The sequence below is a fragment of the Pelodiscus sinensis genome, chromosome 3 (assembly GCF_052426305.1).
Source record: "Pelodiscus sinensis isolate ZL-2025 chromosome 3, ASM5242630v1, whole genome shotgun sequence".
NCBI lineage: Eukaryota > Metazoa > Chordata > Testudines > Trionychidae > Pelodiscus > Pelodiscus sinensis.
In genome coordinates, this window is record NC_143054.1 from 201,321,043 (window position 1) to 201,557,637 (window position 236,595).

General features: G+C 51.9%; 5 protein-coding genes and 1 long non-coding RNA gene across 12 annotated transcripts; 3 read left to right on the forward strand and 3 right to left on the reverse strand.

Annotated features, from left to right (window-relative positions):
• Positions 1-568: 568 nt before the first annotated feature.
• CST7 (cystatin F) lies at positions 569-4,665 on the forward strand. Its single transcript, XM_006136892.5, has 4 exons — positions 569-745; positions 3,295-3,467; positions 3,926-4,042; positions 4,404-4,665. The coding sequence occupies exons 1-4, from the start codon at positions 676-678 to the stop codon at positions 4,479-4,481; spliced, it is 438 nt and encodes a 145-aa protein (XP_006136954.3). The 5' UTR covers positions 569-675; the 3' UTR covers positions 4,482-4,665.
• Positions 4,666-10,368: 5,703 nt separating this feature from the next.
• On the reverse strand, positions 10,369-34,282 carry APMAP (adipocyte plasma membrane associated protein). 4 transcript variants are annotated; one of them, XM_089777596.1, is made up of 10 exons: positions 34,123-34,282; positions 24,605-24,721; positions 22,469-22,584; positions 21,016-21,108; positions 17,522-17,638; positions 15,911-16,085; positions 15,309-15,443; positions 14,538-14,624; positions 12,781-12,973; positions 10,369-11,149 (listed from the first exon to the last, which is right to left on the reverse strand). In XM_089777596.1, exons 1-10 carry the CDS (start codon positions 34,212-34,214, stop codon positions 10,940-10,942), a joined length of 1,335 nt encoding a protein of 444 aa, XP_089633722.1. In that variant the 5' UTR covers positions 34,215-34,282; the 3' UTR covers positions 10,369-10,939. The 4 variants fall into 4 exon arrangements, with proteins under 4 accessions (XP_089633722.1, XP_089633723.1, XP_075781980.1 ...); XM_089777597.1 differs by lacking the exon at positions 34,123-34,282 and adding an exon at positions 25,107-25,430; XM_075925865.2 differs by lacking the exon at positions 14,538-14,624.
• Positions 34,283-37,496: 3,214 nt separating this feature from the next.
• Positions 37,497-113,450, reverse strand: ACSS1 (acyl-CoA synthetase short chain family member 1). The gene is given in 15 exon segments (XM_089777595.1): positions 37,497-43,708; positions 49,096-49,214; positions 53,415-53,478; positions 56,206-56,333; positions 58,171-58,297; positions 59,948-60,060; positions 64,734-64,826; positions 66,228-66,365; positions 66,641-66,788; positions 70,711-70,863; positions 80,001-80,176; positions 82,067-82,266; positions 99,746-99,842; positions 113,121-113,363; positions 113,366-113,450. Coding segments are annotated over 15 exon segments (2,049 nt in total). The 5' UTR covers positions 113,436-113,450; the 3' UTR covers positions 37,497-43,528.
• Positions 113,451-116,818: 3,368 nt separating this feature from the next.
• On the forward strand, positions 116,819-157,704 carry LOC142828096 (uncharacterized). The gene is made up of 3 exons (XR_012903082.2): positions 116,819-117,071; positions 118,769-118,922; positions 157,341-157,704. It is a non-coding gene; the product is annotated as an uncharacterized LOC142828096 (long non-coding RNA).
• Positions 143,504-148,891, reverse strand: VSX1 (visual system homeobox 1). Its single transcript, XM_075923179.2, has 5 exons — positions 148,398-148,891; positions 147,837-147,912; positions 147,500-147,623; positions 145,783-145,963; positions 143,504-145,093 (listed from the first exon to the last, which is right to left on the reverse strand). Exons 1-5 carry the CDS (start codon positions 148,789-148,791, stop codon positions 144,825-144,827), a joined length of 1,044 nt encoding a protein of 347 aa, XP_075779294.2. The 5' UTR covers positions 148,792-148,891; the 3' UTR covers positions 143,504-144,824.
• A 44,674-nt stretch (positions 157,705-202,378) lies between the features above and the next one.
• On the forward strand, positions 202,379-228,126 carry ENTPD6 (ectonucleoside triphosphate diphosphohydrolase 6). 4 transcript variants are annotated; one of them, XM_075925854.2, is made up of 15 exons: positions 202,379-202,454; positions 208,964-209,282; positions 209,968-210,044; positions 211,091-211,234; positions 213,501-213,576; positions 215,359-215,394; positions 217,717-217,805; positions 220,579-220,658; positions 221,618-221,682; positions 222,440-222,541; positions 223,727-223,843; positions 224,284-224,421; positions 224,884-224,940; positions 226,136-226,248; positions 226,335-228,126. In XM_075925854.2, the coding sequence occupies exons 2-15, from the start codon at positions 209,024-209,026 to the stop codon at positions 226,422-226,424; spliced, it is 1,443 nt and encodes a 480-aa protein (XP_075781969.1). In that variant the 5' UTR covers positions 202,379-202,454; positions 208,964-209,023; the 3' UTR covers positions 226,425-228,126. The 4 variants fall into 4 exon arrangements, with proteins under 4 accessions (XP_075781969.1, XP_075781971.1, XP_025034124.1 ...); XM_025178339.3 differs by lacking the exon at positions 202,379-202,454 and adding an exon at positions 203,095-203,401; XM_075925855.2 differs by lacking the exon at positions 202,379-202,454 and adding an exon at positions 203,425-208,425.
• Positions 228,127-236,595: the final 8,469 nt, after the last annotated feature.

Below are 236,595 nucleotides of genomic sequence, written 5' to 3' on the forward strand. Positions count from 1 at the left end.
TGTGAAAAGCTGTGTGTGTCTGTCTCGAGCTCTGTCTCTGCTCTGTGTCAAGCTGTGTGTGTGTGTGTCTGTCTCTGTGTGTCAAGCTGTGTGTGTGTCTGTCTGTCCCTGTGTGTCAAGCTGTGTGTGTGTCTGTCTGTCCCTGTGTGTCAAGCTGTGTGTGTCTGTCTCGAGCTCTGTCTCTGCTCTGTGTGTGTCTCTCTCTCTGTCAAGCTGTGTGTGGGGGGTGTGTCCGTCTCTGTGTGTCAAGCTGTGTGTGTCTGTGTGTCTCTGTGTGTCAAGCTGTGTGTGTGTGTCTGTCTGTGTGAAAAGCTGTGTGTGTCTGTCTCGAGCTCTGTCTCTGCTCTGTGTCAAGCTGTGTGTGTGTGTGTCTGTCTCTGTGTGTCAAGCTGTGTGTGTGTCTGTCTGTCCCTGTGTGTCAAGCTGTGTGTGTGTCTGTCTGTCCCTGTGTGTCAAGCTGTGTGTGTCTGTCTCGAGCTCTGTCTCTGCTCTGTGTGTGTCTCTCTCTCTGTCAAGCTGTGTGTGGGGGGTGTGTCCGTCTCTGTGTGTCAAGCCGGGTGTGTGTGTTCCCCCCAGCAACCAATGGGAGTGCTCGGGCAGCCCTTCCTTGGGGGCGAGGGGAGCGGCTGGTTTTCCGCCTGACACACTCCTCCCTGCTCTGCGGAGCTGCTCACAATGAGGTTTGGCTGGGGCTTGGCGGTGCTTTGCTATTTCAGTCTATGGGACTCAGCCTGGAGCGCGACCGGTAAGAGCAGAAACCGCCTCGCCCTGCTTTGCGCGCTGCCGGCGGGTGCATGTCGGGGGGGGGGCACCTGTCTCTTCCGGCCCCCGGGGGTGGGTTGTGTATAATCCCCCCCCCCCCCCGCGAGACGTGTCTCGGGCTCCTCAGGGCAACTTGTGATTCAATTCACGGCAGCGTCTAAGCTGCCCGGCCCGCCCGGCCCTTTCCCTGGCTCCCGGCGGGCTCCACCGCGCCGGAAACGCGGCTGCAAATCTGTCGAGTGGTGACTTCAAAGGGGCTTTGCCTCGGGGCTGCTCCGTCTGCGCGAGGCGGCGCCCGGGCCCTGCGCTCTGGCGGCGCCGCTGAACCGGCCGCTGCCGCTTGTGGTTTCCTTGGGGCCGAGGCTGCAGAGCTGCTGCCGCTGGAGCTTCTGAATCCCCCGGCCCTGCTCCCCCGCGTAAGACCCCCCGGGCCCAGGGGCAGCGCCGGGCTCTGGGGGGCGGGGTGCAGGGAGCCGACGGGCCGGCTCTCAGGCATGGAAGCCCCGCGGGGCGACCCGTCAGCGGGAGGGCGCTGCTGGCTGGAGCCACCGACCAGCACCGGCCCGACGCCGTCCAGGCCACCGGCAGGAGAAGCGCCATTCGCACCCGGCCCCGGCTCTCTCAGCTCTGCCCCTGCGGCCCAGGCGGGACGTGACCGGCTCCGCTTGGCCAGGACACCCCGGCCCGGCCGGGCTCCCCCTTCCCGCGGCAGCCAGTGGCGAGGCTACGCCCGTCCCATCGAATCCGCCGGGGGCGGGGCGCTGTGACCACTAGGCAGCAGCTACCCGAGGCCTCAGCCCGCTGGGCAACCTCCGAGGGGCTGCGCTCCAGGGCCCTGCGCGTGCACGGCCCCCACACGGGAGCACCTCGACCTAGCCCCGGGGGGGGGGGGAGCTGCTCGTTCCCCTTTCACACGTGGGAGGCTGCGGCTCAGACAGATCACGTGGGCTGGCACCCAAGCCCCCTCACCACTGAGCAAGGCTGCCTCTGACCTGGGGCTTGGCCGAGCGGGGCACGGAGCTGGCCCTGCTCACTTCATCAGCGGCCAACCCAGCCCGGCAGGAGGCCCTGCCCGTCCCGCACGCCCCTCGGCCCCCGGGAGTCGGGTCCTGTAGCCCGGCCGGCCTCACGGGCTGCGGGCTGGGCGCGCTGCTTCCTCGCCCTCTCCTGCCTCGGTTTCCCCAGCTGTGGGTGGGGGTCACGTGCTGGCTTCCTTTGCAGTAGCACCTGCTCGGCAGCCTGGGGGGAGCAGGGCCCGGCGCTGGGTGCGGGCCAGGGCCCCGCTCGGCTCGGGACAGCGATGGGGCTCAGCAGCAGCCCGCTCCAGCGAGCCCCAAACCCCAATCTGCGGCCTCCCCCGGCAGAGCGGGCGGGGGCCCCAGGCGCGCCCAGGAGCGTTGGGCGAGCGGAAATCCGCTTCCTCCCAGGCGCAGCGGGCCCGGGCCAGCGAGGGGCTCCCGGCGCACCCCGGCCTCGCGCGGGAGGAAGGGGGCCCAGTGGTTAGGGCCACGCTCCGGCCGACCCGGGGGGGGCGAGGGGGCCGCAGCGTGGGGGAGGGGCCGAGGCGGAGCTGGCCCCGCGGGGGGGAGGGACCAGCTGCTCCCACGCGAGTTACCCGCAGCAGCGCGCTCCACGCCGGGGCGTCACAGCGGGAATCCGGCCCCTGCTCCGCCGGCCGGGCCCTGCCTGCAGCCGGACGCTGGGGGCCGGGCGGGGGCCGCTAGGAAACACCCGGGGGGGCGCTGGTGGGGAGCACCCGGGGGGGGGGCGCTGGTGGTTAACTGGGCGGAGGGGGCGCTGGTAGGGAACACTCGGGGGGGCCGTTGGGGAACACCCGGGGGGGGCGCTGGTGGTTAACTGGGCGGGGGGGGGGGCGCTGGTAGGGAACACCGGGGGGGGGGCCGCTGGTGGTTAACTGAGCGGGGGGAGCAAGAGGCATTTTTCACCTTCTGGTGCAAAGTTTGGGCTGCTCGTAACTCAGCTGCCAGCTCGGCTCAGCCCCGCCCCCAGGCCGTGTGTGGGGCGGGGCTTGGGGCCCCCGGCTCCCCCCCCCCCGCACGCGGGCTGCATGGGAGAAGCGGGGGCAGCTTGTGCAAAGGCGCTAGGGGCCGGGCGGGGGCGCGCCTTGTCACTAGGGCCCGCGCACGCGCTTGTGCGAGCACCACGGGCCTGTCGGTGCAAACTCGTCGCACGTGGCTCGTGCCGCGGCTCGGTGCTGACGCAGACGGTGTGAAAACGCGGCGGCCTGAGCCTTGCAGGTGTGAAAAGCTGGAGCCTGGAGCCTCCGCACGCAGCTCACGAGCCAGACCCAGCTGCAGAGCTCCCCGGGCAGCAGGGTGCGGGGCGGCCCCTTCCTCTGTCCCCCGCTGGGCCCCTGCTCCCGCACTGGGGGGGGGGGGGGCGCAGCCCCGGTTTGGAAAGAGGCTCAGAGGGAGGTGCTGGCCGGGCCCTGCGGAGGCTGGGGTAGCCCCGGGGCAGCGGCAGGTGGGGTGCCCTGGGCCAGCTGTTCTGACCCTGCTTGTGGCCTCCCAGCTCCCTACCTGCAGAAGCCGAACTCGACCGCCCCACCGGGATTTCCCCGAGTCCTGGACCCCCACGACCCCCGAGTGCGCACAGCCGCCCGCTTTGGGGTGTATCGCTACAACAACAGCTCCAACGACCTCTTCCTCTTCAGGGAGTCCCGCATCACCCGCGCGCTGGTGCAGGTAAGCGCCGGGGCAGCCGCCTGCTGCTCTCGCCGCCGCAGGCAGGGGCATCCCTGGCCTCGTCCAGGCAGCGCCGCGCCAGCCCCGGCAGCTGGGTCCCCGCTCTGGTGGCGTACTCGGCTCCCCGGCCAGCCCGATGGCAACTGGCGAAAGCAGCCAGGCGGTGCCCGCCGGGTACGTCCACAGGCTCGACGAAATCGGGTTCTAGCCTCGCTCCCAGAAGACACTGCCCCGTCCCAGGCCGGCGACCAGCTGGCCCTGAGCACCTGCTCCTGGAGGCCGCGTTCGGACAGCGCACGCTGCTGGGGGCAGGGCCTGGGACACGTTTGTCTGCTCAGCCCCAAGGCCTCCCCCCACGTGGCAGAGTTCCACGGACGCTGTGTGGCTGGTGTAGGCCCATCCCCCAGCCGCTTGTGGAGAGGTCTGACCTCTTCTCCCCACGGCGCCGCTTCCTGCAGGTGGTGCGGGGGCTGAAATACATGATCCACGTGGAAATCAGCCGGACCGTGTGCGACAAGAGGGGACACTCCAACTTGGACAGCTGCGACTTCCAGAAGAAGAAAAAGCTGCAGCAAGTAGGCGTTTCCTTTGCCCTTTCCTCTGCCTGGGGGCTGTACCGGCCCCGGGGGTCAGCCCCACCCTTGCTCTGCAGACAATGGCAAGGTCGGTTTCACACTCTGCACAACACAAGCCCACGAGTGGGCAGCCTGTGTTGTCAGTACAGCAGAGCGGGGCCCCCCAAAACGTGCTGCCGAAAGGCTAACGGCCAGGCGCCCGACTTAGGGATCTGCTCCTCCCCCCGGGGGTGGGGGTCACACGCCCACCCTCCCTTTCCTTAGGCCTAGGAGGGAGGGGGACCCCCAAACTCTTCGGCTGGCTCTGAGGCAGCCCCCAGGAGTGAATTTAGAAGCCTGACCTGTCCTCTCCTGCCTGCAGATGCTGAGATGCTACTTCGAGGTCTGGACTATCCCCTGGCTACATCAAGTCCACGTGCCGGTTTCTCGCTGTCGCTGAGCCGCCTTCCCCAGCGAGGGCTGCGCGCGGCCGGGAGGGGCTCGGCCCGGTCTGTGCGCTCTCGCCTAGCCGCAGGGACCAGGAAGAACTGCTGCAGGGACCATGCCTAGAGCAGCTGACTTCCATCTCCGGCTCTTCGGAGACAGCTCAAAAGTCTGCACCATAAACCCACCCAGAGTCATGAGCTCACTGAATAGGGTTAGTGCCGAGAGCCGTCCCGGAGGCATTTTGCCGTATTAGCTAAGCCCCGGACAACGGTTGTTCCACCAACCTCACTGGCCCACGCGTCCATGGAAAGTCAACGACACCCCGCTTAGCCGAAAGGTCATGCGCCCCCCCCCCCGCCCGGGGCCAGCTAGACCCCGGCTTAGCCGAAAGGCCACGCCCCCCGGGGGCCAGCTAGACCCCGGCTTAGCCGAAAGGCCACGCCCCCCGGGGGCCAGCTAGACCCCGGCTTAGCCGAAAGGCCACGCCCCCCGGGGGCCAGCTAGACCCCGGCTTAGCCGAAAGGCCACGCCCCCCGGGGGCCAGCTAGACCCCGGCTTAGCCGAAAGGCCACGCCCCCCGGGGGCCAGCTAGACCCCGGCTTAGCCGAAAGGCCACGCCCCCCGGGGGCCAGCCAGCGCCAATGTCAGCCGCTGTCGGGCAGACCTGTGAGTGGCGGCAGGGACCCACCCAGCCAGCACTAGCCTGTCCCTGCCTGTGTGGAGGGGCCCTGGCGGCCGAGTGCTGCCGTTGTGGGGGAGGGAGGCGCCCAGCTTTGCTGCACTGAACTCCCTTCCGGGGGGGGTGTTGAGCTGGGAATTACGCCCCCTCTGGCCAGTGCCAAGCCCCCCCCGAGCGGTGCCGGCGTTTCGCTCGAGCCAGAGAACGAATCGGCCCCAGCGCCACTGGGCAGCCCTTCCCAGCCAACTCACCCCCGAGCTGCACGGTGGACGTGGGTGGGCGCAGGCCCCGCCACATGCACGGGGGGGGGGGGGGGGGAGGAGGCAAGGGACTAAGGAAGAGATGGTTAAAGGGATTTAGGTGCCTCGCTCCCTGCAGCTCGATGGACATTAGGTGCCTACACCCCTTAGGCACTCAGCCTCCAAGCTCTGGCCCCAGCAACCCCCAAAGAGCCACAGGCCCTGAGCACGACATCCCTCCCTCCTGCCGGCGCCTCCCCTTGGGTGGGGCTCACAGGAGCATCTACCTGGGCAACAGCTGCTCCCGACAAGGCCTCTGCCGCCAGCCTGTCCTACAGCCACCACTCCGGTGTGGCCGCCCCAGAGGGAGGAGGGACCCTGCTCCCCACGGAGCCCGGGGGCCGGATGCCCGTGCTAAGCTGGTCACAAGCAGCCAGCGACTCTTCCCTCAGGCGCAGGCGTGTGGCACGGCCCAGAGAACCCCTGCGAGCGCCGCAGGCACCAGCTGGCTCCAGCCCCTGGGGTGCAGAGGAGCCTTTGCTTGTTCCCCTTTAGGGGATACTTAGCATGGCCTGGAGGTCGGGCCCCAGGCTGTGGTGCTGGGAGCAGGTAGTACAGGTTGGGCCTCCCTGGGCCGTCACCCTCGGGACCTGCCCAGACAGCGGGGTGGGGCGGCCGCCGGGCTCCAGTGGCCCTGCCAGCCTCGCTGCCAGGCTGGGCTTTGCTGCCCTGCACATCCCGCTGGCCCTGCCAGCTCTGCCGCTGGGCCCCTCCCACCAGCAACACCCATGGGCCTCCGGACCACAGCTATTGTGGGACCAGAGTCTTGGTCCAGTCAGGTGCCGTCGGGCTCGCCCCCCGTGGAACGGATTGGGGCCAATGGAGCTAAGCGCCAACTGGGGCCAATGGAGCTAAGCGCCAACCAGCTCCGGGCCACGCCGCTCCTCCAAGGAGCAGGCAGATTCCAACATGCAGCGAGCAGGTCGGAGAGCTCAGCATCCCGGAGCCTGTTCTGAGCGTGCAGGCGTCGCGCCCCAGCCTGGCAGAGGAGTTCGTGCTTCACTTGTTAGTGAAACAGCACGACTCCCCCAAGCAGCGTGGCCGGCCATCCTTGTGGTCGCCACAAACCAGGAGCACAAGCCACAGCTGGCTTCCAAACCCTGGAGAAAGATCGCCACGCTCAGGCCTTGGGGCCCAGCCTGAAACAAATGCTGTCCAGCAGCCACACACCACCCCACAGACACTCACCCAGGAACCCTCCCCTGCAACAAGCCCCAGTGCCAGCTCCACACAAGCCACAGCATCACAGCCCTAAGCACATCAGCCAGTGTGGGCGACGCCAGCCAGGGCCCCTCGGCCACGTGCATTGGCCAGCCCGGCCTATCTCCACGACCACGGGTTAACAGACAAGGGGAACACACACACCTGCTGGGGACCGTTGGAACGTGCCCAGACACTCCTGGAGCTAAAGCGACTCCTCGGCCAAAGCAATTTCAGAAGCCAGCGAGCGTCTGGCCCTCCAAGGCCGATTTGACACATGCGCCCAAGGAAGCACAACGCCGTCTCTGGATGGGCCATGCTATCCCACACCCTTCTAGCCCACTGTTAGCCACACCGGCACAGACACTACCTGACCACACCCTCCCCACTATGTCGCTGTACCCTGGCCCCAGGCATCTGAAGAAGTGGGCTGCGGCACGTCGCCTGTTCCCCACAACGCAGACCTGAGCCGCCCAAGGCAGCCCACACCACGCGGCACGGCAGGGCTCCTGCCCAGCGAGGGCCAGGCCAGGCTAGCGTCACCACAGCCTTGCCGGGAGGGCAGTGTACACGCTGGGCCTGCTAACGGCTCTTTCCTTAACATCTGAGTGGTGCAGCGTCGCCGCTCCGCCCGCGATGGGTCAGACACCACCCGCCGTCCTCCCAGGGGGGTGAGCTCAAGCGTAGCACTGGCCAGCTAGCTCTAGGTGTCGTACCGCTCGTCCGGACGCTCGCCAGCGGCCTGCTCCAGCTGCAATCGCACGCCGCTTACCCACAGAGCAAGCAACGGAGCAAAAACCCTCCGGACAAGGAAGCAAAGTGGCCTTGCACCGGCTCCACAATGCTGGAAGCTGCCACAAATACTGAGACCCGCACTGCGCAGCGACAGCTTCAGGGCACGGGGGGCTGCTGCTCCCCTCAACCACCTCGCCCGGGTGCGCAGCCGTAGGGGCGGGCTGGGGAGCAGCACGGTTTCCTTTGCCGATTTTCAATCCCCCTCCCCTCCCCACTGGAAGGTGTTGGGCAGCGCTGTCCTCTGGCCACCCTCGGGCACGGCCCCGCCCGGCCTGAGGGGAACATGGGAGCCTGGCAGAAGCTGGGGGAACTGGAGCAGGTGGGGGGGGCAGTGGAGCGCTGCCCCTCGTGCAGATGGGGGGGGGGATGTGCATGAACCTGAAAAAGCAGCTTCTGCCTTTTCACAACAAAACATCCCTCAGTCTGGGCGCTCCCAACGCCTGCGCCCCCAAAAGTGCAAGAACCCCACACACGTGGTGCCCCTGTCCCCTGGCACTGCCCCCCCAGCTCCGCACTCTGACAAGGTCACAGGGACTCAGTATGGTCTCCAGCATCTCCAGCCTCCTTGTCGGGGACAGAGCCTGACGCAGGCGCCTGGTGCTGGGACCAGTCAGCACAAGCTATGCTCTGCATAACAGGCCGTGTCCCAAACAGCTGTCTGCCTGCCAGCCTGTCGCTCGGCCCTAGAGCCACGCGCACTGCGAACAGCACGTGAAATACGTAAATCCAGGCCAACAGCCGCGTACATGATAAACCAGCTTGACAGACAGGCAGGGAGTGCTTGGCGGGAACGTGCAAGGGGAGGCACCCAACAGGTCACTAGCGTGCAAGAGGATACGCACGGCCCCTGTGCGTGCTGGGGTGCCTCGCTCACCTCTGGCCGGCCTGGGGGCGGTAGTGAAATCCATGCTATCGACTGAGCCTTGTCCGTCGTAATGGGTCCAACCCTGCAGGGGCGCGGAGGCCATTGGACTACCCACGACTATTGTGTTTTGTTCAACAATAAACCCCACTCGGGTGCCTTGGTCTTATCTGAGTCTGTGGCCTTTGGGGCTCTCGTGGAGTGTCGTGCTGGCGCGATACGCTGAGGGAGCCAGGGAAAGGCACGCAGCCGAACGTTTATCAGCGGACAGAGCAGGAGACCCGCCAGGACGCCGCACCGGTAAATCCTGAGTTTGACATCCCTACTGCACCCTTGGCTTCCCCCCACAGCACCCCACTGCCATGCCGCAGTTGGGCAGCATCTTGGGCGGGGGAGGGCCGGGCATTGGGTCTGGCCCACCACAGAATGGGTAGGGTCTCCCTTTCTCCTGGCCTGGCGCATCCTAGGCCTGTGCTGTGCTCAGACAGATTTGCAGGGGAGCCCTCCCCCCTCGGCTCAAACCGCCGGTGTGCACGGTCCTGCCATGCTGATCCCACCCATGAGCAGCAGACGCACGGGGGGGAGGGGCCTGATTCTCCACTGCACAGTCATTTAACAGTGCAAAGTGGGTGCAGAAACACCAACGCGCTTTGCAGGGCAGCAGGTAACCACACAAAGCAGCAACCCACGCAGCATGGGACCCGTCCAGGAAGGAGCCGCTTGGCAGCCGCCTCTCTTCTCACACTTGTCAGGGTGGTCGCGGACGCAGCCGGAGCAGCAAGATCAAGATCTGGGTTGGCTCACGGATGATACTTTTGGTTGTTTCTTGTGCTGTAAATGTCTGAGCCGCAGCTCCCTCTGCAGTAACCTAACCCCACCCGCTATCAGGCAGCGCAGCTACTTCCTGTGGCTCCCGGCGGTACAGGAGTCCGTTTAGATGCAATCAAAGCAACTGTGCTGGTCGTTCTGCTTCGTGACAGCATCACCACCTAGTGTTCAACGCCCCTGCAGCGCAACCGTGCAGGCTGGTCGAGAAGAGCCGTTACTTCCCCTCCCCCAGCACAGAGAAGCAGCAACCTAGTCCCTTTGCGCCATGGCACGAACTGGGACAGAGCCCAAAGCACCCCCCAAGGCCGACCTGATATGGCCATTCTGTTACTAGCCCTGAGGGTCCCCAGCCCGGCCACACTCCCCGGCTTTATTGTTAACTCGGCCCTGTCAAAGCAGGGAAAGTGAGCCAAGGAAATAATCTGCAGTCATTTTGTACCTGTGAGTCTAACACAAGTAAAACCTATTCCACCCTCTGCGTAGGACATGCAGCAGAGCACACGCAGGGCACCTCCCCGTGGCAATACGGAACAGATTTAAATATACTGGTTAAAACCCAGCTGAACCAACCTTCTGTTTAACCTAGGTCTGTACTTTAGAGATTGGTGCATCTGTCTGCAACTCCTGAACGGTAAGAGCCAGGGCCACCAAGTGTGGTACCCAGCGTCCTCGTCTCCTAACGGAAAGCAAGGTCAGGGCTGGCTGTGTCCAGACAACGGGATGTGCCTGGAATTCGATTGTTTTCCATAACCTGGAAGGGGGGGGCTGAGCAAAGGGGTGCCATCTCACAGTCGCCACTGGAGGCAGCGAGCACGGGGATAGCGATATGCAGTGGCCACTGGGGGCAGCCATATCACCAAGAGAGTGGCTGGAGGGATGGGAATCACCATCTTGCCTGTAACCGGCCCAGGTAAGTGGTCTTCCTGCCCTAAACCCCTCCACTCCCACCCTCAGCCCCAGCACTGGACCCGGAGGGTGGGGCCAGCCAGCCCCACCACCATGGATACCCCTCAGGAGCACCACCGGGGCTCAGCAGCGCAGCCCCGGCTCCCACCACAGGGGCCGCTGCCCCCTCCCCTCCCAGCCTGTGGGCCCCCTCTTCTCCTGGGCCGGGCCCGGGGAACACCATCAGGAGGCCTGCATGGGCCCCTGGGCCAGGGCCAGGCAATGCTGGGTAAGTCTTCTAGTCATGTATAAACTGTAACTACAACGCTATAAGAAAGCATCACAGACAGCGTCACAGCTCAAATACTTTATATCACTTCCATTTCTTCAATTCAGCCTATGGAAAGAGAGCCTGACGTTATACTAAGATGTGACTAGATTTCTAGTGGTTACTGCACCAACCCCTGAAACACGGCAGGACGGGGACTTTCCAAACCATGCCTACAGAGTAGGATCTAACTCAGTGGTGAAGACATGCAAGACACCCTCTCTTCAATAAGCCTATTACTTCATTACATCCATTTACCTATTTCCAGTGTGATCGTTTGTGCCGGTGGGACAGTAAGAGAAGCAGCTCTGTAGATTGCAACGCGTGCAACAGGTTTTGCTCAATAAAAGCATTTGGTCGTATGTACTTGTCACTCTGACGTCTTATGTCTGTTGGGAGTAAAGACGCAGAGGAGTTACACCACGGAAGGGGGGACACAGCAAATCATACATGTTTTCCTATCGCAACAGTCCCACAGGGATTCCCTGCTGCACAGAACAGATCCATTTCCGGCGCTCTGCCTCAGTCACACGCTGCCACAAACGTTCTTGTTCCAGCTCCAGGGTAACAATGGCATTTCATTTTGTACGGGCAGTTAAACATCCTGAAGGTTAAGTCTACATATAAATGGAGATCGGAAGGAGCCCAGGTAAAGATGCCCTTCGTGTTCGTGGACCTCACTAGCGTAAGTTACCACCATTGCATTGGGATCATGAAAGCTTCTTTTGTAGGATCCAGTTTCACTAAGTTCTAAGACAAGGCTGTACTTGGGCACAAACTTCATCACCGTTTCTTGACTTAACAGCTTAAAGAAAGAAAAAGACATCATTAAGCTGTCATAATTAGTTAACCATGAACTACGTAAACTGATCATGTATTTAAAAGCAATCAAGGATCATGCCAAGCCTTTGCAATAATTCGTGAGCTATGTCAGTCTTCAGATTTCAGGTGAGAACTGCAGAGCACTGAAAAGCCCACTTTAAAAGCTTGACTGGCAGAAAATTAACTTCAGTGCAGAGCTCTGGGACCAAGAATGACACTGGTGCATAAACACTGGTGCATAGTGTTCTCACTATTTCACAAGGAGTCCTGCAGCACCTTAGAGACTCAGATTTATTTGGGCATCAGCTTGTGTTGGCAAAACCCGCTTCAGCAGATGCACGGAGCAGAAGTTACAGAGGCCGGCATAACTAGACTGGCATAACCATAACAGAAGGGAGCCTCTTCATATGCCTGTGGATTTATGCCAGCCTCTAATGTCTACTCCATGCATCTGAAAGTGGGTCTTTGCCCAAGTAAGCTCCTGCCCAAATGAATCAGAGTCTGAGGTGCACAGGATGACTCCTTGGTTTTGCAGATACAGACGGACACTGTTCCCCCTCTGGAATTGACAATTTCCTGAGATTATTGCCAGTGGCCAAAAATCAAACACATTTTGTTTCGCTCTCAACAGTGCTGCTTATTTCTGTGTGACATGGGCCCCAACCATGGCTTCTTCTCGAAAGACTCAGCACACCCAGAATTTTTTTTAACAAACATTCAAATGCCGCATGGCCACAGGGTGTTTAACTCAGCTGGCATTTCCATTTTAAGTGCTTCGTGTCAGTCAAGATTGACTAAAATTTTGTGCTGAAAATCTTTAAAAAAGAACGTTGGTTAAAATGTCTGAGGAACAAAAACTCAAAAATTAACATTTTGTCAGTCTTTTAATTTGATTTTCATACAGGTCAAATACCAACACCTTCTGTTGATGCACTAGTGAGGCTGAGAATTTGAGAATACAAAAGGATGATCAAACAGTTTACTCAGAAGATTGCATTTCCATTTGTAAGTTGTGCACTTGCCATTAGTAAGAGCAAGCCTTAGCTCTGCTAACTATAAAAAGTGTCTTCAGGAGGTAGCCGAGTTCGTCTGTTACAGAAAAAAACCAACCAATGGTCTGGTAGCACTTTACAGACTAACAGAACATGGAGATGGGATCATAAGCTTTCGTGGGCACAGCTCACTTCTTCAGGTGACCAACACAGGAGTTTTATCTATGGACTTTGACTTTTATCTGCTTCGGTTTAACTACCCAATCTTCAGATACTTACTGATTCCCTCTGCTCTCTGTCTCCCACCCCCTCCCTTTTCCCCCCTCCCTCCTGCCCTTCCCCTCTCCTATTTATTTTTGGGTTTATCCTAAACTCATAATTCCGATCATCGGAAGAAGCGGGCCATGCCCACGAAAGCTCACGATACCATCGACATGTCTGTAAAGTGCTACCAGACCATTCTGTTGGTTTTTTCTATAAAAAGCGTGAATGATACCTGCTACATCATTATGTGGCTTACCTGCAGCTTTAACCAGAGTACCATGAGATCTTTCGGTGAAAGAGACCCTACACAAAGTATTGGCTAGTAAACTGTTTCCCCCTTTATCTTAAATACACTTACCTTAAATATTATTCTTCTGATCCATGGTTTGTCAGATATGAAATCCACCATAGAAAACCCAGGATTGGGCCGAATAGTTGACATGGCTACCCAATATCCCCCAGAGCTGCTTAACCGGATATTATCTGGAAAGCCAGGCAAGTTTTCTACAAACATATCGGCGCCACCTTTCATCAATCCAGACACATAGTACCTGTAAAGATCACAACAGCCTCTTAACCTAAACAAAGTTCATACAACAAGCAATGGATTTCTTACTGCTAGCAGAATGCAGTACACTACTTTCCTCTCTCTGATAAGCCTCTCGGCCCCAGCTGATGGAAGGAAGAGATTATAAGGCAGATGACTCCAGTAAGGAAAAAACTGAGTGGAATAGAAGCTTTTCTCCTTGTCACTGAAAACTATAGCGAGGTAGATTTAATCTTTCTGAACCATGTTAGCTAACCCGTGTGGGGCAGACAGAGATCAAAGTAAAGCCAAGAGTCTGATTTGGGAAGCCAAACATGCCTGAATTAGCTTAAATACCAAGATTTCAGATTGTCCATGTAGCACAGCTGCAATGTCACTGACACTAAGAGTTAACAGGACATATTCTGATCATTATTATAAAACCAGAGGAACTCCATAGAAGGCAATGGAGTTCCTCTGATTTTATGTGTCAGATATCTCTAGCATAGCAACAGAATTTGCCCCATATCATTTATATAAATTGTGGTAATTAAGCAATTAAACTCAATTTACCCATGCAAAACAAGACAAAGGTATGGTGCTACTGTGTCAAATCTACTATACGGATTATGGTAGAGGAAAAGATGTGGGGAGGCTGTGTAGTGAAGAACTGACTCATGTTTTAGCCAACTAAATTCTAATCTCAACAGAAATAACGGTAAATCCGAAATGCGCCTCTTTGAATTTCAGCTGCCTGTGTAAGTAAAGCAGAGAGTCTGTGGCTAACGGAGTCAGGTTAAATACTCGGACACCTCAAAGATCTCCACCAAGCACTCTGTGCCATACATACCCGTTGTCCACCAGAGTCACAGGAGTTTTCACTTCAGTTCACATGACGATGAACAAGGCAAGAATATTAATCTCTTCTTTGTGCGGAAACGTCACATGGAACAGAGACCAAGCCCCGCTGACTGGAGGGGAGAGACAACTCGCTACTGTGTGTCCATCTAGCAGGGATGTTCTGCCGAGACCCATAGACTTTAAGGTCAGAAGGGACCATTATGTTCATCTAGTCTGACTCCCTGCACAGTAAAGGCCACAGAATCTCACCCACCCCTCCCAGAATAATCCTCTCACCTATATCTCAGATATTGAAGCCTTCAAATACTTTGAAGACCCCAAGATGCAGAGAATCCTCCAGCTGTGATCTGTGCCCCATGCTACAGAGGAAGGCGAAAAACCTCCAGGGCCTCTGCCAATCTACCCTGGAGGAAAATTCCTTCCCACCATTAACAGGCATTCACACTACAGAGAGCTACTCAAACCCTACCCTGTCCACCCAGGGAGACTGGGAAGTGCCCCCTTTGCTGTTTAACCCACCAGTGTTAAACAACGAGGAGTCCTGTGGCACCTTAGAGACTAACAGATTCATTGGAGCAAAGACCCACCTCGTCAGATGCATGTCAGTGCCAAGTGGGTCTTTGCCCACAGAGCTCATGCTCCAATAAGTCTGTTGGTCTCCAAGGTGCCACAGGACTCCTCGTTGTTTATGCAGATTGAGACTAACATGGCTACCCTCTGATACTTGCCGCGGGTGTTGACAGCCTTCATGGGGATGGGCCAACAGCGGCAGGCACTGTTTTAACACCACCTCTTTCGATTTGCTCCGAGCAGGCCTAATGAATTGGTATGATGCACAGAACAGTGTTAGCAGGTAATGAACCATTTTCACTAACTTCCTTCCAGAACCCCGTGGACCAGGACCGGCAAAAGCTGTCCTGCAACTGCCGGACATTTTTCAAAAATATGTGTAATGTAGGCAGGGCCATTGCCCCCCCGAAGGTGGGTTAAAAGCAAAGTGGGGGTGGCTGCCTAGGGAAAAGCAGGGACCAAGAAGAGAAGAGGCAACAACCCCCATGCACAGGGAGAAAGGCTTCGGCGAAGGTGTGTGTTGGGTTCCTGTGCTCCGAGTCACCAGCACAGCCAAACGGGGGTGATTCTGCATATGCCAGTGCAGTGTTTGTGCATTTGAGGTCAGGGCAGGGGTTCAGGCTATTCTCTGTGACCAAGAGGCACCCCCACGTCACAGTGACGGGAATCAAGTACCTACAATTTGCCTTGATTACACGTGGTGGAGCTCTGCTTGAAATCACCGGAGTAACATGCGCTGTCACTCAGGGAAGTATTTGGCCCAAGATTTTCTTTACACAATCTAAGCACACAGCACAAATGTCCCGAGACAGGGCTCAGAGCGATGAACGTGGTATAAGAACCTACACGGAACTGAACCAAAACCAACACTGTAACTATAAAGCCATTTGACAGAGTAACGTCCCCCGTGCCCCAAGTGTCTCACTCACCTCCTTATTCTAGCCATGGTTGTTTCTGCTACCAACACAAAATCCTCAGCAGGAGAGAGCTGGACCCCGTTCGGAAACCTCAGTCCTACCATTAAGACTTTCACTTCTTTTGTCACCGTGTCATACTCAAGCAGGCTGAAAGACAGAACCTGGCACTTAGTGCAGTGGGATACGACCCTTTGCCAAGCATTTCCCTTCCTCGTATTCCGCAGCTTTTACATGTAAAGAATGAAATAAGCAGTGCACTCAGGGCACATGCCAGTTTACTTAAAAATGGCCTGGAGAGTAGGGCAGAAATACACCGGCTTGTTAGGGCAGCTGTCCTGCAGCCTTGACAGAACTAGGGGGGGAAGAGATACTTCTTCCTTTCATCTTAAAAAGCACATTCCACTAGAAGAGATCTACACAAATATGCTTGTTGACAGAGGATCTCTTCTTTCATTTCTGCACATGGCAGCTTCTTCTACACATCCTCCCATTGCCTCCCATTACCTGCAGCTCCATAATGACTTAGAGTTTGTAAACACAACTAAGTTGTCCTGGCTATTCCTCTTGGCTTGATCTGCTATAGGATAGAGGGAAGGCTGCACATTGATACTTGCCGGCCATCATCTGTGCCTTCCATAACCAAGAATGTGTAATCCCTCCTTTGCCATTTGCTGCTGGAGTCTGTGAAGAAGATTTTCCTCCCATCCCGAGTCAACGTCAGATCATTCAGAAAGGACATTTTCTGACCTTCAACTGGTTCCTTGGTTGACACTAGTGTTTTCACATTACCTGAGGATAAAATATAATTCAAATCAATGTATAAATAAAATAAAGAGACTTATCTTTCCATACCAATACTTTAAACCCTAACACATTCAGGTAGGTGTTACATTGGCCGAGCATCTTTTCAAACCTCTGAAGAGCATTATATACCATTTTGAATGTTTACAATTTTAAGCTGTCAGTCTGACATTTTATCAAACCACTTTCACTGCATGCACAGAAATGGTAATGATGAATAGTGTTAATAATTGTGTAAGCTTTTTAAAAGTTAGCTTAAGCAAGAAATCAGTTCTAAATGTACTTGAACAAAGTTCTTTTGCATTAAAGGGATCAGATACCGCTGACAGTTTCACAAAGGAGTAGGTTTTCAAACCTACTGAACCCCTAATCTACTCAATGCATTTTACTTGTTAATTTCCAAAAATGAATAGAATAAATTTAGCTGCAATCACGTTTCTGGTGGAGTGTAAACGAAGGGAATATAAATCTTACCTTGGCTAGAAAGCTAAACACAACCTTTACTTTGAAGTCACTGCTGACAGACCCAAAATATGCTCTTATTTTGCAGGAGATTTAGGTATGTCGTGTAAATCAAAGGAAGGAAGACTGAAATATGTTTCTTTCCAGAAATTCCCCCTCTCCCACCACTAAAAATTAAACATACAGATGTAAATCATGTGCTGGGTTTTGGAAGCTCTTCCTGTGTAACTTTCACAGGTCTTTGTACAAATTTTGTATCGGGGAAGGAAATGGAGAGAGGGGTTTTGTTTAGTTGATCTTTGGCAAGTCACTGAAACACAGGGTAAGACTAAAGTCTTTTACATGGGAGAAGCTTCACGCTGTAGAGAGCCACACAGTACAAGTTTTTATAATGTATTTTAATTTCAAGTTCAAACTCGGGTCTTGATCCTTCAGCTGAATCCGTGCAGGCAGACCACTGCACCCCGCCAGCACCTAGTGCAGGACAGGGAAGATTTCAGATCAGCACTGGTCTGGGACTTAGGAGACCCACATTCAAGGCTCCATTCGGTCAGAACCCCAAGTGAAACCTTGGCAAGTTATTTAACGCCTCTGCCTTAGGTCCCCACCTGTACCTCATGTTGGGGGCAAAGGGGGCGCAAGGGTAAATGCATTAAGGACTGTGAACTGCTCAATACTAGAAGAGGAGAGGTACTATGCTTTGGCTTAGATAAATAGAGTACTTAGAGCTAGGGATGAAACGCAGGGGGCAGAAGCTGAGTGCTTTCCAGAAGGGAAGCATTGGCAGCCTTCTTTATGGGAATGGAAATAGGAGGCACACAATGGTGATGTAACTGGGGCAAAGCCACGGAAGTCAAGTAGAGCCAGGAAGAGAACACAAGCTGCCTGACACCTCAGTGGCCAGGCCTGGGGGGGGGGAGGAGAAGGGGGGGGTAAGGGGAGAGAGAGACACCAAAACGTACCTGTGACTGGATCAATTTCATATAATCCGTAATAGGCATCTGCCACAAACAGGGTATTTTTTGGCCCAACTCTGATGCCAAGAGGTCTCCCACAGGCAGGCTCATCTTCTCTGGTTCCTTTTGAGACAATTTTACAGCTGTTTAGGCAGAGCAGTTTGTACAGTTGGTATTAAAGCCATTCCAGAAAAGAAATGTAATACAACAAGACTACATTGGCAGCCCCCAGTCACATTTCTCCAATGGGGAATTAATATTAACGACCAATGAATCAGAGCTGCTTGACGCTTCGCGTTCAGACTGCCCTCTATTGACCAGCCTAGCAAGGAACATCAACCACTCCTCACCGCGGGAGTTGATCATTTCTCAAATTTTTTGTTTTGACAGAAGCTTTGAGTTTTGATTAAACAAATATTGACAAAAACTGTCTTCTCAAACATGGTGGTCTTTTTTTAGCCAGAAAATCCCCAAGCCGCAAGTATTCTGGTTCTCTGATAGTCAAAAAATTCTGTTGAGAATAATAAAAAGACAAGAGACTTTTCTCTGAGCAACCCTAACCTCAGTACTTCTGAGAGCTAACACATTCTCCTTTAGAACAAGCAGTGAAGATCTGTGTTCTCAAAGCAGATATTGGCACAACCACCTTTGTTGTGTCTACGTGGCTTAGCAATTGACTATAGTGATTTCATATGCATATGCAGCTGAAATCACGGCAATTACATTAGTTTAGATGTTACAATGTATATTCCATTAGCTGGCAAATAATGAAGACAAGTGTGGCACTAGCACCGTGTGTTAGTAATACCTGGTTTTACTAGGTTACCTCAAACAGCACTGAAAATGTTGTGAACAAAGTAGTAACGTACATGGGGACAGCAAGCAAGTTTACCCCGGCAAGTCTGCCTTCTAATAAAAGATTAAAGTAGAAAATTACTACAAGCAAGTCACACACTGTATTTTATTAAACTTGTTTTTCAAAAGCGCCACAGGGCGGTTGCTGCTATTTAACATTTACCCTGGGACCGCTTCTACTTGTTTACTCTAACACCAGTGCTACCATGGGACTCTCAGTCGCAGTTTGAGTTCTCTCCTTTTGCGACGCAAGTAACTGACCGGTCTGCTAAAACGCCACGCAGCATGTCAGCTGCGTAGCAATCAGCAGGGATCTGAACGTTTACCTGGTTCATCGGGGCCCCATCCTGGCCAGAGCAGCCCCCATCCGCAGTGGGATGGGGTCATTGCTCCAGCCCAGCCGCCTCCTCACCTCCATTTAATTGCTCAACATACCGTTTTGCTGGTTAAATAATTAAAAGGGATTTTACAGTCCTAGAAGTCAGGCTCGCCGATGGCAGCAAGCGGGGGGGAATTGGGGGGGCAGAGAAGGCAACTGTCACAGGGTCTGGCAATTCTAAAGGGCCTGGAGCCCTGGGCCCTTTAAATCACCCCCAGAGCGCCACACTGCACACTCCGAGGGGCTCTGAGGGCTGGGGGGAGGGCAATGTGGTGCGCTCCTGGCAGCGCCAAGGGCTGCCCCAGCCCTGCCCTTCTGCATAAGGCCCCACACCTTCCAGGAGTGCAGACCCGTGCTCACCCCTCCCAGCATGACTGTCATCTCCCCTGCTAATGCCTCCGTAGAGGTCAAGGATCTACGCAGCGATCCCATTAGGGCTGTCAGTGGGTACTGTGATTTGGGGGTGTTTAAATGCACTTCAAAACATCCCCCAAACTTCCTGGCACAGGCTGGAAAACACCTGCCTGCCTGTTCTTCAGGGCGTGTTTTTCGTCCTTAGTTTAACGATGAAAGGAAGTACCACAGCGGGCCTGATGCCTAGGTGGTCTAAACAGAGAGCTCTATTGACGTACTGATGTAGCTCCCCTGACAGGAATGGAGCTGTGCCATTTACACCAGCTCAGGATCCGGCCTCACGCGAGAAAGTGATGCAGAAAGGCGAACACAAAAGCCAGACTATTCAGCAAAAGGGCTACGATGCCGTCTCTCACCACACCGGGCCCAGGTAGTGCAGAGAATTCCCACTTGGCTTTTCTATGCGTTTGTCTACACTGCAGTCCGGACAGCAGAGGCGCATCGATCAAATCCATCACTGACGGAGCCAGTTCACTAAAGTAACAATGGAACCACAGTAGACTAGACAAGCTGCCCAAACACAGTCCCGCTGGGGCGTCCAGCCTGTACCACTGCTGGCTCAATGAGTATGCTGCATTTGTGCCTCCTGACTGCAATGCAGGCATGCCCTAACACTGGCCCCATGCCTCCACCCCAAGTACAGCACTGAGAATGGAGTTTATTTGAAATAAATGCTCTATCTTAAAGGAATTTGAACTCAGACTCTGAGCCCTGCTTTCAAATTAAGCACTTTAAAGCGTGCACTACAGTACATGTGGGTAACGTGCAATTAGCACAATTTAAAAAAATTAAATTCACCAATGCATGCTTCACCCAACAGGTAAATGCAATTGAATGTCTCTAATCTGGGTCTATTTCACACGATGGGTGTCAGATTTTCAATAAATATAGGGAAAAGCAGCATGGAAAAATTAGTGTAATTACAAAATAGTCGGCTGCATCTTGCTTAATACAGGGCCATTCTAATTCATAGAAATCTTTTCACATCTCTCCTTCAGACCATGTGTCTTATCCTTCAGAAGAAGGGAACAAAGATGGAGTCGGGAGTCACAGACAAGTCGCATGTACAAGCCAACTACTGCTAAGCCACAGCACTGGCCATAACCCCACCTTCAGAGGGAACGTCCACAGCCCCAACCTGCCTACGCACGTTGTGACCTTTCTGGCTCGGTCTCCACAGGCAAGAGTTAGTGCAGCTGCACTGTCACTGTAAACAAACACACGTAGGTGCAAGAGATGATCAGTGTCCCTACACGCTGGGCGCTTGGGCGGCTTGCTCAGGAGAGATTCCAGCGCCCCTAGTGATTAGCAGAGTGCCTACAACGAGGCTATGTTCCTTCGGGTGGTGCACATTCACGCACACCTTGGTGCACATACAAATATATTCTGCACATGCACAGAAACACCAGGGGAACATTGGTGATAATGGCCAAGATCTTCAGACCTAGATACCGAAGTTAGGCTTTGAACTGAAGAGGCCTCCCTGACAAAGGTTACAAATACACAAAGCTGCCACTGCCTTTGAGAGCACTCCTGAGAGAGGCACACTCACACGTTTTTTCCTGGACACTAGTTTAACGTGTTGGGGTACAAGCCATTCAGTGAGAAATAATCACAGGTTTGTAGAGGTACCATGCAGGGTGTGAAATCAAGGAATATTGAAAATACATGTCCACGAAGCATGGGCATGTTACTGTGGTCTAGACTTTAGCTCTTGCTCACATGCACTATGCTCGGAAATGTATGCAGATGTGCACCTGCAAAAGAGAGCAAGACTGACCACTAACTTATTAACCATTGCAAAATCTATCCCAGGAGTTTAACTGAAAAATAAATGTGTGTATCTACTTACTGCATGGGCCATGGCCAAGTCTAGCTAATATTTTTACTTTCCCATCTTCAATCTTCAGAATCTTTCCATCAGCTGTGCCAGTAAACAGCACATCTGCAGAAACAAATGGCATGATTAGTTGGCTACAAAACTGCTGCAATATAGAAAATCTTTTTATAATGATGCAGCACTGAGCCCACATTCCTCCCACACAAAACGAATGCACTTTGAACACAAAATCTTCCCTATTTACTCGTCCTGCAACTGGAGAGAGAGGGGAAGGAGACAGGGCAATTCAAGCCCTCAAATAGCTTAGTTGGATTCAATCAATAAAAAGGAGGGTTTGAGTCTTAGAGCAGGTTGCTGGTTTGAATCCAACTATGAACACAAGTGATAGTTCTGTGGCCTCAACTCTGAGCATATTTCCAGAAAAAAGAACCAGAAGCCACCACATAAGTCACCCTTGTAGCAGTCTCAACAGGGATGCACCGAGTTTTCCTCTCATGCTAGAAATGGTTCCTTGGGGCCTAACACACAAGCAGGGATGTTTATACTGACACTGCTTGTGCCGTACGTGACCTGTGGAAAGAGTACCTCTGTCTAAGGGAGAGAGTAATCCAGCACTACGTCATCCAAAACCCAAAATGTTGCAGAGTAAACATTTGGATGCCAAGTCACATGACAGCAATGGGACAAGTTAGCTTTTAATACACCATGATGAGCTAAAGCCCCTCTCTGAACTCTGCCAGGCTCTTACAAATTGAAAGTTCTTCGATGGTTGGGTAAGAGGAATCGCTAAACTGTTTGGGCTTTTAACCTTCCACTTTAACTGCCTGGAATTGTAATGAGTTACACGAACTGTGAGGGGGGGAAACTATTTTGATTTTCAAGGAAGGAACAGCTTCTACTTCCCTAGAAAAGTTCTGAATTGCGGACAGGTCAGAGGTTTCACCAGTCTCGAGGCCAGTAATCTGCCTGCAACCACCACATACCCTCCCTTCCCCTTCCCCAACTGCCTGTCCCAGGTCACAATCCCCTCCCCAACATGATTTACATTTACAATTTACTGTCTGCAGGTTTTATCTTATTTAAATAAAGCTTAATACTCTGAGAAATGTAATGATCTAATCATATAGGTGGATATTGAAAAAGTGCTTTAACCATTGCAATCTAGTAAAAAAAGTTACCCACGTGAACTGTCAGATCAGTAGCTTCTACGGCTAAAACCTTGACATCATTAAAGGCCATGGTCCAGAAGAGCAAGGATTTTTCATCAGAACTAAATGACTTACTTTTGGGAAGACAGCTACATGGTGATATGTAGCTCTAAGCTAATGGTTACCGACCCAAGACAACATTACAGTGCAGACACATGGAAGTCTGCACAACTGGTAGTCTAGAAATGTGCATCAAACTCTTAAAGAAGCAACTGTGAAAAAACTACCCTAAATCCCTATCGTTTCCCAGGGCTTACCACCAATATTGACAATAGATTCTGGTCCAACAAGTTGATTTTCAAATATCCTTTCTGCTTTTCGCAGCTTAGTATTTGGCTCTAATGCATCAGTCAGGAGGGGAGGGTCTTTGAAGCTGTAAAACCAAAATGCAGGTCTTATGATTATCACAGAACAGGTACAAAGTCAAATACTCGTGAGCAAGAAGCTGAGCAATTCTTCCAGCTTGCATACATGACAGCTGTTTGCGAAACCACATATTTCGTTTTCCTGACCACCAACAGCATTCTCTGAGGCAATGTATCAGCTCTAGCCTACATCAGCTCTTAGGAATTAAGAGAATTTTACAACACTAGTATCTCGATGTCCATTTAAATACAAGTCAGTTTCAAAAAGTGCAGTTCCATAGTCTTAACTAGTTGACGTAAAACTCAGTTCAGAGCTGCTACTTAGCTAGTTGATAGACTAATGTCCTAGCTGTGGCCCCAACCTTCAACCGGAGCCATGTGAATGGACACTTTAGCTCACACGGGTCTGAGTGTCGGTTTATTGCCTGGAGGAGACAATTCATCCTACATAATTATAGTCTATATTCTTGAACAAGCCTTAATTGACACAAACACCACACTTCAACCCTGATGCTGAGCTTACACCTGAGTAGTCTCATCACTAAGTGAGCATACACAGTTGTGCAACAGCTGCAATCTTGGCCAAAACCAGGATCTTAATGCTCCCTCTAATCTTTTCCATCTTTTATGTGCACAGAAGCAAGTGCGAATGTGCACCACCAGCAGAAACACACCCCTCGCTATGGGCGCTCTGCTAATCAGCTGGGTAGCATTTGAACCTCTCCTGAGCGGCTGCACACAGGCCCAGATTGCAGGGAGCACTGATCTTAGCCAGGTTCTCCACAGCTAACCGTCTCTGGGCTGAAGAGCTATGCTTTCTGACTGGGTCCATATCAGCCTCTGTGGATTGGGAACAGAGAGGACCATGTGACACTGACCAGTAGGTTACATTGACTCTCACGAATCAGCTGTCAAGGACTGGAGCCTATAAGCCTAGTAACACCCCTTATGGGATGATGCTTACTGGTTACCCAGTGGCCCAGCTGGGCTGCAGCAGCCCCTCACCTGCCCCACTTCCGCAGTTAACTGGTTAGATGGGATTTTACATCCCTAGTAAAAACTGGGAAGGGAAAGAATGTCTAGTTCTGTTTCAATAATCCAGACACGTTTAAGTACCCCATTAGCAGGACAGGGATCGTTTTGGCTGCGAGGGTTTTTCTTAACAATCCAGTGAACAAGTTACAAATATTCTGAGGCTCGCACTCTGCAACCTGAGCCATAGCAGGGACGCTGAAATGCATTTATTCAAGTCAACGTGTAACTGCTGTAGTGAGCAGTCGAGAACTGTGAAGCAGGACCTGGTGCTGGGGAAAGCCAGCTTTAAAGCCAGCTCCCCACAGCACTGTCTCCAGGCAGCAGCGTGGAGGCAAGGCAAGGGAGGCTGCCGTGAAGCAGCCCCTGCCCATAGGGGGGGAGGGGGTAGATCCTAGCTCCCCACTGATACAGAGGCAGCAGTGCCGGGGGGGAGGGCGCCCTGTGTGTAATTGCGTACACGGTTCCACTTTCACATCCCTTATCCAGAGGGGGTCTGTGATCAATATGGTTCCCCACCATCTTCAGTAAAACTTCACTCAGGGTTCCCTGCTGCAGATCCAACTGCGAGACCACAGCCGTGGGCTGTAGCGCTTTGGACAGAGACCCTGTCTCCGTCCGTACTGGTACAATGCTTAGAGCAGCGCGGCGCCAGCCCTGCTCCTGCACACCACTGCAGGACAGCACACAAAAAGAATAATAAATTAACTCTTCAAAGTAACACCCACCCCAGACTTGTGCCATTTCCCTGGGCCAGGTGGGAAGGGCTGCAGCTGAGATCCCCACAACACCCCACTTCAGTCACTGCAAGCACCCTGGTGAGGACACACCACCCGTAGAAGGAAGGTGCATGGACACCAACAACTAACTAGATCGTCCTAGATTAAGCGACCTCATTTTGTAGTGCAGATAAGCCCACAGCAACTTCAGAAAAGTTGACCATTAACAGAGAATTAGTACGGAACCTTGCAATAAAATTCAGTTCCAACAGCTCACCTTAGAGGCTGAGGGTCTATTGGGCATTCCAGGAGAACTATTGCTCCAAGCAAGGGAATAATTATGGAGACAGCCAAAGTCAGGAAGGTCACCCGGAACACCCTGCTGCTGTACGCACTGCCACACACAAAACACACAGGTTAGCGTTCGATGTTAAACTCAACCAGGAGATTTTAAGAGCCTCTCGTTACACTATTTTGTTTTTGAAAAGCCAACTGCTTTCCCCTTTCACCCCCCCCCCCCCTCACCACCACACACTTCTCTTTATGCTCAACATCTGCCACATCAGGCAGCCAGCGTCGTCTGTTTGCATACACCACTGTACGTATACACTGCCAGGGGTCATTTCTAGTGTATCGTAACTAGAGTACGCGGATAGATTACTGTCTGCCTTCTCAACGGACTGGGAATTCCCATTCCAGTAGCCAGTTCTGTTGCCCAGAGTAAGTTGCCTCCAGTAACTGGAACAAAAGCTATTGAAATATTTTAAAGAAACACTCACGTTAGTGAGAACGAGGGATGTAATGGAGCAGTCGACGACCCGATAAGCATAGTAGACCAGTCAGCTACTCGCATGCCACCCCTCCCCACTGCCTTTGCATCAGCCTCTTAAAAGCCCGTCTCCTCCCTCCTCCACCCCCCCTGCTCCCTCAATCAGAGGCTGGGAGGGGACATAGCTGCTGTGCAGAGAAGCCCCTGCCCGAGACACCATAAGGAGGGGCTGCTTCGTGGCAGCAGTCCCTGTGCAGCGAGGCCCCAAATCCCCCGGCACCCCCGCGCACAGGGGCTGCTGCCAGCCCGGCTCAGTTCTGGCTCACGCCGGGTGCGGGACAAAGCCCCACTGCAGCTCTGCAATTTAAAATGCAGTAGGAGCCGGGGGGCAGGCTGCCCAGCTCCTACTGCCTTTTAAATTGCAGAGCTGCAGCGGGCCTTGGTCCCGCACCTGGCGCGAGCCAGAACTGAGCCAGGCTGCCTAACTGACTCATTGGGTAGTCGATAAAAATTCTATCGACTACTCGATTAGGTACCCGCATTTTAACATCCCTAGTGAGAATCACCTCCAAACTGATAAGGTAGGCTGAATATGAATAAAACCTTCAATTCATCCATACGCGACAACCATTAAAACATGAACAAGACATTGAATTCTAAGGTTGCAGGTCTAAAACTGAGGATGTGTGAACAGCAAGCCGATCCTGCTACCCAGAAAACAACACAGCACCTTCCCAAACCAGGCCGCAGAATTTCACCTTGGGAGTACCAGAGACCTCCAGTAGGTAAAGGCAGCCCATCTACTCACAGTAGCCTGTGCTCCCCGTCTTTGCCATGAGAACCGTGTTCCTCACTCTTGAAAAGATAGTGATCACGAGAGTTTGTTCTCTGGAAAAAATTCTTCCTTGGAATGTGAAGGTGTAAAAGCCAGGAGCCATCCCCGAATGTCAGAGAAAATTCAAGACTGAGTGAAGTTTCCTGGACATGACCTTGACAGGTCCCTCAAGACCCGAAAAATCCGTTGGATTCTCAACATTTACAACGGCCCAGCTATGAAGGAGAGTAGGTACAGCCTTTCAGTGCAGACACACCAGGGCCACAAAACCTTCCTCAGTGCAAACAGGGTCATCTCTTGGACGTGGTTCTTATATAAAATGGTTTGACTGAAACAATCCTAAAGACACTTAGGCTAAGCGTCCAGAGAAGAGAAATGCATGGATTTTTGGCATGCTTGAGTCTTGACTTGGAAATACAGCCACTGAGACTCTTAGCTGCTCTTTAAAACAGCCATTAATATGCCCCATCTCCTTGCAGTGTCAATTAAATCCACAGCAATAGAACTTGTGAGAGCATGCATAAATCCTTGATGAGCCAATCATCCAAAGAGTGGAGAAATGTGTCATCACCCTGTGTACAAACACCACTGTGACCAGTACGCAATTAGCACATAGACAAATGGCTAACACCAGCCCATATCTTTAGGATTACACACACACACACGGCTCGACAATCTATGTAATCTACTCGCCTGTGACGAGTAGATTACAACCTGGAAGAGCCGGGTTCGGGTGATCTGCACATGCGCAGAACGATCTGCGCAGATAGCTGGACAGCGCAGCTGGCGAGCGGGGCTTGCTGCGACTCGGTGAGCCCTGTGTGTATAAAGTTTTCCTGCCATGCGTCATCAGCCTTTTTGAAAATGGAGTCTCATCGTCTTGCTTACTTGCACTTCAAGCAGAACTGACTGTGAAACTGAGATCTGTCTGTAACATATAGTACATGAGCAATAGACCAATTACACTGGTCTACAATTTTTTAGAAGTCGTCTGCTTCAGAGATAAAATGTGCTATTTATTATGTATTTTGATGTGCTGAATTCAAATATGACAATTAAAACAACTGATTGGCTACTGTTTCCAAGATATTTAAGTTTTTACATGTTACATCTATGCATATTGTAGATAGCAGAGTTTTAATCGTAAATGTGTTTATGGTTGCTTTACATGATAATATTTCACCTGTCCTGTTTATGTAACACTTTAAAAATCAGCAAAAGGGTTATATAAATAAAATGTATTATGAAACAAAAGGCAAAAACTATTATGTACATAGTTTAGTCCTATTCAGTGTCTACTCGGCACTTCTTGGCTTGTCTCTTGTTTTCATTAAATGGAACATCTCTTGTCACTGTCCAGCAATAGTCTGCAAGCATTGATGGGCTCCATTTGCCTTGATAGTGTTTCTCCATTGTTGCAATGTCCTGGTGTAGCCAGACAGACCGCCCCCCTCTCCCCCCCCCCACATCCATCTTACTTGCCTCTCTGAGGTTCATGAGGCATACAGGGCAGAGAAGGAACAATAAAATCAGCATAGTCTATGCTGGCTCATCTGATCCCGAGAAGCTGAAAACATAGATATGAGGAGAGAGCGATTAAGGAAATAAGCTGGCCTCGAGGCTGCAAGAACTGCCCCGGCTGGCACCCATGTTGATACGATCACACACAGTCATCCCTGGGAGAGGAATCTCCCACTGAGAAAAGAATCCCCAGTACTTCCAATTTAGTTCTCTCTCTTACAAGTGTAAATTAAGTTCACAACTCCCTTGTAAGAACTGGTCTTACAAAAGACAGACCAGCACCATTTGGCATTACAGATAAGAAAGAGAAATACGTGACCCCATGGGTATAAAGATGGGTCCAGCAGCACACTCACTTTGAGTGTCAGTCTACCCTCTACCTGCTGGTCGGGTTAGGTGTTTGACCTCCCGAGGTTCCATGGGGACGCCCACCTCGTATTTTTGTCTTTCCTAGGAATTGAGGGACCGGCCCCGGCTTGACACGCTGGAGTCGAGAGGCACAGAAGGGGGTAAAAATTGTACCTGGATGTAGTCCTTTGTCTTAAGTGTACACATAGACTTAGAGCTCTTTAAAGATTAAGTTGTCACTTGGTACCATTATTTCTATTTTCTATCTTTATTTTCTTTGTAACCATTTTTAAGATCTAGCAGTTAAGAAATAGAGCAATAGCCATTGTAACCATATGATTTATAAGCTTCCTTAATAAACCTGTAACTGTTTAAGCTTTAACCTGACTCCTTCAGTTGCTGTAACAGAACCAAGCACAATTTAAAAGAACTTCAGCCTGTCATAAGGGACAGGTATAGGAAGAGCTTGGGCATTTGGATTGGGTCACTCCCAGGTGACAGATCCGTTGGGGCATCTCTCAGTCTTCCCTAGACTGCCTGCTGCGAAGGGATCTTGTATTCTAGCAGCTAAAATCTGAGATGTAATAGGCTCTTCCTATAAACCCAGGGCGTCTGTCAGCCTGTCGGCTGCCTTCTGTGACGAGACTCTGGTCCTAGCAGTAAAGTCACGGACGTTAAACCTTTTTCTCGGTAACACACACACACACACACACACACACACACACACACACACACACATCCTGCCCGTCGGCTGACACCTGGTGAAATCGCTCGCTGTGCTCGTCGCTCACTGCTCTGCAGTTCAGTGGAAAAAAAAATCTAGATGAGAGTGCAAAAAATGTATCTTTAGTGACATGCTGCAACCAAGGCTTTTGTATGCCTTGGGGAGGTTTTCCACCAACAACCTGTAGTTGTCTGCCTTGTTGTTTCTGAGAAAATTTATTGCCACTAACTGGAAGGCTTTCCATGCCGTCTTTTCCTTGCCACGCAGTGCATGGTCAAATGCATCATCTTGAAGAAGTTCACAAATCTGAGGACCAACAAAGACACGTTCCTTGATCTTAGCTTCACTTACCCTTGGAAATTTTCCACGGAGGTACTTGAAAGCTGCTTGTGTTTTGTCCATGGCCTTGACAAAGTTCTTCATCAGACCCAGCTTGATGTGTAAGGGTGGTAACAAAATCTTCCTTGATTCAACAAGTGGTGGATGCTGAACGCTTTTCCTCCCAGGCTCCAATGACTGTCGGAGTGGCCAATCTATCTTGATGTAGTGGGAATCTCTTGCATGACTATCCCATTCGCAGAGAAAACAACAGTTCTTTGTGTATCCAGTCTGCAGACCAAGCAAGAGAGCAACAACCTTCAAATCGCCACAAAGCTGCCACTGATGTTGGTCATAGTTTATGCACCTCAAAAGTTGTTTCATGTTGTCATAGGTTTCCTTCATATGGACTGCATGACCAACTGGAATTGATGGCAAAACATTGCCATTATGCAGCAAAACCGCTTTAAGACTCGTCTTTGATGAATTAATGAACAGTCTCCACTCATCTGGATCATGAACGATGTTGAGGGCTGCCATCACACCATCGATGTTGTTGCAGGCTACAAGATCACCTTCCATGAAGAAGAATGGGGCAAGATCCTTTTGATGGTCACGGAACATGGAAACCCTAACATCACCTGCCAGGAGATTCCACTGCTGTAGTCTGGAGCCCAACAACTCTGCCTTACTCTTGGGTAGTTCCAAATCCCTGACAAGGTCATTCAGTTCACCTTGTGTTATGAGGTGTGGTTCAGAAGAGGAGGATGGGAGAAAATGTGGGTCCTGTGACATTGATAGTTCAGGACCAGAAGTTTCATCCTAATCCTCTTCCTCATCTGACTCAAGTGAGAATGATTCTGGTGCCTCAGGAACCGGCAGTCCTTCTCCATGGGGGTACTGAGCGTATAGCTGATGGAATGTTTGGATAATGCACAGTCCACTTCTTCTTTGACACACCTTTCCCAACTTGAGGCACCATGCAAAAGTAACAATTGCTGGTATGATCTGTTGGCTCGCTCCAAATCATTGGCACTGCAAAAGGCATAGATTTCCTTTTCCTGTTCAACCACTGGCGAAGATTTGTTGCACAAGTGTTGCAGCATATGTGTGGGGCCCACCTCTTGTCCTGATCTCCAATTTTGCAGCCAAAATAAAGGTGATAGGCTTTCTTAACCATAGTGGTTATACTGCGCTTTTGTGATGCAAAAGTCACTTCACCACAAACATAGCAGAAGTTATCTGCACTGTTCACACAAGTACGAGGCATCTCTGCTCATTTTGGCTAAACAGAAATGTGTCCCTCTGAAAAATCAAACACTGACAAATAAGAGAGCACGACACTATGATTTCTAGAGCTGATATAGGGCAATTTTTCAGCAGAGTGATGTAAGCTTCATTATGATTGCATCATCCATGACTTCTAGGAATAACATGATGCAATACCAGCTTCAGATTGCTTTGCCTAAAAAGCAAGTACTGTCCAAATCCAGTCATAGATTTATTCATAGATTCAGTCAAAGATGTATTTTAGTCATTTCTGGTTTAAATTGAGATCCCTTCCCTTTATAACTCACTTATCCTCCACCATTAAAAGTCAAGGGTCGTATATACTGACCCAATAGCATATCTTGAAAACTAGAGCCAATCAACAATTTTAAGCATCATTTTCGTTCTCAGTGACCCAGAATTAGTAAAGTTTGACTACATTTATTTCAGAAGCATTTTGGCTGTAGAGCAGTGTTAACAGGTTTGTTCTATACACTTTCGTTTGTTCACTTTTCTATACAATCAGTGCAAGATTAGCGGACTCTCTGGCCAGAGAAAGGGGAGTTGGTAAGAGTAGAGAGCACAGACAGCAGCCCCCTAGTATAGTATACGATTTTTACAATCTATTTGTTTTGGCAGGTGAGATCATTTACACCTGCCATCTAGGATAACAGCGAAACAGAAAATTCACCATTAATGAATCACTCATCTCTTGTAATATATCCACAGACATCTCAAGCTATTCAAGCTAAATCAATAGCTCAGATGTTGGAAAATACTACATGCAACTCTATATAGGTGTTTTTTGTCAGATATTGTTAGTTAAAAAAAATCAGGGTGTCTGTTTTTCTTTATTCTAAGATCTCTTGAGCCAACGGCTCCATACATGCACCCTATCACATAACTGAAAAAAGTCAATTTTCTTTTAGAATAAGGAAGGAGAGGCCTGGCAGATGGCTCCTTCGCACCATGCCAGGAAGAGGGGACTGTTAAAGAGGGCTCATCTTGGCACAGGAAGTATCAAAGCACGTCAAAGGATGCTACTAAAGCAACCATCCTTTGTATTTCTTCCGTTTCAAATGTGGAAGGGAGATTGGTGTAACAAGTGGTCCCAACCACTCGACTAGTACAGGACATACCAAGGCAGAAAAAGGAAGCTGTCAAAGTAACAGACCCTTCCTGATACCTGGAAAAAATGGTGAAACCACCAGTGCTTGTGGTCACATCCTCTTAGGCCAGAAATGTTGAGACAGCAAGAGGCAGGTTGCCAAAGCAGCAAAGCTTGCTGACTCTGATAGCTGATGTGCCAAGGGAGTGAAGATGAGCCATATACACTTTAGAGGCATGCAACCCAGTCGGAAGGATGAGAGCGCCCGATCAGAGTAAGGATGTTAAATATCAATTAATTTACTAGTCGAGTAGTCGATGGAATATGCACTGACTATTCAACTAGTCGATAGGCACTTCCGCATTCCTCCTTTGAAATGTACAAGAGTCCCCAGCAGGGGTTCTTGTGCATTTCAAAGTGGAAGCACCTGCATGGAGCCTGGGGTCAGCGTGGGACTCAGAGTCCCTCGCTGACCTCCGGCTCCATGCGGTGCTGCTGCTTTGAAATGTTGAACAGAGCCAGAGTCAGTTGGGGACTCCCCAGCTGATCCAGGCTCTCCGTTGCATTTCCGTGGAACCCAGAGTCAGCTGGGGAGTTCCCAGCTGACTCAGAGCGCCACATGGTGCTGCTTCTTTGAAATGCTGCGGTGGCGTTTCAAAGGGGCAGTGCTGCACGAAGCCCATACCCTGGGCTCTATCTGAGAGAAGCAGTGGGGGGGGGGGGGAAGGGGAGGGGAGGAGAGGGGAGAAAAGCAACTAGTCGATTCAACTATCTGATAAGCATTTCCTTATCAGATAGTCAACTAGTCCTTAATATCCTTAAATCAGAGGAGGATGGGCAACCAGATATACTACTGGGCAATGTACAAAGTCACCAATGGTAGCTCCTTCCTTGAGGTGAACCTGGATGACAAAGAGGAAAAATAATTTGCAAGAAAGAGAAGAAAAGAAAGAGAAAACAAATATAATCACAGGCTGTGCAAACCACTAGCTGCCTAATCCAATGACAGCTCATGATCAAATATATTTCTTACTCTAAATTGCCCCAGGACTGCTTGTTGTTTGTAAATTTACACTGCTGCAAAACAGACATCCAGTACAAAGTCAAATAACTGAATATACCTGTGCACCCTCAAAGCAATTAATATGACAACATAAGTACAACCAAAATCACAATGTGACCCACAGAAATCAATGAGTAACTCTAGCCTGGTTAATATTTATTCATGTTGTTTTATAACATAGGTTTGGGCTTAAAAGGCACAAAAGAACAAAGAAATACTGCTCAATTAACAACCTCCCCTGAAAAAAAAATCTGTTAGATGCATAAAACACAGGGAAACCCACCAGCTGTCTATTCTGATCCCACAGAGGGAATGCCTGCTATTCCCTGATTCCTAAAGTGCTATGGTGACCATGAAAATCACAAGAGCTATTGCAAAAGAAAAGAACGACCTTATATTCATAGCAAGTCATAAGCCCAAAGCTAGAGGGTGAGGGGAATGGCGGTGGTGTGACCACTAGTGCAGAAGAGATCTCGGGAGGAGGGGGATGAAGGGCTATGCAGCAAGAGTTGAGAAACACCCCAGCAGGCCGACGCCTCCTCCCACATCTCCCAGCAATTCCTCTCCAGCGACAACCCCTCCACGTAGCGACCAACAGCGCACCCCAGGCCAGCAGGAGGGGCCAGGCCATGGCCACGGCCGCCCCTCTGCCCCCACACAGCTAGGAGCCCCGCCACTTGCCCCACCAGCCACTGAGCCTGGCAAGCAAAGTGCCCCTCCCCCAGTCAGTCCTCCCCCAGGAAAGCCCCCCCTCCCCTCGGCCAGGAGAGCCCCCCGGCCAGGACAGCCCCCTCCCATCCCCCTCCCAGCCAGGACAGCCCCCCCTTCTCAGCCAGGACAGCCCCCCCTCGGCCAGGACACCCCCCGTCCATCCCCCCTCAGCCAGGACAGCCCCTCCTCCATCCCCAGCCAGGACAGCCCCCTCGGCCAGGACACCCCCCCTCCCCTCGGCCAGGAGAGCCCCCCGGCCAGGACAGCCCCCTCCCATCCCCCTCCCAGCCAGGACAGCCCCCCTTCTCAGCCAGGACAGCCCCCTCGGCCAGGACACCCCCCCCCCCTCCATCCCCCCTCAGCCAGGACAGCCCCCCCCTCGCCCCCCCCCAGCCCGGACAGCCCCCCCCCCACTCGCCCCTCCCCCCAGGCCGGACAGCCCCCCCCCCACTCGCCCCTCCCCCCAGCCCGGACAGCCCCCCCCACACACTCGCCCCCCCCCAGCCCGGACAGCCCCCCCCCCCGCCCCACTCGCCCCTCCCCCCAGCCCGGACAGCCCCCCCCCCCCCGCCCCACTCGCCCCCCCCCAGCCCGGACAGCCCCCCCCCCACTCGCCCCCCCCCCAGCCCGGACAGCCCCCCCCCCGCCCCACTCGCCCCTCCCCCCAGCCCGGACAGCCCCCCACTCGCCCCTCCCCCCAGCCCGGACAGCCCCCCCCCCACTCGCCCCTCCCCCCAGCCCGGACAGCCCCTCCCCCCCCACTCGCCCCTCCCCCCAGCCCGGACAGCCCCTCCCCCCCACTCGCCCCTCCCCCCAGCCCGGACAGCCCCTCCCCCCCCACTCGCCCCTCCCCCCAGCCCGGACAGCCCCTCCCCCCCCACTCGCCCCTCCCCCCAGCCCGGACAGCCCGGACAGCCCCCCCCAGCCCGGACAGCCCGGACAGCCCCCCCACTCGCCCCTCCCCCCAGCCCGGACAGCCCCCCCCAGCCCGGACAGCCCCCCCACTCGCCCCTCCCCCCAGCCCGGACAGCCCCCCCCAGCCCGGACAGCCCCCCCCACTCGCCCCTCCCCCCAGCCCGGACAGCCCCTCCCCCACTCGCCCCTCCCCCCAGCCCGGGGCGGCCCGCACCCGCCATCCTTCGCCGCCTGGGACGCGGTGTCCTCGGTGACGACTCGCGGCCGGACCGCGCGGCGCTGCCGCAAACCCTCCGCCTCATTCATGCTGCTCGGCGCCCGCTCAGCCCCGCCCCCCGCGTCGCGCGCCCGCTCAGCCCCGCCCAGGCCGCGCCTGGCCCCGCCCCCCGGCTGTTATCGGCGCCCAAGTGGTGGCCGCAGAGCCCCGCCCCTTCTCCCACAGACACAGACCCCGCCCACCAACTCTGTCGGAAGAGAACGGCCGTGTCGCCGGCCGCGCAGGAAGATGACGTACACCTCTCGGCGCGAGGGGACGCGCCCCTTCTCCCTGCTAGCCCCGCCCTTCCCGTCGCGCAGAGGCCGTGGCCACGCCCCCGCCGGGCCTGTCAGTCAGTGCCGCGCTGCCCGCCCCCCTCCATTCTGCAGCGCGCTCGCGGGCTCCCCGCTCCGGCGCACGCGCGCCCTCGCGCCCATGAGGCGGCCTGCGGGCGCGTGCACGGGAAAGCCGCTCCGCCAGCTGGGCTGCGTTGCGCACGCGGTGCCGGGGCTTGTGTGAGAGCCCCTGGCACAAGCCCCCCTCACTGGAGACTGGCCGGGCCTCCCTTGCCCAGGGAGAGGCAGGTGCTCGTGCTGTGTCTGCAGCGGTACCCTCCCGTACCTGAGCTGGCACCTGGCCCTTGGTACCTGCTGGCTGCAAGGGTGGATTTATGCCATCGAGGCCACTGCTGACTCCACAGCCCATAGCTTCCCTTAGCATGGCCAGCCTGTTGCAGGCTAAGGTCTGAGTTACACACTCTTCCTGGGTGTTTTGGCAAGAAGATGCAAACAGTGCTTGCCAAAAGCCTGCCAGCCGTTTGTAAGAGGTAGCAGCACTACAAAGCTCGGGGTGGTAGGCCGTGCCCTTTCACCTAATGTAGACAAGGCCTCAACTTAGCTCCTTAATCTCCTAACATACAAGGCGAGTTCAAAAAAGGGGATGGACACAATAGCACACCACCAGCTCGCTTTCCAATCTGTGACTCTCTTCATCTGATTCCCCACTGTCTTGCACAATGCGTTGGCATTCACACCCATGCAAAATGCATGGCAAAAGATGCTCTGATGTGGTACCATGAACAGGGATGCTGTTTCCTTTGCACAGATGTAAATTATGACCTAAATCAGGGCTACTCAACTTTGGAAGCCCCGGAGGCCACAATGATACTCACAGTACATATGAGGGCCACAATTAAGTGGTTGCATATACATGAAAATATTTATGCAAAAAGCTGCTTTCACACTGACAGGCATGTATACAAAGATTAATGCAAGACAACACAACATGCAGACCCTATTTAAGTCAGTTCTGCTGATATTAATAAGATGCAATATTTACTCGATTTCCACCCATATGACAGCACTTTGAATGAGCAATGACAGTCCAGAAATTTAACTACTAAAACACATATCAACAGAAGACCTTTATATTGACTCACCATTGTGGAGCGTGTTCCCAGTGGAGGCCATGTTCAAAGGATCCCATCTGCAGGCTGCGTGTTGAGCAAATTAATTACATTTTGCAATTTCCTTTAAAAAAAATAGAGTGCAGGGGAGTGGTGCTCACCCAAGGCACTGTTAACCATCCCGATTTTAACAGATGTTTAGATCAATAGGAAAGCAATCCTCGGGAAGTTGAAAGGTCACATGTGGATTTTAGCAAGTATGAAAACGAATGAACATACTTTTGAACAATATAATTTTGCCCGTGCTCAGAGAAGTTGGTAGTGGAGCGGGGACTTGAACTCCTGAGTCCTAGCCCACCACACTAACCTTTGGACCATGCTTCCTCTGAGTCATGGTAGCAGGACAAAGACTGAATGGACATGGAGGCTGAACTAACCTGTTACCCATGGAGCTGTTATGTCCAGAACGAGGTGAGGCATGGTAACAGAGTAAACCTGCTGCTATCATGAGTAGCAGTTACTTGGAAACTGATCTATACAAATCTCTTATCAATAGGTCCAAAGTAACCTATCATATACCCTTGAGTACTGCTCCTCAAAAGGAGTACTAGAGTACAGGCTGCTTACAGATTCCTTTTGCTGTGTGTGTTTAAACTGTATGGTGACGCCAAGGCCATGCTCAGCACTGTAACTAGCATTCTCACAGTCACGACAGGACTGTCAAGAAAAATAACAGACTTCAGATCTGAAAAGTTACGTTACTTCTCAGGGCTACGGTTAAAAACTGAAATGCATTACTGAAACTAGGCATGTGATTTACTACCACAGCCATAATTGCTACTGCAATAACCCAATACAGGAGGCATGTGGGCTAAAGACACAGCCACTTGCGCATTATGCTGAGAAATTGTGCCAGGAAATGAATGACCAGGTCAGCTAAAGCACAAAGAGAGAAAGGAGGGGAAATGCATTTTAACCCTTGAGAGCAGCTCACAGGTTCCAGGTGATGTTTTTCAGCGTGGATGCAGAAGCACTCATGAGCTAACTGTGGTTGGTTGCTTGTCCAAATGAGGCTGCAGGATAATTAGATTGTGGGGAGGGCAGTTGCATTCTTGAACAAACATGCATTACATACTCATCTGTGTTAGCTGAATGGTGTTATGCATCTGCTAACCTAAGGGTTCAAAGGGCCCTTAGAGCAGGGAGGACCCTTCACGGAGTTGTGCTATACTGACACCTGCAAATAGGACACCGCACCTGGCAAAATACTACTACACGTCAATCTGCTAAAGCCTGACGTTTGGATGGATGCAAATTGTCTTGGGACTATACATTCCCTCCCATTCTCCGAAGAGCCAGTGTCATCTTTTTCACTTGTGTTACCATCTGTGATGCAGCTGTATGGCTGAACTGCCTGAAGTAATTAGCAGTGGAAACTGCCTAGAAATTTCACTGAGGAAACAAGTGGGAAAAATCTCAAACAAGAGTCAAACAAGTTTGCTCTCTATGATGTGTTGTATCTGCCCAAGGAGCCACAGTTGAAACAATCCAGTTTGTTTTTCATTAGGAAGAAATACACAGTGCAACCCAGAACTCCCTCCTTCTGTGGCTCTGTTTTGTGGTGGAGGTTTTCCTGTGCAATTGCAGTGCTCCCTAGTGGGTTATTGTCCAGTGAGAAGTAAACCCAAACAATTTTGGCATTGTGTTTGAATTGAAGAGTGAGATTTAACTCACCTTGATCTAGAAAATTCCTTTGCTTCTGAAAAGTAAACCATGTGTAAACAGATCACAATAATCAGTAAAGGCAGATTTGAGTTTTAGGAGCTGAATAAACCCATAGCTCAAAACCCTTAAGGGACAGGCAGTGTACAGCTAGGCTAAGGTGCAGCTAAGGTGTCAGCTATACCTGACACTGAAAAGAAGACACTTTATATAGGGACAAGGATTTCTTTTAATGAAAATCTGAGAACAGAAATTACTCCAGTTTACTTTTAAGGCACTTGGGCCCAGACCTTCACAGGTATTGAGGATTTGGACCTTGATCAAAAATATTTTTTTACTTAAACCATGTCATTACAAGGAAACAATAGAAGTTAATATGTTCCATAGATATAGCCAACATCTACAAAGAAGTCTTAAAAAGTCTTAAATAAAATTAAGAGCCTCATGGCCTATGCCCACAGTATTTAACAAATGTGTCTATCCAAAGAGGAGAAAAAAGGCAACATGGTTAAAACTCAGAGTTGGGAACAAGTGAAGTAAAAATGTGCAGGTTAGACACGTACACATCTGTGCAAAAAACATTTGGTTCACTCCAAGACTGACAACAGAGAAGGAGACTTTGCAGTCAATGCAAAATCTTATTTCCCTTTTTAAACCTTCCTGTTAGCCCTTCAGTTAAAAAAGAGTGTAAAGGTCACTCAAGATGCTATATTAGCTGCAGCGAAAGCTAATGTGATCTGAAAAATACAATTTCATGAGATAACATTGGCCAATAAGATGTTTGGAAGATTCTAAAACCTTTGTTTTTGTTCTTCATTAGTGAAGCCATCGTTCAGTTCGACCAACAGCCAAATCGGTTGCATATCTCTAGTTCTTATGTGGCCACCTTGCATGAGGAACAATCTCAAGAAGAGAAAGGCCTATGGGAGCTTCATACGCTCCCACATTCCAAGGAAACAAAGCAGTACACTGGAAGGCCAATGCCGCAAGCCAAGTCACAGGGTCTCCTTATGACCCCCCCTAATGACTTCAGTGGAGCTTGGCGCTGGGTCTTCACAGAATAGAGCGAAGCCTCGAGAGTGTGCAGTGAGTGACTCTCTTTAGGAGGACTGGTCCCTCATCTTTGAAACGGTTTCATTTACATCTTACGACAGAGACTGCCTGCAAGCTAGGAAGCACATTTTTAATTAGGCACCCAGACAATGGTGAAGTATACAGTATTAAGTGCAAAACTCAGTTCAACCTGGTTTTGGGTCTGTAGCTAGTCCCTAAGTAATGTAATAGGGGATCACAAAAATATTGGTATTTCACCTACTATTTGGAAAGTTTCATCTTCTTGGCAAAGTCATCTGAGAGCACATATCATTTCTTGCAAGATGCAAAAACAGCAGTTCTGAGCCCTGCCAAACTGAGGGTAGCTCAAAGCAGCAATACATACTTGAAAACACAACAGCTTAACTGACAGAAGTCACTGCAAGGAAGAGGGGCACTGAGGAGTCACAGTTAATTGCAATACTCGCTTTGCATGAAGTGCTCTGATCTTGCTTAATGGGTTACTTTTTAAGGTGATTTTGGTGAAGTTGTTTACATGACTTTAGAGATTCACAAGGTTTCTTCTGGCTCACTGTGGCTCAAATGCCAGTGCATATACACATCTTGCATGCTATCACTACATAAGGGTTACTGCAGTGAATTTGTCTCTTTCGGCACAAGATTTGCACAAGTACATCTATACCCTTTGTAACAGTTAGCTTCCATTAGTACCTTTATATTAAGACACTAGTTACACATTCAGTATGAACAGAAGATACAGCTTTGCCTCAGTTGCTCACCAGAGCAGATGACGAATGAAATGACTAGCTTCAAACCAGCAAACCCTTACCTGCACCCTTAACTTTTACTCACCTGGGCCATCTCAGAAGGACTACTCTGGTGAGCAAAGAGGCCAGTGTGAAAGTGTTTACAATATGGAGGCTTATATGGGAAACTTGAGGTTACTCCAGTACAAAAGTCCATTATTCCCACCACACAGTTTCCTTGCTTTTATGTGAATTGTACACTCTTCATAAAGGCTTTTTTTCTTTCCCAACATCAATTTTCATTACTATGGAGACAGTTTTACAAGTATTTGAACAAGTGAGTCTGTCCACTCTGTAAAAAAGCTGTTCTGAATGTTTTCTGCTTGAAAAGCACTTTTTAATGGTGGTGGAAGACATGTAGGATAGGCATCTCATGGAGATTTAATAGGCTTCTAGCTGCAAACTTTTAAGGGAGAGAGCTTCTGGATCTATGGTGCTGGGGTACCCCAGAACCTCCATGTATCTCAGGGGCTTTTCAAGGATATGGGGGTCCATACGCTGCTTGTTTTGCACAGGAATGGCCAATGCACTGGAGAGATCTGGAGGAAGCTCTCAGGATTTTCCATGGAATAGGGTAATGCTGCTTATTGTATTTCATTAAAACTGCAGCCCCTAGTGACAATAAAAATGACAGATGAATTTAATAAAATATGTACAACGGTCACTCTCCTCCGTAAGATATGCAGCGTGGGCACAGTGTGATCTAAGAATGCACACGTCTCGGGAGTAAGATTATACCACAAGCAGTTTAAGATTTGCTTCCATGTTTAGCAACCTGTTATCAGAATCTTTCATGGCTCAAGAGCTCATAGCTACCCTCACTGGAGGCTACCTATTGCTCTAATATAGACAGAGAAAATATGCAATTTTGCCAGCAATTCAAGTTCTGATTAGTTATTCGATCCTGGGCCAAATCCTGAAACTCCCCGAAGTCCATAAAGTTTAGCCAGAGTTAGGTTTCCAGTTGGATTGCAAGTTTCAGCTCCATGACTCCAAATGATCCACAGCAGTGTAGAAATTACCATGGAAATCACTTAACCATTTGGGGTAGCTACTGATACAGAGTGGCAGGGGGCTCCTCGGGAGTGGGGCCAGAGCGCACTGGCTGCCGGCCCCGCCCTGGGGACTACAGAATAGTCAAGTAACTGATAAGAATTCACAAGGTTACTCAACCATTCAGTTAACTGATATTTAACATCCCTAACTGGCAGAACTCTATTAAGAGCAGAGGAGGATTAGGCATGATACCAACAGAATATATTCTAACCTTGTAATATGCAAAAAGAGGCAGGGAAATCTTGTACCAATCAGTCCAGTTACAGATTAGCACTCCCGAATCTCTGGTGTCAGGGTAACATGCAAACTAACCAATCAAAATATAAACTTGGAACCCTTTAAACTGTTATAAATGACTATGAATATTTTTCTACAACTATTTTCTCTTCCCTTTATTTTTTCCCTATCCTAGCCTAATTATTTTCCTTAAGGAGTTTGAAAGTGATGTTCCTTTCTCTTGTTCCTGGTGGAATAGGCAGCAAAGTTCTAATCGCCGACCTTGCAGAGAATTCTTTCAATGGGAGTAGAATGAAAAGATAGTTTAGCATGACTGTAGCACTAGGAAGAGAGGGATACTCCTAAAGCATGGTTGTCACCTACAAACCTTACTAGTTACTGACCAGGAGAATGAGTAGACACAAGCTTTCAAGCAACACAGAGCTCTTAGAATCATAGGGCTGGAAGAGATCTCCGGTCACTGATGCCTCTCCTATGGGGCTCAAAGCGTAACGGTCTCTTCCACCAACAGAAGTTGGTCCAGTAAAAGATGTTACCTCTTTCATGGATAAGGACTAACAGCTACAGCACCACTGCAGACAAGGACCAGGTCTACACTAGACATGGAAGGCTGGGTAAGGTATGTAAAATTCACAGCTGGAGCCAGCTTACCCCAAACCCAAGCTTGGTGCTGTCTTCACAGAGGGAGGCTGACAGGAGCAAACACTCCCATCGGCTTCCCTTACCCCTCACAACTGGCACTGAGGGTGCTGGCAGGAGCTGCTCTCTGCAGTCAATGTATGGGTCTTAACTAGACCCACTAAATCAAACACCAGAAGAGCGCTCACCAGCACAGTGATGAAGACTCACCAAAAAAAAAAGGAACGTCTTTTCAGGAAGTCCATGCATGGAGTCTATCTCTCCTGCCAGTAAAATTCAGCAAGGCTGGCCCTATGTCCATACGGCCAGGGAACATTTGAAAGTGGGTGAGTCATTCCCTGCCGGCAAAAACGGAGGAGGCTTAGCAAGTCATGAAGGTTACTTCATGAGAATTGCACGGCTTGCCTTGCCTCCGTTGCTGCCATGTCTGAGTCCCTCCCGGGAGGCAAGGAAGCACAATGCCCTTTTTGCAGATGAGGCAGTGGGCACAGGGAGGTGACGCACCTGATCCAAGATCATACCGAATTCATTACACTGTAATAACTCCCAGGTGTCTGTCGCTCACTTTTCCTATTCTTCAAATGTGAGAGACCCTCAGTGCTGTCACGGGATGAAGGTGGCTCGCAGGGGCTACTTACCCTGATACGTTGCACCTGAGGGGAGGCCTTGCCATAACTGCCAAGCACTCACAGAGCATGGAGTCTTCTAGGCAAGAGTATGTGGGGACTTGTATAAAGCCAGGAAGTTCAAGCAGAAGGTGCCGCCATATGGAAGCAAAGAGGTGGTGAGGAGGAAACTCGGGGGTGGAACAGAAGCCCTGGGACCTTGTCCCTTGTGGAAGAGCTCATCCAGAGGATGAAGAAGAAAACCCCTGAATGCAGAATAGTAAGCGACAGCAGGAGATGGGACTGTGCAGACCTGGGCTGTTGATGGAAGGGTCCCTGGCTGGAACATGGAGCAGTGCCCGAGTTCCCCCACCCCTCACAGGGTAAATGGCATGTCTGGAATGGGAAGACTGCCTGGGGCGGCACAGATAGCTGGTCCAGTGAAACGCTGTTACCCCACAAGGAGAAAGCTACAGTGACCTGGCCGCAGCACCAAGCACTGCTACAACTAGGAGGGGCTGAGTGCACGCACAGGAAGGAAGGAATGGGAAGTCAGACCAAGCAGAGCTACTCCACAGAGGCAGCCATCAGGCGATACCCCAGGGAAGGGAACAATCCTGTTACTTCAGAATTTCCAAATATTTCATGGGCTTAGAGGAGGCTAATCATCCCCAAGCCCAGGTGGGTGCTGAGATCCCTTTCCCAGAGGGCATAGGAACCGAACTTCAGAGGTACTGAGGTGCCTCAGTGCCATTGATTTCAAAGGGAGCTGGGGACCTAAAGAGCTTTGCGGATCTGGGCCTAGGTTCATTAATCTGAGGGAAGGGAATGGCTGGGATCCTTTGGACCCCAGACTGACTATTTTGAGGCCTGAAACCATAATTAGGTGCTAAAGCAACTGTAATGAAAAGAATATGGCTACTTGATCTGCTCCATTTGACAAATAGTGCACATGCGCTATACACTGCAGCGTATAGCACGGCTAAAATAAAGCACTGTGGCAGCTACCTGAACTGGGAAAATCAAGTTATATTAGGTTGTGGCTTCCCCATCCCAGGATGTGTTTAAAAACAGGCTGGGGATGGTCTAAGCTTGGTCCTGCCTAGGCCCAGAGGGCTGGACTCGATGACACCTCAAGGTCCATTCCAGCCCATGTCTATGATTCTAAGTCAGTGTTTCTTAAACTGTGTTCCGAGGCAGACCAGTTTTTGCTCAATAACTTCCCCCCACCCAACCCTTTTTTTTTTCTTCTCAACAAAAAAATCCTTGGTGTTCCTCAGAAAAAAAAGTTATTGTTTGGTGTTCCTCGGTCTGAAAACGTTTAAGAAACACTGTTCTAAGGGGAATGAAAAATGGAAGATGTGTGTTATCTTACTATTTTCCAAAAGGGCAAAATATATTATACATGTTCTTCCCTGTGTGTCTGAAGTAGCTAGGGGAAAGTGTTACTTCATGCATTAAAAACATCACCTACCTCAATAGTCAAACATTTTACTAGCAATTTATTTTTAATGCAGCTAATGTAATCTTCAAAAGGCTGCTATCCACCTCCCCTAAAAATAGTGTGAAAACACTTAGATTTGGCAGATTCAGTAAGGCACTTGGTTAGAAGGTTTTTGACATATGGTGCTTCACATTGTGTTGTCCATGGTTTCCAAGGAAAGAAAGAAGGCAGCTGTAAACCATAGTCTATGAGAGATTATAAGTAAGTATGTTGTGAAAGGAATAATTTTTTCTCTTAGGAGCGAGCAGAATTAGATGATAGTCCATGAAAGAGCAGTTGTCTGGAGGGTTATTTAGGATCCTCCAAATTTCATTAGGAAAGAGACGTGAGCCTTTTCCTATGAAGATGCAGACTGCTCGGTCTTGTATTTCTCGTAGGCATCTACTATTTCTGCAACAATGATTGGATCATCCAGCGTGGTGATATCTCCCAAGTCACTGGATTGGTTAGTGACTATTTTCTTCAACACCCGTCTCATGATTTTCCCAGATCGCGTTTTAGGAAGCCGTTTTACCACCTACAGAGAAGAACAAATCCACTTGCCTTACAATTGTGCAGCTAACTCAGCTAGTCCCTGAAGAATTTGATCCTGATGAGAATATTTGAATGAACCCAGCCTTGAAACAATCCCATTGCATACCCCCGAGAGGTTCCTGGGAACCGCCTCCGAGCTGGGCTTGGAGGGCAGTGCCCAGAAAGAAGGAATACTGCAACATTTATTTGTATTCGTTTTCAACTGATTTTTCTCCTTTCTTTTTCTGGTTTTAGCCCAACTGCAGATGCTGGATTCTAAGCGCTTTGAAAATAAGGCTACTCAATCAGATGCTAAACTAAAGTTAGAAGGTGGGTTGTAGGCACCTGTGTCTGGAAACCTGGGCCTCAGCACTCTCATATATCTGAGCGTGGCTTGCAAAGCAGCAGGCATCATCTGCCCAGTTGTACGGAGCAGGAACAGTTAAGCTGCCTGCTCACAGTCACACTGTATGGAATATATCTCAGTGCCCTGATTCCCCATCACAAGTCCTATCCACAATAGTCTGCAAGCTGCCATGTACAGACACGGGTTAATGGTAACTCATAAGGTCATAGGGAAGGCCTTCGAGAGGAACCTGAAGGGTTACTATTTGTACAGATCACTCCTTTACACAGAACAGAGGCACAGACAGGCCATGCCATCTGCCATATGACGAGGGCCCCGCCAAACTCACAATTCGTTTTGGTCAATTTCATGGTCATAGGATTTAAAAAATCATTCATGTCATTATTACAGCTATTGAAATCAGAAATGTCAGTGTTGCACTTAAAGGGGTCCTGACCCAAAGAGCAGTTGTGGGTGGCTACAAGGTTATTATAGGCTGGGTGCGGAGCTGCCTCCATTACTTCTGTGCTGAGGCTGGCAGTGATGCTGCCTTCACAGCTGGGAAGCTGGAGAATGTCAGCTGATGGTCGGGAGTTAGGGATGTAAAAGGTTAAATAGTTAACTGGTAAGCATTAGGCTTACCATTAACCAGACCTTAACCATTACATCCAGCAAATGGCCATCCATGCTGGCTCAGCCAGCCAGAAGGACCCCCGTTCTAGCCATGCGTGTCCGGGCACAGCAGCCCTGGCCACAATGGGTCACCCAGCCAGGTGGACCCCAGCCACAGAAGTCTGGGTCGGTGAGACCCAAGGCCTTGCTAGGCTAAGCTGGCTAGCTGGAGCAACCCAGGCAACCCACCCTGCACCGGCCTGCTGGGGGATCCCAGCCCCTATCATGCCAGGCTAGCTGGAGTGACCTTGGTTAAGCAGATAAACTATGAATTTTTAATAATTACACCACTATTGGGAGCACAGTCCAGCTCTGAACACAGCTGGCACCGTTGTATGGAGGTGCCGCCCTTACTTCTGTGCGGCTGCTGTTGGGGTGCTTCCTTCAGAGCTGGGCACCGGCTAACAGCTCCCACACTCCCACTGCCCTGCTCTAAAGTTAGCCCAGAAGTAAAAGTGGCACTAGCATGATCCCCTCCCCCCACAAAAAAAATAATCTTGTGACCCACCCACTACTCCTCTTTCAGTCAGGGCCCCCAATTTGAGACACATTTGTCTCCCCCATGAAATCAGGTCTTTTGTGTGCTTTCACCCTCCATGCTACAGATTTCTCCGAGGGAGATCAGATTTCAAGGTCCATGACACATTTTTCAGTCCTGAATTTGGTAGGGCCCTACATATGGCTGCTCTGTTTTGGGATGCATGTGCTGAAAACAGGCCAATGGGTAACTGCTACTCTGTAGGGAAATGGAGCAGTATGATCAGCCATGGGCTTTACTCTGGGACTAACTGGGGAAATTGCTTTCACTGAGGTCTAAGCTAGTCACTAAACTTGGCCAGCATCCCTTTAAATGGCCAAGGCACATTCTGCCACTGCTCTGCACTTGCTCAGCCTATGGCTGAACTAGGGACGTAAGCGACTAGTCGCGCACTCCCTGCACGGCTTCTGCTTTGGAACTGTTCAAGAGCCCATTTCAAAGGCTCAGGCACCGCAGGGAGCGTGGGGGCCAGTCGACTGTTCGATTAGTTAATTAATCTAAATTTAACATCCCTAGGTTGACCTGCTCCTTACTGATGTCCAGATTAAATAAATGCCGGGGTGAGATGAGCATCACCTGGTACAACGGTGCTTTACTTCGCTTTGGCTGTGGTATAACTGCAGCTTTGCTCTTGTATGTTCCAACCTTCCCCCTTAATGTTTGGGTTTTTTAATCAAATAAAATGGGAGTATTCTGTATATCTTTGTATTTCCGTCGGTCACTCCTCGGTCTGATTAACTGCATTGTGTGCCCGGCAGACACAGAAGCATATGAACATAGCAAGGATGCTGTATTAAGATGGAGGCAGGAAACAGACCTTTTAAGCAACTTGGCTATGTGTACATGCTTTGAACATGAGGGGCCACACCCCCTTCCTCCCACACATGCCGAGCTCTCCTCAATGTAGTTTGGAAGCGGAAGTAAAACAGCTGGTTTGAAATCCCCTTTATGTGCTCCTGATTCGTAGGGTAGGCTCAGTACTTGGCATAAGCCAGAGGTGGCCAACCAGTTAGACACTAAAATCAAAAGAGCTGTGGATAGTAGTGCAAAGAGCCACACAACCCTCCCCCAGAGCCAGGCACCCCACTCTAACCCAATGAATCCCTCCTCCCCCAGAGCCAAGCACCCCCGCTCTAATCCAATGCCTCCCCCCTCCCCCAGAGCCAGGCACCCCCGCTCTAATCCAATGCCTCCCCCCTCCCCCAGAGCCAGGCACCCCACTCTAACCCAATGAATCCCTCCTCCCCCAGAGCCAAGCACCCCCGCTCTAATCCAATGAATCCCTCCTCCCCCAGAGCCAAGCACCCCCGCTCTAATCCAATGCCTCCCCCCTCCCCCAGAGCCAGGCAGCCCCAGGCACCCTCGCTCTAACCCAATGCCTCCCCCCTCCCGCAGAGCCAAGCACCCCCGCTCTAATCCAATGCCTCACCCCTCCCCCAGAGCCAGGCAGCCCCAGGCACCCTCGCTCTAACCCAATGCCTCCCCCCTCCCGCAGAGCAAAGCACCCCCGCTCTAATCCAATGCCTCACCCCTCCCCCAGAGCCAGGCACCCCACTCTAACCCAATGCCTCACCCCTCCTCCAGAGCCAGGCAGCCCCAGGCACCCGCGCTCTAACCCAATGCCTCCCCCCTCCCCCAGAGCCAGGCACCCCCGCTCTAACCCAATGCCTCACCCCTCCTCCAGAGCCAGGCACCCCCGCTCTAACCCAATGCCTCACCCCTCCCCCAGAGCCAAGCACCCCCGCTCTAATCCAATGCCTCACCCCTCCCCCAGAGCCAGGCACCCCCACTCTAACCCAATGCCTCACCCCTCCTCCAGAGCCAGGCACCCCCGCTCTAATCCAATGCCTCACCCCTCCTCCAGAGCCAAGCACCCCCGCTCTAATCCAATGCCTCACCCCTCCCCCAGAGCCAGGCACCCCCGCTCTAATCCAATGCCTCACCCCTCCCCCAGAGCCAGGCACCCCCGCTCTAACCCAATGCCTCACCCCTCCCCCAGAGCCAGGCAGCCCGCTCTAATCCAATGCCTCCTCCCTCCCCCAGAGCCAGGCACCCCCGCTCTAACCCAATGCCTCACCCCTCCTCCAGAGCCAAGCACCCCCGCTCTAATCCAATGCCTCACCCCTCCCCCAGAGCCAAGCACCCCCGCTCTAATCCAATGCCTCACCCCTCCTCCAGAGCCAGGCACCCCCACTCTAACCCAATGCCTCACCCCTCCTCCAGAGCCAGGCACCCCCGCTCTAACCCAATGCCTCACCCCTCCTCCAGAGCCAGGCACCCCCACTCTAACCCAATGCCTCACCCCTCCTCCAGAGCCAGGCACCCCCGCTCTAATCCAATGCCTCACCCCTCCTCCAGAGCCAGGCACCCCCACTCTAACCCAATGCCTCACCCCTCCTCCAGAGCCAGGCACCCCCGCTCTAATCCAATGCCTCACCCCTCCTCCAGAGCCAGGCACCCCCACTCTAACCCAATGCCTCACCCCTCCTCCAGAGCCAGGCACCCCCGCTCTAATCCAATGCCTCACCCCTCCTCCAGAGCCAGGCACCCCCACTCTAACCCAATGCCTCACCCCTCCTCCAGAGCCAGGCACCCCCGCTCTAATCCAATGCCTCACCCCTCCTCCAGAGCCAGGCACCCCCACTCTAACCCAATGCCTCACCCCTCCCCCAGAGCCAAGCACCCCGCTCTAATCCAATGCCTCCCCCCTCCCCCAGAGCCAGGCACCCCGCTCTAATCCAATGCCTCACCCCTCCTCCAGAGCCAGGCACCCCCGCTCTAACCCAATGCCTCCCCCCTCCCCCAGAGCCAGGCACCCCGCTCTAATCCAATGCCTCACCCCTCCTCCAGAGCCAGGCACCCCCGCTCTAACCCAATGCCTCACCCCTCCTCCAGAGCCAGGCACCCCCGCTCTAACCCAATGCCTCCCCCCTCCCCCAGAGCCAGGCACCCCGCTCTAATCCAATGCCTCACCCCTCCTCCAGAGCCAGGCACCCCGCTCTAATCCAATGCCTCACCCCTCCTCCAGAGCCAGGCACCCCCGCTCTAACCCAATGCCTCACCCCTCCCCCAGAGCCAGGCACCCCCGCTCTAACCCAATGCCTCACCCCTCCCCCAGAGCCAGGCACCCCCGCTCTAACCCAATGCCTCACCCCTCCCCCAGAGCCAGGCACCCCCGCTCTAACCCAATGCCTCACCCCTCCCCCAGAGCCAAGCACCCCCGCTCTAACCCAATGCCTCACCCCTCCCCCAGAGCCAGGCACCCCCGCTCTAATCCAATGCCTCACCCCTCCCCCAGAGCCAGGCACCCCCACTCTAACCCAGTGCCTCACCCCTCCCCCAGAGCCAGGCACCCCCGCTCTAACCCAATGCCTCCCCCCTCCCCCAGAGCCAGGCACCCCCGCTCTAACCCAATGCCTGGGTTTCACCAGAGCTGCCAGCGCTGAAATCAGACGCTTCTCCCTCCAGGCGCTGGGGCGCACGCGCAGAGCGGCCAGGAGCTGTCCGGGTGCGTGGCTCCGAACAAGCTGTAACCCTAAGAGCCTCATTCTCTTAAGCAAAGGGCCGCATGCAGCTCAAGAGCCACAGGCTGGCCACCCCTGGCATAAGCAGAACAGCCTCTGGGCCACTCTATGGACGCAACTGCCGTGGCCCCCCAGGAGACTGGTTTGCGACCCAGGATTCCAGGTGCGCTAGCATCCAGCTGTCCCTCTTTTCCTGCAGCCATGCCTTGGCACACTCCCCCACCAATGCCAGTTCGGCACTGCGGAGGCAGTCCCGCCTGCCAGGGCGGAGCAGAGCAGGCTCACTGGGGCGGGGCAGACCCCACACTTACCAGAACGTGATCGGGCACTGCATACTTGGCAATCTTGGAAGCAACGATAGATTTGAGCTCTTCTTTAACATTTTCGGTCTGAACGGTGTCCTCCTTTAACACGATGAAAGCAAAGGCACCTGGAAGGAAAAGGAACAGAGGGCACGTCTGTGCATGAACTCATCGGTGGGGAAGGCATTCCTTCTAGTGTGTCTGTTTGCATGGCTGCTGTTTCACATGCCTGTAGTGACGGTCAGATCTGAGGTCTACCTTGCTCACTCTGACTCGTCCCAATGAAACCAGTGGCTTCTTTACAGAGTAGAGAGGAGTAAGGGTGGCAGGATCAGGTCCTTAACAATACCTGTGCCTTGTTCTGGTGTCCCTGGGCTAGATTCTAATCTCAGTGATAGTAAATCTGGAATAAATCCACTAAAGTTCCCAAGTATAAATGAAATCAGAAACTGGTCCATGGAGGTAAAGGTTCTGGATCCTGTTTCAAATTATTTCCTTGTGAACAAATCTTTATTTCCATTTACCAAAAATGGAGTCAAATGCTACAGTAACACACTATCCCCCTAAAAATGATAAGGGGTTAAGAGTTTGTCTACACAGGGATATCCAGGAAAATTCATATGAATTAACTAAAGATGTGAGTTTGAAATGGACTAGTGAAGCTGAATTAAACTCCTGTGTAAACACCCTCATTTGGAATAAAAGTGGCTTTCTTTTGGTTTAACTTAATTCACTTCCAAAATGAAGTAAGCAAAACCAAGTTAAAGCTACAGGTTTCACTTCCCTAAACTGGAACTCTGCTCTGACAACCTCCTGGACCGGTAGGGCCAGCAGCTGGGAGCCTGGTGGTAGCAGGGCTGGGCCATCCTGGCAGTCTGCTGCCTAGCAGTGGAGCTGGTGTAACAGTGACCCAGGCGGCCACGAGGCTGGTGCAGCGCAGTAAGTCACAGCATTGCAGCAAAGGCAGCCTGGCTGGGGCCACAACAGCCCGGCAGAGGCTGCCCGCTGCCCGGCAGTGGGGTGGGGGCTGCCTGTGTGGTGCAGGACCAGGGTCGCAAGAGTTGGCAGAGGCAGCCTGGCTGGATGCAGCAACCCCGCTGGGGCAGTTCTGCAGCCCAGCAAGGGCAGCATGCTGCCTTTCAACGAGGCCAGGGCCACGGCAACTGGCGGAGGCAGCGTGCTGGGCTGAGGCTGGGGGCCACATGGCAGTGGGGCCAGGGCCACGGCAGCTGGCAGAGGCAGCGTGCTGGGCTGGGGCTGGGGGCCACATGGCAGTGGGGCTGGGGCCACGGCAACTGGCGGAGGCAGCGTGCTGGGCTGGGGCTGGGGGCCACATGGCAGCGGGGCCAGGGCCACGGCAGCTGGTGGAGGCAGCGTGCTGGGCTGGGGCTGGGGGCCACATGGCAGTGGGGCCAGGGCCACGGCAACTGGCGGAGGCAGCGTGCTGGGCTGGGGCTGGGGGCCACATGGCAGCGGGGCCAGGGCCACGGCAGCTGGTGGAGGCAGCGTGCTGGGCTGGGGCTGGGGGCCACATGGCAGCAGGGCCAGGGCCACGGCAACTGGCAGAGGCAGCGTGCTGGGCTGGGGCTGGGGGCCACATGGCAGTGGGGCTGGGGCCACGGCAGCTGGTGGAGGCAGCGTGCTGGGCTGGGGCTGGGGGCCACATGGCAGCGGGGCTGGGGCCACGGCAGCTGGTGGAGGCAGCGTGCTGGGCTGGGGCTGGGGGCCACATGGCAGTGGGGCTGGGGCCACGGCAGCTGGTGGAGGCAGCGTGCTGGGCTGGGGCTGGGGGCCACATGGCAGCGGGGCTGGGGCCACGGCAGCTGGTGGAGGCAGCGTGCTGGGCTGGGGCTGGGGGCCACATGGCAGCGGGGCCAGGGCCACGGCAGCTGGTGGAGGCAGCGTGCTGGGCTGGGGCTGGGGGCCACATGGCAGCGGGGCTGGGGCCACGGCAGCTGGTGGAGGCAGCATGCTGGGCTGGGGCTGGGGGCCACATGGCAGCGGGGCCAGGGCCACGGCAACTGGCGGAGGCAGCGTGCTGGGCTGGGGCTGGGGGCCACATGGCAGCGGGGCCAGGGCCACGGCAGCTGGTGGAGGCAGCGTGCTGGGCTGGGGCTGGGGGCCACATGGCAGTGGGGCCAGGGCCACGGCAGCTGGTGGAGGCAGCGTGCTGGGCTGAGGCTGGGGGCCACATGGCAGTGGGGCCAGGGCCACGGCAGCTGGTGGAGGCAGCGTGCTGGGCTGGGGCTGGGGGCCACATGGCAGTGGGGCTGGGGCCACGGCAACTGGCGGAGGCAGCGTGCTGGGCTGGGGCTGGGGGCCACATGGCAGTGGGGCCAGGGCCACGGCAGCTGGTGGAGGCAGCGTGCTGGGCTGGGGCTGGGGGCCACATGGCAGCGGGGCTGGGGCCACAGCAGCTGGTGGAGGCAGCGTGCTGGGCTGGGGCTGGGGGCCACATGGCAGCAGGGCTGGGGCCACGGCAGCTGGTGGAGGCAGCGTGCTGGCTGGGGCTGGGGGCCACATGGCAGCGGGGCTGGGGCCAGGGCCACAGCAGCTGGCAGAGGCAGCGTGCTGGCTGGGGCTGGGGGCCACATGGCAGCGGGGCTGGGGCCAGGGCCACAGCAGCTGGCAGAGGCAGCGTGCTGGCTGGGGCTGGGGGCCACATGGCAGCAGGGCTGGGGCCATGGCCACAGCAGCTGGCAGAGGCAGCGTGCTGGCTGGGGCTGGGGGCCGCCTGGCAGCCGGGCCAGGGCTGCAGCAGCTCAGCCATCAGCAGGGCCAGGGCAGCCTGGCTGCGGCCAGAGTGGGACTGGGGTCGAAGCAGGACCTGGGCTGGGGACAGCCAGCAGGCAGCCCAGACAGGGCGCAATGAGCCGGCAGCGGGGCTGGGGGGCAGGCTGAGGGCCAATGGCCAGGGATCTCCCCAGGACCAGCACATTCCCTCCGTCAGGACTGGGCAGATCCCACAGGTGCTGGATGAGGGAGGCCCAACCTGTGCCTTACCTTTGAGCAGCAGCACCACACAGCAATTTGATGTCATTTAATTAACCCACTTCAAATCCACACCCCTAGTGGATTCAGATGAATTTTCCAAGCTGTGCCTGTGTGGATAGCCCCTTGGAGGACTGCTCCTTCCCCACACGAGAGGAAATGAACGCACAGTGCAGTTTCTTGACTTAACCCTCAACTCCTTTTGTTGTGTCTTGGTATATTAGACATCAGACCCACCAGGGCAACCTGGTATCTCTTCCCCCTGCAGGCATGAGCTAGGGGAGTGCTGCTGGTCTTCTGGCTCAGCTGGTCCCTTACAGGAATGCAGCTGCCCAGAACTTCAAGGAGGTGTGACTACGATCTGGTCTACACAGCAGCCCTATATCAGTATACCTAAGCTGGTCAAGGCGACATACCAATACCGACCTACCCGTGGGTGAGACAGCCCTATAGCAACAGGCCAGCTCTCCCCACCAGCTTAGTGTCTTCATTAAGGCACTACCTTGGTACAGCTGCGCTGATGCAGCACTTGAAGGGTTTGCTGATTTGCCCTGAGAACAGAAAAGGACCATCCCAGATTATGCCAATATTTTAACAAGGGCGGGGGCTCCAAATACTTTCCCCTCCTGAGGAAGAGGTGCGGAGGTCACAGGTGAGGAAAGGAGGCACTATCCAAATACCTTTTAAAATAAAAATTAGAGGGTTGCCCCCTGCTCACTCCACTCGCCAACCCCTTCCCCTCTGGCCACGAAAACCCCAGTTCACTACGCTCGCCAACCCCCTCTCTGGCCACTTTCAAGGCCAGAGAGCCTGATGACATCAGTGTGTGTTACAGCAGGGGAGAGAGAGAGAGACTCGGAGTTAAATAAGCAACGGAGACGGAGTTCCAGCAGGTATAGGACTGGTCTGGCCCTTCACTTCATAAGTGGGGCAGGGAAAACAGAAGAGAGATCTGAAAGTGGCAAGAGCCAGGGTCTGGTGCTGTCAGGCCCAGAGCCCTGCACTGAGAATGCCTACCCTTTGGGGCGTCTGCAGGCTGCCCTCTGGAGACTTCAGTGTCTGTCAACGTCAGCTGTCACTGAGGTGGACAGAGAAGGCTGGCCTTTGGTTAGCTAGGTTCTTGCCCATTAAGGGCTTTAAGTCTCAAGAGCAGATCACAGAAATAGATCCAGACAGGGACAGAGAACAGCGTATCACGAGATGTATTGAACCAGCCAATCTCCCTTTCAAACTGCCAGATGCTCTCTGTACTGGCATGGCAAAAAGTTGAGGGAAAGGTTACAGACAAAATTCACCATTGGCATATTTCCATTAGGGACACTATTTTACACACTTACCTTCTCCTTTGATCTCATGGGGGTAACCAACCACAGCTGTTTCAGGCACAGCTGGATGTTCATCCTTTAAAAAAAATAGCAGCAAAATATAAGAGCCCTAAGCGGGCTGTGCCCACGAAAGCTCATGATCCCATCTACATGTTTAGTTAGTCTAGAACATGCTACCAGACCATTGGTTGTTTTCCTCCTCTATTCAGGCCATCTAGGGCATGCCTCCACTGTAATTAGACATCTGGGGCTGTCCCCTGCCACCCGACTCAGGCTCGAGGGGCTGGGGCTAAAAGGTTGTTTAATTCTGGTGTGGACATTCAAGCTCGCATCTCCCCATGTCACAGAACCCAAGCCCAGATGTCTACACCACAATTAAACTGCCCCTTAGTCTAAGCCTGAGTCAGCGGACACATGCCAGCTGCAGGTTTTGAACTGTGGTGTAGACGTAGGGTCCAGGAGCCTAGGCTGGCTCTGTTAGGAATTGTAACAAGTTGCTACCTATGTGTGAAGTTCTACTAATACATTTCCTACGTGCACTGTACTGAGACCCCAGCTTCTGTATACGAACAGCCAGGCTGGGTCAGACCAATGGTCCAGCTAGCCCAGTGCCAGGTGCCCAGAGGGAGTGAACAGAGCAGGGAATCCTCACGTGACCCCTCCCGTCGCCCATTCCCAGCTTCTGACAAACAGGCCAGGGGCACCCCCCTGCCCATCCTGGCTAACAGCCACTGATGGACCTGACCTCCATGGATTTATCTAGCTCTTTTTGACCTCTGTTATAGACTTGGCCACATTAATGCTGGGCTTAATGAAATTAACAGGAGCCATATGTGTCCATCCCAGCACAGCACGTAAGCCAGTGGCTTTGGTTGAAAAGGGCCCTGGTTTTAAACCGCTGAATAGTGTTTCTGACATCCCTTTTGGCTAATGAGAATATATCCTGAAAAGCACATCCTATATTTAGACTTGGGTAGAGCCCTGTGAGCAGCTGCACTACTGCACCCCCAGGTACAGACAAAGCGGTGGCCTGCACTAACCAGCCTCTCCTTGCTCAAAACAAGCGTTTCTTGTCTAAAGGTTGGTTTGCACCGAGGGAGCCCACTGACTGCTGATCCAGCAAGGCCCAATAGCAGGCAGAGTTAAGCCGAGGTTCATTCTCCACTGCTTTGCGCTTTGAGCAGTCATCTACGCCAAAGCACGTGCAAATCATCTTATTTATATGCCCTTGTCAGTGGCGGAAATCAGTGCAGAAAGTACAGCACAAGGCAGTGGAGAAGTAGGCCTCAGTCTCCCAACAGACGGAAGCTGAATATAGATCTTTACTAACTGTGGGTATGTCTACACTGCCACCCTAGTTCGAACTAGGGTGGCTAATGTAGGCATTCGAAGTTGCAAATGAAGCCCGGGATTTAAATATCCTGGGCTTCATTTGCATCTTGCCGGGCGCCACCATTTTTAAATCCCCGTCAGTGCGGACTCCGTGCCTGTGGCTACACGCGGCACAGAGTAGGTAGTTCAAATTAGGCTCTCTAATTCGAACTACCGGTACACCTCGTTCCACGAGGAGTAAGGGTAGTTCGAATTAGAGAGCCTAATTCGAACTACCTACTCCGTGCCGCGTGTAGCCGCGGGCACGGAGTCCGCACTAACGGGGATTTAAAAATGGCGGCGCCCGGCAAGATGCAAATGAAGCCCAGGATATTTAAATCCCGGGCTTCATTTGCAACTTCGAATGCCTACATTAGCCACCCTAGTTTGAACTAGGGTGGCAGTGTAGACATACCCTTACTCTGCCAGGATTCATTGTTAACGGTGACAATCCTTCTACACTGACAGAGCAGATTGTGTGTGCAGACTGATAGCGCCTATATTCATTTTAAACCAAAAATGGGTTATGCTCTTTTAAACTTGATTAAAATACGGAAGAAAACTTTGTCTTAGCTGTGCCTCTCTGAGAAGAAACCTGCATGAAAATATACAATGGCGAGCTTATTAGGTCTTCCAAAAGCTAGCCTCAAAAGTCAGCACTAATGTCATACGAGATTCATTTGTAGATACAATATTACAATGTAAGGATAATTTTGTTTTATCAAATTTCACATGATTACGGTCTGCAAGCGTGGCACTTAATGTGCAAAGAAACGCTCCACTCAAGCTACATAGAGAAATGCTTTGAGAGATTGTGTGTTCAACTCTGTGGCTACCATGACCTCTTAGCTAGGTGATGGACTGGACTCTCCAGCGGTGTAAACTGCATTTGCTCCATGTTTAATGTTGGAGAAGGTTACAAACCATGTTCAAATAGTACAGATAGGCCTGAGCCAGAAAGCTGAGAACAAAATGTTAACTCCATCAAAGCTACTAGTGAGGGAAGCTAGAGGGGAGTTCTGAAGCCCCCGCCATCCAAAAGTAAAACAGCAACAGTGAGAAATCACGGATGTAGCTTGAAAACAGGAAATGAATTCAGATCTGATCAGTTCAAACAAAGGAACTGCAAGTAGCCCTTCACTTTGATCTCCTTCATAAAAACGATCTTAACCCTGAATAAACTTTCCTGATTTCCATAACAAGGTTGTTTTCTTCTGCATAATCACTGCCTGGTGTATTTAGTACCAAGTATTGTATTTAGTGCGTGGAGGTCAAGCACACACGAGAAAGAGTCTGGGGTAGTAAAGTTACTCGTTATGCATTAACCAGCGAGCCAGACCCTCCCACGCTGTACATCAGCATAGATCTGATTTGTACCAGCTGAGGGTCTGGCCCCAAGTCTGAAGGGCTTTTTGTGGGTTTCAACAATTACCATGGCATCTTCGATCTCTGCCGTTCCAAGCCTGTGACCGCTGATATTTATGACATCATCCATCCGCCCTGTTATCTGGTAATACCCTTCTGGGGATCTATAGGCACCATCCCCGGTGAAATAATAGCCTGTAGCAAGAAAGAACACCATCCCCTGTGACCACAGCAGCTAGTATAATAATTCATTACTTGTGGTTGCTGTTTGTATTACTGCTTTATACTCTTAGGCCCTTTCCATCACAGATCTCCAAGCACTCTACAGGCGCCCGTTAACTGAGCCACACAACACTCCAGAGGGCAGGGTTTTGTTACACCCACTTCCCTCTTAGGGAATGTACATGCTGGAGAGGGGCTGAGACCTGTCCTCTGTCCTGCCATGGCCTCCACGTGTGACCTGAGGCAAATCACTTCTCTCTGCCTCCATCCGCGGTGTAAAATGAGGGTAACACTCCTTCCTTTCTCCTAGCCAGTGATCTGTCTTGTCTGCTGGGGCTGTGAGCTCTTCTGGGCAGCATCCAGCACAGAGGGCTCGGATCTCGCCTCGGCCGCACAACCGCAGGAATACAAAGAGCAGTGACTGAGCATTCTGACAGCTCCGTGACGCCGGCAGCCTCACCAGCACCCTCCTCCCAGGGCCCCAGGAGGCACTGACACCCTTAGCATTCCGCACACACTACTGCTGGGATCCCTTCAAACGCACACTCCTGCAGGGGACTGTGGCCCTTGAACCCGGCTTCTGGGTTCAACATCCACGAGACATCCTTGACTTGGCCTGACGTCCATCACACCAGCATCTAGCCCCAGGAGAGGCAGTGTCGGCTAGCACTCAGAGTCCTTGAGCGGGACTCAAGACATCTGGGTACTAATCCTGGCTCTTACCCTGATCTGCTGTGTGACGCCAGGAGAGTCCCTTCCCCTCTGTTCTCTCTCCTCCCAGCCTTTTCTCGCTTGTGTGCACCGTGCGCTCTTTGGGCCAGGAGGCATTGTTTCCTACTACGTGTACGTACAGCACCCAGCACAACAGGGTCCTGGCCTGGGGCCTCTCTGCACCACAGGAATAGAGCTACTTATGCTGGGCAAGACCTGTACAACTTCGGCAGCAATCCCTGGCTGGGGTCACGGAAGTTAAACTCGTCCACTCCCCTCCAGCACAGCCAGCTGGAAGAGTAACTCAGATCAGCAAGGAGACTTCTCCCCTGAACTTCCCATGCTACAGTGAGAGCACATTCACTGCGACTGCACGCCCAGGGCTATATTTGAGGCATAACAGACACAAGGAAAATCCCTCCATTCTGTTTTCTCTGTATTGCATAAAAGAGACGTCACTGCAAGAGCCGGGTGAGGTAATGCCACAGCAGGAAGGTGTCCACACCCTGCTGCTAACCACAGAGCAATGCTTCCCATGTGTCTTGGCAATCCCTGTGAAAGGAGAGCAGTTCTGTTTGACGCCTGTCCCAGAAAGGACCACTGTCAATGTTTTGAATCACCTACGGCTGAACACATGCAAACATTTCTTCCCCTGCAGCCAGACAAACACTAATTACACCCAGTGCTTGTCTACATGGCAAATGCAAGTGTGGCAAGCAGCCAGGGTGTGAATTTATAGCACACTCATTTCACAGCCATTAACTGGCCATGCAGACAAGCCTCCCGTTTCACAACACCCTGGAGAGATCAGACAGCACTATCAGTAAAGGGGATTGATCCACCCAAGGCCACGTGGGGAGGCAGTGACAGAGCTGGGGAAAAGAATCCAATAATCTTGACTTTTGCTCCAGCCTCAAGTGCTGTCAGGTCCCACAGACCCCACAGACTTCCTCATGGGTACTGTGAATGATTAAAAGCAAAGCCACTTGCAAGGCTGTGTAAGCAACCTGTGCTATGGTGAGGCACACCCATCAATGTGCCTGGGTGAAATCGATGCAACTGGCCCTGGGCCATCATTCCTCCCTGACACCGTCCTTACCTGGGTACTTTTTGAAGTAAGCGTCTATAAATCTCTGATCATCTCCATAGATGGTTCTCGCCAGGCCAGGCCAGGGCTGTGCAATGCACAGAGCACCAGAGACATCGTTCCCCTCGATAACTTTTCCCTGTTGGTCCAAGCACAGGAGGGATTGTCAAACACATGATGGGCAACATCCCAGACTATAAGAAAGTAGCTGGGTAGCACGGTCTAGCCTGGGGAGGCCTGAGTCTGGTCTCCCCCCACTTTTCACTGACTTCAAAGGTGTCAGGGCAGGCGAGCGCCCTTCATGTCCTGAAGCTTCCCAGACTCGGTGTCTCTTTGCAGCAGCTGAGTGGGGGCGGCTGTACTGACTAGTGGGATTGCTGTGCAGGGACGCACACAAGCAGCAGCAGCGGGAATGAGTCGCACACTACTCGGGAGAAAGGAACGGCAGGTGACCCCCAGGGCACAAAGAAAATACAAAGCTCACTCTCCCGCACGCTGGGGGTGCACTGGCGCCAGAGCACAGCACAGCGGCAGGCGGGCGGCAGCTTCCTGACCCTAGGGCTGCCAGGGCTGACTCTGGGCCAAGCACAGGGCACCTAAGAGCGTTTGCAGCCCCACCACATCCCAGCCCTCACCGGCCCGTCGCTAGCCACAGCCTCCGGCGGGAAGGCAGCGTTCTCCTAAGCCACCCGACAGCCAGGCTGAGAACAGCTGCTGGCCAGGGAGAGGCCAAGCTACCGCGGACCAATACAGAGCAAGGGACGGAGCGTCAGCAACGTGCCGCGTGAGCCAAATACCAGTAGTGAACGTGATTCCCTTCCTGTCCCTCTCGCAGGAAGTGGCTGCAGCTGCCTACCTCAGGGGAGGCTGTGAACATGAGCTGTTATTTTACAGTTGGGGAAACCGAGGCACAGTGGCATGGAGCCAGGCAGGTGCCTATCAGGATCTGCAAGAGCATCCAAGCAGGTTAAAAGCCCAAATCCCATTGATGTTAATGGGCATTAGGTGCCCAACATGCTCAGGTGCTTTGCAAAATCCTACTCGGCACCACAATACCATTGAAAACCTGGTCCTAAGTGACCTGCCCAAGGCTACGCAGCAGGGCCCCAAGCTCTCAGCCAGGTACGAGGGGGGCGGGGCAGCTTATGGCGCACCACCCTCCCAGGCCACCCACGCAGACTGGCTGGAGCTCGGGCTTTTGGGACCTTTGGGCTGTGCCCAGAGCACCAGACAACCCTGCCTCTCGGCTGGAAATCTCCTTGTGGGGGCAAAGGGGCCCCAAACACAACCGGGGCCTAAGGCCTGAGACAGGGTACCTCTCAGCAGCACCGGGCATGCGCGCAGACAGACAGGCCGAGCCTGGAGAATGCCGACTGCAGGGCGCACGCAGGGAGGGGTCCGCTGACTGCACGGCATGCCCAGCAAACACCGAGGGAGAACAGCTCCCTGCACAGCTGCCCGTGGTCCTGGGGCACTTCCCTCGGGCCAGTCCTGCCGACTCCAGTGAGACACTCCCGGGTCTGAGCGTCCCCAGGCCCTTGCACTGTGCAATTGTCACCGTCACCCTAGAGCCAGCCCAGACGCATCGCCCCACTGGCTCTCTCCAGCATTTCACCGTGCCTGGAGACGGGCTGAATCCCTACTGGGACAGGTGAGGAACAAACCGGCGTCCGGCTGCCTTTCCTAAGTGCTTTGGCCACTGAAAAGGGGAATTAGCCGGATACACCCAGAGGCAGCAGGTTTGCCAGCTCTTTGTACCATGGCCCCAATGGCAGAGCACACAACTCACGTTCTCATCCATCAGCGCCGGAACAATCCCAAAGAACGGCCTCATAGCCATCGCCGGAATGACCTCAGCTCCTTCCTCCGAGGGCCGGGGAGCAATGCACACGCCTCCTGTTTCTGGAAGCCCAACAGAAAAGTAGCAGAGGCTGAGACTCACCAGAATGGCAGGGGAGGCGCGAGCCGAGCAAGCGCGTTGACTCTTCTCAAGGGCACAAGAGCAGCCCAGTGCAGGCCCTCCCAGTAGGATCCCTCTGGTGAGGTCTGCAGCGTACGGGACAGCCCCAGGTAGGAGAGACAGGGCGGGGAGGCCAGATCTTTTCTTGACCAGCTTCTCTGAGCGAGAGACCAGCCTTCGAGCTGACCCCGAGCTGCCTGAAGCAGAATTCTGGGTGGCTCACAAGTTTGCTTCTCTCTTGCACAGAAGGTGGTTCCTCACCCACCATGTCTCAGTAACGCTTTGAGGCAGAGACCCTGCTTCGCCAGGCTGTGCCCACGGCGTACGCGTTGAAGGGGGTACCCCTTTCCGCTCTCTCCGCGGCACAGTGCAGTGCACAGCGCCGGGAAAGATCTGAGCTCAGAAATGATTTGGGGCATCCAGACAACAGCTGCATTATCATAGCCCCCTTTAAACCTCTCCTCCAAACCCTCTCGGGCCATGGCGCCTCCAAAGCACTGGCCAATGGTCAGCCAGCTGGTGAGCTGTGACCACCGCCTGTCACTGCTCGCACCTGTATCCCCGTTATCTCGGGCTCATCACCTGCGGCTGCTCAACCTCGCCTGCGAGTGTCAGTTCCTCTGGACATGCCCGGACGGTGCCTCGTATTGTGGCAACATGGTGCCTACCGTGGCAATAGGCGTATTCCTTTCCTCTTCTCTTCAGCTGGCGTCCTGCCCATTATTTTCTAAACCCTTCCCCACTACGTTTGAACCCCCTGCAGAGCTGCATCCTTAGAACCCGCTGGTGCCCAGAAACAATCTGGCTGTCGCAAGCCACATGAAAACGGACACCCGTCTTTATAAATGACAGTCGTCAGAAATAACGGGGCCTGGGTCAGCAGCTGGCGTCAGGTGCGGCGCAGCATCAAAGTGCCCTGCTTCGGGGCAACCGACTCCAAGGGCGTGGCCTGTACTCGCTGGAGTCAGTGGCAACGCTCTCGCTGACTCTAAAAGTGCAGGTCGAGGTCCTAGTGAGGAGCAGAGCAGCAGTGGCCAGAGCGCCGTGCAGGAGGTAACAGTGGGGGTAGCAGCTGTGGTCTGGACGCACACCAGCATTACAAACGGGAGAGGGGGTGCATGCCTTAGACCTGCATCCTGCAAGTACATTTCTCAGAAGGAGCAGCCCGCTGATTCAGCCCAGAGCGTGCCCCTAAACTAACACACACGCACCGCGAGCTACCCGGGCAATGCATTCATTCCACAGAATCGACACAGTGAGCACGAATGTTCAGATTCCTTTCTTGTACGCAATGCTACCTGGGAAATGCTGCCCAGCCCCATTTCCCACCCCCCCGCTGATTGTAGCAGTGGGGGTATAAGCACAAAATATCAGGGGATTTGTTTCCTTGTGCTGCTTTTACAGCACTTTGAGGAATTTGTATGAAAAGCGCTTTATGAGACTAAATTACTATTATTATACGGCATTAGAATAGCCCTCCCATTAGGGGCATCCTGAGATTATTTTCCATTCAGAACTGAGCCTCTTAATCAGTCTTCCCTCATTTCTGCTGGGATGAATGTTAAATCAGATCAGAGCTTTCAACCTTAATCAGAGCTCTCTCCAAACAGCCACGGCCCTTTCCTAGCACAGGCAGAAGCCAGAAGAACTGCTGTGAGGCTGGCCGAGTATGAAGCGCATGCTGCATGTAAAATATGCCTGTTTAGCTCCGCAGCAATGGATGCTCTTTATACGAGAACATTAATTAAAATCAGTCCTGTAAACATTTAAATATAGCCCATGCCATCTGTTACCCAGCACCATGACAAAGTCCATAAAAGCCAGCAGAGCGGTGCACATCCAAGGGGAGACACATGATGGCAATAGGATGAATGGGGCAAAATCCTTCAAGGAAGTAAAAGATCAAACAGAGGCAAGGCAATGCAAAGAGTGGGAGGAAATGACAGCTTTCCCCCCTTATTCGCGGTGGGCAGTAGCTCAAGACAGAGCCGACACTCAAACTTGCGCTGTTTTAATTAAAGGGATGTTTTTCCCCTGAGCTGGTTAGACAGAGCACACTTCTGTGTGGACACTATTAAACTGCTTATTAAAATGGCTTATAGCAGGTTTGCTTAATGTGGCGCAAAGTCAACTTCAGCCAAGTTGACACAAGCCTGGTTTAAATCATGTCCATGCAGGGGGTTTAAAGTAGTTTAACTAAATTGGTCTTTAAGAGCAAGCAAAGAACTCTGGGAATAAGAAGAATCCACAGCAAAGCGGCACCTTGCAGAAACCAAATCAACCCCAAGCTGAGAAAGTCACGGCATCTGGAGCAGTGGGCCGTGCCCACGAAAGCTCATGATCCCATCCACATGTTTGGTTAGTCTTTAAGGTGCTAGTAGACTCTGTTGTTTTCCCAAGTTGACAATGACCTTGGCAGAATCTCTGGGCAATTGTCCCTCAAATCTTTGAGCACCTCTGCAGTGTGTTAAGCACAAACAGGCTTTTGCTTAAATATTACACATGCATGCTTGTTGTTTTACCTGTTTCCTTAAATATTTTCTGTTGATAATGTCATCAAAACCTTCTCTCTTCCTCCACATATTTTGTGTGCTCCTACATTCCTCCTGCAGAGCTTGTAGCACTGCAAGGAAGCCAAAGTCACAGCAATTCTACTCTGTGCTGCCCAGCAAAGTCAGCACTTTGGAGACCACCACAGATTTTCTTTGTGGAAACAAAGCATGCTCCTTAGCTAACGCTGCATGGGCATGAATGCTGCTGTGGAGAAGAAGAGGATGTAGTCATGCCTGGGGTACCAATATCAGCAGGACTCCTCAGTGAGCCATGCTGCCTAGGAGAAGCACCTCTAACTTAGGATCTCCAGGATCTGGTGGGTATGGGCTCTCGGAGAGGAGCCCCAGTTAGCAATTCCATCAGATGAACTCCCAGAGTTTCCTGGACCATCTGTGCGCTTCTTGCGGGCTTTATCACAGAAGTATGACCTGGTTTTTAATAAAGAAAGTCAAATAGAATTCCTGTGTAAAGGCTTTTACTAATAGCCTTATCCTCCTGTGCTCCTTATCTTCTTTATGCTTCCTCCTTTCCATGACATAAATCTAGTCCCTTGTGGAGCAATTCACAGTCCATTCTCACATGAAACTTTATTTACAAGTTAGCAGAGAAGAGACTGTCTGGGTTACCACTTTTTGTTAACACAATATTCAATACCAATATCTCTAGCTAGCTGGCAAAATTCATAATCTTACTCGCACTGAAGCTGACGAGAGTTTTGCTGTTGTTTAATAAGAGCAGGAGCAAGTCCACGAGAAGAAGCAATACACCCTTTGTATGACCAAGTACGAGAATCCAAGCACTGAGATGTCCTATTCTGAGATCCAGGGCTGGCTTACCCCTCCTGTGGGCCAAGGGCTATAGATTTTGTGGGGCTCCCAGGCTGGGACATGGAGTTGGGGTGCAGGAGGGAGTTGAGGGTGCTGGCTACGGGAGGGAGGCAAGGCTGGGGCAGGGGTGCAGAACGGAGTACAGGGTAGGGATGTGAAGGGGTAACCGGCCCAGCCGGAGCAGCCCCCTACCTGCTGCAAGGATGGTGCTGAGGGCAGAGGCAGTGCATTGAGCCACCTTTCCGTGCGAGTGTTGAAAGGCTGCTATATTCAACCCCCAAAAGACGTCAAAAGCTAAGTACCGGGCACTTACGGCCCACTGTGTTAGCCTCATTTAGCACAGACACTCGAATTGACAAGATTCTTTCCCCTTCTCTTTCCTTCCTCATCCCCTCCCTTTGTCTGCTATTTATTTGCACCTCTGGACCCCTTCCTCCACTCATCTAAGAGGTAGGTTGTGCCCAGGAAAGCTCATGATCCCATCTCCATTTTTGGTTAATCTCTAAGGTGCTGCCAGATCATTCACTGGCCTTAGTGGAACTGAGGCAAGACGGACTTCATTTGGATGGGAGCCCAAGAACCAGCCTCCTGCTTTCTGTGACACGGCTCAGTGCTAAGCCCCTGTTCAGTCACCACACGACACTCTCAACTAGAGCTATTCATTCACCTGGCGAGAGACAGCTAACTATACAAAATAGCATAATTTCTCTCACATCCATCCTGAAACAAAGCTAAGCCATCTTAACTGTATACTTTTGTCAACTACGGGGATGAACAAATACCCTTATGGCTACGTAGTTTTATTTTCCACATGAAAACAGGACAACACACACTTAGGCAGACTCTGTGCTTCACTGTCACCGGTTGCTGTGCCATAAATTGCTTTCCACAATAAAAAACTTTGTCGAGGTCAGTTCAATTCTCAAAATAACTACTGCCTGGTTTCCATTTCAGACAGCTGTCTCATATTCAACTGAACAATGAAAATGGTTTTCTGCTTCTAAAGATGGTCAACGCTTTCAAATGTTCAAAATGAAAATGCAAATGTTTCATGAAAAAATTGCTGGTTTTCAGACAGAGAGAGGATCATATTTTGCTGAAAAAACCCTCAAAAATGTTAATAAAATGTGTTCAGGAAAAAAATCCCCCAAAAGTGGTAAAGTCGTCACCACTTTCTAAATGTTCCATGATCATTCCTTGCAAACATGTTCCTCTTTCCCAGCAGCGTTTTTTACCTGTTTGCCACCAGGTGTCAACAAGGGTGCACCGGCTGTCTCCCACTACACGGTAGAACCATTGCCACGCTTCATGGTTAATTGGTTCTCCCACTAAATCCAAAACAGGAAAGAAAGAAGGATGAATTCTGAGAAAAGGATTTGTACACTATGTGCTTCCCCTTCAATGTATATAGGTTCAGAAGGATTCGATTTTTACTGGTAAATGTCTGTATATGTCCATATCAATATCACTATCAACACCAAACTAACCAGAAAATATTTCCAATGAGAATAATTGAAATTACAGATAGGCAAAGTAAGAAACATGCTGCTTGAGAACTTACTACAGTTTGATTTAAGAGAAGTTACTCTGCATATTATGTCATCTGATGCTGACAATTTTGTGGGGGTTTTTAAACCTCAAAGGCTACTGTTATTGAATAATTATTGTTTAATCTCTCCTTAATTACCCTCAACTATGAAAAAATATATTAACAAAAATTTTAAAAAATGCATAAAACCCATAATTTCATCCAAGTTTGGAAATTTAAATTAAAAATTAAAAATGCTTAAAAATAATCAATATAATTCATTGACATTATAAAAAAAATCGAATGTTGCCAACCCCAAATACATTGCATGCATATTGCATGATCTCAGACATTTCTGATCATAATAATTTGTCTACACCTATAAACTACTGATCATACTGTACCGAGACATGAAAAGAAGTTTAATGTATCTGTGTAATATGCTGAGCCTCACATTGTAAGACATTCCTTTCCTAGAACTGGTGAAAAGCAAAAAGGACTCTAAGGGTACGTCTACACTGCAACACTATTTCGGGATAACGGAGTATCCCAAAATAGCTATCCCGCACCTTCATAGCAATCCCGTTATTTCGGGCATGCTATTCCAACATCCCTATAAACCTCATTCTGAGTAAGGGATGTTTTGGAATAGAACTTTATTTCAAAATGTGGTGCTGTGTAGACAGCACCAAATGACTAAATAAGCTATTTTGAAATAGCATCGCAATAAGATATGCAATTTGCGTAACTCAGATTGCGTATTTTATTTCGAGTCACAATGCTGTGTAGATGCATCATAAGGGAAGATAAGCACCAACTGAAGGCAATTTGGGGGGTCTTTAGCAAATTAAAATGATGCTGATGCAGAGGTTAGCTAAGTATCCCAAGCTCTAGAAATATTAATGCTCTAGGATGCCACAAGCACAAATTAATTTCTTTGGCATCTTTTTCTGGAGAATGTTATACTCATAAAGGAATCGAGGACATGAGGGATAATTCAAAGATATTTATTGCATTGCCCTGGCACTCGACTCTTCATTTTTCTCTACATAATTAGTAACTAAAAAACTGTATGTGAAATCTGTATTTGTTCCTAGTCATTCCCAGCCAGCCCTGCCTTGGCGTAAACTGGCACAGCAATGCTGACTAACAGAGCAACATCCATTTACATCTACTGAGAATCTGTCCCTGTTCCTCTCACCTGATCCCAGGGTTTTTAAGGAAGATCTGTCATACGTCTTCACCCACTTATCTCCATACTTCAGCAGAAGTCGTATAGCAGTTGGCGCACCATAAAACTGATTAATTTTTAATCTCTGTACAGTTTCCCAATAACGACCTGAAAAATCCCAAATATTCTCCTTTAGTCTCTTTTGTTACAAACGCAGAACACGAAGGTAAAACTCTACAGCCTCTACTTGCTGTATCTACAAAGCAATGCTGAGAGCACCTGTATTATCCTGGGCACATATATACACCTAGCATGTATGGACACAGCCTCAAGAGACATGGGAGAGGTGATAACAGGAAGGAGCCAAGGCAGCCAGGTCACACTTGACAGGCTCCTAAGCTACAGACATGCTTAATTCAAACCGCAACCAATTACTCCCTCACCTGGGTCAGGATACAATGGAGTGCTCTCAAAGAGGACAGAGGTTCCCCCATTACAGAGTGGTCCATATACAACATAGCTATGTCCCGTGATCCAGCCGATGTCAGCCACACAGCCAAAGACGTCACCTTGCTGGTAGTCAAACACATGCTGCAAAGAAAAGCAGTGTGAAGCTGTGTCCTGATGCTGAGCGAGATAATATGTGCTGCACCCATTTCAGTTCAGCCTGCAAAGCTACCTTTAACGCTCTACACAGAGCAAGCGCACAGACACACGAGCTACAAATGCGCAGAGGCACGGCTGGCCTCGCGTTTGGAGGCTACAGCACCATTTGTAACCAAGGAGTGGGCCAAATCAAACCAGACACACGCCCATGGGTTTCAGTGGGAGTCTGCATGAGTAAAAGTGAAGGCTGTGATCCCGCAGTGTGTAGGAGGCTGCCTGCACCTGTCCCCCGCCAAGGCCAACGGCTCCTCAGCCAGGCAGAGCTCCTCGCAGGGTCGGGCCTCAGGGTTTAACCGACTGCATAGTTACAAGCGCTCTGATTGTTTCCAGGCAAATGCCCTGAGCATTAATGAAGGAGAATAGGTCTCCGTAAGAGACTCAGTTAGGTTCAGCTTGCCCTAGGCACCCTCACACACCAACAGCCTTTCACATTAGTCAGATAACAGCATCTGGGCTAGACGTAAATGTAGATAATTAACTAATCCAGTTGTCAACGGGATGTCCATGACTATTCGATCAGTCAATAAGGGCGCCTCTGCCTTTGAACCACAGCAAGAGCCCTGCCAGAGCCCCCCTCCACCTCCCTCTGAGCAACACAGCAAGGGGGAGAGCGACTAGTCGCATCACTAGTTGGCTAGTCACTTACATCCCTAAGCTGGGGCTGATTATACTTCCCTGGCTGTCTGAGGGTATGTCTACACTACAGCGCTAATTCAAACTAACTTAGTTCGAATTAGTTAATTCCAACTAAGCTAATTCGAACTAACGCGTCTAGAACTAAAAACTAGTTCGAATTAGCATTTTGCTAATTCGAACTAGCATGTCCACATTGAGTGGACCCTGAACAGGGCTTAAGGATGGCCGGAAGCAGTGCCGGCAGGGCATCAGAGGAGGACTTAGAGCGTGGAGATGCTGTCTCAGGCTAGCCGAGGGCTGCGCTTAAAGGGACCCGACCCCCACCCTGGACAGACAGTTCTCAGGGGTGCCCCGCTTGAAAACCAGTCCTGGCTTGGAGTGCCCGGAGTACCCACACTGGGCACATCACAGCACTCGGCCATCAGCCCGGCTGCACTTGCCGCAGGCTGCCATCTGGGGAGAGGGGGCAATTGGGGGGCTGCAGGAGAGCTTCCACCCCCAGAAGCCCGCAGAGCCAGCCCAGTCCTCCCCATCGGGGGCTCGTGCCCCATTCCTCCCTCACCTCCTTCCACTTACCCTTCCCTAGCCCCTTTTCTTGATGTACAAAATAAAGGACAATTGTGTTCAAAAATGGAATCTGTCTTTATTGAACAAAACTGGGGGAGACTGGGAAAAGGAGGTGGGAGAGGGGAAGAGAGAGGCTGGGAGAGGGGAGGGCAACTAAAATGATCAGGGGTTGGGAACAGGTCCCATATGAAGAGAGGCTAAAGAGACTGCGACTTCTCAGCTTAGAAAAGAGGAGACGGAGGGGGGACAGGATAGAGGTCTCTAAAAGCAGGAGTTGGGTGGAGAGGGTGCATACAGAAAAGTTCTTCATTAGTTCCCATAAAGAAGGACTAGAGGACACCAAAGGAAAGGAATGGGTAGCAGGCTTCAAACTAGTAACAGAAAGTTCTTCTTCACAAAGCAAAGAGTCAACCTGTGGAACTCCTTGCTGCAGGAGGCTGTGAAGGCTACAACTAGAACAGAGTTGAAAGGGAAGTGAGATCAAGTGATGGAGGTTGGGTCCATGGAGTGGTATTAGCCAGGGGGTAGGAGTGGTGTCCCTGCCCAAAGTTTGTGGAAGGCTGGAGAGGGATGGCACAAGACAAATGGCTTGGTCACTGTCTCCGGTCCATCCCCTCCAGGGTCCCTAGGGTTGGCCGCTGTCGGCAGACAGGCTACTGGGCTAAATGGACCTTTGGTCTGACCCAGGACGGCCATTGTAAGCTCAGGGCTCAGGGTCGGGGGTCTCAGTGGACCCCCTTGATTTTCATGCATACCTGCTCCTGGGTGGCCAGGCTGGCAGCTCTCCTGCCCAAGCCGGCCACTTTCCTGTGCCTAGTGCGGAGATCGTGGACAAGGTCCACGATGTCCGCACTAGCCCAGGCGGGTGCCCGCCTCTTGCGGTCCCGGGCAAGCTCCCGGGAGCTGCCAGCCTGGTCCCGGGAAGAGGGGGAGGGCTGGGGGGCATTGGGTGGGTGGCTCGATCCGTGCCAGGTGCAGGGTCTGCTAGCTGGGTGCTGGCAGGCTTGCACCTGGCACGGGCACGGTAGCCAGCCCGTGCCCCTTTAAGGGGTCCGGGGCCAGGAGGGGGGCAGACGAGTTTCCCTGGTGTTGGCCAGAGTGGCCACCAGGGAAACCTGGGAAGCCTTAGCCTCCCACTAGTTCGAATTAAGGGTCTACACAGCCCTTAATTCAAACTAGCTAGTTCGAACTAGGTTTAATCCTCGTAAAATGAGGTTTACCTAGTTCGAACTAAGCGCTCCACTAGTTCGAATTAAATTCGAACTAGCGGAGCGCTAGAGTAGCACCTATTAAAGTTAGTTCGAACTAACGTCCGTTAGTTCGAACTAACTTTGTAGTGTAGACATACCCTGAAATATTCTGCCTAGGAAGCCTGCCTTCTTGCAGCAGCTGATACATGTTACCAGAGTTGGAAAGCTGTAGCTAGATTTACCTTTTAAGTAATAAAAAAAAGCCTGAGAAAACAACAAAAACCCAACCAATATTCCCTCTAATTGTTTCCATGTGCAGAATACATTTTGTGAAGTGCACTGAGGCATGTGCTGATGTGCACCACCAGTACAGGCACGTGTTGCTGGCTGTGGGCGCTCTGCTAATCAGCTGGGTGGCATTGGAATCTCTGCTGGATGGCTGCCCAAGCGCTCAGCTTAGAGGCAACACCGAACCCAAAGCTCTACCCTGAAATGCGAATCAAAGGGCCAAGGAGACTTACCAGCAAGCAGGTCCAGGGCCAGTGCTGGATCATTCGCACAGCACCTTTCCTAGTGCTCAAAGGGCTGTACGTTTAGAGGAAAGCACCCGTGTGGGAAGCAAGACTCTCTGAATGCCTAGACCAAAGCTGGGAACCTTCCTTTTGGACTGAGAAGCACACAGATTTGTATGCCCCACCTTGCAGTTACTTGGGGGGAACAGGTGACTGGTGCAACCACCCCACTGGAGAAAGGTTTAACAGCTCAGCCCATCATCCCAAATGGATCTTCAAATCTTCTAAAGGTCACCGCTGAGCTGAGAACCCCAAAGGGTCTCTCTGAAAATGACACGTGAGTGGGGCCGGGGACTAGATCAGAAATCTCCTCTAGAAACTTTGCTATAATGCTACATGGATTTCTACTACACTTTTCAGGGGGGGACCTCAAAGCAGAAACAGCAAGAGGGGAGCCTCACAACACCCCTTTGCAAGGGTCTCATTAGGCCCATTTTGCTTCGGGGGAAATGCAGGTACAGTGAGGCTAACGGACTTGCCTGACCTCACATAGCAAATCAGTGGCAGAGGCAGAAACAGTAAGCATTAATCATTTGTTTGCTCTGCAACAGACAGGCACACAAACTGCCATCCCTTCTTAGAAACCCAGCACCCGTGTGCAGCAAGAGCCCTGCAATGCGGAGCAAGACCGACAATGAGGGATGAATTCAAAATGCCTCCTTCGCATTCCTTCCAAGCCCTGGGATCGGACTCTCCAGGCAGCGTGCTTCCGGAAAGCAAATCAATACAATGTAATGATTAATGGGCTCTTGTGTACTTTTCAACCCCATTGCACGCAATACGCTAGACAATTTGCAAACATGGACAGAAGCAGCCTTATTAAACAAACAACTGTCCCACATTGCTACTGATAAAGCACAAACGTTCTTTCTTGGCAGGTACCTGGTGTGTCACAGCAGCATAAAGCAGGTACCCAGCCTGCGTGTGAACAATCCCTTTGGGTTTGCCCGTGCTCCCTGAGGTATAAAGCATGAAGAGCATGTCTTCGCTGTCCATGCTTTCAGGAGCACACACAGGGGCCTCCTTGGCCATCTCCTACGGGGAGAGAAGGAGCAAAAGAAACGCATTAGCCTCGTGCAGCAAATCCTTCCAGAACAGCACGTACTGTAAGTGTCTCACCAGCGAACCAGCCGCAGGTGAAAGAACTGACCGCCTCAGCAGATGCCATCCATCGCTGCAGAGAGCCTGGCAAGCTGAGTATTTACTAAAACACAGACAACGGAGAAGACGAAAAAGGCGCCAGCCTGAGGACAGAGCAGGTGACAGAGGAGCAGGCATAAGGACAGAGTCAGTGAAGGAGCCAGCCTGAGGACAGAGCAGGTGACGGAGGAGCCGGCCGGAGGACACAGCAGGTGAAGGAGCCGGCCTGAGGACAGAGAGCCGGTGACGAAGAAGCCGGCCTGAGGACAGACAGAGCTGGTGAAGGAGCCGTCCTGAGGACAGACAGAGCTGGTGATGGAGCCGGCCTGAGGACAGACAGAGCCGGTGACGAAGGAGCCGTCCTGAGGACAGACAGAGCTGGTGAAGGAGCCGTCCTGAGGACAGACAGAGCTGGTGAAGGAGCCGGCCTGAGGACAGACAGAGCCGGTGACGAAGGAGCCGGCCTGAGGACAGACAGAGCCGGTGACGAAGGAGCCGGCCTGAGGACAGACAGAGCTGGTGAAGGAGCCGGCCTGAGGACAGACAGAGCCGGTGAAGGAGCCGGCCTGAGGACAGACAGAGCCGGTGAAGGAGCAGGCCTGAGGACAGAGCCGGTGACGAAGGAGCCGGCCTGAGGACACAGCAGGTGAAGGAGCCGGCATGAGGACAGAGCAGGTGACGAAGGAGCCAGCCTGAGAACAGACAGAGCCAGTGAAGGAGCAGGCCTGAGGACACAGCAGGTGAAGGAGCCGGCCTGAGGACACAGCAGGTGATGAAGGAGCCGGCCTGAGGACAGACAGAGCCAGTGAAGGAGCCGGCCTGAGGAAAGAGCAGGTGAAGGAGCCGGCATGAGGACAGACAGAGCCGGTGAAGGAGCCGGCCTGAGGACACAGCAGGTGAAGGAGCCGGCATGAGGACAGAGCAGGTGACGAAGGAGCCGGCATGAGGACAGACAGAGCTGGTGAAGGAGCCGGCCTTAGTACACAGCAGGTGAAGGAGCTGGCATGAGGACAGACAGAGCCGATGACGAAGGAGCCGGCCTGAGGACAGACAGAGCCGGTGAAGGAGCCGGCCTGAGGACACAGCAGGTGAAGGAGCCGGCCTGAGGACAGACAGAGCCGGTGAAGGAGCAGGCCTGAGGACAGAGCAGGTGAAGGAGCCGGCCTGAGGACACAGCAGGTGACGAAGGAGCCGGCCGGAGGACAGACAGAGCCGGTGAAGGAGCCGGCCTGAGGACACAGCAGGTGAAGGAGCCGGCCTGAGGACACAGCAGGTGAAGGAGCCGGCCTGAGGACAGAGCAGGTGACGAAGGAGCCGGCCTGAGGACACAGCAGGTGAAGGAGCCGGCATGAGGACAGACAGAGCCAATGACGAAGGAGCCGGCTGGAGGACAGACAGAGCCAGTGAAGGAGCAGGCCTGAGGACACAGCAGGTGAAGGAGCCGGCATGAGGACAGACAGAGCCGATGACGAAGGAGTCGGCCTGAGGACAGACAGAGCCAGTGAAGGAGCAGGCCTGAGGACACAGCAGGTGAAGGAGCCGGCCTGAGGACACAGCAGGTGACAAAGGAGCCGGCCTGAGGACAGACAGAGCCAGTGAAGGAGCAGGCCTGAGGACACAGCAGGTGAAGGAGCCGGCATGGATGCTCAATGACAGGCACTCTCTGTTCCCCGCACTCAGACACAAAAGAGAGTGCCACACGCCCTAGGCTGTGTCTAGACTACATGGCTCCGTCGATGGAGCCATGTAGATTAGGATTATAGGCAAAGGCAAATGAAGCCGCGATTTATATGATCGCGGCTTCATTTACATTTACATGGCTGCCGCGCTGAGCCGACAAACAGCTGATCAGCTGTTTGTCTGCTCAGCGCGCTAGTCTGGACGCTCCCCTGCCGACATCAAAGCCCATTGTCGGCAGCCCCGTTATTCCTCGTGGGATGAGGTTTACCGGGGCTGCCGACAAAGGGCTTTGATGTCGACAAGGGGAACGTCCAGACTAGCGGCGAGCCGACAAACAGCTGATCAGCTGTTTGTCGGCTCAGCGCGGCAGCCATGTAAATGTAAATGAAGCCGCGATCATTTAAATCGCGGCTTCATTTGCCTTTGCCAAAACAACAAATCTACATGGCTCCGTCGACGGAGCCATGTAGTTTAGACGTACCCCTACATACACGTTCATGTGGGATGTCTCCAGCCCCACCCTTCTGTGAGGCTCAGGCGTGCATGGAGCCATCCATAAGACAGCAGGGACTCTCTGTGGGTTTCCAGAGCCTGGGAGGATCAAAGCGCGACTCCCATCACGAGGCAGCCCTGGCAATATTAGAAAGGTCTTTAGGGGCTCAGCTCCAATTAAGGATTCCTCTTTTTTAACTGACATTTTCAATTCCATTTTAACTCACACGTAGGCTCTCCCTATGCCTGCCTCCATTTCCTGCCAGCGAGGGGCGAGAACCCTGCTGACACGGGAGAAACTTAACTTGAAGAGACGAGAGTGAGGCAAGGCAGTCTGTGAGTAATCCCCATGCTTCCAGACACCCCCAGCCAACGTCCTCGCAAAGCCCCTTGGCTGCAGCTGGATCTCAGAGTCCACAAGGCACGCCAAGGCCATGGACTCAGGTCCAACAGGAGGGAGGGGTAAGAGCTCAAATTACCCCGAGTATGGGCAGGAGTAGGAGGGGTTCCAGGCCTGCTTATTCCATCCCCAGAGCAAGCGACTGGAGAGAGGCTGGAGGCTCAGGTCCAACCCCTGCCCCAGCCCTGCAGTGGGCAGAGCAGCTGGCCCCATGGTGCTGCTAGCGTGGCCAGCTCGCCTCTGGGATACGGAGACGGGGGGAGCTATGCCTCAGCGGGACGTCTGAGTCACAGTGCCTCCTAGAGCTACCCGGGACGATGCCGTTCACACACCACTCCTTGCCCCAGAGGGCTGACTCCTAGTGCCTCTCCCCAGTGGCTGTTACACCTGGGGACGCTCTCTTTGCCAGCACAGTCGGACATCCCCGGGCCCCAGCCCAAGAGCAAGGCAGGGGAGTGTGGGCTCACTGTGCACAGCTCAGGACTTCATGCTCCACCCAGAAAGCAGACGTCCATTCCAGCGGGAGGCACGATCAGCCCTGGCCAGAGTCTTCCAGCCTTAGCCGACTCCTCTGCCCTCACCTTCGACTTCCCCCAGAGCAGCATTTGGTTTTCAGGCGCAGCGAGCGCGTCTCCTCGGCCAGCCTTGCTTACGCACAGGAGCAGTCGCGCTGGCAGGGGCCAGGCTGGTCACAAAGGACTTGATGGGCTCCGCTGAAGTCAACAGGAATTTTCCCGACATCCATGGGCTTTGATGGTGTTCCGAGTGTGGTACAGCGCAGCCTGGGGCAGGGTGGCAGATCCGGCCCTTCACAGAACCCAGAGGCTCGCTAGTCCCTTCCCCAGACACTGAGCTAGTAATAGGTGGCTCTGTGGTAGGTGAAAATGGAGCATTGATGTAATGTGCTACTCACTGTCTAACCAGATCTGAGGAACCTTCACCCCGAGAGCCCGTTAGATCAGGGGTGGGCAATAATATCTGAAGGGGGGGCACTTCACAAATTTCTGAAGTGGTCCTGGGCTGCCCAGGAAGGGGCGGGGCCTGGGGTGGAAGGGGAGGGGCCAGGAGCCTTCCCATGCTCCCCACTCACAGACCTTATTGGCCTGGGGGGTGGGGGGAGAACTGCTAACTGTTTTGAACAGCTGGGGGTTCCCTCTTGGTGCCGCACGCCCCTGGCAATGGAAAGAGACTTTGTGCACCCCCTCACCACCTATCTAATCAGGGTTTAGGGGCGGGGGAGCATGTGAAGTCTTTGCCCCTTGCCCCCACCCTACAAGGAGCACCCAGAGGGAGCTGCCAGCTGTTTTGAACAGCTGGTGGTTTCCTCTGGTACCGTGCACACCTGGTGGAGGGAGGAGACTTTGAGTGCTCCCCCTGCCTCCAGGTCTCGTTGGCCTGAAGGTGGGGGGCGGCAGGGTGGCCACGGGCCGGACCCAACCCGTGGAGGCTGTCTTGCCCACCCCTGTGTTGGATGGCCGAGGAGCACTTACTCTTGACCCAACTAAAACAAGATCTATTAAAGACCCGGCTGCTTTACACGGCTTCTGATTGCCCAATTCCCTTCACCCCGGGAGGATCGCGCTGCTGCTGTCTCACTAAGCTTTAGCCCGTGAGCCGTATGCCCTAGCCTAGACTTCTTGTCTCTCTTGCTTCGTTTCCGTGGATTTTAGCAGATTAAGTCTGAAAAGAGCGAAATCTGTTTCTTAGCCATGGCTTCGGGAATAACTCAGCAGCTGAGCACCCAGTAAGCATCCAGAGTAAAACAACAAGCAGTCCTGTGGCACCTTAGGCATGAATATAGATCTTAACTTAGGCTTGAACAGAGGTGAAAGTAAGCCAGAGCGCCCTGCTGCAGTGCACCAGTGAGAAAGTGGCCAGCTGGGGGCGGGACCTTAATCCTGCCCCTGCCCCTCGCCCCCTGCCCAAAGGTGAAGGCCAGCAGGCAGAGAGCCCCTGGTGGGGGTGGGAGGGCCAGTGGCCAGAGAGCCCTTTCAGGGGCCAGGATCGGTGGCCGGAGAGCTCCCGGGGGTGGCAGAGCCAGTGGCTGGGCAACCCCTGGTGGGGGAGGTTGTGACAGAACAGTACCTGTAAGAAATGTCAGTTACTTTCACCCCTGGAGAAAAGATCCTAACTGGTTACCACAAGCTACAAAAGCAATTTCCCTACCCTGGATGGTCATCAAATAAGGTGACTAGGACACCCTGACTTAATTAGCTCCATTAATGCTGGTCCTGCAGGTAACTGCCTTTGCTGTTCTATATACCCTGGATTCTATGAATCCCACTCCAACTCATCTGATGAAGTGGGTTTTACCCAGGAAAGCTCCTGACCAAATAAATGTTAAGTCTCCAAGGTGCCACAGGACTGCTCATTGTTTTTACAGTGACTGACTAACATAGCTACCCCTCGGAGACTTTTACCATGTCAGTGGGAACTGGTACATGAGAAATAATTAAGGGCTCAGGCTGTAAGCATATGCTCCAAAGAGTCACTGTGTTCTCCAGCACCTGAGCCCTGCATGAATAGAATACGTGCTGATTCGTACTAGCAGGTGGATTCAGTTAGTTCAGTCTGGATACAGGAAAGGTTGAGGTCCCTTGTAAGGACACAGATTTGGGACAGATGTCCTGCAAAAACAACTCCTCCAGGAACAGCTAATCTTGGAGAGAAAGTTTAGACTGAAACGTAAGTTTCTGTTACTTAAATGATCAAGGAAGCCAACCAACTCCTAGGAAGGGGATGAGCCTGGACTGCGTCTCACGTGTAAACTCCCTTCTGAACAGGGCAGGAAGCGGACCTGCTTACAGGGTCATTTCATTTTACTGGCTCAGTACTTCGCGCTTGTTTCTTCAGTGACTTTACTGATTCCCTATTACTGTTTCTGTCCATCTGAAGAGGAGGGATGATTTCATTTTCTTCTTCCATATAAACTGTTGGAATTGATTCAGATTCCTTGTGGTCCATTATCAAACACCACCTTCCCAGGGAGTATACAAAATAGAAGTAAGCTCCTTTGTGGTTTTTGTTAAGGCTGCTGTGGATGCTGAAATTACTGCTGCTGCCCTGTCGAAGGACGCATCATTCAGCTTTCTCAGGAAAGTGAATATGAATGCAGAGCCAAAGTCAAGTCAGCCATTTGCCCACATGCACAAGTGCCAAAATCCAGATGTTCTTTACTGTCATATGCAAACTCCACTGCCTTCTGCTCAATCACAATCAACAGCCGAGCACAGAACGCATCTTGCGTCAGCCACCACGCAGCATGTCTCAGAGTGCTCTCTCAGACCCTGTCTCGCTCCTGCTCCACAGCAGGGAGAGGTCAGCGGGTCTCCTAACGCAAACCACTGGGTTCCGGTGGGAGAGTCTCCAATCTCTCTAGTATTCCAAAGCCTCCTCTGCCACAAAATCTGACTGGCCATATTTTGTACACCTACTCATTTGGGAGAGAACAGGGTCTCTTCAGCTGTACTTTCCAATGGCACCATGCCTGAAACTTCATATGCAAGGTTAGTAAACCATTGCATTACTAAATCCTTCTGATTTCTGGCCTTCAGTATTGTAACACTAAATAGATAAGACCAGTGCCCAGTGCTGCATATTCAATCAGGCCAGCCTTGGTACAGCTGACTCACAGGGCTGAGTATGTACCTACGCAAAATGGAGCTGTCTCATCATAAAAGGTTTTTTTCGTGTGCGTGTCTCCCACTGCTCCCTCTAGAGCAGCATGGGTCCACACTGCACAGCTAGGGCACTGCATCGGCCACACATGTGGGAGGAAGGAGACAATTGCCAGGACTAGGTCCAAGAGAGGGACCCAGCCAGAGGACTTAAGCCCATCACCATGAGATATAAATTCAGACTAACGTCTGGCGCTTGAATGTGACTAAATATTATGTATCCAGTCTCCATGAGTACATTTGTTTCTTTGCATCTGTCTGTGTGGGATGGGGAGGGGCCCAGGAAATGTGAACATTATTTAACATAGAATATATTAATAATAAAGAGGACCAGTCTTTTGTCATCTTCAGCCATGTGCCACATTACAATTCCTACACCACAGATCTGTGGAGGGCTGTGAGAGAATCATCCTACCCCAGGGCACTGCTTGGTCCTGGCTTTGGCTTTCATTCATCTGAAGTGCCAGCACACTCCTCTGTTTCCAGGCTTGTCGCGCTGCAACAATGCACATGAAGATTGTAGCACGGCTGAAAGATTTCCCGAAAATGGTGTAGAAAAGACGTAGACTTGAAGACAATTGTTCTTCAGACGCCATTTTCAGCCTGGCTGCCAGGACTACAGCTGCAGCCTCTTCCTCAGGTGTGCCACACCTGTCACTCTGGGCGTATTCCAAATACTTCACTTCTGGCTGGAGAAATGAGCAGGCGGCCTGCTCCCTGCAGACTCATGCTGGTCTCAGTAAAGAAGCGCTTCCAAGATTCCTTAGGTATCTGTCTGCCGAGAGCCATGACTAAGTGCAAGTGCCCTTTAAATACTTGCAGGTGAGCCACATTTACAAGCACACATGCGTCTAGTTCCAATCGCCTCTCAGCCTCGGACAGATCAATCCTACCACAGCAAGTGCCTCCGGAGGCTCAGAAATGAATTTTACACCCCAGACAAATGATAGCTCTCATCATACACGTTTACTGTGGCCTTTCATCAATGCGTATTCAGACTGACTTGCCAGGGTTGGGTCTGCGACCCACTTCCCACACGCCCTACAGTAAGAGAAACCCTTGCAGTGGTGATTCTGCAGCAGTGTCAGTTCCATTCAAATCTGGGGCATAGTAGTGAATTAAATAAGAAAATGAATAATTTCGTCTGTGTCAGGATCTTGGGCAAAGGCAGGTAGGACCCTGAGAGCCAAACAATCCTTCTCAATGGAGATGGGTCAATTATACTGTCCTTTCCGTACATTAAGATCTCTCCTGTGTCTTGTTTACTCCTGCAGCTCCATGCAGTATGTCCAGTTCAGGACGATAAATGACATTGACAGAACCATGCTGCCGCTGTCGTAGTGTCGATATGATCTGGGATTCCTTAGCACTGTTGAAGGGAGAGAGGATTTGGGGTAATTTCCAAACACCGGGCATTGCAGTCACCGGGCATTGCAGTCCACAATGGAATGGAATTCAGGGGACCATTTTCTGAACTGATGCAGCTGTAACATTTGAAAGTTCCTGTCCAATCTGCAGTAGGCTGCTCTGGTTCCCTCAACTGAAGGCATTGCTCTGGTCACTGGGATTAACCAGTACGAAGCTCCAGCTACGGTAAGTATCACCATTTTGTTTAGACAAAAGAGAGGACTGTGCAGCACTTTAAAGACTAACAAGATGGTTTATTAGGTGATGAGCTTTCGTGGGCCAGACCCACTTCCTCAGATCAAATTCTGGAAGAGAATTGGCATGACCACATATACCAAAGGAATACAATGAAAAAAAGTGAACACATTATAAAACTGACCAATCAGATTTAGAACAGAAGAGGGGTGAGTACTGAGGGGCTCAGGGGAAGGTCCACAGCTGTTACTCTGATCTGCGAGAGGTTAAGACTAGGACACCAGAGGGCGTCTTGGAGTATGCCAAACCGGTGACCGAGGATGGAGTCAACTGACGGCCCATCTACAGTGAATAAAAGCTGCGGCTGGCTTGAGTCAGGTGGCTTGAGTCAGGGCTCAGGCTCTATGGATAAAAACTGCTGTGTAGACAGACATTCAGGTTTGGGCTGGAGCCTGAGTTCTGGGACCCTCCCGCATGACACCGAATGTCTTCACAGCAATTTTTGAACCCCAGAACCCGAGCCCCACCAGCCTGAGTTAGCTGACCCAGGCCAGCTGAGTCTTTGACCCCCATGTAGACATATCCTTTGTTACACATGCCAGAGAGGATGGACTGAAGCCAGCAGTCTGCATCTGTAGCCATCGCATCAGAGAGAAAAAATTAGGCTTAAAATACTAAAAGGAGAGAAAAGAAAATACGTAATTGCTTCAAATTCTTTTAATCTACCTCATTTATGCAATGAGAATACACAGATCATATAGATCTTCCTTGTTAGTATAATGCACTGAGACTACATAGCACCAAAGGCCAATATAAATATCTGGGTTATTTACAAGTGTGCCCATTCTAGATTAAGCTGATTTGTACTTTTCCCTTTTTGCTCCCCGAGTTACGACCACCTCCACTTACAACCATCCGCACTTACGACCAAAGCGGTCGTAAATGCGGATCCGAGTTACGAACGGCAATCCGTGCTTACGAACAGCACGGTCGCCATGTAACTCTATGGGATCCGAGTTACGAACACTTCGAGTTACGGACCTAGTGTTGGTCTGTAACTTGTTCATAACTCGGGGAACGGCTGTATTACAATGTATGATGCACCCTCTGCTGAGTTATAAACCATCACACCCTTCAGGAAATACCTGATAGAAGGGTTACATTTAACAAAGTCAACGTACTTCTTCAAGAGGAATATCACGATCATCCATATGGACCTTGTTGTCTGTCCTCTGAGCCACGAAGACATGCTTGACACCGGGACAGTTCTTTACAGCTTCATCCACAGTCTTCTTCAGCTCTACAACTCGTCCTCCCCTGACTCCCTGGTTGTAGGTAATGACAGCTTTGCAGCCAGCTAATGAGAGAGAGATTTGGCAGACCTATCAGTTTGTTTTTCACTACCTTCTCACAGTGTCACTAGCCTTGGGGATGTTAAACAGCCCGTTGCAATGGTGAGGCTCCTCAGAAACTCTAGCAGACAGTAGCAGCCAACATCACTGGCAAATGCTCCTTCTAATCCTCATACACTGAAGGCAGGATGACCTTTCCAGTCTCTTAGGCAGAGGAGCAGAATTAGGGCCGGATACAAAACTTACTAAAATAGATGAGTCTTTCCACTGGTTGTAATGGGAATTAGATCAGATGGCTTAGGGCACGTCTACACAGCAGGGCAAAAGTCAAGGTAAGATGCGCAACTTCAGCTATGTCATTTGCGTAGCTGAAATTGAAATAGCTTAACTCGGCTTTTGGCACAGTCTACACAGCAGGAAGTCAAACACTCCTCCTTCGACTTCCCTTATGCCTTGTGAAATGAGGGTTACAGGAGTCGGAGTAAAAAGTCCTCTAGCCTGACATTATGTCGAAATAATGGCTTCCTGTGTAGACGCACACTTTGTTATTTTGAAATAACGTCAATTATTCTGAAAAAAACGCTGCTGTGTAGACGTACTCTTACAGTGAGTAAAAACCATCTTCTTCCACACAACTCCCCTTTCTGTGAAACAGATATTATAGCCCCTTCAAAACTTCCATTAAGCCCCAATCTTGAGCAAATTCAGTGTTCTTTGTTTGGTTTTTTTGTTCTTGTTGTTTGTTTGTTTTAGAGATGCCAATGGATTTCTAGCACCCAGTTAGCTCACATGGGGGCTTCAGGATTTGTGGATTTTCCTGGGAGCTCTATCACAACTGCACTACTTCAGCACAGCACTTCAAATTGCAACACATATTTCATGTTATGTTATTTATGAAGCAGATTATACAGCTGTATAATAAACGAATGTTTACCCATAACTCTTTACTAGTTACCAGAGATAAAAGAGAAGTCAAAAACCTTTACTTGCCCCACCTAGAGTACCTTCCATTCAAAAAAATCCCATGAGACTTAATTCCTCGTGCTAGCCATACAGAAAGATGACCTTTTAGAAGATGTACTGCTAATAATCATAGCACCTAAGGTTATGCATTAGACCTCTGTCTTTTGAGACTTTGTTTCTGTGTTGTATAGCATTGGTTTATCCAATGTTATTATAAGCTCTTTGGGGTAGCACCTATATATATATAGGGACTAGCAAAGTGGGCCCAGATCTTTAATTGGGGACTTTAAGCGCTTCAGAAATACAAATTAATTATATGCTGCAGACTTAGCACTTCACAAGAGTGCACAAGGAAACTGTTATTTTGCTCTAAGAGAACATAACCAGCCCCTTGCCAGAGGTCCCAGTTTTCCCTACGGTTTATACATTATGTGGCAGCAATTTAAAACTGATTGAATGTTAAGTGATTTTAAAAGCTTCTTAAACCCATAGCAGTTCAAGTCAGTCAGGAGCAGACAGAGTCGATGACGTGATAGTACTCTGATGCTTTGCTAAGGAGAGACTGAACTGCCCAGCAAAATGAGAATAAGCCAACCATATTTCAGGTGTGCCAGCATGGGCCCATCAATGGCTATTAGCCAGGAGGGGCAGGGATGGTGTCCCTAGCCTCTGTTTGCCAGAAGCTGGGAAAGGCTGACAGGAGAGAGATCACTTGATGGTTCCCTGTTGCGTTCACTCCCTCTGGGGCGCCTGGCATTGGCCACTGCGGGCAGACAGGACCCTGGGCTGGATGGGCCTTTGGCCTGACCCAGTCTGGCCGTTCTTACGTGCTTTTCTTTGCAAGCTGAATGTTGAATCTTCATCAAAGGATCAAGCCTTCAAGGAGTAGAGCACGTTCCTAAATTGCTTGTTCATCGTTTTAAACTACTTACAGTCAATGATCCTCCCAGCTAAAGACTCTGCACTGAATCCAGCAAAGACAACTGTATGAATAGCACCAATTCTGGCACAAGCCAACATGGCAGCCACAGCCAGTGGCGTCACAGGCATATAGATTGCCACCCTGTCCCCTTTGTGTATTCCATATTTCTTCAGTGTGTTGGCAAGACGGCAGGTCGTGTCCAGAAGTTCCCTGCAGCACAGAAAGAGATGTCCGGGTCATTTTCACTGGCAAGCTGCTTGTTATTCGTTTGCTCACAATGAAAGATTTACAGCTACAAAGAACAAACGTATGAACCTGAACCCAGAGGGTCATGATAGGCAACTGCTCATCCACCTCCAAAGCTGTTATCTGTATGGTCCCACAAGGTTCAATCTTCTCCCCCGTGCTTTTCAGCTTCTCTGGGGATGGCCACACCACCCAGAAAGATGTGACTGTTCCAGGAGCAGGCATACCCAAGCTGCCTTTCAACCTAGCTAGTCAGAAAGGTGGTGGCACAGACAACAGTGGAGGCTGGCAACCCCACCACATATGCACCCGGGGTCCCCAGTGAGCCTGTCCTAAATCCTGTGTCATCCTGTCTTCACTCCTAAGTTACCTGGGCTAGCTGGATATGCCTCCCTGTGCCATCACCTTTATTTGTAATGTAGACGTGCCCTACATGAGGCCATTGGGGAACTGATGAGACAGCACAGGCTGAAATGCCAGCAGTTCTCAGTCTATGCCCACAGCTATATCTCTTTTATATCCAATGTAAATACTTCAACCACCCAACTGTCTCATCTCCTAGGCAAAATGAACACTTGCCTGTAACCAGTACAGCTCTCAGAAGAGAAGACAGTCAAGAAATAATGAAGAGGAGGCTGCTCAGAGATATGCAGAGGTAAGAAATGGATTAGCCTTGTGGACACAGGGTTCATATGGACTCAGATCCTTTTTAACGACAGGATAACACATCTAGAGGCCAGAAGGGACCATCATGACCTCCTAGTCTGACCTCCTGCACATCAGGTTACTGGATTGTTAATCACGTTAATACATTCTTACACACATTTTGGTTTATGCCAGTTCATTGTTCCAAGCTGCTCACTCATTTCTCAATCCAACTCACCCTCTGGGTACAACAATGATTTAAAAAAGCAACGGTTTGCTAAGCAGCTAAATGTATTCCTCCACAATCTGCTACTCTCACAAACACCTTGGCCATGCTAGAAGAGGACAATCCCAGGACAAGCTGCCTTGCTCTTCAAAATTTCAGGCTGCTTCCATCTTTCTAGAGCAGAGATACTGAACACGCAGCCCGCGGCCTGTTTGTTTGTGGCCCGCAGTGCAGTGTGGGTTTACGCGGGGCTCAACACGTGGCCCGTGGGTGGGAGCCAAAACAAAAAGTAGTCAATATAAACGTCTTCTGCTGAGATACGTTCAGTAGTTAAATTCCTGGACTGTCATTGCTCATTCAAAGTGCTGTCATAGGGGTGGAAATCGGGTAAATATTGTATCTTATTAGTATCAGCAGAACTGACTTAAATGGGGCCTGTGTGTTGTGTAATCTTGCCTTAAACTTTGTATTCATGCCCATCAGTGTGAAAGAAGCTATTTGCATATATATCTACATATATATGCAACCACACTTAAGTTGCAGTCCTCGGCATGTCCTGTGTCATTGTCACCCCTGGGGCTTCCAAAGTTGAGGAGCTCTGCTCTACAGAGTACACTGCACCCCTTTAATGAAGTTCACTGGTTGTGTTTTCATCAGAAAAAGCATTCTTGTGTACCAGCTGTGCATTTGTACTGGGGTCAGTCAATGGGAGCTGCATATACAGATCAATACGTGGCCCTAAGCATCCAAACAGCATTAAGAGACAACAAAATGTGTGTATTTTGCAAAATCACCTCAGGGGAGAAGAGACTCAACTACTACCAAAGCAAAGCTCCTCTGTCTGTGTAAAGTAGCCTACCGGCAAACTGGAGACAGTTCAGAGAAGAGCCCTGAAAATGATTAAAGGGTTAAGAACATGCCTATAGTGATAGACTCAAAGAGCTCAATCAATTTATCTTAGCAAGGAGAAGATTAAGGAATGACTTGATTGCAGTCTAGATGTAGCTACAGGGGGAATAAATATGTAATAATGGCTCTTCGGACTAGCAGAGAAGGGTATGACATGATCCAGTAGTAGAAGTCATAGCTAGACACATTCAGAGTGGAAATAAGACATACATTTTAATGGTGAGAATAATTCACAAGAGGAACAATTCCCCCAGAGTGGTGGTGGATTCTCCATCACAGACTCTTTTTAAAATCAAGACTGGATGATTTTTCTAAAAGATCTGCTCTGGGATCATTTTGGGGCAGCCCTCTGGCCTGTGTTCTACAATGATCCCGATGGTCCCTTTTCATCTTGGAATATATGAATGAACCCAGGAATAATGTCTGTGGTACCATGTGGGCGGCAGAAGACAGGACAGTAATGCGCCTCTGCATTTTGTCAGGCTAGCTACATGATGCAGCACCTGCGCTAGCAGCACACCTCTTCCTGTATTTGTCCCTACATATGAATGGCCTGATTTTCAGAGCGTCTGAACAGCAGCTCTCACTGACTTCCGCGGAAGAACCTCTGAAAATCAGGCCTTAAAATCTGCTTAAAACAATGTTGGCATCTTGGCAAAGAAGCAGAACTGGAATAACTATTTGATGTTTCAGAAAAGGATAATCGCAGTATTTATCTGACATGCAGGAGGGCAGAGGCGGAGTAAAACTCAACCAGAGTATATTTTACAAGAATTTGATCAATTGGCTCATGATCCTTACAATGTGCAATTTCACTATGGAATGACATTATCGGGAATGGTGTTACAAGGGGTCACTGCCACAAGAACAAAACCACAAGCCAGTTCCTTGTAGAGAGAAACCCAAAAGCACGGACTAGGAACAAATACACTATTCACACTGCCTATCCATGTGACACTGGTTTAATGGCCGAAATGTTCCTTTAACAAACTAAAAAGACAGCATTGTGGGCTTCACAGATTGCAATTTCTCGTACATTTCCTTTGGCATCTGTACTGTGGAGAATAGGCGAGATCAGCCAAACTTTGGACCAAGATACTGTCACATCTCACACACCAAACAGGTCGAAGTGCTCAGTGCTTGGACTAAAGGACTCCAAGAACATCCCAGATTGTTCCAGGATGCGGTTTTGGCAGAGGGGTTAGCACGAGCCAAGGAGCCAGAGAGCTAGGGTAAGCTCTGGGCCTCCTGAAGACAGCAGAAGCTTCCAGCTGCTGATGCTGCCACCACTCAGGAAATGCCACCGGAACATGGCAGGGAGCTCATGTATGAGGAATAGGGATGTTAGCGTATAGACGTTTAAATTATTAACCAATAAAGTTGGTCTTATCAGTTAATCCAAACGACTACACACTACACCCCTCCCCTTGCTGCCTCTGATAGAAAGGCAGCAGCACGGAGGGTGAAAGGGGCAGGCAGGAGTCGGTAGACGCAGGAAGCCGGCTTTCAAGCCATCTCCCTGAGTGTACTGGCTCCTGCCCTCCCCTCCCCTTCCCTCCCCCCACGTTGCTGCCTCTCTATCAGAGGTAGCAGTACGGGGGGGGGCAGGTGAGAGCTGATACATGTGGGGATCCTGTGGAAGGCAGGAGCTGGTGTTTGGGGGAGCCAGGTTAAAAGACAGCTCCTTACAAGCACCAGCTCCATGGAGCCGTGTGCCCCCCCCTCCCAAACATAGGCTGTTGCCTCGGTATCAGAGGAAGCAGCATGGGGGAGAAGGGCAGGGGCTGCTGCTGTAGAGCAGCCTCTGTCTGTGGTGGCCCAGGCTCACTGTAGAGAGGCTGCTCCATGGGGTGCCAGAGCAGCCTCTGTCTGCAGGGAGCTTGGGCTCCCCAAAGACAGGGGCTGCTGCCACCCTGGACTGCTGCCCCTGATTCAGAAGCTGTAGCGCAGGATGGCAGGGGTAGCCAGGAGTGGGGCCAGGAGTACACTGGCTGCCAGTCCTGCTCCCAGGGAGTATTTTAGTAACTGTGTAACCGCTAAAAATTGTTGCGGCTACACGATTACTAAAAACACAATATCTAACATCACTAGTGAGGAAAACTCTCCCGTTCTGTGGGTATAAAATATATGATCTCCCCTAGCACCACACTGGTACATAGGGGTTAACTGAGTCAGACAGCAAAGTACCCTCTAGTCCAGCACTCTCTGCTTTGGCAGGATTTCAGTTAGCCGGATGTCCACTTACTATGGGGGTGGCCAAGTTTCCTGTGGCCCTATAAAGTGTGTTTGCAGCCTCCAGTCCTGTACCCATACATTATGCCTCATCTTGATCTCTAATAGCTAGAGATAGCTAAGAAAAGCTGACCAGGGTACAATTTGGGCTGCTGAACAGCTGTGTCCCCTTAATCCTCTAACCTCCGGTGCTTTTCACAGAACTTTGCTGTTAAGATATTCACTCCTGGCCTGTTCACACAGCCTTCAGCATGCAAATACACTCATGCAAATACATGTCCGTCTGCTATGTACATTGGACAGACGTCTCAGACACTTCGCCAAAGGATCAATGCCCACAAAACAGATATTAGACAGGATCACAAAGAAAAAACAGTTTCTTGCCATTTCAACCAGAAAGGACATTGTCTCAACGACTTAATTACCTGCATTCTGCTGCAAAGACCTTTTAAATCTGCACTTGAAAGGGAATCCTCTGAACTGTCATTCATGCTAAAATTCGACATTCTACATCTGAGTCTAAACAAAGGATCTAGTTATCTTACCCATTAAAAAGATAGCTTCCCCAATTATCACTTCTAATATCATTAGCCCACAGACATTCACCCCCCCCCATCCTCCTTCTGTTCTGAAATGTGATTTGTCCTTTTCATATGTGTTCATTTTTTTAAATTGTATCCTTTGGTATATATGGTTGTGACTATTTTCTTCCACTATTTGATCTGAGGAGGTGGGTGTGGCCCACAAAAGCTCATCATCTAATAAACCATCTTGTTAGTCTTTAAAGTGCTACATAGTCCTGTATTTTGCTTCATCTAATATACGTGACTTCAGCCACACAGATAGCATAGCTGAAATCAACATACTTACCACGGTGTCTTGTGTGTGATAAAGTTGGCAGGCACTGTTCTCCCGTTGATACCGGCTATTCTTCTCAACCTGGCAGAGTACCGGTGTCTATGGGAGAGCGCTCAGAGACTGATTTATCGCATCTAAGCAGACTCAATAAATCGACAGCTGGTGGACTGATCACTGCAGCATTGATCCCCAGCATAATGGAGACAAGCTCTTTGTCTTTAAAAAAATAGTTTGAGCTTGCTTTTCTTAATGTTGGGACATGTTATAACCAGAGCCGGCCCTGGGCAACCGCCCGGCTCGCCCGCCCCTAAGACCAGCTCTGGTTATAACAATGCTACACAGCATAATCTTATAACAGGGCTACTCAACTTTGGAAGCCCCAGGGGCCACAATGATACTCACAGCACATGCTGAGGGCCGCAACTTAAGTGTGGTTGCATCTACATGCAAATATATGCAAATAGCTTCTTTCACACAGACGGGCATGAATAGAAAGATTAAGCCTTAAGCCGCAGTGCTGGACCCAAATGTGGCCAGTGTGAGGCCATCAGCACCTCTCAGACTCTGCTCACCAGGCTAAGCAGCCAGCACTTCCCACAATGCCCGGGCGCTCCAGCACCTCCTCTCTGGGGGCAGTCCTGGCCCAGCAGCAGGGCGACACCGAGAGACCGATACTCTACCTGAGCCGCAAGCTGCTGCCGCGAGAACAGATGTACTCCACCATCGAGCGGGAAGCACTGGCAGTGCGCTGGGCGGTAGAAGCACTCCGTTACTACCTGTTAGGGGGCGCGTTCCAGTTGGTAACCGACCACGCACCCTTGCAATGGATGCATAATATGCGGGAGGCAAACCCGCGGATAATGAGGTGGTACCTGTTCTTACAACAGTACAAGTTCTCGGTGGCGCACAAGGCGGGGCGGGAGCACGCCAACGCAGACTTCTTATCGCGCTGTGGGGAAGGGGGGACACGGAAGGAGAGGACTGAGGGACAGGGAGGGGAGGTGTGTGACGGGGAAGAAGCTCCCCGCACTGCCAGCCCCTCCCCCGGAGAGGCGCCGAGCGGCACGGCGGAGCGGAGCCCGGGGGAAAGCTCACGGGGAGAGGAGTGGGGGCGCGCGGCCGCAGGCGCGTCGGGCACGGCGGGCGGCGGGACCCAGGAGGAGGCGGACGGGAGACGCCAGGGTGAGCGGCACGCCCCTGGCGTGCCGGCTCAAAAGGGGGAGGGGCCGGAAGGGAAGGGGGCTGCCGGCATTCCCTTTCATTTGGCAGGCAACCAGGGGAGCGGAGCCGGAGGAGCCAGCGGGACGGAGAAGGGAGTCCGGACCCGCGCAGCCCTTGCCCTGGGCGACGAGACTCCCCAGCCGGGGGCCAGGAGGGTTGAGGCCGCAGACGGACGGCCACACGCCCTGCACCCAAAGAGGACCGAAGGTCGAGCCCGGCGGAGGGCCAACCCCCGCTGCTGGGTCGTGAGCGGGGCGGAGAGCGGGGGGCCCGCCCAAGCCCGCGGGCTGAGCGAAAGCCCGGGCGGGGCAGCCACAAACCCAGGGCCAGGACAGAAGGCTCAGGACTCGGGAAGCCGAGACTGTGGGTGGTGGATATAGGCGAGAGGGGGGGCACGGCAGCGGTGCCGCTGACCGGGGGGCCCGACTTCGCCACAGTGCTCTTTGCAGAAAGGCCCCAGAGAAACGAGAGCTCTGTAGGTATACAGGTATCGCTGTGTGCAGGTATGCCTATTGTGACCGAGTCAGGTCACATGGCTATAGAAGAGCACTGGAAGGGAGGTATGTGAGCCCTAGATTAAGCAGGTCTCTGCTCCCTGCGTAAAGTGCCTATTTGAAATCATGGGATGGTGGGCGGGCGAAGCCCGCCCACCTTCTAAAAGCCCCTCCCCAACCTTATGGGAGGGACACTGGACCCATGTTCAATTGATTTCTTGGGACAAATAATGACTAAAGGATCAAGAAGTGCGGGCTAGAGGTTCAAAATAAGGGAGCCGGATGGGGACACCGAGCAGAGAACCCCGGACAGCGCCCACTGCTCCTCAAAGCTGTCGATGGAGCCAGTGGACGCCGCCCAGAGGAACTCTGCCCGGATTCGTGACACGAGGGAGGAGCGGAAATAGGCCCCACAGTCGCAGAGAACCCCCTCGTCTAGCATCCTCCTCCTGCTGTTGTAGATGGCAACTTTCGCCAAGGCCAGGAGGAGGTTGACGAGGAGGTCTCGCGACTTTGTGGGGCCACGGATTGGGTGTGCATAAATAAAAAGGTGAGGGGAAAAGTGCAGCCAGAACCTCAATAAGAGGTTCTGGAGGAGCCGGAATAGGGGCTGCAACCTGGCGCATTCAAGGTAGGCGTGCGCCAGGTTCTCCCTCACGCCGCAAAAGGGGCAGGTGTCTGGGATAGGGGTGAACCGCGCCAAGTCCACGCCCGTGCTCACGGCTCCGTGGAGGAGCCGCCAACTGATGTCCCCGACGGGCCGCGGAATTAAGGTCGAATAAACGCTGGCCCATCGGGGTTCCCCACCCTCTATAGGTCTGAGGTAGTCCCGCCACTTTGTATCGGGGCGGGACACGAGGGTGGGGAAATGCAAAGCGTGGAGCACGAGCGTGTACAGCTGTTCCCTGGGCGCGGTCCGGAAACAGACCGGCTGCAGATTTTGCAGCCGGCTGGGGGTCCAAGGGTGGGTCCCTGCGTAAAGTGGCAGGGTCTGGCCAGGAACCAGCAGGCACTTTCCAGAATCAGGCTGGACACTCAGGCCAGTTAGAACACTTGGAGCTAATTAGGAGCCTTCCAGCGCCAAGGGAGTCAGGCTAATCAGACACCTGGGGCCAATCAAGAACCAGTAGAGACGGGTTTAAAAGGGCTCCTCTTCTGTCAGTTCTGGGGCCTGTGAGGAGGTAGGAAGGAGCCAAAGTGCTGAGAGGGAGCAGGGTCTGGGTGAGAGCTGCAAGTCAGGCAAGGAGCAGGGTAAGTTTCTCAGGTACCCGAGGGAAGGTCCTGGGAGGGATCCTTTGGGGAAGTGGCCCAGGGAAGTAGTTACCCAACGGGGAGTAGAACAAACCCCCTGCCTGTTGCCACTGCCTGAGAGTTCCTGGGCTGGAACCCAGAGTAATGGGTGGGCCCAGGTTCCTCACCACTACAGGGCCTGTCCCTGGGTCGGGAGACTGTAGAGAGGCTTCACACATACACCCCATACTCTGGACTAGCCTGTGATGAGGATGGCTCAGTAGGCTGTGACCCTGCCTCTAGTAAAGAGAAAGAGGCCATGTGGCGGGATGTCTGCCAGAAGTGCAGGATCCCGGGCTCAGGCAGCGCTCTGCCACACTGTGACAGTGTGCAACCAGTGTACAGTTTGTGTATTCAAATCATTGGGCTTCAGAGCCCTTGTTTCAATGTAATTTTTAAATCAACATAATCACCAGGATTCATGGCACAAATTAGTTCCTTCAACACTAAGTAAACATGTCACAGCTTCAAGCTTCCTGGTACTGTTCAATTTCTGTTTGTCTCTCTGCATTTTATATTTATTTATTATCATAATTCTCACATGTAAAAAAAAAAAATCTGCTTTTGGTGATCAGCTGGGCTGCACGGAAGGAAATGAGCTCAAGCAGATGGCTGCAGGCAGAAAGATGACAATCACTTAACCACAATGGAAACTGAGAATGAAAATGTCTGTACTTTTCAGTCCACTGCCTGCTTGTCCTGAACAGATATACCAAAAAGTCCTAATTCAGAAAGTACATTCTAATTATTTATTTACTTAGCTTTCAGGAACAGCATTTGTATAAACACTCTGGAACTCTGATTAATCTTGGGTTGTTACAGGCAGTCCCCGGGTTACGTACAAGATAAGGACTGTAGGTTTGTTCTTAAGTTGAATTTGTATGTAAGTCGGAACTGGTACATATTTTGGGGGGGGGGGGAGCTGGAGTTAGGTGGAAAAGACCCTGATTCTCATACAACTTCCTTATTCTAAGAAAAACACATACTGTTTTGATATGAAGGTTTTTTTGGTTGATATTTTAATTAAAAATTGATCATAAGTTTCAGTGTTTTGTGCTATATCCAAATCTTCCTTTTGGGGTACCTGAAAGATCCCAGTTATTCATTTAATAGTCAGAATTCTTTTTTGTATATAACTAAAAAAAGTTTATTCAATGCATATTACTGTTCCAAATAGAATTTGCTACAGATGGTTCAGTGAAATGGGTATTAAGTGTAATCAATAGTCATTGGAGAGCACAGTGAAATATTGATACAATCAAAGCTGTTGTTGTATTCTGCTGAGCAGAAAATGGAAATCCCTTCCTGTGAAGTGTGTGTGAATTTATCCACAGGATTAATTTTAAAGAAAAATTCTGTGTTGCAAACAGGAGTTTAGCCACAGGTGGGTCCTCATTGTCCACTCACCCACTTTGCAACCAGACCCATCCCCTCGGGGCTTACCCTGCTCCGCTCCAGCCAGGGTGTGGGGTTGGGGCTTATCCCCTCTTCCCTTCTGTCCTGCTCCTCCCCATTCTTGCCCACCCACACCACTGGGTAATTTTTCAGCTTCACCTCTGCCCAGCTGGAAGGGACTTGTTAATTTCACGTGACGCTAACAAGATACTTGCAGCTCTAGTGCTGAAGAGGGAAAGAGCTGTTGCTCCCAAGGTGGGGACTGTAACACAATGGGTCTCACTGCCTGCTGCTCCTGCTGTTCCCTAGGAAATTAATTTTTCCCGCTCTGGGGAGCCCCCTTTTGGCTGGTGTCTTGTTCCCCCTAGCAGACCCGCGTCCTCCGCGGCGAGAAAAGACGCTCCGCGTCTCACTGGTCTGCTGGGGGGGGGGGCGCTAGCTCCGCGTCTCCCTGATCTGCTGGGGGAAAGCGCCCCCCGCGCCACCAGAGGCGGCGACAGTGGGGGAGGCACCCCGCACTAGCTGCGCCTCCCCCCCTCCCCGTTTGTAACTAGGGATCCGACGTAAGTCGGACTGATGTAACCCAGGGACTGCCTGTATTGGCTTAATGACAGAGCTTGAATAAGTTAATAAGCACTAAGGAAGAGTTACAGATCCTTAGACTCCTTAGTCCATTAACCTGTTAATTTTACATCAGAAAAGGGCAACAAAAATTATTAGAGGTAGGAACGGCTGCCTTATGAGGAGAGAACACTAGAACTTTTCAGCTGGGCAAGGAGACAACTGGGGGGGAGGTATGATAGAGGTCTATAAAATGACTGCTGTGGAAAAATGAATAAAGAAGAGTTATTTAGTCCTTCCCATATGTGACGTAGTGGGGGTACCTGGCTGGTTTCTATGCTGCTGGCTCTGGGGTAACCCCCACTGGCTGCCGTGGGTACCATGACCCAGCAAAACAGGATGAGTCACTATGCAAACCAGTATGGCCAGACACCCCCCATGGAGAGGAACAAAGGAAGGTGGAATGCTGCCCTGGCTGGGGGGCAGGGCTGGAAGAGAGTTAGTTAGTTGCTGGCTGGAAGCATGGAGGAGACAGCCTAGGGAAAGGGGCTGGAGTTTAGGGGCCCAGTCTCCCCCATCTCAAGGGGGCCTGAGGCATCCTAGCCCAGCTCTGTGACCAGATTACATCTGTGCTGTGCTGTATCCTGGAGAGGCAATAAACTTCCTCTATTCCACCGGCTGGTGCAGTCTGTTTGTGCCATTTCGGGGTGCAGGAGACGGGGGACCCCCAACGCGCCGTCATACCATAATACAATCAATTAATAGGTAGCAGGTTTAAAACAAACAAAAGGAAGTTTTCCTTCACACAAGGTGATGTCCCTAGCCTCTGTCTGTCAGAATGCACTGGAAATAAGAAAGGGGGAGACAACCAAATTCAGAGTTGGTTACAGCCTGCAGAGAGAAGATAAGGACAACAAAGGCAAAATGAACTGCTAGCGAATAGGGCTAAGGGGAATGAATATGAAAGGTTTTACAGATGTAAAAAAGAAAAGACCCAGGAGACAACAGGTCCATTAATAAATGAAGATGTGGAAAAAATGAATGATGACCTCAAAAGGGATGAGAGTCTGAACTCTTTTTCCAAACATTTGTATTTGGCAAGAAAAACAGAAACAAGAATTAGTTGAAATGAAGGTCTCACAAAATGTGGCTTGAAAAATGAATTCCCACTAGCTCACTGGCCATCAACAAAGGGTTCTGTGTCTGTCTGGGGGAGGGTATCACTAGTGGCTTATCTCAGGAACCAGGGCTAGGTCTGGTCTTACCTAACATCTTCAATAATGATCTGGGAGGGATCTCGAGGGAGCTGGACTGGAGAGATTCAGCCTTTACTAGGAATATTAGCAGGAGAGAGCTAAAGGGCACATTCCTGCCTGCTGAGAAGCAACAGCACTGCTCTCGTGGCTAGCTGCATGGCCATGGGCCTGGTCTACTAGTCAAGTCAGCGTGGGCTACCAAGTCTTTCCATTGACTTCAAAGGGCTTTGGGTCAGGCTTGGGGTGTGGAAGCATCATGCCAGAAGGAAGCAGGGATGCTGGGATAATCACTGCTTTCCTTTTCTTCTGAATGCTTGACAAATTCTGGGCAGCTCTCACCGCTAGCCCTAGTAATCACAGCAACAACCATTGGCAAAAGCACAGAAAACTGCTGAATTCAGCCAGCAAGTCATCATCTGTGCCAATGCTCTTGCTAACGTCATAACCTAACGAATGCAAACTTTCCTGACTCAGTTTTCCATTCCTTCCCCTCCCATGGGGAGAAGCAACGAGGTCCTCAAAACCCACTGCCCAGTCCGCTGAGAGAGCCATTGGTGCTAAAGACTCCTGTAAACGTCAGCTTTTATCAGCATATAGCTGTGCTCCCACTGGCCTGTGGATGGATGGTCTCCTATCTTACTGAAACATTTGTCCTAGCCTGGTGTTATCTTCAACTACAGCAAGATCATCTACAGTTCTCTAAAGGGAAGAGGCTAGCTATTTTCACATAAGAGCCCACATCAAATACTCTGTCTGGATGTGGTATTTTGCAAAAGAAATGTACTTGGATTATTTTCCTAATAAACCTGACCCCAGGCGTAGTCACACTACTGTGACTTGGAATGGTGCCACAAAAATTATTAGTCTGAATTACACAAGCTGCCTTCTTGGGACCTGACCTTCTGAACCCAAACTGACTCAGCATCTCACATGCTGACCCCTCTTTCCACATAGCAGTGGGCTTTGAACTGTAGGAAATTCACCCAGCCAATTCCTCGGCCTTGAAATAGGGCATGGATGGGAATGTACACAGCCCAACTTCCCCATTCGGGGTCTAAACCAGGCTGCCAGTTCTTGCCTGACAATCCACAGATTATACTCTTGGTTGCATCCCATTTACAAAGGTAATAAAAAGAAAAGGAACTTGTTAAATCATTGTATTCGAAGGGTAACTAGTTTCCAACCAACTGCCCCCGCCCACTGCTTTTCTTTTCCCTGTGAAAGTTTATAATTGGTTGTGAATCTTTTTTCTTCAATACTAGAAGTATAACAGTCCCAAACCTCACAGCATTGTTTCAAAGGCAGGTGCCATTATAAGCAAAGTGCTGCAGAATTATCCTACATCTGTTCCCTTTTTCCACAAGCTGTACAAAGAAATATATCACATGACGGGTTAAAGGGATATGTTTAGCAAATGGAGGGCATTTTTAAGGGAGAGCTTTCCAGGTGGTGACTACAAAGTTAATGTGATGTATTACAAATGTGTGTTTCTGTTTCCACCTTTCTATACCTTTGCATAAAACAGGCTACCCCTCACTACACATGCAAACAGCAGTGCAGCAAATCAACAGGTCACTCTTAGCTGCATCACTACACCAGGGACCCTGCTCTGTTGCTGTTCAGAACTCTGGGGAGCTAGGCCCGCATACTGCAGAAATGCTTACTGCAGCTGTGCCCAGGGAACAACTATGGCTCACAACTTCTCCTTCCTTTACTTGCATATACAGGCAGTCCCCGGGTTACATGGATCCGACTTACATCGGATCCCTACTTACAAACGGGGTGAGGCAACCCCACACTAGCTGCTTCCCCCCAGCAGACCAGGGAGACGCGAAGCTAGCGCCCCCCCCCCCAGCAGACCAGGGAGACGCGGAGTGGCTTTTCTCAGCAGACTCCTCAGCTTGAGAATAAAGGACTGAGGGAAGTGAGGTGTGGGAGAATAAAACTGAGCTCTGGAGAAATGTTTGGCTAGAGTTTCCCCTACAATATGTACCAGTTCCGACTTACATACAAATTCAACTTAAGAACAAACCTACAGTCCCTATCTTGTACGTAACCCGGGGACTGCCTGTACTTCTCATATGCTTGCACAGTTTCTGTTAACCACATTTTTTTCCCATGAACCAGCACTGATTCTAGTGAATTACTTGGCCTACAACTTTAGCCTGGCTCTTTTTCACTGTGTTAAGATTCCATCATTACTTAAATATTCACTGCCGGGCCAGATTATGAACCCCTGACTCCTTTGGGTGAGTGCTTACTCGAATAAGTCCTCCCATTCAAATCAATGGTACTACTCACATGAGCAACTCTACACTAGTGAGTTACGTCCCCACAATCTGACAACTCTGCACTAGTGAGTTAAGTCCCCACAATCTGACCCCAAATTTATGAACTGTCCATGTTTTTATTTCTCAGCCTTATAGCTCTCTAGACTAGATACATATTTTTATTTTACTTAGAACTAGGCTCTGACTCAGACTACATCTGCTCACTTGTGTGGTTGAGGGAATGAAAAAAAATGCTGACATCTGTTTTTAAACTGTTTCCAAAAACATCTGAGTCAATAAACTAGACTGTTCTATTGTTGGCAGAAAGTAAACACAAAAAGGGATATACTGTACAACAATGAGGAGTTCTGTAGCATCTTAGAGACTAGCAGGTTGTTTTAGGGTACAGAATAAGCTTTTGTGGGTAAAACCACTTCATCAGATGAATGGGAGTGGCGTTTACAGAGGCATGGATAGATGTAAGATTGGGATGTTAGCTAGCGCGTAACTGAATAGTCGTGTAGCCACATAACGTTTTAGTGGTTATACAACAATGTGATAGTCCCCGGTGGCAGGGCCAGCAGCCAGTGCACTCCCAGCCTCACTCCTGGGGAGTCCCCTGCCATCTCGCACTGCTGCCCCTCTGTCAGAGGCAGCGATGCAGGATGGCAGGCGGGAGCTGGTCCGTGAGGGGAGCTGGGTTTTGGTTTAAAAACCAGCTCCATGCACAGATTGGCTGAGGGCCCCACGCTGCTGCCTCTGATACAGAACAGACAAGTGAGGTGACAGGCTGGCAGGGCCCCATTTGTGGTGCTGCGAAGGTGTGACTCCAGGAGGCATCTAGACTGACCAGACAGGTCCTGCTGGGTGGGGGAAGGACCTTCCAGTGACTGTGCGTGTGCACGCGCGCGCACACACACACACACACAAACACACCCACCCCCGTTACTTGGAATCAACATGAGCAAGCTCTCTAAGAGCTCCCATTACTGCACAGGGACTAATCACTTCTTCTGCTTCTTCGAGCAGTCCCTCTGGGCACTCCATTCTGGGAACCTACTGAGCCGCTCCCCTCAAAGGAGAAGGGGACTTTGGAGACAAGGGCGATATTGAGCCCAACTCAGCATCAGAAGCAGAGTCTGGAGTTACTGCCGGGGCTCTCAACTCTACATGCTGAAGCCCCCCAAACACGCTATCAAACTCGGCAGCCCACCAGGGCCACACCAACTGTTCACTGCATAAAAAAGCCAGGCCAGAATGAGTGGGGGGCAGACAGGGCAACAGCCAGGGCCGCGCAAAGCTAAGCTGCTTAGACTTCAGCTTCAGCCCCAGGTGGCGGGGCTTTGGGGACATGGCTTTGGCTTTCTGCCCTGTACCCCAGCAAGTCTGAGGCTGGCCCTGCTTGGCAGCCCCCTGGTTGAGTACCACTGAATTACTGCCTAGTGCTCTGCCAATGTATGTGGAGAGGCCCAAGTCACAGCAATGATGGGAACATTCCTGAGGAAGGCTGGAGAGGAGGAATAGACCTCCCAGAGTAAGGAGATTACAAGATTGGTAGCACCCACTAATGCAGTCAGATTTCCACTTGGAAAGTCTTTGTTTAGAGCCGGGGTGTCCAACCAGTTCTGAAGCAGAAGCCACTAAAGTGACTACTGCTATAGCGATCTAGCCACACTCAACCGGCCAAATAGCCACATTGTTCAAGCCAGCTAGCCACACTCGACCGGCCAAACAGCCACATGTGGCTAGCGTGTTGGACACCACAGGTTTAGAGACTGGGAACCCCTGTGACCCATCTGCCATCAAGACAAATCATTTGGGAGTCCCTCTAAAAGGTCTAGTCCTGTCAAGACAGAAGGCCAGGCCAAGACTGTCCTGGCATCAAGTGTGGGTAACAATGCCTCTTTTTTGCATAGGTGAGGTTTAGGGTGAAGAATGGGAGGTGACTGGATAGCTGTTCTGTTCACTCCCTCTGGGGCACCTGGCATTGGCCACTGTCGGCAGACAGGACACGGAGCTAGGAGGACCTGTAGTCTGACCCAGTGTGGCCGTTCTTAGGTAAAGTTCTCATGAGCTGGCCAGATTTTCTTACATAATGGTTCATCCATCCCTTCTTGGAGTAAGTCAGACACAAGAAGGCAACAAACAGATTCCTGGAAAAGCTACTGCACAGTCTGTGTTTGTGAGATGCCTTCTGCATCAGGCTGAAATGGGGAAATGTTTCTTAATTTTTCTGCATATTAAAGAGAGAGAAATTCACCATTCCCCCAAACCCTGCTGTGGCTGGGTTCGGGCATCAGAATGCCATAAAGGGATGGAACGAGGCCCAGAAGCAAGCTTGATGTGTCTAGCAACCATCAGTCAAGGTTTCTCAGTCAAACATATCCTTGTGCTGTGGTTACTCATTAATCAAATCTGAAAGGTGATACTGCACCTGTACAATCAGTCGTTTAGTAACTCCATGATCCAAACCAAGCTATGTCTTCAGGAGTTTTATAGATGCTATAACTGCCGCATTATGCTTACTGTGCTGTAATTCTGCATTGCCACAGAAATGTAGTCAGCTGCAAGGCCTGTTTTTCCTATTGGCCAGCTCTCACATTTCAAGCAGCCTTCTTTTAAAGCGACACTAATAAATAGTGAAGTTGAGAAAGATCATAGGTGCCTACAGGTGTTCAAATAAATCCAAGGAATCCCAACCATCCATAGCCTTGAAAAGATATTCTATAGACATAAAGGTCAGATTCCAGCACAGATCACATGCCCAATGCACTAGTCTCGTGGACAAGCAAACATGGGTAGGCTACTAAGGATTCCCTGAGGTGGGGGGATCCGTACCTGTCCTAGAGACAAGTGTAAAAAGGGGTGTGCCAACTCCCACCCCTCCCCGCATATAGGGACGTGCCAGCCATGAGAGGGAGGATGGCCAAAGCCGGCTGTAAGTTGGCATCAACAGGGAACTGCAAATGGCTCTTTTGAGACACCCCACTTCAGATGCACCCACCTAGGTGCGCCTGGAGTGCAGGTGGCGATTCCACCCAAGTCTACATTTTGAATACACAAACTCAATTGTGTTGCAGATAACCAGCATATTTGCTACAATTCTGAAAAATAAGTAACATTCAAAGTTAAGAAGATCGTTCTTCTTCCCTGTCATTATTATTCACCGTGCAACTGTGCTGGAAAACTGGGAATTAAAAGCTCCCTGTAACAATGGGTTAGTATCATTAATGCCATTCTGACACGGGAAAGTGAGGCACAGCGAGGCTAAGGGAATAGAACCAATTCTCCCAGCATGGCGTGGCTGATGTCAGCGGTGTCACATGATAGAAATGAGTCGTCTGACAGCACCTCCACTTTTTAATTGACCGAAAGCCAGCACTTGTTTGTGTTGAAAAGGGTACTCAGAGTGCCCAAGTTTTGCTTTCATCCTTTGAGTCCCAGCTTCTTCTAAAGAGCAAAGAGGAAAACTGACAGATTTGGAAATAAGCCAGATAAAGCAGAAAAGCTGAGCCTTTCAGTCCTGAGAGTTTCCATTCAAATGATGGTCCATTCTAACTAAAAATGTACCAGAAACATAGAGGCAGAGTCTCATTGGGGTAAACCGGCTGAGTTCCTATTTGACAAAAACGAGGCTATGCTTGTTTATACCAGCCGAGGAGCTCGCCCTTAACATTCAAGTTGAAATATGCTCATTGGTGGGTGCATGAGAGCAGCGGACCTTGCCCATCTCCATGCAAGAGAGAGAAATAATGGCCTACCAGGATCCAGAGTGCAAAGGAAATGGGGCAAATGGTTCCATCCAGAGCTGTAACAAGCACCAAACAGGGTCTCATTTCTGGACAGCGGCATAGCTACACCTGCCATGCAACAGGACAACTGAAGGAAGCATATGCCATACCTGTTAAATGTAGGATAATACATCCAGGTACCAGTGCTCCGCAGTGTGTCATTCTCACCCCTAGCACTGCTCTGCCACTCGAGAAGGCAAATGATGTAACCTAGACATGGTATTTCAGTGCAACCACTCTTTAGCTAGCCATATGCAAGACCCATTTAACAGCAACCTGAGAGAATGTGCCATACCTGTATGTGATTTTCACTTCAGTGCCAGGCTCATCTTTCTCCCAGATCAAAGCCACTCTGTCTGGAGACCGTTGGACATGTTGGTCTAAGCAGTTTACTGTATGAAAAGAAACATTTAAGAAAGCATTTGTATTTGTTTTGTATTAAAGATGGTTGCAATTTGGCTAACTTGGCTTCCTGATCAGACATGCATGCAACTAAACAGAAGGTGAATATCAGAAGCTAGCTAAATAAACATGAGCTATATTATTTGAAAGATACTTAAGCTATTCACAGTAGGGATATAATAGTATAGTTAATTAATCGATTAACCAATAAGCAAAAGCGTATAGGTTAATGCCACAGACCACACACATTTCTCCCTCTCCCCCCCCTTAGCCAGTAAATGTTTTAGCAGGCTGGCCAGCAGTCCGGCTCAGTCCCGGCTCATGCCTGGTCTGGGACCTACCCCTGCTGAGGCTCTACATTTAAAGTGTAATAGGAGCCAGGCGAGCAAGCAGCCTGACTCAGTCCTGATTCGCACCAGGTCTGGGAGCTCAGACCAGTCCCAGGATAGGGGCTGCTGCCACCCTGAGGGGTGAGAGGCAGCCGGTCCGCCAGGGGAGCTGGCAGTAGCACGGAGTGGCAGGGGGTTCCTCGGGAGTGGGGCCGGAGCGCACTGGCTGCTGGTCCCACCCCTGGGGACTACAGAACAGTCGAGTAACCAATAAAAATTCATGAGATTAATCGACTATTTGTTAACCGATATTTAACATCCCTAATTCACAGTGATGCACGGACACTACTATTGTCTTTCTTGTCCTAGAGCTGTGTGTTTTATTGGGCAGCATCTTCACTCTCTCACTGGCCAAGAGACTCCACTTTGGGTGGACTCCAGTTTACAATGAACAGGAAAGTCCCTGTTTGTGGTGATGCAGCTCTTCAGCCAACCTTACTACTGATTTTCTATTTCTTTTATCATATGGCTCTCAAGGACTTACAATTCTCATAAGCAGACCTGTTAAAAACCATCTGCACTTTTGGCAAATCTAAAAATTGTGCAAAGTTATTCAACTGCACTGCTTTGTGTGTTTCACATGACATAGCCCCAGTACACCCAGCCTGCCTTTGAAAACCAATTCAAGTGTTTGTATGCCCTCTAATTCAGCAGCACAGGCTCAAGGAGTTGGATACTTTTCATATTTTCTGCAGCTACACCCCACCCATGTTCGCAGAGAGCTGATTTGTTTGTACAGTATAAAGACCAATGATTAAAATATCTTCCAAACTGTTATAAACATTATCTGATAAGTGGCATGGCAGTGGAAACTGACTAGATCCCTTCACTGTGCATTTCCTGCCTTTCCCACAGTTGAGAATTGCTTTAGATTTATGCAAAAAAATGTTAAAGTGCAATACTGAAGAGGGGAAGTGCTGGAGACTATTAAAACAAACTTCAACTCACTTATTTCTGCAGGAATATATTTAGATGAGTACCTACTAGGACGCACGAGACCACAATGACCTTGGGCCACTCAGGCTAGGTCTACACTACAGAGTTTTTCTGCAAGAACTTGCAGAGCATCCACACCTCAAGCACGTTTTTGCACAAGTAAAGCAAAAGAACAAAGGCGTTTTTCCAGTGTAGGTATTCCTCCTTCTGCGAGAGCTCTTGCGCAAAAAGGTGTGTGTAGACAGTGAACAGGTTTTTTTTTTTGGCAAAAAGAGGCAATCAAAAAAAGCACAGGTGCCCTGATGGCCATTCTGTAAACAGCAATCAGAGTTTCCTTTCAAGAGCGCATCCATGCATTCTGGACACACTCTTGCGCAAGACGTTTTTGTGGAAGATCTCTTCCACAACAAGCTTCTTGCGCAAGAACCCTGTAGTGTAGATAGACATAGCCGCACATAGCTTCCTTGTGACTCAGCTCCTCATTGTAAGATGGGCACGACAGTACTTCTTTCCCTTAAGGCAAGCGGTGAGAATACCTACATTAGACACTTTGAGGTCTGCTGGAGAAAGGCACAATACAAGAGCTAGTTATGATTATTATTTTATTATTAATTATTATTATTATTTGCACACAGTTAAGCCTGCAATGAAAAAGCACTGTGAATCTAATCCTGACTTGGGAATCATTCGCCAGTTATCAGAGATCAGAGAACTCGTTATAAACTCTTCTAGAAGTGAGCCAAAAACTTTCACATGTGCAGAGGGAGAGGAGACACCAGCACGGAAGTGGAGGGATGCGGAACTGTGGGAATCGCTGCCCCCCAGCCCCTGCACTGTGCTCAGCACCCTCCATGTCCAGCTGTGGAGCACTGCGGCACCAGGTCATGCTGACAGTGACTCACTGCCCCAGCAACAATCTGACTCACAGCTGGGAGCAATGGAGAACTGGTGGAGATACTGTTGCCTTGGGGTACATCTACCCTGCAATCAGCCACCAGCAGCCGCCTGTGCCTGCTGATTCAGGCTGGAAGGGCCCAGGCTGCAGGGCTTTTTCACTGCAGTGTAGACTTCCTGGCTTGGGCTGAAGCTCAGGCTGTAAGGCAGGGCTATTCAATACGTGGCCCACGATGCAGATTGGGGTTTACACAGGGCGCAAGATGCAACCCGCAAGTGGGCTCGTTTGAACATGGCCTCCACAGGGAACACGCTCCACAACGCGAGGCATCTCCCAGGCAGGGTGAGCACTGAAAGACACAAGCGGACGGGCTGGCGGGAACAGACGGGTACAAGGTGTCTGCGTTTCTAGCCCCCAGGGAGGAGGTGGGAAGTGCTTTGTATTCAGGCCCATCAGTGTGAAAAAAGCCATTTTCATATATTTGCACATATATTTGCATGTAGATGCAACCACACTTAAGTGGCGGCCCTCGGCATGTGCTGAGAGTATCATTGTGGCCCCCGGGGCTTCCAAAGTTGAGTAGCCCTGGTCTAAGGGCTTGTCTACACTGGCAAGTTCTCTCAAGGAAACTAGTATCAACACACAGAAATCAACAACAGCAAAGTGACTACTACATGTTCACACTTGCCCCCTCTGTCGACAGATTGGGTGGGTCTAGACTACATGCCTCCTTCGACGGAGGCATGTAGATTAGCCAGATCGGAAGAGGGAAATGAAGCCGTGATTAAAATAATCGCGGCTTCATTTAAATTTAAATGGCTGCCCCGATCTGCCGATCAGCTGTTTGTCGGCAGATCGGGGCAGTCTGGACGCGACGCGCCGACAAAGAAGCCTTTCTTCATCGGCACAGATAAGCCTCGTGAAACCAGGTTTACCTGTGCCGATGAAGAAAGGCTTCTTTGTCGGCGCATCGCATCCAGACTGCCCCGATCTGCCGACAAACAGCTGATCAGCAGATCGGGGCAGCCATTTAAATTTAAATGAAGCCGCGATTATTTTAATCGCGGCTTCATTTCCCTCTTCCGATCTGGCTAATCTACATGCCTCCGTCGAAGGAGGCATGTGTCTAGACACACCCATTGTGTTCACATTGGGAGTTCCCGTTGACAGCAGAAGCAGTGCACTCTGCGTGTGTCCCACGGTGCATGGTGACACCATCTGTCACTATGTGTTGTGGGACTGCAGAACAAAGTACAGGGTATCTTGGGACTGTGCAAAATAGCCTGTTGGGCACCACTTTGTTTAGGGGCTTTTGGTGTCCTTTAGAGCTCTCTTTCCAACTGCACTCTGGAATTTGTGGCAAGAAAGGATGGGTACGCACGCTCTGCTAACTGGAGGGGCGGGGGGAGAACCTTGCGCACAGCAGCAGAGATCATCTTGAAAATTACTGACAGAGGAAGAAGACTTGGAGGAGTCTGACTGTGCGCACAATATGGACAGTGACAACCGGTCATTGCATTTGGCAGTCACAGAGCAGCTGGATGCAGTAGACCATCACTTCTGGGCTAGGGAAATCAGCATGAGTGGTGGGATTGCATCATCAGGCAGCTGTGGGATGAAAACTAGTGGCTACAGAACTTCAGGATGCAAAGAGCAGCCTTCTTGGAGCTGTGCGCCAAGCTGGCCCCTGACAGCTATGCGAGGACACCAGAATGAGAACTATTCTCTTGGTTGAGAGCCGTGTGAAAATTGCTGTGCGGAAGCTTGTGATTCCGGACTGCTACCGGTCAGTTGCCAATCAGTTTGCAGTGGGGAAGTCCGCCACTGGAACTATACTGCTGCAAGTGCAGAGGGCAATAAATCACGTTCTGCTACAGAGGACCATGACTCCAGGAAATGTGCATGACACGGTGGCTGGCTTTGTGGACATGGGTTTCTCAATTGGCGGGGAGGGAAATAGATGGCACACATTCCGATTTCAGGGTCAGTCCACCTTGTCACTAAGGACATCAACAGGAAGGAATACTGCTTGATAGTGCTGCAGGTGCTTGCGGATCACCATGGGCATTTCACAGACATCAACACGAGGAAATCTGGAAAGGGGCAGGACACACACTTCTTCAGAAACACTGGCCTATACAGAAAACTATAGGCACAGGTTTCCTTTCCAGACCACAAGATTATAGTGGGGGGATGTGGAAATGCCCATAGTGATCATGGCTTACCCCTTGCAACCGTGGCTCGTGAAACCCTAAGCGGGGCATCTGGGCAGTAATAAGGAGTGTTTTAACAATGGGCTGAGCAGGCGCCACATGATGGTCAAAGATAGGAATAGAATAGGATAACTATTTAAATGGTTAACCAATAAACCTGGACTTATCGGTTACCATGAGCAGTTACACAGTCACCCAATTACCGACTTTTTTACATCCCAAGTCAAAGGTGCCTTTGGGAGATTCAAGGCAAGATGGAGGTGTCTCTATGGCAGGCTCACTGAGGCCAATATTCCCGTGGTTATCACTGCATGTTGCACTTTACTTAATTTGTGTGACTAAGGAGGAATTGTTTACTCGGGGTAGACCACTATGGCACAGCGCTTGGCTGCAGAATTTGAGTAGTCAGACATTGGAGCTGTCAAGAGGAGCTCAAAGGTCTGCTGTTAACATCAGGGAGGCGTTGAGGGTGCACTGTGAAAATGAGCACTGAAATAAACCTCTGTTATAATTGCTTCCTATCGGCGTTCCGCCCCCTCCCCACCCTCACCCCCATCCAATGCAGCACATAACCAGGAACTGCCTTTAAATCCTGCACCAGGGATCACAGCGCTTGGTCTGTGAGGAGGTTGAACAATAAATGAAAGCAGTGTGACATTATAAAAGTGTGTCTTTATTCATCAGAAAGCAGTGCAATGAAATGCAATAGAACACGCCTGACTGCCAGCACTTCCCTTACCAGGTAAGAGCTACACCTCACAAATGTGTGTCGTCCAGGTACATTAATCAAAGTTGGGAGAGGAGGTAATGTGCATGGGAAAATGAGTACCCCAAGAGGGAGAAGAAATGTGAGAACATGGAGAGAGGGTTGCTGGACACAAAATTTTGAATCTGCTACAAGGGAGGCAAGCATGTTGGCTCACTGTCCTGCTTCACTGAACACTTGAGGATCTTAGTCTGTCCCTCCATCACACTGACTGTGCATTTTGTGGCCTGCCTGGCGAAGGCCTGGTTGTCCTTGTGGTTCCACAACTCCCTTTTCAAGCACTGTTCACAACATCTGCACTCACTCACTGATTGACTTAACACTTAGCGAACCATATGCTCCCTGTTTCTTTTGGTGTGCTTCCTTAACTACTGTCGCCTCTCTGACTTGGTCCATGTAATGTTTCCAAGATTTCCACTCACTTTCCTGCTGAACCTTGCAAGGAACGCATCTCAGCAAGCACCGTAATCATGAGAAGTAAGGGGCTGAGGGCGGCTGGGGACAAAAGAAATTCCACCCAGGGCTAAAACATTCCCTTTGCAGGAACATAGTTCTAATTATGCCACACTCCTCCACAAGTGGGTAACACCCTAGCAGACATCTCCCTGCTCAAGGTAAACAAGGAAACCAGGGCACAACTTCTCCAGATTTATGGCTCTCTCTCTACTCCAAATGCAGCCCACCTCCCAGTGACCCCAGGGGAGAGCCTGGTCCTCATCTGGCTGTAAGACTGGTTGAACCTGTTTCTCCCCACTGTGTCAAGTATCAGAGCGCTAGCCGTGTTAGTCTGAATCTGCAAAAGCAGCGAGGAGTCCTGTGGCACCTTATAGACTAACCCAAGTGTTGGAGCATAAGCTTTCGTGGGCAAAGACCCACTTCGTCAGATGCATGTAGTGGAAATTTCCAGAGGCAGGTATAAATATGCAGGCCAGAATCAGGCTAGAGATGACGAGGTGGATCCAATCAGGGAGGATGAGGCCCACTTCTAGTAGCTGATCTGGAAGTGTGAATTCCAAGAGAGGAGAAGCTGCTTTTGTAGTTAGCTAGCCATTCAGTCTGGCTACGTCTACACTGGCCCCTTCTCCGGAAGAGGCATGCAAAGCAGGCAAGTCAGAATAGGGAAATCTGCGGGGGATTTAAATATCCCCCGCGGGATTTAAATAAACATGGCCGCCGCTTTTTTCCCGGCTTGGGGAAAAGCCGGAAAAGAGCGTCTAGACTGACGCGATCCTCCGGAATAAAGCCCTTTTCCAGAGGATCTCTTATTCCTACTTGCAATAGGAGATCCTCCGGAAAAGGGCTTTATTCCAGAGGATCGCGCCAGTGTAGACACTCTTTTCCGGCTTTTCCCCAAGCCGGAAAAAAAGCGGCGGCCATGTTTATTTAAATCCCGCGGGGGATATTTAAATCCCCCGCGGATTTCCCTATTCTGACTTGCCTGCTTTGCATGCCTCTTCTGGAGAAGGGGCCAGTCTAGACATAGCCTCTTTGTTTAATCCTGAGTTGATTGTGTCAAACTTGAAGATCAACTATAGCTCAGCAGTAGGGGAACACTTCAATCTCCCTGGACACACACTTGCAGATCTAAAGGTAGCCATCCTGCAGCAAAAAAACTTCAGGACCAGACTTCAAAGAGAAACTGCCTCTGGAAATTTCCACTACATGCATCTGACAAAGAGGGTCTTTGCCCATGAAAGCTTATGCTCCAACACTTCGGTTAGTCTATAAGGTGCCACAGGACTCCTCGCCGCTTTCTCCCCACTGTTTCAAGAGTTGAGCTAAACAGATTTAATTAGGAGCCTCTTTTTTATTGCTCCATGGGAGCTGAACACACTTGAGAAGGGGCAGAGTTTGTGTTCAGTCAATACTTGACTGACAAAACTTGTGTAATTTACAGGTGCATAAGCCCCTCTCCCACGCCACGTCAAGTTAAAGCGTGAACACTGCTTTGTTGGTAGCCGTACACTGCTGTCAAAGCGAAAGCCCCTCCTTGGGAGTGGAAGTATTTTGTCGACAAAACTGTCAACACACTGCGTTTGCATAAGCTTATAGCAACAAGGCTGTGTTGACACAATTGTTGCTAAAAGCTGTGTAGGGTAGACATACCCATAAAGACCAATGTGCAGAGATCACAGCTGAGTAGCGGATGGTGATTAATGGCCAGCAGGGCAGTAGCAGAGAGCAGTGAGCAAGCAGATGGCAAGTAACCAGCAGAGTGAATAGGATGCTCTTTCTCTCCCCCTATCTGCTGGGAAGTGAACCCTGAAGATGCACCTCTAACCTCTGGGTCTGCTCTGACCCAGGGCAGCAACTGTGAGTGGGGTGCAGAGAAGGGTTAGGCACGTGACGGGGACATTTCAATTGCTGGACTTCAGAACCTGTTGGGGAAAAGGACACGGCTCAGCCTACTTGGAGCGGGACTTTTACTCACGGTTTTGTTTATGAACTCAGTGGTGTTTCAAAAATGAATATCAAGTTACTTCCCTCCCTTTTATTACGTTTCTCTTCTACACTCAGATTCAGAGGGGAAGCATTGCCTCTCAGTGGCACCCAGGGTTGGTGTGTGAATTTCCCAGGTTACTGAGTGAGAGCTTAAGCCAGTTCTGTGTTGGATGGATAGAGAGGAACCCCAAGATAGTGAACCCAGCCCTGACTGCTGCTGGCTCCACCTGGCAGGACGGTTACACTACTATAGATCCCAAATTACCACCTGGCAAAGCCTCTTCATTCTATGCTACAGGGAGAGGAAGAGAAAAAAGCCAGCAACAAACAGGCAAATAAATCCCGATATCCTTGCTTTGCTTCCAGCCTGGGCCTGGTGACAGCAACATCCTGTTTCTAAAAACATGGATAGCCTATGTGCTGCTTCTTAAAAAATAGTAGCATAAGGAAGGGTGAAGTTGGTGTCATTTTTAAAACCATTTAATTCTAGTTTGGGTTTTTTCTTAAATTACTGTTATATTGCTTGTATTTTCTTTTAAACACAGAAAGCCAAATTGTTCAGAAAAGTAATACTTACAGAATCCTGAATGGTTGGCATCCATGATTTTCTAATTTTATTGGTGTATAAAAATCTTTTCATATTTTACATATCCAAGGGATTTGAATGGCATATTTTGTAAAGTCTGTGGAATAAAGCTATGTGTTGAGGTCTTAAAGACCACTCTTCTCTTAAGGGCAGCATCACCTTGAAAACAATGTCAAACCGTTCCAAAATACAAGCTGTGAATGGTTCCCTCCAAATGATTATTGTTATTTCTGCTAGGTCATCCGCCTGCCACCTGACAGAACTACACGATAGCACATGTCTGAGAATAAATGAAAAGCTTAAAGAGAGAATGAATGTGCTATGTGACCTTGTAGCAAAAAAGTACAGAGCAGGAAGTACAGACTTCTAAAGAAGCCATCATTTTTCTACAGCCGGTGTGTGAAACAAACTCACCTTACCCCATAAATGGTGCCAGTGAAGTTAACAGAACTACTTGTGGAATGAGGCACTGCTGGTCATGCATAACAGTATCAGAACGCGGTCTCTAGTATTAAAATGTAAGGGTCTGTGGAACTGTGCCAAGGTAACAGACTTCTCCCTTATATAGATAATTTTTGCATTCCACTCACTGGTGCACATAACAGTTATGACAAAGTATTTTCTTTTTAAAAGGTTAACCAAGAAGGGTGAAGAGACCTGCGAGCAGCATCTCATTTGAAACAGAAAACAGAGTGATGATGCCTACCTTCCTTAATAATTTTTTCATTTTCCTCAAGAAGTTAATAGTATTTAACATGAGGAATAGGATGCCTTCCTGTGTCTATTGGAAAGTCCTTTACATCACTGAAATGCAGCCATTTCTGGGAAGCAATGAACTGGCATAGAACACACGGCACAACAATGGCCAGAAGAGCAATTACGGTCAAGAATATAATGGCACACTGTACAAATATCACAAGCAATACAGTATCCTTTAATGTCACTGGACATGTAAAATAGGCAGTGTTTAATAACAGTCTGAAAAGGAATCTTTAAGAAAAGTTTATCTTAATTAGAAAATAACATGTACACAACATTTAAGATTTTATTTTTAAAAGTGCAGAACATTACATTGTATTATTTGAGGTGGTGTGTGACCAGATAGTAAAGCATTATCTAAACCAGGGGTCTCCAAACTTTTCAGCCCGAGGGCCGCATTAACTATCAAACAGCAGTTCGGGGGCCGCTTTCACGACGGGGAATTTCAGTTGCCTATTGCGCCCTCTGTCGCAGCGCGGCCGGTACTCTGACCATGCACTCCCTCCAGTGCTGAAGGGGAGGGAAAGGGGGGCCCGGGCCCACCCTCATTCACGGGCCCCAGCCCACGGCCCTAAGGACACGGAACCAGCTGGCTCCGGTCCGGCTGACGGGGCTCCTGCCGTAACTTGTCAGCCCGCCAACTCTAACGAGTTCTGCCCTGGGCTGCTTCCTTTCCCTCCTCGTGTGACCCTCTACCTCCCCCCACCGTGGGGCGGTCACCTTTGATTCGTCCGTCAGGCTGACGGTCGTATATCCAGACGCCCACCCCTCCCGCCGGGGCTGGTCCTGCCGTCTGGGTGGCCGTCGGGTCTGGACTCCTGAGAAGGGGGGGGGGGCTTTTCCCCCTGCTCTCCCCTTCCTCTGCACGCTGTCCTCCCCTCCTGCTTGCCACCGCTCACTCCTTCCCCCCCCCCCGGGCGGAAGGGGTCACCTTTTTAAAGTTCCCGCCGGGGTTCACGTTCCCCCGCACGTCGCCGGGTGGGCGTTACCACCACCGCCCATCCTGCCCCCTGATTGGCCGGCTGCCCTGTCAGTCTGGGCGGGGGAACGCCGCCCGTGCTAACCCCCGCCCCCTGCGCCGTTTGCCGCCGCGCGGCCGCTTGTCAGCGGAGCGGCCCGCTTCTCCTGCCCTGGCGCGGCGTGAGTACACGCCGCACACCCCTGACAGGGCCCCCCCCCCCGCGGCAAGAAGGGCCCATTCGGCGGCGCCCCAGGGACGGGCGGGGGTCGCCTCGTCACACCGGCACGCGGAAGGCGGGGCCAGACAAAAAGGTCTCCACGGGCCGGATGAGAGGGCCTCGCGGGCCGCATCTGGCCCGCGGGCCGTAGTTTGGAGACCCCTGATCTAAACAATGTGTTAAATGTGCCTAAGAACCACCATTTTTTCATGAAAATCCCAATGCATTTTGCAAAGTTAAATACAAGTGAGAAGCCCGGTTTGGCAGATGGGAGATTTACCAAGGCACTGAAAAATTAAGTGATTTACCCAAGTTCACATGTACATTTTATAGAGTAAAACCTGCTTTACTGATTATGCATATTGAAAGAGGCATATTATAACTATGCAACTAAATTTGATACCGCCCACACAGGTGCTGCAGAGCCAGCCTGCACGATGGAAATTGGCAGGATGTGCCAAAATAAAACAAAAGATGGTGTCTGCAGCAGTAGGAAGAATGCCACTTTCTAATGACCATTACCGTATCTATTTCTGCAGCACCTGTTTTTTGCGCAGTTCTCCAATCCAAAAGCTAGCAACTTCACACTTGCTTAGCTCAAATTGTACCTCCCAGGTGAAAGAACATCCATTATAAATTATATAATTTCTGAGACATATAAAAATAGATTAAAAACTATGAACACCCGAAGTGTCTCAGCCTGTCTCCCTCCTGGCTAAGAGCAGAGGAACTTTCCAGCATTTGTTTCTGTGGTATGGGCAGGGCTTTGTGGTGAGAGAACGCCTCCTTCTCCACCAATCAGCCCACTAGCATGAGCCCATCCCATAGGCTGCTTGTGAAAGCACAAGTGGAGGAAACACAACCAGCAGATAGAGGCAAAAGAATGAGGAACAAGCACCAATCCATAGTCGGTTGGCAGGAAGCTTCCTCCACCATGGGTTGGAGGTCAAGCTGACTAGGAGTTAGGAAATAGATATGTGGGGAGGGAGGAGCTAGAAGATGGGAGGATGCCAACCTTCTTGGGTGGACAGAATGCGAGGTGATTGAGGGAAAAGGTGGCACTGGGGACAGGAGGTTTCAGGGAGTTGAGAAAATAGAGGTTCAAGGATTTGGATTTCGAGGGATAATAGAGAGGAAAGAGGGGACTGAAAGTGGCTGGAGATGATATGGGGGGGTTGATGCAGGGCTGAGGTGATAAGAGACTGAAGATAGACTGGGGGACTGGCATGATGGGAGTTTAAGGAAGAGTCGGGTGATGAGTAGTACCCTGCAAATCCACAGATATCTGCTTTGCATCCAGTGGTATCTGTATATGTGGCTAGGGATGCAGATGCAGACACAAATTTTCCATCTAGAGCCCTGCAAATTTGCAAATATTCGCTTTGTATCCGCGAGTAAGGATGTTACAATGCAATTATTTGGCTAATCGTATAGTCAATACAATTTGTATTGACTATTATTAGTCAATAAGCACCTCTGCAGAGCCACAGTGGGGTTAGCTCCAGAGGAGGCGACAAGTCACGACTGAGCAGTTCTGGCTCGTGCTGGCTCCAGAGCCACCTGCGCTGCGGCTCTGCATTTTAAATGCAGAGGTGCAACAATCAGTGTGAGTTGCAACTACTGGGCACCTGCCCCTGTTCATGGCCGCCAGGACTGGCCGTGGCTCATTTTTGCAGATACAGATGTGGATACAGATACAAATTTTGTATCCATGCAAGGCTCTAGTGATGGGAGTTAGGAATTATATAGAGTCAAGAGGGTAGGGACTGCAATGATGGGAACAGGAGATAACACTGATCTGCAGATGATAGAGGGATTACCAAGGAGTATGACGAAGGATTATAGGATGTTTGGGAGATAAGGAATACGGGGGAGTTGGGGTGGACTATGGGGAGTGACAAGGATTTGGAGGTGAAATGGGATTGGGGAAAGAATGACTGGGAATGACAGGAGACTGGGACAGGGTAGGGCACCCCTGGGGCAATGAGGGGCATATAGCAGGATGGGACATTGGGGAGGATAACCAGGTTGGAGACACCTGCAAGTGGGGGGGGGGGGGGGGGAGGAGAATATTATGAGAGAGGAGGGCAAAAGAGGAAAATGGGGGGGATTAGAAGACAATGGGCTGGAGATGTTCAGGGGGAATGAGGGTTCCCAGGGCGAATGCCTGTGAGCACAGAGCCTGGGGGTGACGGGGAGCCCAGACAGAGGGTGGGGGTGACCACGGACAGCAGAACATCTAGGGTGGGGGGGGATCAGACACTGGGAGGGAGGTAGAAGGCTGGGGGTCAAGGAGAAGAGGTCTGAGGGAAGCCCAGAGACCCAGTGTGGAGGCTGGGGACCCGCTGGGGAGGGCAATGGGGTCTTGGGGATCCCAAGGGACTGAGATGCCTGGAGGGTGCGGGTGGAGGAAAGCTGGAAGGGGGAGACTGGGATGCACAGGGGAAGGCTGCGGAGTCCGGGGGGGGGGGGGCTGGGCAGAGACGGGGGGTCCAGGCGAGGCGGGGGGCTGGGCGAGGCGGGGGCCGGGGGAGGGGGGGCGGGGGGTCCAGGCTCGGGGGGTCCAGGCTCGGGGGGGCTATGGGGGGTCCAGGCTCGGGGGGGCGGGGCCCAGGCTCGGGGGGGCTATGGGGGGTCCAGGCTCGGGGGGTTCAGGCTCGGGGGGCTCAGGGGGGTCCAGGCTCGGGGGGGCGGGGCCCAGGCTCGGGGGGCCCAGGCTCGGGGGGGCTATGGGGGGTCCAGGCTCGGGGGGGCGGGGCCCAGGCTCGGGGGGGCTATGGGGGGTCCAGGCTCGGGGGGTTCAGGCTCGGGGGGCTCAGGGGGGTCCAGGCTCGGGGGGGCGGGGCCCAGGCTCGGGGGGCCCAGGCTCGGGGGGGCTATGGGGGGTCCAGGCTCGGGGGGGCGGGGCCCAGGCTCGGGGGGCTATGGGGGGTCCAGGCTCGGGGGGTTCAGGCTCGGGGGGCTCAGGGGGGTCCAGGCTCGGGGGGGCGGGGCCCAGGCTCGGGGGGCCCAGGCTCGGGGGGGCTATGGGGGGTCCAGGCTCGGGGGGGCGGGGCCCAGGCTCGGGGGGGCTATGGGGGGTCCAGGCTCGGGGCCCCGCTTACCGGACACGTTGAGGCGGCCGCCGAGGAACCAGCGGGCTCGGAGCGGGCCGCGCCGCCCGTCGCAGGCCGTGTGGAAGGGGCTGTCCCAGCGCAGCGCCGCCCGGCCCAGCGCCCCCCAGAAGGCGGCGGGCTCGCGGGCCGCCCGCTCCCGCAGCTCCGCGTAGCCCGCGCCCGGCAGGGCGGCGCCCGCCCGCTCCCCGGAGCCGCCGCTGGCCGGCCGGGCCGGGGGCTGCCTCGGGGGGCGCCGCTCCGCGCCCATGGGCGCCGCCGGCTCAGGGCGCGCAGCGCCGGGCCCCACGCCGCGACCGCTGCCATGCTCCGCTCCGCCGGGTCCGCCCCGCCCCGGCAACGGCCCCGCCCGCGACAGCCTCCGCCCGGCCCGGTACGCGCCCCTCGTGTCATCCCGGTACGACCCCTCAGTCTTCCCGGTACGCGCCCCTCCCCCGTCATCCCGGTACGGCCCCTCAGTCTTCCCGGTACGCGCCCCTCCCCCGTCATCCCGGTACGGCCCCTCAGTCTTCCCGGTACGCGCCCCTCCCCCCACAGTCTGGCACGAGGCGGCCGCCTCTGTTCCCCTCATGGTAAGGCCCCCCCGTGTCATCCCGGTACGCGCCCTTCCCCCCCCCCCCCCGTCATCCCGGTACGCGCCCTTCCGCCCCCCCCCCCCCCCCCCCCCCCCCCCCCCCCCGTCATCCCGGTACGCGCCCTTCCCCCCCCCCCCGTGTCATCCCGGTACGCGCCCTTCCCCCCCTGTCATCCCGGTACGCGCCCTTCCCCCCCCCCCCCGGGTCATCCCGGTACGCGCCCTTCCCCCCCCCCCCCGTCATCCCGGTACGCGCCCTTCCCCCCCCCCCCGTCATCCCGGTACGCGCCCTTTCCCCCCCCCCCTGTCATCCCGGTACGCGCCCTTCCCCCCCCGTGTCATCCCGGTACGCGCCCTTCCCCCCCCCGTGTCATCCCGGTACGCACCCTTCCCCCCCCTGTCATCCCGGTACGCGCCCTTCCCCCCCCGTGTCATCCCGGTACGCGCCCTTCCCCCCCCCTGTGTCATCCCGGTACGCACCCTTCCCCCCCCTGTCATCCCGGTACGCGCCCTTCCCCCCCCCGTGTCATCCCGGTACGCGCCCTTCCCCCCCCTGTCATCCCGGTACGCGCCCTTCCCCCCCCGTGTCATCCCGGTACGCGCCCTTCCCCCCCCGTGTCATCCCGGTACGCGCCCTTCCCCCCCCTGTCATCCCGGTACGCGCCCTTCCCCCCCCGTGTCATCCCGGTACGCGCCCTTCCCCCCCCTGTCATCCCGGTACGCGCCCTTCCCCCCCCCCCGTGTCATCCCGGTACGCGCCCTTCCCCCCCCTGTCATCCCGGTACGCGCCCTTCCCCCCCCCGTGTCATCCCGGTACGCGCCCTTCCCCCCCCTGTCATCCCGGTACGCACCTTTCCCCCCCCTGTCATCCCGGTACGCGCCCTTCCCCCCCCGTGTCATCCCGGTACGCGCCCTTCCCCCCCCTGTCATCCCGGTACGCGCCCTTCCCCCCCCGTGTCATCCCGGTACGCGCCCTTCCCCCCCCGTGTCATCCCGGTACGCGCCCTTCCCCCCCCGGGTCATCCCGGTACGCGCCCTTCCCCCCCCCCGTGTCATCCCGGTACGCGCCCTTCCGCCCCCCCATGTGTCCCTGTGTCAGGCTGGTACACACCCCTCAGTCTTCCCATTATGCGCCCCCTCACCTCCCCATGTCAGCCCGGTACGCACCCCTCTGCTCTCCCCATCAGTCCAGTACGCACTCCCTCCACCCCTGTGTCAGCCTGGCACACGCACGCCCGCCCCCGTGTCAGCCTGGTATATACCCCTCCACCCCTCAGTCTTCCCAGTACATGCCCCTCAGTCTTCCTGGTATGTGCCCCTCATCACCCCGGTGTCATCCCACTACACACCCCTCAGCCCCCGTGTCACGCTTGTGCATGCCCCTCGGGCCCCTGTTTCACCACAGTATACCCCCCTAGGACTCCTTTGCCCCCCTAAATTACACCAGTGCTAATCAGGATTTACTCCTGCCAGTGAGGTGACACTGTTATGTTACCCGCATAAGAAGAGAATCAGGCCCAAGAATTGTTTCATACATAGAGCAGACATTACACTGTGGCTACTAGCACAGGTAATATTTACGCACCAGGATCAGTAGTGTGACGGTGTAACACAGCCAGTAGTTTTGACACAGATCCTTTTTCTTCTCTACATAGTTCTGATGCACCTTCACCATGGTATTGGCACATTTCATACAAAAGACAGGACAGCATATGTATCATAATGGAGGAGAGAGCTCTGTAACTGATACAATTGTCATATCTCTTCTGCCTAATAAACGTAGTTACTGTTTGTTCTCACTGAAGAACACCTTGGTTAACTTGAAGAAGGGATAACACAGCTTTGATATCTAGAAATGTACAACATATCTTTATTTGCTTGTGTGGTCAATATCCATGCCCACTCTCCTGCCCCTCAACAAACATACCTACAGAAATGGCTGCATCGCTGGTTTCTTGGTACCCAATAGCACCACTCACAAAAACCCTGAGTTGTTTATAGGGGAGTTTAGCTCTGATGTCATAATCCCACCACTCAACACTGACCTGTTCATAAAGCACGGTGCAGAAGACATTGCGGGGGGGAGACTAACAAATTTGATCATGTCTGTGAATTTTTTTCACTACCATCTGGTCAAAAATTAAAATAATCTGCTAAGAATTTGTCCAATATATTCAGCAAGAAACAGTTTTGTTACTATACTTGAAAAGAACAGTCCTTTTACTCACCCTAGCAATACATCATACATTAAGAAGCAATAACTTATGAGTAACATTTAAGCACACATTTGTCCTGACAGGGCAGTATTGTCTGCAAGGTTCATGTGTATCAATAAGCAATGCACATGCATTGGAGTGATACTCAAAATTAAATTCTGTTCTCTAATAGAATATTAGCTGTCAAAAAGGGCTCATTTCACTTCTCAGAGTAACAGGCTCTAGTCCTCTCCTTCCAGATTCAAATCCAGACTTCCTCTGGTAGCAATAACAACAAATATAATTTTATTTAAGTTTTCCCATTCTAGAAATGCTCCCAAATAACTACATTTTAGCTTGATGTTTGACCTGGCTTTTCTTCAGGTCCTGCAAAGTAGCTATAACATCAAAACTTTTGAATTCCTGATACATTAGGAAACTTCGCCTGTATGACAGGGCTGACACCTGAATATTCATACACCTTTACTTATATATATATGTGTGTGTGTGTTTACACACACACACACACACACACATTTAAAAGAAAGCCTGTTTCTGCACTACTAACATAATTCTCTATCCCCATCAGTCAAATATTAATATTTTTGGGATTAGTTACTAAGTTATTCCCTTTCCCAGCAGTGTGGTGTGAAGGCACTTTCCACCAGTGTGGTGTGACAGGAACACTGTGTGAATGTAGATAATTAACAGAATGAGTGCCACCTACTGGTATATAAGAATGTGTCATTGTTCATAAATTAAGAGGTTCAGTTAGGGTTGGTCAGACCTTTTCTGCCAAAACAATTTTCAATGAAAAATCAGTTTCCAACTAAACAACATTTTCTGTAGAAGTGTCTGCTTTCCATGGAAAACTTTTTTTTTTTTTGTAGAAGAAACCCCAAACATTTGAAAACTGAAAATGTTGGCTGAGAGCCGAGTATGATTGGGTGGATATGCTGTCACAGTGCCTCAACAGTTGTAGTTCAGTTGCTTTATGAGATGGGTTTCTTGGCCAAACTGTAGCTCCCATTATGCACCATGGTCAGGGATGTCCATGATGTACCACCTCCCTTCTTCCAGAGCAAAGACTTTGGTACATCATAGGAAACATCAGAAACCCAGTCTGTAGAAGAGAATGGAATTATGGGACTCACAAACTACAACTCCCATGAGGTATCATGGCACTGTTTTCAACTCATTTTGATTTTCATCTGAAATACTTTCAACCAAAAATGCCACAAAATTTTCCATGGAAAAAGACTCCATTTTCAGACCAGCTCTAGGTTTGATAAAATTGTTTTCCTTGTGGATTGGTAATAGGGTTGCCAGATGGTTTAACTAAAAATACCAAACACCCCCTCCCCTCCAAATAGGGGGGAAAAATCTGTTGAGGAGAAAAAAGGAGGGGAGACCAAAGTTGTTGAGACAAAAAAAAGTACCCCGAGAGTTAAGCCAAAAAAAATTAAAAATTAAAAATAAAACAGCATGGCCCCTTTAAGAAAAGCCTTTGAAGCTTTTTGCCGGTGGCCATCTTGTTTTCCTGATCAAGCCAAAAGACAGCTTTCCTGCAGAACCAGGTAAGCAGGAGATCCTGGGGGGGGCACCGGAGGTTGGGCCTGGTTGCTGAGTATGTGTAAGGTTGCCAGGTGTCCGGTATTTTCGCCTCCTGGCAGGGAAAAAAAATCAGAAAATACCGGACAAAAATCAGAAAATACCGTTTTTTTCTGAATTTTTTTTTTTAACCAGACAGAAGGTGAAAATACCAGACTGTCCAGGTCAATACCGGACGCCTGGCAACCCTGATTGGTAATGCTTTTCTGTTTAAGAAAACTTATCTTCAGATTCAAAGCTTTGGAGATCCAGAGTTCAATGAAAAAAGCTAGGACATCAAAGCATCTGATTTTCTGTACCATAATTTTAATATTTTCATTTAGCATTGGTTTCCCATATTTTCCAAGACACACATTGAGTTTGTTTTCCTTAATCCAGAAAGACTTGAGATCTTTTATTCCATTCTGATCACATGCTTGCTGTTTTACCTCCACACCTATAGTCAAAACTCACTTTTCTGATTATTCCATTTTTTACTAAAGGTTCATAGATTTTCATCAAGATAGATTTCCGGCCACATGGGACTACTATGTGGACATCTAGTCGCACCTTCTTCTTAACACAGGCTACAGAACTTGGTTCTTGCAGCGAGACCATAGCTTCTAGTTGAGCTACAGCATATAATTTAGAACGCATCCAGCCATGATTTAAAGACCTCAAGTGATGGGGGATCCTCCAGATCTCTAGGAAACTTGTTCCAGTGGTTAGTTATCTATATTGTAAATAAATTGTGCTTTATTTTCCATCTGAATTTGTCTAGCTTCAGCTTCTAGCCACTGGATCTTTTTATAAAAGTCTTTGCTAAATTTAACAGCTCTTTACTGACAGAAATCTTCACACCATGTAGGCAGTCATAGATAGTCAACTCTTAACTGAAAATGAGTGAGCTACTTTAGCCTCTCACAGTAAGGCAGATTTTCCAGACCCGTACTCAATCTTTCAGCATTTTTCTGAATCCTTTCAAATTGTTAACACTCTTTTGAAAGTATGGCTATGATCTTACTACGGCACTATACAGTGGTAATAATGCCTCCTTACTTCTACTCTGGATTCCCCTACCTATGCATCCAAGGGTAGCATTAGAAATGTTAGCCCCTACTTCACACTGTGAGATCATGTTCAGCTGGTTTCTACCATGACCCCAAGTCAGTGGTTCCCAACCTGTGGGTGGTGACCCCTAACTGTGTGTGCACACCATCAGAAGATGGGGCCACATAACAATCCCTAGTCTACAGAGAATGCCATTTTTCTCCACATAGCACAACCTTGGATGTACAGTGGGTGTGAGGTTACAATGCATGGAGAAAGCCATTTTGCTCTTCGTGACATCAGTGAACACCTAAAGACCACAGAAGTAAGGACTGATCCCCGGCTGGAAGAAGATACAGCCTGTGAAATGTATTGCAGCTAATGGTGAGACAACCTGTTTTGCTTTTAGAACTATTTGTTCTAAAGTTTAGGAATTAGATTGCAGTTTTGTCTTCTTATTTCTTTATTAGCCAATTCTGACCTGTTTTATTGTTTATCTAAACCAGTGTGTTTGATTGAAGTTTTTGGGAAACCTGGTTTCTGTAAAGGCAAATCATGTCTTACTAATCTATTAGAGTTCTCTGAAAGGGTTAACAAACATGTGGACTAGGGGGATCCAGTAGATATAGTGTACTTAGATTTCCACAAAGCCTTTGACAAGGTCCCTCACCAAAGGCTCTTACATAAGTTAAGTTATCATGGGATAAGAGGGAAGATCCTTACATGGATTGAGAACTGGTTAAAAGACAGGAAACAAAGGGTAGGAATAAATGGTAAATTTTCGGAATAGAGAGGGGTAACTAGTGGTGTTCCCCAAGGATCAGTCCTAGGACCTATCCTATTCAACTTATTCATAAATGATATGGAGAAAGGGGTAAACAGTGAGCTGGCAAAGTTTGCAGATGATACTAAACTGCTCAGGGTAGTTAAGATCAAAGCAGACTGTGAAGAACTTCAAAAAGATCTCATAAACCTAAGTGATTGGGCAACAAAATGGCAAATGAAATTTAATGTGGATAAATGTAAAGTTATGCACATTGGAAAAAATAACCCCAACTATACATACCATATGATGGGGGCTAATTTAGCTACAACTAATTGGGAAAGAGATCATGGAGTCATCGTGGATAGTTCTCTGAAGACGTCCACACAGTGTGCAGTGGCAGTCAAAAAAGCAAACAGGATGTTAGGAATCATTAAGAAAGGGATAGAGAATAAGACGGAGAATATCTTATTGCCCTTATATAAATCCATGGTATGCCCACATCTTGAATATTGCGTACAGATGTGATCTCATCTCAAAAAAGATATATTGGCATTAGAAAAAGTTCAGAGAAAGGCAACTAAAATGATGAGAGCAGCGAGGAGTCCTGTGGCACCTTATAGACTAACTAAAGTGTAGGAGCATAAGCTTTCGTGGGCAAAGATCCACTTCGTCAGATGCATGTAGTGGAAATTTCCAGAGGCAGGTATAAATATGCAGGCCAGGATCAGGCTGGAGATGACGAGGTGGATCCTGACCTGCATATTTCTACCTGCCTCTGGAAATTTCCACTACATGCATCTGACGAAGTGGGTCTTTGCCCACGAAAGCTTATGCTCCTACACTTCAGTTAGTCTATAAGGTGCCACAGGACTCCTCGCCGCTTTTGCAGATTCAGACTAACACGGCTACCCCTCTGATAAAATGAGGAGGGGTTTGGAATGGGTCCCATATGAGGAGAGATTAAAGAGACTAGGACTTTTCAGCTTGGAAAAGAGGAGACTAAGGGGGATATGATAGAGGTCTATAAAATCATGAGTGGTGTGGAGACAGGGAATAAGGAAAAGTTATTTACTTGTTCCCATAATATAAGAACTAGAGGCCACCAAATGAAATTAATGGGCAGCAGGTTTAAAACAAATAAAAGGAAGTTCTTCTTCACGCAGCACAGTCCATCTGTGGAACTCCTTGCCTGAGGAGGTTGTGAAGGCTAGGACTGTAACAGGGTTTAAAAGCAAACTAGATAAATTCATGGAGATTAAGTCCATTAATGGCTATTAGCCAGGATGGGTAAGGAATGGTTCCCTTAGCTTCTGTTTGTCAGAGGGTAGAGATGGATGGCAGGAAAGAGATCGCTTGATCGTTACCTGTTCAGTAACAGGTCATCTGGGCCATCTGACATTGGCCACTGTGGGCAGACAGGATACTGGGCTGGATAGACCTTTGGTCTGACCCAGTATGGCCATTCTTATGTTCTCTACTTAAGCTATCAAAGGCTGGTACATAAACACTGCCCTATGTTGGACTTTCAGACAATCTATGAACTTGCATTGTTCAGTAGAGTGCTGGACAGTACCAGACACACATTTCTCGGGATGCAAAGCTATAGCTGGGAGCATGTGGGTGCCACTCTGTATTTATTCACGGATGCCTGGGAGGGCAGTAATGTAATCAGTTGGGTGTGGGCTGTTCTGAAACAAGAGAGTTAAGGAGACAGCAAAGCTCTTCAGTTTAGACCGTATCTATGGAATGTCTCAGACAGTGATTCTGCACTTGCAGTTCCTTTTACAGATTGTTAGCCATCTACTAATCGAGTTGGTCAGCGCTGCATTGATTTCCAGTAGTGCCATTTTGAATCCGAATGTAATGAAGCACTAAGTCAAGTGCTTTACGAAGTTGAAGTGTAATGGGGAGCCCCTCAGCTAGTGTAACTGGAGTGGCAACAACATACACCTGCTATGGGTCTGCCCTATTACATCAGGATAGGTACCTGTGTTGACAAAAGTGTAATCTCATCAACAAATGGTACCAAATTTGTCTGACAACTTCATTTTCCAAGTTTTCTGTCCTGTGGTGGGCGGTGCAGCAGGAGAGAATGGAACGGACGCACAAACAACACACATCTTCAGCAAGGGCTTTGGTTCAGACCCTCAAAAGTATTTAGGCTCCTCACTCCACTGAAATCAGTAAGTGTCTGTGACAGGGTTTACAGCTCTACACTACGTCAAAAGGCAGTGGGAGGGTGAGACAGGAGCCCTCTGCCCTTAGGCACGGGCAAGCAGGGACCATACTTCTGGGAGAGCAGGATAAAGGGGGAATCAGCAGCCTCAGGCAGGACAAGAAAGCCGCTCCTGAGGGGACCTAGCTGAAAGTCCTGCCAGAGACTCCCCAAGAAGGAGGGAGAACCATGGGAAAGGGCTCCAAAAGGCCTCCGCTATTGGCCCCAGACTGTGGGGGTTTGGAATTGAAGACTCAGTCCTCTGGGACCATGCAGAAATGGTAGGAAGTGGGAGCAAACAAAGGCTGGTGTACACCGCTGCACTTTCAGGACCTGCATGTAGACGCAGTAGAGAGGGAGGACCTGGGTTCCCAGACCCACCCCAGAGCTTTGCCCTTTCCCTGCAGAGTGCAGGGCTGCGGTTACCATCAAAGAGGCCAGTTCAGCTAACCTCCTTCAGAATTACCAGAGAGGCTGGAGTCAGAAGCCCAGACCACTAGGCCTTATGGCTGAGCAGAGCTCTGCTGCAAGGTACCTGGGAGGAGCTGGGCCTTTGTGGAAAGGAGCAGGAACAAGGCGGGAAGGGTCTAAAGCAGACAGGCATGGAGTGGGAGCTGTAGTGCACTTGCACTACAGTGTCCATAATTGCGCTGTGAGATCCCACGCGGGGCTGTGTGAAACTGCGCTGAAACCCCCCTGCTTTCATGCTCTGCTGAAAGGCCAGGCTCTGCTGCCCTTCCTCACGCTGCTCCAGGCACAGCCGTGGCACTCTTCATGGAGCAAGGATCCGTCTGCTGTGAGCAGGGCTGCCCGGAGCTGGCCCAGCCAGTGCTGGGAAGAGCCTAGCCCGGTTAAATGCAAACGTGGTGTGAGGGGACCTATTCCCCATCCTGGCTGGGGAAGGGGTAAGACAGCGGGAGAGGCCATTAACCCCCGACTGCATCTGGCCGGTGAGCCAGGCTCAGGGAAGGATGAGCGGCAGCTGGGTGGTGCTATAAAGACAGGACATCTGGACTGGAAAGGGGCTTTATGAGCAGGATGGGAGCGCTGCAGTTTCTTGCTGGGCAGGACCTAGCAGAGCTAAAAACCCCATTGGCAGAAGGCTTGTTTGGAGACTCCTAGCTGGGGGGAGAACTGGCTCAATGGGGGAGGGGGATTGAACCCAAGAGCAGCAGGTGATTTTGGAAGAGCTCAGCAGGGCAGCACTTGCCGGCAGAGGAAATGCTGCAGGGAGCCTGCTCCCAGGAGACCTGAGCAGAGGGGAGGGGTGTGCTTTGGAGGAAGAATCCAGGGAGGCAGCAGACTTCGGCTCCTGGTACTCAGGTCCTTGACCTGGAACCTAGTGTAATGTGAGGGCCCAGGATCCCCCTTGGAAGGCGGAGAGGCTCCCCCAAGAAGGGGAGTTTCAGGAGAGCTGAAAAGCCCGGAGAGAAGGGCTGTAAGGACCCAGGGCCCAGAATGCCATGGCCGGATGTCAGGACTGGGGCTGTTCGGTGCTGGACGCTGCGTTACCCGAGATTGAGGAATGGAGTTAAATCGTAACCTGCTGGAGGGCTGAGTTACGCAGGGAGGTGAGCAGCATGAGCCAGGGGAGAGCTGCTGTGCCCGGCCTAGCTGCGCCAGGAGGCGCCCGCCAGACCTCCCCTCCCTGTGGCATTTTGTCTTGTGACTTCAGCACATGTGGCATCAGTGTGCCTGACTGGAAAGTGGACATTAGTGGAACCACCTCCCCCATCCCCTTTCTGTCAGCCTTTCAGCAGAATCCCAGCTGCTCCATCCTCCTCCTGCTTACAGGGGGCCATGGGCAGCCCTAAAGCCCGTCATAATCCGCTGCTTTCTGCCACTAGGAAACAAGCCGATCCAGCCACACAGTCCCCTCCCTTGCGGAGGGACCATTGTTCAGAAGGGTAGGGGCGAATCCAACTGCAGTCTGGATGGCTCCCCAGTGACGACCATTTGAAGAGGTGACAAGACCCTCTCCAGGCCCAGGCAGCTGTCTGTGGGTTCTCTGCAGCAGGGAGGCATGGTTCCCAACTGGGGGCAAGCTCCTGGCAATAGCTGTGTGGCAAGTGTGTGAACTGTCAGCCTGAGGACATACCCTGGGCTGGGGAAGTGTACTCTGGCAGCTAGCCTGTGCCTCTTCCTCCCTGCCCCCTGCCGGGAATGACACCCTCCCCCTGGCTGTGTTGACACTCTGGAATGCAAGTCACTAGGCTGCCCTCAAGCAAGTTGGGACATGTTAAAAATGGAGTTTGCAGTTTGCTATCGGCTTATCCTGGCCTCTCTTCGGCCTGGGTTTATTTCCGATGAACACAGCTGTTCTCAAGGCAAGCACCATGTGGGGAGGAGTTTTGCAAATCGATGCAATCTGAATCCAAATGCTCACGCAGTCCCCAGCCAAGTACAAACTCAGAGCTTCGCTTAGCTTCAACTGCGAGCTCTGTAGCAAGTTCTGCTGGCACTTTGTCTCCCTGCTACAACTGCTTTCCCCAAACTGGAGCATCACAAGCAGCTACAGAAAGCGGTAGCTAACTTGACAGTTTCTCATGATGTGCTGACCATGGTCCTTAGTAACCACAAGCAAAACTGACAGGCTAGGTACTCAGGGCCACCAGCTGCCTTCCAAGTGCCCTCTGTTCACCATTACAAACAGCTGGTTCACATGCTGCTTTCAGGTAATGCTGGTGCAATCCATTGACGTGTCCAGACCCGATTCGCTTCTCACTGTCCTCGGCACCAGTCCGTACACTTGTTCCTGAACTCAGTGGCGTCCCATCAGCATGAGTAGGGCCCTGCCCCAATCCCAGGGGGAATCCTCCATGTCACCGCAGGAGCTTCCCCTTTTTCTCTTCGTTATCCCCTATCCCAAGGGCTCACCTTTGGCCACATTGTTCTGTGCCTGTGAGGCAGAAAAGGTTTCTTTAGGAGCTAGCCACACCACTTCATGTGCAGTGCCAGGTTTGCCACGGTACAGGGAGCAGACACAGCTCTTGCTGCTGCAGACAGAAGACAGAAGCTAGAGTCAAGCTACTAAAATGGCAGGCCCAGTAATCTGTGCAGAGCCAACACCCTGCTAGGGAGCTAGGCGCCAGAGTGACCTGCCACTCAGTCGGCGCCTCAGAAGGGATGTCTGCCCTGTGAGAAAAGACCTGCAGCTAGCTTGCGGGGCTATAAAACTGCAGTATAGACCAGAGATGGACAACCACGATTAGTGAGCGGGCATCTGAGTGGGCTGCATGCAGGCGCACACCCCGTCTGTCCCCTCTCCTGTGTACCTCTCGCACTGCGGCACTGGAACCCTGCTCTACCTGCTCCCCCCTCCCTCCCAGCACTTTCAGAGCACCATGAATCTGCTGTTTCGCACTCGGTCTCTGTTCCTCACCCTCCCTCCCAGAGCTGGAATGCTGAGGAGCGGAGCATGGAGACCTCCAGAGAGCGACGCAACGGAGCACAACAGCCCTGTAACAGCCAGGGTGAGCTAGTGACCAGGAAAGCTTCTGGGGCCTCCCAGGAGCGCTGGGAAGGGTGACTGCTTCCTGCTTGTGAAGTGTTTAAAGATGTAACCGTGCTGCTCTAGTTACACGAGGTCGTTAAGCCCACGTGCAGGAGAGAAGCACCACGAGGAGGAGGAAGGGAAATGAAGTCAAGGGCCGTTATGTGAAACTGAAAGAGAATCAAAGAACGCTGGAGCCATGTTGGACTCTAGTGGTAAATCTCTCCTGGGCAAGGGTTCTAGGAAGCAAAGCAGCGGCTCTCCTGGGCCAGGATGTAGCTCTCGTGGTGACAATGGAGCTGTGCCAACGTAAGCCAGCAGAGGTCCTGGCCCCTTCGTGGCAAAGCGCAGCTCCAGCTTGCTGTCCACATGCAAAAGAATTCAGGGCGTTGAGACTGATCTAGGCAGCAGCTTGTTTTCTTCCAGCGACAAGTCCCCAGGGGGGAAGCAGGAAGGAATGTAAGCAAAGCAGACAAATATAGGCTGACTCACAGGCTATTTATACCCTCTTGTTCCTGCCAAGCCACAGAAGAGACTTGCCTGAGGTTAGGACAAAGGCAAGGCACCATGGTGGCATGGGACAAGACCCCAGCAAGAGAATTCCAGCACCGGGGGACAGACTGCGGCTTCACTCTGAGCCTCGGCAGCGCGTGGCTCTGACATCCCAGGAGAAGCACCGAGAGCAGATTCTGGGCCATGCACTTCTCAGCCTGCTTAGCCCCCTAGCTGTGGGGCTTTGTGTGTTTGTGGAAGGAGGGTGCGACTCAGCAATACAGCGCTTCCTGCTGATCCGTCCGGGAACTAGCTCTTCCAGCTCCACAGTGCCCTCTTCCAGCTGGTTCTTAACCACTGTTACTGTCTTTTCCCTGTTCTCCACCATGTTGCATCAGGTCCCACATCCATCCTAGAGCATGACACCCCTTTCCCTGGGCCACACTCTGGGGTCCTCCTCTCCCAGGCAACCCCTTTGCCCCTAAGCCGCCACTTGCCTCAGTGACCCACTAGACCCTTCCCTCAGGGACAAGCTTAGTCTGAACCTGCCGCTTCATCACTGGCAAAGGGGGGGTTGCCTTGCTGCCTATTCCTGCCCTGGCTGCCCCTCTGCAGCCCTAAGACCTCCCTGGGCCCCTGTTGTTATTCAGGTCTGAGCTCCCCTGGTTCACCCTGCCTTTCCCAGCACTGCTTTGCCCAAGGCAACCCTGCTAGCAGAGCTGGAGTGAGACTGGCCTCCTCCTCTCCTGGAGCCCTCCTTATAAGGCCCAGTCAGGCCCTGATTGGCTACCTCAAGCCCCCAGTCCTAGCCCTCTCCCAGAGTGGTTTTAACTCCTTAGGTGCCAGTGTGGGGCAACCAATCCAACGCGGGCGGGTAGGCAGGCGGCGGCGGAGAGTAGACACCATTTTACTTCACAGGGTAGACTCTGTGCCATGTTAAATCACCTTTGTGCTGGTCCCAACTTTGTGGGGGGGGGGGTGCCAAGGATGGGTGGGGGCACAGATAGCATGCCCTGTGATCTGCCAGGCTGGGGCTGGGGCTATGGCCCGCAGGCGCTCTGATGACACCAGGGCTAGGTAGGTCTCCAGGCAGGGCAAGAAGGTGCCGTACGTTATGAATAATGGGGTTACAGTAATACCTCCTGGCCAACCAGGAGCACGGCCCCTTGCGCTGGATGCTGGACAAAGAGAATGAGACAGGCCTGGCCCGAAGTGCTTACAGCCGACACCGCCAGGCCAGGCGGGGTCAGAAGGCACTTGCAGAGCGAGGGGTGAGTGCGGTGGCAGCACGTTCTGTTGGGGCAGCTAGCACGAGACCAGTGCAGAGAGAGCGGGTGCAAAGGGAGGAGCCTGAGCAGGCAGGAGGAGGTGGTGGCGGGTCTGAAGGGCAGCTGGGAGTGACTGTCGAGGGTGGGGTTGACATCTCTGTCTGGGGTGCTGCTTTTGCTGCTCCAGCTGCTGGCTGGCTCCTCCCTGTAGGTGCTTTTCCCAAGCCACATGGCTGGGGAAAGGGGACATGGCAGGGTCCGAGGGTCTGTCTACACTACCCCGCTAGTTCGAATAGGAGGGTAATGTAGGCATACCGCACTTGCAAATGAAGCCCGGGATTTGAATTTCCCGGGCTTCATTTGCATAAGCGGGGAGCCGCCATTTTTAAAACCCCGCTGGTTCGAACCCCGTGTAGCTGCGCAGCTACATGGGGCTCGAACTAGGTAGTCGAACTAGGCTTCCTATTCTGAACTACCGTTACTCCTCATTCCACGAGGCGCACATGTGCCATTGGATGCCAATGGGATACAGTGTTACATAGCGCTGCTGAAAGTCAAGGGGTGTGGGCTCCTAAGTCACAGTGGGCAACAGCCACAGAGACTTAGGCACTTTACACCCATTGATCTCGGCATTTGGCTTTTATGCAAATCTCATCTTCAGCTCCTTAATTAGCTCTTTGATGTTTCCGTCTGCATGCCCAGGCCTCGCCCCCGGAGCTAGCTGCCAAGTGTTAAGCACTGAAGGGTTAACACAAAGGCACCAAACTACAAAAATCACCATTGTCAGGTGTGTGCGCTTGGGGCGCTAGACACTGTTTCTTCAGCAACCCCAGGCTTTCTGGAGCTGCGGTGATCAAAATAAAGGAACATCGCCATCTTGTGTCACCTAGGAGTGCCTACTCTGCTTTTTCAGTCTGTGCTCCGCAGAGTATCACCAAAGTCTGGGTGAGAAAATGGGGAGATCATGGCAAGACTTTTGGGAGGGGCTGGTGGTTGGGGGAGCCGCCAGTTCTAGAAGCCCACATTGGATTGAGGTGAGGGACCAGACTTTGAGAAATGGCTGAACAGCTTCTCTCTGAAAGTTAGTCTGCTCTGCGGTGTGTCAGAGGGACCACCCCCCTCACCAGTCACGTCTGAAAGCCTTGGCCCATGATCCAGCCTGTCCCAAGCCGAGACCTGAAGCCGTGGCTGCAGCTCAGAGTGGTAGAGGCCCCTGTGCCTGAGTGAGCGGCTGAAATAAAGCAGCGGAACTCGGGCCTCACAGGTATTTACATGTCTCGTGCTCGTTGATTTCAGCGAGAATTGGGGGCCTAAAACTCTTTGAGGGTCTGGACAGAGCCGGGTCTGAGACGTGGCACTGAGCCCTCCAGTAACATGTACTGAATTGGGCTGAGCTTTGGGACGTGGCACTGAGCCCTCCAGTAACATGTACTGAATTGGGCTGAGCTTTGGGACGTGGCACTGAGCCCTCCAGTAACATGTACTGAATTGGGCTGAGCTTTGGGACATAGCACTGAGCCCTCCAGTAACATGTACTGAATTGGGCTGAGCTTTGGGACGTGGCACTGAGCCCTCCAGTAACATGTACTGAATTGGGCTGAGCTTTGGGACATAGCACTGAGCCCTCCAGTAACATGTACTGAATTGGGCTGAGCTTTGGGACGTGGCACTGAGCCCTCCAGTAACATGTACTGAATTGGGCTGAGCTTTGGGACGTGGCACTGAGCCCTCCAGTAACATGTACTGAATTGGGCTGAGCTTTGGGACGTGGCACTGAGCCCTCCAGTAACATGTACTGAATTGGGCTGAGCTTTGGGACATAGCACTGAGCTCTCCAGTAACATGTACTGAATTGGGCTGAGCTTTGGGACATAGCACTGAGCCCTCCAGTAACATGTACTGAATTGGGCTGAGCTTTGGGACATAGCACTGAGCTCTCCAGTAACATGTACTGAATTGGGCTGAGCTTTGGGACGTGGCACTGAGCCCTCCAGTAACATGTACTGAATTGGGCTGAGCTTTGGGACGTGGCACTGAGCTCTCCAGTAACATGTACTGAATTGGGCTGAGCTTTGGGACGTGGCACTGAGCCCTCCAGTAACATGTACTGAATTGGGCTGAGCTTTGGGACGTGGCACTGAGCCCTCCAGTAACATGTACTGAATTGGGCTGAGCTTTGGGACATAGCACTGAGCTCTCCAGTAACATGTACTGAATTGGGCTGAGCTTTGGGACGTGGCACTGAGCCCTCCAGTAACATGTACTGAATTGGGCTGAGCTTTGGGACATAGCACTGAGCTCTCCAGTAACATGTACTGAATTGGGCTGAGCTTTGGGACGTGGCACTGAGCCCTCCAGTAACATGTACTGAATTGGGCTGAGCTTTGGGACGTGGCACTGAGCCCTCCAGTAACATGTACTGAATTGGGCTGAGCTTTGGGACGTGGCACTGAGCCCTCCAGTAACATGTACTGAATTGGGCTGAGCTTTGGGACATAGCACTGAGCCCTCCAGTAACATGTACTGAATTGAGCTGAGCTTTGGGACATAGCACTGAGCTCTCCAGTAACATGTACTGAATTGGGCTGAGCTTTGGGACGTGGCACTGAGCCCTCCAGTAACATGTACTGAATTGGGCTGAGCTTTGGGACATAGCACTGAGCTCTCCAGTAACATGTACTGAATTGGGCTGAGCTTTGGGACGTGGCACTGAGCCCTCCAGTAACATGTACTGAATTGGGCTGAGCTTTGGGACGTGGCACTGAGCCCTCCAGTAACATGTACTGAATTGGGCTGAGCTTTGGGACGTGGCACTGAGCCCTCCAGTAACATGTACTGAATTGGGCTGAGCTTTGGGACGTGGCACTGAGCCCTCCAGTAACATGTACTGAATTGGGCTGAGCTTTGGGACATAGCACTGAGCTCTCCAGTAACATGTACTGAATTGGGCTGAGCTTTGGGACGTGGCACTGAGCCCTCCAGTAACATGTACTGAATTGGGCTGAGCTTTGGGACGTGGCACTGAGCCCTCCAGTAACATGTACTGAATTGGGCTGAGCTTTGGGACGTGGCACTGAGCCCTCCAGTAACATGTACTGAATTGGGCTGAGCTTTGGGACATAGCACTGAGCCCTCCAGTAACATGTACTGAATTGAGCTGAGCTTTGGGACATAGCACTGAGCTCTCCAGTAACATGTACTGAATTGGGCTGAGCTTTGGGACGTGGCACTGAGCCCTCCAGTAACATGTACTGAATTGGGCTGAGCTTTGGGACATAGCACTGAGCTCTCCAGTAACATGTACTGAATTGGGCTGAGCTTTGGGACGTGGCACTGAGCCCTCCAGTAACATGTACTGAATTGGGCTGAGCTTTGGGACGTGGCACTGAGCCCTCCAGTAACATGTACTGAATTGGGCTGAGCTTTGGGACATAGCACTGAGCTCTCCAGTAACATGTACTGAATTGGGCTGAGCTTTGGGACATAGCACTGAGCTCTCCAGTAACATGTACTGAATTGGGCTGAGCTTTGGGACGTGGCACTGAGCCCTCCAGTAACATGTACTGAATTGGGCTGAGCTTTGGGACATAGCACTGAGCTCTCCAGTAACATGTACTGAATTGGGCTGAGCTTTGGGACGTGGCACTGAGCTCTCCAGTAACATGTACTGAATTGGGCTGAGCTTTGGGACGTGGCACTGAGCCCTCCAGTAACATGTACTGAATTGGGCTGAGCTTTGGGACGTGGCACTGAGCCCTCCAGTAACATGTACTGAATTGGGCTGAGCTTTGGGGTCAACCTGCCGAGCAAAGGAAGGGACGAAAGAAGCAGAGATAAGGGGGACAGGGAGACGAGAAGAACGATGAGTCCCCCGTCTTCCCTGCATGGGCTGGGCATGCAGAGCTGGCAAAGGGAGCTGGGGCTCTGTGTGCCTCCAAAGCAGGTAGGAGTGGGCAGGGAGATGAGGAACAGGCAGGGGCTTGGTTCCCCCCTCCCCAAAAGCACAGCCCAGTACAGCTCCTCTGGCATGGTTGAGTTGTACCGTACTGGCTGCTGGAAATGACCAGCCAGGGCAAACAGGCAGGGAACCTGTGCCTCAGACGGGTGTCTGGGATACTGATGACAGACCCCCGGCTGTTTGGCTTCTCTCGTGGTCAGGGGTGCAGTGTTATGGTGCCTCTGGTGGAAGGAAAAGCAGAGAGTCTGCATGTGCAAGGGCTGCTCTCATACTCAAAGCCAGGACGTGGGGCAGCTCAGTAAACATTGTACAGTAATTGTCTGTGCTGTCACGTGGTCAGCAGCAGCTGTGTGATGATACGGATTGCAGCACTCACTGGAGGGTGGGAACATGGGCCCATTGACAGTTATGGGAAGACTCACTGGCTTTATGGGCTCTGGATCAGGCAGGGTCTTCCCTTCTGGAGCCCCAGAGAAAACAGCAGCATCTGTTCCTAGAGTACTCCTGCCTTCTGAGTGACACGTGTTCACCGCTGCCCCGTCACCGCTGCACTGCGCTGGGGGGCGCTCTGTTCAAATCTTCACATTTGCTTAATCTTCCAATCTAAAAGTCCCTCAAGCAGCTCGACAGGATAAGCCTAGATAAAATGCCAGTTAAAATGAATATTACTAAGCCATGCAGTGATGGCGGGACGCAGATGTTGCCTCAAATAAAACCCAACAGCCTTCATTTCACACGGTCTGTGTAGGCCCATTACAAGAGGAACCCCCCATCTTTGTAGAAATGCTCGAGATGTGTTCTCCAGTCAGTCTCTGGTACCCAAACCAAGATAAGCTCATTGTGGTCACATTTCTCCCCTCCCTCTCCCCCCCCTTTTCTTTGCCTCCCCTCCCTTTTATGATTAGTTCAGCAGATTGTTTTAAATCCCAGGATAGAGCTGTGCATCTGGCACAGACAAGATGCAAGTGTGGCAGGAAATGTTGCAACCTAGATATATAACAAGGATGTTGTGGAATTACTGCCCACATTTGCCATGTGTCCATTCGGGACGCCCTCATGTAGAGGGGGCTGTCTCTGGCCTAGTGGGAGAACCGCACGCTCCTGTGGTACCAAACAACCCACCATTCACTTAAATCGGGGTGAAAGGGACGTGATTATTCTAGAGTAGCCCCTCTAGGCCCTGTTGTCTTCAGTATTGTACAGACACTGTCCTTACCCCAATCACAGGGTCGACTCAGCACTGCAACGCCTCCCACCTACCCCTCCCCCTGAGCCAGGCCCCCCAGTCTCCCCATCCCAATGTACTCACTCCTCCCCCAGAGCCAGGCACCCTAGTGCCCCCCATCCCAGTGCACTCACCTCCCCCTGAGCTAGGAATCCCCAGCACCAGGAACGTCCTGCCCCAATCAAATTCACACCCCTCCCCCCCCCCCCCGCAGAGCCAGGCACCGAAGGAACGGGACAGCCGGGTAAGGAAATCTTACTTTTAAAGTCGCCGCTCCTGCTGCCCGACCCGGCTGCCTCCACTCACAGTGTGTAGAGGGAGGCATCGCGTGCCCAGCTCCTGGGTCTCTGCTCAAAGGGTCTGTGACGTTGTGGGGGTTACCTTGCTGGTTGCTATGCTGGGCAGTGGGCTGTGGGTGACCTCCACTGGCTGCTGTCGGCAGCACGGCCCAGCAGGGCAGGAGATGAGTCATTATGCAAGGGGGCTTCCAACCTGTCTGACCAGTTATCTCCCAGGGAGCAGAACAATGGGAAGAAGGGGGAGTGGAACCCAGGCTGGGGGCAGGGCTGGAAGTGAGGGAGTTAGGTTTTCTGGCTGGTATCATGGAGGAAGCAACCTAGGCAATGGGCTGGGATTTAGGGGCCCAGTCTCCCCCATCTCAAGGGGGGCTGAGGCATTTTAGGCCTGCCCTGCAACCAGCTTACATCTGTGCTGTATCCTGAAGAAGCAATAAACTCCCTCTATTCTACTGGCTGGTGGAGTCTGTTTGTGCCACTACGGGGGTGCAAGAGATGGGAAAACCCCAACGCGCCGTCACACTGGTGTCAGAAGTGGGATGAACTGCACCCCGTGGATGGAGCTCCCAGCGGCGAATGACAAGGCGCAGTAGAAGCAAGGTCCTTAGAGCCAGGCGTGCTGGAGACAGAGCAAAGCGATTCCTGAGAATCGTGGGGCACAGCAGCACTACACCGGTGAGTCCACCGAGGGGACCAGCTGGGAGATGGCCTACACCCAACTCCTGAAGGCAGAGCTGGTGAAGCTGTGCAGAGAAAGGGGCTTGCCTGTGCGGAGCGCAACCAAGGCCCAGCTGATTGCCTGGCTGGAAGAGAATGACCAGCCACAGGGCTGGGATCTTTTCCCAGTGGGGAGCAGCCAGACCCCTCCTGGGAGCGTGTCAGGCTCTGAGGGTGGGTGGAGCACTGGAACCCACCGGAGAGATGGGACAGCCTCCCAGGGGAATCCTGCAAGCCGTAGTCTGCCCAAGGGAGGGTCCAACCCAGTGGAGGTGCGGCGGCTAGAAATCCAGCTGCAGATGAAGGAATTGCAAGTTCAGGACCGAGAGAGGAAGCGACAGCATGAGTTGGCCATGGCAGAGCAGAGAAGTGGTAGGGCCCCGTGTGACGGACCGGGCCGAGTCTGGGCACAGCTGAAGGCGTCCGCTCAGGGCCCAGGGTTGCCAGAAACTTGGAGAAGCTCGTGGTGGCCCAACTGAAGGACATGGGCGACATAGACGGGTTCCTCAGCTCCTTTGAGAGGGCCTGTGGACTGCAATGGGTCTCCCCAGCTGACTGGCTACAGGAGCTCATCCCCTCACTGAAACAGGAGGCTGCCGGGGTGCTCAATCAGCTGGAGGACCTACAGCCAGGGGATTACAACCGAGTCAAAGAGGCCCTGCTGCACAAGTTTGGGCTGACCCCCAAGATGTACAGGAAGAAGTTCCAGGGGGTACAGAAGGGGCCACAGGAGACCTATGTGGATTTGGCCTCCCGCCTGGCGCAATACGGCCGCTAGTGGTGTCTGGAGTTGGAGCCCAGACCGCAGAGAAACTGCTCAAGATGTTCATGATGGAGCAGTTCTATGAAGCATGCACACCCAGCCTGAGGCTTTGGCTCAAGGACCGAAGACCAGAGAACCCCCAGGAGGCCGGGAGACTGGTGGATGAGTTCACGGAGAGCCGGTCTGGGTGTGAACGGGAATCGTGGCGAGAGAGGGAATCGCGCAGAGACCAGATCTCAGCTGAGCGACGGAGGGAGTCAACTACGAGGAGAGCCCAAGAGACAAGTCGTCTGCGCCCCAGAGAACCAGCCAGGGCCTGGACAGAGACAGTCCAAAGGGGCCCGCAGGGCCTAACTTGCCATTGCTGTGGGCAGAAAGGCCACAAGAGGGCTCAGTGCACCAGGTCCCATGACCTGGGACTTTCCAGGGTTAATTGGCTGGAGCTGGAGGAAGGGCAGGCTGCCCCAGAAGCAGGGACTAGCAGAGTGGGGGGGAAGGGTGCTCAGTGCCCCTCCCCTGGGAGATCTGACCCTTGGGAGGCAGATTTCTCCGTGTACCGGGTGGGGGCAGGGCGGCCCCTGTGGAGCGACTGCCTCGTGCCCCTGCAGGTCGATGGTAAGAAGGCAATGGGCTTCTGGGACACGGGGGTGGAGGTGACACTGGCCCGATCCGACATAGTGGCCCCAGACCGGGTACTACCCCACGCTCAGCTGACCCTGAAGGGCATAGACGGGTCCCCGTTTAAGGTGCCTGTAGCCAGGGTACATCTGAAATGAGGGGCCAAGGAAGTGGGAGTGCACCCGCACTTGCCCACGGAGGTGCTGATGGGGAATGACCTAGAGGAGTGACCCCATGAATCCCAGCAGGCTCTAGTCACCGCCCAGAGCCAGAGCCAGCGAGGGGCTAGCAACCTGGATCCAGAGAAGGACTCCCGACAGGGTCCTCAGGGTCCCATTCCAGTGGACACGGCGTCCAGCCAGGCTGGGACTCTGGACCTAGGCAAGGGCGGGGAACAGGTCCCGATCCCTGCCCCTGCGGCTGAATTCCAGGCTGACGGTGCAGGCAGATCCCTCCTTGCAGAGGCTGAGGGACCAGGCTGGCCTCTGTGCAGCTCAGCCCCTGGGAAGAGGTGGCCAGGAGAGATTCCTGTGGGAGCAGGGATTCCTGTTCTGGGAAGGCTTCCCCCCAAGAAGGTGAGGGCATGGGGGGGTCCAGCGGCAGCTGGTAGTCCCCCAAAGGTATTGCCGCAAGCTGCTGTGTTTGACCCACAACGTCCCCATTGCGGGCCACTGGGGGATCCGGAGCACCCAGCTGAGGCTGCTCCAACACTTCTATTGGCCAGGGATATTTGCAGCTGTGCAGTGCTACTGCCGGTCCTGCAACTCCTGCCAGAGGGGCAGGAAGGCCGAAGACGGGAGGAAAGATGCTTGGGGGCCCCTACCCCATATAGAGGACCTCCTGGGCTTGCTTAGAGAGTTATGGGAGGGGAAGACCCCCCCTGGATGGAGCGTCAGGTGTGGAAGATGCCCTGGCTGTCCAGAGAAGGCTCGCTGAGCTCATGGCCCCGGCCCAAGAGACCCTGGCCAGAGATCAAGGCCAGTGGAAGGGTGGGTGCGACCACAGAGGACAGGCCTGTGCCAGTCGCCCCGGAGCGGTGCAGCGAGTGGACAGAGGGAAGCCAATTCATGAGGGGCCTTGCCACGGCCGGCCCGAGTCAAGGGGAGCACCCATGTCCCCAGGACGGGTTCCCACGCAGAGGACCCAAACTTCCCTAGGTCACAAGCGGAGTGACCCTGCTCAGTTCGCTCTCGGAGGGGGAGAACTGTGACGCAGTGGGGGTACCTTGCTGGTTGCTATGCTGGGCAGTGGGTTGGGAGTGACCTCCACTGGCTGCTGTCTGCAGCACGGCCCAGAAGAGCAGGGGATGAGTCATTATGCAAGGGGGCTAAGAACCTGTCTGACCAGTTATCTCCCAGGGAGCAGAACAATGGGAAGAAGGGGAGTGGAGCCCTGGCTGGGAGCAGGGATGGAAGGGAGTTAGTTAGGGCTCTGGCTGGTTTCATGGAGGAAGCAGCCTAGGCAACGGGCTGGGATTTAGGGGCCCAGGCTCCCCCATCTCAAGGGAGGCTGAGGCATCCTAGGTCTGCCCTGGAACCAGCTTACATCTGTGCTGTGCTGTGCTGTATCCTGGAGAAGCAAGAAACTCCCTCTGTTCTACTGGCTGGTGGAGTCTGTCCGTGCCATTATGGGGGTGCAGGAGACGGGAAACCCCCAACGCGCCGTCACAGGGTCACCTGGGCCAGAGCAGTGTGCACTCTGCTCCCACCCCAGCCCGGCGCCCCCCCTAGCACGGTGTCTGGCACATGCCCCCTCCTGCCCCCCTTCGCTACGACTGCCGTGCTCCTCTCTCCTCCGCCCCCGCCAGACACAGCAGGGGAAAATTGTTCCTGCTGGGCTTCTGTCCAAGTGAAACAGGAAATACCAGACATTTCCCATGTCCAGTATTTTCTGTTTTTTTTTTTTTACCTGATGGGGACCCGAATAACTGACAGTCTGGGTGAAAACTGGACACCTGGCAACCGTAGCAGGAGAGAGCCGCTCTAGTGCCAGCCTGGGGCACAGCTAAGGCTCAGACAGGCTGTTGAGGCACCTGAAGTCCATTTCAAGTCATTGAGAGCAATCTCTGAGCATGCTCAGTGGTGTCACTCTCGCCCACGCCATTGATAATCACCCCACTGTTGCCATGTGTGTCAGTAACCAAGATTCGTACCATCTGCCTCCGCTCCGATAGCGAGGACAGACCCCTAGGAGAATGCCAGTGCCAGCACTCCATAGCCACAAACCCTGCGCAGCGTGCCAAGCTCCGCTCTCATAGGCCTAATCGTGGATGAAGAAACCCCCTCACCAATCATTCCTGGTCACTTTTTCAGCTGCAGTTTTCTTTTCTTACCTCTGTACATGAGACACTTCCAGGTCACGACACCCCTGACGGCTCTCACCTTTCCTCCCTTCTCCCAGGTACGCACCGTCTTCCTGACAGTGTTTAAAACCAAATATTACTCTGGCAACATGGAAAGCTCTTGCTGCCAGTTTCTTGTTGCTCCCACAGCTAGGGACAGGTAAACCGTTATTACAGGGCCATTTATATGCTGATCTGTATTAGCAATATTTCCAGACTGGAATTACCCAGATTTTAATAAAGCCTTTGGATCATTTTCTGGTACATTTTGGCCAGCAGATAAAACTGGAAATGTTTCAGTTTTGCCGTTACAACTTCCATGTGGGCCAATTCTGCCTAATGCATGAAGAGGAGCACGTTAGGGGGAAGATGTACAAATTACAGCCCAAACCCAGTTTTGGAGACATGCTTTTACTGCCTGGATTCTCCCCTATTTCATTAGAGCACATTTCACCAGACGCTGAGGGCCTGTGATAAAAGGGGAGTTTGACTCGAGACACCATTCTGACCTCTTCGGACTTGAAGCCTGCCATCCTGGCACTCTGACGGTTCACACCGTGAAGAGTCTGGGCCTGTTCTTTCACCCTACAACCGTATGACAGCATAGCCGTTGTGTGCCGAGGACACGGGACAGTGCGGCCATTGCCAGCACACTGCCATTGGAGGCAGAGAAGATGTGGAATGAGAACATAGCCGTCGTGTGCCGAGGACACGGGACAGTGCGGCCATTGCCAGCACACTGCCATTGGAGGCAGGGAAGATGTGGAATGAGAGCATAGCCGTCGTGTGCCGAGGACACGGGACAGTGCGGCCATTGCCAGCACACTGCCATTGGAGGCAGGGAAGATGTGGAATGAGAACATAGCCGTCGTGTGCCGAGGACACGGGGCTGTGCGGCCATTGCCAGCACACTGCCATTGGGGGCGGGGAAGATGTGGAATGAGAACATAGCCGTCGTGTGCCAAGGACACGGGACAGTGCGGCCATTGCCAGCACACTGCCATTGGGGGCGGGGAAGATGTGGAATGAGATCATAGCCGTCATGTGCCAAGGACACGGGACAGTGCGGCCATTGCCAGCACACTGCCATTGGAGGCAGGGAAGATGTGGAATGAGAGCATAGCCGTCGTGTGCCGAGGACACGGGACAGTGCGGCCATTGCCAGCACACTGCCATTGGGGGCGGGGAAGATGTGGAATGAGAGCATAGCCGTCGTGTGCCGAGGACACGGGACAGTGCGGCCATTGCCAGCACACTGCCATTGGGGGCGGGGAAGATGTGGAATGAGAGCATAGCCGTCGTGTGCCGAGGACACGGGACAGTGCAGCCATTGCCAGCACACTGCCATTGGAGGCAGGGAAGATGTGGAATGAGAACATAGCCGTCGTGTGCCGAGGACACGGGACAGTGCGGCCATTGCCAGCACACTGCCATTGGGGGCGGGGAAGATGTGGAATGAGAGCATAGCCGTCGTGTGCCAAGGACACAGGACAGTGCGGCCATTGCCAGCACACTGCCATTGGGGGCGGGGAAGATGTGGAATGAGAGCATAGCCGTCGTGTGCCAAGGACACGGGACAGTGCGGCCATTGCCAGCACACTGCCATTGGGGGCGGGGAAGATGTGGAATGAGAGCATAGCCGTCGTGTGCCAAGGACAAGGGACAGTGCGGCCATTGCCAGCACAGTGCCATTGGGGGCGGGGAAGATGTGGAATGAGAGCATAGCCGTCGTGTGCCAAGGACACGGGACAGTGCGGCTATTGCCAGCACACTGCCATTGGGGGCGGGGAAGATGTGGAATGAGAACATAGCCGTCGTGTGCCAAGGACACAGGACAGTGCGGCCATTGCCAGCACACTGCCATTGGGGGCGGGGAAGATGTGGAATGAGAGCATAGCCGTCGTGTGCCGAGGAGACAGGGCAGTGCGACCATTGCCAGCACACTGCCATTGGGGGCGGGGAAGATGTGGAATAAGAGCATAGCCGTCGTGTACCCAGGACACGGGGCTGTGTGGCCATTGCCAGCACACTGCCATTGGAGGCGGGGAAGATGTGGAATGAGAGCATAGCCGTCGTGTACCCAGGACACGGGGCTGTGTGGCCATTGCCAGCACACTGCCATTGGAGGCAGGGAAGATGTGGAATGAGAGCATAGCCGTCGTGTACCCAGGACACGGGGCTGTGTGGCCATTGCCAGCACACTGCCATTGGAGGCGGGGAAGATGTGGAATGAGAGCATAGCCGTCGTGTACCCAGGACACGGGGCTGTGTGGCCATTGCCAGCACACTGCCATTGGAGGCAGGGAAGATGTGGAATGAGAACACAGCCGTCGTGTGCCAAGGACACGGGACAGTGCGGCCATTGCCAGCACACTGCCATTGGGGGCGGGGAAGATGTGGAATGAGAGCATAGCCGTCGTGTGCCAAGGACACGGGACAGTGCGGCCATTGCCAGCACACTGCCATTGGGGGCGGGGAAGATGTGGAATGAGAACATAGCCGTCGTGTGCCAAGGACACGGGACAGTGCGGCCATTGCCAGCACACTGCCATTGGGGGCGGGGAAGATGTGGAATGAGAGCATAGCCGTCGTGTGCCAAGGACACAGGACAGTGCGGCCATTGCCAGCACACTGCCATTGGGGGCGGGGAAGATGTGGAATGAGAGCATAGCCGTCGTGTGCCAAGGACACGGGACAGTGCGGCCATTGCCAGCACACTGCCATTGGGGGCGGGGAAGATGTGGAATGAGAACATAGCCGTCGTGTGCCAAGGACACGGGACAGTGCGGCCATTGCCAGCACACTGCCATTGGGGGCGGGGAAGATGTGGAATGAGAGCATAGCCGTCGTGTACCCAGGACACGGGGCTGTGTGGCCATTGCCAGCACACTGCCATTGGAGGCAGGGAAGATGTGGAATGAGAACACAGCCGTCGTGTGCCGAGGACACGGGACAGTGCGGCCATTGTCAGCACACTGCCATTGGGGGCGGGGAAGATGTGGAATGAGAGCATAGCCGTCGTGTGCCAAGGACAAGGGACAGTGCGGCCATTGCCAGCACAGTGCCATTGGGGGCGGGGAAGATGTGGAATGAGAGCATAGCCGTCGTGTGCCAAGGACACGGGACAGTGCGGCTATTGCCAGCACACTGCCATTGGGGGCGGGGAAGATGTGGAATGAGAACATAGCCGTCGTGTGCCAAGGACACAGGACAGTGCGGCCATTGCCAGCACACTGCCATTGGGGGCGGGGAAGATGTGGAATGAGAGCATAGCCGTCGTGTGCCGAGGAGACAGGGCAGTGCGACCATTGCCAGCACACTGCCATTGGGGGCGGGGAAGATGTGGAATAAGAGCATAGCCGTCGTGTACCCAGGACACGGGGCTGTGTGGCCATTGCCAGCACACTGCCATTGGAGGCGGGGAAGATGTGGAATGAGAGCATAGCCGTCGTGTACCCAGGACACGGGGCTGTGTGGCCATTGCCAGCACACTGCCATTGGAGGCAGGGAAGATGTGGAATGAGAGCATAGCCGTCGTGTACCCAGGACACGGGGCTGTGTGGCCATTGCCAGCACACTGCCATTGGAGGCGGGGAAGATGTGGAATGAGAGCATAGCCGTCGTGTACCCAGGACACGGGGCTGTGTGGCCATTGCCAGCACACTGCCATTGGAGGCAGGGAAGATGTGGAATGAGAACACAGCCGTCGTGTGCCAAGGACACGGGACAGTGCGGCCATTGCCAGCACACTGCCATTGGGGGCGGGGAAGATGTGGAATGAGAGCATAGCCGTCGTGTGCCAAGGACACGGGACAGTGCGGCCATTGCCAGCACACTGCCATTGGGGGCGGGGAAGATGTGGAATGAGAGCATAGCCGTCGTGTGCCAAGGACACAGGACAGTGCGGCCATTGCCAGCACACTGCCATTGGAGGCGGGGAAGATGTGGAATGAGAGCATAGCCGTCGTGTGCCAAGGACACGGGACAGTGCGGCCATTGCCAGCACACTGCCATTGGGGGCGGGGAAGATGTGGAATGAGAACATAGCCGTCGTGTGCCAAGGACACGGGACAGTGCGGCCATTGCCAGCACACTGCCATTGGGGGCGGGGAAGATGTGGAATGAGAGCATAGCCGTCGTGTACCCAGGACACGGGGCTGTGTGGCCATTGCCAGCACACTGCCATTGGAGGCAGGGAAGATGTGGAATGAGAACACAGCCGTCGTGTGCCGAGGACACGGGACAGTGCGGCCATTGTCAGCACACTGCCATTGGGGGCGGGGAAGATGTGGAATGAGAGCATAGCCGTCGTGTGCCAAGGACACGGGACAGTGTGGCCATTGCCAGCACACTGCCATTGGGGGCGGGGAAGATGTGGAATGAGAGCATAGCCGTCGTGTGCCAAGGACACGGGACAGTGCGGCCATTGCCAGCACACTGCCATTGGAGGCGGGGAAGATGTGGAATGAGAGCATAGCCGTCGTGTGCCAAGGACACGGGACAGTGCGGCCATTGCCAGCACACTGCCATTGGGGGCGGGGAAGATGTGGAATGAGAGCATAGCCGTCGTGTGCCGAGGACACGGGACAGTGCGGCCATTGCCAGCACACTGCCATTGGAGGCGGGGAAGATGTGGAATGAGAGCATAGCCGTCGTGTGCCAAGGACACGGGACAGTGCGGCCATTGCCAGCACACTGCCATTAGGGGCGGGGAAGATGTGGAATGAGAGCATAGCCGTCGTGTGCCGAGGACACGGGACAGTGCGGCCATTGCCAGCACACTGCCATTGGGGGCGGGGAAGATGTGGAATGCATTTGGCTTTGTACGTTAGTTTGGTTCTGGATCTCCTAGAGGCCCTTGGACAAAGGGCCCGAAGCTGCTCCACTGAAAACAGCAGGAATGGGAGCAGCCCTAAATGAGGAACAGGCCAGTATATCAACACCACAGCAAGTTATTGGCCCTCTATGTGCCATTGATCTGCTCACCAAATCCCCTGCAAGTTCAATGCAGTTTCCTGTAGAAAATAATGAATGGCAGGATATCGGAATACCTGCCCATTACGAAGTAGGCCCTTCCCTCCCCGTGACTTTCAATGAGAGTTGAGCGCCTCCAGGGCCAGCCCACAACATTTTGGCACCTGAAGCGTGGAGCTCAAATGACGCCCCCATCCCCTCCCCTGCCTGTGATGTCTCTTGTGCCCACCTTCCTCCAGCACAGCACTCCACCATCTCTGTGCATCTAGAGCAGAGAGAATACACATACACCAGCAGCAGACACAATTTTCTACACTCTGGGTCCTAGTGGCACCCCCACCCCCCTCAGTTCGCCTCATGGTAGGCCCACCCTGGGCGCCTCTCACTAAGGCACTTCTGAAAGCCCCATCTCCAATGATATTCACCTTCAAAATGACTTACATTAATCATGCAGGAGCCACCCTGCCAAGCCTGTGTAGGCTCCAACTCTCAAAGGCCTATGCGTGTGTGACGGCACGTTGGGGTTTTCCCGTCTCCTGCACCCCCGTAATGGCACGAACAGACTCCACCAGCCAGTAGAATGGAGGGAGTTTATTGCTTCTCCAGGATACAGCACAGCACAAATGTAAGCTGGTTCCAGGGCAGGCCTAGGATGCCTCAGCCCCCCTTGAGATGGGAGAGACTGGGCCCCTAAATCCCAGCCTGTTGCCTAGGCTGCTTCCTCCATGATACCAGCCAGAAACTAACTCCCTTCCAGCCCTGCCCCCAGCCAGGGCTCCACTCCCCTTCTTCCCATTGTTCCGCTCCCTGGGAGATAACTGGTCAGACAGGTTCAAAGCCCCCTTGCATAATGACTCATTCCCTGCCCTGCTGGGCCGTGCTGCAGCCAGCAGCCAGTGGAGGTCACTCCCAACCCACTGCCCAGCATAGCAACCAGCAAGATACCCTCACTATGTCACAGCATGTGTTTAACTTTCTGCTCTGGAATAGTTCCATGGATTTCAGTAAAACTGCTCACAAACCCAGACGTGTATACATTATTCTTTGCAGCATCAGAGCCATGGCACTTTCTGGAGACACGTCCAAGCAGAGCTGCTATGGAAAATACAGATGGAAAGGCAAAGATACGCAAAACTTGTATTTAATAATGCATCTACTATATATTTGAGAGAGTTTGTCTGTGCTAGAACGCCACCCAAATGGTAAGAGATAGGACCGCCAAATTCAGTACCCAGCTTCATAACAAAGCAAGGACAGGGTTTGGTTGTGGCAGGAAAATGGGATGTGCCTGGAATGGGATTGCCGCTCCCAAATCCATACAGGAAAGAGACAGACTCCAGGCAGGTGAAAGGGGCTGGTTAGGGACATGCCCCTCCATCCCCCCATGCAGGACTGTCCCAGCCCTGAGCCTCCCAACCCCCAGGCACCTTTTAGGGAGGGCAAAGCTCCCCTCCCGCCCCCCACAGGAACATTGCTGGCTGTTGCCCTTCATTAGGGAGCAAGGGGAAAGTGCTCAGTTTGCCACATCCCTTGCTCTGGCTGGGCAGCGCAGGGGGCAGACAAACCTGGACCAACCCCAGCCCAGGGACATGCACCCCTCCCTCAGCTGTGCCTGCTGGAGCTGCAGCAGCCATGGAGAGGTGCTTCTCACCTGGCCCCAAGCTGCTGCAGGGAGAGAGGGCTGGGGCTGTCCTCTCTCCCCAGGGCAGCCTGCAGGCTGAACCCCTCCTCCCAGCCCCTCCCCAGAGCAATGATTTCAATGGAGCATGGACATTTTCATTTTATTAAAAAAAAACAAAAATTGATTGAGTTAAGGATCCAAGCAAGTCTGGGTAAATCGTCTAGTAATAAATAAAGGACAAAACAGGAAGAGCAACATTCAGAAAATCCAAATAACTAAAGTGCTTTTAAACAGATCGGACATTTAACACTGTTTTATGGACATTTAAGCATTACAAAATAGTTTCCTATGTCAATTCACAAAATAGCATAAACATTTCTTAGGGGTACTATGGCTTGATTTTCACAAAGGTGTGAGTTCTCTTATGCATAGTATATCAAAGAACATTCAAAAGCATACAAAATTATTGCATAAAATATCCCCCCACACACACTTCACCCCCTCACACACACATACAGGCTGTGTCTAGATTGGCAAGTTTTTTGCGGAAAAACTTGCCAGCTGTCTACACTGGCCGCTTGAATTTCCGCAAGAACACTGACGATCTCATGTAAGAAATCAGTGCTTCTTGCGGAAATACTATGCTGCTCCCATTCGGGCAAAAGTCCTTTTGTGCAAAAGGGCCAGTGTAGACAGCTCAGATTTGTTTTGCGCAAAAGCTTGTCTAGATTGGCATGGACGCTTTTCTGCAAAGAGTGCTTTTGCGGAAAAGCGTCCGTGCCAATCTAGACGCTCTTTTCTGCAAATGCTTTTAATGGAAAACTTTTCCGTTAAAAGCATTTGCAGAAAATCATTCCAGTCTAGACGTAGCCACAGAGACAAGGTCTAAGTCAGATACACCGTGTAATTGGCTTATAAGGCTGTATTGACTGATACACAGCTCCAAGTGGGGCAAGCTGGCCTGGCTCTCCTGAAATCAATGGCACGATGTCAACTTACAAGAGCTGAAAAACCAATCCCCAGTCTTTAAGAAAAGCTTTCACTTCTTCTCGAGGCCAAACAGTTGCATATTTTAAACACAGAATTGCCACTTTGGTGCTTGCCCAGTTCCACATAGTAAACGCTGGAATGTAACTTCTGAAAGAAGGGTTCTGTTATGTCCTGCCCAGTCAGGTTCCAGAGGAAATAACTCCACGCTTGCTCATGCACCTGGCTAGCTGGCAGAAGTGTCTTTCAGCTGCTTGTCTTACAGAATGAAAGGGAGGTTCTCCCGATGTATCACTAGAGCGGCCCAAGAATCAGTCACATTTTCACATCAACATTACCAAACCTTCCCCTCAGCTCTGTTTGTTACATGCTAACAGCTGTAACGTTAGGGCTGGGGAAGGGATCGTGGCTAGATCCGGTTTTAACAGGTCTCAGATTCATGTACAATGCTGTGTTAATTGTTTGAAAAATACCTCATAAATAGCCCTGTCTTTCCAAAGTGCTCCAGGGTCTCGTTTTCCTAGCGCCCCGCACTGCCCTTGCTCCCTGAGTTTAGTAGTCATTGTTCTTCCCATCTGTCTGGGGGTCTCCTTTGAGACACTGTCTCAAAGCACTCCTGTTCCCTTGCTTTGCTGTGCTAGAGAGATCCATCGCGGTATCCTCGGAGTTGTCCAGAGAGCTGAGTTTGTCACCAGCGCTTCTCTGGTGCTCTGCTGGCCTCACTTGTAATTCCTCCTCAGGACCTTCCAATCTCCAGCTGTCCGGCATCTTCTCCTCGCTCTCAGGCTTCCTTGTCACATCCATGGATTTCTTATGCATCCCTTCAAAAGTGAAGAAGAGTGCGCATAGATAATGTGCTGCTGAAACCCGCTTGGGACATCTGAGAGCGCTGTGCCTGCTAATTCAGTCACACCTGGCTCAGCTGTGACCTTTCCTCCTCTTCTCCCCTCGTTTGTCCAGCCTTTCCCTTGGACAGATCCAAAGCCCAGCGAAGACAGCAAAAAGTATCCATCTGACCTCAGTGGGCTGGATCCCTCACTCGCCTGCTGTTTCATTGTAGATTGTGAGCTCTCTGGGCCTGCGGTCTATAGTATTTGCATGTAAGTATGTGGTAAGCTAGGGCTCTGTTCCCTCCCTGCCGCTCTAAAACGCTACAAGAACGTACCGGATTAAACCCCCGTTCCGAATGCACTCACGCCAGTGCTGCACTCTAATGTGCACTTCTTTCAATCAGATCTGTGCAGGGGTGTTTCCCCGACTCAGGGCTGAAATCCTAGCGCACACTAAGCACCGTCCATTGTTACTGCGCAGCAACAGACGGGCCACCCCCCAAAACAGCTCTGTAGCGCATCCTTTTCAAAGCACTTCCACACCCACTGAAAACTGCCAGGGAAGAGTGTGTGATTGCCTTTACCCCGCCCCCACCAGGAAAAGACCGGCATGTGTACCAAAGGGAGTGGCCCTGGTCCCCCAGCAGGCCGGACCCGCCCGGGGCTGTGTGCTGTCTTACCAAGCAGCCATGGAGCGCAGGAGCCCACCAGGCCGCTCTTGGCCGAGTTGATGATTGACTCAGGCAGAGGGATGGAGTGCCTCACCATGGCCCCGTAGAGCCCGTACTCTGCCATGACGCTGCTCCTGCCCCAACACTTCTCACGCTTCCTCCACTTGGCTCTTCGGTTCTGAAACCAGACCTGGGGAGGGAGGGGGGGCAAGTGCAGGCATGTGCCCAGGGTGTGTGTGTGTGTGTGTGTGTGTGTGTGTGTGTGTGTGTGTGTGTGTGTGTGTGTGTGTGTGTGTGTGTGTGTGTGTGTGTGTGTGTGTGTGTGTGTGTGAGAGAGAGAGAGAGAGAGAGAGAGAGAGAGAGAGATTAGGGCAGTGTCCAGAGAGGGGGTGTCCAGGGTGTGTGTGTATGTGTGTGTGTGTGTGTGTGTGTGTGTGTGTGAGTGAGAGAGAGAGAGATTAGGGCGGTGTCCAGAGAGGGGGTGTCCAGGGTGTGTGTGTGTGTGTGTGTGTGTGTGTGTGTGTGTGTGTGTGTGTGTGTGTGAGTGAGAGAGAGAGAGATTAGGGCGGTGTCCAGAGAGGGAGTGTCCAGGGTGTGTGTGTGTGTGTGTGTGTGTGTGTGTGTGTGTGTGTGTGTGTGTGTGAGTGAGAGAGAGAGAGATTAGGGCGGTGTCCAGAGAGGGGGTGCCCGGGGGATGTGTCGAAGGGAGTGTGATGCAGGGGGAGGTGTTGAGAGAGACACAGAAAGAGAACACGCACTCCATGACTGATCAGGCTCTGTAGTGCTAGGCCGGGGTGGGGATCTGGGCTCAGATGTGTGCCCAGAGGGGGCAGTGAACAGGAAGTAAGGGCAGCCGCCTGCATGGCCATCTCCTCTGTGCTGGGTGCACTGGGAACCTTTCACGTTTCCGGGAATGCCCCTCCCCCAGTCATTGTGCGTAAACAAGGGCTCTTGGGAAGTGGGCCCTGCTCCCCAAAACCTTATGTCTGATGCCCCAAAGGGAGCTCCTTGTAAGGGGCTCTTAGAACTGCCTGGCCCTGCCCCACTCTCCTGCTCTTAGGCAAGTCAGTGGCAAAATCCCTGGCTACGTCTAGACTGGCATGATTCTCCGGAAATGCTTTCAACTGAAAAGTTTTCCGTTAAAAGCATTTTCGGAACAGAGCGTCTAGATTGGCAGGACACTTTTCCTCAAAAGCACTTTTTGCAGAAAAGCGTCCGTGCCAATCTAGATGCGCTTTTCCGCAAAAAAGCCCCGATCGCCATTTTCACCATCGGGGCTTTTTTGCGCAAAACAAATCTGAGCTGTCTACACTGGCCCTTTTGCGCAAAAGGACTTTTGCCTGAACGGGAGCAGCATAGTATTTCCGCAAGAAGCACTGATTTCAGACAGTAGGAAGTCAGTGCTTTTGCAGAAATTCAAGCAGCCAGTGTAGACAGCTGGCAAGTTTTTCCGGAAAAGCGGCTGATTTTCCAGAAAAACTGGCCAGTCTAGACACAGCCCCTGTGTGCAGAAGGGCGCAGGGCCCAGCTGTGGCCAGTTGGATGGCTGGGCCACAGAGGACAGGCAGCAAGCTTTGGCCTGGTCACTCCTGCCGAGACCTGGCCTGGGCTTCACGGGAGGGAGAGGCGAGCAGCCGGCCCACAGGGCCAGCCAGGGAGCAGCAGGCTCCTTCCTGCCCAGCGCTGTGCCGGGCCTGGCCATCGGGGCTGTGCGGGGCAGCAGTACCTGGATCCTGTCCTCGGGCAGCTCCGTCTTCATGGCCAGCATTTCCCTGGCGTACACGTCCGGGTAGTGGGCTTCGTTGAAAGCCTTTTCCAGCTCCTCCAGCTGGTGAGCAGTAAACACTGTCCTGGGGGAGAGAGCCCGTCACTGTCGCTGCCAGCCCCGCCTCCCCGGCAGCCGCCTGCAGCTCCAGCCCGGCTAGTTCTAGGAGCGCTCGGGCTAGCCGAGGAGCGCTACTTCACCCGCACCTGGGCCACCCGGCGCAGCCGGGGCTGCAGTGCGGCCAGCGGGCAGGCCACGCTCCGGGGCTCCCCGGCCTCCCGCTGCCCCGGCGCGGTACCTGTGCCGGCGCTTCTTCCGCTTGGGCTGAGCGCTCGGCGTCTTCGGCTCCTTGTCCCCCGACAGGCTGCCCTCGTCTGCGCCAGAGGAGGGAAAGGCCGGTGAGCGCCAGGGGCCCGGGCAGCGCAGCCCCGAGGAAGGGCCCGGGCGCAGCCTCTCCCGGCGGGCGGTTCAGCACCGGCTGGGCGGACAGCGCGGGCGGGGAGCCCTCGGCCAGGCTCCGCGAGGGAAACAGCGCCGGGGCGGGAGAGGCTCTGGGGGTGCCCCGGGGCGCGGACAAGGACCGGGCGCGGCTGGGGGGGGGGGCCAGGTCAGGGCGCGGCGGGGGGGAACAAGGTGCGGCTTGGGGGGCGGAGCCCAGGGCAGAGCACGGCTGAGGGGGGGCGAGACGGGGCAGGGCGCGGCTGGGGGGGGCGAGACGGGGCAGGGCGCGGCTGGGGGGGGCGAGACGGGGCAGGGCGCGGCTGGGGGGGGCGAGACGGGGCAGGGCGCGGCTGGGGGGAGGGAGGGAGCCCGGGGCAGGGCGCGCCCCTGGGGCTGTGGGCCAGCGCAGGGTCCTTACCCGAGACGTTCTCCTGGCGCCCGCCGGCGGGCGGCCCGGGGTGCCGGGGTAGCTCGGCCCGGGGCTGCAGGAAGGGGACGTGCGCCGGCAGCAGGCAGGGGGTTCCGGCGGGGGGCGGCGCCCCGAAGCCGCACAGGAAACCCAAGCCCAGAGGCAGGGAGCCGCCACTGAGAGCCACCCCGCCACGTCCGGGCCCGGCGCCCTCGCATCCCGCGCCGGCCACGGGGGCTGCCGGCGGCTGCAGCTCTGCCTCCAGCCCCAGCAGGTCGGTGATGGCGAAGCCCTTGGAGCGCAGGGCCGGGGTGCCCAGCCGGGCCGCCTTCTCGCTGGCGGCGCTGGGCACCAGGGCTTTGCCCTTGGCTCGGCCCTCGGCGGGCTCCTCCCGGCCCGTCATGCTGTCTCCGCGCCCCAGGATGGCCGGGGGCAGAGCCGCCCGGAGCCTTTTATCCCGCGGCCCGGCTCCAATCAGCTCCGGGCAGGGGGGTCGCGGAGGGGGCGGGGGCGGGACCGCTCCCAATCCCAGGGGATTAATTGCCCGAGGACCCCAGCCCACCCCTGTACCCCGCCTCGCCGCTTCTCCAGGGAGCACGTTGCGGCGTCCAGCCACTGTCCCGGGCGCTGCTCCGCGCAGCGCACCCCAGCCCGTGCGCCCTGGGCGCGCCGAGCACTGGCCGGGGATGTTGTGCCTCCCCGAGGCTGCTCTGGCTGCAGCCCGTCTGTCAGTCCCACACCTACGGGCTGCCTGGCAGGCAGCGGCTGTGCGGAGCTCGCTCGGGCCCGGGTGCCTCAGCCCAGCCAAAGCGCCAAGCCGGCGGGACTCTGGCCTGGGCGCGGGGCTCAGTTTAGCGCAGCCACAGTTCAGTCCGGTCCCTGGCCGCGGAGCCGGGCAGTGGATGGGCCGCGGGCTGGGGTTTCTAGGGCGAGGTGCAGCTGGGGGCAGCGACCCGCCCGGGGCGAGGCAGTGGAAGAGCGGTTCCCTGGCAGCGGGCGGCTAGCCCCGGGCCAGAAGAAACCTCTTTGGCTGGGCTTTGGAAAGCCCTGCCTGAGCCGGCTCCCGCCAGCTGCACTGGCCCGGCCGCGGCTCCCGGTTCCGAGCAGCGTTCCCCGCCTCGCCCGAAGCCAGTGTCTGCCCGGAGCCGCGCTCCGAAAGGGGGCTCGGGCCCCTGGCACCCCTGGCGGGGTTTCCAAAGAGCTGCCCGCGGGCGCGCCAAAGCAGAGCTCGCGCTTGGATTTGGTCCTTTGCCGCCAGCCCTGCAGATTAACCACGGGGCTCCTGCTAAAGATAATTACACGGGGCTGCGCATTAACTCGCGTTATTAAGGAAAGACCCAAATCTGCCTCCGCAAGCTGTTCCCGGCCGGGATTAGCCAAACAATAACTTTCGTTCGGGGGAAGCGGGATTGGAATTGCTCGGCCTCGCCGGCCTTGCGCCTGGCGCCCAGGAGAGCTTCTCGGCCGAAAGGGAGGCGGGCGTCCGGCTGAAACAGGAGTGACTCCGGTTTGACGCGAGGGAAGGAAGCGTTTCCTCCCGGGGAGGCTGCTTGCCCCCAGCCGGAGCGACGCTCGTTTCATGAACTGCTTTGCCGGCTCAGGCAGGCAAAGAGGGGTCGGTCCTGCTTTGGGCAGGGCGCGGAGCTCGCAGGCCTCCTGCGGCCTCTTGCAGCCTGTGCGGCTCCGCTTCTTGGGTTGAAAACTCCGGTGCAGCGGCCCCGGGCGCGTCTCTAACAGGCTGGCCAGACGCAGGAGGGCGGCGGCAGGAGCCCTTAGCGGTGACTTGCCCGAGGACCCCAGCGCACTCGTGGCGCTGCTGGCTGCGGACCCAGCCGCGGTTCAGCGCTAGGGCCTACCCCGGGGCTCGCCCCCGCCAGTCACTTTCCCAGCTCGCTTGGACTCGGAGACTTTCCCTGCTGCCGGGCCAGCCCGCAGCCAGTGGGGCACGGCCCCTAGCGCTGGACGCCACCCCAGGCTCCGCTTAACGCGGCAGTTTACGGGCGGCTGGGGACGACGAAGCCTTAAATCTGCCCCTAGCCGATCGCACAGGCCGCGCTGCGCACACCTGCCTCCCGCCCTCTGCGCGCCCACCGTGCGCTCTGCGCCCTTGCGGCAGCGCAGCAATCTGGGGTCTGGACTGAGCCGTTTGCCAATAAATCAGTTAAAGGATCTCTTGATATGTGCTCATCAGGGGGATGATCCGGGATTAAACTAATCAGTAAATGTTTCTCTGCTCATTATTTTCCAGGGAAGATTTCCAGGCGATTCCCCGACGCCAAAAGATTATTAATCCCTTAAAGAGCAGAACATCAAACATCGCTCCTCGCTCTACTTTTCTTGCACGCCCCTCCCAAGGCTGCCCCCGCCCTCGGCCGCTGCTGTCTACGGGCCCGGGACCCGGGGCAGGCCCAGGCATCACTGGGCGCCCGGTTCCAGAGCCCTTGGCCACCCCCGCCTGCTCCTACCTGCCTGGCAGCCACAGCGATCCCCTCCCCTCGCGGCGCGGGCCGCCCGGGGCACCCCTGGCAGTGGCTTGGCCCGCAGCGCAGGGCCAGCCTGAGATCTGCGCCCACCAGAGGAGCGCCCAGCGGGGTCCAGCTCCCTGAGCTCTGGACGGCCCGGCCGTTTCCGCGCTGCCTTGGCAAAGGACGTTGTGATTCTCCGGCGGGATGCACCACCCGGAGCCTCTGGGCTCACCGGCTGCCCTCCAGTTGGGGACCGTGCATTGGGCCCCTCATTCCTACTGCTGGGCCACCGCCCCGCCCCTGCGTGGGGTCTGCAGTAGGGATGTTGAATGGTGTTCAGTCCGCCAGTGGAGTACGTGATGGCACTTCCAGCCACTGCTCCATCAGTGCAGAGCTGCTGCCGGGGCCTAACGCCACTGCGCTCCGCCTTTCCAATGGAGTAAGAGACCCTGGCTCTTACTCCATTGAAAAGCAGAGGTGCAGCATCTGGGACCTGGGCAAGCCAAGAATCAGCTGATTCCCGGCTCAGCCCAGTCCCCCACTGCGCCTCTTTCCTGCCCCGCCGTGGAGACGAGGGAACCAGCTTTTAAATTGGCTCCCCCCAGCGCCAGCTCCTGCTCCTGATAGAGACAGAAAGGGGGGAAGCAACTAGCTGAGTAGTGACTTGACTACCCGATAAGCATAGACTTATGGGGCAGTCCACTAGTCGCTTCCATCCCTAGTCTGCAGGGCAGCGGGACACCCAGCCCAGCCCCAGGAGAGCCAGTCCAGGGCCACTGGAGCACAGTGCATGGGGGCAGTGGGGCTGCGAGCCACTGAACCAACTGCAAACCCTGCTCAGGGTGGAACCACTTGGGGCTAAAGATGTTAACTAGCAGTGAATTGACTAGTCGAGTAGTGGATGGAATTTCCATGGCCACTCAGCTAGTCCGCAGGCACTTCCATGTTCCTCCTCTGAGATGTACAGGAGCCCCCGCCCCACCCCGCTGGGCCCCGCTGGGCACTTGTACATTCCCAAGGAGGCATGCAGAACTCCGCACGCAGCGCAGGCCGGGGGGAAGTCCCGCTGACTCAGGCCAGCTTTGAACTGTACAAGGGCCCCCAACAGGGGTTCTTGTGCATTTCACAGTGGCAGCACCTGCCTGGAGCCGGGGGTCAGCGCGGGACTCAGAGTCCCCTGCTGATCCCGGACGCTGGCGGTGCTGCCGCTTTGAAGTACCTCCTCCCCCCCCCTTTTGCTACCTCTATCTGATAGAGGCAGCAAGGGGGGGATCGACGAGTCAGCTGGACTGGTCCTTAACATCCTTACTTCAGGCCAGGGCAGCCACACCCCAAGCTGCATTCCCTGGCCTGCAACAGCCCAGCTCCTCCTGCCCTGGGCAGCACAAACCCACCGTGCGTCCCACAGCCAGGGGCAATGCCCACAGCAGCCCCCCAAAGAGCTGCCTCTGCCTGGAGGGCTGCCAGGCTCTGTCTCCGGTGCCATTTTGGTGCTCCCTGGGGCGTGATCCCCAAACCGCCCAGCACCCCGTGAGAGCCACTGAGCTCACCCCTTGGTGTTCCTCATAAACAATGATTGGTTGGTGTTCCTTGGTTTTAAAAAGTGTAAGAAACTCTGATCTAGGGCCTCTCGCCACCACGGCCAGCCTGTCGGTACGCGGCGAGGGTACGTGGCGAGGGTACTGGAGACACTCCTGGTAACGGAGGTGCTGCCTGCGTGACTGGCCAAGGGGACTGCTGGCGAGCGGTCAGCAGGGCGGGCAGGCCCACTACTTCTCTTGACGGGAGGGGGATTTCAGCAGCGGAGGAGAACCTGTTCTATGATTTTTCATTTTATTCAATTTGGCAGAATTGCCTCTTGCCTCACCTCTCCCCACCCCGCTGCTCTACTCTGTGACACTGCCAGAGAACTGAGGGAGAATCCAGGGTCATCCACGGGACCTGTCCCGAGCCACACTCCCCTGCCAAGGGGTAAGCTGACCCCAGGGCAAGTTTCACTAGTGAAGCAGCGTTCTACTGCGGTGATTCAGCCCAGGCTGCGGCCTGTAGCTTCTGGTTAAGTAAAAGGCTGTGGCCAGCCAGGTGTGTGCCGGGGGCACGCGAGCGTGTAAAGCATGCAGGGCTGAGAGCAGCAGAGAGACCATTAACAAGCCTGTGTCCTCTAGTTGTGTGATAAAATTCTTCCTCCTGTGCTACCAAGCAGCAGGTCGTGTCCTGGTTGTTATGCTGCTGTGGCATGCCATGCTGAGATCACAGCTTGGAACTGACCAGCCATGCCATGCACAGCACCACGAACTAGCCCCAAACAGCAAAGGGGAAGCTCAGCTCCCATCTCTTTATGACGGCAAAACTCCCTCCCTGAATGCCCTGTGCCACCGTTGCGAGCTCTGTTCCTCATGGCAGACAACTGGTTCTGGAGGCCAGAGAGACAAGACGACACAGAAGAGCCAGGGTGGAGTTTTCAGAAGTCAGATGCATTGGCCCAGCTCTGCTCCCACCACAGTCGATGGGGGGCTATTTAATTTCAGCTATTACAGAAGATGAAACAGGTGATACTAAGTGCATGGCAAACAGGCTTCACTCCACACATTGCTTTGCAAGCCTTGTATGCTGCTTCCACTTAACGTCCATTCCCATGATGCAAAGACACATCTGTCTCATAATCAATGGGAGCTGTAAACACATTAAATTGGTCTCGATAACAATCTAGTGGGAGTCCTAATTCTGCATCAGCCAGTTATTCCCCCTCCTATTCAGCATGCCCACTAGACAGCCCTGCTAATTCCTGATACTAGAGTTTTTTCTTAAGACGTCTGATTAAAAACAGAAGAGCAGTCATGATTTAAATGGACTTTAAAAGCAAACATGTGTTGATACACAGGACTTTTACATCTGGAGTGTCACAGATTAATCAAACTGCTGAGAAGTGGAGTAACAAGACAGCTGTCACAGCAGTCCTGAGTAGATCTCCTAATTAATTCCTAGTGAAAAACAGGACAAACAAATGAACATCCAGACACCACACCTAAAAGAAAACAAAGGACCCAACCAATGCTATTTGTTTAGTAAGAAGCCGAAAAATAAGAAATCGGTGCCTCTCTCACCCTGCAGCTGTTGCTAACAATTCTTTGTAATCACAGGGGGATCTGGATGAAATCCAACAGTGTGACAATGTGGTCCAGCACTGTAAGTCAATAACATTGCTCTCTGTACATAAAGGTAAGTTTGTGCAAAAGTTTTTGCAGGAAAACACAGCAATGGCTGAACTTTTAAATGCCTTTTTCGTTTCAATTGTACACAGAGGTTAGCAGTGATCAGACGACTAAGCTAGGGAACATCAGTGCAAATGATGTAGGATTTGAAGCTTGAAGAGAAAAAGAACATGTTAACAATTACCTAGACAATTCAGCAGGATCTGAGGAAATACCTCCTAGAATATTTAAGGAACTGGCTAAAGAGATCTCTGAGCCATTTGGGATTATCTTTGAGAACTCGCGGAGGATGAGAGAGATACCAAAGGACTGGAAAAGGCAAATATAGTGCCTATCTGTGAAAAAGGGTCTAAGGACAATCTAGGGAATTATAGATCAATCATCTTAACTCCAGTACCTGGAAAAATAATGGAGCAAATCAATCAATTTGTCAGCACACAAAAGAAAAGAAGGTAATAAGTAACAATCAACATGGACAAAATTATGTCAAATCAACCTAAGATCCTTCTTCGATGGACTAATAAGCCTTGTGGCTGGGGGGCTGTGCTAGATGTGCTACATCGTGACTTTAGGAAGAGTTCTGAGATTATTTCACATGACCTTCTCATAAACAAGAGAAATGCAGCCCAGACCCACATGAACCTCCACTAAGGTAGGTGCACATCTGGCATCTCAGTTTAGACATCCCCCCACTGCAGGGCCTGACCTGGCGGGTGTTCTCAGGCACAGCCGTGTGGCTGCAGCCAGGAGAAGCTTGTGCTTTTAGTGCTGTAGCTCCCAGCCTCACGTCCCATATCCCTAAATTTAATCTTGTGTTTCTGTCACTTGGCTATTTTGCTAGAACCCAATGCAGAGCTACTCGGCTAGTCTTACAGCATCTGGGCTCCAGGCTTATGGATAGGGATGTTAGTGCCTATTCGACAGGGCTGTCCGTCGCAAACAGGGGCTGCTGGACTCAGCGCGAGCTAGGACCGAGCAGTCCTGGCTAGCGCTGATAGCTGCACCTCTGCATTTTAAATGTAGTAAAAGCGCAGCAGAGCTGCAGCGTGGGTGGCTTCAGAGCCACCATGAGCTAGGACTGCTCATTTTCGGCTGGAGTTAGCTCTTGCAGCTACCCCACTACGGCTCTGCACAGCGGCACTTATCGACTAATCGTATAATCAATACAAATTGTATTGACTATACGATTAGCCAGATAATTGCATTTTAACATCCTTATTATGGAGGAGCAAGATTCAAATTCAGCAGTACCTTTCCCATCCCAGAGTCAGTGTTAGCCACTACGTTACAAACATGACGTCCCAGATTGCCAGAAGAGATTCCATTCTCCCCTGTCTTTTAAAAACAGCCTGCATCTCCTTCCTCCTGCAACCAACAGTTACAGGGGGCTGGATCCCAAGCTCTCTAAAGCCTGTGCACACTCCAGGTAATTTTGTGGGCTTTGGATCAGGCCATGAAGCTCTTGCAATATAGTTAGTGGGAAAACTAGCTAGCTGCAAGCTCAGTTATCATTTGTGCTAGCTTCCAGCTCATTAGAGCTAATTGCAAAGACTGTCAGAGCTGTGTCTGTGGGAGTGCTTGGAAGGTCTGGGGCACAAGGCAGAACTGGGCTGTGGATCTCCAACTGTGAACAGCCGCAAAGTAGCTGAAAACCTGTCCGCTTCAATTACCTCCGCAACAGAGCTATTCTTCCATTGCAGTGTGCTTGTCCAATTACCTTATTTTATTATTTTTGATCACTCCTCCAAATGTGCTAATTAAACAGAAATCATCAAGTCAATTAGAGAAACTCTCATTAAAGCAAAAAAGAAGGGGAAGAAAAAGGAAAATACAGCCAGGAAAGATATGGCTGGGAAGTTCCCAGCCACACACAATAGCTGCCAAATTTATTACAACACCACCCTAGGAAGGCGCAAGGGACATCTCCCCTTTCAGCGCAGATTCCTAAAATACAACGTTCTAAGCATGGGATTGCACTTTTCCATCTCCTCTGGAGCAGGACTGGACCCCAGGGCAGCCAGTCCTGAATCCTGGCGCCCCTTTGCCATTTGTAAGAGCAAGAGATCATCTTCGCTGGCCCACAAATGGGTCCGATCCAACGTACATTTCAGTCAGTGGAAGGAGTCTCATTGATTTCAACACACTGACGTTTCTTTTCCCTGGCGCTTTAAAGCTTTTAGGCTAGCTGTTGTACACACTGGAAGGGTGACCACAGGGCTAGCCCAAGCGCTCCTCCCTGCTCACAGCAGACGTAAGCATTGCTGCTCGTACCCAGGCACTGCTCTCCACACCACAGCCCACTTTGTGACAGAAGTGGGCGTTTGTCCTGTTGGCTTTTGCAAAGTGATCACGTCAGCAAGGGGCAAAATCCTACTATGCCAACAAAAGGGCTTAACAAGGGACTGTCCTGGCCCGAATGGAACAGATGGTGGATGTATAACTTGAGAACGGAATAATCTTAAAACCCCTTAGACTCTGTCAGAGCGTGAGTCAACGTCCATTGCAGTCTGTAGGAATTTCCTCATTGACTTAATTGGACTTTGGTTCAGGCCCTTAGGTTTTCCTTACACCTGCTCGTGTTACTGTTTTAATATAACAACTCAGAAATGGATGACTCAGAAGACCTCAGCTGGAGGTCCTTGGGCTGAGGCGGCCTCCACTTGTAGTGACTGGAGGGCTGTGCAGTGGCCTAAACAAAATGAGCTGGTAGGAGATGTTGCAAGGGGACGTGCATTGCAACTGCTTTGACGGCGAAGGAGAGGGGACCACCTCATAGGAGTTTGTTTATTCAGTTCAAACTGGGGAGGGAGGGGGTCTCATTCCTACACTCAACCGCACTACAGTCCCAGGCAGGATGATGAGGCGAGCAGAAGGCAGTTCATGGTATCCGATCTTCCCGTGTTGATCCTGAGCTGGTCCGCTGGCCAGGCAATCTGAGCAGAGGGCGTTCTCCGGGAGGCTCCACTTGATGGTCAACCCCCTGTGGCTGCGTCCCTCTCTCCTTTAGGGATCCGCACTGCAGCTCCTGGGCCTCTCGGGGCATGTGCACTCCCTGCGGGGGCCGCCTGCACTGTTGTTTACTCCTGCTGTTTACCTAGGAGTTTTCCCGCCTCTCGTGTCCACCTCAGACACTCTTCTGCACTCACTCAGGGAAGGGCTGGGGCTTAACAGACAACACTCGAACAGTTTATGGAGCCAAATAACATGGTTAACAGGTGAGAAAGGGAACAACGTCCATTTTAACTCTTTCCTTGCTCCTCCTTTGCCTCCAACAGGAGAAGGCAGATGGGAAGTGACTTTCCCAAGTTCACATCCCAGGTTAGCGGCAGAGCTGGAGTTTCCTGGGTCCTATGTCTTGACCAGATCTCCCTGGACCATGAGATGGCACCGTGACACACTGATGACGTCCTGTAAGATCTTGGACACACTGTATGGACTAAGGTAAACTTTACTGAACTAGTCTCAGAGGTGTATTCGTGATAGTCTGTAACTTTAAAAACAGCGAAGAACCCTGTGGTACTTTAGAGACTAACAAAAATATACAGGATCATGAGCTTTTGTGGGTAAAACCCCCCTCATCAGGTGAATTGGAGTGGAAATAACAGAATCCAAGGTAGATATAACAGCAAAAGCTGTCAATTGTAGGACCCATGTTAATGAAGCTAATTAAGTAGGCTGGATATGTCCCATTCATGGCTTTTCATATGAAAACTTGAGTGTCAAAGGCAGTGGAAATTAGCTCTGTAGTGTGTTAACCACAGAATCATAGAACCATAGAGCTGGCAGAGACCTCAGGAGGTCATTGTAATGGCGCGTTGGGGTTTTCCCGTCTCCTGCACCCCCGTAATGGCACGGACAGACTCCACCAGCCAGTAGAACAGAGGGAGTTTATTGCTTCTCCAGGATACAGCACAGCACAGATGGAATCAGGTTACAGGGCAGGCCTAGGATGCCTCAGCCCCCCTTGAGATGGGGGAGCCTGGGCCCCTAAATCCCAGCCCGTTGCCTAGGCTGCTTCCTCCATGATACCAGCCAGAAACCTAACTCACTCACTTCCAGCCCTGCCCCCAGCCAGGGCTCCACTCCCCTTCTTCCCATTGTTCTGCTCCCTGGGAGATAACTGGTCAGACAGGTTCTTAGCCCCCTTGCATAATGACTCATCCCCTGCCCTGCTGGGCCGTGCTGCAGACAGCAGCCAGTGGAGGTCACTCCCAACCCACTGCCCAGCATAGCAACCAGCAAGGTACCCACACTACGTCACACTCGGTAATGCTTTTCACAGGAGTGGCCCGAGGCTGGCTGTGGCAGCTGGCGCCCCAGGTGGAAGGCGCGATCGGCACCCCCGCCTGCACAGCTGTGAATGGCCGTGACATAATCATTGGGCGCCCGGGCCGGCGGCACCCTAGCTGACCACTGAGTCGGCCTAGGTTCATAGGCCGCCCCTGGCTTTTCACTCTGCCGAGGGGGTAGCTGACTTGGAAGGAGCGGTGGCCCTGACAGTGCCCGTGCACAGCGGCACTGTAAGTCAGTGCTGGGGCACAGGTGTTTGCACTTGGGAGCTGCTGTCTGCAGGGAACCACATTTGCTGGGCTCACTTCAGCGCCTTCCTCCCAGTCAGGCTCTGTCCCTGACAGACAAAACAAGAGAGTTCATGGCTGCTGCCCACTGACTCTGAATGATCACACAGGTGCCCACCAAAAAGATACAGCAACATCCCTCTGTGGGCAGCCAGAGTGAAAAGGAAGCAAGCGGGTGTGCGGGGCAGCTTGGAATACCCCAGTCAGCAGGGAGAGGGACACGTCCTGGAAAGGCAACAGCTGGGCTGTGGGAAGCCTGAGATGGTTACAGGTAACATCTGTGCTGCCTATTGCCATAACACAAGATACCTCAAGTACAGTGAAAACAAGTATCACCCAGAGCCGGGTAAATAACTTATAATGAGTAATTTGCTCAAAGAGTGTCATGTCTTTTTCTGTCTGTGATCAAATATATTGGTTATTCACAATTGTTTGCCAATGTCTTCACTGGCGAGGTCTTTGTAGAATGCTCAGAAGCAGTTCACACCTGAAATTCATCTCACTTGGTGATAGAAGCTTACATGGCGTGTTATGGTCCCTGAGCGCATGCGCCGAATGCTTACAGCTGGATTCTTGTGAAAGTATTCGTGTTTACTTACTCAAAATGCAATAGTTGCTGCATGTGTGACTATCTCTGCCATTGCACTCACTGGCTGGTACAGCTACAGGAAGGAGTCACTAGAAAGGCCCAAAAGGAAGCCCGTGGAGTGGTTATAAACTGCAGGCCAATATTCATGGTGTGTGGTTGTGAGACCCACCCAGTCATTAGGTGCTGAGTTGAACAGAACCTGTGGAATATCCTCGCTGTTTCTGGGTCACAAACCCAGGGCACAGGTTCACCGGACTTTGTGCAGCAGAATTACTGCAGGAAGTACATTGTGGGACAAGAGAGCTGCTTGACAGTGTGTGTGTCTCTCCACAGTCATTAATCACCCCTGTGAAAACAACAGTTTAGTGACAAGGCTGGCCAGGCAGCTGTCCATCAGAGACCCTGCATCAATTCCAGAACCCCACATGCTGGTGAGCTCAGGAATGAAGCCCAGAGGATACTGGGTCCAGCCAGAGCCGGGCTGCATTGGGACGTGCGGTTCTTTTCCTAGTACCAGAGTCACAGACTGAGGCAATTTTACGTTTTCTTTGTGTACCAAAGCGCGTTTTGGGGCGTGCTTGTTCCTGGTGCTGCCGAGTCACCGTGTTTTCAGCTTTCGGAAGCACCGGCTGTGACCATTCTTTGCTTCACTCACACCAGCACCCCATGTCACACGGCAGCAGGCTGGGAAGAGCTAAGGCCTTCCCCAGTTTGGTGTGACATGATGTGCTTTTGGATTCCATGTCTGCGCAGTCCACTGCCCTGCCTGATATACACTGGGCATGTGCTGCATGCATATCAGAAGTGTCAAGCCAACGACGTTCAACAAAGTCAGCACAGTGTTGTGCTTTGCAATCACATGGTCCACCCCCAAAAAATCACCCTGAAATAAATGAGCAACATCTAAGCTGTGTCAGAAGGGATGGAGAACTTTGGGGGCTTGGATTTTCTCTCTGCATAAACCCTGAAGCAAAGATGCTTACCTGCTCATCTAACCTGCTTTTAGGAACAGGTTGGACAGACACCTGTCAGGGTGGTGTAGACGGTGCTGGGTCCTGCCGTGAGAGCAGGGGACTGGACTCGATGTCTCTCGAGAGCCCTTCCAGTTCTAGGATTCTGTGGGGTCTCTTTTCTGGTGCCTTCTCCCCTCTCTCCCCTTCAGGTTTCCCACTCCCAACCCCACCCACCCAATCTCCTCTCTCCAGCTACTTCCATGGCCTCATCACTGGAGCCGCCCCACACTGCATCCCTCTGACTTCCTGCATGTGGAGGATGTTCCACTGGTAGGCTGGGTCTCTGTCAGCCGACGGTCAGGGCAGTGAGTGGTGTGTGTGTGTGCTATACACCCGAGACTTCAACTGCTGAGACCGGGGTCCCTTGCAGCGGGCAACCTGGAGGAGGTTGACGAGCACCCCAATTCTGCCAACCGACGGTCAGGGCAGTGAGTGGTGTGTGTGTGTATACTATACACCCGAGACTTCAGCTGCTGAGACCGTGGTCCCTTGCAGTGGGCAACCTGGAGGAGGTTGACGGGTGCCCCAATAAGTTTACAGGGAGAGCTTATTACACTTCAGATTTTAGCTGCTAGAATCCGTGATTCCTTCGCAGCGGGCAGCCTGGGGGAGGCTGAGAAGTGCCCCAACTGATCTGCCACCTGGGAGTGACACAAATCCAAACGCCCAAGCTCTCCCTATATCTGTCCCTTAAGACCAGCTGAAGTTCTTTTAAATTGTGCTTGGTTCTGTTACAGCACCTGAAGGAGTCAAGTTAAAACTTAAACAGTTACAGGTTTATTAAGGAAGCTTATAAATCATATGGTTACAATGGCTATTGCTCTCTTTCTTAACTGCTAGCAAATACTGTATAGATCTTAAAAATGGTTACAAAGAAGATAAAGATAGAGAAATAGAAATAATGGTACCAAGTAACAGCTTAATCTTTCTATGTGTACACTTAAGACAGAGGACCACATCCAGGTACAATTTTTACCCCCTTCTGTGCCTCTCAATTCCAGCGTGTCAGGCCAGGGCCGGTCCCTCAATTCCTAGGAAAGACGAAAATACGAGGTGGGCGTCCCCATAGAACCTCGGAGGGTCAAACACATAACCCGACCAGCAGGTAGAGGGTAGATTGACACTCAAAGTGAGTGTGTGCTGGACCCATCTTTATACCCATGGGGTCATGTATTTCTCTTTCTTATCTGTGATGCCAAATAGTGCTGGTCTGCCTTTTGTGAGACCAGTTCTTACAAGGGAGTTGTGAACTTAATTTACACTTGTAAGAGAGATAACTAAATTGGAAGTACTGGGCATTCTTTTCTCAGTGGGAAATTCCTCTCCCAGGGACTGTGTTCGTATCAACATGGGTGCCAGCCAGGTACTTCTCGCAGCCTCGAGGCCAGCTTATTGCCTTAATCGCTCTCTCCTCATATCTATGTTTTCAGCTTCTCAGGATCAGATGAGCCAGCATAGACTATGCTGATTTTATTGCTCCTTCTCTGCCCTGTATGCTTCAGGAACCTCAGAGAGGCAAATAAGATGGAGGATATGGGGGGGGGGGTCTGTCTGGCTACAGTCTCTGATCCAGCCCTTTCTCCAGTGGGCTCTGGCTGCCTATTGCACCTCTCCGCATCTGCTGCCTGCTTCCGAGCCTGCCTAGGGAAAGGTGCCCCACAAGGCATTACCCCTCAAGCAGCTGGCCCTACAGACAGCGTAGATCCTGTTGAGAGCCCCAGCCAGATTTCAGCCTCGCTGTTGGAGATGGGGCTTGCCGAGCTCGCCTTAGTCACAGCTAGAAACGGGAGTCTGGCTCGGCATGGCCGAGTTCGTTACATCTCCAAACCAGTTCATCCGTCTCTAATCGGCAGCAGGCAGCGTATCCTGAGACCTCTCCGGACTCTCTCCTCTAATTAGTCTCTCCGCTTGATATCTGTGTAACACACCATCTGGCCTTGGGTTTCCAGAGGGGGGACCCTACAAGACTACACTGGAAGTGAAAAAGCAAACCCTGCTAGAAACTGAAATAGACCCATAAGCAAACAGGCTCTGCTAGCTCCAATCCACCCCGAGAGATCTTGTATGCTAAATGCCAGGTGATACCGGTGCGAGAACACGTGCTGTTTGACTGTCTCAAAGGACTAAATGCCTCCATGGAAGGGCGGCTTTGAAACGTTTCCTTTTGTGAATGTGACTGACAAATGGCTTTGCTGTGTGTCAGACAGGGGACAAGGGCTCCTGGATTCTGGCCTCATCTCTGCCACAGTCTCACTGTCCGCCTCGGGCAAGTGTGATAACCTGGCTCAGCTGACTCACATCCCTTTCCTTGCAGACACTGTGAGTCTCATGGAGGCTGGGGAGATTCTGAGCTCTGCCCTTCACAGCTGACAGTGTCTAGAGCAAGCCTTGGAGAAGGGGTGGTCTGAGAAGCTCTGAGGCTATGGCAGTGGAGTTCACAATCTCCACAGCACCCCGCGTGGGACTGTAAGTTTCAGGGTCATCCCTGGAAGGCGCTTGCTTACACTGTACAGAGGGGAGATTGGCTGACACTGACCCAGGGAGGAGTGGAAGGCACTGCCAGAAGCAGGGGTCAGAAGAGAGGCGAGGAGCTGGCAGGACACACCTGGAGGGGCTGGTTGGGTAGCTCCTAAACTCCCTAAAATGTTCTGAGCTCCATCCCACGCCCTGCAGATTTACAGCTCCCCGGGGAAGCAGCCGCTGGACTACAAGCTCAACTGTGAAAAGTGCGTGAAAGTTCATTTCTGACACACTGGCCTCCCATGACAAAGGTTGCTAGGAAAAGGTACTAAAAGGAGACAGACTTGTGAAAGGAAGGTATTGAAGCCTACCCAGAATATGTCAAATGAGCACCAGTTTAATTGTAAGTAGAAAGAAAAAGTAGCACTCTCAGATACAGGAGATAAAAATAAAAACAAAATTTGATTAGTTGACCAACAATAACCCCGCTTTTAAGGAAGTAAGTAACTCAGACAGCAGTAAACAACAAAGTGCTGATTACTCTAAATGGAGCAGACGAAAGTTTTTTGTAAAGGCAGAATGAGACAACAAAAATCTAACGTCAGCAATTGTCAGGCGAGTAGAGGAGTACCAAAATACTGAAACAAAGTATATAAAGTGAGCTGAAACAGACCACGAGCAGACAGGTTGCGAATCCGAAAAGCCAGGTCTGATCAACCAAAGCTCCCTCCCCGGCGCTGAATCTCGCTGCCGTACATAAGCTCCGAAAGGGGAACAAATAAGCTCCGAAAGAGGAACGAATACCAGTCGTAAGTTGTAACGAAAAATCTAAAGAAAAGAAAAACATAAAGAAAAGAATATCTCCTGAATCTAAGCAATGCTTCTATCTTTCTTAACGTGAGTATTATATAACTGTTAACTCCATAAATTTCTTAAAGGTAACTCAGGATGGTATATCAGTAAGATAAGTTATTATTTCTTGTTATTTTTAACTGTACTGTTTTTCTACTTTTTTCTTTGTATATTATATTGTCTTAAAAGAATCAAAAATAATGAATTGATTTAAATAGAAAATTGATTATAAAGTAAATAGAAATAATAAATAATCTTTGTTTAACCCTAAAAAGAAGTATTCCTCTCTCTGTAGTTTCAAATCCTTTAAAGAACCAAACCCGGTTACCGAAAAGACTGAACTCGTCTGAACATACAGGCCAATGGATACAACTCAAGGGCTGTATTAAGATCATGCTTGACAAACAAGAAAACATGGGTCTGTAAATTAATGAACCAAAATTATTGCGTCAGACATTAGGCCTAATTAGCAGATAAAATAATGTAGGGGGAGGGGCTATTCCACCCTTTTGACCTGGAAGATCAGGGCTGGACGATAAGCAGCCCATGGACCAGATGCAGTTTGCCAGGGTTAGCCCCTGGCAATGCCACCAGACACTTTAGTTACCTAAGTGTCTGCAGGCGTGGCCACTTGCAGCTCCTTCTGAGGGTGGCTCACTTTTCCCAGCCACTGGAGCTGGGGGAATGTGGATAAGTCCCTGTAATATTATCACTTTGGTTAGTCTATAAGGTGCCACAGGACTCCTCACCACTTTTGCAGATCCAGACTAACACGGCCACCCCTCTGATACTTGTAATATTATCACTCTCATATAACTTTGTATTAAGATCTTATCCTTTTAGATACATCTTGAAGTGTTCTTATAGAATCTCTGGAACATTTCTCCTATAACTTTGTATTAAGACGTGTAGATCTTGTAGGAGAGGAATGTCTTTTGAGCTCTCCCCTTTCCTTGATTGTCCTGTTGAAATGAATGAGGTGTGAATGGAGAATGAAAGGGGAGCACCTCCAGCAGCAGTTGCAAGGGTGGAGAAGGTCTGGGAGCCAGATCTAAGACAATACCTGTAAAGTGAGCTCATTAAGAAGACTGGACACACAGATGCCTTGGGAGTCCAGCAGCAAGTGCCTGCCCTTGGAAGCTCTCTCTTTGAAGCAGCATTAAGAAAGGTGAGGTGATGACTAATCGGCTGCATGAGAGGGATAAATAGGAGGCATCTTGCAGAGGGACCCCGGGTTTTCGTCTTGTCAACATGGGAACATCGATCCGGATCGGCAGAAGCCCAGCTCCACCCCTCCCCCATCTAACTCACCTGGCCAGTGCAGTGAGCGGGAGCAACTTTTGGTAACAACAAGACGGAGTGTGCTTGTGTGTGTGAGTGAGTGCATGAGTGCAATGTGTCATATGCATATGACAAGTATTGATTGATCTATGGATGCTCAATAAATGTGTGTGACGGCGCGTTGGGGGTCCCCCGTCTCCTGCACCCCGAAATGGCACAAACAGACTGCACCAGCCGGTGGAATAGAGGAAGTTTATTGCCTCTCCAGGATACAGCACAGCACAGATGGAATCTGGTCACAGAGCTGGGCTAGGATGCCTCAGGCCCCCTTGAGATGGGGGAGACTGGGCCCCTAAACTCCAGCCCCTTTCCCTAGGCTGTCTCCTCCATGCTCCCAGACAGCAACTAAACTCACCCTCTTCCAGCCCTGCCCCCCAGCCAGGGCAGCATTCCACCTTCCTTTGTTCCTCTCCATGGGGGGTATCTGGTTCAACCGGTTTGGCATCACCTTTGCATAGTGAGGTTTTCCCTGCTGGGTCTTGCTCCAGACAGCAGAGGTCACCACAGCCCAGCAAGTACCCCCACTACGTCACAATGTGGCGTGTTGCCTTATCCCCCTGAAAAAGATCCCAGGTGCTTCTTTTAAGCACAACAGGAAGCAGTGGCCTGGCTGGTGCTGCTTCCTGCAGCTCCCATTGTCCAAGAACAGCAGCCCAGAGCCAATGGGAGCTGCAGGTGGCCATGGCTGCAGACGCTCAGTCACTAAAGCATCTGGCAGCCCACTGGGGCCAACCCCGGGAAACCATGTCTGGCCCATGGGCCATTGATTGCCCACCCTTACAGATAAATACAGCAAACCCAGCCTGTGCCTTATTGCTGTATCGTCCCTCACAATTCACTCCCAGCCTGACTGATTTATCCTGCTCACCCACCCTTTACTTGGCCCCCCGATGTTTGTTCTGTCAGGGTCTGTCTACACTACAAAGTTAATTCGAACTAACAGACGTTAGTTCAAATTAACTTTAATAGGCGCTACACAGGCAAACTGCTAGTTCGAACTTAATTCGAACTAGAGAGCGCTTAATTCGAACTAGGTAAACCTCATTCTACGAGGACTAACGCCTAATTTGAATGAAGTAGTTCGAATTAAGGGCTGTGTAGCCACTGAATTCGAACTAGTGGGAGGCTAGCCCTCCCCAGCTTTCCCTGGTGGCCACTCTGGGCACCACCAGGGAAACTCGTATGCTCCCCTCCCGGCCCCAAAGCCCTTAAAGGGGCACGGTCTGGCTACGGTGCCCGTGCCAGGTGCAAGCCTGCCAGCACCCAGCCAGCAGACCCTGCACCTGGCACGGCACGAACCAGCCACCCGCTGCCACCCAGCCCTCCGCCTCTTCCCGGGACCAGGCTGGCGGCTCCCAGGAGCCTGCCCAGGGCCGCAAGAGGTGGGCACCCGCCTGGTCTAGTGTGGAGATCGTGGACCTCATCCACGACGTCAGCACAAGGACAGGAAAGTGGCCGTCTAGGGCAGGATAGCTGCCAGCCTGGCCACCCAGGAGCAGGTTTGCATGAAAATCAGGGTGGTCCAGTGAGACCCCCGACTCTGAGCCCTGAGCTTAGAACATAAGAACATAAGAATGGCCGTACTGGGTCAGACCAAAGGTCCATCTAGCCCAGTAGCCTGTCTGCCAACAGCGGCCAACACTAGGTACCCTGGAGGGGATGGACCGAAGACAATGACCAAGCCATTTGTCTCATGCCATCCATCTCCAGCCTTCCACAAACAGAGGCCAGGGACACCATTTCTACCCCCTGGCTAATACCATTCCATGGACCCAACCTCCATGAATTTATCTAACTTCTCTTTAAACTCTGTTATAGCTCTAGCCTTCACAGGCTCCTGCAGCAAGGAGTTCCACAGGTTGATTATTTGCTTTGTGAAGAACAACTTTCTGTTATTAGTTTGAAGCCTGCTACCCATTCATTTCATTTGGTGTCCTCTAGTCCTTCTATTATGGGAACTAATGAATAACTTTTCTTTATGCTCCCTTTCCACACCACTCATGCTTTTATAGACCTCTATCATATCCCCTCTCAGTCTCCTCTTTTCTAAGCTGAAAAGTCCCAGTCTCTTTAGCCTCTTTTCATATGGGATCTGTTCCAAACCCCTGATCATTTTAGTTGCCCTTTTCTGAACCTTTTCCAAGGCCAAAATATCTTTTTTGGGGTGAGGAGATCACATCCGTACACAGTACTGAAGATATGGCGTACCATAGTTTGATACTTCCCCTCCTCCTTCTTCCCCTGGCTTCCCCCTTCCAGCTCCCTCCTCCCAGGTTTCCCCCTCCCCTCTCTCACCCTCTCTCTTCCCCTCTCCCACCTATTGAGTTTTGTTCAATAAAGAGAGTTTCCATTTTTGAACACACGTGTCCTTTATTTTGTACATCAAGAAGGGGGTCTAGGGAGGGGTAAGTGGAAGGAGGTGAGGGAGGAATGGGGTACAAGCCCCCAATGGGGAGCACTCTGCAGGCTCCTCAGGGTGGAAACTCTCCTGCAGCCTCCCGATTGACCCCCCCCCCCAGATGGCAGCCTGCGGCAAGTGCAGCCGGGCTGATGGCCGAGTGCTGTGATGTGCCGAGTGTGGGCATTTAGGGCACTCCAAGCCAGGACTGCTTTGCTGTCCCTCATTGAGTTAGACAAGCGAGCAGGGAACCCTGAGAACTGTCTGTCCGGGGTGGGGGTCGGGTCCCTTTAAGCACAGCCCTCGGCTAGCCTGAGACAGCAGCTCCACGCTCTAAGTCCTAATCTGATGCCCTGCCGGCAATGCTTCCGGCCATACTTAACCTCGGTTCAGGGTCCACTCAGTGTGGACATGCTAGTTCGAATTAGCAAAATGCTAATTCGAACTAGTTTTTAAGTCTAGATGCACTAGTTCGAATTAGCTTAGTTCGAATTAACTAATTCGAATTAAGTTAGTTCGAATTAGTGCTGTAGTGTAGACATACCCTAACAGACACATGCTCTTGGATGTGTATTGATCATTGTATATGTTACTGACTAACACCCCAAACTTGCACATAGATGTATGCACGTGCCTAACCACGAGTGGTCACAAGAGACCAAGCACACTGCTCCAAATGCGTCAAGCTACACACGTGTGTCTTTGCAGCATCAGCTGAGATTTGGAAAGGAATCTATTCTGAGGAGCAGCCACTTATGTCAGAGTCCTCTAACACCTGATGATGTAACATGTTGGGGGAGCAGAACAACTTAGATATCCGCTGGAAGTAGAAGTGGTTGGAACAAAGAGATATCACTTAATGGAAAAATGTTGATTTTCTTTTTTAAAAATCCAAAATTCCCAGATTTTCTCATTTTCAAAATCCAACTCATTCCAACCAGAATTGTAGATGTTCAAAAAATGGAGAAATCGGGGGGGGGGGGGGGGGGAATGTCAAAATGTCTTGGACCACCCAACTAGACTGTATTTCTAGGGTTAAATACACATCATTCTTGCAACTTTATCTTCAACTGCGCACACTCTATGGTGTTGCAAGTAACGTGTTGGGATTTCCAGTAGTTAGTATGATAGTGTATTGGAAACAAGCCCTTCAGCAAGAAATCAGGTTTTTAGCATCTCCTAGTAATTCGTTATGTCAGCTCAGTAACAGGCTCTGTAACTCCTCTGACCACTTCTTCATTTTGTCCTTGTGTGGTTCCAGTTCTCAGTGGTTAATTTGATCAAGCCATTTAGCCAGTAGTGTCATCAACAAGTAATCTTCCAAACCCACTTTCAATTGCTTCTGAAAAGCCAGTGCCTCTCGCTACAATCTGCAAAGTACATGAGCTGTGGTTTGATCAGCGCACCCCTCCTCCGCTGTGCAAAATCCGCTTATGGCCTTGGATGCAATTGTAGAGAAACAATCTCCTTGAGTGTCCCATTGAGTGGCATGGGGCAGCCAAGGTATCAACCCTCGTCTTTCAGTCACCCATCCCTGGTGCTAATGGCGGCTGCAGGAGACTGTTAGGACTTGCACCGTGAGCTCTGGGGGCGAGGGGAGGGTTAAGCAGCGGGTTGCTCACCCAAACTGTCTGTCCACGTAGGACAACTGAACCTCAGAAGTCCTCCCATGTTTTCCATAGCATTGTCACAGTCTGAGCAAATGACAGAGCCTGCAGTGTTCCTGTTTCTCTGCATTCCTGGATCCCTTCCTTAATCTCTGAACGTGATCGTCTGCAGCCTTCTTTTCGCCTGCAGAAAGAATAGCATTGCACGTGTGTGTGTGTTTCCTTCTGTGGATGTCAGGTAGCCATTATTCGGGCATTTCTCATGTTCAGCCAACCATCCTGCATTGAGGTCAATCCCGATTCATTCAGTTCTTTAATGCTTCCTCCGTTTCTTCATTTGCAGTATCTAGTGGTGGGACCGGTGATTTTAAATTTGTCCAGAGGAGCATAGCCAGACAAAGGGCTTCAATTATATCTGCAGACTGTTCACTGTTTCCTACATGGTAACTCATCTATTTAGCATTAAAGAAGGTTGCAAGTTCCCATCGAGCTCAAGTCTTTGCTTTGGCGGCAGGTTTTGCAGGATAAGCGCCAGCCAAACTTCACCATTTTGCTTGCTGACAATGAGCAGAGCTGAATGGTGTCGGTGTGGAAAAGAAGCTAGAAGACCTGCAATGGGACCTTACATTATTAGCACCAAGATGCTGCTGCTACCGTTGGTCATAAAGACAAATAAGTGCTCCACTTTCAGATCATCAGATTCATCAATGTTCTGCTTTTTCACGGCAAGAACATTCCATTCAGGGACAGGTGATTTTGAAGGATCTGAAGATACAGGCTTTCTCTCCATTTGGAGAAGAGCAGAGTCTTCCTAGCATTTTACTTCAGAACAATTACCAGTTTTCGTTATTTATGTACCAGTGAGCTGCTTGTTTCTTACCTCTTCCTTTAACAGCAGGAATGCTGAGTAAGAAACTCCTCCCCATGTAATCATTAACCATCCATCACCCATTTGCAGAATTGCTTTCACATTCAGCACACCCAGAAGACAAACATTCCGCTAGAGCAGGGGTGCAGAACCTTTTTTGGGTTGGGGGCTGACCCACAGAAAAATCAACTGGGTGGAGGGCAGCAGGGGCTGGAGTGCCAGAATGGACTCCCCAGGGCTGGGTGGAGGAGCCCTGAGCCCCAGGGGCCAGATCCAGGCAAGCCGGGAACCACGTCTGGCCCCTGGGCCTTAGGGTCCCCACCCTGATGTAGAGAATCCGATGCTTTGAAGACTGTCTAACAAACAAAGCCCACTCAGCCGTTTACGCTGGGTTCTCCTACCTGGACTGGTGACCCCTCTCACACAGCAAGCCTCTAAGTGCAATGTCCCTTCTCTAGCAGGAACACATTTCTTATATTCAGCACTATTACACATGCTGGAGATGAAGCAGGGGCAGAGTGGAGGCTGAAAGCTCGTAGCCCTCCACATCAGTGTTTCTCAGCCTGTGGTAAAGGTACCCTCGGGGGTACTCGAGAGACGTCTGGGGGGACGTCAACACAACTGAAATTTGGAGAAAACGGAATTTTTGTTGTAAGTTTCACAGCGCTTTATTATTTTTGTACTTTTTAAACCCAAAAATGTAACTGCCTGCCAGGCTACAATTAAGTTGTTTAAACAAATGTGTTGCAATGGTAGAAAAAAAATGTGTGTGTCTGAAAACTGTAGGTATTGGGGGTACTTACAATTTTTTTAAAGGGGTACTTTATAAAAAAAAGGTTGCGAAACACTGCTCCACATAATATGTAACGATTCCCAGTTGGAGAACCTGGTTTACTCCTTCACCTACTCTTCTCTCTTCAGCATACAATGGCAATTGGCTCCACCCACTCGCCATTCCCTCTCCAATCACCAGTGACTCCACCCCTTCCCCTCTGCTCTCGGGTTCCTGGTATCTCAGTAACATTCTAAGGATCACCTCATGGGCTTAACAAGAATGGAATGCGAGTCAGGAACCCCAAAGAGCCAATGAAACCCAATGAAACTCCATGGGCTGAGAGGGAGGGTCTGCTAAATAGGCTGGGAAGACCAGGACAGAAGGAGGAGAGATGAATACATCACAAACAAATGCCAAAGGCTTACATTCCTCATCCAATGAAGGAGGGTAGGTCATCTGTCCAAAGGATGAAAACGACCATCGATGTATCTGAAAGCTACCGTACACGGTGTGGCCCAAGGTTGCCAGTCCATGGACTTCTGCCTGCCATGCTGCAGCACATTGCCAAGACACACCCCCAGTGTTTCCTTAGCCCCGGACATTGGGGTTTCCCATAAGGTACACACACAAAAGACGCTTCCTGCCCACTTCCCCACACAGCAGCAGGGTGAGTGGCGGGACAGGCAGCCGGCTGAGCTGCGGCTGGAGTCAGGGCCACCGCGAGGCTGTCCCCACTGGAGTGGCTGCTACGTGGCCCAGCTGGCAAGACTGCATGGAGAGCAGCTGTGGTGCTCAGCTGGACCAAGCACCATGTTGAAAGCAGCTGCGGCACTTGAGCGCTGCGCAGAGAGCGGCTGCCCCGGCCACCAGGGCCAAGCGCCACGTGGAGAGCGGCTGCCCTGTCCGCCAGGGCCAAGCGCCATGTGGAGAGTGGCTGCCCTGGCCACCAGGGCCAAGCGCCACGTGGAGAGCGGCTGCCCCGTCCGCCAGGGCCAAGCACCATGTGGAGAGCGGCTGTCCCGGTCGCCAGGGCCAAGCGCCATGTGGAGAGCGGCTGTCCCGGTCGCCAGGGCCAAGCACCATGTGGAGAGTGGCTGCCCTGGCCACCAGGGCCAAGCGCCACGTGGAGAGCGGCTGCCCCGTCCGCCAGGGCCAAGCACCATGTGGAGAGTGGCTGCCCTGGCCACCAGGGCCAAGCGCCATGTGGAGAGCGGCTGTCCCGGTCGCCAGGGCCAAGTGCCACGTGGAGAGTGGCTGCCCCGTCCGCCAGGGCCAAGCGCCATGTGGAGAGTGGCTGCCCCGTCCGCCAGGGCCAAGCACCATGTGGAGAGTGGCTGCCCTGGCCACCAGGGCCAAGCGCCACGTGGAGAGTGGCTGCCCCGGCCGCCAGGACCAAGTGCCACATGGAGAGCAGCCGCCAAATGCCGCCGGGGAGCTCTAGCCAGGCAAACTCCCAGGCTGAGGCTTTGCTTTCAAGGCATGTGAGTAGCAGGACTGGAGGGAGGCAGCAGAAGGCAGCAGGTCCACCCCCTTGCCTTCGATGAGTGGCCATTTCAGACTGCAGTTTGCTCTTTGGGGAGGGGCTAGACGATGCGACAGTGTGTGTGTGGGTGGGGGAGGGATTATTTAGGGGCACTTCCAGCCACAAGGTAGTCCCAGATCAACCCACTTTCTGACTGTGAGAGAGATAATACCTCTCCGTATGATGTTCTCAGTGGGGGAAAAGGACTCAAAAACCTGGTTTTCTTTGCACTGAGCTTCAACATACTTCCCCAAAGAAGCTGAAAGGAAAAAGAACCCTCCTCGATACAGACAGGCTCTAGAAAGGCTCCCAGCGGGTGCCAGCCAGCCATACAAAAAGGCCTGTTCTCGGAGCTGAAGATCTAACCCAGTAACCAGTTTCCAGTAACCTTGCCAAAGGGCGCGACAGAGGTTTGGATGTCAGCCATCTACATCCCTGTCACATCAATTAAACATGCTCAAGGTGTCCTTAAAAACACTGGGTCTCTGAGTGCACCTCCCAGCTCTTCCCTATGGTCCGTGCCCTTCCACCCTCGGGAACCCATGGCAGGGGAATTTGATATGCATGGCATGGAAACTGCCTGGCCATGTACGGAAACTCGACCTGACAGCAGAGAGATTTCTGCATGTCGTGAAGAATTGGCTATTTTATGGAGGACGCTACTATCCCCCCGCAGGACCCGTGCCGGGGTTTACACTCTCTGCAGACCAGCTGCTTCGTTGCTTAGCTGTCATTTTCTTCCCACTGTAGACAGTGTCTGAGGAGAGTGAGCCGGCGGGGAAAACAGCTACCACAAGCCAGGGACTGGAGGGCAAACTCCTCTACTTCAACCCCGAGTCCACAGAAGTAAATTCCTCTGTACCTGGCACTTGTACTCTAGGGCCTGGTTCACCACTGGATAACCACAGGCTTATACTGGCGGGAGTCCACCCAAGTCAACTCTCCTGCAGTTTCTCTCGTGCAGCACTGCGGTAACACAGCCTTGAATCAGACCCCTAAGGCTGTCTATGGGCAATGCATGTGTAGGAGCAGTTCCGGGAAATTCTTGCTTCCCTCACTACCTGATGCAGGAGAGCTGCTGTCCCAGGGTTCCATTGCTAGCATGCTCACAGCTAACTTCCTGCTCCCCTGCGCTCTAATCCAAGAGCCACTGACGTCAACGGGAAAAGACCCATTGATTTCAGATGGCTTGAGATCGTGGTTCTAATCAGGCGAGGTGTTATCAGAGAACTTGGTAGGAACACAAAATATTCTTGCTGGAAGGCTGCAGGGTAACACAACTGTCTTAAGGTATGTCTACACTTGCAGCCTATTTCGGAATATAGCTGCAAATGTAGGAATTGGGAATTGCAAATCAAACCCGAGATTTAAATATCCCGCACTTGATTTGCGTCTTCCCGGCCGGGCGCCATTTTTTGAAATTTACAAGCCCGGAATAACTGCCCACGTCTACACGCGGCAGTGAAACGGGTGTTCAAAATAAAGCCCTATTTCGAACTACCTGTTATTCCACCTGCAATGAGGTTTAACAGGTAGTTCGAAATAGGACTTTATTTCGAACGCCTGTTTCACTGCTGCAGGTAGACACAGGCAGTTATTCTGGTCTTGTAAATTAAAAAAAAATGGCGCCCAGCTGGGAAGATGCAAATCAAGCATGGGATATTTAAATCCCGGGCTTGATTTGCAATTCCGAATGCCTACGTTTTCAGCTCTATTCCGAAATAGGCTGCAAGTGTAGACATACCCTTATAGAATTCAGGCAAATAATACACAAGAACACAAAACAGAGAGACAAAGCAGACTGCTCCTTAAAACAGAGAGCCCCGGCACACTGCACATTACTTTAACCTGGCTTGCTGCAGACTGACTGCTTCTAGACATCAATTTTCCCCTTAAGCAGCTGTACACTCCACCCTTCAGTATGAGTTACTCTGAATACAACTTGTCTGGTCGTTTTTCTTTCAAAAAATGTTTTCAAGCTTTTGTCAAAACAGACATTTCCGATTTCTATTACATTTGGGGCTTTCACATTTTACATTTTTGGGTTTTCAACAGCAACCCAAAAATTTGGCAAAAAAGCCTGTTTGTTTTCATTGAAAAATGTCACAGGAACAAACCAGACAGGCTCTAATTCTAACCAGTATTCATCTACCTGGTGAGTTAGTTGTGATACAGGCGCGCTCGTCAGGGACTAGGCTCCCAGTGTGCAAGGTGCTGTACAGCAGAGCAAAAAAAATCAACCCTGCTCCAGAGAGCTTGCTGATCTTTATCCCAAAGCCAATTTTCTGCCCCTATAGCACTGACTGGGTCCCCTCTCATCATGGTTTTCCCTCCTGCCTTCCTCTTTCCCAGCTCACACAAGCAGGAAGGTAGCCTGAATTTAGTGCCTCTTCTCTTACCACTGAAAATATAATCGAGCCTTTACAAAAAATAACCCCGACTCCCCAACCCCCAAAGCCATGTTTTTAAATAATAATAAAAAGCTGTAAGCATTTATTTTGACTACTTGTTCTTACTGTTCGGGATCAGCCTGATTATTCCGGGATTCATTTTTATTTCTGAGGGTTTTTTTCATTTAACAGCTGCACATTAATAAAAACTCCATTTATTGCAGGATTTGGTTGGGATTGCTATAATAAAATATAAGGATTTGTGCCAGCCACTAAAAGAACTCTGCAAAAGTAGTGTTTGGAAGTGATTAGGAGCTCCCGAACATATTGTTTTGCAATGTAGCCTCATCACTGCTGAGTATGGTGACAGATGTCTTGTGTTAATGTTGAATGATTAAATGTCATCTCTGAAGCCACTCCCCATCTATGTGGCACCGCGCTGCTTCATCCACACAATCTGTCTTCAATCTGTTCTTTTTGCTGAAAGCCTCGCGTGTCACTGATTGTCAAGAAACCCACAGCACAGCACAATCTGCGCACTGTGTCCTACGGCCAGCCTCTGTCCAAACAATCCTCCCCATTCAGGGAAAGGCACCGTCACTTTCAGGCGGCAAACGCAACTGACATCGCATGTAGATGGCTTTGGAAGCAGGGCCCTGCTGTGCCTCTGTGAATAAGCGAAGTCGCAAGGTCTGCCATCGATTCTATTAACCGTGACTTAGAAGCAATATTGCAGGAGAACCTCATCTTAGGATGGTGGCACTAAGCACTGCAGGGCATGTCTACACTGAAATCGGAGCCGGGACTACAGTATGTCCACACAGCCAGGAGCGAGCTTGGATCTAGGTGTGACGGCGCATTGGGGTTTCCCCATCTCCTGCACCCCCATAATAGCACGGACAGACTCCACCAGCCAGTAGAATAGAGGGAGTTTCTTGCTTCTCCAGGATACAGCACAGCACAGATGTAATCTAGTTACAGGGCAGGCCTAGGATGTCTCAGCCCCCCTTGAGATGGGGGAGCCTGGGCCCCTAAATCCCAGCCCGTTCCTAGGCTGCTTCCTCCATGATACCAGCCAGAAACCTAACTAACTCCCTTCCAGCCCTGCCCCCAGCCAGGGCTCCACTCATAGACTCATAGACTTTAAGATCAGAAGGGACCATTATGATCATCTAGTCTGACCCCCTGCACAGTGCAGGCCACAAAATCTCACCCACCCCTCCTAGAATAATCCGCTCACCTATGTCTCAGATATTGAAGCCTTCAAATACTTTGAAGACCCCAAGATGCAGAGAATCCTCTAGCTGTGATCTGTACCCCATGCTACAGAGGAAGGCGAAAAACCTCCAGGGCCTCTGCCAATCTACCCTGGAGGAAAATTCCTTCCCGACCCCAAATATGGCAATCAGCTAAACCCTGAGCATGTGGGCAAGACTCCTCAGCCAGACACCCAGAAAGTTCTCTATAGTAACTCCAAGTTCGAACTAGGAGGGTAGTGTAGACATACCCTTAGTTACCAAGATCATGTTCTTCCCATTGTTCCGCTCCCTGGGAGATAACTGGTCAGACAGGTTCTTAGCCCCCTTGCATAATGACTCATCCCCTGCCCTGCTGGGCCGTGCTGCAGAAAGCAGCCAGTGGAGGTCACTCACAACCCACTGCCCAGCATAGCAACCAGCAAGGTACCCCCCACTATGTCACACTAGGTAGCAGCAGCATGAGCTGTACAGTCCCCCGGGGTCCCTGGTATGCCTAGCTTGTCCTACCATGGCTTCACTGCCAGTGTTTTTTGTGTTAGCTGGATTACAGCTGGCTGGGGTGCATCTATGTGTGCTGGGTTCATACTTCTGATTGCAGTGTGGACACACTCATTAGTGTCCAAACAGACAAAGTGACTTGCCAGAGGACACCCAGCCAGTTGGTAGCAGAGCTGGGAAGAGAATCCAGATCTCCAGGTTCACTGGATTACACAAATGTTTCTCGTCAATTCATTGTTATTAGTGACATTCATTAGGTCATTATTACTCAGTCTACTTTTAATCATGGCTTTTTGTGTAGCTGACAGTTACTCCAACCGTGCTGATTCACCTGCCAATTTACCTGCTCAACGGAAGAAGTGGGTTGTGCCACGAAAGCGCGTGATCCTGTACGTATATTTGTGGTAGTCTCTAAGGCGCCACTGGACTACTCGTCGTTTTTAAAGCTACAGACTAACACGGCTCCCCCCGAGACTTCAACATGATCACCCACTCCACCCTCCCTGTAACAAGGAGCAATATTATCATACCCACTTTTCATTCAGCTCTATAAGCTTCAGCAAGGCCTTTGCTTTGTACCTTAGACTTCTTCATTTCCTGGCATTCCCTGTCTTCATCCTCTTTCGCCAGCTACAGATTCTGGAGTTACATCCAGTAAAGCTGGAGTAACTCCAGTAATTGGAATTCTGCTGCATGTGCACTGCTGTAGCAAGATTAGACCCTCGCCCAGTGCTAGAGCTGGAACGCATTATCCCCAGCTAGCTCAGCGGTTCACCCCTCGTTGCGCCGGAAGTCACTGTCATGCACGGTCTGTCCTTACTTCTGTCAGAAGCTTTAGAAAATAGCAGTTCCTTTTACAACCACCTGCCCCTTCCTCTGAGCACGTGTCCCTCCCCCACCCCGAACATCTGTACTAGCTAGAAGTATCTGGTTCTCACGACCATTAGCTGCTGGGCAGCTCCTGCCATAACCTATTCCAGTGACAGTTCACACGGAGAAGTACTTCTAACGCACGCACATGGCCATACGCAGCGCAGGATGACGCAGGAGCTGGTCCCCCAGCGAGGGTGGCTGTGGACGGGGGGAAGGAGGTCGGTGAAGAAGTTACAGTTCACAGCCGTTTGCACACATCCTTTCGATGCCTGTAAATGAAGGAGGAATCATGGCAGAGGGCACTTACATGAACAGGAAACAGGCCACATTAGAGCAGGGGGTGTTCTATCTCCCACCTGGCCAGTTAACATACTCCCCTGCGATCCTCAGCCTGATGCAGCACGACCAGGGGCGGCCCGTCCATACAGGCGAACTAGGCGGTCGCCTAGGGTGTCAGGTTCAATGGGGCGCCACATGGTGGCGCAATAGCATTGAGGGGTTTGGAGGTGGGGTGCTGATTGCCTGGTTCACCTAGGGTGAAAGTTGCTGGCAGCTAGTCTAGGGCCACCCCTGAGCACGACTCGCCCCCCCTCCCCCATCCCGGCACAGGGACTTCACCAGCATGCTTTTGCCTTTCCCACGCATGCGCGTACCAGGAAAGGAATGTCATTCTCCCAGCATCTCCTGTGTTATGGAAACAGGTCAGCACGCGCATGGCATGGCCCTTGCACAAGGCCTTGAGAAGTCATTTTCAACCTCCAAGTTAAAACCACAGGAGAGCGGCCATTGGTGTCAAGATGTCGTACAAGAGGCTGAAATTGACTTGGTTACACCGCCACTCATATTGTCACCAGTTAATCCACTGGCCCAACAGGTCAAGTAAAACCAGGTTCCCGACTTGCTTTCACTTTTCCCTCAACAATCTGTGTGCTAAATTACAAGTTGATAATGGATTCCCATTAATTATTGATTTTTCAGATAATACTTGTTAAAGTAGAATTAACGCTATTGTCCCTGAACAAATACTGCCCAAACACTGTGTTTAGCGGGCTTGTAATCAGCTTTACCCACTTCTCTTCTAATCTGATTGAAACAGATTTCCTACCAAATCTTTTTTATTATTTGTTGATATTAAAAGGTCACATATTTGTGCCTGCCTGAAACTTTAATTTAAGTTTCTGAGATCAATTTATTGTGTTGCGTTTGCAGATGAACAACAAAGTCCCAATCATTGCACTTTTAATTAAAAATGGAAAACGAAGGAGGGAGAGAAAAAAAGAAGTGCATCTCTAATGGAATTCATTGAGTGCTATTAGGTACTGCATTGCTGAATACATTTTAGCCTATTTTCCCAAGCCCTATATTATGAGTCTGTTCATCATAATGCCTTTTGACCCTCTGCATTTACTCCATCATAATTATCCTTTAATACTCTTATAAATGAACTTTTAGCTTATCTTCCATTAATTCTCAGAACAAGCAAAGCACTAACGTAACGAACAAAGCCATCTCAATAAAGGGTTTAACCCTTTGGGGGACTTTCTCTGATCATTCAAAAGAGGGACATATTTTGAAAAGGTAGGAGGCTTGCAAAGTTAGATGGCTTAATTATGCTCTCTACTCAGAAGGCTTATATGGTGTAATGGAATTTCAGCCAGTGCAAGCCACCAATTCCTATGCTGTGTATGTTGTGGAGAAAAATGCAGGCAAATAAAAAGGAGGCAAATGCATAAGTCAACACAAAGGGTCCAAAATGCAATGTGAAGCCAATTTGGTATGTCTGTGGTGTTTTGTGATCAGCAGCAGATGTGTACAGCTAGCCAGGTGGAAGGAGAAGAAGGAAGGTTTTGTGGTTAAGGAGCTGGACTGTGCTTTAGGAGAACTGGGTTTGATTCCCTGGTCAGCCAGAAATTCCTGCTGAGAGTTGATATGTCAGTTAGGGTCCGTCTATACAGCAGTGCTATTTTGGGATAACGTCCGATATCTGAAATAGTGTTGTGTGCAACATAACAGCACGCCCGTTATTTTGAAATAATGGGCGTTTATTCCAGCTTCCTGTAATCCTCGTTGCACAAGGAATAAGGAAGACATTGGAATAGCACTCTATTTCGGAATTTGGCACTGTGTAGACAGCCCCAACTTTCAAAATAGGCTATCTTAAAATAAGCTACGCAATCTGTGTAGCTCAAATTGCACAGCTTATGTTGACTGTGTAGACATATGCATAGTCTCTCCAGGCCTCAGTAGCCTATCTGTAAAATGGATCTAGCACTTCCTTTGTCTCCAGGCTTTTAGTGAAAGAACTGGCTCTTACTGTGTGTCCGTCCAGTACCCCGCACAACGGGACCCTGCTATTGGCTGGGGCCATGTGCCCGACTGTACTACAAATAGCAGCTAGCAAGGTTTGCCCAGTCTAGTGGTGGGTGCTGGGCTTATACAGAAATTTGAGAAGACGGTTTCGGGTGGCAGATGAAGGATCTGGGGACGGGTGATGAGTCATTTTACAAGCAAGGACTCTTGGGGGAGGGGCGGGTCACCAGTCATAACTCTTCAGCGCCCGTCCAAGAGCAATAGGTGAAGCTATCGACGCAGCATACATTTTGCGAGGTTTTGCACGTGAGCCCCCAGGAGTGCTGCAGGCTGTGGAGAGATCCGGCAGCAGAAGCACGGCTGCTAGCCCCCAGTCCCGTGCCATACGGCGATCAGGCCCTGCCCGGGGTGTTTGTGCAGGTTTAAGTTTGATTTATAACCTAACGGGGAAAGCATTGCCGCTGCAGGGCTGCGGGCACTGTGCAGGGGGTAAGTACTGGATGGACTCAAAGCTCCAACTCGGAGAATCGGTTCTGATTTTTTTTATCCAAAACGATTCTCCAGATTTGATCCAAATTCACAAATATTTTCAGTGCCACAAAACACGCATTTTGCTGCAAGTTTACTATTCACCCAATTCTCCTCAGAGCCAACAAGACCGTCTCCGTTTTAATCCGGCTTTTCAATGAAGTGAAATGCAATTTCCTTGCACTGAGCGGTGCTTCACTCTGGAGGCGAGGGAGGGCAACCCAGACTCACTAGCCGCTCCGTTCCTTGGAGGGGTCAGGCTGCCCAAGATGCTGTAGGTGCTGTGACAAAGCTTCCTACAGAGTGATGGGATATCTCGGAGGGTATGAATGCCTTGAGTTGCTGATGGCTGGATTCAAAACACCCTTATTGCCGCCATTGTTCCAGCTCTCTTATTATTATCATTATTATTTATTTATTTATTATTATTATTATTATTATTATTATTATTATTATTATTAACGTCCACTATTATTTGTATTACTGGTTCTACACAGGCAGCAAGACAGTCCTTGTCCCAAACAGCTTGCCATCTAAATAGACAGGACAGACAAAGGGGGCATTATTTACCCCATTCTACAGCTGTGGAACTGTGGCACAGAGCAGTTAAGAGACTTGGCCAAGGTGAGTCTATGTCAGACCTGAGCACTGGATCCAATGCACCGAAGTCCCGGGAGCATCCTCCCTCTGTGAAATTTGACAGGTGGACAAGTGTAATTGCAAGCCCCAGGAAACATGTAAATGCCCATTTTGCCTGTGCAATCTAGACACTTGCGGGAAAGGTAGAACTTGGTTTGGCTGAAATGGCAGCAAGGGAGGTTTAGGTTGGACATTAGGAAAAACTTCCTACCTGTCAGGGTGGTTAAACACTGGGATAAGTTGCCTGGGGAGGCTGTGGAATCTCCAGCACTGGAAATATTTAAGAGCAGGTTAGACAGACACCTGTCAGGGGTGGTCTAGATCAGGGCTTCCCAACCTTTTTCAGTCCCCGTACCCCCTTGGCTTTTAGTAAACCTTCCCGTACCCCCTATTCAATAGGAAAGGAAATAAATTTGAGACTCTAGAATCCACAACTTTTTTCACTCACACGACTACTTTGGGAATATTTTCATAGAATCATAGAATCATAGAATAATAGGACTGGAAGGGACCTCGAGAGGTCATCGAGTCCAGCCCCCCGCCCTCAAGGCAGGACCAAGCTCTGTCTACACCATCCCTGACAGATGTCTATCTAACCTGTTCTTAAATATCTCCAGAGAGGGAGATTCCACCACCTCCCTTGGCAATTTACTCCAATATTTGACCACCCTGACAGTTAGGAATTTTTTCCTAATGTCCAACCTAAACCTCCCCTGCTGCACTTTAAGCCCATTACTCCTTGTCCTGTCCTCAGAAATCAAGAGGAACAAATTTTCTCCTTCCTCCTTGTGACACCCTTTTAGATATTTGAAAACCGCTATCATGTCCCCCCTTAATCTTCTTTTTTCCAAACTAAACAAGCCCAGTTCATGAAGCCTGGCTTCATAGGTCATGTTCTCTAAACCTTTAATCATTCTTGTCGCTCTTCTCTGTACCCTTTCCAATTTCTCCACATCTTTCTTGAAATGTGGCGCCCAGAACTGGACACAGTACTCCAGCTGAGGCCTAACTAGTGCAGAGTAGAGCGGCAGAATGACTTCACGAGTTTTGCTTACAACACACCTGTTGATACAACCTAGAATCATATTTGCTTTTTTTGCAACAGCATCACACTGTTGACTCATATTCAACTTGTGGTCCACTATGACCCCTAGATCCCTTTCCGCCATGCTCCTTCCTAGACAGTCGCTTCCCATCTTGTATGTATGGAACTGATTGTTCCTTCCTAAGTGGAGCACTTTGCATTTCTCTTTATTAAACCTCATCCTGTTTACCTCTGACCATTTCTCTAACTTGCTAAGGTCATTTTGAATTATGTCCCTATCCTCCAAAGAAGTCGCAACCCCACCCAGTTTGGTATCAGGATAATTAGGATAATCTAGTTATTTACCAAATATTCCCCGTACCCCCTTGACAAGCTTCTCATACCCCCTGGGGGTACGTGTACCCCAGGTTGGGAACCCCTGGTCTAGATGGTGCTTGGTCCTGCCTTGAGGGCGGGGGACTGGACTCAATGACTCTCGAGGTCCCTTCCAGTCCTAGATTCTGTGATTCAGTCACTGCTTTGAAGGTGAACATCTTTCAGGTGAATGATTCCTATTTTATGGCAAAGAATTACTTCAGAAGCCTGACCGGTATTTAACACTAGCACTGCTCATTCGAGCCCGTTTTGATCTTTCAATAGCCATTCCCACGAGGAGCACTATGTCACTTGTCAATGAGAACCAATCAGATTTTCATGGAAATGTGCTGATATTCAGTGAAAAGCTATTAGTGCTCATAATGAGAAAATACCTAATTCTCCTAAAGAAGGTTTTATGTCCATAAGTGCATCTACAATAACCTGGAAGGGTTAGATTATACCTAGTAATGCCCTCCAGAGCTTTAAAGAAGATTAACTCAGGAGGTTTGTTATTAAAGGTGCATTGTTCATGATTCCAGCCCCTCTCTAGTAATAGATGCTGAATAAATAAATAAAAGCAAGAGCCTTGAGCTGGGCTCTGACCCAACTTTCCCAAATTGGAAATCTTTCCAATCTAAAGAAGTTGTAATGAATGACAAATGGAATAGGCTCGCTCTCTTGTCCCTAACCCACCTTATTTTCTCTTTAATATTATTTGCCCTCACAAAATCCTGTTATGCTCTTTTCCGTGATTTTGGGAGCAAGATGATGACTCTTTCAAAGCAATGGGGCCAAATCCTTAGCTGCTGCAAACAGCTCTGTTAAGGTAACAGCACTACACTGACTTACACCAGCAGAGAAACTGCTGTGTTTCACATGGAAGAGCTGCATAAAGATGATTATTATTTAGCATTAAGACGATGATATTTTTATTGTACAGAAATCACCCTAAAAGCATTTTTCTATCCCATTTTAAAGAATCCAATCCTCTGTTTTAGCTTAAGGCCAAACGATTTCCTGATTATCACCAAGACAGACACGGCCAAACTGAGAAATTTGTATTTATTTCCTGATAACATAATCTTCATTCCAGAGAATTTGCCACGTGAAATTTACTCCTGTAGAATACCAAAGTGTTAATGGCACATAATACAATCACAAACTGGACTGAAATGTAGAGATTTTGGTGGAAAAAATACAAAATTGCTTAATGCAGCTACATGCTCATCTGACAATAAGTGAGCAGTTTAGCCAGTTATCATTTGTATTGTATCACTAACAAATAGTTGCAAGTGTTCGTTCTGAAAGCACTGCTGCCACAAACAGGACTGATGAGCGTTGGCCTTCATTAGGGAGGGTGGGAAACAGAAACCTTTCTACATGTCCTAGCAGGGCCCAAACCTTTACCTGTGACTCATCCTGCCTGTGGCTACTCAGCTACGTCTGCTGGAGTCGCTCCAACGGACACCAGCTCCAAGAGAGCAATCGTCACAAATTGACCCTTAGGAAATGTCAGTGGCTGACTAAGGAAGGTGCAGATAGCAACAAAACCCCATGGCCAATAGGGGTAGGATGACAGAGGGGAATCTTTATCTACAGGCAGTCCCCGGGTTACATGGATCCGACTTACATTGGATCCTTACTTACAAACGGGGTGAGGCAACCCCACACTAGCTGCTTCCCCCCAGCAGACCAGGGAGATGTGAAGCTAGCGCTCCCCCACAGCAGACCAGGGAGACGCGGAGTGGCTTTTCTCAGCAGACTCCTCAGCTTGAGAATAAAGGACTGAGGGAAGTGAGGTGTGGGAGAATAAAACTGAGCTCTGGAGAAATGTTTGGCTAGAGTTTCCCCTACAATATGTACCAGTTCCGACTTACATACAAATTCAACTTAAGAACAAACCTACAGTCCCTATCTTGTATGTAACCCGGGGACTGCCTGTACTTGAACCATGGTACAGGCTTGGTGCAGAAAAGGCAGAAGTAATCAATGAATAGTTCCGTTCTGTGACTGGTAAGATGCAATAGATAAGAAATACCTCCGAGTCCATCAGCAAGTGGGGAGGATAAACACTGAACTCAGCAGGGCCAGGCAAACGGCTCTCAAGAGTATTAAAAGAATTGTGCAAGGAGCTCTCTGCACTACCCTTGTTGAGTGACTCGATCCCGGAACACTGGGAAAGCTCCAGGGAACAGACACAAGAAGCCCGTCTGCCAGCGTTTCCAAACAGGACGAGCAGGAAGCTATGGGTGGCTTGCTCCAACACTGATCCCAGATGTCAGGACCAGGCGGGGGGCAGCCCAGGACTCAACTAGGACATGCAAAGTTGTAGTCCTCCTCCTCCAGAGTCTGCCCACAGACCTGCCTCTTCCCACTTGCGATGCCCAGAGCAGAGACCATGCACTGCAGATTGTGCCAATGCTCAGACTGTCATTACACAGCCTGTTTGGACCCCTCTTCAAGGCGTTCCAGGCTGCTCTCAAATCCCCCCTCACTCTTCTCTCCTGCAGACTAAACAGACCCAACTCCCTCAGCCGCTCCTTGTAGGTCGTGTGCTCCAGCCCCCTCAGCATTTTGGTGCCCTCTGCTGGACCCTCTCCAATGCGTCCAAATCCTTTCTATGGTGGGGGCCCAGAACTGGACACAACACTCCAGACGTGGCCTCAGCAGTGCCTAGAAGAGGGGAATCATCACTTCTCTGGATCTGCTGGCAGCTCTCTCCTAGTGCGCCCATGTGCTATTAGCCTTCTTGGCTACAAGGGCGCCCTGTTGACTCAGGTCCAGTTTCTTGTCTGCTGTGATCTCCAGGCCCTTCTCTGTAGAAGTGCAGCGGGATCCCAGCACCGCCAGCCTGTGGGCATTGGCTGCCAGTGCAGTGAGCTCCTGGTGCCACCCGCCCCTCTGGGAGCCCACAGGAACGGAACTCTTAACAGGAACTGGTTAAACTCTTACATCCCTAATTTTAGGGACAAACACGTTCAGAGCTGGACGCCCAAGGGCGCGCACTAACTCTAGGGATGCAACAGTGGAGTCGATTAACCGAGAAGCAAAAGCTTATAAGTTAATGCTATCGACTACACGCATTTCCCTCCCCCTCCTCCTCCTTCCCCCCGCCAGTAAATTGTTTAGCGGGCTGGCCAGCAGCCCAGCTCAGTCCTGGCTCATGCTGGGTCCGTAACCTTCCCCCACTGCAGCTCTGCATTGAAAGTGCGTTAGGAGCCAGGCGGGAAGGCAGCCTGGCTCAGTTCTGGCTTGTGCTGGGTCTGGGCGCTCAGACCCCCACCCCAGCACAGGGGCTGCTGCCATTCCATGCTGCTGCCTCTGTATCAGCAGCTGGTTTTTAAACTGGCTCCCCTCACAGACGCGCTCCTGCCTGCCTCCACGCCTGCTGTCTCGGATACAGAGGCACAGCGCGGAGTGGCAGGGAGCTCCTCAGGAGTGAGGCCGGAGCGCACTGGCTGCCGGCCCCACCCTGGGGACTATAGAATAGTCGAGTAACTGATAAGAACTCATGAGGTTAATCGACTGTTCGATGAACTGATATTTAACATCCCAACTAAACCCTATTGGGCACCTGACTATGTGGTGAGTCTTGGGAAGTGCCAAGAACTCTGTCCACTTATTCAAGTGCTTTATTCAATTTAGGGGCCTCACCCACGTTTGAACATTTTGGCCAGAGCCTCTCTCTGCTTTTCCCTCGCGGTAGAGACCCATCCCCAGTCCGCAGCCTGCTCGCTTTCCGTGGGACGCGCTACACGCACCATGACGAATGGCAGATCCCCTGCTGGGTGGGCCTGGCGAAGCTGCCATGTGAGCTGTGACTTGCAGCTTGGGGGAGACATCCCCACCCACAGTTTGGACCAATGCAGCAGTGGCAGCACGTGCCGGTGACCTGACAGCGCGCTCTGAAGCCTGCGCGGCTACATTTAGGCTTCGATTTGTAGCCATGCTAGTGCAAACACCCACATGAGCTACAAGCACACCTTCAGTGCCCTATACACACTTCCTGTTGCACCTGTTTTGCTGTGGTGTATTCCACGGACTGCAACAAGGAGTCCTGTGGCACATTAGAGACTAACAGATTTATTAGGGTTTACCCAGCTTTCAGGGGTAAACTGTTCCCAGATTTGCCCAATACTCTGAGATATGCTCATTTATCAGGGATACTTTTATGGGACTGGGGGAAGGTTAACAGTTCTATCCGTGTGCTGCTTGTGCTACTTGTGCTCTCATATGGAGCTGAATTCTCCATGCTGCCAATTCCCCTCCCGCTGGAGCTCTCCTGCAGGAACTAGGTTCCTCAGGACGGGTTCTTACCACCTTGGCAACACACACAGACACTCACACCCACTAACAGGGCACGTCTGAGAGGACTGGGTACTCAGCACTCACAAGCTGACCCCCTCATATGTCCCTGGACTCAGCTGGCTGGGTTTCACAGCAATGCCACACTGCACCCTCATGTGCCTTTGGACTCCGTGGGCTGGATTAAACAGCTGTCATCCTCATAAGCCCCCAGGTTCAGCACCCCCTATCCCCACTTTCACACCACAGTCATTCACTGGTAACCACACAATGAGCAAACCCCACAGGATTTTGGGCACTACAGGGATCTTTAGCTTGGGTACAAGAAGCGTTGTTGCAGAGCGAATGGGGAAACCAAAACAACCAAAACACCCCTTAAGAAAGAGTGAGCAAAAGAGAAAGAAAGAGAGAGAAGCAACCAGCTTAACAATGAAAGTGATTTATTTCTCAGTAGTGAATAGATCTCAAAAAGTTACAATATTCATCTAAATTGAAACTCATTACAAATGTTAGGTAACCATAGAACAGTTTACGTAGGGCAGGGTCAGGAGGCTATGCTTAGAGAGAGAGTTGATGGGAGAGAGAGACCTCACCACTCCACGGAGCTTGCACTGATCAGGGTTCCCAGGTTATGATGGGAGCCGGGGGTCCAGAGGGCAGGAGAGAAGCAGGACAGAGCCCCCAGCACGATCAGACAGGAGATGAAGAAGTCTCAATGGAACTGATGCAGTTTAAGTCCAGGTATCAGAACAGTTTTCTTGGGGCAAGGAGAGGAGTTTTTATAGGGATAGTTCAAAGAGAAAGGAGAGACAATAGAGACTGATCACCCCTGGTTATGGGGGATGTTCCCTGAACGAGCTCACAGTGCAACTAGGCAGTTTCAGTATTTTAGGTGTCAATAGGATCGTTACTAGAATCGGTCTGATAATGACTAATCTGGGTGTGAGCAGGCCTAGGTTCATTAGCATCTGGAGCAGGGATTTCCCATCAGGCCATGCTTCTCTGCTTTCGGTGTCCCATAGTTCACTGCGGTTCCTGCCTTGGAAGAGCTGCTCTCCATTCTGTATGCTAATGAGATGTCCCTCTGTTCCATCTTTAATGCAAATGAGGCTGGGGTGTTTCCTTAATTGTATCCCCCTTGTCTGAAGCAGTTTAGGTGGGTCTGCCCTGGCCTTTTCATTGCTTTGTCTGATTCTAGCAGAGGCCTGAGGGAGGGGGATGGTTTCCATGAATGTCACTCCCTGGCTCCCCAAGAGCACAAGGCTGACAGGTGACCATGTTCTGGTTCCCCAAGAATCACAGAGCTGGTGGGTAACAAAACCCCACTTCATCAGCTGAGCGGAGTGGAAATCACAGAGGGTGGGCTATATATGAAAGAAAGGCATGCCAGCCATGCCCCTCTGCCATGGATATTGGCCAAACCGGACAGTCTCTGTGCAAAAGGATCAATGGACACAAATCAGACCTCAGGAAAGGTAATACGTAAACCTGCAGGGAACTTTGTCACCTACCTGGTCACTCAACAGTGGATTTAAAAGTAGCCGTTTTTCTACAAATACAGCCCTGCACACCTTGATTACAAAAGGAAACGGATGAACTGTAATTCATTTGCCAATCCAATCTGAATTGGTTCACACACTAAATAAGCAACTTCCCCCTCTTGATACTCACATCTCCCCATCAGCTGCTGTGAATGTGCCACCTCCACCATGACGGGATTAGCCTCCTTAGCAATGGATCAGAACATTCGTCTTTCATATCTACACTGCCTCTGTAACTCCCACTCCGCGTCCGAAGAAGTGGCTTTTACCCATGAAAGCTCCTGCCCCACATAAACTGGTTTGTCTCTGTGGTATCACAGGATTCTTGGGCTATGTCTACACTCGCGGCTTCTTGCGTGAGAAATATGCAAATGAGGCTAAGTGTGGAATATCGCTGAGCCTCATTTGCATACCTAATGAGCAGCCATTTTTGCAGATGAGGCTCTTGAGCCAGAAGGAGCTGTCTACACGGCCCCTTCTTGTGCAAGAAAAACCCTCTTGCGCAATGCCCTTATTCCTGAAAATAATCAGCGTAGCGGCATTGCGCAAGAGGGTTTTTCTGCCAGAACCGGTTCCGGCCGGCCTTAAATGCGATTCAGTGTCCTATCAGTGTGGATGTGCTATTTGGAAATAACGCTGTAGTGTAGACATACCCCTTCTGGTTTTTGCAGAGACAGACTAACACTGCTCCTCTTCCGAGACTTTTCTCCATGGATCTTCAGTGGACCTGCAGAAGCCAAAAGCTGGTGTAACCAGGCTGAAGGAGTTTTGATTCCCAGTTGCGTGGCATGGATTGGAAAGTGTGCTGCTATTGGCTCTGTCAGCTGCTCCAGACCAAGTCCTGTTGAAATTAATGAGCATTTTTTAGTGCAATTAAGTGACAGGATTGGGGCCACATTACAAGGCGGGCAGGAGACACGCACCACAAATGCAGAATGAAGCAGCTGGGAGATCTTCTTTCGCTCTAGAAAAAGAATGTTACTAAGTGAGCGAAAGCCCTCAAGTAGCATGTGTCACCATTAGTCCAGCCTCCGTTGGGAGACTGAGAAACGTAGACGTCTTTGCAGAGCGTTTTTCTACCCTAAGTATCTCTGTCTGTTTCTATTTCCTCAGCGGGAGGAGGTAACGATGCGTTTGGAAGAAGGCACCCACGCAAGTTCCCCTATTTATTCATGAGGCTTTCTTAAAAAAATAGTAATTAAAAATAAAGCCACTTTGGGAGTAATGTAACTAATTCGTGCCTGGATTTGCAAACTGGCAATCTGCAAGTTAATTGCCCCAAACAATATGCTCTGCAGACAGGTTGTCCGTCCGTGGAGACGGGATCCGCTTGTGGGGCAGCGGCTGCCCGATAATGGGCAGTTGAAATGCTTTCTGGCCAGACAATAGGCTTGCTCAAGTGTGCAACTATTTAGGAGGGAAGCTGTCACGCCCACTCGGGATGGCAAAGGTTTGTTCTGCCCTCGCCCAGCTGCTGCAGGCTGTCATGAGAACATAGCAGCCATGTGTGTGACACAAAGCAGATTTGCCTTATTGCCCTGCATGGCCTTGAAGGACGCAGAAATATCAACAGCATACGGGCCTGGGGGATTCCGGTCATTTAGCAAACATTAGATGCCCCATAACAAAACAACAATATTTCGGTGCTTAGATCAACCAAGTAACTAAATTAAATTCTCTAGACGCTGAGGCCAGCATGCTAATTGGCTTGGCTCATGGATTTTCTATGCGGCTCCCCAAGAAACAGATTGGCCCATTTTTCAGGCGACTGAACGTTAATTGGAGTTATGAATAGAAGGCTGGAAGGGGCTGCTCACTCTGGCTTGGTAAATACACGCTCACGTTATTCATGGGCACAGTCAAGAGCTGAAGTGGTGTTGTGGGGACCAGTGCCAGTCGCACACCGTTTGCAAGGGAACGCTGGCCGTTTTCACAGAAGAGACCTCGAGAGTCATTGAGTCCAGTCCCCTGCCCTCACGGCAGGACCCAGCACCATCTACACCATCCCTGACAGGTGTCTGCCTAACCTGGTCTTAAATATCTCCAGTGATGGGGATTCCACAACCTCTCCAGGCAATTTATTCCAGCATTTAACCACCAGGAAGTTTTTCCTAATGTCCAGCCCAAACCTCCCTTGCTGCAGTTTAAGCCCATTGCTGCTTGTCCTCTCAGCGGATGTTAAGGAGAATCATTTTTCTCCCTCCTCCTTGGAACACCCTTTTATGTAATCGAAAGCTGCTACCACGTCCCCTCAATCTGCTCCTTTCCAAATTAAAGCCAGTTCTTTCAGTCTTACCCCATAGGGCAAGTTTTCTAGACCAGGGGTTTTCAAACTCTGGTTGCAGTTGTAAGGGCAAGACACGAGCTGGCTGCGAGATGCTTTGTTTACTTGCACCTGTGCAGGTAGAAGCAATCGCAGCTCCCATTGGTTGCGGATCATCTTTCCCGGCCGATGGGAGCTGCGAGAAGTGGAGCGGACCGAGACGCCGCAGCTGAGAACAGTGATGCATGGCCAATGGGAGTTGTGATCGCAGATGCAGGTAAACAAAGTGTCTCACAGCCAGCTATCGGCTTGCCCTTACAAGCTGCGACCCAGAGTTTGAAAACCCCTGCTCTAGATCTTCCATCATTCTTGTTGCTCTTTTTGGGACCTTCTCCAGTTTCTCCACGACTTCCCTGAAACGTGGTGCCCAGAACTGGACACCAGACTCCAGCTGAGGCCTAATCAGCGCAGAGTAGAGCAGAAGAATGACTTCTCGTGTCTTGCTCACAACACTCATCTGAATGCAGCCCAGAATCATGTCTGAGTCACTGTTGACTCATACTTAGTTTGTGGTCCACTCTGACGCCTGGAATGAAGAAAACACTGGCCACTGCTGGAAGACAGGATACTGAGCTAGATGGAAATCCGAAACCTAAATACCTTTGAAGATCTGGGCCTTCGGGTTCAATTCTGCCACTTTTAACCACCCTGAGTTGTGCTTTCTTCCTGGAGTAGCCCCACCGAGCTACGTGAGGAGGAAAATACCACTGGCATGAGTGAGGTTGGCCTCTCTCAGTTTCCTCTATCTAGTCTCATAATATTTAGCCACCATGCAGAGATGCCAGGTGGATTCATTGGTTACAGCACATGCTGGCTGGTACCTGGCACCAGGGAGCTGCTGCCTATGAGCAGGCCAGGCCCAGCACCCCCTGTCAGAGCTCACTGCAGGGGCGAGGCTACACCTGGGGCTAGAAAGATCTGTCAGAGGGCAGAAGGGGGAGGAGGAGTCGGGGGCAAGCTGTGCCTGGCAAGAGCAGCCAACCACTGAGGTGGACCCCTGGGAGCAGGGCCAGCGTCCCCGAAAGGGAGCAGCGTTGGCTGGGAGGGGGAGGCTGCAGCAGGCCCTGCAGAGGCCCCTTGGAGGGAGGCCGTGGAGCACCAGGACAAAGACTCACTGAAGAGATGCTCTGGGTTCGGTTTAGTCACGAACACTGGGCCAAGAAACCTTCTAGCACAGCGTGGGCAGGGCAGCGCCCCCCACGCGCCCAGCCCTGTCCCCAGGGTCCCTGCTGATTTCCCGGAGGGAGGTGGGCTGGCCGGGCTGGCCGCAGGGAGCACAGTACGCAGTGTGAGGTCCCTTAGCTGGGGCCGTCCTGCAGTCTAGCACCGTCCCTGGCTCAGCGGGGCACCACAGCTTCCCCATTCCCATTGCCTGGGGTAGGAGGAATAATTGCCCAGCCCCAACCCAGGGCAGCGATTCCTCCCCTCCTGTCCCAGAGCCGCCTAGACAGCAGGGGCTCCTCCCACGGGGCCCCCTCTCTCCCCGCTCATCCTGGGGCAAGGGCTCTGCTGGGGCTGCCTTCCCCCACCCTACAAACTCCCCAGTCCCTGCCCACACATCCCCTCTGGCCCTGGGAGCTCCAGGCAGGCATGCCGAGGGGAGGCTGCCCGACCGGAATCCTGTCCTCCGTTCCCTCCCCAGTGGCTGGTCTGAGGGGGCACCTGCGGACACAGGCACCGCCCTCCTCCGCTCCCCGAGGGCGCTCAACCCTGACACTGAGCTCTCGGGCGACGAGACGCTCTCCCTCGGCAAAGAAACATGCTGCCGCCCACGCTGATGAGATGTTTCCCCTGCACGTGCAGCTCCAAACCCAGCCGGCCCTGAACTGGAGTCAGGTGCTTCTCCCCGCTGTTTGGGCTGGCAGCTCTGATCAGCGTCAGGGAGGAATCCGTTTGCAGCAGCTGGGACAGCTACTTAAGTCGGCTGCCTTGGGGCTTAGTTGGAGAAGAGTGTTAAAAGTGAAAGAACCAACGGCTGGTTAAACAGGCGAAGGGTTTGTGGAGCAAACTCACCCCCCGGCAGCCTGGCGCCGCCTGTGCTCTTGGCACACAAAGGAGATGCCCAGCCCGAGGCACACGCACCGCCTTGGCCACCCCACCGAGCTTTACTGCGCCCCGGCAGCAGCTCTGGCCCTTGTCTGGAAGAAGACGGGTTTAATGTGCTCTGCCAAACAGGTATCACCGAGCCCCCAAGGACAGCGGAAGAGGGAGGCCAGGCAGCGCCCGGCAGGGAGGAAGATCCATGGGCATGCGGGTGGCAGAGGAAAGATGCAACCCTTCCAGCAATCCCAGAGGAAAATGAATGAGGGCAGAGTGTCTGTGCCACGGGGAGCTGCCGAGGCCGACAGACCTTCCAGCCAACGGCCCAAGTAATCAGCCAGGGAGCAGGACTGCCCAAGGAGCTGTGGGTGCCCATCAGCCTGGGAGCCAGCCACCTGGTTCCCTGGTTGCTCGGGGAGCAGGGTGCTGCAGGGGCTGGCAATCGGGGACCCCAAAGACCTGCCTGGCTGCCGCTGAAGGTTTGGCTGGATGGGTAGACTCTGTCAAAGCATCACTTTCCAGACTCGGCTGCGGCTGCCACACGACCCCTTTGGTGCCAACGTGCTCAAGGGTCACATCTGTGGGCTAAGACGGGGGGGGGGGCAAGAGCCACTCTGAGCCGACTGCGGCCGCCTCTAGCTTTGATCCAGCCCAGGCGGCTAACGTGATGCCTGGGGGCGGCAGGGGAGGCGCTATGGAAAGGCCCCGCCCCCTCCGCCCAAGGCCCCGCCCCTTCCACCTGAGGGGCCCACGACCACTTCAAAAAAACATTTGAAGTGAGCCCCGCTCAAAACTGATTGCCCGCCCCGGGCTAAGGCTGTTTCCAAATGCTGCAAGGGAGATGTGCATGCTCCCTCTGCTCCCACCCAGCACCAGCAGAGCCAAGGGCCACAGCAGCTTGGCACGTCTCAGCTATCACGCCCTCCCTCCCTCCCTTGCTCCTTTCCTTCCTCGCTCCCTCCCTCCCGCAGAGCATCTATGGGCCCTTCAGAAGTCTGCACTAAAAGCAATGACTGACCCCCAGGGATTCCCCCACTGCTCTGGGCTTTCTTGTGCTAATCCAAACCCACAGTCAAATACTGATTTTTCTGAAAACCCCCATCCCGTCCGTCATTGCCGGCAACACCCTGACACCCCAAAACGCTGCTCAGCCAGCCCCACTCACGTTAATAATTAGTGCAGCCTCTTTGGCAAATAGATGCATAATAGAGGTCAAATATGTAGGTCGGGATCCATTTGTGGGGAAGAGCTCGGCCCCGGAGCACCAGGAGACCAAACTGAAGCAACATTTTACTTACAAAATGTTTCTGCATTTTAGGTGCAAAGTCTGGGGAGGAAACAAGCTCCTGCCCCCTGGCCCTTCCTTGGTGCTTTTCCTTTCCCTCGACTTGCAGCACCCTAACTGCTACAGACAAGAGCGTCAGCAGAGCGAGAATGCGCAGGGAGCCATCGCGAAGCACCGTGGGGCCGTTCCTCAGAACCCGCTGCACTGGAGTCTACAGGCACTCCCCACCTGGGCCGAGCTGCCCGGAAGTCAATAGACCCACATCTTTTTATTGTGGCTGAGGGCCCAGCCCTCCACGTCAACAAGGATCACAGGGTGGGACCCACTGACCACGGCAGAACTAGAGCAAATGCGATTTGCTGCCTCGCGACATTCTATTGTAGCCTGACGGGCACCATCCCCGCCGACTAACGCCAGCTCTAGCACGCCTGCCTCCGCGCGAGTGACCCCGCCAGTCGGCCAGCGCAGGGAAGGCCTGGGCTCCGTTAGAGCCGGTCGGAGCTTCGCCCTGAAATCGGTATTCCTTGGCCACCTTTACCGAGAGAAGGGGCCAGGCCCTGGCTGGGGATGGACTCGGATTGCGCTGCCACTCGCCAGAGGCTGCTGCTTCTCTCTACAGCAACGCGCCCGACTCTCCAACGCCGCGCATGCGCCGTTTCCTTGTGGTCGCCTGGACCACTGAGCAGGTGGTTTCACCGCAGCCCTGCCCCCACAGAGTGAAGTAAAAGATCACGGCTGGTTTTTCTTTCATCCCTTTGAATTGTTTCCTGGAGGATCGAAGAGCAGCTATTCCAAGCGGCACATGTGGAGCCAGGCACACGCGATGATCACGCAGCTGTGTGCACCTGCCGATTACTGCACACTCGCTTCAGCTGTGCAGGCAAATTGGGTAATGGCATGCACATGTGGCTGATGAAGCATTTAACTGGAGGGCTGCATGCTCAATTACTGCATGAGGAAATCAGGAAATTGGGCTTGTAAATGTCCAGTTAGCTGGTCATTTAACCAGGCTGATCTGCATGAAGGAGCACAGACCCACATATGCAAATCAGGCAAACCCCTCTGCCGCCTGGATGTAAACAGCCCTTGGGAATTTCAGCACAATCCTGGCTGCGCTGCTGGAATCGTTTCTACATTGTTTAATTTCGGCTTTGTAGGCAGGGTTCTCTTTTGTTACGCTCCTGACGGGGCACTTCTCTGTCTGTGCAACGGTTCCAGCCCCAGCGTGTGCGCCCCTCACACGCAGCCGGGCCCTACTGCTGCCTGCCTCTTGCAGCCCCGGTTCTGCCCCCCAGCCCTACGTCTCGCTCTGGGCACTCCGCGGGGGGTGCAAAGCAGGGAGGGGAGCGATGCCCCAAGGGCTTGTATTTACACCCACGGTTCATTTGGTGGGTGAGTGCAGATTGTGTCTGCAAGCAGGGAGGGGCGGGATCGGTGCACGCCGCCAAGGGCAGGTTGAAACCAAACCCTGCCCCTCTCGGTAGCCTCAGAACCCAGTGGCAATGCAACTGGAGCCTGAAAGGGGGACTCCGCAACCCTGAGGTCACTCTAGGGCAGTGCACTGCACCAGCTCTCTGCACAGCACCCCTGCCTCGAAACAAGCCACACAATTTGCACTGTGCTTATTTTGGGGTAATTTGGCAACAGCTCATTTCCAAATGCGGCGCGGGGCTGGGAAGAGAGCGCTCCTCGAAACAGCGAGGTGTACAGGGACATGGGAAGAGCGAGCCCCTTAGATTGCCAGGGACGGGCTCACTCCAAGGACACAGAATAGCTATTGCGGGAGACTCCGGTGACCTGCCACAGCTCCAGTGTCGACATCGCCGTGAAGGGTGTCGAGGGTGGGCGGGGGCAGGACTAGTGGGTCTCAAGTTGCAGTGGGAGAGGCCCAGGTTGGATATTAGGAAAAACTATTTCCCTAGGAGGGTGGTGAAGCGCTGGAATGGGTTCCCTAGGGAAGTAGTGGAGTCTCCATCCCTAGCAGTGTCTACGTCTCGGCTTGACACAGCCCTGGCCGGGTTGATTTAGTCGGGATTGGTCCTGCCTTGGGCAGGGGGCTGGACCTGACCTTCTGAGGTCTCTGCCCGCCCTGTGGTTCTAGGATTCTATGATCTGCTGAAATTGCTGGCCCGGAAAGTGACATAAGGGCCACAGCAGCTGCTAGTCCATCCAGCCTCTGAAACCGGGCTGCAGGCGCATGCCCCTGCCCGGCCTTGGAAACCCTCTCTGCAGCATGGGCATGTGGCCTGGCGAGGCTCCGTCACCGCAGCAGGTGCCGATTGGTCCAAGGCTGGGAGCTGCTGCTGCTCTTTGGCATCCCCATCTCCAGCCAGTGGAAACACCAGTGGCCAAAGCAGCATTGAGTCACCACACAGGGCGTTGGTGCACAGGCAAAGGGGAGCACGGGGCAGAGAACAGTGCTGCTTCCAAAGGGGGCAGCTGGGGACCCCTGCGAGGTGACTCTTTGGGGGCTGGAGCTTGTTCCTTATGGACCTTGGTTTCCACGTGGCCTCTGCCCACCCGCAAGCTCCCTTTTTACAAGCAGCATTTGGAAGCATTCACCTCCCAGCGCTTCCCAGGGCCCCGCTGCTCCCTCACCCCCAGACTTGGATAAGGCCCAGCAGAGTTTATGGAGCACATTAGCTAACAGGCAGGAAACAATGTGCACACACTGAGTGCCCTTGGACTGCTCAGCTAGAGCTTGCCCGGGATTCCGGTTTTCCAGCTCCTGTCATCACTGGCAGTGTAAATCTGCAGCTGATTACAAATCCATTCCTTAAACAGAGAGCCTACCTTTGCTCACCACCTGTTCCGCTACAATCGGAGATGTGGCCTGCACCACGTTTGCATTGTATCCTAGACTGGCGTCTTGACTCTGTACCTTAGCCGCCAACCGCGTATGCACAACTCTTCCTCTCATGCTAAGCATGTAAGAAATGCCACTGACTTGTCTTTAAGGCCACGCAGGCAATGGGATTACTCACGTACTTAAGGCACACGCACCAATGTGTACAGGATAAAAACCTTGCAGAACAAGCACCGGGCACTGTGGAATCACTGTCACACGACTACCACTGTGGTAATACCACAAAAAGGACTTTTTGTACACTCGTAAATGTGTGAGAACGTAATAAACGATCAAGTTAAAGGTGGAAACTAGGGCTGTCCAATCTGTTTAGGTGGCTTTAGCTTTGCTCTGGATATTACTGGAGAGAGGGTCACTTTCCGGGGAGCCATCTCAGCTAGCCAGATTTCCCAATACACTGTGTTCTTATTAGCTGAGGGACACTGTAGACCAGGGCTACTCAACTTTGGAAGCCCTGGGGGCCACAGTGATACCTCACAGCACATGCCGAGGGCCGCCACTTACGTTTGATTGCATGTACATGCAAATCTATGCAAATAGCTTCTTTCAGCTGACAGGCATGAATACAAAGATTAAGGCAAGACTATACAACATGCAGGCCCCATTTAAGTCAGTTCTACTGATACTAATAACATGTAATTTTAACCCAATTTCCACCCATATGACCAGGGCTCGACAAATTATACAATCTACTCACCCGGGGCGAGTAGATTGGAACCTGGACGAGCCGGGTTCGGGTGATCTGTGCATGCGCAGATCGCTGGACAGTGCGGCTGGCGAGCGGGGCTCGCTGCGGTTCGGCGAGCCCTGCATAGGACAGCACTTTGAATGAGCAATGGTAGTGCAGGAATGTAACTACTAAAACACACATCAACAGAAGACTTTTATATTGACGACTTTTTTGTTTTGGCTCCCACCTGTGGGCTGTGTGTTGAGCCCCACGTAAACCCAAACTGCACTGTGAGATGCAAACAAACAGGCCGCGGACACATTGCGTAGCCCTGCTACATATTATGCATCACTCTGTGGATTCAGAGGCGGCGCTACATGCTACTATCTGACTTGCAGAATCCTTTACCAACATGGAGGTATTGTACCTGAAATTGGTTAGCCTTCATTGCACACGGGAGAGGGCAAAGCTTGGTCCAGGCAGCATCGCTGCAGTCAAGGGTGCGTGTGATATTCAGTGAGCATGTGTCTTCAAATCAAGTTTATGATCTTTTTACAAAACTTCAATACACTTTCATTAGGCCTGCATGATGCTACAGAGATAGAACCAGGATCTGGTTGCCCTAGATGTAATTAACAGTTTACGTAGAAAGGAAATCAACACCAGAAGGTGTTTTGGAGTCTGTAACATACAGTGCAGCCCAGTTAAATCACCAGAACTGCATGTGCAGAGTGGTAAATATGATTACACACAAGATGTTTCAAATATCAGACCATTTTTAAAATTTGCAGAAAAATTGGGAATGGGGAAGACAGCCACCCATCCCTGGAAAACCAGTTTCTGGTAAAATGCTGCCCCCTATTGGCCTAACTATATTGTTGGCGGCTACTCTTAAATCATTTTTTGCTGCCATATCAGCCCTGGGGTGATAAAAAGGGTATTTCTCGACCTCCACACAACACACTCTCACACTTTTCGGTTTCACGGAATCTCTGTGTATTTGGAAACTGTGGTTTCAAGGGGAAATCCATGGCTGCTATGGAGACCAGAGTGCCAGGGAAAATCACCTCCATCCAAAAGCACAGCAATGATCTCACATCAGGTGTTTTATTTAGTCAGTGTGATCTTTCACAAGGCCCCCATGATCAAACACGGACGTGCCTACCCCTTGTGTGGTTGGGGAACCAATGAGATCAGTGCTGCTGCGGGCAACAAGCCCTTCTCACAGCTGACGCCTCTGGAGATGCTGTGACACCCAAGGGTGCTTCCTATAGAATTGAGTTTAAGAGGGGGAGCTGGGTTAGTCTGTAACAGGAAAAACTTAAAAAACAACCAATAGTCCAGTAGCACCTTAGAGACTAACCAAACATGGAGATGGGATCATGAGCTTTTGTGGGCACGGCCCCCTGCTTCATATGACCGGAGTGTTGGAAGTCCAGAACCAAGAATTAAAAAATTGAGGACACCCTTGGATTAGCTCTTCTTTGGGCCTGGGAAGCATATGCCGAGTGCCACAGCTAAATGCCAGGTGGAACAGATTGTTTAGTATATGTAGTTAGCACATGTTCTAAGAAACCACCCTGGGTAGAGTGACCCATTAACTCCCCTATGGTCAAAAGGGGTGGGGTGTGGGTTACAGGTTGTTGTAATAACCCTGTTCACACCACTATCTTTAATGTCTAGCAGAATTGTGAATTCAGACTCCCGGGTTTGCCCTTTCAAAGTGGATAAAGAGACAGGTCAGCCAACGAGCAGCTGTTTTGTGAAAGGTGTTCTCCAGCCGGTGAGAGGTGTTTTCTGTTTCATCATTTTCTGGTGTTTGAATTCATTTGAGAGCACAGTGGTTGTCTCTTCACCCAGCTGATCAGCAGGGAACTTAGGGATGCGGGAACACTTTTAATAGTGGGGATGCTGAGAGCTTGCCCCTTACCCTTGTCACCCCCAAGCTGGGGGCAGGCACAAGCCAAGAGCAGAGCCCTCAGAGCCAGCAGCCAGGATCCAAGTGTGGTGCCAGCAGTTGGGAACTTAGGGGGGCACAGAAGCTGGGACCCAGGCACTAGAGAAGCAGTAGAGCCCCAACTAAAGGCTAGGGATGCTGTAGCCCCCCCCCCCGCTTAGTTCCCACACCTACACATGTAGTGACCTGGGCGAAGTACACTGCATAGCATGGGCTTGTGTAGCTCCCAGGACCTTGAGGTGTGGAGTGTTACAGCAGTGGAGTGTGCCTGCAGGTTTTGCATCTGTAGTAACTAGCAGTCAACTCATCACACAGCGCCTCCTGCTGGCCAGCCCAAGGAATTAGCTCTCACAACCCTTCTGGGAAGGGTTTCCCTGCTGTCCCCTGCCTCTCTTTGTCCACCACCTGCCAGGACCCACATCCCTCCCAGACCACGGTGCCCTTTCCCCGGGGTACTGCCCCATGGCAACTCCCACATTCCGGGGTCCTCGCTTCCCGGGGAACCCAGTCCCCTTGGACCCACTGCCATCCCTGCAATCTGGACTGGCCACGCACCATTGCAAGGGGGTGGACCTGCTCCCTCTGCCCCTCCCCCGCATGGCTCTGTCCAAGGTACCATTCCCTCGGAACAAGCCCCTCTCCCTTCCTAGAGAGGCCAGGGAAGCAGCAACGGTGGGGTCTCTTCATTCACCCCACGAAAGGCAGCAGAGGGCCCCTCCCCAGAGCACAGCCGTGTGCCTGCCACTGCGCTCTTCCTTCCTTCCTCCCTCCTCGCACACAGAGAGTCCCCGGCCGGGCTCCCTGAGTCCTGGAATTAACACCCCACAGGTATGAATGGGGCTTAGATCCGGCTCATTACTGGGGTTCCAGCTACCCGCAGAGAGGCAGGTCTCTGGACAGGTGCATTTTCCCACTTTTCTTCACAACCCATCAGGGCTGGAATCTGTAAGTGGAAATGCAGAGTCTGGTGCGCTCACGTGAATTCAGGTTTAGTATTTGAAGTGGAAAAATACACAGAGCTGCCAGTCTTGCACCTTTTACTTCAACAACACGGATAGGGAATTTGGGGTGAGTAATGATCCTGTTCTGAAATTCTACAGTGCTTCCCTCCCTCCACAGTTCTTGAGAAAAAATAACCAAGTGAGCTCCGCAGGACTGCTGGGAGGTAGGGGAATGGTCCAGATAAGGTATCTGAGACAGATCATGAAACCTCAGTCCTGCAGCCAGTGAAGCCCTGTCTGGGAAATCGCTGCAGAACAAACAGCTTTCATTTCTGATAAGCAAAATGATTTAAAAGAAAACGGACTCATTATGAAGCTTAAAAGGAAACACACCCAGCAGCACCCAGATCTGTAAATAACAAACTGAAGCAGCCATTTCATTGCACTGAAGCAAAACACAGGACAATGCAGCACTTTAAAGACTAACAAGATGGTTTATTAGGTGATGAGCTTTCATGGGCCAGACCCACTTCCTCAGATCAAATAGTGGAAGAAAATAGTCACAACCATATATACCAAAGGATACAATTAAAAAAAATGAACACATATGAAAAGGACAAATCACATTGCAGAACAGAAGGGGCATGCGGGGGGAGGGAAGGTAAATGTCTGTGAGCTAATGGTATTAGAGGTGATAATTGGGGAAGCTATCTTTGTAATGGGAAAGATAGCTAGAGTCTTTGTTGAGACCCCTGCGCAGAGTGTCGAATTTTAGCATGAATGACAGTTCAGAGGATTCCCTTTCAAGTGCAGATTTAAAAGGCTTCTGAAGCAGGATGCAGGTGATTAAGTTGTTGAGACAGTGTCCTGTCTGGTTAAAATGGCAAGAAACTGTTTTCTCTTTGTGATCCTGTCTAATATCTGTTTTGTGGGCATTGATCCTTTGGCGAAGTGTCTGAGACGTTTGTCCAATGTACATAGCAGACGGACACTGTCGGCACATGATGGCATAAATTATATTTCTGGATGCGCAGGAATATGTGTTCTTGATCTTATAACTCACTTGGTTAGGTCCAATAATGGTATCAGCAGAGTGAATATGTGGACAAAGCTGGCAACAGGGTTTGTTGCGAGGGAAGGTACCAGGGTTGGTATTAGTGTGGTATGTCCTGTGGTTGTTGGTAAGAATCATCTTGAGGTTAGGTAGTTGTCTATAGGAGACTATGGGTTTGTCTCCCAGAGCCTCTCGGAGTTTAGTATCCTGTTCCAGTATAGGCTGTAGTTTATTGATAATGTGTTGGACAGGTTTAAGTTGGGGGCTATCGGTGATGACAAGTGGTGTTCTAGTGTTGGTTTTCTTGGGTCTGTCTTGAAGTAGATGGTTTCTAGGTATTCGTCTGGCTCTTTCAATTTGCTTTTTGATTTCTCCGGGTGGGTAGTTGAGGTTTATAAATGCTTGGTAGAGATCCTGAAGTTTCTGGTCTCTGTCAGTGGGATTAGAGCAGATGCGGTTGTATCGAACGGCTTGATCTGAGGAAGTGGGTCTGGCCCACGAAAGCTCATCATCTACTAAACCATCTTGTTAGTCTTTAAAGTGCTACATAGTCCTGCATTTTGTTTCAGCTACCCCAGAGTAACACGGCTCCATCTCTATCACTATTTCATGACACTGTAACTGTTGGCGCTCCATGCCCTCCTCTTCCTGATGCTGCTGTGTAAACTAGCGCCCGGCAGAGCGCAGTTGTGCAGCGAACAAGGATTCCAATAAGCCAGTAGCTCAATGAATCCACGCTCCGCTGCCAATGTCAGGGCCTGACTCGAAGGCTGCTGAGGCCGGGGAGGTGCTTTGCCACCTCGATGAGCTTTGGGACAAGCTTTTAGTCCCTTTCCTACAACGCCGCGGCTGGGGACAGACGCCAGCAGGCGGGCTGGGAGGGGCACAGGAGGGGGGAAGCTGAGGGGGCGGGGCCGGCAGCCGGGCTGGGAGGGGCACAGGAGAGGGGGCGGGGCCGGCAGGCGGGCTGGGTGTGGGGTGCACCAGGCGGGCTAGTGCAGCGCTCCTGGGAGGGGAAGGGCCCAGCCAGGATCCGAAATGCCGCAGCACCAGCTGCGCTGAGCCGGGGGCCGGGAGCCGGGCGGGGCCTGAGCGCTGCTCTCTGCGCCCCAGCGGGTCCTCGCGCACCCGCATTGACTCCCCAGCGCTCAGCCGGCTCCGCCCCACGCCTCGTGCGCTGCGCCGGCATGGAGGGGCGGGGCCGGCGGGCGGGGAGCTGAGGGAGGCGGGGCATGGGAGGATAGAACTGGGGGGCGGGGTTCGGAGGCGGGGCCGGCAGGCGGGCTGGGCGGGGCACAGGAGGGGGGGAGCTGAGGGGGCGGGGCCGGCAGGCAGGTTGGGTGGAGAAAGGAGGGGCGGGGCGCGCGGAGGCGCGGGCCGTACTACGAAGGGGCGGGGCTTGAGGATGACGCGCTCGCGCTGCCGGGGCAGGGCGCGCATGCGCGCTGGGGGGTGGGAGCCGGAACCGGCTGGGCCTGCGGGTGTCCGGGACCGCGGAGCGGGCGGGTGAGCGCGCGCTGCGGCCGGAGCCGCCTGTCTGCGGGCCTCTGTGGGGCGGGGGGGCGGTGTGTGGGGTGGAAGGGGCGGGGCGGTGTGTGGGGGTCCCGTGTGGGGCGGGGGCGGTGTGGGGGGGGGGGTCCCGTGTGGGGCGGGGGCGGTGTGTGTGGGGGGGGTGTGTGTGTGGGGGGGGGTCACGTGTAGGGGGGGGTCCCGTGTGGGGCGGGGGCGGTGTGTGTGGGGGGGGGTCCCGTGTGGGGCGGGGGCGGTGTGTGTGGGGGGGGTGTGGGGCGGGGGCGGTGTGGGGGGCGGGGGCGGTGTGTGTGGGGGGGGTGCTGTGTGGGGCGGGGGCGGTGTGTGTGGGGGGGGTGCCGTGTGGGGCGGGGGCGGTGTGTGTGGGGGGGGGGCGGGGGCGGTGTGTGTGGGGGGGGTGCCGTGGGGGCGGGGGCGCCGTGTGTGGGGCGGGGGCGCCGTGTGTGGGGGGGGGGCCGTGTGTGGGGCGGGGGCGGTGTGTGGGGGGGGGCGCCGTGTGGGGCGGGGGCGGTGTGTGTGGGGGGGGGCGCCGTGTGGGGCGGGGGCGGTGTGCGGCGGGGGGGGGTGGGGGGGGCGCCGTGTGGGGCGGGGGCGGTGTGCGGGGGGGGCTTTGTGGGGGGCCCTTGCAGGGTCGGTGGGGGTTGCCAGGGCCCAGCGGGGACTGTGTCTAGGCTCCCCTCCGGCGGGCGGGTCCTGGGCTGTGTGTGGCAGTGCCGTACCCGAGAGGCCTGGGGTCAGCATGGGCTGGGTGTGTCCCTTCCTGATGGGTGCAGCTGTACCTGGATGTTCTGGCCCCCCTGGGCTTAGCACGGACTCGGATTTGGGGTGCTTCCTGACACTTGTACCTTTGAAAATCCATCGTGACAGCGGGCGCATGGTTTCGTTGTTTGCATGAGTTCAGCAGCCCACTATTTAAATTCATGGTGAGCTTCCCTTCTGGACAGGGATTGTAACCTGGACATAAAGGCCATTGTCCTGTAACTGGGCCCTGGATGGACCTGTAGATCTGTGAGGAGCCCTACTGAAAGCTGCAGGAGGCTTAGAGCATGCACGAATTTGCTAACAAAGAGCTCAGTGCTAAATTGAGGCCATATTTAGTACAGTTGGAGGTTTAATCACTGTAACTTAATGGTTAACAATACAGACTGTGACAGCCATTTCCATATTTCCTGGGACACAGAGAGCCTGCCTTTGCTATCCATTTGAAAAGCTTGAGTAACAATGGCACACTTGACAACCACCATTCTTACCTGATTATAATGCCTAATTAGGCAGCGCGGGAGTGTTTTCAGATCAGTGAGCAAATGTAAATTATCTGGTAGGGAAGAGGCATATAGTGTCATAAATAAAAACCAGAAACAGGTGTTCTGATGGAAAAATATTACATTTTTAGTAATTTATTGGGTTTTGTCTGAGAAAACAACTTGAGGGCCAAGTGACATTAGTTCAGTCAATGGCTGAGCCAACACTGCGTACTCTAAGCTAGCAGAAGGCTGGCTGGACAGTAGACCTAGTAGAACTTTGGGTTTCCAACACTGTATCCCAAAAATGTGGGGCAGATGTTCTGAAGGGGTGGCTGGGCCAAAATTGACTGGCATTGAATCTCCATGTGCCAGGTGGAAATACGGAATACAAAGGTGGCCTGTGCTGGCTGAACCTCGCTAGCTTGGCACGCTCTGGGCCAGCACCGTCCGTGGCCTGGCAGGATTTTAGTGAGCCTGATGTCTACTTATCACAGGGGAGGCCAAGTTTCTCATGGTCCCATACAGTTTGTTTCCAGCCACCAGCCCTGGCTCTCAGTGTCCTGTGCTATTGTTTAGCTCTCTGATTTACCCCAAGTGTCTAAGAGCCCATTAAGCAGTGGTTTGGCATCAGTCAGGTCTGAGGGGGTCAGACTGGAGAGGTTCAGCTTGTACTAATTTACTAAAAATCAAGCAGCTTTTTCTTTAAACGAGGAACATCCCTTATAATAGAGGGCTGCTGACAACCATAGCCAGAGCTGTAAAGACAGAACATAATGTAAATCATGTTGCAGAATGACGTTTGTCATTCACAGAAGTGTTCTTTGATATCCTCGAGGCTTGCCGCCTCGTGTTCTGGAAAGAGTTGGTGCCTTATTTCTCTCTCCCTAAGCCTTTGTGTGCAGTTAAACGTTTCTGTATCTAAGAAGGGACTTCTATCGCTTCGTGCCTTACATTATAGGTGGATCTGTATTGACTCCCAGAGTACAAGTGTACCCCAAAGGAGCTGGCGGTTTCCTGCTAAAATGTTGTGAGCCAAGCGTGCTACACTGTAGGACTGCGTCTAGACTGGCAAGTTTTTCTGCAAAAGCATCTGCTTTTGCGCAGAAACTTGCCAGCTGTCTGCACTGGCTGCTTGATTTTGCGCAAAAGCACTGACGTTCTACTGTCCAAAATCAGTGCTTCTTGCGCAAATGCTTTGACGTTCCCGTTCGGTCAAAAGCCCTTTTCCGGAAATGTTTTTGCGCAAGAGGGCCAGTGTAGACAGCTAAAAACTGTTTTGCGCAAAAAAAGCCCTGATGGCGAAAATGGCGATCGGGGCTTTCTTGTGCAAAACTGCATCTAGATTGGCACGGATGCTTTTCTGCAAAAAGTGCTTTTGCGGAAAAGCGTCCGTGCTAATCTAGACGCTCTTTTCCGCAAATGCTTTTAATGGAAAAACTTTTCCGATAAAAGCATTTGCGGAAAATCATGCCAGTCTAGACATAGCCTTGGTGTTGCTTTGGCTGTGCCAGCGATGGGGTGTGTGTAGGCCAGGGGTGGGCAGAACCCTCTCAGTGGGATGGATCTGGCCCACCCAGGGCTTTGTTCCGGCCTGAGAGGTAGTTTCAGGCTCCACCCCCTAGCTCGTTGCCTGGAGCAGGGGAGGGCGCAAGCCCTTCAAACCGCTTCTATTTAAAGGGCTCAAGTCTTCCCAGCAGCTGCAGGGAAGGCACCAGCCCCTTAAATAGAAACAGCTGGATGGGCTGGGTCTCTGGCTCCCTAGCAATGCACTGGGGGGGAGGGATGGAGCTGCCAGCTCTCAGCTGTTTTTATTTAAAGGGGCTCTTGTGTTCCCCTTTAAATACATCAATAAATAAGCCCTGGGAAAGGCAGCAGCCCTTTAAACAGACACAGCTGAGAGGGCTCACAGCTCCCGGTGCCTCCAGCGCATTTCTGGACCGCGATCCCAAAGGGATCCTGCGTCTCCGGCAACACACTAGAGGTGGGGAGCTGGGAGCCCCTTCAGCTGTGTCTGTTTATAGGGCGCTTGTGTCCCCGGCTGCTAGGCAGTGGGTTTGCTGGCAGGCACAGGGAAGGCGCCAGCCCTTTAAATAAAAGCTCTTAAAAGGGCTCGCAGCTCCCCCAGCCTCTAATGAGTTGCTAGGAAGCCAGAGAGAGGATCCCTTTCAGCTGCATCTATTGAAAGTGCTCGCCTGCTGGGGGCTGCATTGCCTGGCAGTCACCCAGCAGGCACAAGCCCTTGAAACAGAAGCAGTTGAAAAGAGCTCACAACTCTGCCCCACTGTCCGGTTGCCTGGCGCTGCCCAGGAGGCGTGAGCCCTTTCAGCTGCTTCTATTCAAAGGGCTTGTGCCTGCCGGGCAACTGCCAGGCAATAGGTTAGAGGCGGGGAGCGTGGCTCTGTTCTCCTCTCCTGTCACATAGGTGGTGGACAGTGCTCCAGGTGACCTCCAAATGGAGCTTATTGACTTGCAGAGTGATGCCTTGCTTGGGGACAATTCAAATCAACCCCACTTCTGCAGTTTTATGCATCTCTCAATAAACGAAGCTTTCCAAAGGCCAAGGCTTGTGCCCCAAAGATGCTTGTATTGTTCAGATCAACTTACATCTGCGAACAGACATTTTCTGTGATGAAATTCAACACTTCTAGGAACAGATCTGCCACTGATGACCACCTTGCAGTAGTGCTCCGCATTGCAACATCAGAAATGACACCTGACTTCACGTCCCTTGTGAATGCCAAACACAGACTTTCTTCTTCACACTGAGTTGCATTTTTTTACACTTAAATGTAATGCACATAAGTTGCATTAAACTCAGGTGGGCAATAAATCTGCCAGTGCTTATTAACGTGTCTCTCTGTTGGCTCCTGTTGGCTGTGGATCACCATTCCTAGCCCCTGTGAACTGTAGGAGGTGGTGTCCCAATTCACGCAGCGCCCATTGGTTGGAGATGGTGCTGCATGGTGATCGGGAGGTTCAGGCAGCTGTACCAGTGGAAGTGCATGTAAATAAGCAGTGGTGGCTGCCGGGGCTAACCCTGCTGAACCGTGTCCGCTCCGTGGGTCATGCTGCCCACCACGGACGGAACTCAAAGCTTAGTGTTATTACAAATGTTCCCAAAATGTTAGTAGTAGTATGACACATTTTACAAGTGTTGCCTTCTACGATAGCCTTTGGATAATGTTGTATGCAGTTAATTATTATTAACATTTAATTACTTCGTTGTGTAAAAAACATATTTGGCCTCTTTTTACAGCACATGGACCGCCCCTTCCCTTCTGGGTTGGCCCGTGGGCACTTCTGAAATTGGAGAAATGGCTCCTCTTCAAAAATTATTGCCCACCCCTGGTGTAGGCACAACAGCTGGGGAGACAAGGAGGTTGCTGCTATTTTTTTAGAAACAAAACACCCTGTTTTAAAGGAGTCTTAGGGGGATCCTGACTGTAGCAATGACAGGCAGATTATGCACTTGTCTTAGTGACACTTGTTTTCAAATATCTAGATGAAAACGTATCTTACGTTATCTGAGACCAAGTCTAGGGGTGAAATTGTGACTCCAACGAAGTCAACAGCAAAACTCATTGACGTCAGCAGGGCCAGTATTTCATCCAAGGACGTGAAGGGTGGGGATTGCACAGTACAGGCGTGTCTGCATCCCAAACTGCTGGCCGGTCACTATTTTCTCTTAACAGGTTTTTAGACCATGTTCTTCCTTGCGGTGTGTGAGCACATCCTGTGTCGTATTTGACATGATTTAAACTAGGGATGTTAAATTTAGATTAATTGGCTAATCGAATAGTCGATGCAATTTGCATCGACTGTTCAATTAGTCCAGTGGTCCCCAACCTTTGTGTGGCCAATAGCACATTCATGTTTTCAGGAGAGTGTGGCGGGCACCAACAAAAAAAGGCGTCAATGTGAAATTGAAGGTTATTTTCATGTTAAATGTGAATTGGGTAAATTTGATAGAAACTTAATTTAGTTGGATAATTTTTATTTTAATTATATTGCAATTCATTTTTAAACAAAATTCTGCATTAATAAAAAGGAGGGATGTCCAAATGTTGAGCAAAAAAAGCACCCCCCCAAAAAAAAACATGCCCCTTTAAATTTCACACAAATTTCCACATGGCAGGGGAAGAACGTCCCAAGTGGTTTCCAGCTGAGAAACTGAAAATACCAGACATTTTACTGGGGGGGTGTCAGGCCAGGGGTTTGGATTGCCCCTCAGGGCAGGGGTTTGGGGTGCAGGGTCTGGGAGGAGAGTTCTGTGGGTGAAGCTATCGGAGTGGGAGTAGCTGGGGGGCCGGACACTTACCAGCGAGACGCGCTGCTCTCCTGTTTCTCCCACAGGAGCTGCCTGGCCCTGTGCTGGGGGATTGGTGGGTTCCCACAGCTGCCCCTGTCCAGGTCCGGCCAATGGGCTTGTGCGGGGGGGCAGAAGCGGCCATGAGGGACCCTCCCCTGCCGGCTCGCAGCTCCTGCGCCACAAAGGGCCCCGCCGCGGCTGTTTTGCGTGGGGGAGGAAGGGGGGCTGTTGCTGCCTCGCAGCCGGACCCGACCAGCGTGGGGTTTGCGCCGGCTACTGAAGCGCCTGCGCGGGCTGCCTGCTGCGGTGGGGGCGGGGCTCAAGCCTCTAAAGCCCCGTGTCGGGCTCCCTCACGGGCCCCAGGCTGCCGACCCCGCTCTAAGCCGGGGCGAATGTGAGTAGTTTTAAAACGCCGGCGCGGGCGCACATACATTCTCCCGCGGGTGCCGTGTTGGGGACCACGGAACTAGTCGATAAGGGCAAATCTGCCTTTGAAGTGTAGCAACAGCCCTGAGGTCATTGCTACGTTTCAACGGTGAAAGCTCTGTGGGGAGCACTGGGGCAGCGGGGGACTCAAGCAGCCCCCCACTGGCTCCATGCTCCCTGTGCCCTTTCAAAGTGGCAGCGCCCAGTCCCCTCCCCCTCTGCCTCTTTGTGATCGAAGCAGCAGAGGGGGGAGTGACTAGTGTGTCGACTATCCAGTAAGCTTTTGGAGAGACGAGTAGTCATTGTAGACTGCGTGGGTAACATTGTCAGCTCCATCCCTTTGTCTTTGTGCAGCCTTTCTGAAGAAATACTGAGCTAAAGCGTTCATCGGTGGGGGGGGGTGACCTCATTTTCTTATTTGGAGTCTCTTTTTAGGTAATTCTTCTAAGAACTGTGTGTGTGTTGCCATAATGTATAAAAGATTAAAATGTGTCTTTTTTTCTTAGATTGTAGAAGAGACATGGACTCCATAGACATGAAGGGAAAGAAACAGTGACATTTGATAAATGGAAGCCATGAAGATATCAAAGCCATTCTATGGCTTGGGGATTTTTGCATGTGTAGCTATTTATGTAGTTTATATAAAATGGCATTTGGACTCCAAACCAGTCTCCAGTGTAACAGATGGTACTACTGACAGTAGGAGAGAAAAACTAGACCATGAGAAATTGACAACTGATCACACAGAGTTTTATGGAATTATGTTTGATGCTGGAAGCACTGGAACTAGAATACATATTTTTAAATTTACACAGAAATCAAAAGGTATGACAAGCTATTTAACCGTTTTATTGTTTTCCCTCCAGATACTCTTAAGAAATGAGTTAAATCTTAGTTTCTTAGACCCATTGTATTTTAAAACTGATTTGTTCATCTCAGCCTTGGCTTGGTGATAATCATAATTAGACTGATTAGCTGTGCTTGCAGACCTCGTATCATTGTAATAGCTGAGTTCTTCATAAACAGTTCCTCTAGCTTCAGAATGCTGCTCTGGGGGGGGGGGAGAGATAAGTAACTTGACCAAGGTTATACGGGGAATCTGTGCAGGGCAGAGCTCCTATGTCCCAGTCCTGTGACTTAGCCACTATTCATTGCTGTATCTGGACCTCCTGGAAACCAGTTCGGCACAGTACATAAACACAGGCTAAAATCATACTGCTGTCAATAGGACTTAAACGTATGGTTAAAATTAAACACGTGATGCATGGTATTGGATCTGGGCCTAACACATTTTTGAGAAGCAGGACACCAGTTGCCACGTACTAGTCCTACCTTGTAGTAACAAGCATCAGTGATTAGAGTAGGTGCAGACAGAGTAGGCTTCAGATTACTTCCATTATCCTTAATTGTGCAAAATTAGCATATAAAGTTTTACTTGCAAAATGATCTTTTCTCTGTATATCAAGCGCCATACCTTTCGTACTCTTAACAACTTATTGCTTTTGGACAGAGACTCCCAAGCTAACCCACGAAACATTTAAAGCGCTGAAGCCAGGACTCTCTGCTTATGCTGATGATGTTGATAAGGTAACAAAGCTTTTTTCTAATTACAAAAAGAGGCGTCTGCTAGAGAAACTCGCTCTTTATCTGCTTTGCAAATGAGGCAGTGCTGAAGGTTGCTGTGCTGCAGTAGACTACACTTTGTAGTCTTTCTAATTCACGTGGATGGGAATGTGGGGTTTCCAAGCATTGACCAGCTTCCTGGTATGTCAAGCCCATGTGCTAAAAGTATCATTTTTGCTAACTGACTGGTTTTCATGACTGCCTTGAGAGATGTTTGTCTTCCTGGAAAAGGATGGAAACTGGTCATGTGCCATGTTTCATCCCTGTCGTGATTGGATGCAATTGGGAAATGTATTGATGAGCTAAACACAGTCAGTTAAGCCTCAGTTCAGGACTTCATATAAACACGTGCTTAAGCGCTCTCCTGAAAAGGGATTCTTGCTTGAATGTTATGTGGCCTTCTCCCTCCCGTCTCTGCACAATCTTCTATTCCGAGCCCAAAGCTAAACGGGACCGTTATGATCCTCGTATAACATGCACCAGAGAACTGCTACATCCATTCTGGCCATTTTCAAATCAGGTGATGGAGAATCCACTACGACTCTTTATAAGCTGTTCCACTGATTGATTATCCTGTGGAAGAAAAGGTACACCTTATTCTGCTCTTAATTTGTCTAGCTTACAGACTGTGGACAAGTCACCCATTAAACTTCAATTTGTTAAGCAAAATAGATTGAGCTCCTCGAATCCATTGCTATAAGGCAAGTGCTTTGATCATTCTCGTGGCTCTTGTCTGAGCTTCTCTGATTTATCAGCACTGTGTTTGAATTGTGAACACCAGACCTGGCCACAGTATTCCAGCAGATGGTGCAGTAGTGCCAGATCTATAAGTAGTATAACTAGAGCCCTACGTCGAAACAAAGTTTGTATCCGCTTTTCATCTGAGAGCCGCAATAAAGATCCATAGATATTTGTGGATTTATAGGGTCTAAATATAACCTCTCTGCTTACTTGAGATTTTCATATGCACTGCTTCCAAATGTCTGTATTGCTTTTCCCTGGACTTACAGAGTGCTCAGGGGATACAAGAACTTCTAGAGGTTGCAAAGAATGAAGTTCCTGTGGAATTGTGGACGTTTACTCCTTTGGTCCTTAAAGCAACAGCTGGTTTACGGCTGCTGCCTGGAGAAAAAGCTAAAAAGTTGCTGAATAAGGTAATTCTTTTTCTTTAAACTTAATTTTCCATGACTTCAGAGCAGAATTTGGTCCCCAGTAGAATAGGCATAGTTTGCTTTTATTCTGCTGACAGTGTAAATATTCCATTTTCACACCATACTGTAACGATGCTCATTTGTTTATCACATATAGTACCCTATGTGCAAGTCCTAATGCAAGACCCTCGGTCCATTCCAAAGTGGGCAGACTTTATGATACTTAGTTTGTATAACTAACCTTCAGCTTTTAGATCTGAAAGCTGTTGGTAAACATAGTTCATGTTAAAGATTTTTTTATTTTTAAATAATACTGTGTAGGTCTTTTAAAGCACTGTCAGATGTTCTTGGCAAGTAATATTTTTCCTACTATAGTTGACACTGTTGGAGTCAAGATTATAGGTGTGACCAGAATTATAATGAGATAGTATATTGTTAAAAAACAGCAGATTAATGATAGCTACAGAAAAGTCCACCCACTACTAACCCCAGCTTCAGAGTAACTAGTCTATGTATGAAATATGATTTAAACCAGTATTTTGGGCATCTTACATGTGAGTTGTCACATGCTGAGTTTATTTATAATGGAAGTTTGAGGCATTTTGAGCTATTGTCAGTGGTTCCGTTCTCTGGACATCAGTTCTTCCTGGTTGTAATCAGGGTCCTGTGGCTTTGGAAAGTCACTGACTGCTGAATTAGCCATGTAATAAATATGCTGATGCAGAAGAGTTCTGTTCAAATCAGCTTTCAGTTTTAAAATAGGATTTCTAGCCCTCATGATTGTGGGAATCCCCCCTTGAATGTGCATCAGTCCCCTATTTTCCAGAATTTGCAAGCAGCCTGAAACAGTGGTACTGAGAAAAATGTGAGTTGTCTCATTAAGCTCAATGTGTAGGCTTCAGCATCTAATGACAACTATTCCAGTACTGATCATTTTAGCCAGAATATCCAACCAATGTGTTTGGCAATCAGTGGTGGATGCTGGAGGATGACTAACTAGTTACAAAAGTGGTGAATTCTAATATAAAGCCTCTCCCCTATCCAAAAACATTGTTTACCTCTGTTCCAGACTCTCCCTCACTGGAGGTCAAAATCCCAAATTGCTTCTCATGCCTTCCTGGTACCCAGAGCCCCAGCTGCCCCGTCCTGGTCTGTCAAATACTCTAGGTTCCCTTTGACAGCTGCACCCAAAAGTTAGCAATACAAAAATCCGTAGCGCACTGAAAAGTGACAATTCTAGGGCAGGGATGTACGTGACTAGTCGACTAACCAATGAGCATATGTTTATCAAGTAGTCGAGTTACTACTCAACAAGTTGCTCCTATCAAAGGCAGCAAAGGGGGGAGTGGAAGCTGGCTTAAAAGCTGGTTTCCCCCAGCACTGTCTCTGTGGAGGGGCATAGAAGGAAGAGGTGCAGCAGGGAACCGAGCGTGAGTCGGGAATCAGCTGTTTCCTGGCTTGCGCCTGGTCCGAGATGCTGCCAGGTGGCTCTTACTCCATTTAAAAGGCAGAGCCGCAGCAGAGTTAGCTCCTGGGGGCTAACCCCACTGTGGCTGTACAGTTCCCCCCTTATCAACTCATTGAGTACTCAATGGAAATTCTGATTACTCAATTAGCTGATTAAACACAATTTAACACCCTTATTCTAGGGCAGGGTGGAATTGAACTTACCGTTAATGACTGTATTGTCCATTTCCAAATAGCATTTAGTTCAAACTGCTGCGGAATTTCCAGTCTCTCTCTCGAGAAGCCGCAAAAGCCAGGGGACCTTGGTGCGGAGTCTAGATCAGAGAACAGGGAACTTTGGTTTTAACTTCCAGTGTACTCAAGGCATTACTATGCCCATGAGTAGGGTGTTTCACTGGGCCGTTCTTACCAGTGTTTTTCTCCTGCCTTCCCCTTCACATGCACTGCCCTCTGGGCCCCACAGTGCAATCAGTCTCTGTCTGCCTAACGCAGACTAAACCATATTCCCTCCTAGACCCTCTCAGCTTTTGTTATCTATTGACCAGCACAAGGTGTCCTGGTGGGAAGGAATGCCCCTCTCTCTGCATCGCAGTGCACAGCCATTGATTAGATTGATAACTTCCGAGAGTGCTTATTACAGCTGGATTCCAAGAGCTGGCCAGGCCGTGAGACTCCTCCTGACTCCAGGGCAGAGGCTCAGCACCGCTTAGGATCTGACTGTAGGGCAAGAAAATGTTGCACCACACACCAGTCCCCGTCTAGGAAAAAGCCTCCACTGATTTCTCTCTTCCTGTGCTTTTAGGTAAGAGACCTTTTCCAGGAGTCTCCGTTCTTCGTAAGGGACGACTGTGTCTCTGTAATGAATGGGACAGATGAAGGTAGGCTGAGTTCCTGTGGCTGTGGTTTAACAAAACTGCCCCAATCCTACTGCTGGACCCTCTGCTCCACACGTTGGATCCAAGTTGAGTCTCCACTGAGGCCAGTGGAAATGTGCACCCTGCGGATCTCTGCTAGCAGATCTCATTGCTAGGGTGAGGCCAGAGTTTGCTTCCATTTACGTGGCCCAAAATGGTGTTAACCAAACAGCTCCTGGGGCTTAAGGTTTGGCTCCTAAAAATAAGCAGCTTGATGTAAGTGCTTGAGTACCCACCAGCTGCAGCTGAGTCTGGGAACTCCTGTGTGCTCAGCACATCTGAACATCAAGCCACGTTGGCACCAAAATAGAGACGTGGAAGCCTAATGCCAGGCCCTTGCTCCTCAAGATCTTGCCTTTGAGCTGACCTCCGTGGACCGGGTTGGCTCAGGTGGTTAGTGCCGTCCAGTTCTGAACTGGAAATGTGCAAAGACTTTTTAGACAGTTATTTGTAATAGTCTCTCCTCGTGAAGGAAAGCTGACCAACTTTTTTGGAAGAGAATATGCAAACTGAGACTAACTAGGTTAGAATAGAAATAATGCTAAGGTTGGGTCCAAAATTTGATCTCATTTTTATAATTTTTTAAGGAAAATTGCCAAATTCTAAATACCCAGTAATGTGGTTAGTGCTGCTGAGACAATAAACTTTAAAATAGCTGTCTTTTCTGCAGGACGTCTTATTTAAAAAAGAAATGTCTCGAGCTTCCCAGCAAGAGCGAACACACACGTGCACTGGGTCTATTCCCTGAGGTGTGCTGATACTTTAAAATAATAGCTAACTATATTTTAAGTTGTTAAGACAAGGCCCGTTCATTTCTCTTTTATTAATAGGAATAGAAAATGTTTGTCAAGTGGGAAGAGAATATAATTTCCACAGTTCTCTAAAGTGCTTGGGAAAAGTAAAATTTCTTAATATTTCAAAGTAACTTTAGGAAAATGAAAACAAATTTAAGTGTAACAAAATTGAGTCCATGCAGTTCTGATGCCAGAGAAGGGTTGCCCCATAGCATGAAGGATCATGTATTTGTTGACATTTTCGCTAAAGAACAAAACCTTTAGAACAAAGCCTTTGCTGCTTATCCGCTGATATGTGTGATCTGTGAAGTAAAGTGGTTGCCAGGCACTTCATGCAGAGGAGCTGCCTGCCAGCTGGCTTGAATGTTATATCAGCTCTTTGGGATAGTGAGTATCTTTGTTCTGTGTTTGTACAGCACCTAGCACCATCGGGTCATGGTCTGGGGCTCCTAGGCACTACAGATGATTAGTAATAATGTAAGTGTTGGCTGCAGAAGCACATTCTCCATGTTTAAGGTCCCTAACCCAGGTTTAAGATTCTTGATTTTTGTTGGACATACTGTTTCTAGAGTCTGCAGTGCCTGAGAATCACACCTGCAAATTGGCAGAGCTCCATTGAGATCACTAGAACTGTGACCATTTATCCTGGAGGATCTGGCCCTTTATTTCTAGTCAAAACCAGTCACCTCTGGGTGTTTTCGTGAGAGAAAACTGCATGCTAGGAGAGGCATGTGACTGTGGGTCCCTGTGCCTGCTGCAGTGCGACCCAGTGTGCTAATCACTTAACCTAAAATCTGTCGCTGAACAGTTGGAAAGCACAGCTCTATTAAAAAGTAAATCTCTAGAGACCAAATCTTCAATCAGGAATGTTGTGTATTACGGTGTCGCTGCGTGACCTTACTGTTGGATACAGGGTCTAACGGCGCGTCTTTCGGAAACGTTCTCTTCCCAGGAATTTCAGCCTGGATCACGATCAACTTTTTAACAGGTATGTGTGTGTATTTACCTTCTCAGATATCCTGCATTTGTTCAGCTTTCCTGTCTTCACTGTTACTCCACCCCCCTTTGAGTTTTACATAATGGGTGGAGAGTGGCCAGCGACCACCTCTGGCTGTATGTGAAATCTTGGCCCCGTTGAGCTAGGCTTTTAACAGGCTCCTTTTTCTGTCTCCCTGGAAAGACCAGAGCCTTTGATTAGAACACTTGATTCCCTCCCTGGGTGCCCTGTGCCCCAGGTGAGTCTCGAATTCAGGTACTTGATAGCTTCTTGGTAATCGCCCAGAACAGACAATTGAAGTAAGAATCTGGACTTGATCACAGTTACAGTCCTTGGTATTTATACCACAGGTGCCATTGTTCTCAAGCAGGCCGGGGAGTTCCACCGTGTGCGCGTGTGGATGGGGAGACACGAGACAGCCCCTGTGCAGTGGTGGGAAATAGACTGTTTCCAAATGGCTAGGAATAAGATTGCTTTCAATCCGAACACTCCAGTGCACAGCTGCAGCACAGCAGTTACGCCACTGACCTAGCATGGGCATTTCCCCTGTCGGAAAGGGGGTTAACCCACCTCCCCAAGAGAGAGTGGCTAGGTCAGTGGAAGACTTTCTTTCGACGTAACAGCGTCTGTGCTGGGCTGGGGGTAGAGTAACCTAACTCTGGCAGGTGGAGTGCAAAATTTGTCATAGCCCCGAGTGATGCAGCACGGCCGATCCACTGTTTAAGTGTAGACCAGGCCTAAGTGTCTCTTTGGAGAACGTTGGCTAAGGCCCGGGTTCTACAGGCTCCAAGTCCGAAGGTTTGCTCATGTAGCTAAAAGTGAATTGTGTTTTTAAGTCTTGGCAGGATCAAGGCCCTAATATTAGTTGTTTGAGGTTTTTGTGATTTTTTTTTCTTTTTTTCTTGTCCTAAAGATATTAGGGAAAAACACAATTTATTATTTCCATGCTATGAAAGGCTGTCTCTGTCCAGATGTAAAAACAACAGGTAGTCCTCTGGCGCCTTAGAGCAGTGCTCTCCAACCTTTTTACACCCGAGATCACTTTATAAATGACAGACCAAGCCAAGATCTACTGTCCCACCCCTTCCTTGAAGCCCCGCCCTCTATTCTCCTCCTCTCCTCTTGCTATCCCCAACCCTTATACTGCTGCTTTTTTTTTTTTTTTTTTTAAATTCTGTAGGAAGAGGTTTTTCCAACATTTGGCCTGAAATGGAGGCTGCCCCGCGCTCCAGCTGATCGGCGGCTTCCCCTTTGCGCCTGCCCACGTGGAGCTTGGTGCACCCTGGCTGAGCGCCATGGCCAGCTGGCTGGGAAGCCGCTTCTCTTCGCTCCAGCCCAGCTGACCTGCGCTCAGCCCAGGAAGCTTGCTCCAGCACAGCTGGAGCTAGATGCAGCCTCCCTGGGCTGAGTGCAGGGCAGCCAGGCTGGAGGGAAGAGAAGCGGCTTCCCAGCCAGCTGGCCATGGCGCTCAGCCAGGGTGCACCAAGCTCCACATGGGCAGGTGCAGAGGAGAAGCCGCCGATCAGCTGGAGTGCGGGGCAGCCTCTTTCAGCTGAAAGCCACAGTCAGCTGGCTGGGGTGTTTCAGCCCTCCCGACCTCCCAGCTCCCACCATTCCTTGCAGCTACTCACCTGTGTTGTTGCTCGGTGAGTAGCTGCTCCTCAAATGAGGAAATCTCATGTAAATGTCCTGCACAGGCGCGCAGTTCAGAGGGGGCTCAAGAGCTACTCTTAGAGCCCCTGAGATCTACCGGTAGATCGCGATCTACTGGTTGGTGACCACGGCCTTAGAGACTAACTGAAAGGAAAGTTCATGGTCCTATATGGGTAAATCCACTTCACTGTTCTGTCTTTCTGTTCGTTTTTGTAGCTGGGCAAAACCCCAAGTAATTAATTACTGACATGCTTTCCATTATGCAAACTAGCTCTAGCTGTATGTGCTCTTCATCTCTTATTGTGTGCAGCAGGGGCAAACAATTTAAGCAATGGGCTTCAATTGTAGCAAGGGAGGTTTTAGGTTGTCCATTAAGAAAATCTTCCTGTCGGGGTGGGTAAGCACTGAAATAAATTGCGTAGGGAGATTGTGTAATCTCCACCACTGGCAATATTTAAGAGCAGTTTGGATAAATATCTATCAGGGAGGGTGCTTGGTGCTTCCGTGAGGGCAGGGGGCTGGACTTGATGATCTCTTGGGGTCCCTTCCAGTTCTAGTGTTCTGTGATTCTGTGGCTTTTTTTTTAAAGCCATTTGTTTCTCTTATTGCTTTATGTCTGAACATACAAGAGCTTTCATTATCTCACATGATGCATTTCAGGTAGCTTAAGCACTCCGAGAAAACGAAGTGTAGGAATGCTGGATTTAGGCGGTGGATCAACACAAATGACGTTTCTTCCCATCTCTGAGGTAATCTGAAACCACACACTGCAGGGAAAGATTGGTTTCAATGAACGGGCATTCTGCTTTTCTAGCAAAAGGATTGGGGCATTTTGTGCTATGTGAAGGCTTGCTTCCTATTTGTCTCTTCACAGATCTGGCCACTTCCTCCTCGTCGCTAGAGTACAGCCAAGAATACACAAGGCTCACCAGAGCTGTGTTCTGGTTAGGAAAAGCAGAGACTGTCTTATAGGTTGAATCTCTCTAGTCCAGCACTCTATGGCCTGGCAACATCCATGGCCTGGCATGTTTGTAGTTAGCCAGATGCCCACAAAACATGAACATAAGAATGGCCAGACTGGGTCCGTCTAGCCCACTATCGTGTCTGCAGACAGTGGCCGTTGCCAGATGCCCCAGGGGAGGGAATGCAACAGGCAATCCTCACATGATTCCTCCCCTGTCATCCATTTCCAGACAGAGGCTAGGGGCACCATTCCTACTCATCCTGGCCAATAGCCATTGATGGACATAATCTCCATTAATCTGTCTAGCTCTTTTTTGAACCCTATTAAAGTCCTAGTCTTCACCACCTCCTCTGGCAAGGAGTTCCACAGGTTGACTGTGCGCTGAGTGAAGAAAAACTTCCTTTTGTTTGTTTTAAACCTACTGCCTATGAATTTCGTTTGGTGACCCCTAGTTCTTATATTGTGGGAATAAGTAAATAACTTTTCTTTATTCACTTTTTCTACACCAGTCATGATTTTATAGACCTCTATGATGGACCAGGCCAGGTCTGGGCACAGCTGAAGGCATCTGCTCAGGGTGAATTGCTCAGACTCAGGGCTCCTTACAGCCCCTGACTGGAGACCTTTCCAAACAGGTCACCAACCGGTCATATTGAGCAAAACCCCTCAGACATTCCAGCTCTCCCTGTGCCACAATCAGCCCCGGGCCTGCACACAGGTGAGGGGTTTCAGAACCCAATCTCTCCTACCCCAAATGGGTCTTTCTGGTCCCAAGAACCAGCCACAGCACCCAATCAATTTACACTCTGGATCTTACCCACAAGATCATGCTGGGCCAGTCCTTTAGAATCTAAAATCTAAAGGTTTATTAATAAAAGAAAGAAAAGCAAGAGAGTAAGGTTGTTAAGAAGAATACATTACATGCATTGACTCACAAAGTTCTCGACGCAGGCTCTCAGCAGAGATGTTACAAACTGCTATCTTAAAAGTCTCTGGTGCACATCCTATGTGGTGGGCCAGCGAGTCTTCCCGGCTCTGTCCCTCCCAAGGCTGCATCTGGAATCAGTAGCAGAATTGAAGGCCAGATGGAGTCCGCCTCGTGGCATTTTATACCCATTCCTGGTATCTTCCAAGCTGGAGCAAGTCACATGGTGCAGTGACCTATCCCTGTGTCCCGAGTCAGCGGTCATGATACTGGCTTGTTTGCAGGTCCCAGACACATTCCTCGGGTGTTTGCTGGCCTCTGAGAGCCTTGTCCCTGGAGCCTTGCTAATTAGCATAGTCACTGACTGACCATTCCTGGCCCATTGCTCTGTCTCAGACAGAGAAACTTCCAGCCTCAATACAGAATCCATATTTATAATTCCACATACAGATATCACATGAGTACATGAGTAGCATATATAGAATCAGTAGAACATAAGTTTTCATTCGACACCTCACATGGCCCCCTTTGTATGGACTGTGGGGCAAACACCCCCCCTTGGGTGCAGCAGTGATCTGGCTGCTCCCCTTAAAATCCAGTAATGTGACAACCTCTAACCTATTCCCCCCTTACTCTCCTCTTTTCTAAGCTGAAAAGTCCAAGTCTCTTTAATCTCTCCTCAGATGGGATCTTTTCTAAACCCCTCATCATTTTTGTTGCCCTTTTCTGAACCTTTTCCAATGCCAATAGATCTTTTTTGAGATGAGGCAACCACATCTGTACACAGTATTCAAGATGTGGGCATATCATGGTTTTATATAGAGGCAATACGATATTCTCTGCCTTATTCTCTCTCCCTTTTTTAACGACTCCCAACATTCTATTTGCTTTTTTGACGGCCGCTGAACACTGAGTGGATGTTTTCAGAGAACTATCCACAGTGACTCCAAGATCTCTCTCTTGAGTAATTGTTGCTAAATTAGTCTCCCTCATATTGTATGTATGTAACATGGGAGTGGCCGAGTTTCCTAAGGTCCCATAAAGTCTGTTTACAGCCCCCAGTCCTGGCTCTCAGTGTTCTGTGCTTTGTTAGCTCTCAGAGCCCAGGAAGCAGCGGGAGTGTTGGTGATGCTGCTAGACAATATTGACCTCCTGTGGTCCAGCAAATTCTCTGGTTTGGCGCTGGTCTGGTCCTAAGAGTGCTGGACTAGAGAGGTTCAGCTTTTGTTTTCCATTTGTGTCCATAAAAATGTACTCTGCATCTCGGCAGGATAGAGCTTTCCTCCAGAGGAGTTCAGAACTGGAAGAAGGGAGCAGAGAGGTGTATTAGTGGAAAGACGTGCTCTGTTTAAAGTCCTCCTTGCATTGTTTGTGTCAGTAATAATATTTGAACTGCTGTGACTCTGTAACGTTGGGTCACTATTTACCTCCTATTCTTATGTTCTGGTCACCTCTAATGGATGCAGAGCCAGTCTGAGACTAGTCTGTAAATAACGGATTTCCGCATGTTGCGAACGGGGCTGTGCATGAGATAACCCGTTAGTGCGCTCACCTACTGTATTCTTTCTCTCTGCTGTTTCTGGAAAGTTCCAAAAAAACTCACAATGATTTCTTTCTTTGTTTCTCCTTATAGACAACGCTCCAGAAATCACCCGCTGGCCATATCACGTCCTTTCAGATGTTTAACACCACGTATAAGCTCTATTCATACAGGTTAGTGGTGGGGAAAAGAGCAGGCGGTAAAGGTGAAAGCCCGTTATTGGATGAATGAGACTTAAGCACATGCTTGACTTGAAGCATTTAAGTTCTCTGCGGAATTGGGGAATCTCCCGAGTCACAGTGTTTACCTCAAATAAAAAAACTGGCGAGACTGACTGGCCAGATTGCTGCTCCTGATGGCCGCACAAGCTTATTCTTCCCCTCAGTGGGAGGGGCCACGCTGAGGAGTTGTGCTGCATTACTGCATGCTCTCCTCTGTCTGCAGCCCCCAGAACCCACCTCAATGTGTCCCTTGTCAGGCTGTGCAGTGCTGGCATGTAGGGGTGTGCAGTTGGGTGCCTGAAACCCTTAGGCTTGCAGCTGTGATCTTCAAATAGGCCTGCGCTCACCACCGTGCCCGTTCTGTGGCCGGAGGAGGCGCTGTGGCGATTCCGTGGGTACTGCGAGAGCGCCACAGAACGTCAGGGGTCGGGGTTGGCCCCTTGCTGCTGGACTGCAAGGGGTGGAGGGAGTGTCACGTCTCGGTGGCCCCTCCGACTTGGGCTCGGTGGGATGTGTGTGGAGCGCTGTGACTCGGGCTGGAGGGAGAGCTGAGGCAATGCAGAGCTGTTGGGAGACGGGGGAGGAGGAGCTTTAAGGGAGATGGAGGGTGGCCACACAAAGCCGTCTCCTGGCCAGGCCTGATCTAGCTGCAGTCTGAGCAAGCAGGATTTCACTCCGCCCGCCCGCCCGTTCGCGTCCTCTGCTCAAGAAGGGACTCGGCTAGCGTGCCAGACCGCGGAAGGGGTGCCACTGGACGCGCTCGCTCAAGCCACACGCAAGCCGTCAGCCGCTGAGTCGTGGCGACTTGCAGGAACCTTCCTGCAAACAGACGTGCCGCGCGTGTCCCGAGCGGGCTGCCAGCGCGGTACCAGAGGGATGGATTCTTTCACAGAGGCTCTTCTTCTTCACAGTTACCTGGGCCTTGGGTTAATGTCAGCAAGGCTTGCCATTTTAGGAGGCGTTGAGGGACGAGCCTGTAAGTAACCAGACTCAGAGCTCTTCTATTTCAGTGGCTTGTGGGTCGCGTGATCCTCGGGGCCGGCGATCCCAGACTTCTTTTGCTCTGCCCCTTTTGGAGATCCATGTTTCTTGTGTTACCATTTCCTTCCCCTCTTGCCCCACCTCCAAGCCTTCTGCATGGCACCCCTCTCCCTTTGCTCTCTCTCCCCGCCTGCTGCCGCCTCTCTCCCCACAGCCAGGCCGTGATCTCGGTCACATGCTGGCTCCAGCTGTTTCCTCCCCTCGGTGGCCTGGACACTGCTGCTTGCTGCGGCCTGGGCTCGGCTTGCTCTCCCTTGCCAGCTGCCTCCGCTTCTCCAGCCTGCAGCGGGGCGATGCCATCGGCGGCTCTGGCTCCTCGGAGAATGGCAAGGATGCGGGAATGTTTTGCTTCGCATCCGGTCCTCGTGCACTCCCAGTAACTTTGCTGTGCCCACCCCCCAGGGTGCCGACCCCATGCTCAAGGCCACAGGAGCATCGCCCGTTATTGGGGGGTGTTCACTTGCTACCCACAGCTGCCTGGGCTGTGGATGGGACCATGCTGTGCCTAGGCACATCTGCCATGAGATGGGTGCGGGCAGAGGGGTGCCATCACCAGTCCGTAGAGAGGTCGGGGTGTTGAGACCAGGAGTGGGTTAGAAGCTACTGCTGAGTAGGAGTGTGGTGAGGGTCGGCGGGATCAGCACCTGGCTCCTGAGCATGTCTTAATGCTGCTTCGTCTGTTTCTATTCCAGTAAAGGAAGGCGAGGTGCTAATGAGCCCCTGTTTGTCACCTGGCTTCCAGTGGGAGTGGGAACATGCTGAAATCGTGTACCGAGTCAAAGGGCAGAAGGCAGGTAGAGGAACTTCTGTGACGCTCTAGATTGGCGTGGGACAGTCAGCACGAACAGCATGCACTCGCTGGCTCTCCCTCTGCGAGCTTCTCGCTCGCTACATTACTCGCTAACTTTGCTTTGTCCTCAGGCAGTTCCCGCATAGGAGATTTTCCTCCTGTTGCCCACGCCCCGTCTGCTCCAGCCTGTGATGGGGGAGCCCTAATGTAGACTAGTCAATGGCAATTTGAAAACCACGCTGGCAAACCTGGGCCAGAGCCTGGCTGCATAATGTGATGGCTTCCAGCAAGAGCACTAGCGCGCCCGTCACGGCTGCCACTGGTGGGAGCTGTGCTGTGGGATGGCGCCAGAGAAAAGTCTCGCACACTTGGGGCAAATCAGCAGGCTGCTATTGCAGCCTATCGGGGCTGGTTCACACCAGCTGGCGGTCTGGCTGTGGGAGGGTTTCCAAGCCATTTATGCTCACAGCAAATCAGCCTTTTCTGCAATGGCCAATGAGATTTCACTGCAGAAACTGCTGTTCCCACAAACTTCCTGCCTTGTGGGGGCAGGGGATCTGAAAACCCCAGGTGCTGTCTCGTGTGTCTCCGTGTGATGTTCAGTCATGTAGTCCTAGCCCTTGTTCTTCATCCACAGTGCTCCTCCATCGAAACAGCCTCTCTCTTTGCCTACCCATGGCCCTGTTTTCAATTTGAGCTCAAGAGCGTTTCTCTAATTATTCGCATGCCACTCTGAGCTTTTCTTTCCCTTATTACTAACTAGGGATGTTAACTACAGGTAACTCATGCAATTAACTCAAATCGTGATACAAATTAATTATGATTAATTGCCATTTTAATTGGACTGAGAAATAGGCTAATTGACACATTAAATATTTTGAATGATTCTACACTTTCAAATACACTGATTTCAATTACAACACAGAGTACAAGGTGTACAGTGCTCACTTTTAATTTTTATTATAAATATTTGCACTGTAAAAATGATAAAATAGTTTTCAATTCACTTCATATGAGTACTCTAGTGCACTCTCTTTATCATGAAAGTGCAACATACAAATGTAGATTTTTTGTTACATAACTACAGTCAAAAAGAAAACAGTGTAAAACTGTAAAGCCTACAAGTCCACTCAGTCCTCCTCCTTGTTCAGCCAGTTGCGAAGAGAAACAAGTTTGTTTACATTTTCAGGAGGTAATGCAAGCGGGGACCCATCCAGTGTGCTAGGAAGAGAGGGTGTGGGCGCCCCTGTATTTCCCTGCATGGTGTGCCATTTCACCTCTTCTTCACACTCTGCAGGGAAACCTGGTGAGTCCCTGGCTTATTCCAGTGAACGAGAGTGGGGCGTGGGTGGAGACTTGATCCCAGGCCCCCAGCAGTGTAGTTATTCCAGTGCGTTGGAGAGCTTATGCTGCCAGCCCAGTGCTGTTAACTCTCCTTGGTGCACCAGAGAGACTGTAGCTCTGAGTCAATCTCCTTCTGGGCTGCTGCAGGAGCAGCTCAGGAACATTTGTACCGTAGGCTGCATGGGCCCGCTCTTCGGACTCATCGGGTTCCCATGGAAGCCAGTAAACGTTGCCATTGGCCTCAGCAGGAAGAGGAGCGGGTGCTTTATTCCCACAGAGTCTCTAGTCAATTAGAGAGCTTTGCTGACCCGAGGGGACCTGTGGCCCCCCCAAAGAAATCCCCCTCACGCACTGTTTAATCACCAGCCTGTGATTTGTTGGGTCTCCCTCTGTTTCTTTTAGGGGGGCCTCTGTATGAATCCTGTGCCAGCAAAGTGGCAGAGCTGCTCTCCAAGAAGGTGCACAAAACAGAAGTGAAGGGTTTGGAGTTTTACGCTTTCTCCTATTATTACGACTGTGCAGCAGAAGTTGGCCTAATAGGTACATTTGCTTCTGATTTTCTTTGTAATGCAGGGTAGCTAATGGGGGAGTTTCTGCCACTTAAACATCATCTGGTTTCTCTGCAAAGCTGCCCAGGAATGAGGCCATTGGTGATGTTGGCATACTGTGATACTGTTTTCAGAAGGTTGGGTTGTAGGTGAAAAGGCAGTCGGCCTTGGAGGTCTGACCTGAAACAGTTTTCAGACTTTCTTTTTATGGACTAAATTTCCAAAGTCGACCATGTCCCAGTAAGGCTAAAACCCAACTTTAAGGAAGACAGCCTGAAGTTCAGCTTTGCCGTCCGTATTCAGGCATCTAAATAAAGTGGCAAAACTTCCACTTATTCTGGAAGTGCAGGATCCAGCCGTGGGTGGTCCAATTTCCAGACATGCTTAGCACCCAGCATTTACAATTGACTCCCCAGGCTCACTGTGAAACGTGTCGTATTTTTCCTCCTCCTAGATAAGGAGAAAGGAGGTACCCTAACCGTCAGTGACTTTGAAATTGCGGCTCAGTATGGTGAGTAAGTAAAATAAAGCAAAAAACGCTGGCCAAGATTTTCTAACATGACTAGTGATTTGGGGATGTGTCTATCTTTTGGGAGAGAAACTTGAAGGATCTTCAAGAGGCCTGATTGTCAGAGAGCGTTAGACTCCTACCATCTGAAAATCTGATCCCTGCTCAAGTCTCAGATTTTGTACCTTAAATTACAAGTTCCTTCTGAAGTCTTGGCCACAGTTTTTCTAAGAAGTCTGTACATTTTTATAAAGACTGCAAAATAATCTTGCAATACAGGCAGTCCCCGGGTTACGTCAGTCCGACTTAAGTTGGACCCCTAGATACGAACGGGGGGGGGGACCCGCTAGTGTGGGTGCCACCCCCACTGTCGCCACCTCCGACGGCGCAGGGAGCGCTTCCCCCCAGCAGACCAGGGAGACGCAGAGCGGCTTTTCTCGCTGCGGAGGACGTGGGTGGCAGGACCGCCGAGACGCACCGTGGTCCCACTGCCCGCGTTCTCTGCGGAGAGAAAAGCCGCTCCGCGTCTCCCTGGTCTGCTGGGGGGGGGGGCGCACTAGCTGCGGGGCCCCCCGCCCAGCAGACCAGGCTTTTCTCGCCGACGCCTGGGGTAGAGCAGCTGGGGGGCTGCCGTGTTGGTCCCACAGCGCCGAGGTGCGGCGCTACGGGACCAACCTAGCAGCACCCCAGCTGCTCTGCCCCAGGCGTCCCCAAGTCAGCCGCTGCTGAAACTGACCAGCGGCTGATTACAGGAAACCTAAGGTAGATTGTTGATGTCAATCTTGGGATGTAAAGCATCAGAGGGGTAGCCGTGTTAGTCTGAATCTGCAAAAGCAGCGAGGAGTCCTGTGGCACCTTATAGACTAACCGGAGTGTTGGAGCAGAAGCTTTCGTGGGCAAAAGTGGGTTGAAGTGGGTCTTTGCCCACGAAAGCTTATGCTCCAACACTTCAGTTAGTCTAAGGTGCCACAGGACTCCTCGTTATTTAATCTTGGGTCCGTGGCGCTTTTGAAAGTCAGCTCCATCCTTAGGTTCCTGACAGCGGACTCTTTTTAGGAAGCCGTGGTTGAAAATCTTGGCCTGTTTTCCTCCTGTGTCTGTTCCACCAGTGCATGAGAGGAGAAATCAGCCTGTCTTAGGGTTTGAACAGTTGTTTGTAAACTGGAGAGAGAGAGAACTGACTCTTCGTTCCTCCTAGTGTGCAAGACCATGGAGGTGAAGCCAGGAGACAACCCATTCCTTTGCCTGGACCTCACCTATATCAGTTTGCTTCTGCAAGAACTGGGCTTCCCCAAAAGTCAGGTGTTCCAGGTACCACTTGTCAGCACAGCGTTGCGATATTGCTCGTGGTGTGCGCCCGTGACGGTGGTTTCACTCCTCTCCTCTTTTCTTTCCAGCTTGCCCGAAAAATTGACAATGTCGAAACAAGCTGGGCTTTGGGAGCCACCTTCCACTACCTTGATACCCTTCACAGGCTGCAATACTGAGGGGCCAGGGCCTAAACCCCCCCAAAGGGTTTTGATTGCGTCATTTGATGGGTACCCAGCCTGAGGTGGCTGCAGGCAACTGATTTTGCTCACTCTTTCTAATAATCAGACCCTGGTGAAGGTGATCGTCAGTTGGGCACCCAAGCTGTGAAAGCGTGGAGCAGGCAGCTGAGAACAATCACTTGATCTTGCAGTGTCGCTGGAACTAGATCATCTTGGGGAGCGCTTGGGGATTTGTGAAGGGGCTTTGTTCTCAAAGCAGCACCCGGCTCTGAGAGAGAGTGGACCTTTGTGGAACACGCCGGCATCATTCTTGCCTGTAATCTGCTGAGGTCAGCGTTAGAAATGGCCATTCTAGATGCTCCTCTCCCTCTGAGGTTCCGATTTACAACGTATTTCTTTGCTAACGGTCTGGGGAACTGTTCACTGTCGAACTCTGGCAGTCAATGCATGTAGCCGGGGCACTGCTGGTGGGCACTGCAGCTGGCTTTGGAGCACAGGCTGGGAGGGAAGCGTTTGGCTCCCCCTTCCAGCACAGCTCCGGTGTATTGCGGAGGTGAAGGGCACATTCAAGGATCTGAGCCACAGAGCATTGCAATCTTCATTGGCCCTTAAAGGCCGAGGTACTTTGGGCACTTGCTGCGGGTGGGGTGGAGGGCTCCATTTCGGTCCTTTAGGGGAGTCCCTGGCAGCGAGACTTCATTGGGTCCGTAGGGAGACAGGGACAGGGCTCCTGTAGGGCAGGCAGTCTCTGCAGCTTTCCTGAGATCTGCCAGGCTCGGGAGTCAAATCCAAGTGGAAGAATTTGAGGCCACGCTGCCAGAACCATCCATGTTTCCCTCTCCCTCTGGTTCCCTCCTGCGGGATTTCCTGGGCAGCTGGAATTCATCCCCCTGACAGGAAGTAGTAATTAGTACAACGGGCAGTCCCTAGAATGGTGTGTGCAAAGGGGATCAGCTCGTGTATTTTAATTTGATCATCTTCAGGGGTGGTGGGAAGAATCTGTCCCGTGGCTTTGTGGGAGGCGTTCCTGCCACATCCACATGCACTTAAGATTTGATGCTGCTCAGATTGGGGAAGTTCTTTAAGTAACAGAACTTCACAAGAAGAAGTCCTGAGCCTGGAATATCTGGGGGATTCACAGGCTCGGAGCGGCTTTTACAAAGCAGGTTTGGAACCTAAAGTGAATGTCACTATTAACCAGCGCTTGGTGCGCCTCTGCCTTCCTTTGAGAACGACTCCCTTGTCGCTGCACTGGGCACAGATTGCAGAAGACTGAGCTGGCAGGAGTCAGAGTACAGGTGCTTGGTACATTGAATACAACACCCCTACCAGTGTGCTGTGGACAGGGTGAACAATGTTCCTAACCACAGTGTGGAAGTTACTCAAAAGTAGTGAATTGTATCTTTTTAAGCACTAGCTCTTCTCCCCTTTCCTACTAAGGGCCTTATCCAAAGCCCCATAAAGCCACTAGAAGTCTGTGCGAGGACTTTGGAGTAGGCCCTACATGAATATAGGTCAGGGTTCTCTCATGCCTGAGAAGCACAAGCTTGGTGTAAAAGATGCACGTGGAAATCAAGCAGGTGATTCCAAAGTGTGGCTCTGATGGTCATTGAGTTTTCTCTGCCAGTAGCGTGTGCGTGAATGTCTGATCAGTACTTGAAAACGAGTTTATCAACACTGAAATGTTAATTACAAGTGAGGATGTTTCGTCTCTGGATTAATGCGTGGCGCTGCGGAGCGTTTGCCTCTCTAGGGCAAGTCACTGCACTGAGAGTCGCTTACCTTTACTAAGTGCTAATGGGAAACCACTGCATCCCGGCGTGCTGCAAGAGAAGAGTCTGAACTGCTGACTGCAAACCGAACCTGGGATAAAAACTGCTCTGGAGGTGTCAGAGGCACCAAATCCCTTTGCTTTGACCAGGAGCGTAAGGAGAAGACCAATGGGCTTAACTTAAGAAGGGTTGGGCTTGGTTTCCTTGCCATAAGGCAGCTACTGACTGTCAGTTGCCCTGTGGTTACTGTGTCCTCACTGGTCTTTCTCTGAAGCAGCTGATGGTGGATGCTGGCATAGCGGACACTGAACTAGATAGACCGGGTCTGGCCCAGCCTAGCAATTCTTGTCTCTCGAATATATCGGGACTGGTAGCAGGGTCTTAGGAAGGTTGCCTGATACGTTCGATTGAAGACCCAGCTAATGACTTTGCCAAACATGAACTGCTTGGGCTAAACTGAGAATAAGGCTGGAGAAATGTTTTGTGACTTTAAAAAGAGAAAAGGGCATTGTTTAAAAAGTGGAAGTCAAATCCTAGTGAGGAAAATAGAAAGGAGCATAAACTTTGTCAAATGAAGTGTAAAAATATAATAAGAAAAGCCAAAAAGTAGTATGAAGAGCAGCTAGCCAAAAACTCAGATAGTAATAGCAAAATGTTTAAGTACATCGGAAGCAGGAAGCCGGCTAGACGACAAGTGGGGCCCTTGGACGATCGAGATGCTAAAGGAGCATTCAGATATGATAAAGTCATTGCAGAGAAGCTAAATGATTCTTTGCTTCAGTCTTCCTGGCTGAGGATATTGGGGAGATTCCCAAACCTGAGCCATTCCTTTTAGGTGACAGACCTGAGGAATTGTCCCGGAGTGAGGTGTCATTAGAGGAGGTTTTGGAACAAACTGATAAACTTAACAAGTCACCCTGGACCAGAGGGCATTCACCCAAGAGTTCTGAAAGAACTCATGGTAAATTGCAGAACTATTAACTGTGGTTTGTAACCTAGTCTTTAAATCAGCTTCTATACCTAATGATTGGAAGTTAGCTAACGTGACACCGATATTTTAAAAGGGCTCTAGAGGTGTTCCTGCCAATTACAGACCAGTAAATCTAACATCAGTACCGGGCAAATTAGTTGAAACTATAGTAAAGAATAAAATTGTCAGACAAATAGATGAACATAATTTGTTGAGGAAAAGTCAACATGGCTTCTGTAAAGGGAAAGCCTGCCTTACTAATCTGCTAGAGTTCTTTGAGGAGGTTAACAAATATGTGGACAAGGGGGATCCAGTAGATATAGTGTACTTAGATTTCCGGAACACCTTTGACAAAGTCCCTCACCAAAGGTCCTTAAGTAAAGTAAATTGTCATGGGATAAGAGGGAAGGTCCTTTCGTGGATTGATAACTGGTTAAAAGACAGGAAACAAAGGGTAGGAATAAATGGTCAGTTTTCAGAATGGAGAGAGGTAACTAGTGGGGTCCCCATATTGGGACTAATCCTATTCAACTTATTTATGAATGATCTCAAGAAAGAGGTAAACAATGAGGTGGCAAAATTTGAAGATGATACCAAACTGCTCAAGATAGTTAAGACCAAAACAGACTGTGAAGAGCTTCAAAAGGATCTCACCAAACTAAGTGATTGGGAAACAAAATGGCAAATGAAATTTAATGTTGAGAAATGTAAATTAATGCTCATTGGAAAACATAATTCCAACTATACATACAATATGATGGGGACTAATTTAGCTACAACTACTCGAGAGATCTTGGAGTCATTGAGGAGAGTTCTCTGAAAATATCTACTTAATATGCAGCGGCCATCAAAAAAGCAAACAATGTTAGGAATCATTAACAAAGGGATAGAGAATAAGACAGAGAATATCTTATTGCCTCTGTATAAAACCATGTTACACCCACATCTTGAATACTGCGGACAGATGTGGTCGCCTCATCTCAAAAAATATATTTTGGTATTGGAAAGGTTCAGAAAAGGGCAACAAAAATGATTCGGGGTTTGGAACAGGTCCCATCTGGAGAGAGATTTGAAGGACTTGGAGATTTCATCTTAGAAAAGAGGAGACTAAGGGGGATATGACAGAGGTCTATAAAATCATGACTGGTGTGGAAAAAGTGAATAAGGAAAAGTTATTTCCATAACATGAGAACTATGGGTCATCAAACGAAATTAATAGGCAGCTGGTTTAAAACAAACCAAAGGAAGTTTTTCTTCACGCAGCGCACAGTCAACCTGTAGAACTCCTCGCCAGAGGATGGTGTGAAGACCAGGACTTTAACAGGGTTTAAGAAAGAACTAGATAATTCATGGAGGTTAGGTCCATCAATGGCTATTAGCCAGGATACATAGGAATCATGTCCCTGGCCTCTGTCAGAGGCTAGGAATGGGTGACAAGAGAGGGATTGCTTGAAGATTCCCTGTTCTGTTCACTCCGTGTGGGCCATCTAGCACTGGCCACTGTGGACCGACAGGACACAGGGGTAGATGGGCCTTTGGTCTGACTCAGTCTGGCCGCTTTTTACCTGCGGAGTGGGGGGGCCGTCAAATTGCGGAGACAGTGGCCCTGTGGCCTAGCCCGTCCCCTCACCAGAGCAGGGCTGGTCTGTAGGGGCAGCTAAAGCGTTGTCCAAGGCTGCTTGAAAGGCGGCAAGTCGAGGGGCCGGCCCAGCTCCATCGCGCCAGGCTGCCTGCGGAGGGGCCCAGGCCAGCCCGTCGTCTCCTTCGAAGAGCCTGGGATGTCCCTGTGGGGGAGACCCTGCTTGCTTGGCTCCTGTGGGGGCTAGGAAGCGGCGGGCGAATGCGTCTGGGCAATGAACTCGGGATTATTTTTTCCAATGGGCATTAATTTACATTTCTCATTGAATTTCATTTGCCATTTTGTTGGCCAGTCCCTGAGTTTGGTGAGCTCCTTTTGCAGCTCCTCACACTCCGCTTTGCCCTGTATCGCCTTGTGCGACTTAGAGCAGCCTCGCCGTGGAACCCCCGTTCCAGCTGCTGGGGTGATGGGAGCGGCTGTGGGGCCGGGGACAGGTCCGGCTGAGGGCGGCAGAGAGATTTCAGTGGAGCTGGAAGTGGAGCCTGGGGCATCTGAGGGGACGGTTTTATCCAATGCAGCTGGAACGGCCCTGTCAGAGCCTCCCCTTGTGCCCGTGCATTTGCGCTTCAAAGATTTCTATGAGCTGGAGCCGGAGAAGTTCCAGAACAAGATGAATGGCATCACGCTGAGGCGCTGGCTGCTGCTGTGCAACCCAGGACTCTCCGGGGTCATTGCTGAGGTGAGCCGCTCGCGGCGCAAGGCGACAGACCCTGGGTTGGTCACACAATAGTCACAAGGGAAGAGTAAACAAAGGGGCCCAGATCTTCAGCAGGCACCAGCCCATGTTCCCCCTGGCAGGTCTGGAGGGGCAGCCGTCCCCCTTCCTGAGCACCCGAATACACACACGCATGCAAACTCGGAGACGGTTTTGTCATGGAGCTGAGCCAGCTGAAGAAGTTGCTGGAGTTGTCGATGACGAGCTGTTTATCAGTGATGTGGCCAAAGTCAAACAGGTAACGGGCTGCAGGGACTCAGTCGCAGCCCTGGCGGGTGCAAGGGGCTGGAGTAGCGTTTACCCTGCAGAGCCGGCCCCTCGACGCCTGAGCTGCCAGAGGCCCATGGGCCAGCCCCGCCTGCTCTCGGGGCAGCGCCGCGTTGTCCCTGTTTGTCCAGCCCGGGGTGAAAAGTGGAAATATCAAAACTCTCCAGACTGAGCGATTCTGAACCTTTTTGAGTGGGACACTGAACCGCTTTGATTACCCTGTGCCCACCTGGCCCTATGGGAGCTGGCGTGTGGGTACCTCCTTCCCACTCCGATACCAGCTCCGGTGTTCGTGGCACTCCCAGGATGCACCAGGGCAGAGAGGACACCGTGGTGCATCGGGGGAGATGTAGTCTGGCCGGGGCCATGGGGCTTGATGTACTTGAGCAGCAGTCCCTGGAGGCCCCGCGGTGGGCGCTGGGTGACGCTGAACCCAAGGGAAAATCAGACCATTGTGGTGCACCCACAGGAATGTCGGCTTTGCCATAGCCCCCTGCCCGACTGCAGCACGACGCGGGCCGGGCAGCGCGGACCAGGCCGCCTTTCGCTGCCGAGACACTCGCCGAGGAACCAGGCACTTGGGGCCTGTCCCCGGTCCCGGCTGTGCCTGCTGCCGGGCTAGCGAATGCGCCTCCCGTTTCTCCTCCTTAGCCCCCTCCCACTCGCTCTCGTGTTTCCTTCCCCTCGGCCCTCATTCCAGCCTGTGCCGTCCTGGCGCCTCCCCCGCCCCTGCTCCTTCTCAGGCTCCTGCCACCCTCCCCTTGGCTCGTTCCTTCCTCCGCGTGTCCCCTCGGCGTCTCTTCCATTTTGCAGCTGGCCCCTCCTGTCTGCCGCTGGCGGGGCAGGAACACAGGAATTGCCATCGTGCGCTTAGGCAGGGGCCAGCACCCGCTCCTGCAGCTGTGGGCTAATGTGCCCGCAGGCAAGTCTCCTCCTGACCCCCTCAGCTGGGCCTTGGTTGGTGCCCTGGAGCATGGAGGGTTGTAGCCCTTACTGGTGCGACTCCTGTTAGCTGTAGACACGTGGGATCCCTTTTTCATACCGCCAGACTCGGGCCGCCTTGCTACCTTGTGGCAGTGAGTTCCACAGGCTAATTCCACTCTGCATGCAGCAGTATTACCACTGATCCCTTTGAAATTCGGGAGCTTTCCATTTCCGTGACTCCCCTGGTTCTCGCACGGGCCAGACAAGTGAATAGCAGCCCCGGGGAGCTTGCTGCTCTGCCCAGCCCTGAGCTTCCTGGCCAGGCTGTTTCAGGCTGCAAAGAAGTGGATTTCCCCTGCATTTCCAGACGGGTGCGCGGCGTCTGTGCGCACCCTTGGCTGACACTCGGGTATTAGCTGTGGCTGATGGTGGGGCAGGGCACGCGGCCCCTGCCTCCTGCAGTGGGTGGGAGCCAGGCAGCAGCTGCCAACAGGAAAGAGAGTGCCGGGCTTGGAAGTGTCAGGTCCCATGGAGCTGGTCTGGGAAGGGCCCTCGGGCCCTGGAGCGAGACCCAGCCCAGGGGTGAGGCCTGGCACACACCCCTGGACAGGGTCTTGGGGAATGGCCCCCGCTCGCAGAGGGAGAGGGCCAGGGACGCTGCTGCCCAGCTGGCTGCCCCCCCTTCCCAGGAAAAAAAGCTCAAATTCTCGGCCTACCTGGAGGAGCACTGCCAGATGCCCAGGGCCCTGCAGAGGGGGGGGGGGGGGGGGGCTGGGCCACAGGGCGAGGACCTGGGGCTGCCTGTGGCCCAGTTGGGCCGTCCCCAAGCAAGGTTTGCAGGGCCCAGGGTTTCCAAGGCGAGCGCGGTGTCAGAGCCCTGCTCAGGGAGCCCAGCGTCCATTTCCACCATGGGGACGGCAGGTGCTGAGGCCGGCTTGGCCCTGCGCAGCCGGCGGGCACGGTGATGGGGTGCAGGGTCTGCACCCTGCAGGGCAGAGCCCCGGGCACAGCGGGTTGCACCCATCCCCTCACCCTGCACCTCGCCCTTGGGGCCCGAGTCGACCCTCTTGCTCTTTCAGGCATGAGAGAAACCCCAGCGAAGTCCTCCGAGCCCAGGGCGATCGTGATCGGGGGCAAGGGGAGGCTCCCTGCTGTGCAGGGGCAGCCCTCTGCCTCCCTCTGCGGGCGCCCGGCTGGGTGCACGTGCTGCTGGCCTTTGGGTGCTGGCTGGGGGGGCTCGGCAGGTCTGTGCCCTGCTCTGAGCACTGCCCAGGCATGAGAGGAAGGCAGAGGCCTGGCCTGTGAGCCCCAGCGTGCCAGGGGAAGGGGCTGGAGATTCGCAGCCGGGGGGGGGTCTGCGCAGGACCCGGGGGCTTGGCCTTCACTGCACCAGGGGCGCAGCCCTGTCAGCTCGATGCAGCTCAGCGCTCGTTGTGTCCGTGTTGAGCTGGGCCGCCGGCACTCGGCAGACAGGTCCTGCACCAGATCTTGGGGCTGTGCCCCCGCTGGCTGGCCTGGGGCCAACCGGGCGTTTCACCGCCTGCCCATGAATAGCATGGACCGGAACCCCCTCTGGCACCGCCGTGCGAGGCCGTTTGACCAGAGAACAGCTCCCGCCTCAGGGACACGGGCTGGGCTGCTCAGCTGGACGCCAGCCGCTTTGACTGGCCTCACCGGAGGTGCTGGGAGTTGGTGGCTGCTGTGCCCCTGGCTTGGGCGGGGTCCCCTCCTAGGCAGGCTTTGCAGTTTGGTTCGCTGGCTCTCAGCCCCTCCACTGGGCACGTTGCTCCCGCCCGGGGCAGTCGCTTCCTTGCCGTTCTTAGCTGTCTGTCTGCCCCTGTGGCAGGCAGCACCTGGCTACCACATGGCCAAAATGATCATCAAACTGGTCATGCCCATCAGCCAGGTCAATAACGACCCCTCCGTCGGGGACAGACAAAGTCATCGTCCTGGAGAACTACGGAGAGTCCTTCGGCGAGAAGGGTGAGCCAGGGGGCGGGGTGGGGCTGGGGCTGGCAGTCTCCCCTCACAGGTTTGTGGGCAAAGCTGGCCTAGCATTACCCTGCTGGCAACCCCCCAGCACAGACAGTGGAGGACACCTGGCTCCCACCGGGTCAGCGTGTGAAATAAGCCAGCCCAAGTCCTTTACAGCTACAGCGGCACAAGGGCTCCCGCCGGCTGAGACCTGTCACTGAAACTCGGGCCTGTACGTGCTGCTGATGGAGGGCTGTCCTCGCTTGACGTGGCCAAGACCCCACAGCCCTTGGGGCTCGTACAGGAGAACAGGCCTGGCCGGGGAGGTGACCTACACGGGTGGCAGTAGGCCCTTGTGGGCCTCCTTGGCCTTCCCCCAGTCCCAGCTGCATCCTTCTGGGGGGGGGGGGGAGAGGTTGCTGCTCGGGGGGAAGGCAGGGGGACTTGAGCCCTCAAGGCCATGCTCAGCTCTGCCCCAGGTCACACTAGGGCGCGGTGCAGTCTGTCTGGGGACGCAGGAGCAGCTGGTGCCGGTGTCGTCAGTCGCACCCCGGGCTAACCACCAGGCACCGGGCTCCCTTACAGAACCCGAGAGCATGGACGCGGAAGGGCACCAAGAACATCGCGGCCGCGGGGAAGTTCTCCAGCGCCAGGACCATCAGCGAGTGCGCCCAGGAAATATGGGGATGGAGCCGTCGGCTGCGACCATGCCCCCACCGAACCGCCCCAGGGACTGAGCTGGGCGCCGGCCGTATGTCCGCTGGGTTCCCGCTCGCTTTGCCCAGCCCCACTGACCCCAGGCGAGCAGAGGGAGGTGCTTTCATGGGCACAGCTGGCATGCAAACAGCAGAACAGGAGGAGCAGCTGGGCCCAGGGGCTGTGGCCCTCAGCCACGCGGCACATCCTGGCCTGGCGGGGCGCCCACAGCTGGGGCAGCCTCCCATGCTAGTCAAGCGCTTTGAGGTCACAAGGCTGCCGTGGCCTGGGGACAAGCTGCTGGGAGGGGGGAGTGAGTGCTGGACACCCTGCTCCGGTGACCTGCCAGGGCACCCTAACCCCCACCCAGTCCCTGCTGGGGGACACCCAAGGGCTCCTCCCCTTGGAGCTGGGGCCTGGTTCTGTGATGCTTGGCTTTCCCGTTCTCTGGCTCAAGGAATGTGCCCCACCCCCGTGCGGCTCTAATTGCTCTGCCACAAGCCTGCAGGGCCCTGGTTGCAATGGCAGCAGCTGTGGCCTGGCTCTGAAATCAGCAGCTAGCAGGCTCATGTGTGGAAAGTTTTGAACTTGGGGCATCCCCGCGGCTTCCTCCTCTGCCTCTACTCAGTGGCACCTGCTGGCCCAGCGTGGCCACAAACGTGTGCAGTGACTGTTGCCTCACGCAGACGCTGGCAACTGATTAACCCATCCCCCTGCCTGGTGGGGCTGCTGTTCTAATCCTGGGCTCTAGTCCTGACAGTCGCATGCTGAGGCCTCCACAAATTAGGCCCATGACCCAGGCCCTCCTCCCCCCCCCCCCAGCAAGCAACCCCACAGACACCAGGCCTGGCTACACCCCACCTCCTGGGCTGCCAGTGGCCTGTTGAATGAATGCTGGAGCCAACACACGAGTGAGGTCAGTAGCCCTGGCCTGCTGGGAATTCAGTGTGGGGTTAATTGGAAAGGTATAACAAGTGGGGTTCCTCAGGAGTCTGTTTTGGGACTGGCTCTGTTCAATATCTTCAACGATTTAGATATTGGCATAGAAAGTACGCTTATTAAGTTTGCAGATGATACCAAGCTGGGAGGGCTTGCGACTGCTCTGGAGGACAGGGTCATAATTCAAAACGATCTGGACAAATTGGAGAAATGGTCTGAGGTAAACAGAATGAAGTTTAATAAAGACAAATGCAAAGTGCTCCACTTAGGAA

Excerpts from the sequence above, each read along its gene's own strand:
- ENTPD6 (XM_075925854.2), top strand. The coding sequence starts at position 209,024 with ATGGAAGCCATGAAGATATCAAAGCCATTCTATGGCTTGGGGATTTTT. Across the intron at positions 215,395-217,716 it reads CACGATCAACTTTTTAACAG|GTAGCTTAAGCACTCCGAGA; the intron begins GTATGTGTGTGT and ends GATGCATTTCAG. Across the intron at positions 222,542-223,726 it reads AGTCAAAGGGCAGAAGGCAG|GAGGTAATGCAAGCGGGGAC; the intron begins GTAGAGGAACTT and ends TTACATTTTCAG.
- CST7 (XM_006136892.5), top strand. The coding sequence starts at position 676 with ATGAGGTTTGGCTGGGGCTTGGCGGTGCTTTGCTATTTCAGTCTATGG. Across the intron at positions 746-3,294 it reads CTCAGCCTGGAGCGCGACCG|CTCCCTACCTGCAGAAGCCG; the intron begins GTAAGAGCAGAA and ends GTGGCCTCCCAG. Across the intron at positions 4,043-4,403 it reads AGAAGAAAAAGCTGCAGCAA|ATGCTGAGATGCTACTTCGA; the intron begins GTAGGCGTTTCC and ends TCCTGCCTGCAG.
- VSX1 (XM_075923179.2), bottom strand. The coding sequence starts at position 148,791 with ATGACGGGCCGGGAGGAGCCCGCCGAGGGCCGAGCCAAGGGCAAAGCC. Across the intron at positions 147,913-148,397 it reads GCGCCAGGAGAACGTCTCGG|ACGAGGGCAGCCTGTCGGGG; the intron begins GTAAGGACCCTG and ends CCTCTGGCGCAG. Across the intron at positions 145,964-147,499 it reads TGCCCGAGGACAGGATCCAG|GTCTGGTTTCAGAACCGAAG; the intron begins GTACTGCTGCCC and ends CTCCCTCCCCAG.
- APMAP (XM_089777596.1), bottom strand. The coding sequence starts at position 34,214 with ATGAATGAGGCGGAGGGTTTGCGGCAGCGCCGCGCGGTCCGGCCGCGA. Across the intron at positions 21,109-22,468 it reads ATCTATTGTCAATATTGGTG|ATGTGCTGTTTACTGGCACA; the intron begins GTAAGCCCTGGG and ends TTGTTTCTGCAG. Across the intron at positions 16,086-17,521 it reads TGAAATTGATCCAGTCACAG|GTAATGTGAAAACACTAGTG; the intron begins GTACGTTTTGGT and ends TTTTATCCTCAG.